Source organism: Tachyglossus aculeatus, chromosome 22 (genome assembly GCF_015852505.1).
Source record: "Tachyglossus aculeatus isolate mTacAcu1 chromosome 22, mTacAcu1.pri, whole genome shotgun sequence".
Taxonomy (NCBI): domain Eukaryota; kingdom Metazoa; phylum Chordata; class Mammalia; order Monotremata; family Tachyglossidae; genus Tachyglossus; species Tachyglossus aculeatus.
This window is the reverse complement of record NC_052087.1, coordinates 33,345,939-33,607,361: the sequence shown is the minus strand read 5'-3', so window position 1 is coordinate 33,607,361 and position 261,423 is coordinate 33,345,939. Positions and strand designations below refer to the sequence as shown.

Below are 261,423 nucleotides of genomic sequence, written 5' to 3'. Positions count from 1 at the left end.
ATCTACCCCAGCTCTTAGTCCAGGGCTTGGCACATAGTAAGCATTTAACAAGGATCATAATTAGTCTTACTCAGTAATGCCTCCTGCCTTGGTAGGGTTTGGCAGACAGTTCCTCTCTCCTCCAGGCCCATTTCATACTGCCCAGCCCCTCCAATTTAGACCTGCGTCCAGCCACAGGTCCAGCCCTGGTTTCTTTTGTAATCATCATCCAAGGAAGAAAAATGAAACACATTTGAAAGATGAATACAGGTCGTTAGAGTCCAGACAAGCCAACCCCAGCGAGGTGATGTGTGTGGCCTGTGAAAGCATGACTTGGGACCGGGACGGCTTAGCTCTGGGATACATGTGAGGAAGACTTTCGTGAGCCCACTGGAGGTGATGGAGGGGATTTGTTCATTGTCATAGCTGGAGGAACGCTTTCAATTGATGGACTTGACTTCTTATGGTCCTTGCACAATCTTGGTCCTGTAGAGAATTTTCCTCAGGGCCTCCTTCACCTCTTTATTCCTCAGGCTGTAGATCACTGGGTTGAGCATGGGGATGACCACAGTGTAGAACACAGATACCACCTTGTCCACCTCCAGGTCCTGGCCCATATTGCTTTTCAGGTACATGAAGGTGAGAGTCCCAAACAACAGAGCCACCGTGGTCACGTGAGAGCCACAGGTAGAGAAGGTCTTGGCCCTCCCGCCTGCCGAACGGATGCACAGGATGGCCTTGATGATGAACAGGTAGGAGACAAGGATCACCGTCACACTGGTTGAGATGATGGAGAAAGCTACGAGGTAGATGATCAGCTCTCGGACCTTGGTCTCGCTGCACGACAGCTTCAGCAAGGGCGGGAGGTCACAGAAGTAGAAGTCCACATGGTGAGACTTACAGAAAGAGATAGAGAAGGTGCAGCCCGTGCGGATCACGCTGATGACTATTCCCCATGCATAAGCCCCGGACACCAGCCCCCAGCGGGCCCGGGGGGTCACGATGGTGATGTAGAGGAGGGGGTGGCATACAGCCACATAGCGGTCATAGGCCATGACTGCGAGGAGGAAACATTCAGTGCTAGCACACAGTGAGAAGAGGAAGAACTGTGCCGCACATCGCCCAGACGTGACGGACGTGCCGCCAAACCTCAGGGCCACCAGCATCTGAGGGACGATGACCGAAGAGTAGCAGGCGTCCAGGAGGGAGAGGTGGCCGAGGAAGAAGTACATGGGTGTCTGGAGATGGGCGTCTGCCTGGATGAGCCCGAATATACCCAGGTTGCCCCCCAGGGTGAGGAGGTAAAAGACCAGGAATACCCAGAAGAGGACCCTCTGCAGTTCCGGCCGCTCGGAGAAACCCGTTAGGAGAAACTCGGTCCCTTCAGTGCTGTTTTCGGCCATCGAGCTGGGGTTATCGACTGAGATGAAAAAGAAAAGCTCTGACGGAGTGGAAGAGAAGGATGGTTTCTCTGCAGAGGAACAAGTCACATCTACCTCACCTTTCAGAGAAAGAGGACCTGAATACTCATCCTGATTTCACCACCTAGAGAAGCAGTGTGGCTCAGTGGAAAAGAGCAAGGGCTTTGGAGTCAGAGATCATGGGTTCAAATCCCAGCTCCGCCAATTGTCACCTGTGTGACTCTGGGCAAATCACTTAACTTCTCTGGGCCTCAGTTACCTCATCTGTAAAATGGGGATTAAGACTGTGAGTCCCCCGTGGGACAACCTGATCACCTTGTGACCTCCCCAGCACTTAGAACAGTGATTTGCACATAGTAAGCACTTAATAAATGCCATTATTATTTCTATTATTATTGTCTGTTGTATGATCGTGGGCAAGTCACTTCACTTTTCTATTTCTCAGTTCCCTCATCTGTATAATGGGGATTTAATCCTCCTCCCTTTGACTTAAACCATGAGCCCTATGCAGGACGAGGAATGGGTTTAACCTGATTAACTTGCCTCTACCCCAGCCCCCAGCACTTAGAACAGTGCTGGACACACAGTAAGAGTTTAAGAAAAATAATTTTTAAAAATCTTGTATCTATCCCAATGCTTAGAACAGTGCTTGGCATAGAATAAGCATGTTACAAATAGAATAATCATAGTGAGTATTATCATTATTATTATTACTATTATTAAAAATAGCTATCATATATATTCTTTTTAGGAAATGGTGCCACTCAGTGCAGAGTTCCAACAGAAATCTAAAACAAGTTGGTGACTTCTGGCCAACATATTTTTCACACCAGAGAACATTGTGAAAATATCCCAGAACTTCAGAGATACAACTAAAACCATCATCTGCCAGAAGAAAGTTAAAAGCTGACTGAGGATACTCCTGTTACATCTCATACCTCTCCATTGCCAGTAAAATCCCAACCAGGAGTCAAATTAGTAGTGAAGCAGTATGGGAAGCAATGTAGCCTAGCAGATAGAGCACTGCCCTACTGTTGTCTTGTGTTTGGCCTTGATTAAGTCACTTCACTTCTCTGAGCCTCAGTTACCTCATCTGTAATATGAGAATTGAGACTGTGAGCCCCACATGGGACAGGAACTGTGCCTAACTGGATTTGCTTATATCTATCCAAGTGCTTAGTATAGTGCCTGGCACAGAGTAAGTGCTTAACAAATACCATTATTGTATTATTATTAGTGTGGAGTGTTTATTAAGCACCTGAATGCAATGCTTTGTACTAAGCACAAGTGAATTTTGACGGTATTTGTTAAGCACTTACTATGGGCCAGGCACTCTGCTACTACTACTACTAGTAATAATGATGGTATTTGTTAAGCCCTTACTATGTGTTATGCACTGTTCTAAGTGCTGGGAGAGATACAAGGTTATTAGATTGTCCCACGTGGGGCTCACAGTATTAATTTCCATTTTGCAGATGAGGTAACTGAGGCACAGAGAATAATAATAACAACAATAATGATGGTATTTGTTAAGCGCTTACTATGTGCCAAGCACTGTTCTAAGTACCGGGGGGATACAGGCTCATCAGGTTATCCCATGTGGGACTCACAGTCTTAATCCCAATTTTAAAGATGAGGTAACTGAGGCACAGAGAAGCTAAGTGTCTTGCCCAAAGTCACACAGCTGACAAGTAGCAGAACCGGGATTAGAACCCTTGACCTCTGAGTCCCAGGCCTGTGCTCTACCCACTCTGCTTCTCAAGTACAAAAGAGTTAGAAGACACGATCCCCAGGCTCAAGACATTTACAATTTAGATCCTTTCCATAGAAAAATGATTCCTTCTAAATGTGGTCTTCTTCAAGGAATCTATCATTGGTATTTACAGAGTGTTTACTGTGTGCAGAGCATTGAACTCCGCTCATGGGAAAATACAATATAACAGACTGGGTAGACACGATTCAGGTCCACAACAAGCTTAAATTATAGAGGGCAAGATGAGCATCAGCAAAGCCCATTACTCCAGCCCCAGAGTGACAGAGGTGAAGTTAAGAACTAATTAAAAATAAATCCATCAAACCCTAGTATCATCTCCCTATCATCTTAATATATGACCATGGACTAATACATTTATCCCCCCATGACTCGGTATTCCCATTTATAAGATGGGCATTCCCCTCTGGATTCCTTTTTTACCAGGAGAATTAAGACATAGCTAGTAAAAGGAATCCCTCCCAGGGTCACACCCGGAGAGTTTCCAGTCATGAATACGGGAGGGAGAGTCGAGAAGAGCCGTGCCCATTCCATTCCTAGCTTGGGCAGTGGCTAGCGAGTGGAAGGCAATGTGCTACAAGTCAAAACTCACCTGTGCTGGGCAGCAGCGGCATGGGAGAGAATCAAGGGCAGAGACTCATTTACTGCATGGAAGGAGGTGATGGTGAACCCCTTCCTTATTTTTGCCAAGAAAACTCTATGGATCCACTACCAGAATGATAGCAGATGCAAGTGGGATTTGCTGGGAGAGGTGTGTCTGTAGCATCATTATGGGTTGGACACGGCTCAACAGCAGAAGACAATAACCAGTAAAAGGAAACAAAGAGATTATCGGTAATAGTCCCTCTTGATGCTACAGTGATTCATTTATTCAATCGTATTTCTTGAGCCCTTATTGTGTGCACAGCACTTTACTAAGGTCTTGGAAAGTACAATTAGGTAACAAATGGAGACAATCCCTACCCAACAATGGGCTCACAGTGATGCAGTCATGTACTTTAAAAACAGTCCAGCAGTGAAACCCAGGTGGATAATAATAATTGTGGAATTTGTGAAGTGCTTACCTTGTACCACGCACTGGTACTGAGATTTAGATGGATATAAGATAACCAGGTGAAATTCTGCAAATGATTTTTTCTCCATATTGGAAGATGCTTCCTCAGAGCGCAAGCTGTTAGTCTAGTGGATAGAATGCAGACCTAGAAGTCAGAAGGACCTGGGTTCTAATCCTGCCTTGTCCATTTGTCTACCGAGTGACCTTGGGCAACTCACTTCACTTAAAGTTACCTCTTCTGTAAAATCGGGATTAAGACTGTGAGCCCCATGTGGGACAGGGACTGTGTCCAACCTGATTAGCTTGTTTCCACTCCAGGGCTTAGTACAGTGCATGGCATGTAGTAAGACCTTAACATATAGCACGAAAAATAAGAGAGAGAGTAGAGAAGGGAGACCCCGACCCATCAATCACCTGCCCCTTCTGCACCACGAATATTGGACACAGCAATAGAAAAGAACAGGAGCTAATCTCACCGTGACTCTCCAGGAGAAGATGAGATCATTTGGGCACTCCAAATTTGGCTGATTATCTTCTTTGAGCATAAAAGGATGGGGCTAGTCCTGATTTCCCCCAAAATCAAATCTCCTTGATCAGCCCACACCTCCATGGATACAGGGGCCTCTGGCATCCTTCTTCTAGAGAGTTCTACAGGGCAGTGACTTACATCTGCCCCTCCCAGCTGGCTGGCCAAAACAGAGGCCTGAGCCACCTTGCAGGGTGGGGGAAGTGAAGGACAGTCCAGAGGCGCAAATGAGGAGCTGTCTCTATGGGAATCCTCCTTGGAGTGGCCGAGTTCCAAGACTGGAATCGTCAAAGCTGAGGAGCTAGTAGGGCCATCTAGGACAAGCGTTGATATTAGAAATAGGAGAGGAGCTCGAGGGGCAGCCAGTAAAAGGAGAAAAACACCAGCAGACCTCACCAGCAGGGTTGCAAAGAAAAAAATCAATCCATCAATGCTATATATTGAGTGCTTACTGTGACAGAGCACTATTCTAAGCCCTTTCGAGAGCACAGTATGTCAAAAAATACCACTCACCCCTGTGAATGAAATCAAATTTAGGACCTTGAGTTTTCTTGAATGCTCTATCTAATTTTTGGCTCTGTCTATTCCTCCTCTTGCATTCAATCAATCAAACGATGGTGTTTATTGAGCTCTTACTATGTACACCACAGAGTTGGTGAATACATTCTCTGTTCACAATGAGGAAAAGACCCTTGGGGATGTTTACCGTTTTGATCATTGGCTGTTTTTTATGGTATTTGGTAAGCACTTACTATGCATCAAGCACTGATCTAAGCGCTGGGGTATATACCCCTCAAACCTTCAAATGAACAGACTTACCTGCGTTGGGACCGAGTTTTTTTTATCTCCACGAAGGCTGACTGGGTCACTGTGGAAAGCGCATTTATGTTGATTTCATAATCATCAGGAGGAGCGATTCTAATTTGGGATCTCTCACAAGACACCTAATTAATAGGCCTCTAGATTCCACACTCCTAACCAGATCTTGGAAAACTTCAAGAGAGAGCACTGGGATTCTGTCCAGGGATCTCCAGTTAGCATAATTGTTTGGATTTGGGTTCTCTAATTGGGTCCAAAGCTACCAATTAACAAGCTCTCAGACTTCCTATCTGGAGGGAGAAACAACTTGATCAATCGGTCAATCAATGGCATCTGTTGAGTGCTTACGTACACAGAGTAAATAAAATGATAAAAATGTTATTTGGTAAGCGCTTGCAATGTGCCAAGCACTGTTCCAAGCACTGGGGTTGATACAAGCTAATCAGGTTGTCCCACATGGGGCTCACAGTCATAATCCTCATTTTCCAGATGAGGTCACGGGGTCACAGAGGACTTAAGTGACTCACCCAAGGTCACACAGCAAACAAGTGGCCGAGCTGGGATTGGAACCCAGGCCCTCTAACTCCTAAGCCCGTGCTCTTTCCATGAAGCCATGCTGCTTCTCATGTACTGAGCATTTGGGAGAGTACAATATGACAGTTGGTAGACGCATTCCCTGCCCATAATGAGGTTTCAGTCTAAAGGGGGTGACAAACTTTAATATGAATGGAGGCTGATAGAAACAGGGAAATGGAAGGATGGGAAATAGATATCTATCTTATGGGACTTCCTCTTGAGCAAGGCGTCAGGTCAAAATTCACCCTCTCCTTCACTGCAAGTTCAGGGAGGCAGGGCTCTATTTCTTTCGACTGAAAGCTCATTAATGGGAAGGGAACGTGTCTGCTAATTCCATTGTTTTGGACTCTCCTAAATGCTTAATACTGTGCTCTACACATAGGAAGGCTCACTAACTCCAACTGATTGACCAATCGATTGAGCTGAGGCAGTGCTGCCTGCGTCGATTGCCTGGAGGACTAGTGACCCAGTGATCAGCAGGCCCAGTTCTGATGTCCTCAGCGAGGATGAGAGTTGGGACCAGCTTTGGCAACTGGCAGTTTGCCCTTCTCCCTCCTCACTCGGTCCATCCTCCGGGCCTTCATCTGGCAGCAGCAGGCTCCCATAGCCAAAGCCCACCACTCTGGGCTCAGCTTCCTTCTTCTCTCCTCCCTGGCACTCTGTCTTCTCTGCCCACTGCTGTTCACTGGCTGCCCCACACCCCAACCTGTGTCCTACCTCAGGCACCCTTTGGGGTGGACTGCACCATCCATGTTTCCAATCAATCAATCAGTGGTTTTTATCGAACGCTTACCATACGCAGAGCACTGTACCAATCTTTTGGGAGAGCACGATAGAACAGAATTAGCAGAGATGTGCTCTGCCCATAATGAGCTTACAGTCTAGAGGGAGGTTAATTGTCCAGTTAGCATTTGGCCTCTCCGTGAACAGGTAGAGGTACTGATGCTGCTGCTTCTCTGGGCGGGATTTCCATTTTCAGCCTTGGCCTTCCCTCGTCACGGCTCCTGCCACCAAGTTCCTTGGCTCAGACCCGGACCTGGGAATAAAATGCACCGGCTCCGGGGGAAGTGGGGTGAACAGGGAGGCGATTGGACGTCACTCCTCTGCCCCAAGCCATTACAGCCATGGCAGCCTTCAGGGATGTCCGGCCAGATGTCAGACTTGGAAAGTGGACTGGACACCACTTCCCAAACACCAGAGAAGCAGGGTGGCCCAGTGGATAGAGCACGGGCATGGGAGGCAGAAGGATCTGGGTTCTAATCCTGACTCCACCACTTGCCTCCTGGGTGACCTCTATAAGGTGTGCAGAGCACTGTGTGAAGCACCTGGGAGAGTACAATACAACAGAATTAGCAGACAGGCTTCCTGCCCATAATGTACAGTGTTCAGGACACGGTATGCACTCGGTAAATTTCACTGAATCCAACCTTTGAGTCACTTGGTGAAAGGTCAGGAGGACAATGCTTTGGCTGAGTCCAGAGGCTCACCAGTTCCCAAAGATGGAATATCAGCATGGAAAGAGTGGAAAGGTAATTTTGCCAGAAGTGACCTACCTTTCTCTTGAATCTTTTCACTCTTAAAAGTTGTGACTCAAACACTCTACCTCACCCAGGGCAGATTCCCATGGTCACTTCCCACTCGCAAATCTCAACTTGCCTCTGCCACAGGCCTTGTCTGATACCTTAAAGACAACAAAGCCACTGGCGATCAGTGCCAGATTCACGCCAATAAGGCCCAAGAGAGTTTATTCCATGATGTCTCCTGCTAGACTGTAGGATCCTTGTGGGCAGGGAACATGTCTACCAACTCTGTTTGGTTTTGCTCTCCCAAGCTTTTAGTGCAGTGCTCTGCACACAGTAAGCACTCAATAAATTCGATCAATTGACTGATTGTTGATGGATTGTAACCCAACATTCAGGCACTAGCTAATGCTTAGAAGGATGTGTACTGCACTCAATGCTCTGGGGTATTTAATGAAATCACTTTCAATCAATGATGTTTCTTGAGTACTTACTGTGTGCAGAGCACTGTACTAAGCACTTGGGAGAGTACAAAATATTTCCTGCCCACAACAAGCACAATAAAACAGAGGTAGCAGACAAGTTTTCTGTCCATAACGAATTTACCATCTAGAGCACACTTATCAAAACCTAACCTGCACCTAATCTAAACTGCCCCAACACCCTAGACTCTAGACCGCAAGCTCCTAGTGTCTGCCAACTCAGTTGTATTGTACTTTCCCAAGCACTTAGTACAGTGCTCTGCACATGGTAAATGCTCAAAAACTACGATTGATTCATAGATTGACCATCAGGGACCACTAGGGATCTGTGAGGATGGAGAAAGGAAATGAGCAAGGAATCAGGACAGTAATAAAATGTTGGTTGGAGAGCCCAAGGGCTTACGATAAGTGCTCGGTCCAGCATGGCAGCAGTTTGGATGGAGAGGAAGGGGCGGATTCTGGAAGTGTGGTGTAAGTATTGGGGAGCAGCCTGGAATAGTGAAAAGACCACAGGCTTGGGAGTCAGAGCACCTGAGTTCTAATCGTGACTCTGACACTTGCCTGCTGGGTGAGCCAGAGGATCTGAGTTCCAATCCTGCTCTGATACTTGCCTGCTGGGTGACCCTGGGCAAGTCACTTCACTTGTTGATGCCTCTGAGTCCTCATCTGTAAAATGGGGATTCAATGCCTGTTCTCCTTCCTACTTAGACTATGAGCCCCAGGTGGGATGGGGTCTCTCCAACTTGATTATCTTGTATCTACTACAGCACTTAGAACAATGCTTCACACAGGCTTTTAACAAATAACATCATTATTATTGTTATTATTATTACTGTGGTAGAACTGACAGGAGTTGGTGACTGACTGAATATGAGGATTGAAGGAGCGAGATGAGTCAAGGCTGTGAGACAGGGAGGATGGTGGTGTGATCAGAGAAGCAGGATGGTGTAATGGCTAGCTCAAGGGCATGAGAGTCAGAAGGTCATGGGTTCTAATCCCTGCTCTGCCATTTGTTTGCTGTGTGGCCCTGGGCAGGTCACTTCACTTCTCTGTGCCTCAGTTCCCTCATCTGTAAAATGGGGATTGAGACTATGAGCCTTACATGGGACAGGGACTGTGTCCAACCTGATATGCTTGTATCCACCCCAGCACTTAGTACAGTGCCCAGCATGTAGTAAGTGCTTAACAAATAGACACAATTATTACTATTATTATCATTATTATTATTATCAGCAGTGTCTGGTCTGTGAAATTATCCCTAATCTTTTTAGGTCCCAAAGGTGACCTCTAGACTGTAAGCTCAGTGTGAGCAGGGAATGTGTCTGTTATGTTTTTTATTGACCCTCCCAAGTGCTTAGTACAGTGCTCTGCACACAGTAAGTGCTCAATAAATATGATTGAATGACTGACAGGATATTCGGGTTGGGAGAAGGGCTGACAGCTGGTTCCTGGAATTTTGCTCTGTCATTCAGATCCGAGAGCTCTGTGGTGCTCACTCTTTCTTGTTTTTTGCCTTAGAGAGTTAACCAGTGCTTAGAAGCAGAATGGCCTAGTGGAAAGAGCCCGGGGCCTGAGAATCAGAGGACCTGGGTTCTAATCCTGGCTCCTCTAGTGGCACACTGTGTGACCTTGGGCAAATCATTTCTCTTAGTTTCCTCTTCTGCAAAATGGGGATTCAATCCTACTCCCTACTATTTAGACCATCAGCCCAGTGTGGGACAGGGACTCTGTCCAATCTTATTGTCTGATATCTACCCCAGCTCTTAGCCCATTGCTTGGCACATAGTAAGCATTTCACAAGGATCACTGTGGGCACATTCAACTCCCAGATCTACCGCAGTACTGAATAGGCTGTATAGCTGCCCCAAAGGGAAGGCTGTGAGTTTGTGTGAATAATAGGGGAGGAAAGAAGAGAGTTGAGGTGGCTGCTACTCATGAGAGAACAGGGCTGCAGGATGCTAGTTCTGTCTGATTTGACTGGGACTGAGAAGACTCAGGGCTCTTAATTCTATAGATGGATCAATCTTCCCTGTGAATATAGCAGAAACTCTTCACCATTGGCTTTAATGCATTTAACCACTTTCCCCCCTCCTACCTCACCTGGCTGCCCTCTTACTATAACCCATCCCGCACATTTCTCTTGTGCTAACCTTCTCACTGCACCTCGATCTCATGAATCTCACCACCGACCTCTCACCCGCATCCTACCTCCAGCCTGGAATGCCCTACCTCCTCATATCAGGCAGATAATTGCTCTCCCGCACTTCAAAGCCTTATTAAAGCCTCATCTCCTCCAGGAGCCCTTCCCCGACTGAGCCCTCCTCTCATCTTCTCCCACTCTCTTCTGCACCGTTCATACTTGCTAATTCATTCATCCTCTCTCCCTTCCCCACGGCACATATATCCGTATATATCTGCAATTTATTTACTTATTTATATTAATGTCTATCTCCCCCTCTAGACTGTGAGCTTGCCAGGGGTAGGGAATGTGTTTGAGGTTATGTTGTACTTTCCCAAGGGCTTAGTACAGTGCTTTGCTAACAGTAAGTGCACAATAAATATGATTATTATTATAATGATAATGATAATAATAATATAGTTCTGTCGGCAGGGTGATTCACAGACTCAGTCCCCAGAGAAGGGACCCTTTTGGGCTCACTGCTGAAGCTTACAGGATCTAATGTCCGGAGGAAGACAGATTGTCTGTCAGAGTCTCTACCCTATTTTTCTCTGAAAAGCAGAGTGGGCTGACACTTGCATGAGGTCAAATCACCGGGAGTGTGGGCTGGGAGGACAGAAGGCAGGTATTGTATTAGAAACTGCATTCTATCTTGTGTGCACTTCTGTACCTTCAATCAATCAGTTGAGTTAACGAAGCACTTATTGTATAAAAAGCGCTGTACTAGACACTTGGGAGAGTACAGTATGACAGACATATTCCCTGCCTGAAAAAAGCTTACAGTATAGGGGTGACTGGAGTTCTTGGAGTAATAGAATTGGGAGTCTGGAGGCAGGAGGTGGGGGGCAAGTTTTAGTAGGACATTGTAGCAGCGAGCTTAGTTACATCTGTCTATGCACAACCCCTTTCTTGGCATTAGGGCCAGTGTCTTAGGGAATGGGGAGACTAGGGTTAACCCCAAACTAGGCTGTCTCCAACCCCCTACCCATCTCTTTCCAGCTCTGATACTGCTGCTTTCTTTTCCCCAGCCCCGAGACTGAAATGTCAGGTAAGAAACATGGTCCTCAGGTGTTTCCAGAGAACAGGATGGGAGAACCCGGACCTTGGAATTAGTAGTCCAGTCATCTCTCATGATCAGGTTCCACAGGTCTAGATGAGGATTACCGCCAAACTTGGTGGTAAATCATGAGTCCTTCTCTTTCTCCTCTCCTCACCCCCAACAGCATACAAGATGACCGAGGGTCAACTGCCCCACTATTGCTCTCTCTACAGACGTTGGTCAGTATATCTCCCCGGCCCGAAGGACTGTCCCAATGAAGTGTGGGCTCACAGAGGTCAATTCCCAGCCTTGCCACACCCCTGGGAAAGCCGTGTTGCCCCTGCTAAGGGAAGGTCATGTCTGTGTGAGAGAATGTTGGGTGAGGGCAAGAATAGTGAAGAGGGGACTGCCACTATCACAGAGCCCCCAGGGAAGGATCTCTTTAGTGACTGACAACGGTGGCTTCTGGATATCTATTGTCCGGAGGAGGACCATGTGTCAATCAGTATGTCCATCCCATTCCTCCTTGAGATATAGAGTTTGTGGTGAGCATGAGTGACTCCATCTTTTAATGCAGAAGCCATCTCCTAAGAGACTATTTTAAAGTCCCAAGAGCAACAAGGGCAAAAAAGGAATTGGAAGGAAAACTGAATTATCTTGCTGACAGGTTTGAGGAGTACTTGAATTGCTGATGAGAAACTGAACTATCTTGTTCCAAAGTTTGAGGAGGACTTGAATGGCTAAGGAGAAACTGAATTATTTTGTGGAAAAGTTTTAAGAGGAATTGAATGGCTGAGGAGAATCGGTTTAAGCCCGAGGGGTAAGTAAGCATAGGAAGGATAGGGTCACAGTCCTCCCTGGCTTCTTCCAGTAAGAGCTGCCTGAGCTGAAGGCAGCAGAGAATCCGAGTAGCAACTCAGAACTCCCCCATCAAACAACCGATAAAAGGGCGAAAGAACTGGGCCCCTGGGGTTGCGAAACAAAGAAAAAACACCATCTAAGGCATGTGCTGAGAAACTTTAGCGGGACTGAGGCTGAGGCCAGACTTGAACCAAGGTGGAATGCTGCCAGTGGCCAGACTCCTTGAAACTCCTTGAAAGTGTAGTAAGCATTTCTACGGACCAAAGGATTTTTAGTTTGCAAATTCGATGCAAATAAGTGGGGAAATTACCAGACTCCTATTTAGCAGTAACAACTTGATTTTATTTTGTAGTAGCAATATCCTTGGCACAAGTCAGAGCCTGTCATCATTAGACAGAATAAATTTCCTTTAGGAAGTTCAAAATAAGGCACTTAAAAGAGACCTATCTTATTATGTTTGCTCATCTTGAATAATTTACCAGTGCCATTTTTTGATCAGCTCTATGCACGTATATCCTAGTAAAAACAGAATCTAAGAGAATATCTGGGCAATTCAGAGCCTTAACATTTACTTAAACATGACTGAATAGTACTTAAAATATATTCAAGATTAGTTTACAGCCGTGGGGATCTATATCTTTCAATTCCAGAAGATTGGTAAATGAGCTTGTCCACCTAATACTACCTTTTTCAGTTTCAACAAGTTTATGCAGAGGGAGTTAAGCCAGCTGAAATCCGTGAAACATTCATGGGGTTTTTGTGATTCCTTCTCTCCGGCCTTGCCTCTTCTATCCTTCTACTCTGACTCCATTTTTGAACTTCCGTATTCTCTGCCTTAACTCTGTTCCACCCCAATCTCTTCAACCTTTAGAAACTCTATACCTCCATGTATTCTCCCCTTCCTCCCCCTCTCCATCCCCCCCTTACCTCCTTCCCCTCCCCACAGCACCTGTATATATGTATATACGTTTGTACATATTTATTACTCTATTTATTTATTTTATTTGTACATATTTATTCTATTTATTTTATTTTGTTAATATGTTTTGTTTTGTTCTCTGTCTCCCCCTTCTAGACTGTGAGCCCACTGTTGGGTAGGGACCAGAGTCTCTATATGTTGCTAACTTGTACTTCCCAAGCGCTTAGTACAGTGCTCTGCACACAGTAAGTGCTCAATAAATACGATTGATTGAATGAATGAATGAATGAATGAAACTCCTCTGAGGTGGAACCATCTTCACAAAACTTGGGAAAGCCTGTTGGATTGGCTGCTATTTTTTTGGTGTAATGTGTGTGTGTGAGTGTGTGTATGCATCTACCCCCCTTTTAATTAGGCTAAATTAGGCTAAGAGTGGGATAAAGTGTTCTGCTGTACACAGTACACAGTGGTGGCTTGGTTTCATTTTTGAACTTCTTACTGAGGGCCTGAAACTGAAGGGGACAGTTCAAGACCCTGAGACATGCTCCAGTGTTGAGCACCTGAATTGAAAGGGGAGATAATCCCCAGGGAAGGACTCATACATTAAGTGCCTGTTACTAAATGGGGAGACAATCCCACCGTGGTGGGTTCTTAGCTGAGATCCTTCTAGACTGTGAGCCCACTGGGTAAGGATTGTCTCTATCTGTTGCTGAATTGTACTTTCCAAGCACTTAGTACAGTGCTCTGTATACAGTAAGTGCTCAATAAATATGATTGAATGAATAATGCCTCCTGCCCTGATAGGGTTTGGCAGAAAGTCCCTCTCTCCTGCAGGCCCATTTGATACTGCCAAGCCCCACCAATTTAGACCTGCTTCCAGCCACACGTCGAGCCTTGGATTCTTTTGTAATCATCACCCAGGGAAGAAAAATGAAATACATTTGAAAGATGAATACAGGTCGTTAGAGTCCAGGCAAGCCAACCCCAGCGAGGTGATGTGTGAAGGCTGTGAAAACAGGACTTGGACCCGAGGTATTTTGGCTCTGGGATCCATGTGAAGAAGACCATCAGTGAGCCCAGTGGAGGTGACAGACGGGACTCAATCACTGCCAGAGCCCACTCTGAATGAAAACGTTTTCAATCAATGGACTTGAACTTTTACGGCCCTTGCACGATCTTGGTCCTCTGGAGAACTCTCCTCAAGGCTTCCTTCACCTCTTTGTTCCTCAGGCTGTAGATCATGGGGTTCAGCATTGGGATGACCACAGTGTAGAACACAGAAACCACCTTGCCCATCTCCAGGGCCTGGCCCATATTGCCTTTCAGGTACATGGAAGCGAGAGTCCCAAAGAACAGAGCCACCGCGGTCACGTGAGAGCCACAGGTAGAGAAGGTCTTGGCCCTCCCACCGGCCGAATGGATGCACAGGATGGCCTTGATGATGAACAGGTAGGAGACCAGGATCACCATCACACTGGTCGTGATGACGGAGAGAGATACGATGAACATGACCAGCTCCTGGGCCTTGGTATCGGAGCACGACAGCTTCAGCAAGGGTGGGAGGTCACAGAAGAAGAAATCCACGTGGCGAGACTTACAGAAGGAGAGAGAGAAGGCACAGCCTGTGCGGATCATGGCCTTGACCAGTGCCCCTGCGTAAGCCCCGGACACCAGCCCCCAGCGGGCCCGGGGGGTCACGATGGTGACATAGAGGAGGGGGTGGCACACGGCCACGTAGCGGTCATAGGCCATGACCGCGAGGAGGAAGCACTCAGTGCTGACACACAGCGTGAAGAGGAAGAACTGGGCCGCACATTGCCCGGAAGTGATGGATGCGCCACCGGACCTCAGGGCCACCAGCATCTGAGGGACAACTACCGAAGAGTAGCAGGCATCCAGGAGGGAGAGGTGGCCAAGGAAGAAGTACATGGGTGTCTGGAGATGGGCATCTGCCTGGATGAGCCCAACTATGCCCAGGTTGCCCCCCAGGGTGAGGAGGTAAAAGACCAGGAATACCCAGAAGAGGATCCTCTGCAGTTCTGGCCACTCGGGCAAACCCGTTAGGAAAAACTCGGTCCCTTCACTGCCGTTCTCAGCCATCGAGCTGGGGTTGTCTACCGAGATGAAAAAGGAAAAAGAAAAGGGTTGACCTAGTGGCAGAGGAGGATGGTTTCTCTGCAGAGGAACAAGTCACACCTACCTCACCTTTGAGAGTCAGAGAACCCGAGTTCTCATCCTGACTTGGCCACTTGTCTGTTGTACTGTTGTATGATCTTGGGCAAGTCACTTCATTTTTCCAATTCTCAGTTTCCTCGTCTATATAATGGGAATTTAATCCTCCTCCCTTTGACTTAAACGGTGAGCCCTATGTGGGACGGGGAATGGGTCCAACCTGATTAACTTGCCTCTACCCCAGCACTTAGAACAGTGCTGGACACACAGTAAGTATCTAACAAATACAATTAAAAAAATTATTGTGTCTATCCCAATGCTTAGAACAGTGCTTGGCATAGAACAAGCATTTTACAAATATAATACTAATAGTGATTATTATTATTACTATTTTAAAAAAGGGCTACCATCTACTTTTTAGGAAATGGTGCCACTCAGAGCAGAGTTCCAGCAGAAATCTGAAACAAGTTGGTGACTTCATGCCAACACATTCTTCTCACTAGGAAACATTGTGAAAATATCCCAAAATTTCAGAGATACAACTAAAATCAGCATCTGCCAGAAGAAAGTTTAAAGCTGACTGAGGAAACGCCTGTTATATCTCACTCCTCTCCATTGCCAAGTAGGATCCCAACCAGGAGTCAAAGTAGTAGTGAAGTGGCATGGAAAGCAATGTGGCCTAATGGATAGAGCCCAGGCCTGGGAGTCAGAAGGTCATGGGTTCTAATTCTGGCTCTACCACTTATCTGCTGTGTGGCTTTGAGTAAGGGACTTCACTTCTCTGTGCCTCAGTTACCTCATCTGTAAAATGGGAATTGAGACTGTGAGCCCCACATGGGACAGGGACCGTGTCTAAGTGTCTAGACTGTGAGCCCACTGTTGGGTAGGGACCATCTCTATATGTTGCCAAATTGTACTTCCTAAGTGCTTAGTACAGTGCTCTGCACACAGTAAGCGCTCAATAAATGCGATTGATTGATTGATTAAGTGGATTTGCTTGTATCTATCCAAGAGCTTAGGACAGTGCCTAGCACAAAGTAAATTCTTAACAAATACCATTATTGTTATTATTATTAGTGGTGAGTATTTATTAAGCATCTGAATGGAAAGCTCTGTACTAAGCACAAGTGATTTTTAATGGTATTTGTTAAGCACTTACTACGTGGCAGGCATTCTCCTGAGCACTGGGGTCGATACAAGCTAATCAAGTTGGACCCAATCCCTGCCCGAAAGAGGACTCACAGTCTTACTCCCCATTGTACAGATGAGGTAACTGAGGAACTGAGAACTGAAGTGACTTGCCCAAAGTCAAACAGCAGACAGTGACAGAGCTGGGATTAGAACCCAAGTCATTTCATTTCTCTGTGCCTCAGTTTCCTCATCTGAGAAATGGAGATTCAACCCTGTTCCCCATCCTACTTAGTCCATGAGGGGCAGGAACTGCATCCGACACGATTACCTTGTTTCTACCCCTGGATTTAGATCAGTGCCTGACACATAGTAAGCACTTAACAATTACCACAATTATTATTATTATTTTAGTTGGTCCTTTACCATTAGAGACTGCTGTGCTTAAGGAGGGACTAAGGGCCCAGGAAGCTTGTGACAGAATATCAATCAATTGTATTTACTGAGCGTTTACTGTGTGCAGATCACTGCCCTAAGCTGTTGGGAGAGTACAGTGCAACAACAAACAGAAACATTCTCTGCCCACAACAAGCTTACAGTCTAGAGAAGGGGAGACAGACATTAATATAAATACAGAAATTACAGATGGGTACAGTAAATGCTGTGGGGATGGGAGGGGGGATGAACAAAGGGAGCGAGTCAGGGTAATGCAGAAAGGAGTGGGAGAAGAGGAAAGTGGGGCTTAGATCAGATTTCTTAGTGTTCCCTGTGGAGGCACACACACAAGACCACTTCCAAGAGTCAGCGTGGCATTATGGACTAAGAATATTCCCTAGAATCTGAATCGTGTATCAGGCTACACCTGTGAAATCCTGCCCACAACACGAAAGTTGTACATATTATTGGAGTTGACAGAGTTGAACTTTGCCAGAGGGAATAGGGGCATATAGGGGGAGAGGGGCTAGGGGCTTTCAAGGTAGAAGAATTCCCACCATGAAGATGTCAGTGGCAGCTTTCTGCCATCAGTCAACTGGGAAGAGAAGAAAATGGAAATTCACAGCATTAAGACTGTGAGCCCCATATGGGACAGGGACTGGGTCCAACCTGATTTGTTTCTATCCACCCCAGGGCTTAGTGCAGTGCCTGGAGCATACTAAACGCTTAATAAATATTACAGTCGTTATTCTGATTTGGGCTGATTCAGAAGAATTGGGGCAGTGGAAGTTGCAACTGGTAAGTTGATTTCATTTTGAGTTTGCACTGCACTCAGTACTAGATACTCTGCAATATTTTACAAAGCAAGTGTCTTTCTCTGAGCAAATTTCACCTCCTCCCACATTTCTGTTCTTCTCTTTCAAACGCATCATCATCAATAGCATTTATCAAGCGCTTGCTGTTTTCAGAGCAGTGCACTTCAGAGAGCAATAATAATAATTACAATGGTATTTGTTAAGCATCTACTATGTGCCAGGCACTGTACCAGGCACTGGGGTAGATGTGAGATCTTGTCAGATGTGAGGCTTACGGTCTTAAGCCCCATTTTCTAGGTGAGGGAACTGAAACAAAGAGAAGTGAAGTGACTTACCCAAGGTCACACAGCAGCAAACCATTAGAGGAGCTGCTATTAGAACCCAGGTCCTTCTGACTCCCAAGCCCGTGCTCTAACTGCTCAGCTACTCAAGTACAAAAGAGTTAGCAGGCACAATGCCCGGCCTCCAGGAATTTACAATTAGATCCTCCCCATAGAACCGTGACTCCTTCTAAACTTGGTCTCCTTGAGGGTATCAATCATTTTTATTTACTGAGTGCTTTTTTAGATCCTCCCCATAGAACCATGACTCCTTCTAAACTTGGTCTCCTTGAGGGTATCAATCATTTGTATTTACTGAGTGCTTACTGTGTGCAGAGCACTGACCTAAACTCTTGGGCAAGTACTATATAACAGATTTGGTAGACACATTCCATGCCCACAGTAAGCTTAAATTCTGGTGGGGGAAGACGGATATCAGCAAAGCCCAATGCTCCAGTCCCAGAGTGACAAAAAGAGGTGAAGTTAAGAACTACATTAAAAAAAATGCATCAAACCCTAGTTTCTCTTTCCTGTCGACAAAATATATGACTATGGACAAATAGCTTTATCCCCCCTTGCCTCAGTGTTCCCATTTATAAAATGGGCATTCCCCTCTGGATTCTTATTTTACCTAGATGAATTAAGACATAGCTAGTAAAAGGATCTCCTGCCAGGGTCACACCCGGAGAGTTTCCAGTATTCTACCAGTCAAGACTACGGGAGGGAGAGTCAAGCAGAGCCATGCCCATTCCATTCCTAGCTTGGGCAGTGGCTAGCGAGTGGAAGGTAATCTGCTACAAGTCAAAACACACCTGAGCTGGGCAGCATCAGCAAGGGAAAGGGAGTCGAGGGCAGAGACTCCTTTACTGTGCGGAATGAGGCAATGGTAAACCTCTTTCATCTTTTTACCAAGAAAACTCTGTGGATACACTACCAAAACGATTGCAGATGGAAGTGGGGCGTTCTGGGAGAGATGTGTCTATAGCATCGCTATGAGTTGGACACGACTCAACAGCATAAGACAACAACAAGTAAAAGGAAACAAAGAGATTATCAACAATAGTCCATCTGGAGGTTACAGTGATTCATACATTCATTCACATTTATTGAGCACTTACTGTTTGAGCACTTACTGTGTGCAGAGCACTGCACTAAGTGCTTGGAAAGTACAATTCGGCAGCAGAGACAATCCCTACCCAACAACTGGCTCACATTGATGCAATCACGTAATTTAAAAACAGAGCAGCATTGAAACCCAGGTGTAAAATAATAATTGTGAAATTTGTCAAGTGCTTACCTTGTGCCACACACTGATACTAAGCCCTGAGATAGATATAAGAGAATCAGGTGAAATTCTGCACATTTTATCTCAGTATCGGAAGTTGCTTCCTTAGAGCACAAGCTGTTAGTCTAGAGGATAGAACGAGGACATGGAAGTCAAATGGACCTGGGTTCTAATCCCATCTTGTCTACTTGTCTGCTAAGTCACCTTAGGCAACTCACTTCACTTACAGTTATCTCTTCTGTAAAATGGAGAATAAGACTGTGAACCCCATGTGGGACAGGGACTACATCCAATCTAATTAGCTTATATCCACTCCAGTGCTTAGTACATTGCCTGGCACATAGTAAGAGCTTAATACATATCATAAAAAATAAGAGAGTAGAGAAGGGAGACACCGTCCCATAAATCAGCTGCCCCTGCTGCACCAGGAAGATTGCATACAGCAATAGAGAACAACAGGAACTAATCTCACCATGACTTTCCAGGAGGAGAAGTTGAGATCATCTGGGTACTCCAGATTTGACTGATTATCTTCTCTGAACATAACAGCATGGGGCTAGGCCTGATTAATCCCAAAATCAAACCTCCTTGATCAGCCCACACCTCCATGGATACAGGGGCCTCTGGCATCCTTTTCCTAGAAAGTTCTACAGGACATCGACTCACAACCAGCAGCAGCATGGCTCAATGGAAAGAGCACGGGCTTGGGAGTCAGAGGTCATGGGTTCAAATCCCGGCTCTGCCAACTGTCAGCTGTGTGATTTTGGGCAAGTCACTTAACTTCTCTGTGGCTCAGTTACTTCATCTGTAAAATGGGGGTGAAGACTGTGAGCTCCACTTGGGACAATCTGATCACCTTATATCCTCCCCAGCACCTAGAACAGTGCTTTGCACATAGTAAACGCTTAACAAGTGACATCATTATTTTTATTATTAACCACCCCTCCCAGCTGGCTGGCTGAAGCAGAGGCCTGAGCTGCCTTGCAGGGTGGGGGGAATGAAGGACAGTCCAGAGGTGCAAATGAAGAGCTGTTGCTTGCAGGACTCCCTGGAGTGGCCAAGTTCCAAGACTGGAATCTTCAAAGCTGAGGAGCTACCAGGCCCATCTAGGACAAGGATTGATGTTGGAAATAGGAGGGGAACTCGAGAGGCAGCCAGTAAATGGAGAAAAACACCTCCAGACCCCACCAGCAGGGTTTCAAGGAAAAAAATCAGCCCATCAACGGTACATATTGAGTGCTTACTATGAGCAGAGCACTGTTCTAAGCACTTGGGAGAGCACAATATGTTAAAAAATACCACTCACCTGTGTGAATGAAATCAAATATAGGACTTTGAATGCTCTATCTAATTTTTGGCTCTGTGTCTTCCTCCTCTTGCAGTCAATCAATCAAACGATAGTATTTATTGAGCGCTTACTATGTATAAAACCACAGACTTAGTGGATAGGTTCTCTGTCCACAATGAGGACAAGGCACTTGGGGATGATTCCCATTTTGATTGCTGGCTTTTTTTATGGTATTTAGTACGCACGTACTACTAATCAAGCACTGTCCTAAGCACTGGGGTCTATGCCCTCTCCAACCTTCAGATGAACAGACTTACCTGGGTTGGGACTGAGTTTTTTATCTCCACCTAGGCTGACTGGGTCACCGTGGAAAGCACATTTACGTTGACTTCATAATCCTCAGGAAAGGCTATTCTAATTTGGGATCTCCCACAGGATGCCTAATTAATAGGTCTCTAGATTCCACACTCCTGAACAGATCTTAGAAAACTTCAATAGAGAGGACTGGGAGAAAAGAGATTTCCAGTTAATGTAATTGTTCAGATTTGGGTTCTCTAATTGGGCCCAAAGCTGCCAATTACCAAGCTCTCAGACTTCCTAACTGGGGGGAAAAAAAACTTGACCAATCAATCAATGGCATTTATTGAGTGCTTCCTGTATAGAGAGTAAATAAAATAATAAAAATGGTATTTGTTAAGCACTTACTATATGCCAAATGCTGGGGTAGGTACAAGGTAATCAGGTTGTCCCACATGGGGCTCACAGTCTTAATCCTCATTTTCCAGATGAGGTCACTGAGGCACAGAGAACTTAAGTGACTCGCCCATGGTCGCACAGCAGACAAGTAGCAGAGATAGGATTAGAACCCATGTCCCCTGAATCCCAAGCCCGTGCTCTTTCCGCTATGCCACAGTGCTTCTCATGTCCCCTGAATCCCAAGCCTGTGCTCTTTCCGCTATGCCACAGTGCTTCTCATGTACTAAGCACTTGGGAGAGTATGATATGACAGTTGGTAGACACATTCCCTGCCCATAACAAGCTTTCAGTCTAAAGGGGGTGACAGACTTTAATATGAATGGGGAATGATAGAAACAGGGAAATGAAAGGATGGGAAATAGATTTCTATCCTACGGGACTTCCTCTTGAGCAAGCTGCCAAGTCCAAATTCACCCTCTCCCTCACTGCAAGTTCAGAGAGGCAGGGCTCTGTTTCTTTATACTGAAAGCTCGCTACGGTCAAGGAACGTGTCTGCTAATTCTGTTGTTTTGGACTCTCCCAGGTGCTTCATACAGTGCTCTGCACACATACCGTTGTTGAGTAGGGACCGTCTCTATATGTTGCCAACTTGTACTTCCCAAGCGCTTAGTACAGTGCTCAATAAATACGATTGAATGAATGAATGAAATAAGGCTCACTAACTCCAACTGATTGACCAATCGATTGAGCTGAGGCAGTGCTGCCTGCATTAATTGCCGGGAAGGCTAGTGACCAATGATCAGCGGGCCCAGTGTAGATGTCCTCGGCGAGGATGAGCCTTTGGGACCAGCTTTGGCAACCAGCAGCTTGTTCTTCTCCCTCCTCACTCGGTCCATACTTGGGGCCTTCATCCGGCAGCGGCAGGCTCCCGGAATCAAAGCCCACCACTCCAGGCTCAGCTTCCTCCTTCTCTCCTCCCTCACACTCTGTCTTCTCTGCCCACTGCTGTTCATTAGCTGTCCCACACCCCAACCTGTGTCCTACCCCAGGCACCCTTTGGGGTGGCCTGCACCATCTGTGTTTCCAATCAATCAATCAGTGGTATTTATCGAATGCTTATCGTGTGAGAGCACTGTACCAATCGCTTGGGAGAGCACGATAGAACAGAATTAACAGACATGTTCTCTGCCCGTAACAAGCTTACAGTCTAGAGGGAGGTTAAGCTTCTGGTGAGCATCTGGCCTCTCCATGATCGGGGCGAGGTACAGAAGCTGATGTTTCTCTGGGCAGGATTTCCATTTTCAGCATTTGGATTATCTTGTCACGGCTCCTGCCACCAAGTTCCACAGCTTGGACCCAGCGCCCGTGTTCTCGAGGATCTGGGAATAAGATGCCCTGGCTCTGGGGGAAATGGGGTGTGAACAGGGGGGCGATCAGACATCATGCCCCTGCCCCAAACCGTTAGAGCCGTGGCAGCCTTCGGGGCCGCCCGGCCGGATGCCAGACTCAAGAAGTGAATCAGACCCCACTTCCTAAACACCAGAGAAGCAGTGTGGTCTAGTGGATAGAGCACGGGCATGGGAGGCAGAAGTATCTGGGTTTCAATTCTGGCTCTTCCATTTGCCTCCTGGTTGACCTCTGCACAGTGTGTAGACCATTGTGTGAAGCTCTTGGGAGAGTACACTACAACAGAATTAGCAGACAGGCTTCCTGCCCATAATGTACAGTGTTCAGGACACAGTATGCACTCGGTAAATTTCACTGAATCAAACCTTCGAGTCACTTGGTGAAAGGTCAGGAGGACAACGCCTTGGCTGACTCCAGAGGCTCACCAGTTCCTGAAGATGGAATAGCAGCACGGAAAGAGTGGAAAGGTAATTTTGCCTAAAGTGACATGAAGTATGGTGCTCTCCACACACTAGGCACTCGGTAAATACCACTGATTGATCGATCAAGGCTCATTGGTTCCAAACTGGTGCCAGGCCTTCAAGAAGCTGAAATAAGAAAACAGAGGGAATTCTTTCACATTCATTCATTCATTCAATCATATTTATTGAGCACTTACTGTGTGCAGAGCACTGTACTAAGCACTTGGAAAGTACAAGTTGGCAACATAGAGAGACGGTCCCTACCCAACAGTGGGCTCACAGTCTAGAAGGGGGAGACAGACAACAAGACAAAACATATTAACAAAATAAAATAAAATAAATAAAATAAAATAAATAGAATAGATATGTACAAATAAAATAAATAAATAAATAGAGTATTTACAAACCGTGTATGGATGTACCAGGGGACATCAAAGGGGAGACTCGTTCTTCAAAACAGTTCTTAGATTCACAGTTCTTCAAAACAGTTCTTAGATTGTAAGTGCTTAACAAGTACTAACATTATTATTATCATTATTATTATCATTATTATTACTTCTGTGTCCCCTAGTGCTAAGCGCTAATGCTAAGCGCTTAGTACAGTGCTCTGCACACAGTAAGCACTCTGCAGAGAACATGAGACCTGAAAGGTAAGTCACTTTGTGTTCTGTGGATAGGAATGTTGGCCACATGACAGAGTCTTATAGCCATATGAATAGAGGCAGCGTGGTCTGGTGGAAAGAGCTTGGGCCTGGTGAGGGTCAGAGGACCTGGGTTCTAATCTCAGCTTTTCCATCTCTTTTCTTATAAATATGGTATGTGTTAAGCGCTTACCACGTGCCAGGCATACTGTACCAAGCAGTGGGTAGATAAAACCAACTCAGGCTGGACACAGTCCATGTCCCACGTGGGGCTCACAGCATTTTTTTGTTTCATGGTATTTGTTAAGTGCTTACCATGTGCCAGGAACTGTACTAAGTGCTGAGGTAGTTACAAGCCACTCAGGTTGGACACAGTCCATGTCCCACTTGGGGCTCCCCCCACCATCTTCAAAGTTTTATTGAAGGCACACCTCTTTCAAGAGGTCTTCCCTGATTAAGATTTCATTTCCTCTTGTCCCTGCATCGCCCTGACTTGCTCCCTTTATTCATCCCCCCTCCCAGCCCCATAGCACTTATTCCCAGATCTGTCATTTATTTGTATTCATTTCTGTCTCCCCCTCTAGGCTGTGAACTCCTTGTGTGCAGGGACTGTGTCTGTTCATTGTTACTTTGTACTCTCCCAAGCGCTTAGTACAATGCTCTGCATGCAATACATGCTCAATAAATGCAATTGACTGATTAATACAGATGAGGTAACTGAGGCCCAGAAAAGCAAAGTGACTTGGCCAAGGTCACCCAGCAAACAATAATAATAATAATAATAATGGCATTTGTTAAGCACTTACTATATGCAAAACACTGTTCTAAGTGCTGGGATAGATACAAGGTCATCAAATTGTCCCACGTGGGGCTCACAGTCTTCATCTCCATTTTACAGATGTGGTAACTGAGGCCATCAATCGTCACCATCAATCGTATTTATTGAGCGCTTACTGTGTGCAGAGCACTGTACTAAGCACTTGGGAAGTACAAATTGGCAACATCTAGAGATGGTCCTTACCCAACAGCGGGCTCACAGTCTAGAAGGGGGAGACAGAGAACAGAACCAAACATACTAACAAAATAAAATAAATAGAATAGATATGAACAATAGATATCATCATCAATCGTATTTATTGAGCGCTTACTATGTGCAGAGCACTGTACTAAGCGCTTGGGAAGTACAAATTGGCAACATCTAGAGACGGTCCCTACCCAACAACGGGCTCACAGTCTAAAAGGGGGAGACAGAGAACAGAACCAAACATACTAACAAAATAAAATAAATAGAATAGATATGAACAATAAATATCATCATCATCAATCGTATTTATTGAGCGCTTACTATGTGCAGAGCACTGTACTAAGCGCTTGGGAAGTACAAGTTGGCAACATCTAGAGACGGTCCCTACCCAACAGTGGGCTCACAGTCTAAAAGGGGGAGACAGAGAACAGAACCAAACATACTAACAAAATAAAATAAATAGAATAGATATGAACAATAGATATCATCATCATCAATCGTATTTACTGAGTGCTTACTGTGTGCAGAGCACTGTACTAAGCGCTTGGGAAGGACAAATTGGCAACATGTAGAGACAGTCCCTACCCAACAGTGGGCTCACAGTCTAAAAGGGGGAGACAGAGAACAGAACCAAACATACTAACAAAATAAAATAAATAGAATAGATATGAACAATAGATATCATCATCAATCGTATTTATTGAGCGCTTACTACATGCAGAGCACTGTACTAAGCGCTTGGGAAGTACAAATTGGCAACATCTAGAGACAGTCCCTACCTAACAGCGGGCTCACGGTCTAAAAGGGGGAGACAGAGAACAGAACCAAACATACTAACAAAACAAAATAAATAGAATAGATATGAACAATAGATATCATCATCATCATCATCAATCGTATTTATTGAGCGCTTACTGTGTGCAGAGCACTGTACTAAGCGCTTGGGAAGTACAAGTTGGCAACATCTAGAGACGGTCCCTCCCCAACAGCGGGCTCACAGTCTAAAAGGGGGAGACAGAGAACAGAACCAAACATACTAACAAACAAAATAAAATAAATAGAATAGATATGAACAATAGATATCATCATCAACATCAATCATATTTATGTCTACCAGAGGCCCAGAGAAGTGAAGTGACTTGCCCAAAGTCACACAGCTGACAAGTAGTGGAGTCAGGATTAGAACCCAGGTCTTTCTGATTCCCAGGCCCGGGTTCCATCCACTAGGCCATGCTGCTTTTCCAAGGCTGGATCCCTTAGACCAGTGGCAGGTGTGCGGAAGGACTGGAAAATGGGAATGAAGACTATGATCCCCATGTGGGAAATGGATTGCGTCCAACCCGATCAGTTTGGATCTACCCCAGAGTTCAGCACAGTTTCTGGCACATAATAAGCGCTCAACAAGTACCATTAAAAAAAAGTGGCAGTATTTAAAGAGCATGTACTCTGAGGAGTGTAGCACGCTGGACACTTGGGAGAGGATAAAAGAGGTGGTAGACAATATTTCTGTCATTAAAGCGTTTACAGTCTATCCTGAGCACAGCACTGTACTAAGCGCTTACAATTCAATCGAGTGGGTAGACATGATCCCTGACCTCAAGGAGCTGCCAGTCTACTGTGTGCTAAGTTCTGGACTGAGCGCCTTGGAGAGTCTGATAGGGCTGGTAGAATGAATCCAAGATTGAAGGAATGAATGAATGAAAGAATGAACATTGTGCTGAGTACTTGGGAGAGTACAATAGAGCTAGTAGACTCGATCCTTGCCCTCAGAGACTTTACAGTCTAGCAGGGGAGACAGAAGCTAAAATAAATTACAGGGAGGAGGAGGAAACTGAGTTGAAAGACATGAGGTATGGGAAGGAGAGAGTGGGAGGAGTACCAAAGTGCTTATAGGATGAGGACCCAAGTGCCTAGGTGATACAGTAGGGAGGGAAATAGAGTAGGGAGGTGAGGGATTAGTTAGGGAAGGCTTCCTGGAGGAAATGCAACTTTAGTACAGTTTGGAAACTGGGGTGAGGGATGGTTTGTCAGATGTGAAACATATTTACTACTCTCTTGTACATATTTACCACTCTATTTATTTTGTTAATGATGTACATATAGCTGTAATTCTTAGTTCTGGGCTTGGCTCATAGTAAGCATTTAACAAGGATCATAATTAGTCTGACTCAGTAATGCCTCCTGCCCTGGTAGGGTTTGGCAGAAAGTCCCTCTCTCCTCCAGGCCCATTTGATACTGCCGAGCTGCGCCAATTTAGACCTGCTTCCAGCCACAGGTCGAGCCCTGGATTCTTTTGTAATCATCCCCCAGGGAAGAAAAATGAAATACATTTGAAAGATGAATACAGGTCATTAGAGTCCAGGAAAGCCAACCCCAGCAAGGTGATGCGTGAGGCCTGTGAAAGTAGGACTTGGACCCAGAACGGTTCGGCTCTGGGATCCATGTGAGGAAAACTTTCTGTAAGCCCAGTGGATGTGATGTGTGGTATTCGTTCGGTGCCAGAGCCAGAAGAACGTTTTCAATCGATGGACTTCATTCATTCATTCATTCATTTATTCAAATGTATTTATTGAGCACTTACTGTGTGCAGAGCAATGTACTAAGCACTTGGTAAGTACAAATCAGCAACATTATAGAGACGGTCCCTGCCAAATAATGAGCTCGCAGTCTAGAAGGGGGAGATAGACAACAAAACAAAACAAGTAGAGAGTTGTCAACACCAACAGAATAGAACTATATATACACATTGTCAATAAAATAGAGTAGTAAATATGTACAAATATACACCAGTGTTGTGTGAGGGGAAGAGAGTATGGCAGAGCAAGGGAGTGGTGGCAATGAGGAGGGGAAGAGGAGCAGAGGACAAGGGGGTTGCTCAGTCTGGGAAGACCTCTTGGAGGAGCTGATCTCTCAGCAGGGCTTTGAAAGGAGGGAAAGAGCTAGTTTGGCGGATATGTGGAGGAATGGTATTCAAGGCCAGGGGTAGGACGTGGGCCAGCAGCTGATGGTGGGACAGGCCAGAACGTGTCACAGGGAGGAGGTTAGAGCAGAGGAGCAGACTGTGTGGGCTGGGCTGTGGAAGGAGAGAAGGGAGGTGAGGTAGGAGGGGGCGAGATGATAGAGAGTTTTGAAGCTGATAGTGAAGAGTTTATGCTTCAGGCAAAGGTTGATAGGCAACCACTGGAGATTTTTGAGGAGGGGAGTGACATGCCCAGAGTGTTTCTATACAAAGATAATCCAGGCAGCAGAGTAAAGTATAGACTGAAGCAGGGAGAGACAGGAGAATGGGAGATCAGAAAGGAGGCTGATGCAGTTATCCATTCGGGATAGGATGAGAGATTGAACCAACAAGGTAGCAGTTTGGATGGAGAGGAAAGGGTGGATCTAGGCGATGATGTGAAGGTGAGACCGGCAGGTTTTGATGACAGCTTGGATGTGTGAGGTGAATGAGAGAGCAGAGTCAAGTATGACACCATGGTTGAGGGCTTGTGAGATGAGAAGAATGGTAGTGCTGTCCACAGTGATGGGAAATTCTGGGAGAGGAGAGGGTTTGGGATGGAAGATAAGAAGCTCAGTCTTGGACATGTTGAGCTTTAGGAGGTGGGCAGACATCCAGGTGGAGATGTGCTGAAGGCAAGAGGAGATATGAGCCTGAAAGGAGGGAGAGAGAACAGGGGAAGAGATGTAGATTCAGGAGTCATCTGTGCAGACACGATAGTTGAAGCCGTGGAAGCAGATGAGTTCACCAAGGGAGTGAGTGGAGACAGAGAACAAGAGGGGACCAAGTACTGAACCTTGAGGAACCCCTACAGAAAGGGGATGGGAGGAGGAGGAGTCTGCGAGGAGAATGAGAATGTATGGCCAGAGAGATAAGAGGAGAACCAGGAGAAGACAGAGTCTGTGAAACCAAGGTTGGAGAATGTATTGAGGAAAAGGGGATGGTCAACAGTGTCAAAGGCAGCTCATAGGTTGAGGAGGATTAGGATAGAGTAGGCACCATTGGATTTGGCAAGAAGGAGGTCATTGGTGACCATTGAGAAGGCAGTTTCAGGGGCGTATAGGGTACGGAAGCTTGATTGGAGAGGATCTAGGAGAGAGTTGGAGTTGACCTTTTACAGCCCTTGCGTGATCTTGGTCCTGTGGAGAATTTTCCTGAGGGCCTCCTTCACCTCTTTGTTCCTCAGACTGTAGATCACTGGGTTGAGCATGGGGATGACCACAGTGTAGAACACGGATACCACCTTGTCCACCTCCAGGGCCTGGCCCATATTGCCTTTCAAGTACATGAAGGCGAGAGTCCCAAAGAACAGAGTGACCGCGATCATGTGAGAGCCACAGGTAGAGAAGGTCTTGGCCCTCCCTCTGGCCGAACGGATGCACAGGATGGCCTTGATGATGAACAGGTAGGAGACCAGGATCACCGTCACACTGGTTGTGATGAGGAAGAAAGCTAAGAAGTAGATGACCAGTTCCCGGGCCTTGGTCTCAGTGCACGAAAGCTTTAGCAGTGGTGGGAGGTCACAGAAGAAGAAGTCCACGCGGTGAGACTTACAGAAGGAGAGAGAGAAGGTGCAGCCCGTGCGGATCACGGTGATGATCAGTGCCCCCGTGTAAGCCCCGGACACCAGCCCCCAGCGGGCCCGGGGGGTCACTATGGAGACATAGAGGAGGGGGTGGCACACGGCCACGTAGCGGTCGTAGGCCATGACCGCGAGGAGGAAGCACTCGGTGATGGCGCACAGTGTGAAGAGGAAGAACTGGGCCGCACATCGCCCAGATGAAATGGACACGCCGCCGGACCGAAGGGCCACCAGCATCTGAGGGATGACGACTGAAGAGTAGCAGGCATCCAGGAGGGAGAGGTGGCCAAGGAAGAAGTACATGGGTGTCTGGAGATGGGCATCTGCCTGGATGAGTCCGAATATCCCCAGGTTTCCACCCAGGGTGAAGAGGTAAAAGACCAGGAATATCCAGAAGAGGATCCCCTGCAGTTCCGGCCGCTCGGGCAAACCTGTTAGGACAAACTCGGTACCTTCAGTGCTGTTTTTGGCCATCAATCTGGGGTTAACGACTGAGATGAAAAAGAAAAAGAAAAGGGCTGACCTAGTGGAAGAGGAGGGTGGTTTCCCTGCAGAGGAACAATTCACTACTACGTCACCTTTGAGAGTCAAACGACCTGAGTTCTCATCCTGAATTGGCCACTTGTCTTTTGTATGATTTTGGGCAAGTCACTTCACTTTTCTATTTCTCAGTTCCCTCATCTGCATAATGGGGATTGAATCCTCCTCCCTTGGACTTAAACGGTGAGCCCAATGTGGGACAGGGACTGTGTCCAACCTGATTAACTTCCCTCTACCCCAGCACTTTGAACACTGCTGGACATATAGTAAGAGTTTAACAAATACAATTTTAAAAAATCTTGTCTCTATTCCAATGCTTAGAAGAATATGTGGCATAGAATAATCATTTTACAAATATAATAACAATCATGATTATTATTATTATTATTATTATTGAAAAGAGCTATCATCTATTTTCTTTTTAAGAAATGTTGCCACTCAGCGCAGAGTTCCAGCAGAAATCTAAAACAACTTGGTGATTTCAGGCCAACATATTTTTCTCACTAGAAAACATTGTGAAAATATCCCAAAATTTCTGAGATACAACTAAAATCAACATCTGCCAGAAGAAAGATAAGAGCTGACTGAGAAATCTCCTGTTATATCTCACTCCTGTCAACCTACAAATAAAGCAAAAACTCCTCCTACTCGTCCCCTCCTACCTCACCTCCCTTCTTTCCTTCTACAGCCCAGCCCACACCTGCCACTCCTCTGCCACCGCTAACTTCGTCACTGGGCCTCGTTCTCGCCTGTCCTGACATCGACCCCCGGCCCACGTCCTCCCCCTGACCTGGAATGCCCTCCCTCCCTCCGCACATCCGCCAAGCTAGCTCTCTTCCTCCCTTCAAAGCCCTACTGAGAGCTCACCTCCTCCAGGAGGCCTTCCCACACTGAGCCCCCTTTTTCCTCTCCTCCTAACCCCCCCGCCCTACCTTCTTCCCCTCCCCACAGCACTTGTATATATTTGTACATTTATTACTCTATTCATTTTGCTTGTACATATTTACTACTCTGTTTATTTTGTTAATGATGTGCATATAGCTATAATTTTATTTATTGTGATGATTTTGACACCTGTCAACATGTTTTGTTTTGTAGTCTGTCTCCCCCTTCTAGACTGTGAGCCCATTATTGGGTAGGGACCGTCTCTATATGATGCTCACTTGTACTTCTCAAGTGCTTTGTACAGTGCTCTGCACACAGTAAGTGCTCAATAAATATGATTGAATGAATAAATGAATCCCAGCCAGGAGTCAAAGTAATAGTGAAGCAGCATGGGAAGCAGTGTGGTCTAATGGATAGAGCCCGGGCCTAGGAATCAGAAAGTCATGGACTCTAATCACAGTTCTACTGCTTGTCTGCTGCTGTTTGGCCTTGGGTAAGTCACTTCACTTCTCAGGGCCTCAGTTCCCTCATCTGTAAAATGGGGATTGAGACTGGGAGCCCACACGGAACAGGGACTGTGTCTAACTGGATTTGCTTGTATCCACCCAAGTGCTTAGTACAATGCCTGGCACAAAGTAAGCACTTAACAAATACCATTATTGTTATTATTCTAGTGGTGAGTATTTATTAAGCACCTGAATGCAAAGTTCTATACTAAGCACAAGTGATTTTTAATGATATTTGTTAAGCACTTACTATGTGGCAGGCACTCTACTACTATTACTACTACTACTAATAATAATGATGGTATTTGTTAAGTGCTTACTATGTGCCATGGAGTGTTCTAAGCACTGGGGTAGTTACAAGGTCATCAGGTTGTCCCACGTGGGTCTCACAGTCTTAATCTCCATTTTACAGATGAGGTAACTGAGGGACAGAGAAGTTAAATGACTTGCCCAAAGTCACACAGCTGACAAGTGGCCGAGCCAGTATTAGAACCCTTGACCTCTGATTCCCAAGCCCGTACTCTTTCCACTAAACCATGCACTGGGGTCGATACAAGCTAATCAGGTTGGACCCCATCCCTGTCTCACAGAGGACTCACATTCTTAATGCCCATTGTACAGATGAGGTAACTGAGGAAGAGAGAACTTAAGTGACTTCCCACAGGTCATACAGCAGACAAGTGACAGAGCTGGGATTAGAACCCAGCTCAGCGAATTTCTCTGTGCTTCAGTTTCTTCATCTGCAAAATGGGGATTCAACCCCTTCTACTTAGTGCATGTCAGGCCGGGACTGCTTCCGACACAATTACCTTGTTTCTACCCCTGAACATAGGTCAGTGTTTGACACGTAGTAAGTGCGTAACAAATACCACAGTTATGATTATTATTGTAGTTTGTCCTTTACCATTAGAGACTTCTGTGCTTAGGGATAGACTAAAGGCCTGGAAAGTTTGTGACAGAATATCCATCGATCAATCATATTTATTGAGCACTTACTGTGTGCAGATCACTGTACTAAGCTCTTGGGAGAATACAATGCAACAGTGAACTGACGCATTACCTGCCCACAACGAGTTTACAGTCTAGAGGAGGGGAGAGAGACATGAATATAAAGAAATAACAGATGGGTACGGTAAGTGCTATGGGGCTGGGAGGGGGGATGAACAAAGGGAGTGAGTCAGGGTGATACAGAAAGGACTGGAAGAAGAGGAAAGTGGGGCTTAGATCAAATTTCTTAGTGTGCCCTGTGGAGGCACACACACACAAGACCACTGCCTAGAGTCAGCATGACATTGTGGACTAAGAATATTCCCTAGAATCCAAATAGTATAGCAGGCTGCACCTGTGAAATCCTGCCCACAACATGAAAGACGTACACATTGTTGGAGGTGTCAGAGTTGAACTTTGCCAACGATAGAAGGGGTATTTAGGGGGAGGTGAGCCTTTTGAACTTAATCAGTCCAAATGCAGAGGGGCTTTCAGGGTAGCAGAATTCCCACCATGAAGAAGTCAGTGGCAGCTTTCTGCCATCAATCAACCAGGAAGAGAAGAAAATGGAAATTCACAGCATTAAGACTGTGAGCCCCAGGTGGGACAAGGACTGGGTCCAACACAATTTGTTTCTATCCACCCCAGGGCTTAGTGCAGTTCCTGGAACATAGTAAGCACTTAACAAATACCACAGTTTTTATTCTGCTTTGGGCTGATTCAGAAGATTAGTAAATTCCACCAAACCAGAAGTGGGGCAGTGGAAGTTGCAACTGATAAATTGATTTCACTGTGTGCTTACACTGTGCTCAGTACTAGACACTCAACATTATTTAACAATGTGAGTGTGTTTCTCTGAGCCAGTCTCATTTACTCCCATAGTTCTGTCTTTCTCTTTCAAATACATCATCATCAATAGCATTTATCGAGTGCCTGCTGTGTGCAGAGCAATGCACTGAGCATATGAGAGCAATAATAATAATTACAATGATATTTGTTAAGCATCTACTATGTGCCAGGCACTATACGAAGCCCTGGGGTAGATGCTAGATCTTGTCTCACAGTCTTAAGCCCCATTTTATAGATGAGAGAATTGAAGCCCAGAGAAGTGAAGTGACTTACCCAAGGTCACATAGCAGCAGACGATTGGAGAGCTGCTATTAGAACCCAGGTGCTTCTGACTCTCAGGACCGTGTCCTGTCCACTTTGCTTCTCAAATACAAAAGAGTTAGAAGCCAAGGCCCCCAGACTCAAGAAATTTATGATGGTGATCCTACCTAGAGAACTGTGATTCCTTCTAAACGTGGTCTTCTTCAAGAAATCAATCATTTGTATTTACTGAGTGCTGAATGTGTGCAGAGCACTGAACTAAACTCTTGGGCAAGTACACTATAAAAAACTTGGTAGACACGTTCCGTAAACACAACAAGCTTAAATTCTAGAGGGGAAGCTGGACATCACCAAAGCCCATTGCTCCAGTCCCAGAATGGCAGAGGTAAAGTTACAAACTACATTAAAAAAACTCCATCAAACCCTAGCTCCTCTTTCCTGTCGACTAAATATATGACCATGGACAAATAACTTTATCTCCCTTTGCCTCAGTGTTCTCATTTATAAAATGGGCATTCCCCTCTGGATTCCTATTTTACCTAGATGAATTAAGACATAACTAGTAAAAGGAACTCCTCTCAGGGTTGCACCCAGAGAGTTTCCAGTAGTCTACCAGTCAAGACTACGGGAGGGAGAGTCAAGCAGAGCCATGCCCATTCCATTCCTAGCTTGGGCAGTGGCTAGCGAGTGGAAGGTAATCTGCTACAAGTCAAAACGCACCTGAGCTGGGCAGCAGCAGCATGGGAGAGAGAGTCGAGGGCAGAAACTCATTTACTGTGCGGAATGAGGCAATGGTAAACCTCTTTCATCTTTTTACCAAGAAAACTCTATGGATACACTACCAAAACGATTGCAGATGGAAGTGGGGCATTCTGGGAGAGATGTGTCTATAGCATCGCTATGGGTCAGACATGACAACAGCATAAGCAACAACAAGTAAAAGGAAACAAAGAGATTATCAACAATAGCGCATCTGCATGCTACAGTGATTTATTCATTCAGTTGTATTCATTGAGCACTTGCTGCGTGCAGAGCAGGGTACTAAGCTCTTGGAAAATACAATTAGGCAACAAATAGAGACAATCCCAACCCAACAAGGGGCTCACAGTGACGCAATCATGTACTTTAAAAACAGACCAGCATTGAAATCCAGGTAGAAAACAATAATAACTGTGGAATTTTTCAAGAGCTTACCTTGTACCATGCACTGTTACTAAGCCCTTGGATATTCGATAACCAGGTGAAACTCTGCAAATAATTTTATTTCAGTATTGGAAGATGCTTCCTTTAGAGCACAAGCTGTCTAGTGGACAGAATGCGGACTTGGAAGTCGAAAGGACCTGGGTTCTAATCCCACCTTGTCCACTTGTCTGCTGAGTGACCTTGGGCAACTCACTTCATTTACCTCTTCTGTAAAATGGGGATTAAGACTGTGAACGCCGTGTGGGACAGAGACTGTAACCAACCTGATTAGCTTGTATCCACTCCAGCCCTTAGTACAGTGCCTGGCACGTAGTAAGAGATTAACACATATCATAGAAAATAAGAGCGAGAGTAGGGAAGGGAGACCCCATCCCATTAATCAGCTGCCCCTGCTGTACCACCAAGATTGAACAAAGCAATAGAGAAGAACAGGAACTGATCTCACCGTGACTCTCCAGGAGGAGAAGATGAGATCACTTGGGCACTCCAAATTTGGCCGATTATCATATCTGAACATAAAAGGATGGGGCTAGTCCTGATTTCCCCCCATATCAAACCTCCTTGATCTGCCCACACCCCCCTAGATACAGGGATCTCTGGCATCCTTCTTCTAGAACATTCTACAGGGCAGCAACTCACATATGCCCCTCCCAGCTGAGCCGCCTTGCAGGGCTGGGGAAGTGGAGGACAGTCCAGGGGTGCAAACGAGGAGCTGTCGCTGCAGGACTCCCCGGAGCGGCCGAGTTCCAAGAATCTTCAAAGCTGAGGAGCTAGCAGGGCCATCTAGGACATGGGTTTATTTTGGAAATAGGAGAGGAGCCCGAGGGGCAGCGAGTAAATGGAGAAAACCACCTGCAGACCCCACCAGCAGGGTTGCAAAGAAAGAAATCAATCCATCAGTGATATATATTGAGTGCTTACTGTGAGCAGAGTACTGTTCTAAGCGCTTGGGATTCTAAGCGCTTGGGAGAGCACAATACGTTAAAAAATACCACTCACCTGTGTGAATGAAATCAAATTTAGGACCTTGAGTTTTCTTGAATGGTCTATAATGTTTGGCTCTTTCTCGTAATTACTCCTCTTGCATTCAATCAATCACACAGTACCATTTATTGGGCACTTACTATGTATAACACCACAGAGTTAGGGGATAAATTCTCTTTTCACAGTGAGGAAAAGGTACTTGGGGATGTTTCCCGTTTTGATCACAGGCTTTTTTAAATAGGATTTGTTAAGAACTTGCTATGCATCAAGCACTGTTCTATGCATGTATACCCTCTCCAACCTTCAAATGAACAGACTTACCTGGGTTGGGACTGAGTTTTTTATCTCCACTTGGGCTGACTGGGGAAAGCACATTTATGTTGATTTCATAATCCTCTGGAAGGGCAATTCTAATTTGAGATCTCCCACAGGACACCTAATTACTAGGTCTCTAGATTCCACACTCCTAACCAGAACTTAGAAAACTTCAAGACATAGCACTGGGACAAAAGAGATCTCCGGTTAACGTAGTTGTTCAGACTTAGGTTCTCTAATCGAGCCTAAAGCTGCCAATTAACCAGCTCTCAGATTTCCGAACTAGGGGGAAAAACAATTTGATCAATCGATCAATCAATGGTACCTATTGAGTGCTTCCTTTATAGAGAGTAAATAAAATAATAAAAATGGTATTTGTTAAGCGCTTACTATGTGCCAAACACTGTTCCAATAGCTGGGGTAGATATAAGGTAATCAGGTTGTCCACGTGGGGCTCACAGTCTTAATCCTCATTTTCCAGATGAGGTCACTGAGTTACAGAGAACTTAAGTGACTCGCCCAAGGTCACACAGCAGATGAGTGGTGGAGATAGGATTAGAACCCATGTCCTCTGACTCCCAAACCTGTGCTCTTTCCACTAAGCCACAGTGTTTCTCATTATTATGTGTATCATCATAGTAATTCACATCATTACGTGTTTTATTTCACATACCATTAACAAATACCAGAATTTTTATTATTATAAATACCCATCCCTCTAGACTGTAACCTCATTGTGGGCAGGGAACGTACCTACTATGTTGCATTGTCCTCTCCCAGGTGATTAGTACAGTGCTTTGCACCTAGCAAACACTCAATAAATAGAATTTTTATGGTATTTGTTAAGCACTTACTATGTTCCATGCACTCTTTTAAGTACTGGGGTAGATTCATTCATTCATTCATTCATTCATTCGTATTTATTGAGCGCTTACTGTGTGCAGAGCACCATACTAAGGACTTGGAGAGTACAATTCGGCAAAAAATAGAGACAATCCCTACCCAACAACAGGCTCACAATCTAGAAGAGAGGAGACAGACAGCAAAACAAAGCAAAACAAGTAGACAGGCATTAATAACATCAATATAAACACAATCATAGATATATACACATCATTAATAAAATAAATAGAATAATAAATAGGTACATATATACACAAGTGCTGTGGGGTGGGGATGGAGGGTAGAGCAGAGGACACTGTTAATTTAAACCATCACCCCAAAATCTGAGCTTGTCTCCCCAGGTCTGTGAGGAGGAGGTCTAAACTTACCTGAAAATTTTCTAACGTTTGGAGTTCTACTTCTCCATTAGATGAAGATAATAATGTTGGTATTTGTTAAGCACTTACTATGTGCCACGCATTGTTCTAAGCGCTGGGGTAGATACAAGGTAATCAAGTTGTCAATCAATCAATCAATCAATCGTATTTATTGAGCGCTTACTATGTGCAGAGCACTGTACTAAGCGCTTGGGAAGTACAAATTGGCAACACATAGAGACAGTCCCTACCCAACAGTGGGCTCACAGTATAAAAGGGGGAGACAGAGAACAGAACCAAACATACCAACAAAATAAAATAAATAGGATAGAAATGTACAAGTAAAATAAATAAATAAATAAATAAATAAATAGAGTAATAAATATGTACAACCATATATACATATATACAGGTGCTGTGGGGAAGGGAAGGAGGTAAGACGGGGGGATGGAGAGGGGGACGAGGGGGAGAGGAAAGAAGGGGCTCAGTCTGGGAAGGCATCCTGGAGGAGGTGAGCTCTCAGCAGGGCCTTGAAGGGAGGAAGAGAGCTAGCTTGGCGGATGGGCAGAGGGAGGGCATTCCAGGCCCGGGGGATGACGTGGGCCGGGGGTCGATGGCGGGACAGGCGAGAACGAGGTACAGTGAGGAGATTAGCGGTGGAGGAGCGGAGGGTGCGGGCTGGGCAGTAGAAGGAGAGAAGGGAGGTGAGGTAGGAGGGGGCGAGGTGATGGAGAGCCTTGAAGCCCAGGGTGAGGAGTTTCTGCCTGATGCGCAGATTGATTGGTAGCCATTGGAGGTTTTTGAGGAGGGGAGTAATATGCCCAGAGCGTTTCTGGACAAAGATAATCCGGGCAGCAGCATGAAGTATGGATTGAAGTGGAGAGAGACACGAGGATGGGAGATCAGAGAGAAGGCTGGTGCAGTAGTCCAGACGGGATAGGATGAGAGCTTGAATGAGCAGGGTAGCAGTTTGGATGGAGAGGAAAGGGCGGATCTTGGCAATGTTGCGGAGCTGAGACCGGCAGGTTTTGGTGACGGCTTGGATGTGAGGGGTGAATGAGAGAGCTGAGTCGAGGATGACACCAAGGTTGCGGGCTTGTGAGACGGGAAGGATGGTAGTGCCGTCAACAGAGATGGGAAAGTCAGGGAGAGGACAAGGTTTGGGAGGGAAGACAAGGAGCTCAGTCTTCGACATGTTGAGCTTTAGGTGGCGGGCGGACATCCAGATGGAGATGTCCTGAAGGCAGGAGGAGATGCGAGCCTGGAGGGAGGGGGAGAGAGCAGGGGCAGAGATGTAGATCTGGGTGTCATCAGCGTAGAGATGATAGTTGAAGCTGTGGGAGCGAATGAGGTCACCAAGGGAGTGAGTGTAGATTGAGAACAGAAGGGGACCAAGCACTGAACCTTGGGGAACCCCCACAGTAAGAGGATGGGAGGGGGAGGAGGAGCCTGCAAAAGAGACTGGGAAAGAACGACCGGAAAGATAAGAGGAGAACCAGGAGAACCATTGTCCCACATGGGCTCACAGTCTTCATCCCCATTTTACAGATGAGGGAACTGAGGCCCAGAGAAGTTAAGTGACTTGCCCAAGGTCACACAGCTGCCAAGTGGTGGAGCCGAGATTAGAACCCCCGACCGCTGGCTCCCTAGCCCGGGCTCTTTCCACTGAGCCACACTGCTTCTCTAAGAAGCAAACAGAAGGAAAGGGAAGAGAAGACGGTGAAGCGGAGAAGGAAGGAAATCAATCAATGGTATTTACTGAGTGCTCATCTTGTGCCAAGGAATGTACTAAGCACTTGGGAGAGAACAACACAACAGAGTTGGAAGACATGTTATAAATTTATCAGATTGGACAGAGTCCCTGTCCCACTTGAGGCTCACAGTCTTAATCCCCTTAATACAGATGAGATCACTGAGGCACAGAGAAGCTGAGCAAACTGCCCAAGATTCAACAGCAGACACGTGGAGGAGCCGGAATTAGACCCCAGCTCGTTTGAGTCCCAGGCCCGGGCTCTATCCACGAGGCCACGCTGCTTCTCGACAGATCGTGATTTGTATCTCATCTCTAGACTCCCTAACGTTGTTCTGTGATCCAGGGAATGGGGAACAATAACGAAGTGATTAGCTGGCTGAGATTCTAGTTCTCCCACTGAGTCAACTGTGGGATGGAGTTCCAGATTCTCTCTCTCAATAGCATCATCATCATAATAATTATTATTATTATGGTACTTGTCAAGAGCACTGTTTGAAGAGCTGGGGTAATGATGATGATGATGATGACATTTGTTAAGCGCTTACTATGTGCGAAGCACTGTTCTAAGGGCTGGGGTGGATCAGGTTGTTTCACATGGGGCTCACAGTCTTAATCCCCGTTTTATAGGTGAGGTAACTGAGGCACAGAGAAGTTAAATGACTTGCCCAGAGTCATACTAATCAATCAGGTTGGACACAGTCCCTGTCCTACATGGGGCTCAAACACTTCATCCCCATTTTACAGGTGAGATAACTGAGGCCCAGAGAAGTTAGGTGACTTGCCCAAGGGCACATAGCAGACATATGGTGGAGCTGGGATTAGAATCAGGTGCTTCTGACTCTTACGTCTATGCTCTATCCACTAAGCCACACTGCTTCTCTATTCCTAGGATCAGGGATTGTGTCTGTTGTCTTCTTCCTCGCTTCAACCCAAAACTTATCAAATCCCAGAGGAAAGACTGCTGTATCGCAGAGATTCAAACTGGACCTGCTGGAGGAGCCCTGACAATCAGTGTGTATTTCTGAATGGGGCCTGCTCCTTTTCTTGCAGTTTTTCCTTGGCCCAAGGGACAATTGAACAAAAATCGCAGGGTGGATATGGGATGGTTCAGAAGAGTCACAGGCAGGGCCTGAATCATTGCCTTGGTCAATCAACCAGTAAAACAAAGGTATTTGATGAACACTGACTACGTGCAGAGACTGAGCCCATTTCTGGGCAGGGATTGTCTCTGTTGCCCAACTGTACTTTCCAAGTGCTTAGTACACTGCTCTGCATACATTAAGCGCTCAATAAATGCAACTGAATGAATGAATGACTAAATGAACTTTGTGCTGAGCGCTTGGGAGAGTACAATAGAGCTAGTAGACTTGATCCTTGCCCTCAGAGACTTTACAGTCTAGCAGGGGAGACAGAAGCTAAAATCAATTACAGGGAGGGGAAGAAACTGAGTTGAAAGACATGAGGCATGGGAAGGAGAGAGTGGGAGGAGTACCAAAGTGCTTAGAGGATCAATCAATCGTATTTATTGAGCGCTTACTGTGTGCTGAGCACTGTACTAAGCGCTTGGGAAGTACAAGTTGGCAACATATAGAGACAGTCCCTACCCAACAGTGGGCTCACAGTCTAAAAGGGGGAGACAGAGAACAAAACCAAACATACTAACAAAATAAAATAAATAGACTAGATATGTACAAGTAAAATAAATAGAGTAATAAATATGTACAAACATATATACATATATACAGGTGCTGTGGGGAAGGGAAGGAGGTAAGATGGGGGGGATGGAAAGGGGGACGAGGGGGACCCAAGTGCCTAGGTGATACAGTAGGGAGGGAAATAGAGTAGGGAGGTGAGGGATTAGTCAGGGAAGGCTTCCTGGAGGAGATGCAATTTTAGTAGAGCTTGGAAAATGGGGAGATGGATGGTTTGCCAGAGGTGAAGGGGGAAGAAGTTCCAGACAGAAGGGAGAGGAGAGCAAGAGGTTGAGATTCATTAACTACAGGTTCTAAATTATTTATTCATATTAATGTCTGTATCCCTCTCTAGACTGTAAGCTCATTGTGGGCAGGGATGTATTTGCCAACTCTGTTGAACTCTCCCAAGCACTTAGGACACTGGGCTGCACACAGTAAGCGCTCAATAAATACCTTTAATGATGAAGTTGATGGTGGTGAGTGGGGGGAGATCGAGGCATAGTGAGTAAATTGGTGTTTGAGAAGTGACATATGCAGGCTGGGTTTTAGTGGGAAAGTAGCAATGTTGAGTAATGTGAAGAGAGCTGTGAGCCCTTCTAGACTGTGAGCCCGTTGTTGGGTAGGGACTGTCTCTATATGTTGACAACTTGTACTTCCCAAGCGCTTAGTACAGTGCTCTGAAACAGTAAGAGCTCAATAAATATGACTGAATGAATGAATGAGAGAGAGGATTGAGGGCCTTAAAGCCAACGATCAGGAGTTTCTATTTTCTGTGGAGAGGGATTAGCAACCAGGGGAAGTTTTTGAGTAGTGGGGAACTGTGGACTCAGCAGTGTTTCAGAAACATGATTCTGACAGCAGAGTGAAGTATAGACTGGAGAGGAAAGAGACAGGAGGCAGGGAGGTCAGCAAGCTTGGTGAGGAGGCTGATGCAGTAGCCAAGATGGGATACGATAAGTGCTTGGCCTGTGTGGCAGCAGTTTGGATGGAGAGGAAGGGATGCTTTCTGGAAATGTGGTGAAGCATCGGGGAGCAGCCTGGACTAGTGAAAAAACCATAGGCTTGGGAGTCAGAGGACCTGAGTTCTAATGGTGACTCAGACACTTGCCTGCTGGTGAGCCAGAGGATCTGAGTTTTAATCCTCTCGTGACACTTGCCTGTTGAGTGAACCTGAGTAAGTCACTTAACTTCTCGATGCCTCCCAGTCTTCATCTGTAAAACGGGGATTCAATACCTGTCCTCCCTCCTACTTAGACTATGAGCCCCAGGTGGGATACGATCTCTCCAACCTGATTACCTTGTATCTACTCCAGCACTTAGAACAATGCTTGACACAGGTAACAAATACCATCATTATTATTATTATTATTGTGATTATTAATCAGCTAGAACTGACAGGAGTTGGTGACTGACTGAATATGAGGATTGAAGGAGTGAGATGAGTCAGGGCTGTGAGATGGAGGGTGGTGATGTCATAATAATAATAATAATAATGGCATTTATTAAGCGCTAACTATGTGCAAAGCACTGTTCTAAGCTCTGGGGAGGTTACAAGGTGATCAGGTTGTCCCATGTGGGGCTCACAGTCTTCATCCCCATTTTACAGATGAGGGAACTGAGGCCCAGAGAAGTGAAGTGACTTGCCCAAAGTCACACAGCTGACAATTGGTGGAGCCAGGATTTGAACCCATGACCTCTGACTCCAAAGCCCAGGCTCTTTCCACTGAATCACGCTGCTTCTCTATAATAATAATAATAATGATATTTGTTAAGTGCTTACCATGTGCAAAGCACTGTTCTAGGTGCTGGGGAGGTTACAAGATGATCAGGTTGTCCCACGGGGGGCTCACAGTCTTAATCCCCATTTTATAGATGAGGGAACTGAGGCACAGAGAAGTTAATGTCATCAGAGAAGCAGCATGGTGTACTGGATAGCACACGGGCCTGGGAGTCAGAAGGTCATGGGTTCTAATCCTGACTCCACCACTTGTCTGCTTTGTGACCTTGGGCAAGTCACTTCACTTCTCTGTGCCTCAGTTCCCTCATCTGTAAAATGGGGATTTAGACTGTGAGCCCCATGTGGGACAGGGACTGTGTCCAACCTGATTTGTGTGTATCCACCCCAGCACTTACTACAGTGCCTAGAATGTAATAAGAATTTAACAAATATCAATCAATCAATCATATTTATTGAGTGCTTACTGTGTGCAGTGCACTGTACTAAGCGCTTGGGAAGTACAAGTTGGCAACATATAGAGACGGTCCCTACCCAACAGTGGGCTCACAGTCTAGAAGGGGGAGACAGAGAACAAAACAAAACATATTAACAAAATAAAATAAATAGAATAAATATGTACAAGTAAAATAAATAAATAAATAAATAAATAGAGTAATAAATACGTACAAACATATATACATATATACAGGTGCTGTGGGAAAGGGAAGGAGGTAAGGTGGGGGGGATGGAGAGGGGGAGGAGGGGGAGAGGAAGGAGGAGGAAGGAAGAATATCACAATTATTATTATTATTATTATCATTATTATCAACAGTGTCTGGTCTGTGAAGTAATCCCTCATCATCTTCTAGACTGTGAGCCCACTGTTGGGTAGGGACCGTCTCTATATGTTGCCAACTTGTACTTCCCAAGCGCTTAGTACAGTGCTCTGCACACAGTAAGCGCTCAATAAATACGATTGAATGAATGAATTTTAGGTCCCAAAGGTGACCTGTAGGCTGTAAGTTCACTGTGGGCAGGGAATGTGTCTGTTATATTTTGAATTGTACTCTCCCAAGCACTGAGTACGGTGCTCTGCACACAATAAGTGCTCAATAAATATGATTTACTGACTGACAAGAAAGTCGGGCTGGGAGAAGGGCTGACAGCTGGTTCTTGGAATATTGCTCTGCCAATCAGATCCGAGAGCTCTGTGGTGCTCACTCTTTCTTGTTTTTTGCCCTAGTGAGGTAACCAGGGCTTAGAGGCAGGATGGCCCAGTTGAAAGAGCCAGGTGCCTGGTAGTTAGAGGACTTGGGTTCTATTCCTGGCTCCTCCAATTGCACACTGTGTGACCTTGTGCAAGTCACTTCCCTTCTCAGTTTCCTCAACTACAAAACAGGGAGTCAATCCTACTCCCTGCTATTTAGACCATCAGCCCAGTGTTGGCCAGGGACTCTGTCCAATCTGTCCAGCGCTTAGTCCAGGGCTTGGCACATACTAAGCATCTAACAAGAATCATAATCAGTCTGACTCAATAATGCCTCCTGACCCGTTGTTGGGTAGAGACTGTCTCTATATGTTGCCGATTTGTACTTTCCAAGCACTTAGTACAGTGTTCTGCACACAGTGTGCTCAATAAATAAAATTGAAAGAATGAACGGTAGGGTTTGGCAGAAAGTCCCTCTCTCCTCCAAGTCCATTTGATACTGCTGAGCTCCTCCAATTTAGACCTGCTTCTAGCCACAGGTGAGCCCTGGATTCTTTTATAATCATCACCCAGGGAAGAAAAATGAAATTCATGGGAAAGATGAATACAGGTTGTTAGAGTTCAGGCAAGCCAACCCCAGCGAGGTGATGTGTGAGTTCTGTGAAAGCCTGACTTGGATCCGGGTTGGTTTGACTCTGGTATTCAGGTGAGGAAGACCTTCTGTGAGCCCAGTGGAGGTGACGGATGGGACTCATTCACTGCCGGAGCCAGAAGAACATTTTCAATCAATGGACTTGATCTTTTATGGCCCTTGCACGATCTTGGTCCTGTGGAGAACTCTCTTCAGGGCCTCTTTCACCTCTTTGTTCCTCAGGCTGTAGATCATGGGGTTCAGCATGGGGATGACCATGGTGTAGAACACAGATACTACCTTGCCTAACTCCAGGGCATGGCCCATATCATCTTTCAGGTAAATGGAGGCGAGAGTCCCAAAGAACAGAGCCACGGCGGTCACATGAGAGCCACAGGTAGAGAAGGTCTTGGCCCTCCCGCCGGCCAAATGGATGCGCAGGATGGCCTTGATGATGAACAGGTAGGAGACCAGGATCACCATCACGCTGGTCGTGATGACGGAGAGAGATACGACGAACATGACCAGCTCCCTGGCCTTGGTTTCAGTGCACGACAGCTTCAGCAAGGGTGGGAGGTCACAGAAGAAGAAATCCAAGTGGTGAGACTTACAGAAGGAGAGAGAGAAGGCACAGCCTGTGCGGATCACGCTGATGACCAGTGCCCCCATGTAAGCCCCGGACACCAGCCCCCAGCGGACCCGGGAGGTCATGATGGCAACATAGAGGAGCGGGTGGCACACAGCCACGTAGCGGTCGTAGGCCATGACCGTGAGGAGGAAGCACTCGGTGCTGACGCACAGCGTGAAGAGGAAGAACTGGGCCGCACATCTCCCAGACGTGACAGATGCACCGTCGAACCTCAGGGCCACCAGCATCTGAGGGACAACTACCGAAGAGTAGCAGGAATCCAGGAGGGAGAGGTGGCTGAGGAAGAAGTACATTGGTGTCTGGAGATGGGCATCCGCCTGGATGAGCCCAACTATACCCAGGTTGCCCCCCAGGGTGAGGAGGTAAAAGACCAGGAATACCCAGAAGAGGATCCTCTGCAGTTCAGGCCGCTCAGGAAAACCCGTTAGGAGAAACTCGATCCCTTCAGTGCTGTTCTCGGCCATCGAGCTGGGTTTATCGACTGAGATGAAAAAGAAAAAGAAAAGTGTTGACCAAGTGGAAGAGGAGGATGGTTTCTCTGCAGAGAAATGAGTCACACCTACCTCACCTTTGAGAGTCAGAGGACCTTAGTTCTCATCCTGACCTGGGCACTTGTCTGTTGTATGATCGTGGGCAAGTCACTTCACTTTTCTATTTCTCAGTTCCCTCATCTTTATAATGGGGATTTAATCCTCCTCCCTTTAACTTAAACGGTGAGCCCTATGTGGGGCAGGGATTGGGTCCAACCTGATTAACTTCCCTCTACCCCAGCACTTAGAACAGTGCTGGACACATAGTAAGAGTTTAACAAATACAATTTTAAAAAGTTTTGCATCCATCCCAATACTTAGAACAGTGCTTGGTATAGAATAAGCATTTTACAAATATAATTATAATAGTGATTATTATGATGATATTGATGATTTTAAAGAAGAGCTATCACCTATATTCTTTTTAGGAAGTGGTGCCACTCGGTGCAGAGTTCTGGCAGAAATCTAAAACAAGTTGGTGACTTCATGCCAACATATTTTTCTCATGAGAAAACATTGTGAAAATATCCCAAAATTGTAGAGAAGCAACTAAAATCAGCATCTGCCAGAAGAAAGATAAAAGCTGACTGAGGAAACTCGTGTTACATCTCACTCCTCTCCAGTGCCAGTAAGGTCCCAACAAGGAGTCGAAGTAATAGTGAAGCAACATGGGAAGCAATGTGGCCTAATGAATAAAGCCTGGGCCTCGAAGTCAGAAGGCCATGGGTTCTAATCTCAGGTATACCGCTTTTCTACTGTGAGGCCTTGAGTAAATCACTTCACTTCTCTCGGCTTCAGTTACCTCATCTGTAAAATGGGGATTGAGACTGTGAGCCCCACATGGAATAGGAACTGTGTCTAATTTGCTTGTATCTTGCTTGGATTTGCTTGTATCTATCCAAGTGCTTATTCCAGTGTTTGGCACAAAGTAAGAGCTTAACAAGTACCATTACCATCATTATTTTTAGTGGTGAGCATTTATTAAGTATTTATTTATTAAGCATTTATTAAGCGCCTGCTTGCAATGCTCTGTAGTAAGCCCAAGTGATTTTTAATTGTATTTGTTAAGCACTTACTTTGTGGCAAGCACTCTACTACTACTACTACTACTACTACTACTACTACTACTACTACTAATAATAATAATAATAATAATAATAATGATTGTATTTGTTAAGCGCTTACAATGTACCATGCACTAAGATCATCAGTTAGTCACACGTTGGGCTCACAGTCTTAATGTCCATTTTACAGATGAGGTAACTGAGGCACAGAGAAGTTAAGTGACTTGCCCAAAGTTGTACAGCTGACAAGTGGCCAAGCTAGGTTTAGAACCCTTGACCTCTAACTCCCAAGCCCGTACTCTTTCCACTAAGCCACGCACAGGGGTAGGTACAAGCTAATCAGGTTGGACCCAATCCCTGTCCCACAGAGGACTCACAATCTTAGTCCCCATTTTACAGATGAGGTAACTGAGGACCAGAGAACTTAAGTGACTTGCCCAAGGTAACAGAGTAGAGAAGTGACAGGGCTGGGATTAGAACTCAGGTAATTTAATTTCTCTGTGTTTCAGTTTCCTCATCTGCAAAATAGGGATTCCACCCTGTTCTCCCTGTTACTTAGTCTATGTCAGTCAGGGACTACATCCAACACAATTACCTTGTTTCTACCCCTGGACATAGATCAGTGCTTGACACATAGTAAGTGCTTAACAAATACCACAATTATTATTATTATTATTGTAGTTGCTCCTTTACTATTAGAGACTGCTGTGCTTAAGGAAGCAGCGTGGCTTAGTGGAAGCAGCATGGCTTAGTGGAAAGAGCATGGGTTTGGGAGTCAGAGGACTTCAGTTGTCCGCCAGTTGCTACCTCATTTGTAAAATGGGGATTAAGACTGTGAGCCCCATGTGGGACAACCTGATTACCTTGTATCTACGTCAGCGCTTAGAACAGCGGTTGGCGCATAATAAGCACTTTAACAAACGCCATTATTGCTATTGTTGTTATTAAGTAGACACTAAGGGCCCGGGAAGTCTGTGACAGAATATCAATCAACCAATCGTATTTATTGAGCACTTACTGTGTGCAGATCACTGTAAATAAAAAATAAAATAAAATAATGAAAGTATTTGTTAAGCACTTACTATATGTAAAGCACTGTTCTAAGCGCTGGGGGGGATACAGGATGATCAGGTTGTCCCACGTGGGGCTCACAGTCTTAATCCCCATTTACAGATGAGGTAACTGAGGCACAGGGAAGTTTAGTGACTTGCTCAAAGTCACACAGTCGATAAGTGGCACCTTGTCCTTGCCTGTCCCGCTGTCGACCCCCAGCCCACATCCTCCCCCTGGCCTGGAATGCCCTCCCTCCGCATATCCGCCAAGCTAGCTCTCTTCCTCCCTTCAAAGCCCTACTGAGAGCTCACCTCCTCCAAGAGGCCTTCCCAGACTGAACTCCCTTTTTCCTCTCCTCCTCCCCATCCCCCAACCCTACCCCCTTCCCCTACCCCCAGCCCTACCTCCTTCCCCTCCCCACAGCACCTGCATATATGTTTGTACAGATATATTACTCTATTCATTTTACTTGTGCATAGTTACTATTCTATTTATTTTGTTAATGATGTGCATTTAGCTTTAATTCTATTTGTTCTGACGACTTGACACCTGTCCACTTGTTTTGTTTTGTTGTCTGTCTCCCCCTTCTAGACTGTGAGCCCGTTGTTGGGTAGGGACCGTCTCTATATGTTGTCATCTTGTACTTCCCAAGTGCTTAGTACAATGCTCTGCACACAGTAAGCTCTCAATAAATACGATTGAATGAATGAATGAATGAATGAATGGGATTAGAACCCATGACCTCAGACTCCCAAACCTGTGTTCTTTCCACTGAGCCACGCTGCTTCGGGAGAGTACAATACAACAATTAACAGACACATTCCCAGACCACAATGAGCTTACAGTCTAGAGGAGGGGACACAGATATTAATAGAAATAAAAAAATTACAGATGGGTACAATAAGTGCTGTGGGACTGGGAGGAGGATGAACAAAGGGAGTGAGTCAGGGTGATACAGAAAGGACTGGAAGAAGAGGAAAGCGGGGCTTAGATAAGATTTCTTAGTGTGCCCTGTGGAAGCACACACACACACACACACACACACACACACACACAAGACCACTGCCTAGAGTCAGCATGACATTGTGGACTAAGAATATTCCCTAGAATCTAAATCGTATAGCAGGCTGCACCTGTGAAATCCTGCCCACAACACGAAAGACGTACACATTGTTGGAGTTGTCAGAGTTGAACTTTGCCAAGGATAGAAGGGGTATTTAGGGGGAGGTGAGCCTTCTGAACTTAATCAGTCCAAAGGCAGAGGGGCTTTCAGGGTAGCAGAATTCCCACCATGAAGAAGTCAGTGGCAGTTTTCTGCCACCAATCAACTGGGAAGAGAAGAAAATGTATATTCACAGCACTAAGACTATGAGCCACATGCGGGGCTAGGGACTGGGTCCACCCCGATTTGCTTCTATCCACTCCAGCATTTAGGGCAGTGCTTGGAACATAGTAAGCGGTTAAAAAATACGACAGTTATTATTCTGATTTGGGCTGATTCAGAAGATTAGTAAATTCCAACAGACCAGAACTGGGGCAGTGCAAGTTGCAACTGATAAGTTGATTTCATTGTGTGTTTGCCCTGCTCTCAGTACTAGATACTCTACATTTTTTTACAAAGCGAGTGTCTTTCTCTGAGCCAATTTCACCTCCTCCCACAGTTCTGTCCTTCTCTTTCAAACGCATCATCATCAATAGCATTTATTGAGAGCCTGCTGTGTGCATAGCAATGCACTGAGCACTTGAGTGAGCAATAATACTAATTAAAATTGTATTTTTTAAGTATTCATTCATTCATTCAATCGTATTTATTGAGCGCTTACTGTGTGCAGAGCACTGTACTAAGCACTTGGGAAGTACAAGTTGGCAACATATAGAGACGGTCCCTACCCAACAGCGGGCTCAAGTCTAGAAGGGGGAGACAGAGAACAAAACAAAACGTATTAACAAAATAAAATGTGCCTGGCACTGTACTAAGCACTGGGGTAGATGTGAGATCTTGTCCCAGCTGAGGCTTACAGTCTTAAGCCCCATTTTATAGATGAGGGAATTGAAACCCAAAGAAGTGAAGTGACTTGCCTAAGGGCAGATGATTGGAGGAGCTGCTATTAGAACCCAGGTCCTTCTGATTCCCAGGCCCGTGCTCTATCCACTCTGCTTCACAAGTAGAAGAGTTAGAAGACAGGATCCCTAGGCTCAAGGAATTTAAATTTAGATCCTCCCCATAGAACTATGATTCCTTCTAAACTTGGTCTTCTTCAAGGAATCAATCATTGGTTTTTACTGAGTGCTGACTGTGTCTAGAGCACTGAACTAAGAGCACTGAACTAAGCTCTTGGGCAGGTACAATATAATAGACATGGTAATTCTGAAGGCAAAGACAGACATCAGCAAAGCCCATTGCTCCAGTCCCAGAGTGACGAACAGAGGTGAAGTTAAGAACCACATTAAAAGAAGATCCTTCAAACCCTAGTTTCTCCTTCCTGTCGAATCAATATCTGACCATGGACTAATAACTTTATCCCTACGAGCCTCAGTGTTCCCATTTATAAAATGGGCATTCCCCCCTGGATTCCTATTTTACCTAGAAGAATTAAGACATAGCTAGTAAAAGGAACCCCTCTCAGGGTCACACCCAGAGAGTTTCCAGCACTCTACCACTCATGACTACAGGAGGGAGAGTCAAGCAGAGCTATGCCCATCCCATTCCTAGCTTGGGCAGTGGCTAGCGAGTGGAAGACAAACTGCTCCAAGTCAAAACTCACCTGAGCTGGGCAGCAGTGGCATGAAAAAGTCAAGGGCAGAGATTTATTTACTGTGTGGAAGGAGGCAATGGTGAACTTCCTCCATATTTTTACCAAGAAAACTCGATGGATACACTACCAGAACAACTGCAGATGGAAAGGGGGCGTTCTGGGAGAGATGTGTCTATTGCGTCGCTATGGATTGAACACGACTCAACAGTACAAGACAATAACAAGTAAGAGTAAACAAAGAGATTATCCACAATAGTCCATCTGGATGCTACAGTTATTCATTCATTCAATCTTATTTACTGAGCGCTTACTGAGTGCAAAGCACTTGAAAAGTACAATTCAGCAACAAATAGAGACAATCCCTACTCAACAACAGACTCACAGTGATGTTTTGATTGACCTGTGGACAATTCAACCTTCTACTCTGGGCATCACCAGTTCATTTCATTTTTGCTATTGCATGTTAATTGTGAACTGCTCTCTGTGCTGTCATTTACCTCGCTGACCTCACTATGACTTAACAATTCCCCTGCTCCCATCTACCCTTCCCAGTCCTCACCTTCCCTTTCCCCTATCCCACCCAGCTCTTTCCCTCCCTTTGCTCTGCCCTCAACCCTCCTCCCTACCCCCTCCCTCAAATCCCTCTGTACCAGCACCAACCCTCATCCTCCTCGCCTTGGGCAGTTCCCTGCCAAACCCCTCCCTTCCAACCCCTTACCTCCCCTCTTCCCCATCCCATCCCATCCCAGTTCTCCTGTCTCATTGCCACCCCTCATCCCTCTCTCCCAGCCCAGGCCCCCACCAACTCATTCCAATTCAAACCCTCCCCATCCCTCACACTCTTCCCCCTCTCTCCCCTACCTCCACAGCTGCTGACAAGTGTGGCCTATGGAACACCCACTTCATTACAGGCAAGCTCCCTTTCATCCTTGACCTGTTCCTTTCCCACTCTCTCCTCCTCCTCGCCCTCACTGAGACATGGCTCACCACGGATGACATGGTCTCTTCTGCTGCTCTCACCAGCGGAGGCCTCTTCTCCCACTCCCACAGACTCACCGGGAAAGGAGGAGGTGTCGGTTTCCTTCTGGCACCACAGTGTCGCTTTCACACTATCCCTCCTCCCCCTTCCCTTTCCTTCTCCTCCTTTGAAGCTCATATTATTCGCCTCTATCACCCCCTCCAGATTCTTGTCGCTGTCATCTACCACCCCCCTTGTCCCACCTCCAACTTCTTTAACCATTTTGCACCCTTTCTCACCTTCCTTCTCTCTTTTTCCATGCCCACTCTGATCCTTGGAGACTTCAAAACCCGGTGACTCCTCTGCCACCTGCCTTCTATCATTCCTTGACTCCGCCAACCTCCTGCTCCACCCTACCTCGCTCACTCACCAACTTAGTCACACCCTTGACCTCATCATCTCTTACTGCTGCACTATCTCCACACTCACCAACTCTGAATTCCCTCTCTCTGACTATAACCTTCTCACCGCTCTCCTCTCTCACTCTCCTCCTCCCTGTAAATCTATATTACTCCCCCACAGAGACCTCCGCTCTCTCGTCCCAACCATCTCTCTCAACACATCACACCCCACCTTGCCTCCCTATGGTCTCTGCCTACTCTTGATGATACTCTTGATGACCAGATTACTGCTCTCAACTCCACCCTCACTACTCAACTCTCTCACTCCCCTTTCCCTTCATCACTCTCGCACCACTAATCCACAGACTTGGATCACTGCCACTGTCCACCTCCTTCACTCTTATGCTCGAGCTGCTGAACACTGCTGGTGAAAGTCTTTACCCCAAGCCAAACTTCTTCACTTTAAATTTATCTTTTCCTGCATTAACTCTGCTGTCTCTTCTGCCAGGCAAAACTGTTTTTCTTCCCTTATTGACACCCATGCCCATCACCCCCATCAGCTGTTCTGGACTTCTAACTCCCTCCTCAGGCCCTCTGTTCCTCCCCCCTCCTCCATCCTCACTCCCAATGATCTGTCCACCTAATTCATTAGGAAAATTAGCACCATCAGGTCTGAGTCACCCCAAAGCCACCCCTCTCCTTTCTTCATCCCCCCCGCAACCTTCTCCTCTATTTTCCCATCCTTCCCAGCAGTATCTTCAGAGGAGATCTCCTCCCTCCTCTCAAGTGCCACCCCCTCTACCTGTACTTCGGACCCCAATCCCTCTCATCTTATGAAAAAGCCCTCTTCCCATCCCTCCTCCCCTCCTAAACTTCCATCTTCAACCACTCATTCTACAACAGCTGCTTCCCCTCTGCTTTCCAACATGCCAACATGCCTCCTCCCCTCCCCATCGCCCCCACTCCCTCCCTCTGCCCTACCCTCTTCCCCTCCCCACAACGCTTGTGCATATTTGTCTGTATTTATTACACTATTTATTTAATTAATGATGTGTATACATCTACATTTCTATTTATCTATTTAGATGTTATTGATGTCTGTCTACTTACTTTGTTTTGCTGTTTATCTCCTCCTCCTAAACTGTGAGTCTGTTGTTGGGTAGGGACTGTCTCAATCTGTTGCCGAATTGAACTGTACAAGTGCTTAGTACTGTGCTCTCTGCACACAGCGAGCACTCTAACAATACAATTGAATGAATGAATGAATATGCTTTAAAAACAGACCAGCTTTGAAACACAGGTGGAAAATGATAATTGTGGAATTTGCCTAGTGCTTACCTTGTACCATGCACTGGTATTAAGCCCTTGAATAGATATAGGAGAACCAGGTAAAATTCTGCAAGTGATTTTATCTCAGTATTGGAAGGTGCTTCCTTAGAGCATGAGCTGTTAGCCCAGTGCTTAGAACGGATCTCAGTGCTTAGAACAGTGCTTTGCACATAGTAAGCGCTTAATAAATGCCATCATTATTATTATTATTAGTGGACAGAATGCGGATCTAGAAGCCAGAAGGACCTGGGTTCTAATCCTGCCTTGTCCACTTGTCTGCAGAGTGACCTTGGGCAAGTCACTTCACTTACACTTACCTCCTCTAAAATGGGGATTAAGACTGTGAGCCCCATGTGGGACGGGAATGTGTCCAACCTGATCAGCTTGTATCCACTCCAGCGCTTAGTACAGTGCCTGGCACGTAGTAAGGGCTTAACACATATCATAAAAAATAAGAGGGAGAGTAAAGAAGGGAGACCCCGTCCCATCAATCACCTGCCCCTTCTGCACCGGGAATATTGGACACAGCAATAGAGAAGAACAGGAACTAATCACACCATGACTCTCCAGGAGGAGAAGATGAGATAATTTGGGCACTCCAAACTTGGCCGATTATCTTCCCTGAACATGAGGATGGGGCTAGTCCTGATTTCTCCCCAAATCAAACCTCCTTGATCAGCCCACACCTCCATGGATACAGGGGCCTTTGGCATCCTTCTTCTAGAATGTTCTATAGGACAGTGACACACATTTGCCCCTCCAAGCTGAGCCGCCTTAGCAGCCAAGCTCCAAGACTGGAATCTTCAAAACTGAGGAGCTAGCAGGGCCATCTAGGACAAGGGTTGATGTGGAAATAGGAGAGGAGCCTGAGGGGCAGCATGTATAAGGAGAAAAATACCTCCGACCACACCAGCAGTGTTGCAAAGAAAAAAATCAATCCATCAGTGATACATATTGAGTGCTTACTGTGAGCAGAGCACTGTTCTAAGCACTTGATAGAGCACAACATGATAAAGAAAATACCACTCACCTGTGTGAATGAAATCAAATTTAGGACCTTAAGTTTCCTTGAATGCTCTACATAATTACTGGCTCTGTCTCTTCCTCCTCTTGCATTCAATAAATCAAGTGATGGTATTTATTGAGCTTTTACTATGCAACACCACAGAGTTAGTGTTATCTGTTCACAATGAGGAAAAGGCACTTGGGGTTGTTTCCCGTTTTGATCACTGGCTATTTTTTATGGTATTTGGTAAGCACTTCATCAAGCACTATTCTAAGCGCTGGGGTATATACCCTCTCCAACCTTCAAATAAACAGACTTACCTGGATTGGGACCAAGTTTTTTTTTTTATCTCTACGTAGGATGACTGGTTCACAGTGGAAAGCACATTTATGTTGATTTCATAATTCTCAGAAAGAGTGATTCTAATTTGGGATCTCCCACAGGACACCTAATTAATAGTTCTCTAGATTCCAAACTCCTAACTAGATTTTAGAAAACTTCAAGTCAGAGCATTGGGAGAAAAGGGATCTCTAGTAAATGTAATTGTTTGGATTTGGGTTCTCTAATTGGGCCCAAAGCCGCCAATTAAAAAGCTCTTAGACTTCCTAATTGGGGGGAAAAACAACTTGATCAATCGATCCATCAATGGAATTTACTGTTTACTGTACACGGAGTAAATAAAATAATAAAAATGGTATTTGTTAAGCACTTACAATGTGCCAAACACAGTTCCAAACACTACAGTAGGTACAACGGGCTCTAGGCTGTGAGTCCGTTGTTGGGTAGGGACCGTCTCTATATGTTGCCAATTTGTACTTCCCAAGCTCTTAGAACAGTGCTCTGCACACAGTAAGCACTCAATAAATTTGACTGAATGAATAGAAAGTAATCAGGTTGTCCCACGTGGGACTCACAGTCTTAATCCTCATTTTCCAGATGAGGTAACTGAGGCACAGAGAATTTAAGTGACTCACCCAAGGTCGCACAGCTGACAAGTGACAGAGCTGGGATTGGAACCCACGTCCTCTAACTCCCAAGCCCATGCTCTACATTAAGCCATGCTGCTCCTCATATTCTAAGCACTTGGAGGACTGCAACAGGACAGTTGGTAGACACATTCTCTGCCCATAACGAGCTTTCAGTCTAAAGGGAGTGACAGACATTAATATAAATAGGGAATGATGGAAACAGGGAAATGAAAGGATGGGAAATAGATTTCTATCCTACGGGATAGAAATTCACCCTCTCCCTCACTGCAAGTTCAGGGAGGCAGAGCTCTATTTCTTTAGATTGAAAGCTCATTATGGGCAGGGATCATATCTGTTAATTTTGTGGATTTGGACTCTCCCAAGCGCTTAGTACAGTGCTCTACACATAGGAAGGCTCGCTAATTCCAACTGATTGACCTATCAATTGAGCTGAGGCAGTGCTGCCTGCATCAATTGCAGGAAGGACTAGTGACCCAATGATCAGCAGGCCCAGTGCTGACATCCTCAGCGAGCATGAGCCTTCGGGACCAGCTTTGGCAACCAGCAGCTTGCCCTTCTCCCTCCTCACTCGGTCCATCCTTGGGGCCTTCATCTTGCAGCGGCAGGCTCCCGTAATCAAAGCCCACACTCCGGGCTCAGTCTCCTCCTTCTCTCCTCCCTGACACTCTGTCTTCTCTGCCCACTGCTGTTCATTGGCTGTCCCACACCCCAATCTGTACCCTACTTCAGGCACCTCAGACATCAGTGTTTCCAATTAATCAATCAATGGCATTTATTGAACCCTTACCATGTGCAGAGCACAGTACCAATCGCTTGGGAGAGTATGTTAGAACAGAATTAGCAGATATGTCCTCTGCCCATAACGAGCTTACAGTCTAGAGGGAGGTTAATTGTCCAGTGAGCACCTGGCCTCTCCATGATCAGGTCAAGGTACAAAAGCTGTTGCTTCTTTGGGCGGGATTTCCATTTTCAGCATTGGGCTTCCCTCATCATGGCTCCTGCCACCAAGTTCCACGACTCGGAACCAGCACCCATGTTCTCAAGGATCCGGGAATAAAATACACTGGCTCCATGTGAAGTGGGGTGAACAGGGAGGTGATAAGACATTACTCCTCTGCCCCAAACCCAAACACCCCGTGTTCTGGGGGATTTAATTAAATTACTTTCAATCAGTGGTATTTATTGAGCTCTTCCTGTGTGCAGAGCACTGTACTAAGTACTTGGGAGAGTACCATATAACAGACATATTCCACACAAAACAGGCATAATAAAACAGAGGTAGCAGACAAGTTCCCTATCTATAACTAATTTACAATCTGGAGGAACCTTATCGAAGGCTAATCTGAACCTAATCTAAACTGCCCCAACATCTGATGGGAATTTCATGACTAATTTGGGAAGTGCCTTGAGTCAGGAAGAGCAACAAGATGAAGCACTATATGGTTGCTCTTTGATTCTAAATTGCTCTGATTATGTCAAAAAAAAAAGAATGTATCTTGCTCAGTAGAAGAGTGACTCCATGTGGTTACTTTGAAGAATTTTAAAATTATTCTTACTAGTAGTAGTAGTAGTAATAATAATAATAATATTTTTAATAGCCTAGTATGTGCCAAACATTGTACATACCAGGGTGGTTATAACATAAACTGTATACAATCCATGTCCCAGACTTTGTTAATACCCTAAAATGGAGGAAGATCAGGTATTTAATCCCCATTGTGCAGAAGAGGAAACTGAGGCACAAAGAAATTCATTCATTCATTCATTCAATTGTATTTATTGAGCACTTACTGTGTGCAGAGCACTGTACTAAGCGCTTGGGAAGTACAAGTTGATTAAACGACTTACCCAAGGTCATACCATAGGAAAAGGAGGAGCTGGGATTAAAACCCGGGTCCACCTGTTTAAAATGTTAAAAAACAGAATGGAGTCTAAGCCAGTCTGTACCTCTCAGGGTGATTAAGCTGAAAGAAAGGGTTCTCTATTAGTCAACAGAGAAACCTCCATTTGCACAATAACTTGGAAAGCAGGGAAAAGACTTCAAAAACTAAAGGCAATTCAACTTCCTCCAAGTGGCTCCTCTTCTCCCCTCCCCACAACCCTCCACAACCACCAGCACTGTGACTGTGACTTATTTCTCGATTTTATGAGCCTTCAAAGCAGCAATTCAATGGGACAATTTACCATCCAATTCCCTTCATTGTAGCCTTACTGAGGAAAAACATCCCAGTCATCTAAGAGAGGTTCATTTGGCTCTGTCTGGGAGGTGGGAATGGAATCAGTCAGGAGGCATCAGCTCCCCATTGCCCCAAGGCAGGATTCCCCAAAGGATCAAGGGAGCAGTGAGGAAATCTAGGAGAGGGTCTGGCTTTGGCTGAGACTGGAATTAGTCAGGAGTCATCAGCTCCCCATTGCCCCAATCAATCGTATTTATTGAGTGCTTACTGTGTGCAGAGCACTGTACTAAGCGCTTGGGAAGTACAAGTTGGCAACATATAGAGACAGTCCCTACCCAACAGTGGGCTCACAGGATGATGGGAGCAGTGGGGGGTGATGGTCCAGGAATGGCCAGACCCTGACATCTGTCTGGCTCTCTCAGGGAAGAGACCTTCTGAACTGATCAGTGGCAAAGGATCACTGGAAAGGGAATAAATAATAGCTTTGCCCAGGGCACTTTGCCGCCTAAAATTCCATCTCCTCCAAGACACCTTCCCAGACTGAGCCCTCTATTTCCCCTATCTGTTCTCCCCTCTGCGACAACTCTGCACTTGGCCGTGTACTCCTCAAGCACACTGATACTCACCCCAGCTCCACAGGACTTCTACCCATCTCATTTTACTTTTCTATTCCCCTTATCCCTAATTTTTCATTCATTCATTCATTCATTCAATTGTATTTATTGAGCGCTTACTGTGTGCAGAGCACTGTACTAAGCGCTTGGGAAGTACAAGTTGGCAACATCTAGAGACGGTCCCTACCCAACAGCGGGCTCACAGTCTAGAAGGGGGAGACAGAGAACAAAACAAAACATATTAACAAAATAAAATAAATAGAATAGTAAATATGTACAAGTAAAATAAATAGGGTAATAAATCTGTACAAACATATATACAGGTGGTATGGGGAGGGGAAGGAGGTAAGGTGGGGGGATTGAGGGGGGGGAGAGGAAGGAGGAGGCTCAGGAAATTATTTCCTGTAGTATCTGTTAACCGCTATGTGTCAGGCACCATACTAAGCACTGAGGTAGATACAAACTAAACCAGGTTGGACACCGTCCATAACCCACATGGGGCTCACAGTCTTAATCCCCATTTTTGCAGATGAGGTAACTGAGGCCCAGAGAAATGAAATGACTTGCCCAAGGTCACACAGCAGACAAATGCAGCGGGGCTCAGTTCATTCATTCATTCATTCAATCGTATTTATTGAGCGCTTACTGTGTGCAGAGCACTGGACTAAGCACTTGGGAAGTACAAGTTGGCAACATAGAGAGATGGTCCCTACCCAACAGAGGGCTCACAGTGGAAAGAGCCCGGGCTTTGGAGTCAGAGGTCATGGGTTCAAATCCCGGCTCCGCCAATTGTCAGCTGAGTGACTGGGCAAGTCCATTCATTCATTCATTCAATTTATTTTTATCTCCATCTCCTATTGTTGGAGATAAAAGGATGTTACCATCCTTGTTGTAATGCACTTTCTTAAGCACTTAGTAATAATAATAATAATAATGGCATTTGTTTAGCGCTTACTATATGCCAAGCACTGTTCTAACTGCTGGGGGTGCAGAGGATACAAGGTGATCAGGTTGTCCCACATGGGGCTCACAGTCTTAATCCCCATTTTACAGATGAGGTAACTGAGGCACAGAGAAGTGAAATGACTTGCCCAAGGTCACACAGCTGACAAGTGGCAGAGCCGGGATTAGAACCCATGACCTCTGGCTCCCAAGCCCATGCTCTTTCCACTGAGCCAAGCTGCTTGTCTGGTACATTGTTCTGCACACATTAAGTGCTCAATAAATGCCATGGATCAATTCACCGTTGGACTGATCTACCTGTTAGAGTTGGTGGGCGAGTTCGGCCTCATGGACTTGATCCTCTAGACTGTTAGCTCGTCTCTAGACTGTAAGCTCATTACAGGCAGGAAACATGAGGAAGCAGGAAGTGAAGGCTGCCTTTGGGAAGCAATTCCCCTGGATACAGATGGGCAGCATGGCCCTGTGGAAAGAGCATGAGACTGGGAGTCATACTTTCATTCTTTCATTCATTCATTAAATCGTATTTATTGATCACTTACTCTATGCAGAGTGCTGTACTAAGCGCTTGGGAAGTACAAATCGGCAACATATAGAGATAGTCCCTTCCCAACAATGGGCTCACATTCTAGAAGGGGGAGGCAGACAACAAAACAAAACAAGTAGACTGGTGTCAATACCGTCAGAATGAATAGAATTATCGCTATATACACATCACTGATAAAAATAAATAGTTATAATATGTACAAATATATACAAGTGCTGTGGGGAGGGGACGGGGTAGGGCAGAGGGAGGGGGGCAATGAGGAGGGGAGGAGGAGGAGAGGAAAGGGGGGCTCAGTCTGGGAAGGCCTCCTGGAGGAGGTGAGCTCTAAGTAGGGCTTTGAAGGGAGGAAGAGAGCTAGTTTGGTGATGTGTGGAGGGAGGGCATTCCAGGCCAGGGGGAGGACGTGTGCCGGGGGTCGACGGTGGGACAGATGAGAACGAGGCACAGTGAGGAGGTTAGTGGCAGAGGAGCAGAAGGTGCGGGCTGGGCTGGAGAAGGAGAGAAGGGAGGTGAGGTAGGAGGGGGCAAGAGGATGGACAGCCTTGAAGCCGAGAATGAGGAGTTTTTGCTTGATTCGAAGGTTGATTGGCAGCCCCTGGAGATTTTTGAGGAGGGGAGTGACATGCCCAGATCGTTTCTGTACAAAGTGTTATCGACAAGTAAGGGGCAAAATAAGTTAAACGGTGTAAATCGGCCGCAGGGTTCGAGAACCCAAGGTAGTGACGCAGATAGGAAAAATGACTCGGAGACCTGAGTTCTGATAGAGCTGACTGCTGGCCCGTTCACCCCCCGAGAGGTACGAGTGAAAAACAGCCCCGATCCCAGCCACTTCTTCCCTTTTATTTGGTTCCCATCGGAGCTACACAGTGTGGCTCAGTGGAAAAGAGCACGGGCTTTGGAATCACAGGTCATGGGTTCAAATCCCAGCTCTGCCAATTGTCAGCTGTGTGACCTTGGGCAAGTCACTTAACTTCTCTGTGCCTCAGTTCCCTCATCTGTAAAATGGGGATTAAGACTGTGAGCCCTCCGTGGGATAACCTGATCACCTTGTAACCTCCCCAGTGCTTAGAACAGTGCTTTGCACATAGTAAGCGATTAATAAATGCCATTATTATTATTATTACAGGATTCCCACTCAAGCGAAACCTTGTCACCCTGTTGTCAGGAGGCATCCCCACACAGGATGGGGTCGTCTCGGATAGGGCGTAGCCGCTTTGATCAGTGCCGGCCCTCCTCAATTACAGGATCTTCTGCGAGGCCAGCGCCTATTCCTCACATATCCTGTTGTTAAACCCTGCATACAATGGAGTCGGTTATGCTAAACCTTTAGGGAAAATGCAGTCAATGCCGCTTCTGCTGGACTCTGTGGCTACGGTGGACAACCCAAAGATAATCCGGGCAGGAGAGTGGAGTATAGACTGAAGCGGGGAGAGGTAGGAGAATGGGAGATCAGAAAGGAGACTGATGCAGTAATCCAGTAGAGATAGGCTGAGAGATTAAACCAGGAAGGTAGCGGTTTGGATGGACCCAGATGATCTGGGTTCTAATTCTGCTCTTCTATGTGCCTGCTGTGTCATCTTGGGCAAGTCGCTTGCCCCCTTCTTCCTCTCCCCCTCCTCCCCCTTCCCATCACCCCCGCCCTACCTCCTCCCCTCCCCACAGCACCTGTATATATGTTTGTACAGATTTATTACTCTATTTAGTTTACTTGTACATATTTACTATTCTATTTATTTTATTTTGTTAATATGTTTTGTTTTGTTGTCTGTCTCCCCCTTCTAGACTGTGAGCCCGCTGTTGGGTAGGGACCGTCTCTATATGTTGCCAACTTGTACTTCCCAAGCGCTTAGTACAGTGCTCTGCACACAGTAAGTGCTCAATAAATACGATTGAATGAATGAAGGAATTTCTCTGTGCCTCAGTTACCTCAACTGTGAAATGGGTATTCAATATCTGTTCTCCTTCCTATTTAGAATGTGAGCCCTATGTAGGACAGGGACAGTGCCTGACCTGGTAATATTTTATCTTCCCCAGTGCTTAGAAGACTGCTTGACACATAGTAAGTGCTTAACAAATACTATTGGTATTATAATAGGAATGTGTCTACCAATTCTGTTATATTGTACTCTCCCAAGTGCTTAGTACAGTGCTCTGCGCACAGAAAGCTCTCAATAAATACAACTGAATGAATGAATGAGTGAATGAACATTGTGCTGAGCACCTGGGAGACTACAATAGAGTTAGTAGACTCGATCCTTGCCCTCAAAGACTTTACAGTCTAGCAGGGGAGAGGGAGCTAAAATCAATTACAGGGAGGGGGAAGAAACTGAATTTAAAGATATGAGGGAGGGGAAGGAGAGAGTGGGAGGAGTGCCCAAGTGCTTACAGGATGAGGACCCCAAGTGTGTAGATGATACAGTAGGGAGGGAACTAGAATAGGAAGGTGAGGGATTAGTCAGGGAAGGCTTCCTGGAGGAGATGCAATTTTAGTAGAGCTTGAAAAATGGGGAGAGGGATGGTTTGCCAGATGTGAAGGGTAAAAAGTTCCAGACAGGGGGGAGGGGGGGAACAAAAGTTTGTGATCTATTAATTATATATTCTAAATTATTTATTCATATTAATGTCTGTCTCCCTCTCTAGACTGTAAGCTTGTTGTGGGCAGGGAAAGTGTTTGCCAACTCTGTTGAATTGAACTCTCCCAAGCACTTAGAACACTGAGCGGCACACAGTAAGTGCTCAATAAATACCTTTAATGATGATGATGATGATGGTGTTGAGGGGAGTGAGATCGAGGCATAGTGAGTAGAGGAGTGAAATATGCTGGCTGGGTATAAGTGGAAAAGTAGCGATGTTGAGCAGTGTGGAGAGAGCTGATTGAGGACCTTAAAGCAGTTTCTATTCTCTGTAGAGAAGGATTAGCAACCAAGGGACGTCTTTGAGGAGTGGGGTACTGTGCACTCAGTGGTGTTTCAGAAACATGAGCCTAACTTCAGAGTGAAGTATCAACTAGAGAAGTGAGAGACAGGAGGCAGGGAGGTCAGCAAGGTCGGTGAGAAGGCTGATGCAGTAGCTAAAATGGGATATGATAAGTGCTCTGACCAGGGTGGCGTTAGTTTGGATGGAGAGGAAGGAGTGGAGTCTGGAAATGTTGTGAAGCATCAGGGAGCTGCCCTGGACTAGTAAAAAGACCACATGCTTAGGAGTCAGAGGACCTGAGTTCTAATCCTAGCTCCTTTAATTACACACTGTGTGACCTTGGGCAAGTCACTTCTCTTCTCAGTTTCCTCTTCTGCAAAATGGGAATTCAATCCTACTCCTTACTATTTAGGCCATCAGCCTAGTGTGGGCCATGGAGTCTGTCCAATCTGATTGTCTGATATGTACCCCAGAGCTTAGTCCAGGGCTTGGCACATAGTAAGCATTTAACAAGGATTATAATTAGTCTTACTCAGTAAGACTTACTCAGTCTTACTCAGGCAGGGTTTAGCAGAATGTCCCTCTCTCCTCCAGGCCCATTTGATGCTGCCGAGCCCCTCCAATTTAGAACTGCTTCCAGCCATGGGTCAAGCCCTGGATTCATTTGTAATCATCCCCCAGGGAAGAAAAATGAAATACATTTGAAAGATGAATACAGGTCATTAGAGTCCAGGAAAGCCAACCCCAGCGAGGTGAAGCGTGAGGCCTGGAAAGCAGGACTTGGAGCCGGGATGGTTTGGCTCCTGGATGCACATGAGGAAGACCTTCCATGAGCCCAGTGGAGGTGACAGATGGGACTCTTTCGCTGCCAGAGCCAGAGGAATATTTTCAATTGATGGACTTGACCTCTTATGGCCCTTGTGTGATCTTGGTCCTATGGAGAATTTTCCTCAGGGCCTCCTTCACCTCTTTATTCAAATCCCAGCTCCGCCAATTGTCAGCTGTGTGACTTTGGGCAAGTCACTTAACTTCTCTCTGCCTCAGTTACCTCGTCTGTAAAATGGGGATTAAGACTGTGAGCCCCCTGTGGGACCACCTGGTCACCTTGTAACCCCCCCAGCGTTTAGAACAGTGCTTTGCACATAGTAAGCACTTAATAAATGCCATCATTATTATTATTATTATTATTTATTCCTCAGGCTGTAGATCACTGGGTTGAGCATGGGGATGACAACGGTATCGAACATGGATACCACCTTGTCCACCTCCAGGGCCTGGCCCATATTGCCTTTCAGGTACATGAAGGCGAGAGTCCCAAACAACAGAGCACCGTGGCCATGTAAGAGCCACAGGTAGAGAAGGTCTTGGCCCTCCCGCCGGCCGAATGGATGCACAGGATGGCCTTGATGATGAACAGGTAGGAGACCAGGATCACCATCACACTGGTCTCAAAGATGCAGAAAGCTAAGAAGTAGATGACCAGCTCTCGGGTCTTGGTCTCACTGCATGACAGCTTCAGCAAGGGTGGAAGGTCACAGAAGAAGAAGTCCATGTGGCGAGACTTACAGAAGGAGAGAGAGAAGATGCAGCCCATGCGGATCATGGTGGTGAGCTGTCCCCCCACGTAAGCCCCAAACACCAGCCCCCAGTGGGCCCGGGGGGTCACAATGGTGATGTAGAGGAGGGGGTGGCACACGGCCATGTAGCGGTCGTAGGCCATGACCGTGAGGAGGAAGCACTCGGTAGTGGCACACAACACGAAGAGAAAGAACTGGGCCGCACACCGCCTGGACATGACGGACGTGCCGCGGAACCTCAAGCCCACCAGCATCTGAGGGACGATGACGAAAGAGTAGCAGGCATCCAGGAAGGAGAGGTGGCCAAGGAAGAAGTACATGGGTGTCTGGAAATGGGTATCCGCCTGGATGAGCCTGACTATGCCCAGGTTGCCCCACAGGTTTAATAGGTAAATAACCAGGAATACCCAGAAGAGGACCCTCTGCAGTTCCGGCCACCCGGGGAAACCCGTTGGGAGAAATTCGGTCCCTTCAGTCCCATTCTTGGCCATCAAGCTGTGGTAATCTACTGAGATGAAAAAGAAAAAGGAAAGAGTTGACCTAGTGGAAGAGGAGGATGGTTTCTCTGCAGAGGTACAAGTCACACCTCCTTCATCTTTTCATTCATTCATTCGTTCAATCATATTTATTGAGCGCTTACTGTGTGCAGAGCACTGTACTAAGCGCTTGGGAAGTACAAGTTGGCAACATATAGAGAAGGTCCCTACCCAACTGTGGTCTAGGCTCATAGTCTAGAAGGGGGAGACAGACAACAAAATAAAACATGGACAGGTGTCAAGTCATCAGAATAAATAGAAATAAAGCTAGATGCACGTCATTAACAAAATAAATAGAATAGTAAATATGTACAAGTAAAATAGAGTTATGAATCTGTACAAACATATACAGGTGCTGTGGGGAGGGGAAGGAGGTAGGACGGGTGGGATTGGAAGGAGAGGAAAAAGGGGGCTCAGCCTGGGAAGGCCTCCCAGAGGAGGTGAGCTCACAGTCTTAATCCTCATTTTCCAGAAAGGTCACTGAGGCACAGAGAACTTAAGTGACTCGCCCAAGGTCACACAGCAGAAAAGCGGCAGAACTGGGGTTAGAATACATGTCCGCTGATTCCCAAGCCCATGTTCTTTCCACTAAGCTACAATGCTTGTCATTATTATGTGAATCATCATAATAATTCACATCATTATGTGTTTTATTACACATACCATTAACAAATACCAAAGTTTTTATTATTATAATTACCAATCCCTCTAAACTGTAACTTCACTGTGGGCAGGGAACATGTCTGCTATGTTGCATGCCTTCTTCCAGGTGCTTAGTACAGTGCTTTGCACCTAGCAAGCGCTCAATAAAAAGCATTTTTTATGGTATCTGTTAAGCATTTACTGTGTGCCAGGCACTCTATTAAGTGCTGGGGTAGATATAAGCTAATCAGATAGGACAGAGTTCCTGTCCCACTTGAAGCTCACAGTCTTAAACACCTTAATACAGATAATAATAATAATAATAATAATAATAGCATTTATTAAGTGCTTACTATGTGCAAAGCAATGTTCTAAGCACTGGGGAGGTAACAAGGTGATCAGGTTGTCCCATGGGGGGCTCACATTCTTAATCCCCGTTTTACAGATGAGGGAACTGAGGCACAGAGAAGTGAAGTGACTTGCCCAAATTCACACAGCTAACAGTTGGTGGAGCCGGGATTTGAGCCCATGACCTCTGACTCCAAAGCCAGGGCTCTTTCGACTGAGCCATGCTGCTTCTCAGATGAGATCACTGAGGCACAGAGAAGCTGAGTGACCTGCCCAAGAGCTCACAGCAGACACGTGGAGGAGCTGGGATCAGAACCCAGCTCCTCTATTCCCAGGCCTGGGCTCTATCCACTAGGCCACGTTGCTTCTTGACTGATGGTGATTTGCATCTCAACTCTGGGCTCCCTAAAGATGTTCCGTGATCCAGGGACAGGGGAGCAATAACAAAGTGATTAGCTGGCTGAGATTCTAGTTCTCCTACAGAGTCAACTGTGCCATAGAGTTCCAGATTCCCTCTCTCAATATCATCATCATCATCATAATAATAAAATTGGAACTTGTTAAGCGCACTGTTCAAATCAGTAAGGTTGGACACAGTCCCTGTCCCACATGGGGCTCACACACTTAATCCCCATTTTGAAGATAAAGTAACTGAGGCCCAGAGAAGTTAAGTGACTTGCCCAAGGTCATACAGCAGACATGTGGCAGCACTGGGATTAGAATCAGGGGCTTCTGACTCCCACGCCCCTGCTCTATCCACTAAGCCACACTGCTTCTCTATTTCTAGGATCAGGGATTGTGTCTGTTGTCTTCTTTCTCGCTTCAACCCAAAAGCTATCAAATCCCAGAAGAAAGATTGCTGTATCCCAGAGATTCAAATTATACCTGTTGCAGGAGCCTCAACAATCAGTGTGCATTTCTGAATAGGGCCTGCTTCTTTTCTTGCTCTTTGGCCCAAGGGACATTTGAGCAAAAATAGCAGGGTGGATTTTGGATGGTTCAGAAGAGTCACAGGCAGGGCCTGAATAATTTTCTTGGTCAATCAACCATCAACCAAAGGTATTTAATGAGCACTGACTATGTGCAGAGACTGTGAGCCCGTTGCTGGGTAGGGATTGTCTCTGTTGCCGAATTGTGTTTGAAGTACAGTGCTCTGCACACAGTAAGCACTTAATAAATACAATTGAATTAATGAAAGACTGAATGAACATTGTGCTGAGCACTTGGGAGAGTACAATAGAGCTAGTAGATTCGATCCTTGCCCTCAAAGACTTTACAGTTTAGCCAGGGAGATGGATGCTAAAATAAAATAAATAAATAAAATAAATTACAGGGCGGGGGAAGAAACTGAGGTTAAAGATATAAGGGATGGGAAGGAGAGAGTGGGAGGAATACCTAAATATTTAGAGGATGAGGACCCCAAGTACCTGGGTGATACAGTAGGGAGGGAAATAGAGTAGGGAGATGAGGGATTAGTCCGGGATGGTTTCCTGGAGGAGATGTAGATTAGTCAGGAAAGGCTTCCTGGAGAAGATGAAATTTTAGTAGAGCTTGGAAAATGGGGAGAGGGATGGTTTGCAAGATATGAAGGAGAAAGACATTCCAGACAGGAGGGAGAGTGGGAGCAAGAGGTTGAGATCTATTATATGTTCTAAATTATTAATTCATATTATTGTCTGTCTCCCACACTAGACTTTAAGCTCACTTTGGGCAGGAGATGTGTTTGCGAAGTCTGTTGAACTGAACTCTCCCAAGCACTTAGAACACTGAGCTGCACACAGTAGGTGCTCAATAAATACCTTTAATGATGATGATGATGGTGAGGGGGCTGACATAAAGGCATAGTAAGTTGGTGTTAGAGGAGTGAAATGTGGAGGCTGGGTTTTAGTGCAAAAGTAGTGATATTGAGTAGTGTGGAGAGAGCTGCTTGGGGGCCTTAAAGCCAATGATCAGGAGTTTCTATTTTCTGTGGGGTGGGATTAGCAACCAAGGGAAGTTTTTGAGGAGTGGGGAACTGTGGACTCAACGGTGTTTCAGAAACATGATCCTGACACCTGAGTGAAGTATAGACTGGAGAGGGGAGAGACAGAAGGCAGGGAGGTCAGCGAGGTTGGCGAGGAGGCTGATGCAGTAGCTAAGATGGGATATGATAAGTGCTCAGACCAGCGTGGCAGCAGTTTGGATGGAGAGGCAGGGGAAGATTCTGGAAATGTTGTGAAGCATCGGGGAGCAGTCTGGGCTACTGAAAAGACCGCAGGCCTGGGAGTCAGAGGACCTGAGTTCTAATCCTGCTCTGACACTTGCCTGCGGTGTGACCCTGGGCAAGTCACTTAACTTCCTGATGCCTCCAAGTCCTCATCTGTAAAATGGGGACTCAATACCTGTTCTCCCTCCTACTTGACTATGAGCCCCAGGGGGGACAGGGTCTGTCCAACCTGATTATATTGTATCTACTCCAGCCCTTAGAACAATACTTCACACAGGGGATTAACAAATACCAACATTATTATTATTATTGTTATTATTACTGAGGTAGAACTGAAAGGAGTTGGTGACACTGAATATGAGGATGGAAGGAGCAAGATGAATCAGGGTTGCAAGACAGGGAGGATGGTGATGTCAACAGAGAAGCAGTGTGGGATAGTGGATAGAGAACCGGCCTTGGAGTCAGAAGGTCATGGGTTGTAATCCTGACTGTGCCAATTGTCTGCTCTGTGACCCTGGGCAAGTCACTTCACTTCTCTGTGCCTCCGTTCCCTCATCTGTAAAATGGGGATTAAGACTGTGAGCCCCACTTGGGACAGGGACTTTGTCCAACCTGATTCCACTCTTGATGACCAGATTACTGCTCTCAATTCCACCCCCTCTACTCAATTCAAGTCGCTCGCTCCCCTTTCCCTTTGTCGCTCCCGCGACACTAACCCAGAGCCTTGGACCACCGCCACTGTCCTCCTCCTTTGGTTTTATGCTCAAGCTGCTGAATGCTGCTGCCAAAAGTCTAAACACCAAGCCAACCTTGTTCACTTTAATGTTATCCTTTCCTGCCTTATCTCGGCCCTCTCCTCTGCCAGGAAAAACTATTTATCTTCCTTTATTGATACCCATGCCCATCAATCTCATCAGCTGTTCTGGACATTTAACTCCCTCCTCAGGCCCCCTGTCCCTTCCCCTCCTCCATCCCTCCCCCTCAACGATCTGGCCACCTACTTTAGGAAAATTAGCAATCAATCAAGGTAGGAGGTAGGAGCTCCCCAAAGTCACCCCTCCCCCTTCTCCATCCCACCTCGCTCTCAACCCTCTCCTGTACCTTCCCATATCTTCCGAGGAGATCTCTTCCCTCCTCTCAAGTGGCACTCCATCCACCTGTGCTTCGGACCCCATTCCCTCTCACCTTATAAAAACTCTCACCCCTTCCCTGCTCCCCTCCTTAACTTCCATCTTCAACCGCTCACTCTCCAATGGTTTCTTTCCCTCTGCATACAAACATGCCCACATCTCCCCCATCCTAAAAACCTCTCTCTTGACCCCACTGCCCCTTCCAGTTATCACCCTATCTCCCTCCTACCCTTCCTTTCCAAACTCCTAGAACGAATCGTCTACACTCTCTGCCTCAAATTCCTCAATGCCAACTCTGTCCCAGACCCCCTCCAATCTGGCCTCCATCCCCTACACTCCACTGAAACTGCCCTCTCAAAGGTCACCAGTGACCTCCTTCTTGCCAAATCCAATGGCTCCTACTCTATCATAATCCTCCTCGACCTGTCAACTGCCTTCGACACTGTGAATCACCCCCTACTCCTCAACACACTATCCAACCTTGGTTTCACAGACTCCATCCTCCTCACTGGGCCTCGTTCTCACCTGTCCTGCCATCGACCCCTGGCCCACCTTCTTCCCCTAGCATGGAATGCCCTCCCTCCACACATCTGCCAAACTAGCTCTCTTCCTCCCATCGAAGCACCACTGACACTCACCTCCTCCAGGAGGCCTTCCCGGACTGAGCCTCCTTTTTCCTCTCCTCCTCCCCTTCCCCCTGCCGTACCTCCCTCCCCTCCCCAAAGCACTTGTATATATTTGTATATATTTATTACTCTATTTATTTTACTTGTACATATTTACTACTCTATTTTATTAATGATGTGCATGTAGCTATAATTATATTTATTCAAATGGTTTTGACACCTGTCTACATGTTTTGTTGTCTGTCTCCCCCTTCTAGACTGTAAGCCCGTTGTTGGGTAGGAACCGTCTCTATATGTTATGGACTTGTACTTCCCAAGCAATTAGTACAGTGCTCTGCACACAGTAAGCGCTCAATAAATACGACTGAATGAATGAAAGAATGGCACCCAAATCAGCGTCTCCACCCCTGTTCTCGCTCCCTCCCTCAGGGCTCTCATCTCCTCCTGCCTTCAGGACATCACCATCTGGATGTCTGCCTGCCTTCTAAAACTCAATATGTCCAAGACTGAGCTCCTTATCTTCCCTCCCAAACCGTTTTCTCTCCCTGACTTTCCCGTCAGTGGACAGCACTATCAATCAATCAATCAATCATATTTATTGAGCACTTACTGTGTGCAGAGCACTGGACTAAGCGCTTGGGAAGTACAAGTTGGCAACATATAGAGACAGTCCCCACCCAACAGTGGGCTCACAGTCTAGAAGGGGGAGACAGAGAACAAAGCCAAACATATTAACAAAATAAAATAAATAGAATAGATATGTACAAGTAAAATAAATAAATAAATAGAGTAATAAATATGTACAAACATATATACAGGTGCTGTGGGGAAGGGAAGAAGGTAAGACGGGGGAATGGAGAGGGGGACGAGGGGGAGAGGAAGGAGGGGGCTCAGTCTGGGAAGGCCTCTTGGAGGAGGTGAGCTCTCACTACCATCCTTCCCATCTCACAAGACCACAACCTTGATGTCATCCTCGACTCTGCTCTTTCATTCATCCCACACATCCAATCCGTCACCAAAACCTGCTGGTCTCACCTCCACAACATCTCCTAGATCTGCCCTTTCCTCTCCATCCAAACTGTTACCTTGCTGGTTCAATCTCTCATCCTATCCCGACTGGATTACTGCATCAGCCTCCTCTCTGATCTCCCATCCTCCTCTCTCTCCCTGTTTCAGTCTATGCTTCACTCTGCCACCTGGAATATCTGCCTTCAGAAACGCTTTGAGCATGCCACTCACCTCCTCAAAAATCTCCAGTGGTTGCCTCTCAACCTTCGAATCAAGCAAAAACTCCTCACTCTCGGCTTCAAGGCTGTCCATCCCCTCGCCCCCTCCTACCTCACCTCCCTTCTCTCCTTCTACAGTTCAGCCCACACGCTCCTCTCCTCTGCGGCTAACCTCCCCCCATGACTCGTTCTCGCCTGTCCCACCATCAACCCCTGGCCCACATCCTTCCTCTGGCCTGGAATGCCCTCCCTCCACACATTCATTCATTCAATTGTATTTATTGAGCGCTTACTGTGTGCAGAGCACTGTACCAGCCAAACTAGCTCCCTTCCTCCCTTCAAAGCCCTACTGAGAGCTCACCTCCTCCAGGAGGCCTTCCCAGACTGAGCCTCCCATTTTCCTCTCCTCCGCCTCCTTCCCTCCCAATCGCCCCCTTCCCCTCCCCACATTACTTGTATATATTTCTACATATTTATTACTCTATTTATTGTATTTGTACATATATACTATATTTATTTTATTAATGATGTGCATATAGCTATAATTCAATTTATTCTGATGGTATTGATACCTATCTACTTGTTTTCTTTTGTTGTCTGTCTCCCCCTTCTAGACTCTGAGCACGTTGTTGGGTAGGGACCGTCTCTATATGTTGCCAATTTTTACTTCCCGAGTACTTAGTACAGTGCTCTGCACACAGTAAGTGCTCAATAAATATGATTGAATGAATGACTGAATCAGAGAAGCAGCATGGGATAGTGGATAGCTCAAGAGTCTGGGAGACAGAGGTCATGGGTTCTAATCCCAGCTTCCCCAATTGTCTGCTGCTTGACCCTGGGCAAGTCACTTCACTTCTCTGTGCCTCAGTTCCCTCATCTGTAAAATGGGGATTGAGACCGTGAGCCCACGGGGGACAGGAACTGTGTCCAACCTGATTTGATGTATCCACCCCAGCGCTTAGTACACTGCCTAGCACATAGGAAGCACTTAATGAATACCACAATTATTATTATTATTATTATCATTATTATTATTATCATCATTATCATTATTATTATTATTATTATTATTATCAACAGGCCCTGGTCTGTGAAGTTATCCCTCACCTATTAATGTCCCAAAGGTGACCTCTAGACTGTGGTCTAGGTTGTGGGCAAGTAATGTGTCCGTTATATTTTTTATTGTACTCTCGCAAGCTATTAGTAAAGTGATCTGTACTAGACATAGAGAAGCAGATTAGAGAAGCATCGCAACTTAGTGGAAAGACTCTGGGTTTGGGAGTCAGAAGTCGTGGATTCTAATCCCGACTCCGCCACTTGTCAGCTGTGTGACTTTGGGCATGTCAATTAACTTCTCTGGGCCTCAGTTCCCTCTTATGGAAAATGGGGATTAAGACTGTGAGCCCAATGTGGGACAACCTGATTACCTTGTATTCCCCCCCCCCCAGCTCTTTGAACAGTGCTTTGCACACAGTAAGCACTTAACAAAAGCCATTGTTATCTGCACACAATTAGCTCTCAATAAATATGATTGACTGACTGACAGTGTAGTCAGGTTGGGAGAAGCGCTGACATCTGGTTCCTGGAATATTGCTCTGCCAATCAGATCCAAGAACTCTGTGGTGCTCACTCTTTCCTGTTATTTCCCCTAGTGAGATAACCAGTGCTTAGAAGCAGGATGGCCCAGGGCAAAGAATCCGGGGCCTAGGAGTCAGACGACATGGGTTCTAATCCTCGCCCCTCCAATTGCACACTCTGTGTGACCTTGGATAAGTCACTTCTCTTCTCAGTTACCTCGTCTGCAAAATGGGGAGTCAATCCTGCTCCCTCCTATTTAGACCATCAGCCCAGTGTGGGACAGGGACTCTGTTCAATCTGCTTGTCTGATATCTATCCCAGCTCAAAGTCCTGGGCGTGGCGCATAGTAAGCATTTAACAAGGATCATAATTAGTCTCACTCAGTAATGCCTCCTGCCCTGGTAGGGTTTGGCAGAAAGTCCCTCTCTCCTCCAGGTCCATTTGATCATGCCGAGCCCCGCCAATTTAGACCTGTTTCCAGTCACAGGTCCAGCCCTGGATTCTTTTGTAATCATCACCCAGGGAAGAAAAATGAAATACACTTGAAAGAAGAATACAGGTCACTAAAGTCCAGGCAAGCCAACCTCAGTGCAGTGATGCGTGTGACCTGTGAAAGCAGGACTTGGAACCGGGACAGTTCGGCTCTGGGATCCATGTGAGGAAGACCTTCTGTGAGCCCAGTGGAGTGACATATGGGAACTGTTCGCTGCCGGAGCCAGAGGAAAGTTTTCAAGTGATGGACTTGATATTTTAAGACCTTTGCACGATCTTGGTCCTGTGGAGAACTCTCCTCAGGGCCTCCTTCACCTCTTTGTTCCTCAGACTGTAGATCACAGGGTTGAACATGGGGATGACCACGGTGTAGAACACAGATACCACCTTGTCCACCTCCAGAGCCTGGCCCATATTGCCTTTCAGGTACATGAAGGCGAGAGTCCCAAAGAACAGAGCCACTGTGGTCATGTGAGAGCCACAGGTAGAGAATGTCTTGGCCCTCCCACCTGCCGAACGGATGCACAGGATGGCCTTGATGATGAACAGGTAGGAGATCAGGATCACCGTCACGCTGATTGTGATAACGGAGAAAGCTAAGAAGTAGAAGACCAGCTCCCGGGCCTTAGTGTCAGTGCACGACAGCTTCAGCATGGGCGGGAAGTCACAGAAGAAGAAGTCCACATGGTGAGACTTACAGAAGGAGAGAGAGAAAGTGCAGCCCGTGCGGATCACGGAGTGGACCAGTGCTCCTGCATAAGCCATGGACACCAGCCTCCAGCGGGCCCAGGGTGTCACAATGGCGACGTAGAGGAGGGGGTGGCACACGGCCACGTAGCGGTCATAGGCCATGACCGCGAGGAGGAAGCACTCGATGCTGGCGCACAGTGTGAAGAGGAAGAACTGGGCCGCACATTGCCAGGACGTGACGGATGCTCCCCCCAACCTCAGGGCCACCAGCATCTGAGGGACGATGACTGAAGAATAGCAGGCATCCAGGAGGGCAAGATGGCCAAGGAAGAAGTACATGGGTGTCTGGAGATGGGCATCCACCTGGATGAGCCCAAATATACCCAGATTGCCCCACAGGGTGAGGAGGTAAATGACCAGGAATACCCAGAAGAGGCCCCTCTGCAGTTCCGGCTGCCCGGAAAAACCCATTAGGAGAAACTCTGTCCCTTCGGTGCCGTTCTCAGCCATTGAGCTGGAGTTAGCTTCTGAGATGAAAAAGAAAAAGAAAAGAGTTGACCTAGTGGAAGAGGAGGATGGTTTCTCTGCAGAGGAACAAGTCACACCTACCTCACCTTTGAGAGTCAGAGGACCTGAGTTCTCATCCTGACTTTGTCACTGGTCTGTTGTATGATCATGGGCAAGTCACTTCACTTTTCTATTTCTTAGTTCCCTTATTGGTATAATGGGGATTTAATCCTCCTCCCTTTGACTTAAATGGTGACCCCTCTGCAGGACAGGGGCTGGGTCCAACCTTGCCTCTACCCTCGCACTTTGAACAGTGCTGGACACACAGTAAGTATTGAACAAATACAATTTTAAAAAATCTTGTGTCTATCCCAATGCTTAGAACTGTGCTTGGCATAGTACAAGCATTTTACTAATAGAATAATAATCATGATTATTATTAGCATTATTATTATTAAAAAGAGCTATCATCTACATTCTTTTTAGGAAATGGTGCAACTTAGTGCAGAGTTCCAGCAGAAATCTAAAACAAGTCGGGGACTTTATGCCAACATATTTTTCTCACTAGAAAACGTTGTGAAAATATCCCCAAATTTCAGAGATACAACCAAAATCCTCATCTGCCACAAGAAAGATAAGAGCTGACTGAGGAAACTCCTCTTACATCACACTCCTCTCCATTGCCACTAAAATCCTAGCCAGGAGTCAAAGTAGTAGTGAAGCAGCATGGGAAGCAGTGTTGCCCAATGGATAGAGCACAGGTGTGCTTGTCTGCTGTGTGGCCTTGGGGAAGTCACTTCAATTCTCTGTGCCTCAGTTACCTCATCTGTAAAATGGGGATTAAGACTGTGAGCCCCACATGGGACAGGGACTTTGTTTAACTGGATTTGCTTGTATCCATCCAAGTGCTTAGTACAGTGCCTGGCAAAGTGCTTAAATACCATTATTGCTATTTTTATTAGTGGTACTTATTAAGCACCTGGAAGCAATGCTCTGTACTAAGCACAAGTGATTTTTTAATGGTATTTATTAAGCACTTACTATGTGGCAACCACTCGTCTAAGCACTGGGGTAAATACAAGCAAATCAGGTTTGACCCAATCCCTGTCCCACAGAGGACTAACAGTGTTCATCTCCATTTTACAGATGAGGTAACTGAGGAACAGAGAACTTAAGGGACTTGCTCCAGGTCACACAGCAGACAAATCAATCAATCGCATTTATTGAGCGCTTACTGTGTGCAGAGCACTGTACTAAACGCTTGGGAAGTACAAGTCGGCAACACACAGAGACAGTTCCTACCCAACAGCGGGGATTAGAACCAGGTCGTTTAACTTCTCTGTGTCTCAGTTTCCTCATCTGCAAAATGGGGATTCAACCTCTTCAACTTAGTCCATGTCAGGCAGGGACTGCATCCGACATGATTACCTTGATTCTACCACTGGACGTAGATCAGTTTTTGATATGTAGTAAACGCTTAACAAATACCACAATTATTATTATTATTGTAGTCAGTCTTTTACCTTTAGAGACTGCTGTGCTTTAGGGTAGACTAAGGGCCCGGGAAGTTTGTGACAGAATATCAATCAACTGATCATATTTACTGAGTGCTCACTCTGTGCAGATCAATGTGCTAGGCTCTTGGGAGAGTACATTACAACAATAAACAGATGCATTCCCTGCCCAAAACGAGCTTACAGTCTAGAGGAGGGGAAACAGACATTAATGGAAATAAAGAAATGACAGATGGGTACAATAAATGCTGTGGGGCTGGAAGGGGGAATGAACAAAGGGAGTGAGTCAGGGTGATGCAGAAAGAAGAAGAGGAAAGCAGGGCTTAGATCAGATTTCTTAGTGTGCTCTGTGGAGGCACACACACAAGACCACTTCCAAGAGTCAGCGTGACATTATGGACTAAGAATATGCCCTAGAATCTAAATCGTGTATCAGGCTGTACTTGTGAAACACCACCCACAGCATGAAAGACGTACACATTGTTGGAGGTGACAGAGTTGAACTTTGCCAGGGCAAGTAGGGGCATATACGGGGAGGCGAGCTTTCTGAACCTAATCAGTCCAAATGCAGAGGGGCTTTCAGGGTAGCAGAATTCCCACCGTGAAGAAGTCAGTAGAAGCTTTCTGCCATCAGTCAATTGGAAAGAGAAGAAAATGGAAATTCACAGCATTAAGACTGTGAGCCCCATGTGCAACAGTGACTGGGTCCAACCTGATTTGCTTGTATCCACGCCAGTGCTTAGTGCAGTGTTGGGAAAATAGTAAGCACTTAACAAATTCCACAGTCATTATTCTGATTTGGGCTGATTCAGAACATTACTAAATTCCAACAGACAGGATTGGGGCAGTGGAAGTTGCAATTGATAAGTTGATTTCATTATGTGTTTGCACTGTGCTCAGTAATAGATACTCTACATTATGTGACAAAGTGAGTATGTTTCTCTGAGCCAGTTTCACCTCCTCCCACAGTTCTATCCTTCTCTTTCAAAGGCATCATCATCAATAACATTTATCAAGCACCTGCTGTGTGCAGAGCAATGCACTGAGCTCCTGAGAGAGCAATAACAATAATTATAATGATATTTGCTAAGCATCTACTATGTACCAGGCACTGTACTGGGCACTAAGCACTGGGGTAGATTCGAGACCTGGTCACATGTGGAGCTCACAGTCTTAAGCCCCATTTTATACATGAGAGAATCGAAAACCGGAGAAATGAAGTAACTTGCTCAAGGTCACACAGCAGCAGACGATTGAAAGAGCTACTATTAGAACCCAGGTCCTTCTGACTCTCAGGGCTGGGGTCTATCCACTCTGCTTCTCAAATACAAAAGAGTTAGAAGACATGATCCCTGGCCTCGAGAAATTTACAATGTAGATCCTTACCACAGAACGGTGATTCCTTCTAAACTTGATCTTCTTCAATAATAATAATAATAATGGCATTTGTTAAGTGCTTACTATGTGCAAAGCACTGTTCTAAGCACTGGGGTGGATACAAGGTGATCAGGTTTTTCCATGTGGGGCTCACAGTCTTAATCCCCATTTTACAGATGAGGTAACTGAGGCACAGAGCAGTTAAGTGACTTGCCCAAAGTCACACAGCTGACAAGCGGCGGAGCTGGGATTAGAACCCATGAACTCTGAATCCCTAATCCCTGCTCTTTCCACTGAGCCACGCTGCTTCTCAAGAAATCAATCATTTGCATTTACTGAGTGCTGACTGTTTGCAGATCACTGAACTAAGCTCTTGGTCATGTACAACATAACAGTCTTCGTAGACACGCTCCGTGCCCACAACAAGCTTAAATTCTAGAGGGGAAGGCGAACATCCGCAACGCCCATCACTCCAGTCCCAGAGTGGCAGACAGAGGTTAAATTAAGAATTCCATTAAAAAAAAGATCCATCAAATCCTAGTTTCTCTTTCCTGTTGACTCAAAATCTGACCATGGACTAATAAATTTATCCCCCCCCCCCCATGACTCAGTGTTCCCATTTATAAAATGGGCATTCCCTGCTGGATTCCTATTTTACCTAGAAAATTTAAAACATAGTTAGGAAAATGAACCCCTCTCAGGGTCACACCCGGAGAGTTTCAAGTACTCTACCAGTCACGACTATGGGAGGGAGAGTGAAGCAGAGCCATGCCCATTCCATTCCTAGTTTGGGCAGTGGATAGCAAGTGGGAGGCAATCTGCTACAAGTCAAAACTCACCTGTGCTGGGGAGCAGTGACACGGGAGAGAGTCGAGGGCAGAGACTCGTTTACTACACAGATGGAGGCAATGGTAAACCTCTTTCATATTTTGACCAAGGAAACTCTATGGATCCACTACCAGAACGGTTGCAGATGGAAGTGGGAGAGATGTGTCCATGGCGTCGCTTTGGGTCGGACATGACTCGACAGCATAAGACAGCAACAAGTAAAAGAAAACACAGAGATTATCGACAATAGTTCATCTGGATGCTAAAGTGACTCAATCATTCAATCACAGTGTGGCTCAGTGGAAAGACTACGGGCTTGGGAGTCAGAGGTCAGGGTCTCTAATCCTGACTCCACCACTTGTCAGCTGTGTGACTTTGGGCAAGTCACTTAACTTCTCTGTGCCTCAGGTACCTCATTTGTAAAATGGGGATTAGGACTGTGAGCCCCATGTGGGACAACCTGATTACCTTGCATCCTCCCAGCACTTAGAACAGTGCTTAGCAAATAGTAAGCGCTTAACAATACCATCATCATCATCATCATCATTATTATTATTATCATTATTATTATTATTAATCGTATTTATTGAGCATTTACTGTGTGCAGAGCACTGTACTACACACTTGGAAAGTACAATTTGGCAACAGAGACAATCCCTACCCAACAATGGGCTCACAGTGATGCAATCCTATACTTTAAAAACAGACCGGCATTGAAACCTAGGTGAAAAATAATAATAACTGTGAAATTTGTCAAGTGCTTACCTTGTACCATGCACTGTTACTAAACCCTAGGATAGATATAAGAGAACCAGGTGAAATTCTGCAAATGATTTCATCTCAGTAGTGGAAGATGCTTCCTTATAGCACAAACTGTTAATCTAGTGGATAGAAGGTGGACCTGGGTTGATTGATTGATTGATTGATTGATTGGACCTGGAAGTCAAAAGGACCTGGGTTCTAATACTTCCATGTCCACTTGTCTGCCGAGTGACCTTGGGCAACTCACTTCACTTACAGTTACATCTTCTGTAAAATGGGGATTAAGACTGTGAGCCCCATGTGGGAAAGGGACTGTGTCCAACCTGATCAGCTTGTATCCACTCCAGCGATTAGTACGGTGCCTGGCATGTAGTAAGAGCTTAACATATATCACAAAAAATAAGAGAGAGAGTAGAGAAGGGAGACCCCGTCCCATCAATTAGCTGCCCCTGCTGAACCAGGAAGATTGGACACAGCAATAGAGAAGAACATCAACTAATCTCACCGTGACTCTCCAGGAGGAGAAGATGAGATCACTTGGGCACTCCAAATTTGGCTGATTGTCTTCTCCTGAACATAACAGGATGGGGCTAGTACTGATTTCCCCCAAAATCAAACCTCCATGATCAACCCACATCTCCACGGATACAGGGGCCTCTGGCATCCTTCTTCTAGAACGTTCTACAGGGCAGCGACTCACATTAATCAATCAATCAATCAATCGTATTTATTGAGCGCTTACTGTGTGCAGAGCACTGTACTAAGCACTTGGGAAGTACAAGTTGGCAACATATAGAGACAGTCCCTACCCAACAGTGGGCTCACAGTCTAGAAGGGGGAGACAGAGAACAAAACCAAAAATATTAACAAAATAGAATAGATATGTACAAGTAAAATAAAGAAATAAATAAATGGAGTAATAAATATGTACAAACATATATACATATATACAGGTGACCCCTCCAAGCTGGCCGGCCGAAGCAGAGCCCTGAGCCTCCTTGCAGGGTGGGGGAAGTGAAGGACAGTCCAGAGGTAGAAATGAGGAGCTGTCACTGAGGGACTCCCTGGGGCAGCCAAGTTCCAAGACGGGAATCTTCAAAGCTGAGATGCTAGCAGAGCCATCTATGACAAGGGTTGATGTTGGAAATAGGAGAGGAGTCCGAGGGGCAGTGAGTAAATGCAGAAAAATAACAATAATAATAATAATGGTATTTCTAAGCGCTTACTATGTGTGAAGCACTGTTCTCCAGACCCCACCAGCAGGGTTGCGAACAAAAGAATCAATCCATCAATAGTACAAATTGAGTGCTTACTGTGAGCAGAGCACTCTTCTAAGTGCTTGGGAGAGCACAGTATGTTAAAAAATACCACTCACCTGTGTGAATGAAATGAAATTTAGGACCTTGAATCTTCTTGAATGCCCTGTCTAATGTTTGGCTCTGTATCTTCTTCCTCTTGCATTCAATCAAGCAAACAATAGCATTTATTGAGCACTTACTATGTATAACACCACAGATTAAGTGGATAAAGTTCTGTCCACAATGAGGAAAAGGCACTTGGGATATTTGCTGTTTTGATCACTGGCTTTTTTTAATGGTATTTGGTAAACACTTACTATGCATCAAGAACTGCTCTAAGCACTGGGCTATATACCCTCTCCAACCTTCAAATGAACACTTACCTGGGTTGGGACCGAGTCTTTTATCTCCACGTAGGTTGATTGGGTCACTGTGGAAAGCACATTTATGTTGATTTCATAATCCTCAGGAAGGGCGATTCTAATTTGGGATCTCCCACAGGACACCTAATTAATAGGTCTCTAGATTACACACTCCTAACCGGATCTGAGAAAACTTCAAGACAGAGCACTGGGAGAAAAGGAATCTCCAGTTAATGTAATTGTTCGGACTTAGGTTCTTTAATCGGGCCTAAAGCTGCCAGTTAACAAGCTCTCAGACTTCCTAACTGGGGGTAAAACAATTTGATCAATCGATCAATCAATGGTATCTATTGAGTGCTTACTGTACACCGCGTAAATACAATAATAAAAATGGTATTGGTTAAGTGCTTACTATGTGCCAAGCACAGTTCCAAGCTCTGGGGTAGATAAGAAGCAGCGTGGCTCATTGGAAAGAGCCCGGGCTTTGGAGTCAGAGGTCATGGGTTCGAATCCTGGTTCCGCCACATGTCTGCTGTGTGACCTCAGGCAAGTCACTTCACTTCTCTGAGCCTCAGTTACCTCATCTGGAAAATGGGGATTAAGACTGTGAGCCCCATGTGGGACAACTTGATCACCTTGTATTCCCCCCCAGCTCTTAGAACAGTGCTCTGCACATAGTAAGCACTTAACAAATGCCATCATTATTATTATTATTATTATTATTAAGGTAATCAGGTTGTCCCATGTGGGGCTCACAGTCATAATCCTCATTTTCTAGATGAGGTCACTGAGGAACAGAGAACTTAAGAGACTCGCCCAAGGTCACACAGCAGACCAGAGGCAGAGCTGGGATTAGAACCCATGTCCTTTGACTCCCAAGCCCCTGCTCTTTCCACTAAGCCATGCTGCTTCTCATTATTATGTGTATCATCATAATAATTCACATTGTTATGTGTTTTATTACACATTCCATTAACAAATACCAGAATTTTTATTATCATCATCATCATCATCATCATCATCATCATCATCAATCGTATTTATTGAGCGCTTACTGTGTGCAGAGCACTGTACTAAGTGCTTGGGAAGTACAAGTTGGTAACATATAGAGACAGTCCCTACCCAGCAGTGGGCTCACAGTCTAAAAGGGGGAGACAGAGAACAAAACCAAACATACTAACAAAATAAAATAAATAGAATAGATATGTACAAGTGAAATAAATAAATCAATAAATAGAGTAATAAATATGTACAAACATATATACATATATACAGGTGTTGTGGGGAAGGGAAGGAGGTAAGATGGGGGGGATGGAGAGGGGGACGAGGGGGAGAGGAAGGAAGGGGCTCAGTCTGGGAAGGCCTCCTGGAGGAGGTGAGCTCTCAGTAGGGCCTTGAAGGGAGGAAGAGAGCTAGCTTGGCGGATGGGCAGAGGGAGGGCATTCCAGGCCTGGGGGAGGACGTGGGCTGGGGGTCGATGGCGGGACAGGCGAGAACGAGGCACGGTGAGGAGATTAGCGACAGAGGAGCGGAGGGTGCGGGCTGGGCTGGAGAAGGAGAGAAGGGAGGTGAGGTGGGGGGGCGAGATAATGGACAACCTTGAAGCCCAGGGTGAGGAGTTTCTGCCTGATGTGCAGACTGATTGGTAGCCACTGGAGATTTTTGAGGAGGGGAGTAATATGCCCAGAGCGTTTCTGGACAAAGATAATCCGGGCAGCAGCATGAAGTATGGATTGAAGTGGGGAGAGACACGAGGATGGGAGATCAGAGAGAAGGCTGATGCAGTAGTCCAGACGGGATAGGATGAGAGCTTGAATGAGCAGGGTAGTGGTATGGATGGAGAGGAAAGGGCAGATCTTGGCAATGTTGCGGAGCTGAGATCAGCAGGTTTTGGTGATGGCTTGGATGTGAGGGGTGAATGAGAGAGCGGAGTCGAGGATGACACCAAGGTTGTGGGCTTGTGAGATGGGAAGGATGGTAGTGCCGTCAACAGACATGGGAAAGTCAGGCAGAGGGCCAGGTTTGGGAGGGAAGACAAGGAGCTCAGTCTTGAACATGTTGAGTTTTAGATGGCAGGCAGACATCAAGATGGAGATGTCCTGAAGGCAGGAGGAGATACGATTGTGGAGGGTGGGAGAGAGAACAGGAACAGAGATGTAGATTTGGGTGTCATCAGTGTAGAGATGATAGTTGAAGCCCTGGGAGTGAATGAGTTCATCAAGGGAGTGAGTGTAGATATTATTATTATTATTACTGAGGTAGAACTGATAGGAGTTGATGACTGAATATGAGGATTGAAGGAGTGAGCTGAGTCAAGGCTGTGAGACAGGGAGGATGGTGGAGTCATCAGAGAAGCAGTATGGCATAGTGGACAGATCACAGGCCTGGGAGTAAGAAGGTCATGGATTCTAATCCTGACTCTACCACTTGTCTGCTGTGTGACCTTGGGCAAGTCACTTCACTTCTCTGTGCCTCAGTTCCCTCATCTGTAAAATGGGGATTGAGACCGTGACCCCTACGAGGGACAGGGACTGTGTCCAACCTGATTTGTTTGTAGCCACCCTGGCAGTTAGTTCAGTGCCTAGCACGTAGTAAGCACTTCACAAATATCACAATCATTATTCTTATTACTATCAATAGTGTCTCATCTGTGAAGTTATCCCTCACCTTTTTAGGTCCCAAAGGTGACCTCCAGACTGATAGCTCACTGTGGGCAGGGAATGTGTCTGTTATATTTTTATTGTACTCGCCCAAGCACTTAGTACAGTGCTGTGCATAAATTAGCACTCAATAAATATGACTGACTGACTGATGGGACAGTCGGGTTGGGAGAAGAACTGACATCTAGTTCACGGAATATTGCTCTGCAAATCAGATCCGAGAGCTCTGTGGTGCTCACTCTTTCCTGTTCTTTGCCCTAGTGAGTACTTAGAAGCAAGATGGCCCAGTGGAAAAAGCCTGTGGCCTGGGAGTCAGAGAACCTGGGTTCTAATCCTGGCTCCTCCAATGGCACACTGTGTGACCTTGGACAAGTCATTTCCCTTCTCAGTTACCTCGTCTGCAAAATGTGGATTCAATCCTATTCCCGACTATTTAGACCAGCAGCCTAGTGTGGGACAGGGACTCTGTACAATCTGCTTGTCTGATATCTACCCCAGCAATAAGTCCAGGGCATAGCACACAGTAAGCATTTAACAAGGATCATAAATAGTCTTACTCTGTAATGCCTCCTGCCTGGTAGGGTTTGGCAGAAAGTCCCTCTCTACTCCTGGGCCATTTCATACCACCAAGCCCCACCAATTTAGACCTGCTTCCAGCCACAGGCCAAGCCCTGGGTTCTTTTCTAATCATCCCCCAGGGAAGAAAAATGAAATACATTTAAAAGATAAAAGATTGTTAGAGTCCAAGCAAGCCAACCCCAGCTAGGTGATGCATGAAGCCTGTGAAAGCATGACTTGGAACCAGTATGGTTTGGCTCTGGGATCCATGTGAGGAAGACTTTCCGTCAGCCCAGTGGAGGTGACTGACGTGACTCGTTCATTGCTGGAGACAGGAGAACATTTTCAATCGATGGAATTGACCTTTTATAGCCCTTGCAAGAACTTGTTCCTGTGGAGAATTTTCCTTAGGGCCTTCTTCACCTCTTTGTTCCTCAGACTGTAGATCATCGGATTGAGCATGGGGATGACCACGGTGTAGAACACGGATACCACCTTGTCCACCTCCAGGGCCTGGCCCATATTGCCTTTCAGGTACATGAAGATGAGAGTCCCAAAGAACAGAGCCACTGCGGTAATGTGAGAGCCACAGGTAGAGAAGGTCTTGGCCCTCCCGCCGGCCGAACGGATGCACAGGATGGCCTTGATGATGAACAGGTAGGAGACCACGATCACCGTGACACTGATCATGATGACAGAGAGAGCTACGAGGTAAATGACCAGCTCCCGGGCTTTGGTCTCAGAGCATGACAGCTTCAACAAGGGCGGGAGGTCACAGAAGAAGAAGTCCAAATGGTGAGACTTACAGAAAGAGAGAGAGAAGGTGCAGCCCATGCGGATCACAGTCAGGACCAGTGCCCCTACATAAACCCCAGACACCAGCCCCCAGCGGGCCCGGGGGGTCATGATGGTGATGTAGAGGAGGGGGTGGCACACGGCCACGTAGCGGTCGTAGGCCATGACCGCAAGGAGAAAGCACTCAATGCAGGCGCACAGCGTAAAGAGGAAGAACTGGGCCGCACATCTCCCAGATGTGATGGATGCACCGCTGGCCCTCAGAACCACCAGCATCTGAGGGACGACAACCGAAGAGTAGCAGGCATCCAGGAGGGAGAGGTGGCCAAGGAAGAAGTACATGGGTGTCTGGAGATGGGCGTCCACCTGGATGAGCCCAAATATACCCAGGTTTCCCCCAAGGGTGAAGAAGTAAAAGACCAGGAATACCCAGAAGAGGACCCTCTGCAGTTCTGGCTGCCCGGGGAAACCCGTTAGGAGAAACTCGGTCCCTTCGGTGCTGTTCTCGGCCATTGAGCTGGGGTTATCTACTGAGATGAAAAAGAAAGGGAAAAGGGTTGACCTAGTGGAAGAGGAGATGCTTTCTCTGCAGAGGAACAAGTCACACCTACCTCACCTTTTAGAGTCAGAGGACCTGAGTTCTCATCCTGACTTCACTACTTGGCTGTGGTATGATCGTGGGCAAGTCACTTCACTTTTCTATTTCTCACTTCCCTCATTTGTATATTGAGGATTTAATCCTCCTCTCTTTGACTTAAAAGGTGAGCCCTATGTGGGTCAGGGACAGGGTCCAACCTGATTAACTTGTATCTACCCCAGCACTTAGAACAGTGTTGGATACACAGTAAGTGTTTCACAAATACAATATTTAAAAAATCTTGTGTCTAACCCAAGCTTAGAACAGTGCTTGGCATAAAATAAGCATTTTACAAATAGAATAATAATAGTGATTATCATTATTATCAAAAAAAGAACTATCATCTATATTCTTTTAGGAAATGGTGCCACTTAGTGCAGAGTTCCAGCAGAAATCTGAAACAAGTGGGTGACTTGTTTTTCTCCCTAGAAAACATTGTGAAAATATCCCAAAATTTCAGAGATACAACTAAAATCATCATCTGCCAGAAGAAAGATAAGAGCTGACTGAGGAAACACCTGTTACATCTCGCTCCTCTCCATTGCCAGTAAGATCCCTACCAGGAGTCAAAGTAGTAGTGAAGCAGCATGGGAAACAATGTGGCCTATTGGATAGAGCCTGGGCCTGGGACTCAGAAGGGCATGGGTTCTAATCCCGACTCTACTGCTTGTGTGCTATATGGCCTTGAGTAAATGACTTCACTTCTCTGTGCCTCAGTTACCTCATCTGTAAAATGGGAATTGAGACTGTGAGCCCCACATGGGACAGGGATCTTGTCTAACTGGATTTGCTTGTATCTATCCAAGTGCTTTATAGATAAGGGAATTGAAACCCAGAGAAGTGAAGTGACTTGACCAAGGTCACACAGCAGCAGACAATTGAAGGAGCTGCTATTAGAACCCAGGTCCTTCTGACTCCCAGGGCTGGGGTCTACCCACTCTGCTTCTCAAGTACAAAAGAGTTAGAAGACATGATCCCCGGGCTCAAGAAATTTACAATGTAGATCCTCCCCGTAGATCTATGATTCCTTCTAAACTTGGTCTTCTTCAAGGAATCAATCATTGGTACTTACTGAATGCTTACTGTTTGTGGAGAACGGAACTAAGCTCTTGGGCAAGTACAATACAACAGACTTCATAGACATGTTCCATGCAAACAGCAATCTTAAATTCTAGAGGGGAAGATGGACATCAGCAAACCCCATTGCTCCAGTCCCAGAGTGATGAACAGAAGTGAAGAACAGAAAAGAACTACATTAAAAAAAGATCCATCAAACCCTAGTATCTCCTTCCTGTCGACTCAATATATGACCATGGACAATAAATTTATCCCCCCATGACTCAGTGTTCCCATTTATAAAATGGACATTCCCCTCTGGATTCCTATTTTACCTAGAAGAATTAAGACATAGCTCATAAAAGGAACCCCTCTCAGGGTCACACCTGGAAAGTTTCCAGTACTACACCAGTGACGACTACTGAAGGGAGAGTCAAGAAGAGCCATGCCCATTCCATTTCTAGCTTGGGCAGTGGCTAGTGAGTGGAAGGCAATCTGCTACAAGTCAAAACACAGGTCCTGGGCAGCAGAGGCACAGGAGAAAGAGTCGAGGGCAGAGACTCATTTAATAATAATAATAATAATAATGACGGCATTTATTAAGCACTTACTATGTGCAAAGCACTGTTCTAAGCGCTGGGGAGGTTACAAGGTGATCAGGTTGTCCCATGGGGGGCTCACAATCTTAATCCCCATTTTACAGAAGAGGTAACTGAGGCCCAGAGAAGTGAAGTGACTTGCCCAACGTCACATAGCTGACAAGTGGCGGAGCTGGGATTTGAACCCATGACCTCTGACTCCAAAGCCTGTGCTCTTTCCACTGAGCCGCCGTGCAGAAGGAGGCAATGGTAAGCCTCGTCCATATTTTTACCAAGAAAACTCTATGGATACACTGCCAGAACGATTGCAGAGGGAAGTGGGGCATTCTGGAAGAGATGTGTCCATGGCGTCGCTATGGGTCAGACACAACTCAATAGCATAAGACAACAACAAGTAAAAAGAAACAAAGAGATTACCAACAATAGTCCATCTGGAAGCTACAGTGATTCATACATTCAATCGTATTTCTTGAGCACTTACTGTGTGCAGAGCACTGTACTAAGCTCTTGGAAAGTACAATTAGGTAACAAATAGAGACAATCCCTATCCAACAACAGGCGTACAGTGATGCAATCATATAACTTAAAAACAGACTAGCAATGAAACCCGGGTGGAAAATAATAATAACTGTGGAATGTGTCAAGTGCTTACCTTGTACCACACACTGGTACTAAGCCCTTGGATAGATATAAGGGAACCAGGTGAAATTCTGCAAATGATTTTATCTCAGTATTGGAAGATGCTTCCTTAGAGCATGAGCTGTTAGTCTAATGGATAGAATGCAGACCTAGAAGTCAGAAGGACCTGGGTTCTAATCCTTCCTTGTACACTTGTCTACCGAGTGACCTTGGGCAACTCACTTCACTTACAGTTACCTCTTCTTTAAAATGTAGATAAAGACTGTGAGCCCCATGTGGGACAGGGACTGTGTCCAACCTGATTAGCTTGTATCCACTCCAGCACTTAGTACAGTGCCTGGCATGTAGTAAAAGCTTAACACAAAGCATTAAAAATAAGAAAGAAAGTAGAGAAGGGAGACCCTGTTACAGCAATCACCTGCCCCTAATGCACCAGGAAGATTGGACACAGCAATAGAGAAGAACAGGAACTAATCTCACCATGACTCTCCAGGAGGAGAAGGTGAGATCATTTGGACACTCCAAATTTGGCAGATTATCTTCTATGAAGACAAGAGGATGGGGCTAGTCCTGATTTCCCCCAAAATCAAACCTCTTTGATCAGCCCACACCTCCATGGATTCAGGGGCCTCTGGCATCCTTCTTCTAGAACATTCTACAAGGCAGCGACTCACATCCACCCATCCCAGCCCGCTGGCCAAAGTAGAGGCCTGAGCTGCCTTGCAGGGAGGAAGAAGTGAATTACAGTCCAGAGGTACAAATCAGGTGCTGTTTATGCATAATTCCCCGGAGCCGGTGAGTTTCAAGACTGAAATCTTCAAAGCTGAGGAGGTAGCAGGGCCATCTAGGACAAGGGTTGATGTTGGAAACAGGAGAGGAGCCCGAGAGACTTCCAGTAAATGGAGAAAACAACCTCCAGACCACACCAGCGGTGTTATAAAGAAAAAAATCAATCCATCAATGGTACATATTGAGTGCTTACTGTGAGCAGAGCACTATTCTAAGTGCTTGGGAGAGCAAAATATGATAAAAAAATGCCACTCACCTGTGTGAATGAAAACAAACTTAGGACCTTGAGTATTCTTGAATGCCCTATCTAATTTTTGGCTCTGTCTTTTCCTCCTCTTGCATTCAATCAAAGAATAATATTTATTGAGCGCTTACTACGTATAACACCACAGAGTTAGTGGATATGTTCTCTGTCCACAGTGAGGAAAAGGCACTTGGAGATGTTTCCCGTTTTGATCACTGTCTTTTTTTTAAGGTATTTCTTAAGCCCTTACTATGCATCAAGCACTGTTCTAAGCACTGGGCAACATACCATCTCCAACCTTCAGATGAACAGACTTACCTGGGTTGGGACCGAGATTTGTATTTCCACGTAGGCTGACTGGGTCACTGTGAAAAGCACGTTTATATGGATTTCATAACCCTCAGGAAGGGCGATTCTAATTTGGGATCTCCCACAGGACACCTAATTAATATGTCCCTAGATTCCACACTCCTAACCAGATCTTAGAAAACTTCAAGACAGAGCAATGGGAGAAGCGGGATCCTCTGTTAGCATAATTGTTCGGATTTGGGTTTTCTAATCGGGCCCAAAGCTTCCAATTAACAAACTCTCAGACTTCCTAACTGGGGGCAAATACAACTTGATCAATCGATCAATCTATGGCATTTATTGAGTACTTACTCTTCACAGAGTAAATAAAATGGTGAACATGGTATTTGTTAAGTGCTTACTATGTGCCAAGCACTGTTCCAAGCACTGGGGTAGATACAAGGTAATCAGGTTGTCCACGTGGGGCTCACAGTCTTAATCCTCAGTTTCCAGATAGGTCACTGAGGCACAGAAAACTTAAGTGACTCGCCCATGGTCTCACAGCAGACAAGTGGAAGAGCTGGGATTAGAACCCATGTCCTCTACTCCCAAACCCGTGGTCTTTCCAGTAAGCCACGATGCTTCTCATTATTATGTGAATCATCATAATAATTCACATTGTTACATGTTTTATTACTCATACCATGAACAAATACTAGAATTTTTGTTATTATAATTACCCATCCCTCCAGACTGTAACCTCGTTGTGGGAAGGGAACGTGTCTACTAACTATGTTGCATGCCCTCTTCCAGGGGCTTAGTTCAGTGCTTTGCACCTAGCAAGCGCTCAATAAATAGCATTTTTATGGTATGGTTTAGCACTTACTGTGTGCCAGGCACTCTATTAAGTGCTGGGGTAGATATAAGCTAATCAGATTGGACAGAGTCCTTGTCCCACTTGAGGCTCACAGTCTTAATCCCCTTAATACAGATGAGATCACTAAGGCACAGAGAAGCTGAGTGACCTGCCCAAGATCCCACAGCAGACACATGGAGGAGCCGGGATCAGAACCCAGCTCCTCTACTCCCAGGCCTGGGCTCTATCCACTAGGCCATGTTGTTTCTTGACTGATCGTGATTTGCATCTCAACTCTGGGCTCCCTAAAGATGTTCTGTGATCCAGGGACTGGGGAGCAATAACAAAGAGATTAGCTGGCTGAGATTCTAGTTCTCCCACAGAGTCATCTGTGCCATGGAGTTCCAGATTCTCTCTCTCAATAGCATCATCATCATCATCATCATAGTAATAATGGTACCTGTTAAGCGCACTGTTCAAAGAGCTGGGGTAGGTACAAATCAATTAGGTTGGACATAGTCCCTGTCCCACATGGGGCTCACACACTTGATCCCCATTTTGCAGATAAGGTAATTGAGGCCCAGAGAAGTTAAGTGATTTGCCCAAGGTCACACAGCAGATATGTGGCAGGTCTGGGATTAGAATCAGGAGCTTCTGTCTCCTACACCCATGCTCTATCCACTAAGCAACACTGCTTCTCTATTCCTAGGATCAGAGATTGTGTCTGTTGTCTTCTTTCTCGCTTCAACACAAAAGTTATCAAATCCCAGAAGAAAGACTGCTGTATCCCAGAGATTCAAACTGGACCTGTTGCAGGAGCCTTGACAATCAGTGTGTATTTCTGAATGGGGCCTGCTCTTATTCTTGTTCTGTTTCCTTGGCCCAAGGGACATTTGAGCAAAAATAGTAGGGTGGATTTTGGACGGTTCAGAAGAGTCACAGGCAGGGCTCGAATCATTGTCTTGGTCAATCAACCAGTCAACCAAAGGTATTTAGTTAGCACTGACTATGTGTGGAGACTGTGAGCCCGTTGCTGGGTAGGGACTGTTTCTATCTGTTACTGAATTGTGCTTTCCAAGCTCTAAGTACAGTGCTCTGCACACAGTAAGCACTTAATAAATACGACTGAATGAATGAAAGACTGAATGAACATTGTGCTGAGAACCTGGGAGAGTACAATAGAGTTAGTAGATTCGATCCTTGCCCTCAAAGACTTTACAGTCTAGCCAGGGAGACGGATGCTAAAATAAATTACAGGGTGGGGAAAGAAACTGAGTTTAAAGATATAAGAGATGGGAAGGAGAGAGTGAGAGGAGTACCTAAATTCTTAGAGGATGAGGATCCCAAGTACCTTGGTGATACAGTAAGGAGGGAAATAGAGTAGGGAGGTGAGGGATTAGTCCAGGATGGTTTCCTGGAGGCGATGTGGATTAGTCAGAGAAGGCTTCCTGGAGAAGATGAAATTTTAGAAGAGCTTGGAAAATGGGGAGAGGGATGGTTTGCAAAATATGAAGGAAAAAGACATTCCAGACAGGAGGGAGAGTGGGAGCAAGAGGTTGAGATCTATTAATTATATGTTCTAAATCATTTATTCATATTAATGTCTGTCTCCCTCTCTAGACTGTAAGCTCATAGTGGGCAGGGAATGTGCTTGCCGACTCTGTTGAATTGAACTCTCCCAAGCACTTAGACCACTGAGCTGCACACATTAGGAACTCAATAAATACCTTTAATGATGATGATGGTGGTGGTGGTGAGGGGGGTGAGATCAAGGCATAATAAGTTGGTGTTAGAGGAGTGAAATATGGAGGCTGGGTTTTAGTGCAAAAGTAGTGATGTTGAGTAGTGTGGAGAGAGCTGACTGAGGGCCTTAAAGCCAATGATCAGGAGTTTCTATTTTCTGTGGGGAGGGATTAGCAACCAAGAGAAGCTTTTGAGGAGTAGGGAACTGTGGACTCAACGGAATTTCAGAAACATGATCCCGACACCAGAATGAAGTACAGACTGGAGAGGAGAGAGACAGGAGGCAGGGAGTTCAGCAAGGTGGGCGAGGAGGCTGATGCAGTTGCTAAAATGGGATACGATATGTGTCCAGACCAGTGTGGCAACAATTTGGGTGGAGAGGCAGGGGCAGATTCTGGAAATGTTGTGAAGCATCAGGGAGCAGCCTGGGCTAGCGAAAATACCACATGCTTGGGAGTCAGAGGACCTGAGTTATAATCCTGCTCTGGCACTTGCCTGCAGGGTGACCCTGGACAAGTAACTTAACTTCCTGATGCCTCCAAGTCCTCATCTGTAAAATGGGGACTCAGTACCTGTTCTCCCTCCTACTACGACTATGAGCCCCAGGGGGGACAGGGTCTGTCCAACCTGATTATCTTGGATCTATTCCAGCACTTAGAACAATGCTTCACACAGGGGGTTAACAAATACCATCATCATCATTATTATTGTTGTTATTATTACTGAGCTAGAACTGACAGGAGATGGTGACTGACTGAATATGAGGATTGAAGGAGGGAGATGAGTCAAGGCTGTGAGACAGGGAGGATGGGGTGTCAACTGAGAAGCAGTGTGGCGTAGTGGATAGAGCACCAGCCTTGGCATCAGAAGGTTAGGGGTACTAATCCTGGCTCTGCCAATTGTCTGCTCTGTGACCCTGGGCAAGTCACTTCACTTCTCTGTGCCTCAGTTCCCTCATCTGTAAAATGGGGATTGAGACTACTGTCCAACCTGATTCCACCCTTGATGACCAGATTACTGCTCTCAAATCCACCCCCACTACTCAACTCAACTCGCTCGCTCCCCTTTCCCTTCGTCGCTCCCACGCCACTAACCAACAGCCTTGGATCATTGCCACTGTCCTTCTCCTTCGCTCTTATGCTTGAGCTGCTGAACGCTGCTGGCGAAAGTCTAAACTCCAACCCATCCTTGTTCACTTTAAATGTATCCTTTCCTGCCTTATCTCGGCCCTCTTGTCTGCCAGGAAAAACTATTTTTCTTCCCTTATTGATACCCATGTCCATCAATCCCATCAGCCGTTCAGGACATTTAACTCCCTCCTCAGGCCCCCCATTCCTCCCCCTCCTCCATCCCTCACCCTTAATGATCTGGCCACCTACTTCATTGGGAAAATTAACACTATCAGGTTTGAGTTCCCCAAAGTCACCCTTCCCCGTTCGCCGTCCCACCCCACCCACCCTGGCTCTCAACCCTCTCCTGTACCTTCCCACCCTTCCCAGCAGTATCTGCAGAGGAGATCTCCTCCCCGCCTCAAGTGACACTCCATCCAGCTGTGCTTCGGACACCATTTCCTCTCAACTTATAAAAACTCTCACCCCTTCCCTCTTCCCCTCCTTAACTTCCATCATCAACTGCTCACTCTCCAATGGTTTCTTTCCCTCCACATCCAAACATACCCACATCTCCCCCATCCTAAAAAAAAACCCTCTCTTAACCCCACTGACCCTTCCAGTTATCGCTCTATCTCCCTCCTACCCTTCCTTCCCAAAATCCTAGAGTGAGTCTTGTACACTCGCTGCCTCCAATTCCTCAACTCCAACTCTCTCTTAGACCCCCTCCAATCTGGCCTCCATCCCCTCCATCCCCTACACTCCATTGAAACTGCCCTCTCAAAGGTCACCAATGACCTCCTTCTTGCCAAATCCAATGGCTCCTATTCTATCTTAATCCTCCTCGACCTCTCAGCTGCCTTTGACACTGTGGACCATCCCCCTCTCCTCAACACATTATTCAACCTTGGCTTCAGGGACTCAGTCCTCTCCTGGTTCTCCTCTTATCTCTCTTGACATACATACTCAGTCTCCTTTGTGGGCTCCTCCTCCCCTTCCCATCCCCTAATTGTAGGGGTTCCTCAGGGGTCATTTCTTGGTCCCCTTCTGTTCCCTATCTACACTCACTCCCTTGGTGAACTCATTCGTTCCCACAGCTTCAACTATCATCTCTGTACTGATGATACTCAAATCTATATCTCCTCCCCAGTTCTCTCTCCCTTCCTCCGGGCTCATATCTCCTCCTGCCTTCAGGACATCTCTACCTGGATGTCTGCCCGCCACCTAAAACTCAACATGTCCAAGACTGAACTCCTTATCTTCCCTCCCAAACTCTGTCCTCTTCCTGACTTCCCCATCACTGTGGATGACACTAAAATCCTTCCCGTCTCACAAGCCAGCAGCCTTAATGACATCCTGGACTCGGCTCTCTCATTCACCCCACACATCCAATGTCACCAAAACCTGCCAGTTTCACCTTCACAACATCGCCAAGTTCCGCCCTTTCCTCTCCATCCAAACCGCTACCTTCTTGGAACAATCTCTTATCCTATCCTGATTGGATTACTGCATCAGCCTCTTTTCTGGTCTCCCATCCTCCTGTCTCTTCCCACTTCAGTCTACACTTCACTCTGCTGCCCGGATTTTCTTTCTTCAGAAACACTCTGCGCATGTCACTCATTCATTCATTCATTCATTCAATCAATCATATTTATTGAGCACTTACTGTGTGCAGAGCACTGTACTAAGCGCTTAGGAAGTACAAGTTGGCAACATATAGAGATGGTCCCTACCCAACAACGGGCTCACATTCTAGAAGGGGGAGACAGACAACAGAACAAAACATGTGTACAGGTGTCAAGTCGACAGAAAAATAGAATTAAAACTAGATGCACATCATTAACAAAATAAATAGAATATTAAATATATACATGTAAAATAAATAGAGTAATAAATCTGTACAAACATATATACAGGTGCTGTGGGGAGGGGAAGGCGGTAGGGTGGAGGGGATGGAGAGGAGGAGAGGAAAAAGGGGGCTCAGTCTGTAGGCCCCACTCCCACTCTATCTTCCTGCCAGTGGGATTCCTCCTGGGGCATGACGTGAGACCCCCTTTTTTAAAAAATTAGTATTTGTTTAGCCCTTCCTCAAAAATCTCCAGTGGTTGCCTATCAACCTTCTCATGAAGCAAAAACTCCTCACTCTTGGCTTCAAAGCTCTCCATCACCTCGCCTCTCCTACCTCACCTCCTCACTGTGCCTTGTTCTCGCCTGTCCCACCATCGGCCCCTTGCCTACATCCTCCCTCTGGCCTGGAATGCCCTCCTTCCACGTATCCGCCAAACTAGCTCTCTTCCTTCCTTCAAAGCCCTACTGAGAACTCACCTCCTCCAGGAGACCTTCCCAGACTGAGCACCCCCCTTTTCCTCTGCTCCTCCTCCCCTCCCCACTGCCCCCACTCCCTCCCTCTGCCCTACCTCCTTCCCCTCCCCACGGCACTATGTATATTGGTACATATTTATTATTCTATTTTATTAATGATGTGTTTATAGCTATAATTAAATTTATCTATTTCGATGGTATTGACACAATCAACTTATTTTGTTTTGTTGTCTATCTCCCCCATCTAGACTGTGAGCCCTTTGTTGTGTAGGAATTGTCTCTATCTGTTGCAGAGTTGTACTTCCCAATCGCTTAGTACAGTGCTCTGCGCACAGTAAATGCTCAATAAATATGACTGAATGAATTTACTTGTATTTCATTAATTCATTCAATCATATTTATTAAGCATTTACTATGTGCAGGGCACTGTACTAAACCCTTGGGAAATGCAAGTTGGCAAAATATAGAGACAGTCCCTACCCAACAACGAGCTCACAGTCTAGAAGGGGGAGACAGACAACAAAACAAAACATGTAGACAGGTGTCAAGTCGTCAGAGCAAATAGAATTAAAGCTAAATGAACATCATTAACAAAATAAATAGAATAATAAATATGTACAAGTAAAATAGAGTGATAAATCTGTACAAACATATATACAGGTGCTGTGGGGAAGGGAAGGAAGTAGGGATGGGGGGATGGGGAGGAGGAGAGGAAAAAGGGGGCTCAGTCTGGGAAGGCCTCTTGGAGGAGGTGAGTTCTCAGTAGGGCTTTGAAGGGAGGAAGAGAGCTAACTTGGTGGATGTATGGAGGAAGGGCATTCCAGGCCAGGGGGAGGATGTGGGCCGGGGGTTGACAGCGGGACAGGTGAGAATGAGGTACAGTGAGGCGGTTAGTGACAGAGGAGTGGAGGGTGTGGGCTGGGCTGCAGAAGGAAAGAAGGGAGGTGAGGTAGGAGGGGGTGAGGTGATGGAGAGCCTAGAAGCCGAAAGTGATGAGTTTTTGCTTGATGCATAGGTCGACAGGCAGCCACTGAAGATTTTTGAGGAGAGGAGTAACATGCCCAGAGCGTTTTTGCACAAGGATGATCCAGGCAGCGGCATGAAGTATAGACTGAAGTGGGGAGTGACAGGAGGATGGGAGATCAGAAAGGAGGCTGATGCAGTAATCCAGTCGGGATAAGATGTATCCACCCCAGCACATAGTACAGTGCCTAGCATGTAGTAGGCTCAGCCCTCCCAGGACCCCCGCCCCTCTGAGGCACCAAACATGGAGCTGTGGTTGGAGTCCGGGTCCGGGAACTTGGGACCACCCCTGTCACTGCCACTAATCCTGCTCCTGCTGCTCACGCTGCTGTTCCAGTGCAGCACCAGCTTCAAGTACTTCTGCAAGATGGCCTTTCACAATGGCTGGATCCTCTCCCTGTCCGTCTTCGCCATGCCCATCTGTGCCCTGCGCGGCCACAACGTGGAGAACACGAAGATCCTGCGTGTGATGTTGCTGCATGTGAAGTAACTGTACAGGATCTGCCTGGAGTCTTTTAGACTGTGAGCCCACTGCTGGGTAGGGACTGTCTCTATATGTTGCCAACTTGTACTTCCCAAGCGCTTAGTACAGTGCTCTGCACACAGTAAGCGCTCAATAAATACGATTGATGATGGAGGTGCGCGGCTCAGACATCTTCCCCCCAAGCCAGCCCTAAATCGTCGTCTCCAACCTCCAGAGATCCCTCGACCTGCTGGGGATGATGGAGGTGCTGCCAGGCCGCAGCATGCCCATCACCAAGCGGGAGCTGCTGTGAGCGGGGCCGGCGGGGCTGGTCTGCTGGCTGGCCGGTGTCTTCTTCATCGATCACAAGCACACTCATCAAACTAGCTCTCTTCCTCCTTTCAAAGCCCTACTGAGAGCTAACCTCCTCCAGAAGGCCTTCCCAGACTGAGCCCCCTTTTTCCTCTCCTCCTCCCCATCGCCCCCGTCTCTCTGCCCTACCTCCTTCTCCTCCCCACAGCACTTGTATATATTTGTACATATTTATAACTCTATTTTACTTGTACATATTTACTACTCTATTTTATTAATGATGTGCATCTAGCTATAATTCTATTAATTCTGACAGTTTTAACACCTGTCTACATGTTATGTTTTGTTATCTGTCTCCCCCTTCTAGACTGTGAGCCCGTTGTTGGGTAGGGACCATCTCTATATGTTGCCAACTTGTATTTCCCAAGAGATTAGTCCAGTGCTCTGCACACAGTAAGCGCTCAATAAATATGATTGAATGAATAAATAAATCTACCCCGGCACTTAGTCCAGGGCTTGGCACATGGTAAGCATTTAACAAGGATCCTAATTAGTCTTACTCAGTAATGCCTCCTGCCCTGGTAGGGTTTGGCAGACAGTCCCTCTCTCCTCCAGGCCCATCTGATACTGCTGAGCCCCGCCAATTTAGACCGCTTCCAGCCACAGGTCGAGCTTTGGATTCGGTTGTAATCATCACCCAGGGAAGAAAAATGAATACATTTGAAAGACGAATACAGGTCACTAGAGTCCAGGCAAGCCAACCCCAGTGAGGTGACGCGTGAGGTCTGTGAACCATGACTTGGAGCCGTGACGGTTTAGCTCTGGGATCCACATGAGGAGGACTTTCTGTGAGCCCAGTGGAGGTGACAGATGGGATTCATTCATGGCCGGAGTCAGAGAAACATTTCAATCGATGGACTTGACCTTGAACAGCCCTTGCGCGATTTTGGTCTTGTGGAGAATTTTCCTCAAGGCCTCCTTCACCTCTTTGTTCCTCAGACTGTAGATCATGGGGTTGAGCATGGGGATGACCACAGTGTAGAACACGGATACCTCCTTGTCCACCTCCAGGGCCTGGCCCATATTGCCTTTCAGGTACATGAAGGCAAGAGTCCCAAAGAACAGAGCCACCGAGGTCACGTGGGAGCCACAGGTAGAGAAGGTCTTGGCCCTCCCACCGGCTGAACGGATGCACAGGATGGCCTTGATGATGAACAGGTAGGAGACCAGGATCACTGTCACACTGATCGAGATGATGGAGAAAGCTAGGAAGTAGATGACCAGCTGCCGGACCTTGGTATCAGTGCATGACAGCTTCATCAAGGGTGGGAGGTCACAGAAAAAGAAGTCCACGCGGTGAGACTTACAGAAGGAGAGAGAGAAGGTGCAGCCCGTGCGGATCACGGTGAGGACCAGTGCCCACGCGTAAACCCCGGACACCAGCCCCCAGCGGGCCCGGGAAGTTATGATGGTGACATAAAGGAGCGGGTGGCACACGGCTACGTAGCGGTCGTAGGCCATGACCGCGAGGAGAAAGCACTCAGTGCTGGCACACAGTGAGAAAAGGAAGAACTGGGCCGCACATCGCCCAGATGTGACGGATGCGCCGCCGGCCCTCAGAACCACCAGCATCTGAGGGACAACAACCGAAGAGTAGCAGGCATCCAGGAGGGAGAGGTGACCGAGGAAGAAGTACATGGGTGTCTGGAGATGGGCATCCGCCTGGATGAGCCCAAATATACCCAGGTTTCCCCCCATGGTGAGGAGGTAAAAGACCAGGAATATCCAGAAGAGGACCCTCTGCAGTTCCGGCCGACCGGGGAAACCCGTTAGGAGAAACTCGGTCCCTTCAGTCCCGTTCTCGGCCATCGGGCTGGGGTTATCGACTGAGATGAAAAAGAAAAAGAAAAGAGTTGACCTAGTGGAAGAGGAGGATGGTTTCTGTGCAATGGAACAAGACACACCTACCTCACCCTTTAGATTCAGAGGACCTGAGCTTTCATCCTGACTTCGCCACTTGGCTGTTGTATGATTGTGGGCAAGTCACTTCACTTTTCTATTTCTCACTTCCCTTATTTGTATATTGGGGATTTAATCCTCCTCCCTTTGACTTAAAAGGTGAGCCCTATGTGGGTCAAGGACAGGGCCCAACCTGATTAACTTGCATCTACCCCAGCACTTAGAACAGTGTTGGACACACAGTAAGTGTTTCACAATTTTAAAAAATATTGTGTCTATCCCAAGGCTTAGAACAGTGCTTGGCATAAAATAAGCATTTTACAAATAGAATAGTAATAGTGATTATTATTATTATATTTATTACTATTATCAAAAAAGAGCTATCACCTATATTCTTTTTAGGAAATGGTTCCACTCAGCGCAGAGGTCCAGCAGAAATCTAAAACAAGTGGGTGACTTTGTGCCAACATATTTTTCTCATAGGAAACATTGTGAAAATATCCCAAAATTTCAGATACAACTAAAATCATCATCTGCCAGAAGAAAGATAAAAGCTGAGTGAGCAAACTGCTGTCACATCTCACTCCTCTCCATTGCCAGTAAGATCCCTACCAGGATTCAAAGGAGTAGTGAAGCAGCATGGGAAACAATGTGGCCTATTGGATAGAGCCCGGGCCTGGGACTCAGAAGGGCATGGGTTCTAATCCCGGCTCTACCGCTTGTCTGCTGTATGACCTTGGGTAAGCCACTTCATTTCTCTGTGCTTCAGTTACCTCATCTGTAAAATGGGGATTGAGACTGCCAGCCCCACGTGGGACAGGGACTGTGTCTAACTGGATTTGCTTGTATCTATCCATGTGCTTAGTGCAGTGCCTGACACAAATTAAGTGCTTAACAAATACCATTATTGTTATTATTCTTAGTGGTGAGTATTTACTAAGAACCTGAATGCAATGCTCTGTGCTAAGCACAAGTGATTTTTAGTGGTATTTGTTAAGCACTTACTATGTCACAGGCTCTTTACTACTACTATTAACAATAATAATGATATTTGTTAAGCACTTACTATGTGCCATGCACTGTTCTAAGTGCTGGGGTAGATACTTTGTCATCAGTTTGCCCCATATGGGGCTCACAGTCTTAATCCCCATTTTACAGATGAAGTAACTGAGGCACAGAGAAGTTGAGTGACTTGTCCAAAGTCACACAGCTGACAAGCTGCAGAGCCGGAATTAGAACCCTTGACCCAATCTGACTCTCAAGCCCATGCTCTTTCCACAAAGCCATGCACTGGGGTAGATACAAGCTAATCTGGTTGGACCCAATCCCTGTCCCACAGAGGACTCACAGTCTTAATCCCCATTTTACAGATGAGGTAAATGAAAAACAGAGAACTAAAGTGACTCGCCCAAGGTCACACTGAAGACAAGTGATGGAGCTGGGATTAGAACCCAGAATCCAGGTCATTTAATTTCTCAGTGCATCAGTTTCCTTATTTGCACAATGGGGATTCAACCCTGTTCCCCCTCCTACTTAGTCCATGTCGGGTAGGCTTGCATCCGAAAAGATTACCTTGTTTCTACCCCTCGACTTACATCAGTGCTTAACACATAGTAAGCGCTTAACAAATACCACAGTTATTATTATTATTGTAGTCGGTCCTTCACCATTAGATCCTGCTGTGTTTAAGGAGAGACTAAGGGCCCGGGAAGTTTGTGACAGAATACCAATCAATCGATCATATTTATTTAGTGCTTACTGTGTGCAGAGCACTGTACTAAGCTCTTGGGAGAGTACAGTACAACAATAAATGGACACATTCCCTGCCCACAACGAACTGACAGTCTAGAGGTGGTGAGGCAGACATTAATAGAAATCAAGAAATGACAGATGGGTACAATAAGTGCTGTGGGGCTAGGAGGGGGGATGAACAAAGGGAGCCAGTCAGGGTGATGCAGAAAGGAATAGAGGAAAGCGGGGCTTAGATCAGATTTCTTAGTGTGCCCTGTGGAGACACACACACAAGACCACTGCCAAGAGTCAGCGTGACATTATGGACTAAGAATGTTCCGTAGAATCTAGATCGTTTATCAGGCTGCACCCGGGAAACCCTGCCCACAGCACGAAAGACGTACACATTGTTGGAGTAGATGGAGTTGAACTTTGCCATAAGGAGTAGGGGCAAATAGTGGGTTGTGAGCCTTCTGGACCTCTTCAGTCCAAATGCAGAGGGACTTTCAGGGTAGCAGAATTCCTACCATGAAGAAGTCGGGGGCAGCTTTCTGCCAACAGTCAACTGGGAAGAGAAGAAAATGGAAATTCACAGCATTTAGACTGTGAGCCCAATGCGGACCAGGGTCTGGGTCCAACCCGTTTTGCTTGTATCCACTCCAGCACTTAGTGCAGTGCCTGGAACATAGTAAGCGCTTAACAAATACCACAGTTATTATTCTGATTTGGGCTGATTCAGAAGATTAGTAAACTCCAACGGACCAGAACTGGGGTAGTGGAAGTTGAAACTGGTAAGTTGATTTCATGTGTACTGAACTCATTTTCTACTCATCGTGCTCAGTACTAGGTACTCTACAATATTTTGCAAAGCGAGTGTGTTTCTCTGAGCCAGTTTCACCTCCTCCCACCTTCTCCCTTCTGTCCTTCTCTTTCAAATGCATCATCATCAATAGCATTTATCAAGCTTCTAGACTGTGAGCCCACTGTTGGGTAGGGACCGTCTCTATATGTTACCAACTTGTACTTCCCAAGCGCTTAGTACAGTGCTCTGCACACAGTAAGCGCTCAATAAATACGATTGAATGAATGAATGAATGAAGCACCTATTGTGTGCAGAGCAATGCACGGAGCACTTGAGAGAGCAATAACAATAATTACTTTATCTGTTAAGCATCTACTATGTGCCAGGCACTGTACTAAGCACTGGGGTAGGTGTGAGATCTTATACCACGTCTTAAGCCCCATTTTATAGATGAGAGAATTGAAACCCAGATAAGTGAAGTGACTTTCCCAAGGTCACACAGCAGCAGACGATTGGAGGAGCTGCTATTAAAACAATGTAGATCCTCCCCATAGAACCGTGAATCCTTCTAAACTTGGTCTTCTTCAAGGGATCAATCATTTGTATTTAGTGAGTGCTGACTATGCGCAGAGCACTGAACTAAGCTCTTGGACAAGTACAATATAAGAGACCTGGAAGACACATTCTGAGCCCACAACAAGCTTAAATTCTAGAGGGGTACATGGACATCAGCAAAGGACATTGCTTCAGGCCCAGAGTGGCAAACAAAGGTAAAGTTAAGAACTACATTAAAAAAAGATCCATCAAACTTTTGTTTCCCTTTCCTGTCTACTCAGTATATGACCATGGACTAATATGTTTATCCCCTCCATTACTCGGTGTTCCCATTTATAAAATGGGCATTCCCCTCGGGATTCCTATTTTACCTACAAGAATTAAGGCATAGCTAGTAAAAGGAACTGCTCCCAGGTCACACCCGGAGAGTTTCCAGGACTCTACCAGTCGCGACTACGGGAGGGAGAATCAAGCAGAGCATGCCCATTCCATTTATAACTTGGGCAGTGGCTAGCGAGTGGAAGGCAATATGTTATAAGTCGAAACTCACCTGTGCTGGGCAGCAGTGGCAAGGGAGAGAGTTGAGGGCAGAGACTCGTTTACTGCGTGGAGGGTGGCTCTTTCATATTTTCACCAAGAAAACTCTATGGATCCACTACAAGAATGATTGCAGATGATAGAGTGGCATTCTGGGATAGATGTATCTATGGCATCGCTATGGGTCAGACACAACTCGACAACATAAGACAACAAGTAAGAGGAAACAAAGAAATTATCAACAATAGTCCATCTGGATGCTACAGTTATTCATTCATTCAATCCTATTTATTAAGCACTTACTGTGTGCAGAGTGAAGTACTAAGCTCTTGGAAAGTACAATTTGGCAACAAATAGAGACAATCCCTACCCAGCAACGGGCTCACAGTGATGCAATCCTATACTTTAAAAACAGACCAGCACTGAAACCCAGGTGGAAAATAATAATAACTGTGGAATTTGTCAAGTGCTTACCTTGTACCACACACTGTCACTAAGCTCATGGACAGATATAAGATAACCAGGTAAAATTCTGCAAATAATTTTACCTCAGTATTGGAAGGTGCCTCCTTAGAGCACGAGCTATTAGTCTAGTGGATGGAATGCGGGCCTCGAAATCAGAAGAACCTGGGTTCTAATCCCTCCATATCCACTTGTCTGCTGAGAGACCTTGGGCAAGTCACTTCACTTACAGTTGCTTCTTCTTTAAAATGGGGATTAAGACTGTGAGCCCCATGTGGAACAGGGACTGTGTCCAACCTGATCAGTTTTTATCCACTCCAGAACTTGGTAGAGTACCTAGAAAATAAGAGAGGGAGTAGCAAAGGGAGACCCCATCCCATCAATCACCTGCCCCTTCTGCACCAGGAATATTGGACAAAGCAATAGAGAGGAACAGGAACTAATCTCACCATGAATCCCCAGAAGAAGAAGGTGAGATCATTTGGGCACTCACAATTTGACAGATTATCTTCTCTGAACATAAAAGGATGGGGCTGGTCCTGATTTCCCCCAAACCTCCTGCATCAGCCCACACCTCGATGGATACAGGGGCCTCTGGCATCCTTCTTCTAGAATATTCAACAGGGCAGCGACTCACATCCACCTCTCCCAGCTGGCTAGCTGAAGCAGAGGCCTGAGCCACCTTGCAGGGTGGGGGAAGTGAAGGACAGTCCAGAGGTACAAATGAGGAGCTGTCACTGCAGGACTCCCTGGGAGTGGCCGAGTTCCAAGACTGGAATCTTCAAAGCTGAGGAGCTAGCAGGGCCATCTAAGACAAGGGTTGATGTTGGAAATCCATATGGATGTCCCTGGTGACTCCTCTGCCGCCCGCCTTCTATCTCTCCTTGACACTGCCAACCTCCTGCTCCACCCCACCTTGCCCACTCACCAACTTGGTCACACCCTCGACCTCATCATCTCCTACCCTCCACCCTCCCCAACTCTGAAATCCCTCTCTCTGATCATAACTTTCTCACCTGCCTCCTCACTCACACTCCTCCCCCTATAAATCTATATCACTACCCCACAGAGACCTCTGCTCTCTCTACCCCATCCATCTTTCTCAGCGCATCACAACCCACCTCGCCTCCCTATCCTCTCTACCCACTCTTAATGACCAGATTACTGATCTCAACTCAGGCATCGGACCTGATTACCTTGTTTCTGCCCCTGGACTTAGATCTGTGCTTGACCCATAGTAAACACTTTACAAATACCACAATTATTTTTATTGCAGTCGGTCTATTACCATTAGAGACTGCTGTGCTTAAGGCTAGACTAAGGGCCCTGGAAGTTTGTGACAGAATATCAATCTATCGGATCATATTTACTGAGTGCTTACTGTGCACAGTTCACTGTACTAAGCTCTTGGGAGAATACAATGCAACAATAAACAGACATATTCCCTGCCCTCAACGAGCTTACAGTCTAGAGGAGGGGAGACAGACATTAATAGAAATAAAGAAATGACAGTTGGGTACAATAAGTGCTGTGGGGCTGGTAAGGGGAATGAAAAAAGAGAGTGAGTCAGGGTGAAGCAGGAAGGAGTGGGAGAAGAGGGAAGAGGAGCTTAGATCAGATTTCTTAGTGTGCCATGAGGAGGCACACACACAAAATCACTTCCAAGTGTCAGCATGGCATTATGGACTAAGAACATTCCCTAGAATCTAAATCATGTATCAGGCTGCTCCTGTGAAACCCTGCCCACAACACAAAAGACGCACACATTGTTGGAGTTGACAGAGTTGAACTTTGCCAGAGGGAGTAGGGGCATATAGGGGGAGGCGAGCCTTCTGAACCTAATCAGTCCAAATGCAGAGGGGCTTTCAGGGTAGCAGAATTCCCACCATGAAAAAGTCAATGGCAGCTTTCTGCCATCAATCAACTGGGAATAGAAGAAAATGGAAATTGACAGCATTATGATTGTAAACCCCATGCGAGACAGGGATTGGGTCCAACCCGATTTCCTTGCAACCATCCCAGTGCTTAGTGCAGTGCCTGGAACATAGTAAGCACTTAACAAATACCACAGTTATTATTCTGAATTGGGCTGATTCAGAAGATTAGTAATTTACAACAGAACAGAATTGGGACAGTGGAAGCTGCAACTGATAAGTTGATTTCATTTTGTAGTTGCAACGTGATCAGTACTAGACACTCTACATTATTTTGCAAAGCGAGTGTCTTTCTCTGAACCTGATCAGCTTGTGTCCACTCCAGTGCTTAATACAGTGCCTGGCATGTAGTAAAATCTTAACATATATCATAAAAAATAAGAGAGTACAGAAGGGAGACCCCGTCCCATCAATCACCTGCCCCTGCTGCTCCAGGAAGACTGAACACAGCAATAAAGAAGAACAGGAACTAATCTCACCATGACTCTCCAGGAGGAGAAGATGAGATCATTTGAGCACTCTAAATTTGGCCGATTATCTTCTCTGAACAAAAGACGATGGGGCTAGTCCTGATTTCCCCCAAAATCAAACCTCCTCGAACAGCCAACACCTCCATGGATACAGGGTCCTCTGGCATCCTTCTTCTACAGGATAGCGACTCACATCTGCCCCTCCCAGCAGGCCGTCCAAAGCAGAGGCCTGAGCCACCTTGCAGAGTGGGGGAAGTGAAGGACAGTCCAGAGGTGCAAATGAGGAGCTGTCGCTGCAGGACTCCCCAGAGCGGCTGAGTTAAAAGATTGGAATCTTCAAAGCTGAGAAGCTAACAGGGAATCTAGGACAAGGGTTGATGTTGGAAATTGGAGAGAAGCCCTAGGGGCAGCCAGTAAAAGGAGAAAAATACCTACAGACCCCACAAGCAGGGTTGCAAATATAAAAATCAATCCATCAATGGTACATATTGAGTGCTCACTGTGAGCAGAGCACTCTTCTAAGCACTTGGAAGAGCACAATATGATAAAAAAAACCACTCACCTGTGTGAATGAAATCATATTTAGGACCTTGAGTTTTCTTGAATGCTCTATCTAAAGTTTGGCTCTGTCTCTTCCTCCTCTTGCATTTCATCAACCAAACAACAGTATTTATTGAGTGCTTACTATATGTAACACCACAGAGTTAGTAGATAAATGCTCTGTCCACAATGAGGAAAAGGCACTTGGGGATGTTTTCCGTTTTGATCACTGGATTTTTTTTTTAGAAGATTTGTTAAGCACTTACTATGCATCAGGCACTGTTCTAAGTGCTGGAGTATATACCCTCTCCAACCTTCCAATGAACAGACTTACCTGTGTTGGGACCGAATCTTTAATCTCCACACAGGCTTCTTGGGTCACCATGGAAAGCACATTTATGTTGATTTCATCTTCCTCAGGAAGGGCGATTCTAATTTGGGATCTCCCACAGGACACCAAGTTAATAGGTCTCTAGATTCTAAACTCGTAAAAAGATCTTAGAAAACTTCAAGACAGAAAATGGTTCTCCAGTTAGCATAATTGTTCAGATTTGGGTTCTCTAATCGCGCTAAACTTGCCAATTAACAAGATCTCAGACTTCCTAACTGGCAGGGGGAGGGGGAACAACTAGATCAATCGATCAATCAATGGTCTATTGAGTGCTTACTAGTATTTGGTAAGCACATCCTATGTGCCAAGCACTGTTCTAAGTGCTGTGGTAGATACAAGGTAATCAGGTTGTCCCACGTGGAGCTCACACTCTTAATCCCATTTTACAGGTAAGGTAAGTGAGGCTCAGAGAAGTTAAGTGGATTGCCCAAGGTCACACAGCAGACAAGTGGTGGAGCTTGGATTAGAACCCACGTCCTTTGACTCCCAAACTCATGCTCTTTCCACTAAGCCACGATACTTCTCATCATTATTTGTATTGTCATAATAATTCACATCACTATGTGTTTTATCACACATACCATTAACAAATACCAGAATTTATATTATTAAAATTACCCATCCTTCTAGACTGTAACCTTGTTGTGGGCAGGGAATGTGCCTACTATGTTGCATTACCCTCTCCCAGGTGCTTAGTACAGTGTTTTGCTCCTAGCAAGTGCTAAATATATAGCATTTTTTATGGTATTTGATAAGCACTTACTATGTGCCAGTCATTATATTAAGTGCTGGGGTAGCTACAAGCTAATCAGATTGGACAAAGTCCCTGTGCCACTTGAGGCTCAACGTCTTAATCCCTTTAATACAGATGAGGTCATTGGAGCACAGAGAGGCTGAGTGACCTGCCCAAGATCCCACAGCAGACACGTGGAGGAGCTGGGATTAGAACCCAGCTCCTCTGATTCCCAGGCCCGGGCTCGATCCACTAAGCCACTGAGCTTCTCGACTGATCGTGATTTGCATCTCATCTCTGATCTCCCTAAAGCTTTTCTGTGATCCAGGGACTGGGAAACAATAACCAGGTGATTAGCTGGCTGAGATTCTAGTTCTCCCACCCAGTCATCTGTGCCTTGGAATTCCATATTCTCTCTCTCAATAACATCATAATAATAATTATTATTGTTATGGTACTTGTTAAAGGTAATATTCTAAGTGCTGGGGTAGATACAAATCAATCAGATTGGAAACAGTCCCTGTTCCACATAGGGTTCACACGCTTAATCCCCATTTTTCAGATGAGGTAAATGAGGCCCAGAAAAGTTAACTGACTTGCCCAAGGTCATACAGCAGACATGTGGTGGAGCTGGGATTAGAATCAGGGGCTTCCGACTCCGACGCCCTTGTTCTATCCACTAAGCCATGCTGCTTCTTTGTTCCTAGGATCAGAGATTGTGTCTGTTGTCTTCTTCCTCGCTTCAACCCAAAAGTTATCAAATCCCAGAAGAAAGACTGCTGTATCCCAGAGATTCAAATTTGACCTGCTGGAGGAGCTCTGACAATCAGTGTGTATTTAATAATAACAATGATAATAATGGCATTTATTAAGTGCTTACTATGTGCACTGTACTAAGAGCTGGGGAGGTTACAAGGTGATCAGGTTGTCCCATGGGGGGCTCTCAGTCTTAATCCCCATTTTACAGATGAGGTAACTGAGGCACAGATAAGTGAAGTGACTTGCCCAAAGTCACACAACTGAAAATTGGCGGAGTCGGGGTTTGAACCCATGACCTCTGACTCCAAAGCCTGTGCTTTTTCCACTGAGCCATGCTGTCTGCTCTTTTTCTTGCTCTTTTTCTTTGACCCAAGGGACATTTGAGCAAAAATTGCAGGGTGGATTTTGGATTGTTCAAAAGAGTCACAGGCAGGGCCTGAATCATTGCCTTGGTCAATCAACCAGTCAACCAATCAATCAATCAATCAATCAATCAATCATATTTATTGAGCACTTACTGTGTGCAGAGCACTGTACTAAGAGCTTGGGAAGTACAAGCTGGCAACATATAGAGACAGTCCCTACCCAACAGTGGGCTCACAGTCTAGAAGGTCTAGAACCAAAGGTATTTAATGAGCACTGACTATGTGCGGAGACTGTGAGCAGGTTGTTGGGTAGGGATTGTCTCTATCTGTTGCTGAACTGTACTTTCCAAGCGCTTAATACAGTGCTCTGCACACAGTAAGCGCTCAATAAATATGCTTGAATGAATGAATGACTGAATGAACTTTGTGCTGAGCACTTGGGAGAGTACAATAGAGTTAGTAGACTTGAACCTTGCCGTCAAAGACATTACAGTCTAGCAGGGGAGATGGATGCTAAAATCAATTACAGGAAAGGGGAAGAAACCGAGGTTAAAGACATGAGGGATGGGAAGGAGAGTGTGGGAGGAGTACCTAAGTGCTTAGAGGATGAGAACCCCAAGTACCTGGGTGATACAGAGGAAGGGAAATAGAGTAGGGACATAAGGGATTAGTCAGGGAAGGCTTCCCTGGAGGAGATGCAATTTTGGTAGAGCATGGAAAGTGGTGAGTGGGACTGTTTGCCAGATGTGAAGGGGGAAGAAGTTCCAGACAGGAGGGAGGGAGGTTGTGAGCAAGAGGTTGAGATCTATTAATCACATATTCTACATTATTTATTCCTATTATTGTTTGTCTCCCTCTCTAGACTGTAAGCTAGCTGTGGGCAGGGGATGTGTTGGCCAACTCTGTTGAACTGAACTCTCCCAAGCACTTAGAACACTGAGCTGCAGACAGTAAGCGCTCAATAAATACGTTTAATGATGATGATGATGGTGGTGAGGGGGGTGAGATGGAGGCATAGTGAATAAGTTGGTGTTAGTGGAGTGAAATATTCAGGCTGGGCTTTAGTGGAAAAGCACTGATGTTGAGTAGTGTCGAGAGAGCTGATTGAGGGCCTTAAAGCCAATGATCAGGAGTTTCTATTTTCTGTGGAGAGGGATTAGCAACCAAGGGAAGGTTTTGAAGACTGGGGAATTGTGGACTCAACGGCGTCCTGTTGATCCCAACAGCATTCATTCATTCATTCATTCATTCAATCATATTTATTGAACATTTACTGTGTGCAGAGATCTATACTAAGTGCTCAGAAAGTACAACTCGGCAACATACAAAGACAGTCCCTACCCAACAATGGGCTCACAGTCTAGTGAAGTATCAACTGGAGATGGGAGAGACAGGAGGCAGGGAGGTCAGCAAGGTCAGCGAGGAGGCTGATGCAGTAGCCAAGATGGGATACGATAAGTGCTCGGACCAGCGTGGCAGCAGTTTGGATGGAGAGGAAGGGGTGGATTCTGGAAATGTTGTGAAGTATCAGGGAGCAGCCTGGACTAGTGAAAAGACCACAGGCTTGGGAGTTGGAGGACCTGAGTTCTAATATTGACTCAGCTACTTACCTGCTGTGTGTCCCTGGGCATGTCATTTAACTTCCTAATGCCTCCGAGCCCTCGTCTGTAAAATGGGGATTCAATACCTGTTCCCCCTCATACTTACACTATGAGCCCCAGGTGGGACGGGGTCTGTCCAACCTGATTATCTTGTATCTACTCCAGCACTTAGAATAATGCTTGACACAGGTGGTTAACAAATACCAACATTATTATTATTATTGTTATTATTCCTGAGGTAAAACTGACAGAAGTTGGTGCCTGACTGAATATGAGGATTGAAGGAGGGAAATGAGTCAAGGCTGTGAGACAAGGAGGATGGTGGTGACACCATCACGGATGGTGAGAAGCAACATGGCTCATTGGAGAGCGCACGGGCTCTGGAGTCAGAGGTCATGGGTTCAAATCGCGATTCTACCAATTGTCAGCTGTGTGACTTTGGGCAAGTCACTTAACTTCTCTGGGCCTCAGTTGCCTCATCTGTAAAATGGGGATTAAGACTGTGAGCCTCCCATGGGACAACCTGTTCACCTTGTAACCTCCCCAGCACTTAGAACAGTGCTTGGCACATAGTAAGTGCTTAAGAAAGCACTTACTATATCTGTATAATGGGGATTTAATCCTCCTCCCTTTGACTTAAAAGTGTGAACCCTATGCAGGACAGGGACTGTGTCCAACCTGATTAACTTGCCTCTACCCCAGTTCTTAGAACAATGCTGGACACACAGTAAGAGTTTAACAAATACAATTTTTAAAAATCTTGTATTTATCCCAATTTTTAGAACAGTGCTTGGCATAGAATAAGCATTTTACAAATAGAATAAGAATAGCGGTCATTATTATTGTTAAAAAGAGCTATCATCTATATTCTTTTTAGGAAATGGTGCCACTCGAAGCGGAGTTTCAGCAGAAATCTGAAACAAGTTGGTGACTTCATACCAGTGTATTTTTCCCGTGAGAAAACATTGTAAAAATATCCCAGAATTTCAGAGATACAACTAAAATCATCATCTGCCCAGAAGAAAGTTAAAAGCTGACTGAGGAAATGCCTGTTACATCTCATTCCTCTCCATTGCCAGTAAGATCCCAACCAGGAGTCAAAGTAGTAGTGAAGCAACATGGGAAGTCCAGGCCTGGGAATCAGAAGGTCATGGGTTCTAATCCCGGCTCTACCGCTTGTCTGCTGGGTGGCCTTGAGTAAGTCACTTCACTTCTCTGTGCCTCAGTTACCTCATCTGTAAAATGGGGTTTGAGACTGTGAGCCCCACATGGGACAGGGACCGTGTCTAACTGGATTTGCTTGTATCTACCCAAGTGCTTAGTACAGTGCCTGGCACAAAGTAAGCACTTAACAAATACCACTATTGTTATTATTCTTAGTGGTATTTATTAAGCATCTGAATGCCATGCTCTGTGCTAAGCACAAGTGATGTTTAATGGTATTTGTTAAGCGTTTACTTGGGGACAAGCACTCTACTACTACTACTACTACTACTTATAATGATTATGATGGCATTTTTTAAGCACTTACTATGTGCCATGAACTGTTCTAAACACTGGGGGAGATACAAGGTAATCAGGTTGTCCCACGTGGGGCTCACAGTCTTAATCTCCATTTTCCAGATGAGGTAACTGAGGCACAAAGAAGTTAAGTGACTTGCCCAAAGTCACACAGCTGACAAGTGGCAGAGTCAGGATTAGAACCTTTGACCTCTGACTCCCAAGCCCATGCTCTTTCCACAAAGCCATGAACTGGGGTAAATAATTAATTAATTAATGATGGCATTTGTTAAGCTCTTACTAGGTGCAAAGCACTGTTCTAAGTGCTGGGGGAGGATACAAGGTGATCAAGTTGTCCTGCATGGGACTCACAGTCACTATCCCCATTTTACAGATGAGGTAACTGAGGCTCCGAGAAGTTAAGTGTCTTGACCAAGGTCACACAGCAGACATGTGGCAGAGCCGGAATTCGAATCCATGACCTCTGACTCCAAAGCCCGTGCTCTTTCCACTGAGCCACGCTGCTTCTCTAGAAGCTAATCGGGTTGGATCCAATCCCTGACTCACAGAGGTCTCACAGTCTTAATCCCCAAGTTTACAGATGAGGTAATTGAGGAACAGAGAACTGAAGTGACTTGCCCCAGGTCACACAGAGACAAGTGACGGAGCTGGGATTAAAAACCAGGTCATTTAATTCCTCATCTGCAAAATGGAGATTCAACCCTCCTCCCCCTCCTACTTAGTCCATGCCGGCAGGGACTGCATCCGACATGATCACCTTGTTTCTATCCCTGGACTAAGATTAGTGCTTGACACATAGCAAGCACTTAACAAATCCCTCAATTATTATTATTATTATTGTAGTCGGTCATTTACCATTAGAGACTGCTGTGCGTAAGGAGAGATTAAGGGCCTGGGAAGTTTGTGACAGAATATCAATCAATCAAGCCTTTTAATTGAGTGCTTACTGTGTGCAGATCACTGTCCTAAGCTCTTGGGAGAGTACAATACAACAATAAACAGACACATTCCCTGCCTATAACGAGCTTACACTGTAAAGGGGACACAGACATTAATATAAATAAAGAAATGACAGATGGGTACAATATGAGCTATGGGCCTAGGAAGTGGGATGAACAAAGGGAGTGAGTCAGGCTGAAGTAGAAAGGAGTGGGAGAAGAGGAAAGTGGGGTTTAGATCAGATTTCTTGGTGTGCCATGAGGAGGCAAACACACAAAATCACTTCCAAGTGTCAGTATGACGTTGTGGACAAAGAATATTCCCTAGAATCTAAATCGTGTATCAGGCTGCACCCGTGAAACCCTGCCCACAATATGAAAGACAGACACAATGATGGAGATGACAGAGTTGAACTTTGCCAGGGAGAGTAGGAGCATATAGGGGAGGCGAGCCTTCTGACCCTATTCAGTCCAAATGCAGAGGGATTTTCAAGGTAGCAGAATTCCCATCATGAAGACATCAGTGGCAGCTTTCTGCCATCAGTCAACTGGGAAGAGAAAAAAATGGAAATTCACACCATTAAGACTGTGAGCCCCATGCGGGACAGGGACTGGGTCCAACCCGATTTGCTTGTTTCCACTCCACCGTTTAGTACAGTGCCTGAACATAGTGCTTAAAAAATTCCACAGTTATTATTCTGATTTGGGCTGATTCAGAAGATTAGTAAATTCCAACAGGCCAGAATTGGGGCAGTGGAAGTTGCGACTGGTAAATTGATTTCATTGTGTGTTTGCACTGTGCTCAGTACTAGATACTTCGTATTATTTTACAAAGTGAGTGTCTTTCTCTGAGCCAATTTCACCTCCTCCCACAGTTCTGTCCTTCTCTTTCAAACACAGCATCATCAATAGCATTTATCGAGTGCCTGCTGTGTGCAGAGCAGAGCACTTGAGAGAGCAATAACAATAATTACAATGGTATTAAGCATCTACTATGTGTCAGGCACTGTACTTAGCACTGGGGTAGATGTGAGATCTTGTCTTACATGGGGCTTACAGTCTTAAGCCCCATTTTCTAGATGAGGGAACTGAAACCCAGAGAAGTGAAGTGACTTGCCCAAGTTCACACAGCAGCAGACAATTGAAGGAGCTGCTATTAGAACCCAGGTCCTTCTGACTCCCAAGCCCATGTTCTATCCACTCTGCTTCTCAAGTACAAAAGAGTTAGAAGACAAGAACCCCAGGCTCAAATAAATTACAATTTAGATCCTCCCCATAGAACCGTGACTCCTCTAAACTTGGTGTTCTTCAAGGAATCAATCATAGGTATTTCCTGAGTGCTTACTTTGTGCAGAGCACTGAAAAAAGCTTTTGGGCAAGTACAATATAAAAGACTTGGTAGACATGTTCCATGCCCAAACAAGCTTAAATTCTATAGGGGAAGACAGACATCAGCAAAGCCCATTGCTCCAGTCTCAGCATGACAAACAGAGGTGAAGATAAGAACTACATTAAAAAAAGATCCATCAAACCCTAGTTTCTCCTTACTGTCAGCTCAATATATTACCATGGACTAGTAAATTCATCCCCCAGAGCTTCAGCGTTCCCATTTATAAAATGGACATTCCCCTCTGATTTCCTATTTTACCTAGAAGAATGAAGATATAGCTAGTAAAAGGAACCCCTCTCAGTGTCACAATTTGTGACCTTGGGCAAGTCACTTAACTTCTCAGTTTCCTCGTCTGCAAAATGGGGATTCAACCCTCACACCCTACAACTTAGACCATTAGCCCAGTGTGGGACAGGGACTCTGTCCAATCTGATTGTCTGGTATCTATACCTAGTGCTTAGTCCAGGGCTTGGCGGTAGTAAGCATTTATCAAGGATCACAATTAGTCTTACTCAGTAATGCCTTCTGCCCTGGTAGGATTTGGCAGACAGTCCCTCTCTCCTCCAGGCCCATTTGATACCACCAAGCCCCGCCAATTTAGACTTGCTTCCAGCCACAGGTTGAGCCCTGGATTCTTTTGTAATCATCACCCACAGAAGAAAAAATGAAACACATTTGAACAGATACAGGCCGTTAGAGGCTAGGCAAGCCAACCCCAGGGGGGTGATGTGAGGGGCCTGTGAAAGCAGGACTTGGACCTGGGATGGTTCGGCTCTGGGATCCACATGAGGAAGACCTTCCGTGCCCCAGTGGAGGTGACGGACGGGACTTGTTCACTGCCAGAGCGAGAGGAATTTTTTCAATTGATAGAATTGAACTTTCATGGCCCTTGCGTGATCTTGGTCCTGTTGAGAACTCTACTCAAGGCCTCCTTCACCTCTTTGTTCCTCAGGCTGTAGATCATGGGGTTCAGCATGGGGATGACCACGGTGTAGAACACAGATACCACCTTGCCTACCTCGAGGGCCTGGCCCATATCGCCTTTCAGGTACATGGAGGCGAGAGTCCCAAAGAACAGAGCCACGGCGGTCACGTGAGAGCCACAGGTAGAGAAGGTCTTGGCCCTTCTGCCAGCCGAACGGATGCACAAGATGGCCTTGATGATGAACAAGTAGGAGACCAGGATCACCGTCACGCTGGTCGTGATGACAGAGAGCGATACGACGAACATGACCAGCTCCCGGGCCTTGGTTTCAGTGCACGACAGCTTCAGCAAGGGCGGGAGGTCACAGAAGAAGAAGTCCAAGCAGTGAGACTTACAGAAGGAAAGAGAAAAGGCACAGCCTGTGCAGATTATGCTGATGACCAGTGCCCCCGCGTAAACCCCAGACACAAGCCCCCAGCAGGCCCGGGGGGTCACGATGGTGACATAGAGGAGGGGGTGGCACACGGCCACGTAGCGGTCGTAGGCCATGACTGCGAGGAGGCAGCACTCAGTGCTGGCGCACAGCGTGAAGAGGAAGAACTGGGCTGCACATTGCCCAGATGTGACTGACGTGCTGCCGGACCTCAGGGCCACCAGCATCTGAGGGACGACGACCGAAGAGTAACAGGCGTCCAGGAGGGAGAGGTGGCCGAGGAAGAAGTACATGGGTGTCTGAAGAAGGGTGTCCACCTGAATGAGCCCGACTATGCCCAGGTTGCCTCCCAGGGTGAGGAGGTAAAAGACCAGGAATACCCAGAAGAGAACCCTCTGCAGTTCCGGCCACTCGGGGAAACCCGTTAGGAGAAACTCGGTCCCTTCAGTGCCATTCTCAGCCATAGAGCTGGGGTTATCTACTGAGATAAAAAAGAAAAAGAAAAGGGTTGAACTAGTGGCAGAGGAGAATGGTTTCTCCGCAGAGGAACAAGTCACACCTACCTCACCTTTGAGAGTCAGAAGACCTGAGTTCTCATCCTAACCTTGCCACTTGTCTGTTCTACGATCATGGGCAAGTCACTTCACTTTTCTATTTCTCAGTTCCCTCATGTGTATAATGGGGATTTAATCCTCCTCCCTTTCACTTAAAAGTGTGACCCCTACACGGGACAGGGACTGTGTCCAACCTGAATAACATGCCTCTACCCCAGCACTTAGAACAGTGCTGGACACACAGTAAGAGTTTAACAAACACACAGTTTTAAAAAATCTTGTATCTCTTGGAATGCTTAGAACAGTGCATGGCATAGAATAAGCATTTTACGAATAGAATGACAATAGCAATGATGATGATGATGATGATGATGATGATGATGATGATGATGATGATGATGATGATGATGATTAAAAAGAGCTAGCAACTATATTCTTTTTAGGAAATGGTATCAATCAGTGCAGAGTTCCAGCAGAAATCTAGAACAAGTTGGTGACTTCATGCCAACATATTTTTCTCACAATCCCAGTATTTCAGAGATACAACTAAAGTCATCATCTACCAGCAGAAAGTTAAAAGCTGACTGAGGAAACTCCTGTTACATCTCACTCCTCTTCATTGCCAGAAAGATCCCAACCAGGAGTCAAAGTAGTAGTGAAGCAGCATGGGAAGCAATGTGGCCTAATGGATAGATACCGGGCCAGGGACTCAGAAGGGCATGGGTTCTAATCCCGGCTCTACCGCTTGTCTGCTGTGTAGCCTTGAGTAAGTCACTTCACTTCTCTGTGCCTCAGTTACCTCATCTGTAAAATGGGGATTGGGACTGTGAGCCCCACATGGGACAGGGACTGTGTCTAACTGGATTTGCTTGTATCTATTCTAGTGCTTAGTATAGTGCCCGGCACAAAGTAAGCTCTTAACAAATACCATTTTTGTTATCATTTTTAGTAGTGACCTAAATGCAATGATCTGTACTCACCACAATTGATTTTTAATGGTATTTACTAAGCACTTACTATGAGGCATGCACTCTACTACTACAACTAATAATAATACTGATGGTATTTGTTAAGCGCATACTATGTGCCATTCACTGTTCTAAGCGCTGGGGTGGATAATCAGTCGTCCCAAGTGTGGCTCACAGTCTTAATCTCCATTTTACAGATGAGGTAACCGAGGCACAGAGAACTTAAGTGACTTGCCCAAAGTCACACAGCTGATGAGTGGCGGAGCAGGGATTAGATCCCTTGCCCTCTGACTCCCAAGCCCGTGCTCTTTCCACTGAGCCACGCACCGGGGTAGTTACAAGCTAATCAGGTTGGACCCAATCCCTGTCCCACAGAGGACTCACAGCCTTAACCCCTATTTTACAGATGAGGTAACTGAGGAACAATGAACTGAAGTGACTTGCTCAAGGTCACACAGCAGACAAGTGATGTAGCTAGGATTAGAACCCAGGTCATTTCATTTCTCTGTGCTTCAGATTCCCCATCTGCAAAAATGGAATTCAACCCTGTTCCCCCTCCTACGTAGTCCACGTTGGGCAAGGACTGCAACCGACATGATTACCTTGTTTCCACCCCTTAACTCAGATAAGTGCTTGACACATAGTAAGCGCTTAACAAATACCACTGTTGTCATTATCATTATTATTAATGTAGTTGGTCCTTCACCATTAGAGACTTCTGTGCTTAACGAGAGACTAAGGGCCTGGGAAGTTTGTGACAGAATATCAATCAATCAAGTGTATTTATTGAGCACTTACTATGTGCAGATCACTGTACTAGGCTCTTGGGAGAGTACAATACAACAATAAATGACACAATCCCTGCCCACAAGAAGGTTACAGTCTAGGGGAGGAGAGACAGACATTAATATAAATAAAGAAATGACAGATTCATTCATTCATTCAATCGTATTTATTGAGCGCTTACTGTGTGCAGAGCACTGTACTAAGCACTTGTGAAGTACAAGTTGGCAACATAGAGAGACGGTCCCTACCCAACAGGGTAAATAAGGGCTGTGGGGCTGGGAGGGGAGATGACCAAAGGGAGCGAGTCAGGGTGATGCAGAAAGGAGTGGGAGAAGAGGAAAGCGGGGCTTAGATCAGATTTCTTAGTGTGCCATGAGGAGGCACACACACAAGACCACTTCCAAAAGTCAGTGTGACATTATGGACTAAGAATATTCCCTAGAATACAAATTTTGTAACAGGCTGCGCCTGTGAAACCCTACCCACAACACAAAATACGTACACATTGTTGGAGTTGATGGAGTTGAACTTTGCCAGGGTAAGTAGGGGCATTTTGTAGGAGGCAAGCCTTCTGAACTTAATAGGTCCAAATGCAGAGGGGCTTTCAGGATAGCAGAATCCCCACCATGAAGAAGTCAGTAGCAGCTTTCTGCCATCAATCAACTGGGAAAGGAAGAAAATGAAAATTCACAGCATGAAGACTGTGAGCCCCATGTGGTACAGGGACTGGGTCCAACCTAATTTGCTTGTATCCACTCCAGCGCTTAGTGCAGTGCCTGGAACACAGTAATCACTTAAAAATACCGCAGTTATTATTCTGATTTGGGCAGATTCAGAAGATTACTAAATTCCAACAGACCAGAATTGGGGCAGTGGAAGTTGTGACAGGTAAGTTGATTTCATTGTGTGTTTGCACTGAGCACAGACTAGATACTCTGCATTATTTTACCAAGTGAGTGCCTTTTTCTGCACCAATTTCACCTCATCCCATAGTTCTATCCTTCTCGTTCAAACACATCAGCATCAATAGCATTTATCGAGCACCTGCTGTGTGCAGAGCAATGCACTGAGTCCTTGTGACAGCAATAGTAAGAATTACAATGGCATTTGTTAAGCATCTACTATGTGCCAGGCATGGCACTAAACAGTGGGGTAGATGTAAGATTTTGTCCCATGAGGGGCTTACAGTCTTAAGCCCCATTTTATAGATGAGGGAATTGAAACCCAGGGAAGTGAAGTGACTTGACCAAGGTCACAAAGCAGCAGACGACTGAAGGAGCTGCTATTAGAACCCAGGTCCTTCTGACTCCCAGGCCCGGGGTCTAATAATAATAATAATGATGGCATTTGTTAAGTTCTTACTATGTGCAAAACACTGTTCTAAGCACCGGGGGGGATACAAGGCAATCAGATTGTCCTATGTGGGGCTCACAATCTTAATCCCCATTTTACAGATGAGGTAATTGAGGCCCAGAGTAGTGAAGTGACTTGCCCAAAGTCACACAGCTGACAATTGGCAGAGCCAGGATTTGAACCCATGACCTCTGACTCCAAAGCCCGTGCTCTTTCCATTGAGCCATGCTGCTTCTCTATCCACTCTGCCTCTCAAGCACAAAAGTGTTAGAAGACACGATCCCCGAGCTCAAGAAATTTACAATGTAGATCCTCCCCGTAGATCTACGATTCCTTCCAAACTTGGTTGGCATCAAGGAATCAATCATTGGTACTTACTGAGTGCTTACTGTGTGCAGAGCACTGAACTAAGCTCTTGGGCAAGTACAATACAATAGACTTTATAGACACGTTCCATGCCCACAACAATCTTAAATTCTAGAGGGGAAGATGGACATCAGCAAGCCCCATTGCTCCAGTCCCAGAATGATGGAGCTAAGAACTACACTAAAATAAGATCCATCAAACCCTAGTATCTCCTTCCTGTCGACTCAATTTATGACCATGGACTAATAACTTTATCCCCCCAAGACTTAGTGTTCCCATTTATAAAATGGGCATTCCCCTTTGGATTCCTATTTTACCTAGGAGAATTAAGACGTAGCTAGTAAAAGGAACCGCTCTCAGGATCGCACCTGGAAAGTTTCCAGCACTATACCAGTCATGACTACGGGAGGGAGAGCCAGGAAGAGCCATGCCCATTCCATTCCTAGCTTGGGCAGTGGCTAGCGAGTGGAAGGCAATCTGCCATAAGTCAAAACTCAGGTGTGGGGCATCAGTGGCATGGGAGAGAGAGTTGAGGGTAGAGACTCATTTACTGTGCGGAAGGAGGCAGTGGTAAACTTCTTCCATATTTTTACCAAGAAAACTCTCTGGATACACTGCCGGAACAATTGCAGATGGAAGTGGGGCATTCTGGGAGAGATGTGTCTGTGGAATCGCTATGGGTCGGACACGACTCGATAGCATAAGACAGCAACAAGTAAAAAGAAACAAAGAGATTATCAACAATAGTCCATCTGGATGCTACAGTGATTGATTCATTCAATCATATTTCTTGAGCACTTACTGTGTGCAGAGCACTGTATTAAGCTCCTGGAAAGTACAATTAGGCAACAAATAGAAACAATCCCTACCCAACAACAGGCATACAGTGATGCAATCATGTAACTTAAAAACAGACTAGCATTGAAACCCAGGTGGAAAATAATAATAACAGTGGAATGTATCAAGTGTTTACCTTGTACCAGCAGTACTACTAAGCCCTTGGATAGATATAAGGGAACCAGGTGAAATTCTGCAAATGATTTTATCTCAGTATTGGAAGATGCTTCCTTGGAGAATGAGCTGCTACTCTAATGGATAGAATGCGGACCTAGAAGTCAGAAGGGGTTCTAATCCTTCCTTGTCCACTTGTCTGCTGAGTGACCTTGGGCAAGTCACTTCACTTACAGTTACCTTTTCTGTAAAATGGGGATTAAGACTGTGAGCCCCATGTGGGACAGGGACTGTGTCCAACCTGATTAGCTTGTATCCACTCCAGCACTTAGTACAGTGCCGGGCAGGTAGTATGACCTTAACACATATACAAAATAAGCGAGAGAAGGGACACTCCATCCCTTCAGTCACCTGCCCCTAATGCACCAGGAAGATTGGATGTAGCAATAGGGGAGAACAGGAACTAATCTCACTGTGATTCTCCAGGAGGAGAAGGTGAGATCATTTGGGCAAGTCAAATTTGTCTGATTATCTTCTCTGAACATAAGACGATGGGACTAGTCCTGATTTCCCCCAAAATCAAACCTCCTTGATCAGCCCACACCTCCATGGATACAGGGGCCTCTGTCATCCTTCTTCTAGGACGTTCAACAGGGCAGCGACTCACATCCACCCCTCCCAGCTGGCCTGCTGAAGCAGAGGCCTGAGCTGCCTTGCAGGGTGGGAGAAGTGAAGGACAGTCCAGAGGTGCAAATCGGGAGCTGATTATGCAAAATTCCCCGGAGCGGGTGAGTTTCAGGACTGGAATCTTCAAAGCTGAAGGGGTAGCAGGGCCATCTAGGACAAGGGTTGATGTTGGAAATAGGAGAGGAGCCCGAGAGGCTGCCAGTAAATGGAGAAAAAAACCTCCAGACCCCACCAGCAGTGTTGTAAAGAAAAAAATCAATCCATCAGTGGTACATATTGAGTGCCTACTGTGAGCAGAGCACTCTTCTAAGTGCTTGGGAGAGCAAAATATGATAAAAAAAATGCCACTCACCTGTGTGAATGACAACAAACTTGGGACCTTGAGTTTTCTTGAATGCACTATCTAATTTTTGACTCTGTCTTTTCCTCCTCTTGCATTCAATCAATCAAACAGTAATATTTATTGAGCACTTACTATGTATAACACTACAGAGTTAGTAGATAAGTTCTATGTCCACAGAGAGGAAAAGGCACCTGGAGATATTTCCCGTTTTGATCACTGCCTTTTTTTTATGATATTTGTAAAGCACTTACTACGCATCAAGCACTGTTCCAAGTGCTGGGCAATATACCATCTCCAATCTTCAGATGAACAGACTTAAATGGGTTGGGACCGAGATTTTTATCTCCACGTAGGCTGATTGGGTCACTGTGGAAATCACATTTATGTTGATTTCATAATCCTCAGGAAGGGTGATTCTAATTTGGGATCTCCCACAGGACACCTAATTAATAGGTCTCTAGATTCCACACTCCTAACCAGATCCTAGAAAACTTCAAGACGGAGCAATGAGAGAAGAGGGATCTTCTGTGAGCATAATTGTTTGGATTTGGGTTTTCTAATCGGGCCCAAAGCTTCCAATTAACAAACTCTCAGCCTTCCTAACTGGGAGGAAAAACAACTTAATCAATCGATCAATCTAAGGCATTTATTGAGTGCTTACTGTTCACAGAGTAAATAAAATAATGAAAATGGTATTTGTTAAGTGCTTATTATGTGCCAAGCACTGTTCCAAGCACTGGGGTAGATACAAGGTAATCAGATTGTTTCACGTGGGGCTCACAGCCTTAATCCTCTTTTTCCAGATAGGTCACTGAGGCACAGAGAACTTAAGAGACTCGCCCAAGGTCGCAGAGCAGACAAGTGGCGGAGCTGGGATTAGAACCCATGTCTTCTAACTCCCAAACCCATGTTCTTTCCAGTAAGCCACGATGCTTCTCATTATTATGTGAATCATCATAATAATTCACATCATTATGTGTTTTATTACACATACCATTAACAATACCAGAGTTTTTATTATTATGATCACCCATCCCTCTAGACTGTTACCTCGTTGTGGGCAGGGAATGTGTCTACTAACTATGTTGCATGCCCTCTTCCAGGTGCTTAGTTCAGTGCTTTCCACCTAGCAAGTGCCCAATAAATAGCATTTTTTTTATGGTAACTGTTAAGCACTTACTATGTGTCAGGCACTCTATTAAGTGCTGGGGTAGATATAAACTAATCAGTTTGGACAGAGCCCCTGTCCCATTTGAGGCTCACAGTCTTAATCCCCTTAATACAGATGAGATCACTGAGGCACAGAGAAGCTGAGTGACCTGTCCAAGATCCCACAGCAGACATGTGGAGGAGCCGGGATCAGAACCCAGCTCCTCTACTCCCAGGCCTGCGCTCTATCCACTAGGCACGTTGCTTCTTGACTGATTGTGATTTGCATCTCAGCTCTGGGCTCCCTAAAGATGTTCTGTGATCCAGGGACTGGGGAGCAATAACAAAGAGATTAGCTGGCTGAGATTCTAATTCTCCCACCGAGTCATCTGTGCCATGGAGTTCCAGATTCTCTCTGTCAATAGCATCATAATAATAATGATAATAATTATGGTACTTGTTAAGCACACAGTTCAAAGAGCTGGGGTAGATACAAATCAATCAGGTTGGACATAGTCCCTGTCCCACATGGGGCTCACACACTTGATCCCCATTTTGCAGATGAGGTAATTGAGGCCCAGAGAAGTTACATGACTTGCCCAAGGTCACACAGCAGATATGTGGCAGGTCTGGGATTAGAATCAGGAGCTTCTGTCTCCTGTACCCATGCTCTATCCACTAGGCAACACTGCTTCTCTATTCCTAGGATTGGGGATTGTGTCTGTTGTCTTCTTTCTCGCTTTAACTCAAAAGTTATCAAATCCCAGAAGAAAGACTGCTGTATCCCGGAGATTTAAATTGTTTCCTCATGCTAAATAAATACAACTGAATGAATGAAAGACTGAATGAACATTGTGCTGAGCACTTGGCAGAGTACAACAGAGTTATTAGACTTGATCCTTGGCCTCAAAGACTTTACAGTCTAGCCAGTGAGGTGAGCCCATTGTTGGGTAGGGACCATCTCTATATGTTGCCGACTAGTACTTCCCAAGCGCTTAGTACAGTGCTCTGCACACAGTAAGTGCTCAATAAATATGACTGACTGACTGAATGAATGGATGTTAAAATAAATTACAGAGTGGGGGAAGAAACTGAGTTTAAAGATACAAGGGATGGGAAAGAGAGAGTGGGAGGAGTACCTAAGAGCTTAGAGGATGAGGACCTCAAGTGCCTAGGTGATGCAGTAAGGAGGGAAATAGAGTAGGGAGGTGAGGGATTAGTCAGGGAAGGCTTCCTGGAGGAGATGAAATTTTAGTAGAGCTTGGAAAAAGGGGAGCGGGATGGTTTGCAAGTTATGAAGGGGAAAGACGTTCCAGACAGGAAGGAGAGCGGGAGCAAGAGGTTGAGATCTATTACATGTTCCAAATTATTTATTCATATTACTGTCTGTCTCCCTCTCTAGACTGTAAGCTCACTGTGGGCAGGGAATGTATTGCAGACTCTGTTGAATTGAACTCTCCCAAGCAGTTAAACCACGGAGCTGCACACAGTAGGCGCTCAATAAATACCTTTAATGATGATGTTGGTGGTGAAGGGCGTGAGATCGAGGCATAGTGAGTAAGTTGGTGTTAGAGGAATGAAATATGGAGGCTGGGTTTTAGTGCAAATGTAGCGATGTTGAGTAGTGTGGAGAGAGCTGACTGAGGGCCTTAAAGCCAATAATCAGGAGTTTCTATTTTCTGTAGAGAGGGATTAGCAACCAAGGAAAGTTTTTGAGGAGTGGGGAACTGTGGACTGAGTGGTGTTTCAGAAACCTGATCCCAACACCAGAGTGAAGTATCGACTGGAGAGGGGAGAGACAGGAGGCAGGGAGGTCAGCAAGGTTGGCGAGGAGGCTGATGCAGTAGCTAAAATGGGATACGATAAGTGCTCAGATCAGCATGGCAGCAGTTTGGATGGAGAGGAAGGGGCAGATTCTGGAAATGTTGGAAGCATCGGGGAGCAGCCTGGGCTAGTGAAAAGACCACAGGCTTGGGAGTCAGAAGACCTGAGTTCTAATCCTGCTCTGACACTTGCCTGCTGGGTGAACCTGGGCAAGTCATTTCACTTCCTGATGCCTCCAATTCCTCTTCTGTAAAATGGGGACTCGATACCTGATCCGCCCGGAGGTGCGCGGCTTGGACAACTTCCCCCCGAGCCAGCCCTAAGTCGTCGTCTCCAACCACCAGAGCTCCCTCGACCTGCTGGGGATGATGGAAGTGCTGCCAGGATGACACGTGCCCATCACCAAGTGGGAGCTGCTGTGAGCAGGGCCGGCAGGGCCGGCCTGCTGGCTGGCCGGAGTCATCTTCGTCGACCGCAAGCGCTCCCGCCAAGCTAACTCTCTTCCTCCCTTCAAAGCCCTACTGAGAGAATCACCTCCTCCAGGAGGCCTTCCCAGGCTGAGCCCCCTTTTTCCTCTCCTCCTCATCGACCCCCTGCCCTACCTCCTTCCTCTCCCCACAGCACTTGTATATATTTGTACAGATTTATTACTCTATTCATTTTACTTGTACATATTTACTACTCTATTTTATTAAAGATGTGCATATAGCTATAATTTTACTTATTCTGACAGTTTTGACACCTGTCCACATGTTTTGTTTTGTTGTCTGTCTCCCCCTTCTAGACTGTGAGCCCATTGTTGGGTAGGGACCATCTCTATATGTTGCCGACTTGTACTTCCCAAGTGCTTAGTACAGTGCTCTGCACAAAGTAACACTCAATGAATATGATTGAATGAATCTACCCTGGCGCTTAGTCCAGGGCTTGGCACATAGTAAGCATTTAACAAGTATCATAATAAGTCTTACTCAGTAATGCCTCCTGCCTTGGTAGGTTTTGGCAGACAGTCCCTCTCTCCTCCAGGCCCATTTGATACTGCCGAGCCCCACCAATTTAGACCAACTTCCAGCCACAGGTCAAGCCCTGGATTCATTTGTAATCATCACCCAGGGAAGAAAATTGAAATATATTTGAAAGAAGAATACAGGTCATTAGAGTCCAGGCAAGCCAACCCCAACAAGGTGATGCGTGTGGCCTGTGAAAACATGACTTGGAGCTGTGACGGTTTAGCTCTGGGATCCACATGAGGAAGACCTTCCATGAGCCCAGTGGAGGTGACGGACAGGATTCATTCGCTGCTGGAGTCAGAGTAACATTTTCAATCTATGGACGTGACCTTCCACCACCCTTGCGCGATATTCATCCTGTGGAGAATTTTCCTCAGGGCCTCCTTCACCTCTTTGTTCCTCAGACTGTAGATCACCGGGTTGAGCATGGGGATGACCACGGTGTAGAACACAGATACCACCTTGTCCACCTCCAGGGCCTGGCCCATATTGCCTTTCAGGTACATGAAGGCGAGAGTCCCAAAGAACAGAGCCACCGCGGTCACGTGAGAGCCACAAGTAGAGAATGTCTTGGCCCTCCCGCCGGCCGAATGGATGCACAGAATGGCCTTGATGATGAACAGGTAGGAGATCAGGATCACCGTCACACTGGTCGTGATGACGGAGAAAGCTAGCAGGTAGATGACCAGCTCCCGGGCCTTGGTGTCGGTGCACGACAGCTTCAGCAAGGGCGGGAGGTCACAGAAGAAGAAGTCCACGTGGTGAGACTTACAGAAGGAGAGAGAGAAGGTGCAGCCCGTGCGGATCACGGTGTTGACCAGTGCCCCTGCGTAAGCACCGGACACCAGTCCCCAGCGGGCCCAGGGGGTCACGATGGCAACATAGAGGAGGGGATGGCACACGGCCACGTAGCGGTCATAGGCCATGACCGCGAGGAGGAAACACTCAGTGCTGGCACACAGCGTGAAGAGAAAAAACTGGGCTGCACATCGCCCGGACGTGACAGACACACCGCCGGACCTCAGAGCCACCAGCATCTGAGGGATGATGACCGAAGAGTAGCAGGCATCCAGGAGGGAGAGGTGGCCAAGGAAGAAGTACATGGGTGTCTGGAGATGGGCGTCCACCTGGATGAGCCCAAATATACCAAGGTTGCCCCCCAGGGTTAATAGGTAAATAACCAGGAATACCCAGAAGAGGCCCCTCTGCAGTTTCTGCTGCCCAGGAAAGCCCATTAGGAGAAATTCGGTCCCTTCGGTCCCGTTCTCGGCCATCGAGGTGGGGTTATCGACTGAGATGAAAAAGAAAAAGAAAAGTGTTGACCTAGTGGAAGAGGAGTTGGTTTCTCTGCAGAGGAAAAAGTCACACCTAACTCACCTTTGAAAGTCAGAGGACCTGAGTTCTTCTCCTAACTTCTCTAGTTGTCGGTTGTATGCTCATGGGCATATCACTTCGCTTTTCTATTTCTCAGTTCCCTCATCTGTATAATGGGGATTTAATCCTCCTCTCTTTGACTTAAATGGTTAGGCCTTTGTGAGACAGGGACTGGGTCCAACCTTGCCTCTACCCTGGCACTTAGGACAGTGCTGGACACACAGTAAGTATTTAACAAATACAATTTTAAAATATCTTGTGTCTGTCCCAGTGCTGAGAACTGTGCTTGACATTTTATATATTATATATTATAATATATTTTATAAATATAACAGTAACAGTGATTATTATTAGTAGTATTTTTAAAAAGAGCTATCATCTACATTCTCTTTAGGAAATAGTGCCACTCAGCACAGAGTTCCAGCAGAAATCTAAAACAAGTTGGGGATTTCATGCCAACATATTTTGCTCACTAGAAAACTTGGTGAAAATATCCCAAAATTTCAGAGATACAACAAAAATCATCATATGCCAGAAGAAAGATAAAAGCTGACTGAGGAAACTCCTGTTACATCTCCGTCCTCTCCATTGTCAGTAAGATCCCAGCTCAGGAGCCAAAGTAGTAGTGAAGCAGCATGTGAAGCAATGTGGCCTAATGGATGGAGCCCAGGCATGGAAGTCAGATGGGAATGGGATCTAATCCCGGCTCTACAGCTTGTCTGCTGCATGGCCCTGAGTAAGGCACTTCACTTCTCTGTGTCTCAGTTACCTCATCTGTAAAATGGGGATTGAGACTGTGAGCTCCACATGGGACAGGGGCTGCGTCTACCTGGATTTGCTTGTATCTCTCCAAGTGTCTGGCACAAGGTAAGTGCTTAACAAATGCCATTGTTGTTATTATCATTAGTGGTTACTATTTATTAAGCACCTGACTGCAATGCTCTGTACTTAAACGTAAGTGATTTATGATGGTATTTCTTAAACATGTACTGTGGGGCGGTTATTCTACTCATAATAATGATGATAATTATGATGATCTTTGTTAAGCACTTACTATGTGCCAAGCACTGTTCTAAGTGCTGGGGTAGATACAAGGTAATCAGGTTGTGCCATGTGGGGCTCACAGTCTTAATCTCCATTTAACAGATGAGGTAACTGAGGCACAGAGAAGTTAAGTGACTTGCCCAAAGTCACACAGCTGACCATTGGCGGAGTCGGGATTTGAACACTTGACCTCTGACTCCCAGTGCCTGTGCTCTTTCCATTAAGCCATGCACTGGGCTAGGTACAAGCTAATCTGGTTGGACCCAATCCCTGTCCCACAAAGGACTCATAGCCTTGATCCCCATTTTACAGACGAGGTGACAGAGGAACAGAGAACTTAAGTGACTTGTCCAAGGTCACAGAGCACACAAGTGACGGGGCTGGGATTAGAACCCAGTTAACTTAATTTCTCTGTGCCTCAGTTTCCTCACCTGCAAAATAGGGATTCAACCCTGTTCCCCCTCCTACCTAATCCTTGTTGGGTAGGGACTGCATCCAACATGATTACCTTGTTTCTACCCCTGGACTCAGATCAGTGCTTGAGACATAGTAAGTGCTTAACAAATACCACAATTATCGTTATTATTATCATTATTGTAGTGGTTAATTTATCATTAGTGACAGCTGTGCTGAAAGAGAGACTAAGGACCCGGGAAGTTTGTGACTGAATATCAATCAATTGTATTTATTGAGCACTTACTGTGTGCAGATCACTGTACTAAGCTCTTGGGAGAGTACAACACAACAATAAATGAACACATTCCCTGCCCACAATGAACTTACAGTCTATAGGACGGGAGGCAGACATTAATATAAATAAAGAAATGACAGATGGGTACAACAGGTGCTAAGGGAGCAAGTCAGGGTGATGCAGAAGGGAGTGCGGGAAGAAAAAAGCGGGGCTTAGATCAGATTTCTTAGTGTTCCCTGTGGAGGCACACATACAAGACCACTTCCAAGAGTCAGCGTGGCATTATGGAGTAAGAATATTCCCTAGAATCTAAATCATGTATCAGGCTGCACCCGTGAAACCCTGCCCATAATATGAAAGACATACACATTGTTGGAGGTGGCAGAGTTGAACTTTGCCAGGGAGATTAGGAGCATATAGGGGGAGGCGAGCCTTCTGAACCTAATCAGTCCAAATGCAGAGGGGCTTTTACAGTAGCAGAATTCCTACCATGAAGAGGTCAGTGGCATATTTCTGCCATCTGTCAACTGGGAAGAGAAGAAAATGGAAATTCACAGCATTTAGACTGTGAGCCCAATGAGGTCCAACCCAATTTGCTTCTTTCCACTGCAGCGCTTAGTGCAATGCCTGGAAAATAGTAAGCACTTAACAAATTCCAAAGTCATTATTCTGATTTGGGCTGATTCAGAAGATTACTAAATTCCAACAGACCAGAACTGGGGCAGTGGAAGTTGCAACTGGTAAGTTGATTTCATTGTGTTTGCACTGTGCTCGGTACTAGATACTCTGCATTATTTTACAAAGCGAGTGTCTTTCTTTTAGCCAATGTCACCTCCTCCCACAGTTCTGTCCTTCTCTTTCAAACACATCATCATCAATAGCATTTATTGAGTGCCTGCTGTGTGCAGAGCAATGCACTGAGCACTTGAGAGAACAATAATAATGATTACAGTGGTATTTGTTAAGCATCTACTATGTGTCAGGCACTGTACTAAGCACTGGGGTAGATGCAAGATTTTGTTCCACGTGGGGTTTACAGTCTTAAGACCCATTTTATAGATGAGGGAATTGAAACCCAGAGAAGTGAAGTGACTTGACCAAAGTCACAGAGCAGCAGATGATTGAAGGAGCTGCTATTAGAACCCCGGTCCTTCTGATTCCCAGGCCCATGCTTTATCCACTCTGCTTCTCAAATACAAAAGAATCAGAAGACACGATCCCAGGGCTCAAGAAATTTACAATTTAGATCCTCCCCATAGAACCATGATTCCTTCTAAACTTGGTCTTCTTCAAGGAATCAATCATTGGTTTTAACTGAGTGCTGAGTGACCTTGGGCAACTCACTTCAATTACAGTTACCTCTTCTGTAAAATGGCGATTAGGACTGTGAGCCCCATGTGGGACAAGGACTGTATTCAACCTGATTAGCTGATATCCACTCCAGTGCCTGGCATGTAGTAAGAGCTTAACACGTCACAGAAAAATGCAAGAGAGAGAGTATAGAAGGGAGACCCCATCCCATCAATCAGCTGCCCCTGCTGCACCAGGAATATTGGACACAGCAATAGAGAAGAACAGGAACTAATCTCACCGTGACGACTCTCCAGGAGAAGATGAGATCATTTGGACACTCCAAATTTGGCTGATTTTCTTCTCTGAACATAAAAGGATGGGGCTAGTCCTGATTTCTCCCAAAATCAAGCTCCTCGATCAGCCCACACCTCCATGGAAACAGGGGCCTCTGGTATCCTTCTTCTAGAACATTCTACAGGGCAGAGACTCACATCTGCTCCTCCAAGCTGGCTGGCCGAAACAGAGGCCTGAGCCACCTTGCAGGGTGGTGGAAGTGGACAGTCCAGACGTGCAAATGAGGAGCTGTAGCTGCAGGACTCCCCAGAGCGGCCGAATTCCAAGACTGGAATCTTCAAAGCTGAGGAGCTAGCAGGGCCACCTAGGACAAGGGTTGATGTTGGAAATAGGAGAGGAGCCTGAGGGGCAGCGAGTAAATGGAGAAAAACCCCACCAAACCCCACTAGCAGGGTTCCAAAGAAAAACATCAATCCATCAATGATACATATTGAGTGCCTACTGTGAGCAAAGCACTGTTCTAAGCGCTTGAGAGGGCACAGCATGATTAAAAAAATGTCACTCACCTGTGTGAGTGAAATCAAATTTAGGACCTTGAGTTTTCTTGCATGCCCTATCTAGTTTTTGACTCTCTTCCTCCTCTTGCATTCAATCAAATCATTGATTTGATTGATTGGTGGTTTTTATTGAATGCTTACTATGTACAGCACCACAGAGTTAGTGGATACATTCTCTGTCCTCTATGAGGAAAAGGCACTTGGAGATGTTTCCCACTTTGATCACTGGCTTATTTTTTTTATAGGATTTGTTAAGCACTTACTATGCATCAAGTATTGTTCTAAGTGCCGGGGTATATACCCTTTCTAACTTTCAAATGAGCAGACTTACCTGGGTTGGGACGGAGTTTTTTATCTCCATATAGGCTGACTGGGTAACCGTGGAAAGAACATTTATTAAGATTTCCTAATCCTCAGGATGGGCAGTTCTAATTTGGGATCTCCCACAGGACACCTAATTAATAGGTCTCTAGATTCCACACTCCTAACCAGATATTAGAAAACTTCAAGACAGTGCACAGGGAGAAAAGGGATCTCCAGTTAGCATTATTGTTTGGATTTGGATTCTCTAATTGGGCCCAAAGCTTCCAATTAGCAAGCTCTCAGACTTCCTAACTGGGTTGTTGGGGAGGGAGGAAACTTGATCAATTGACCAATCAATGGCATTTATTGAGTGCTTACTGTACACAGAGTAAATAAAATAATAAAAATGGTATTTGTTCATTCATTCATTCAATTGTATTTACTGAGCGCTTACTGTGTGCAGAGCACTGTACTAAGCATTTGAAAAGTACAATTTGGCAACAGATAGAGACAATCCCTACGCAACAACAGGCTCACAGTTTAGTTCGGGAAGACAGATAACAGAGCAAAACAAGTGGACAGGTTTAAATAGCCCGTTGTTGGGTAGGGACCATCTCTATATGTTGCCAACTTGTACTTCCCAAGCGCTTAGTACAGTGCTGTACACACAGTAAGCACTCAATAAATATGATTGAATGAATGAATGAATGAAATACCATCAAAATAGATAAACAGAATGATAGATATATACACATAATTAATTAACTAGAGTAATAAATACGTACAAATATACACAAGTGTTGTGGGAAGGGGAAGGGGGTAGGGAAGAGGGAGGGAGTGGGTGCCATGGGGAGGTGAGGAGAAGCAGAAGATAAAGGGGGGCTCAGTCTGGGAAGGCCTCCTGGAGGAGGTGGGCTCTCAGTAGGGCATGGAAGGGAGGAAGAGAGCTAGCTTGGTGGATGTGTGGAGGGAGGGCATTCCCAGGCCAGAAGTAAGACATGGGCCAGGGGTCAAAGGTGGGACAGGCGAGAACGAGGCCCAGTGAGGAGGTGAGCGGCAGCAGAGGAGCAGAGTGTGTGGGCTGGGCTGTAGAAAGAGAGAAGGGAGGTGAAGAAGGAGAGGGCAAGGTGATGGAGAGCTTCGAAGCCAATAGTGAGGATTTTTTGTTTCCTGATGAAGGTTGATAGGCAATCACTGGAGATTTTTGAGCAGGAGAGTGATATGCCCTGTACAAAGATAATACGGGCAGCAGAGAGAAGTATAGACTGAAGTGGGGAGAGACAGGAGGATGGGAGATCAGAAAGGAGGCCTATGCAGTAATCCAGTGGGGATAGAATGAGAGATTGAACCAACAAGGTAGCAGTTTGGATGGTGAGGAATGGTCAGATCTTGGAGATGCTGTGAAGGTGAGACTGGTAGGTTTTAGTGATGGATTGGTTGTGTGGGGTGAATGAGAGAGCAGAGTCCAGGATGACACCAGGGTTGCGGGCTTGTGAGACAGGAAGTATGGTAGTGTCGTCCACATTGACGGGAACGTCAGGGACAGGACAGGGTTTGGGAGGTAAGATAAGAAGCTCAGTCCTGGACATGTTGAGTTTCAGGTGGCGGGTGGACATCCAGGTGAAGATGCCCTGAAGGCAGGAGAAGATACGAGCCTGGAGGGAGGGAGAGAGATCAGAGGAGGAGATGTAGATTTGGGTGTCATCAGCGTAGAGATGATAGTTGAAGCCATGGAAGTGAATGGAAGAAAACGGAAGGGGATCAAGAACTGACCCTTGAAGAACCCTTACAGTTAGGGGATGGGAGGGGGAGGAGGAGCCCACGAAGGAGACTGAGAATGTACGTGGAGAGAGATAAGAGGAAACCAGGACTGGACAGAGACCATGAAGCCATGGTTGGATAACATGTTGAGGAGAAGGGGATGCTCGACATTGTCAATGGCAGCTGAGAGGTGGAAGAGGATTAGGATAGAGTAGGTGCCAATGGATTTGGCAAGAAGGAGGTCATTGGTGATCTTTGAGAGGGCAGTTTCAGTGGAGTGAAGGGGACAGAAGTCAGATTGGAGGGGGTCTAAGAGATAGTTGGGTTGAGGAATTCGAGGCAGCGAGTTTAGACTACTCACTCGAGGAGTTTGGAAATGAAGCGGGGTAGGAGGGAAATAGGGCAACAACTGGAACGGGAAGTGGGGTCAAGAGAGGGGCTTTTTAGGATGGGGGAGACGTGGGCATGTTTGAACACAGCAGGGCAGAAACCATTGGAGAGTGAGCGGTTGAAGATGGAAGTTAAGAAGGGGAGGAGGGAAGGGGTGAGAGTTTTTTAAAGACGAGAGGGAATATCATCTGAAGCACAGGTGGATGAGGTGGCAAATGAGAGGAAGGAGGAGATCTCCTCCGAAGATACTGCTGGGAAGGATGGGAAAATAAAGGAGAGGGTTGAGGGGGATTGGGATGGGGAAGGGGGAGTGGTGACTTTGAGGAGCTCAGGCCTGATGGCGTTAATTTTCCAAATGAAGTAGGTGGCCAGATCGTTGAGGGCGAATGATGGAGGAGGAGGAAGAACAGGGGGCCTGAGGAGGGAGTTAAATGTCCAGAAGAGCTGATGGCAGTAATGGGCATGGATGTCAATAAGGGAAGAAAAACAGTTTTGCATGGCAGAGGAATGGGCAGATTTAAGGCAGGAAAGACTAACATTAAAGTGAACAAGTTTGGCTTGGTGTTTAGACTTTCACCAGCAGTGTTCAACAACTCAAGCATAAGAGCGAAGGAGGCAGACCATGGCAGTGATCCAAGGCTGTGGGTTAGTGCTGTGAGAGCGATGAAGGGTAAGGGGAGTGAGTGAGTTGAGTTGAGAGGGTGGAGTTGAGAGTAGTAATCTGGTCAACAAGAGTGGGTAGAGAGGATAGGGAGGCGAGTTAGGGTGTGATGCGCTGAGAGAGATGGATGGGGTCAAGAGAGCAGAGGTCTCTGTGGGGGAGTAATATAGATTTGTAGTGGGGAGGAGTGTGAGAGAGAAGGCAGTTGAGAAGGTTATGTTGAGAGAGAAGGATTTCAGAGTTGGTGAGCTTTGAGATAGTGCAGCAGTAGGAGATTATGAGGTCGAGAGTGTGACCAATTTGGTGAGTGGGTGAGGTGGGGTGGAACAGGAGGTTGGTGGGGTCAAGGAATGGTGGAAGGCAGAAGAGTCACCAGGTACATTCATGTGGATATTGAAGTCTCCGAGGATCAGAGTGGGCATGGAAAAGGAGAGAAGGAAGGTGAGAAAGGGGTCAAAATGGTTAACGAAGTTAGAGGTGGGACCAGTGGGTGGTAGATGATGGCTCCAAGAATCTGGATGGAGTGATAGAGGTGAATAATATGGGCTTCAAAGGAGGAGAAGGAAAGGGAAGGGGGAGGAGGGATAGTGCGAAAGTGACACTGTGGTGTGAGAAGGAAGCCAACTCCTGCTCCTTTCCCGGTGAGTATGGGGGAGTGGGAGAAGAAGAGGCCTCCACTGGAGAGAGAAGCAGAAGAGACCGTGTCATCCGGGGTGAGCCAGGTCTCAGTGAGGGCTAGGAGAGAACAGGAAAGGAACAGGTCAAGGATGAAAGGGAGCTTACCTGTAATGGAGCAGGAGTTCCATAGGCCACACTTGGCAGCAGCTGTGGAGGGAGGAGAGGGAGGGGAAGGGTGCGTGGGGTGAGGAGGATTTGGATGGGAATGAGTTGGAGGGGCCTGGGAGGGGAGAGAGGGATGAGGGGTGGTGATGAGAAAGGAGAACTGGGATGGGACGGGGAGGGGAGGAGGGGAAGGAAGGGGTTGAAAGGGAGGGGTTTTGGTGGGGAACTGTGCAAGAGAAGGGGGGTGAGGGTTGGCCCTGGTACAGAGGAATTCGAGGGAGGGGGCAGGAAGGATGGGTGGGGAGGAGAAAAGGGAGGGAAAGAGCTGGGTGGGAGAGGGGAAGGAGACGGTGAGGACTGGGAAAGGCAGATGGGAGCAGGAGAATTGATAAATCATAGTGAAGTCAGCGAGGTGAATGACAGCACAGAGAGTAGTTAACAATTAACATGGACTAGCACAATAAAATAAGCAAGTGATGCCAAGTGCAGAATGTTGAATTGTCCATGGGTCAATCAAATCAAATAGGCTAATGGCAAGGAGAGCTTACTATGTGCCAAGCACTGTTCCAAGCACTGGGGTAGATACAAGGGCCACGTGGGGCTCACAGTCTAGATCTTCATTTTCCATATGAGGTCACTGGGGCACAGAGAACTTAAGTGACTCACCCAAGGTCGCACAGTAGACAAGTGGCCAAGCTGGGATTAGAACCCACGTCCCCTGACTCCCAAGCCCATGCTCTTTCCGCTAAGCCACATTGCTTCTCATGTACTTGGGAGACTACAATATGACAGTTGATAGACACATTCCCTGCCCATCACGAGTTTTTAGTCTAAAGGGGATGACGGACATTAATATGAATGGGGAATGATGGACACAGGGAAATGAAAGGATGGGAAATGGATTTCTATCCTACGGGACTTCCTCTTGAGCAAGCCTCCAGGTCAAAATTCACCCTGCACGTTCAGGGAGGCGGGGCTCTATTTCTTTAGATTGAAAGTTCATAATGGGCAGGGAATATGTCTGCTAATTCTGTTGTTTTGGACTCTCCCAAGTGCTTAGTACAGTGCTCCGCACATAGTAAGGCTCACTAACTCCGTTTATTCTATTTATTTTATCTTGTTAATGTTTTGTTTTGTTGTCTGTCTCCCCCTTCCAGACTGTGAGCCCGCTGTTGGGTAGGGACCGTCTCTATATGTTGCCAACTTGTACTTCCCAAGTGCTTAGTACAGGGCTCTGCACACAGTAAGCACTCAATAAATATGATTGAATGAATGAATGAACTCCAACTGATTGACCAAGCTGAGGCAGTACTGCCTGCATCAATGCCGGGAGGGCTAGTGACCCAATGATCAGCGGGTCCAGTGCTGATGTCCTCAGCGAGGATGAGCCTTTGGGACCAGCTTTGGTAACTTGCAGCTTGCCGTTCTCCTTCCTCACTCGGTCGATCCTCGGGGCCTTCATCCGGCAGCGGCAGGCTCCCGTAGTCAAAGCCCACACTCCGGACTCAGCTTCCTCCTTCTCTCCTCCCTGGCACTCTGGCTTCTCTGCCCGCTGCTGTTCATTGGCTGCCCCGCACCCCAACCTGTGTCCTACCCCAGGCACCCTTTGGGGTGGACTGCACCATCCGTGTTTCCAATCAATCAATGAGTGGTATTTATCAAACACTTACCATGTGCAGAGCACTGTACCAATCACTTGGGAGAATATGTTAGAACAGCATTAGCAAAAATTTCCTCTACCCATAACGAACTTACAGTCTAGAGGGAAGTTAATCATCCAGTGAGCATTTGGCCTCTCCGTGATTGTGTCAAGGTACAAAAGCTGTTGCTTCTATGGGCCGAATTTCCTTTATCAGGGTTTGGCTTCCCTCATCACGGCTCCTGCTGCCAAGTTCCGTGGCTCAGACCCGGTGCCCGTGTTCTCACATATCTTGGAATAAAATGCACTGGAAGTGGGGTGAACAGGGAGGCGATCAGATGTTACTCCTTTGCCCAAAACCCAAACATTAGAAGAGAAACAAGAAGAAACAAGAATCACAGAAGCAATGAACAGCCCACACACTCTTCTCCTCTGGTGCAAACCTTCTCACTGTGCCTCATTCTCCTCTGTCCCACCATCGACACCTGGCCCACGTCCTACCTCTGGCCTGGAATACCCTCCCTCCTCAAATCTGCCTAACAATCATACTTCCCCCCTTCCAAGCCCTACTGAGCGGCTCGACCCCTCCAAGAGGTCTTCCCAGACTAAGCCCCCCTTTCCTCAGCACCTCCCATCGCCCCGACTAGCCCCCTTTGTTCTACCCCCACCTCCCCACCCCACAGCACTTGTGTGTATATGTACATATCTATAATTCTATTTATTTATAATTAATGCCTGTTCACTTGTTTTGATGTCTGTGTTCCCCCTTCTATACTGTAAGCCCGGCATGGATTGTCTCTTTTTATTCCTGAATTGTACTTTCCAAGCAATTAGTACAGTGCTTTGCATACAGTAGGTGCTCAATAAGACCACTGAATGAATGAATGAATGCATTAATGAATGAAGATGGACTGTCAGCACGGAAAGATTGGTAAGGTAATTTTGCCAGAAGCAACCTATCTTTCTGCTGAATCTTTGCCCTCTTAAAAGTTGTGATCAAAACACTGTACGTCACCCAGAGTAGATTCCCATAGTCTCTTCCCACTCGCAAATTTCAACTTGCCTCTGTCACAGGCCTTGTTTGATACCCTAAAGGCAACAAAGCCATTGGCAATCAGTGCCAGATTCATGCCAATAAGACCCAAGATACTTTATTCCATGATCTCTCCCATTAGACTGTAGGCTCCTTGTGGGCAGGGAACATGTCTCCCAACTCTGTTCTATTTTGTTCTACTGAGCTCTTAGTACAGTGCTCTGCACACAGTAAGCACTCAATAATATGATTGATTGATGGATTGTCAATGGACCGTAACCCAAAATTCAAGTGCTAGCTAATGCTTAGAAGGATGTGTGCTGCACCCAGTGCTCTGGGGGATTTAATTAAACTACTTTCAATCAGTGGTATTTATTGAGTGCTAAGTGTGTGCAGAGCACTGTACTAAGCACTTAGAAGAGTGCCATATAATAATATAATAGCATTTATTAAGCACCTACTATGTGCAAAGCACTGTTCTAAGCACTGGAGAGGTTACAAGGTGATCAGGTTGTCCCACGGCAGGCTCACAGTCTTCATCCCCATATTACAGATGAGGTAACTGAGGCCCAGAGAAGTGAAGTGACTTGCCCAAAGCCACACAGCTGACAATTGATGGAGCCGGGATTTGAACCCATGACCTCTGACTCCAAAGCCCGTGCTCTTTCCACTGAGCCACTCTGCTATAACAGACATATTCCCTGCCCACAACAAGCGCAATAAAACAGAGGTAGCAGAAAAGTTCCCTATCCATAATGAATTTCCAGCCTAGATGAACCTTATCGAAAACTTACCTGAACCTAATCTAAACTGCTCCAACATCTGACAGGCATTTCATGACTAATTTGGGACATGCCTGGAGTTAGGAAGAGCAACAAGAGGATGCATTATATGGTTGCTGTCTGATTCTAAAATGCTCTGATAATGGCCTAAGAAAAAAAAAGTATCAATCAGTAGAAGAGTGACCCCAGATGGTTACTTAGAAGAGTTCTGAGTGAACTTCAGAAATTATTCTTACTAGTAGTAGTAATAATACTACTAGTGGGCCTACTGTGTTCCAAACATTGTGCTAAGTACCAGGGTGAATATAACATAAACAAACTGGACACAATTCCTGTCCTAGGTACTGTTAACAATCTAAGATGGAGGAAGATCACATATTTAATCCCCATTTTGTAGAATGAGGGTCCCCATTTTCTTGAAGAGGAAACTGAGGCACAGAGAAATTAAATTCATTCATTCATTCATTCAATCGTATTTATTGAGTGCTTACTGTGTGCAGAGCACTGTACTAAGCACTTGGGAAGCACAAGTGGCAACATATAGAGACGGTCCCTACACAACAATGGGCTCACAGTCTAGAAGGGGGAGACAGACAACAAAACAAAACATATTAACAAAATAAAATAAATAGAATAGCAAATATGTACAAGTAAAATAAATAGAGTAATAAATATGTACAAGCGTATATTCAGGTGCTGTGGGGAGGGGAAGGAGGTAGGGCGGCGGAGAGGCAGAGGGGGAGAGGAAGAAGGAGGCTCAGTCTGGGAAGGCCTCTTGGAGGAGGTGAGCTCTCAGCAGGGCTTTGAAGAGAGGAAGAGAGCTAGCTCAGAGGATGTACAGAGGGAGGGCATTCCAGGCCAGGGGGAGGACATGGGCCGGGGTCAATGGCGGGACAGACAAGAACGAGGCACAGTGAGGAGGTGAGCGGCAAAGGAGTGGAAGGTGCGGGCTGGGCTGTAGAAAGAAAGACAGGAGGTGAGGAGGAGGGGGCAAGGTAATGGAAAGCCTTGAAGCCGAGAGTGAGGAGTTTTTGCCTGATGCGTAGGTTGATTGGTAGCCACTGGAGATTTTTGAGGAGGGGAGTAACATGCCCAGAGCGTTTCTGCACAAAGATGATCCAGGCAGCAGCGTGAAGTATAGACTGAAGTAGGGAGAGACAGGAGGATGGGAGATCAGAGAGGAGGCTGATGCAGTAATCCAGTCGGGATAGGATGAGAGCTTGAAAGAGCAGGGTAGCGGTTTGGATGGAGAGGAGAGGGCGGATCTTGGCGATGTTGCGGAGGTGAGACAGGCAGGTTTTGGTGACGGCTTGGATGTGAGGGGGGAACGAGAAAGCGGAGTGGAGGATGACACCAAGTTTGCGGGATTGTGAGACGGGAAGGATGGTAGTGTCGTCAACAGTGATGGGAAAGTCAGGGAGAGGGCAGGGTTTGGGAGGGAAGATAAGGAGTTCAATCTTGGACATGTTGAGTTTTAGATGGCGGGCAGACATCCAGGTGGAGATGTCCTGAAGGCAGGAGGAGATACGAGCCTGGAGGGAGGGAGAGGGAGCAGGGGCAGAGATGTAGATTTGGGTGTCATCAGCGTAGAGATGATAGTTGAAGCCATGGGAGCAAATGAGTTCACCAAGGGAGTGAGTGCAGATAGAAAACAGATGGGGACCAAGAACTGACCCTTGAGGAACCCCTACAGTAAGGGGATGGGAGGGGGAGGAGGAGTCCACAAAGGAGACTGAGAATGAACAGCCAGAGAGATAAGAGGAGAACCAGGAGAGGACGGAGTCTGTGAAGCCAAAGTTGGATAGCGTGTTGAGGAGAAGGGGGTGGTCCACAGTGACAAAGGCAGCTGAGAGGTCGGGGAGGATTAGGATAGAGTAGGAGCTGTTGGATTTGGCAAGCAAGAGGTCATTGGTGACCTTCGAGATGGCAGTTTCCGTGGAATGTAGGGGATGGAAGCCAGATTGGAGAGGGTCGAGGAGAGAGTTGGAGTTGAGGAATTTGAGACAGTGGGTGTAGACGACTCATTCAAGGAATTTGGAAAGGAATGGTAGGAGGGAGATAGGGCGATAACTAGAAGGGGAGGTGGGGTGAAGAGAGGGTTTTTTGGGGATGGGTGAGACATGGGCATGTTTGAAGGCAGAGGGGAAGGAACCAGTGGAGAGTGAGCGGTTGAAGATGGAAGTTAAAGAGGGGAGGAGGGATGGGGCAAAAGATTTCATAAGATGAGAGGGAATGGGGTCAGAAGCACAGGTGGCCAGAGTAGCACTTGAGAGGAGGGAGGAGATCTCATCTGAAGATACTGCTGGGAAGGATGGGAGAGTAAATGACTTGCCCAAGGTCATACCACAGGAAGACTGGATTTAGAACCCAGGTTCACGTGTTTAAAATATTTAGAAACAAAATGGAGTCAGAGCCAGTCTGTACCTCTCAGGGTGATTAAACTGAAAGAAAGGGTAGCTATTAGTAAATAGAGAAATCTCCATTCCCCTAATAACCGGGAAAACAGGGGAAAGACTTCAAAAATAACAGGTAATTCAACTTCCTCTGAGTGGCCCCGGTTCTCCCCTCCCCACATCCCTCCACCACCACCAGCACTGTGACCATGCCCTATTTCTTGATTGTGTGAGTCTTCAAAGCAGCAATTAAATGGGGCAATTTGCCATCCAATGTCCTTCACGGTTACTGTGGAAATACATCCCAGCCATCTAGAAGAGGTTTGTATGGCTCTGTCTGGGAGCTGGGAACGGAATTAGTCAAGAGGCATCAGCTCCCCATTGTCCCAAGGTGGGATCCCCCAAAGGATCATAGGAGCAGTGAGGAAATATAAGAGAGGGTTGTTCTGCTTTGGCTGAGACCAGAATTAATCAGGGGTCATCAGCGCCCCAATGCCCCAAGGCCAGATCCCCCAAAGGTTCATAGCAGCAGAGAGAAAATGTGTCCCAGCCCTCTAGGACACATTCCCGCTCTCTCCTCTTCCTCGCCCTTACCGAACCTTGCTCACCCTGGATGACACGGTCTCTTCTGCTTCTCTCTCCAGCGGAGGCCTCTGCTTCTCCCACTTCTCCAAACTCACCGGAAAAGGAGGAGGTGTCGGCTTCCTTCTCACACCGCAATGTCACTTTCACACTATCCCTCCTCCCCCATCCCTTTCCTTCCTTCCTTTGAAGCCCTTATTATTCGCCTATACCACCCCCTCCAGATTCTTGTAGCCATCATCTACCACTCCTCTGGCCCCACCTCCAACTCTTTCAACGATTTTGACCCCTTCCTCACCTTCTTTCTCTCCTTTTCCATGCCCATTCTGATCCTCGGAGACTTCAACATCCACATGGATATCCCTGGTGACTCCTCTGCCGCCGCCTTCCATCTCTCCTTGATGCTGCCAACCTCCTACTCCACCCGACCTCACCACTCACCAACTTGATCACACCCTCAACCTCATCATCTCCTACCGCTGCACTATCTTCACCCTCACCAACTCTGAAATCCCTCTCTCTGATCATAACCTTCTCACCTGACTCCTCACTCACACTCACCCCCCTCACAAGTAAATCAATATTACTACCCAATATAGACCTCTGCTCTCTCGACCCCATCCATCTCTCTCAACGCGTCACACCCCACCTCACCTCCCTATCCTCTCTAGCCACTCTTGATGACCAGGTTACTGCTCTGAACTCCATCCTCTCTACTCAACTTGATTCCCTCACTCCCCTTTCCCTTAACCATTCTCTCATCAGTAACCCACAACCTTGGATCACTGCCTCTGTACACTTCCTTCGCTGTTATGCTCAATCTGCTGAATGCTGCTGGAGGAAGTCTAAACACGAAGCCAACCTTGTTCACTTTAATGTTATCTTCTCCTGCCTTAACTCTGCCCTCTCCTCTGTCAGGCAAAACTATTTTTCCTCCCTTATTGACACCCATGCCCATCATCCCCATCAGCTGTTCCATACATTTAACTCCCTCCTCAGGCTCCCTGTTCCCACCCCTCCTCCATCCCTCACCCCCAAACGATCTGGCCTCCTATTTCATTAGTAAAATTAACACCATCAGATCTGAGCTCCCCAAAGTCAATCCTCCCCTTTCTCCATCTCCCCCGCTCTCAACTTTCTCCTCTACTCTCCTATCCTTCCCAGCAGTATCTTCAGATGAGCTTAGTACAGTGCTCTGCACACAGTAAGCACTCAATAAATACAATTGAATGAATGAATGAATCTCCTCCCTCCTCTCAAGTGCTACTCCATCCACCTGTGCTTCAGACCCCATTCCCTCTCATCTTATGAAAATTCTCGCCCCTTCCCTCCTCTCCTCCATAAGTTCCATTTTCAACTGCTCACTCTCTGCTGGTTACTTCCCCTCTGCCTTCAAGCATGCCCACATCTCCCCCATCCTAAGAAAAACCCTCTCTTGACCCCACTGCCCCTTCTAATTATCACCCTATCTCCCTCCTACCCTTCCTTTCCAAACTCCTTGAATGAGCGTCTTCTCTGCCTCAAATTCCTCAATGCCAACTCTGTCCCAGACCCCCTCCAATCTGGCTTCCATCCCCTACACTCCACTGAAACTGCCCTCTCAAAGGTCACCAATCACCTCCTGCTTGCCAAATCCAATGGCTCCTACTCTATCATAATCCTCTTCGACCACTCAGCTGCCTTCGACAATGTGGACCACCCCCTTCTCCTCAACACGCTATCCAGCCTTGGCTTCACAAACTCCATCCTCTTCACTGTGTCTCGTTCTTGCCTGTCCCGCCGTCGACCCCTGGCCCACGTCCTTCCCCTAGCCTGGAATGCCCTCCCTCCACACATCAGCCAGACTAGCTCCCTTCCTCCCTTCAAAGCCCTACTGAGAGCTCACCTCCTCCAGGAGGCCTTCCCAGACTGAGACCCCCTTTTTCCTCTTCTCCTCCTCCTTCCCTCCCAATTGCCCCACCCTGCCCTAACCCCCTTCCTCTCTCCATATTACTTGTATATATTTCTACATATTTATTGCTCTATTTATTTTATTTGTACATATTTACTATATTTATTGTATTAATGGCGTGAATATAGCAGCTATAATTCAATTTATTCCGATGGTATTGACACCTATCTACTTGTTTTGCTTTGTTGTCTATCTCCTCCATCCAGACGCTGAGCCAGTTGTTGGGTAGGGACCGTCTCTATATGTTGCCGATTTTTACTTCCCAAGTACTTAGTACAGTGCCCTGCAAACAACATGAAGTGCTCAATAAATACGATTGAATAAATGAATGAATCAGAGAAGCAGCATGGGGTAGTAGATAGCTCACAAGCTTGGGAGACAGAAGCTCATTGGTTCTAATCCCAGCTTCCCCAGTTGTCTGCTGTGTGACCCTGGGCAAGTCACTTCACTTCTCTGTGCCTCAGTTCCCTCATCTGTAAAATGGGGATTGAGATGGTGAGCTCCACCTGGGACAGGGACTGTGCCCAAACCAATTTGCTTCTATCCACCCCAGCACTAAGTACAGTGCCTGGCACATAGTAAGTGCTTAATGAATATGACAATTATCATTATTATTATTGTTATTAATATTATTATTATCAACAGGGTCTGGTCTGTGAAGTTACCCCTTATCTTTTAATGTTCCAAAGGTGACCTCTAGACTGTAAGCTCACTCTGGGCAGGGAATGTGTCCGTTATATTTTTTATTGTACTCTCCCAAGCTATTAGTACAGTGATCTATACTAGAGATAGAGAAACAGCTTCGATTAGGGAGGCAGCGTGGCTCAGTGGAAAGAGTTCGGGTTTGGGAGTCAGAAGTCGTGGGTTCTAATCCCGACTCCGCCACTTGTCAGCTGTGTGACTTTGGGCATGTCACAACTTCTCTGGGCCTCAGTTCCCTCATCTGGAAAATGGGGATTAAAACTGTGAGCTCCATGTGGGACAACCTGATTACCTTGTATCCCCCCAGCGCTTAGAACAGTGCTTCACACGTAGTAAGTGCTTAACAAAAGCCATCATTATCTACACACAATAAGCACTCAATAAATATGATTGACTGACTGACAGGACAGTCAGGTTGAGAGAAGGGCTGACATCTGGTACCTGGAATATTGCTCTGCCAATCACATCCAAGAACTCTGTGGTGCTCCCTCTTTCCTGTTCTTTCCCCTAGTGAGGTAACCAGCGCTCAGAAGCAGGATGGCCCAGGGCAAAGAGTCTGGGGCCTAGGAGTCAGAGGACCTGGGTTCTAATACTGGCTCCTTCAATTGCACACTCTGTGACCTTGGGAAAGTCACTTCTCTTCTCAGTTACCCCATCTGCAAAATGGGGATTCAATCCTACTCCCTACTATTTAGACCACCAGCCCAGTGTGGGACAGGGACTCTGTCCAATCTGCTTGTCTGATCTCCACCCCAGCTCAAAGTCCTGGGCTTGGCACATATTTAACAAGGATCGTAATTAGTCTTACTCAGTAATGCCTCCTGCCCTGGTAGGGTTTGGCAGAAGGTCCCTCTCTCCTCCAGGCCAATTTCAAAACACCCAGCCCCGCCAATTTAGACCTCCTTCCAGTCACAGGTCCAGCCCTGGGTTCTTTTGTAATCATCACCCATGGAAGAAAAATGAAATACATTTGAAAAAAGAATACAGGTCATCAGAGGCCAGGCAAGCCAACCTCAGCGAGGGGATGCATGTGGCCTGTGAATGCAGGACTTGGATCCAGGACAGTTTGGCTTCGGGATCCACATGAGGAAGACTTCCATGAGCCCAGTGGAGGTGATGGATGGGAATCGTTTGCTGCCAGAGCCAGAGGAACGTTTTCAATAAATGGACTTGACCTTTTACAGCCCTTGAACGATCTTGGTCCTGTGGAGAACTCTCCTCAGGGCCATCTTCACCTCTTTGTTCCTCAGACTGTAGATCACAGGGTTGAACATGGGGATGACCACGGTGTAGAACACGGATATCACCTTGTCCACCTCCAGGGCCTGGCCCATATTGCCTTTCAGGTACATGAAGGCGAGAGTCCCAAAGAACAGAGCCACCGCGGTCATATGAGAGCCACAGGTAGAGAAGGTCTTGGCCCTCCCGCCGGCCGAACGGATGCACAGGATGGCCTTGATGATGAACAGGTAGGAGATCAGGATCACCATCACGCTGGTCGTGATGACGGAGAAAGCTAGCAGGTAGATGACCAGCTCCTGGGCCTTGGTGTCAGTGCAGGACAGCTTCAGCAAGGGCGGGAAGTCACAGAAGAAGAAGTCCACGTGGTGAGACTTACAGAAGGACAGAGAGAAAGTGCAGGCCGTGCGGATCACGGAGTGGACCAGTGCCCCCGCATAAGCTGTGGACACCAGCCCCCAGCGGGCCCAGGGTGTCACAATGGTGACATAGAGGAGGGGGTGGCAAATGGCCACATAGCGGTCGTAGGCCATGACCGCGAGGAGGAAGCACTCGATGCTGGCGCACAGCGTGAAGAGGAAGAACTGAGCCACACATCGTCCAGATGTGATGGATGCTCCCCCAGACCTCAGGGCCACTAGCATCTGAGGGATGATGACCGAAGAGTAGCAGGCATCCAGGAGGGCGAGATGACCGAGGAAGAAGTACATGGGTGTCTGGAGATGGGCGTCCACCTGGATGAGCCCAAATATGCCCAGGTTGCCCCACAGGGTGAGGAGGTAAATGACCAGGAATACCCAGAAGAGGACCCTCTGCAGTTCCGGCCGCCCAGGGAAACCCATTAGGAGAAACTCTGTCTCTTCAGTGCCATTCTCAGCCATTGAGCTGGGGTTAGCTTCTGAGATGAAAAAGAAAAAGAAAAGAGTTGACCTAGTGGAAGAGGAAGATGGTTTCTCTGCAGTGGTACAAGTCACACCTACCTCATCTTTCAGAGTCAGAGGACCTGAGTTCTCATCCTGACTTCACCACTTGCTGTTGTATGATCGTGGGCAGGTCACTTTACTTTTCTATTTCTCAGTTTCCTCATCTGCATAATGGGGATTTAATCCTCCTCTTTGACTTAAATGGGGAGCCCTATGCAGTGCAGGGACTGAGTCCAACCTTGCCTCTGCCATGGCACTTAGAACAGTGCTGGACACAAAGTAAGTATTTAACAAATTCAATTTTTAAAAAATCTGGTGGCTATTCCAGTGCTTAGAACAGTGCTAGGCATAGTACAAGCATTTGTACTTCCCAAGAGCTTAGTGCAGTGCTCTGCACACAGTAAGCACTCAATGAATACGATTAAATGAATGAATTTCACTAATAGAATACTAATCGTGATTATTATTATCATTATTATTATTTAAAAGAGCTATCATCTACACTCTTTTTGGAAATGGTGCAACTCAGTGCAGAGTTCCAGCAGAAATCTAAAACAAGTTGGGGACTTCATGCCAACATATTTTTCTCACTAGAAAACTTTGTGAAAATATCCCCAAATTTCAGGGATACAACCAAAATCATCATCTGCTAGAAGATAAAAGCTGACTGAGGAAACTCCTGTTTCATCACACTCCTCTCCCTTGCCAGTAAGCTCCAATCCAGGAGTCAAGTAGTAGTGAAGCAGCATGGAAAGCACAGTACCCCAATGGGTAGAGCATTGGTCTGGGAGGCAAAAGGTCATGGGCTCTAATCCCTGCTCTATCGCTTGTCTGCTGTGTGGCCTTGGGTAAGTCAATTCACTTCTCTGTGCCTCAGTTACCTCATCTGTAAAATAGAGATAAAGATTGTGAGCCCATCATGAGACAGGAACTGTGTTTAACTGGATTTGCTTGTATCCATCCAAGCGCTTAGTACAGTGCCTGGCACAAAGTAAGCGCTTAAATACCGTTATTGTTATTTTTATTAGTGGTACTTATTAAGCACCTGAATTCAATGCTCTGTACTAAGCACAAGTGATTTTTAATGGTATTTGTTAAGCACCTATATGTGGCAGGCACTCTTCTAAGCACTGGGGTAGATACAAGCTAATCAGGTTGGACCCAATCCCCGTCCCACAGAGGACTCACAGTCTTCATCCCCATTTTACAGATGAGGTAACTGAGGAACGGAAAACTTAAGTGACTTGCCCAAGATCACACAGCACTCAAGTGATAGAACTGGGATTAGAACCCAGGTCATTTAACTTCTCTGTGCCTCAGTTTCCTAAACTGCAAAATTCAGATTCAACCCCTTCAACTTAGTTCATGTCAGGCAGGGACTGCATCCGACACGATTACCTTGATTCTACCCCTGGACTTAGATCAGTTCTTGATACGTAGTAAACACTTAACAAATACCACAATTATTATTATTATTTTAGTCAGTCTTTTACCATTAGAGACTGCTGTGCTTAAGGGTAGACTAAGGGCCCTGGAAGTTTGTAAAGGAATATTAATCAATCATTCATATTTATTGAGTGCTTACTCTGTGCAGATCAAAGTACTAGAAACTTGGGAGAGTACATTACAACAAGAAACAGACACATTCCCTGCCCACAACGAACTTGCAGTCTAGAGGAGGGGAGGCAGACATTAATAGAAATAAAGAAATGACAGATGGGTACAATAAATGCTGTGAGGCTGGGAGGGGGGATGAACAAAAGGAGAAAGTCAGGGTGATGCAGAAAGGAGAAGAGGAAAGCGTGGCTTAGATCAGATTTTTTACTGTGCCCTGTGGAGGCACACACACAAGACCACTTCCAAGAGTCGGCATGACATTATGGACTAAGAATATTCCCTAGAATCTAAATCGTGCATCAGTCTGTGCCTGTGAAACCCTGTCCATAACACGAAAGACACACACATTGTTGGAAGTGACGGAGTTGAACTTTGCCAGGGGGAGTTGGAGCATACAGGGGGAGGCAAGCCTTCTGAACCTATTCAGTCCAAATGCAGAGGGGCTTTTACACTGGCAGAATTCCCGCCATGAAGAAGTCAGTGCCATATTTCTGCCATCAGTCAATTGGAAAGAGAAGAAAATGGAAATTCACAGCATTAAGACTGTGAGCCCCATGTGTGACAGTGACTGGGTCCAACCTGATTTGTTTGTTTCCACCGCAGCGCTTAGTGCAGTGCTTGGAAAATAGTAAGAGCTTAACAAATTCCACAGTCATTATTCTGATTTGGGCTGATTCAGAACATTACTAAATTCCAACAGACAGAACTGGGGCAGTGGAAGTTGCAACTGATAAGCTGATTTCATTATGTGTTTGCACTGTGCTCAGTACTAGGTAGTCGACATTATTTGGCAAAGCAAGTGTGTTTCTCTGAGCCAGTTTCACCTCCTCCCACAGTTCTATCCTTCTCTTTCAAATGCTTCATCATCAATAGCATTTATCGAGCACCTGCTGTGTGCAGAGCAATGCATTGAGTGCGTGAGAGAGCAATAACAATAATTACAATGACATTTGTTAAGCATCTGCCATGTGCCAGGCACTCCACTAAGCACTGGGGTAGATTCCAGACCTTGTCCCACGTGGGGCTCAAAGTCTTAAGCCCCATTTTATACATGAGAGAACTGAAACCCAGAGAAGTGAAGTGACTTACCCAAGGTCACACAGCAGCAGACGATTGGAGGAGCTACTATTAGAATCCAGGTCCTTCTGATTCCCAGGCCTGTGCTCTATCCACTCTGTTTCTCAAGTACAATAGAGTTGGAAGACACGGTCCCCGGTCTCAAGAAATTTACAATGGAGATCCTCCCCATGGAACCGTGATCCCTTCTAAACTTGGTCTGCTTCAAGAAATCAATCATTTGTATTTACTGAGTGCTGACTGCATGCAGAGCACTGAACTAAGCTCTTGGGCATGTACAATATAACAGACTTGGTAGACATGCTCCCTGCCCACAACAAGCTTAAGTTCTAGAGGGGAAAGCGGACATCAGCAAAGCCCATCGCTCCAGTCCCAGGGGGCAAACAGAGGTAAAGTTAAGAACTATATTAAAAAAAAAGATCCAGCAAACCCTAGTTTCTCTTTCCTGTTGATTCAATATCTGACCATGGACTAACAACTTTATCTCTCCATGCCTCAGTGTACCCGTTTATAAAATGGGCATTCCCCTCTGGATTCTTATTTTACCTAGAAAATTTAAGACATGGTTAGTAAAAGGAACCCCTTTCAGGGTCGCACCCGGAGACTTTCAAGTACTCTATCCATCATGACTATGGGAGGGAGAGTCAAACAGAGCCATGCCCATTCCATTCCTAGCTTGACCAGTAGCTAGCAAGAGGAAGGCAATCTGCTACAAGTCAAAACTCACCTGTGCTGGGGAGCAGTGACATGGGAGAGAGTCGAGGGCAGAGACTCATTTACTGCACAGATGGTGGCAATGGTAAACCTCTTTCATATTTTGACCAAGAAAACCCTATGGATCCACTACCAGAACAATTGCAGTTGGAAGTGGGACGTGCTAGGAGAGATGTGTCCATGGCCTTACTATGGGTCGGACACGACTCAATAGCAAAAGACAACAACAAGTAAAAGGAAACAAACAGATTATCAACAGTAGTTCATCTGGATGCTACAGTGATTCATTCATTCAGTCGCAGCGTGGCTCAGTGGAAAGACTGCAGGCTTGGGAGTCAGAGGTCATGGTCTCTAATCCTGACTCCACCACTTGTCAGCTGTGTGATTTGGGGCAATCACTTAACTTCTCTGTGCCTCAGTTACCTCATCTGTAAAACTGGGATTAAGACCGTGGGCCCCATGTGGAACAACCTGACTACCTTGTGTCCTCCCAGTGCTTAGAACAGTGCTTGGCACATAGTAGGTGCTTAACAAATGCCATCATTATTGTTATTATTAATTGTATTTATTGAGCATTTACTGTGTTCAGAGCACTGTATTACGCATTTGAAAAGTACAATTAGGCAACAAATAGAAACAATCCCTACCCAACAATGGGCTCACAGGGATGCAATCCTATACTTTAGAAACAGACCAGCATTGAAACCCAGGTGAAAAATAATAATAACTGCGGAATTTGTCAAGTGCTTACCTTGTACCATGCACTGTTACTAAGCCCTAGGATAGATATAAGAGAACCAGGTGAAATTCTGCAAATGATTTTTTCTCCATATTGGAAGATGCTTCCTCAGCGCACGAGCTGTTAGTCTAGTGGATAGAATGGGGACCTGGAAGTCAGAAGGACCTGGGTTCTAATCCCTCCTTGCCCACTTTTCTGCTGAGTGACTGTGGTCAAGTCAGTTCACTTAGTTACGTCTTCTGTAAAATGGGGATCAACACTGTGAGTCCCATGTGGGACAGGGACTGTGTCCAACCTGATTAGCTTGTAACCACTCCAGCATTTAGTACAGTGACTGACATGTAGTAAAAACTTAACACAAAGTATAAAAATAAGAGAGAGAGTAGAGAAGGGAGACCGCGTTCCATCAATCACCTGCCCCTACTGAACCAGGAAGATTGGACACAGCAATAGAGAAAAACAGGAACTAATCTCACCACGACTTTCCAGGAGGAGAAGATGAGATCATTTGGGCACTCCAAATTTGGCCGATTATCTTCTCTGAACCTAAGAGGATGGGGCTAGTCCTGATTTCCCCCAAAATCAAACCTCCTTGATCAGCACACACCTCCACGGATACAGGGGCCTCTGGCATCCTTTTTCTAGAAAGTTCTACAGGGCAGCAACTCACATCTGCCCCTCCCAGCTGGCCGGCTGAAGCAGAGGCCTGAGCCGCCTTGCAGGGTGGGGGAACTGAAGGACAGTCCAGAGGTGCAAATCAGGAGCTGATTATGCAGAATTCCCCGGAGCGGCTGAGTTCCAAGACTGAAATCTTCAAAGATGAGGAGCTAGCAGGGCCATCTAGGACAAGGGGTGATAGAAAAAGGGGAAGAGCATGAAGGGCAGCAAGTAAATGGAGAAAAATTATAATTATAATAATAATAACAATAATAATAATGGTATTTGTTAAGCGCTTACTATGTGCAAAGCACTGTACTCCAGACCCCACCAGCAGGGTTGCAAAGAAAAAAATCAATCCATCAATGATACATATTGAGTGCTTACTGTGAGCAGAGCACTCTTCTAAGCACTTGGGAGAGCACAGTATGTTACAAAATACCACTCACCTGTGTGAATGAAATCAAATTTAGGATCTTGAGTTTTCTTGAATGCTCTGTCATTAGACATTAGTTTGGCTCTGTATCTTCCTCCTCTCGTATTCAATCAAGCAAACAATAGTATTTATTGAGCACTTACTATGTATAACACCACAGAGTTAGTGGATAAGGTTCTGTCCACAATGAGGAAAAGGCACTTGGGATGTTTCCCATTTTTGATCACTGCCTTTTTTTTATGGTATTTGTTAAACACTTACAATGCATCAAGCACTTTTCTAAGTGCTGGGGTATATACCCTCTCCAACCTTCAAATGAACAGACTTACCTGGGTTGGGACAGAGTCTTTTATTTCCACGTAGGTTGATTGGGTCACTGTGGAAAGCACACTTCATAATCCTCAGGAAGGGCGGTTCTAATTTGGGATATCCCACAGGACACCTAATTAATAGGTCTCTAGATTCCACACTCCTAACCAGATCTGAGAAAACTTCAAGACAGAGCACTGGGAGAAAAGGGATCTCCAGTTAACGTAACTGTTCGGACTTAGGTTCTCTAATCGGGCCTAAAGCAGTCGATTTACAAGCTCTCAGACTTCCTAACTGGGGGTAAAACAACTTGATTAAGCAGCGTGGCTTAGTGGAGAGAGCCCGGGCTTTGGAGTCAGAGGTCAGGAGTTCAAATACCGGCTCCACCACTTGTCAGCTGGGTGACTTTGGGCAAGTCACTTCACTTCTCTGGGCCTCAGTTACCTCATCTGTCAAATGGGGATTAAGACTGTGAACTCCGCCGTGGGACAACCTGATCACCTTGTAACCTCCCCAGCGCTTAGAACAGTGCTTTGCACATAATAAGTGCTTAATAAATGCCAATATTATTATTATTATTGATCAATCAATGGTATCTACTGAGTGCTTACTGTACACCGAGTAAATACAATAATAAAAATGGTATTTGTTAAGTGCTTACTATGTGCCAAGCACTGTTCCAAGCACTGGGGTAGATACAAGGTAATCAGGTTGTCCCATATGGGGCTCACAGTCATAATCCTCATTTTTCAGATGAGGTCACTGAGGCACAGAGAACTTAAGTGACTCTCCCAAGGTCACACAGCAGACCAGTGGTAGAGCTGGGATTAGAACCCATGTCCTTCGACTACCAAACACATGCTCTTTCCACTAAGCTACGCTGCCTCTCATTATTATGTGTATCATCACAATAGTTCACATCGTTATGTGTTTTATTACACATACCATTAACAAATACAAGATATTTTATTACTATAATTACCCATCCCTCTAGACTGTAACCTCATTATGGGCAGGGAATGTGTCTACTAACTCTGTTGCATTGTCCTCTCCCAGGTGCTTAGTACAGTGTTTTGCACCTAGCAAGCACCTAATAAATAGCATTTTTTATGGTATTTGTTAAACACTTACTTTGTGGCAGGCACTCTATTAAGGGCTGGGGTAAATACAAGCTAATCAGATTGGACAGAGTCCCTGTCCCTTGGAGGTTCACAGTCTTAATCCTCATAACACAGATGAGATGACTGAGGTACAGAAAAGCTGAGTGACCTGCCCAAGATCCCACAGCAGACACGTGGAGAAGCCGGGATCAGAATCCAGCTCCTCTGACACCCAGGCCCAGAATCTATCCACTAGGACGTGCTGCTTCTTGACTGATCGTGATTTGTATCTCATCTCTGGGCTCCCTAAAGATGTTCTGTGATCCAGGGACTAGGGAGCAATAACCAAGTGATTAGCTGGCTGAGATTCTAGTTCTCCCACCGAATCATCTATGCTGTGGAGTTCCAGATTTTCTCGCTCAATAACATCATAATAATAATTATTATTAATATGGTACTTATTAAGTTCACTGTTCTAAGCACTGGGGTAGATATAAATCAATCAGATTGGACACAGTCCCTGTCCCACATGGGCTTCACATGCTTAATCCCCATTTTACACATGAGGTAATTGAGGCCCAGAGAAGTTAAGTGACTTTCCCAAGGTCATACAGCAGACATGTGGTGGAGCTGGAATTAGAATCAGGGGCTTCTGACTCCCACGCCCATGCTCTATCCACTAAGCCACGCTACTTCTCTATTCCTAGGATCAGAGATTGTGTCTGTTGTCTTCTTCCTTGCTCCAACCCAAAAGTTATCAAATCCCAGAAGAAAGACTGCTGTATTCCAGAGATTCAAATTGGACCTGCTGGAGGAGCCCTGACAATCAGTGTGCATTTTTGAATGGGGCCTGCTCTTTTTCTTGCTCTTTTTCCTTGGCCCAAGGGACACTTGAGAAACAAATAGCAGGGTGGATTTTGGATGGTTCAGAAGAGTTACAGGCAGGGCCTGAATCATTGTCTTGGTCAATCAACCAATCAACCAAAGGGATTTAATGAGCACTGACTATGTGCGGAGACTGTGAGCCCGTTGTTGGGTAGGAATTGTCTCTATCTGCTGCCAAACTGTACTTTCCAAGAGCATAGTACAGTTTTCTGCATACAGTAAGCTCTCAATAAATACAATTGAATGACTGAATGAACATTGTGCTGAGCACTTGGGAGAGTACAATAGAGTTAGCAAACTCGATCCTTGCCATCAGCGACTTTACAGTCTAGCCAGGGAGACAGATGCTAAAATCAATTTCAAGGAAAGGTAAGAAACTGAGTTTAAAGATATGAGGGATGGGAAGGAGAGAGTGGGAGGAGTACCTAAGTGCTTAGAGAATGAGGACCCAAGTGCCTAGGTGGTACAGTAGGGTGGGAAAAAGAGTAAGGAGGTGAGGGATTTGTCAGGGAAAGCTTCCTGGATGAGATGCGGATTAGTCAGGGAAGGCTTCCTGGAAGAGATGTAATTCTAGTTGAGCTTGGAAAATGGGGAGAGGGATGGTATTCCAGATGTGAAGGAGGAAGAAGTTCCAGTCAAGAGGGAAGGCAGGAGAAAGAGGTTGAGATCTATTAATTATATGTTCTGAATTACTTATTCATATTAATGTCTGTCTCCCTCTCTAGACTTCAAGCTCACTTTGGGCAGGGGATGTGTTTGTGAAGTCTGTTGAACTGAACTCTCCCAAGAACTTAGAACACTGAGCTGCACACAGTAGGTGCTCAGTAAATACCTTTAATGATGATGATGATGGTGGTGAGTGGGGTGAGATCGAGGAATAGTGAGTAAGTTGGAGTTAGAGGAGTAAAATATGGAGACTGGGTTTTAGTGCAAAAGTAACAATGTTGAGTAGCGTGGAGAGAGCTGATTGAGGGCATTAAAGCCAATGATCAGGAGTTTCTATTTTCTGTGGAGAGGGATTAGCAACCAAGGGAAGTTTTTGAAGAGCGGGAAACTGTGGACTCAACAGTGTTTCAGAAACATGATCCCAACAGCAGAGTGAATGGAGAAGGGAGAGACAGGAGGCAGGGAGGTCAGCAAGGTCGGCAAGGAGGCTGATGCAGTAGCTAAGATGGGATATGATAAATGTTCGGGCCAGCATGGCAGCAGTTTGAATGGAGAGGAAGGGGCAGATTCTGGAGATGTTGTGAAGCAACCAGGAGCAGCCTGCATGAGTGAAAAGAAAGCAGGCTTGGACATCAGAGGACCTGAGTTCTAATTCTGCCCTGACACTTGCCTGCTGGGTAACCCTGGGCAAGTCACTACACTTCTTGATGCCTCCCAGTCCTCATCTTTAAAAAGGGATTCATTACCTGTTTTCTCTCCTACTTAGACTATGAGTCCCAGGTGAGATAGGGTCTGTCCAACTTGATTATCTTATATCTACTCCAGCACTTAGAACAATGCTTCACACAGGTGGTTAACAAATACCATCATTATTATTATTATTATTGTTATTATTACTGAGGTAGAACTGACAGGAGTTGAGGACTGAATATGAGGATTGAAGGAGTGAGCTGAGTCAAGGCTGTGAGACAGGGAGGATGGTGGAGTCATCAGAGAAGCAGTATGGCCTAGTGGGCAGATCACGGGCCTGGGAGTACGAAGGTCATGGGTTGTAATCCCGACTCTGCCACTTGTCTTCTGTGTGACCCTGGGCAAGTCACTTCACTTCTCTGTGCCTCTGTTCCCTCATTTGTAAAATGGGGATTGAGACCCATTTTGAGATTGAGATGGGGATTGAGACAGAGTCCCTGTCCCACTTGAGGCTCACAGTCATAATCCCTTTAATAAAGATGAGGTCACTGAGGCACAGAGAAGCTGAGTGACCTGCCCGAGATCACACAGCAGACACAAGGAGGAGGCAGGATTAGAACTCAGCTCATTTGACTCCCAGTCCCGGGCTCTTTCCACTAGGCCTCGCTGCTTCTTGACTGATCGTGATTTGTACCTCATCTCTGGGCTCCCTAAAGTTGTTCTGTGTTCAAGGGACTGGGGAGCAGTAACAAAGTGATTAGCTGGCTGAGATTCTAGTTCTCCCACTGAGACTTCTGTGCTGTCGAGTTGCAGATTCTCTCTCTCAATACCATCATCATAATAATTATTATTATTATGGTTCTTGTTAAGCACACCGATGAGCTGGGGTAGATACAAATCAATCAGGTTGGAAAGAATCCCTGCCTCACATGGGGCTCACTTGCTTAATCCCCATGTTACAGATGTGGTAATTGAGGCCCAGAGAAGTTAAGTGACTGGCCCAAGGTCACACAGCAGACGTAGGGGAGCTGGGATTAGATTAAGGGGCTTCTGACTCCCACGTCTATGCTCTATCCACTAAGTGACGCTGCTTCTCTATTCCTAGGATCGGGGATTGTGTCTGTTATCTTCTTCCTCGCTTCAACCTAAAACTTATCAAATCCCAGAAGACATACAGCTGTATCCCAAGATTCAAATTTGACCTCCTGGAGGAGCTCCGACAATCAGTGTGCAATTCTAAATAGGGTCTGCTCTTTTTCTAGCTCTTTTTCATTGGCACAAGGGACATTTGAGCAAAAATGGTAGGGTGGATTTTGGATGGTTCAGAAGAGTCACAAGCTGGGTCTGTATTCATTCATTAATTCATTCATTCAATTGTATTTATTGAGCACTTACTGTGTGCAGAGCACTGTACCAAGCGCTTGCAAAGTACAAATCGGCAACGTATAGTCACCACCCAACAACGGGCTTACAATCTAGAAGGGGGAGACAGACAACAAAACAAAACAAAACAAGTAGAAAGGGGTCAAAACCATCAGAACAGATAAACAGAATTTTAGCTATATACACATCATTCATAAAGTAAACAGAGTAATAAATATGTACAAACATACACAAGTGTTGTGGGGAGGGGAAGGGGGAAGGGCACAGGGAGGGTGTGGGGGCTTTGGGGAGGGGAGGAGGAGCAAAGGAAAAGGAGGGGTTCAGACTGGGAAGGCCTCCTGAAGGAGGTGAGCTCTCAGTAGGGCTTGGAAGAGAGGATGAGAGCTAGTTTGGCAGATGTGCGGAGGGAGGGCATCCCCGGCCAGAGGTAGGATGTGGGCCAGGGATCGACGGCGGGACAGGCGAGAACAAGGCCAAGTGAGGAGGTTAGGGCAGAGGAGCAGAGTGTGTGGGATGGGCTGTAGAAGGGGAGATGGGAGGTGAGGTAGGAGGGGGAAAGAGAGCTTTGAAGCCGATAGTGGGGAGTTTTTGCTTCATGCAAAGGTTGATAGGCAACCACTGGAGATTTTTGAGGGGGGGAGTGACATGCCCTAACCCTTTCTGAAGAAAGAAAATCCGAGCAGCAGAGTGAAGAAGAGACTGAAGCGGTGTGAGAGAAGAGGATGGGAGATCAGAAAGGAGGCCGATGTAGTAATCCAGTCGGGATAGGATGAGAGATTGAACCAACGAGGTAGCGGTTTGGATGGAGTGGAAAGGGTGGATCTTGGCAATGTTGTGAAGGTGAGACTGGCAGGTTTTGGTGAGGGATTGGATGTGTGGGGTGAATGAGAGAGCAGAGACAAGGATAACACCAAGATTGTGGGACTGTGGGACGGGAAGGATGGTAGTGCCGTCCACACTGATGGGAAAGTCAGGGAGAGGACAGGGTTTGGGAGGGAAGATAAGGAGCTCAGTCTTGGACATGCTGAGCTTTAGGTAGTGGACAGACATCCAGGTGGAGATTTCCTGAAGGCAAGAGGAGATATGAATCAAAAATCTCCAGTGGCTACCAATCAATCTGTGTATCAGGCAGAAACTCCTCACCCTGGGCTTCCAGGCTGTCCATCGCCTCACCACCTCCTACCTCACCTCCCTTCTCTGCTTCTACAGCCCACCCCACACCCTCCGCTCCTCTGCCATTAATCTCCTCACTGTACCTCGTTCTCGCCTGTCCCGCCATCGACCCCCGGCCCACGTCATCCCCCGGGCCTGGAATGCCCTCCCTCTGCCCATTCGCCAAGCTAGCTCTCTTCCGCCCTTCAAGGCCCTACTGAGAGCTCACCTCCTCCAGGAGGCCTTCCCAGACTGAGCCCCTTCCTTCCTCTCCCCTTTGTCCCCCTCTCCATCCTCCCATCTTACCTCCTTCCCTTCCCCACAGCACCTGTATATATATATATATATATATGTTTGTACATATTTATTACTCTATTTATTTATTTATTTTACTTGTACATAACTATTCTATTTATTTTATTTTGTTAGTATGTTTGGTTTTGTTCTCTGTCTCCCCCTTTTAGACTGTGAGCCCACTGTTGGGTAGGGACTGTCTCTATATGTTGCCAACTTGTACTTCCCAAGCGCTTAGTACAGTGCTCTGCACCCAGTAAGCACTCAATAAATACGATTGATTGATTGATTGATTGATATGAGACTGGAGGGAGGGAGAACAGGGGAGGAGATGTAGATTTGGGTGTCATCTGTGTAGACATGATAGTTAAACCGTGGGGGCGAATGAGTTCACCAAGGGAGTGAGTATAGATATAGAACAGAAGGGGACCAAGAACTGACCCTTGAGGAACCCCAAAAGTAAGGGGATGGGAGGGGGAGGAGGAGCCCACGAAGGAGACTGAGAATGTATGGCCAGAGAGATAAGAGGAGAACTAGGAGAGGACAGAGTCCATGAAGGCAAGGTTGGATAACGTTTTGAGGAGAAGGGGATGGTAGACAGCATCCAAGGGAGCTGAGAGGTCGAGGAGGATCAGGATAGAGTAGGAGCCATTGGATTTGGCAAGAAAGAGGTCATTGGTGACCTTTGAGAGGGCAGTTTCGGGTGAAGTGTGCGGTATGGAAGCCAGATTGGAGAGGGTCTAGGAGAGAGTAGGAGTTGACCTTTTATGGCCTTTCATGAACTTGGTCCTGTGGAGAATTTTCCTCAGGGCCTCCTTCACCTCTTTGTTCCTCAAACTGTAGATCATGGGGTTAAGCATGGGGATGACCACGGTGTAGAACACAGATACCACCTTGTCCACCTCCAGGGCCTGACCCATACTGCCTTTCAGGTACATGAAGATGACAGTCCCAAAGAACAGAGCCACTGCAGTCATGTGAGAGCCACAGGTAGAGAAGGTCTTGGCCCTCCCGCCGGCCGAACGGATGCACAGGATGGCCTTGATGATGAACAGATAGGAGACCAGGATCACCACCATGGTGGTTATGATGACGAAGAAAGCTACAAGGTAGATGGCCAGCTCTTGGGCCTTGGTGTCAGTGCACGACAGCTTCAGCAAGGGCGGGAGGTCACAGAAGAAGAAGTCCACGTGGCGAGACTTACAGAAGGAGAGAGAGAAGGTGCAGCCCGTGCGGATCATGCTGGTGAGCTGTCCCCCTGCATAAGCCCCAGACACCAGCCCCCAGCAGGCCCGGGGGGTCATGATGGCAACGTAGAGGAGGGGGTGGCACACGGCCACATAGCGGTCATAGGCCATGACCGCGAGGAGGAAGCACTCGGTGGTGCCAAACAGCGTGAAGAGGAAGAACTGGGCCGCACATCGCCCAGATGTGACAGACGCGCTGCCGGAACTCAGGGCCACCAGCATCTGAGGGACGGTGACCGAAGAGTAGCAGGCATCGAGGAGGGAGAGGTGGCAGAGAAAGAAGTACATGGGTGTCTGGAGATGGGTGTCCACCCGGATGAGCCCGAATATACCCAGGTTGCCCCCCAGGGTGAGGAGGTAAAATACCAGGAATACCCAGAAAAGGACCCTCTGCAGTTCCAGCCGCCTGGGGAAACCCGTTAGGAGAAATTCGGTCCCTTCAGTCCTGTTCTCAGCCATCGGGCTGGGGTTATCGACTGAGATGAAAAAGAAAAAGAAAAGTTTTGACCAAGTGGAAGAGGAGAATGGTTTCTCTGCAGAGGAACAAGTCACAGCTACCTCACCTTTGAGAGTCAGAGGACCTTAGTTCTCATCCTGACTTCGCCACTTGTCTGTTGTAGGATCGTGGGCAAGTCACTTCACTTTACTATTTCTCACTTCCCTCATCTGTATAATGGGGATTTAATCCTCCTCCCTTTGACTTAAAAGTGTGAACCCTACCCGGGACAGGGACTGTGTCCAACCTGATTAACTTGCTTCTACCCCAGCACTTAGAACAGTGCTGGACACATAGTAAGAGTTTAACAAATACAATTTTTTTAAAATCTTGTATCTATTCCAATGCTTAGAACAGTGTTTGGCATAGAATAAGCATTTTACAAATATAATAATAATAATATGGAGTAGTAGTAGTAGTATTAAAAAGAGCTATCGTCTATATTCTTTTTAGGAAATGGTGCCACTCAGTGCAGAGTTCCAGCAGAAATCTAAAACAAGTTGGTGACTTCACGCCAACATATTTTTCTCACTAGAAAACGTTGTGAAAAATATCCCCAAATTTCAGTGATACAACTCAAATCATCATCCGCCAGAAGAAAGATAAGAGCTGACTGCGGAAATTCCTGTTACATCTCCCTTCTCTCCATTGTCAGTAAGATCCCAGTGAGGAGTGAAAGTAGTAGTGAAGCAGCATGGGAAGCAATGTGGCCTAATGGATAGAGCCCAGGCCTGGGACTCAGAAGGTCATGGGCTCTAATCCCAGTTCTTCCGCTTGCCTGCTGTGTGGCCTTGGGTAAATCACTTCACTTCCCTGTGCCTCAGTTACCTCATCTATAAAATGGGGATAGAGACTGTGAGCCCCACATGGGACCGCGACTGTGTCTAACTGGATTTGTCTGTATCCATCCAAGTGCTTAGTACAGTGCCTGGCACAAAGTAAGCGCTTAACAAATACCATTATTGTTATTATTATTAGTGGTGCGTATTTATTAAGTACCTGAATACAGTGCTCTGTACTAAGCACCAGTGATTTTTAATGGTATTTGTTAAGCACTTACTATGGGGCAGGCACTCTACTACTACTGCTACTAATAATAATAATGGTATTTGTTAAGTGCTTCCTATTTGCCGTGCTCAAGCGCTGGGGTAGATACAAGGTCATCAGTTTGCCCCAGGTGGGGTTCACAGTCTTTAGCTGTATTTTATAGATGAGGGAATTGAAACCCAGAGAAGTGAAGTGACTTGACCAAGGTCACACAGCAGCAGACCATTGGAGGACCCAGGTCCTTCTGATTCCCAGGCCTGTGCTCTATCCACTCTGCTTCTCAAGTACAAAAGAGTTAGAAGACACGGTCCCTGGCCTCAAGAAATTTACAACCTAGATCCTCGCCATAGAACCGTGATTCCTTCTAAATTTGGCTTTCTTCAAGGAATCAATCATTAGTATTTACTGAGTGCTGACTGTGTGCAGGACACTGAACTAAGCTCTTGGGCAAGTACAATATAACAAACTTGGTAGACACATTCGATGTCTACCCCCTTCTAGACTGTGAGCCCGTTGTTGGGTAGGGACCGTCTCTATATGCTGTCAACTTGTACTTCCCAAGCACTTAGCACAGTGCTCTGCACACAGGAAGCACCCAATAAATACGATTGAATGGATGAATGAAGGATGCCCACAACAAGTTTAAATTCTAGAGGGAAAGACAGACATCAGCAAAGCCCATTGCTCCAGTCCCAGAATGACGGAGAGAGGTAAAGTTAAGAACTACATTAAAAAAAGATCCATCAAACCCTAATATCTCCTTCCTAGAGACTCAATTTATGACTATGGACTGATAACTTTATCCCCCCGAGCCTCAGTGTTCCCATTTATAATATGGACATTCCCCTCTGGATTCCTATTTTACCTAGAAGAATTAAGACATAGCTAGTGAAAGGAACCCCTCTCAGGGTTGCACCCGGAGAGTTTCCACTACTCTACCAGTCACGACTATGGGAGGGAGAGTCAAGCAGAGCCATACCCATTTAATTCCTAGTTTGGGCAGTGGCTAGTGAGTGGAAGGCAATCTGCTACAAGTCAAAACTCACCTGTGCTAGATAGCAGTGGCATGGGAGAGAGTTCATTCATTCAATCATATTTATTGAGCGCTTACTGTGTGTAGAGCACTGTACTAGGCGCTTGGGAAGTACAAGTTGGCAACATATGGAGACGGTCCCTACCCAACTACGGGATTACAGTCTCGAAGCGGGAGACAGACAGCAAAACAAAACATGTGGACAGGTGTCAAGTCATCAGAATAAATAGAAGTAAAGCTAGATGCACATCATTAACAAAATTAATAGAATAGTAAATATGTAGAAGTACAATAAATAGAGTAATAAATCTGTACAAACATATATACAGGTGTTGTGGGGAGGGGAAGGAGGTAGGGCGGGGGGGATGGGGAAGAGGAGAGGAAAAAGGGGGCTCAGTCTGGGAAGATCTCCTGGAGGAGGTAAGCTCTCAGTAGGGCTTTGAAAGGAGGAAGAGAGCTAGCTTGGCAAATGTGGGAGGCATTCCAGGCCAGGGGGAGGATGTGGGCCCCGGGGCAACAGCGGGACAGGTGAGAAAGAGGCACAGTGAGGAGGTTAGCGGTGGCAGAGGAGAGGAGGGTGTAGGCTGGGCTGGGGAAGGAGAGAAAGGAGGTGAGGTAGGAAGGGGCGAGGTGATGGAGAACGTTGAAGCCAAGAGTGAGGAGTTTTTGTTTGATGCGTAGGTTGACTGGTAGCCACTGGAGATTTTTGGGGAAGGGAGTAACATGCCCAGAGTGTTTCTGCACAAAGATAATCCGGGCAGCAGCGTGAAGTATAGACTCAAGTGGGGAGAGACAGGAGGATGGGAGAGTTGAGGGCAGAGACTCGTTTACTGCACAGAAGGAGGTGATGGTAAACCTCTTTCATCTTTTTACCAAGAAAACTCTATGGATACACTGCCAGAATGAATGCAGATGGAAGTGGGGCAGTCTGGGAGAGATGTGTCCATGGCATCGCTATGGGTCGGACACGACTCGACAGCATAAGACAGCAACAAGTAAAAAGGGACAGGAAAAGAAAAAGGAAACAGATTATCAATAATAGTGCATCTGGATGCTACAGTGATTCATTCATTCAATCCTATTTATTGAGCACTTACTGTATGCAGAGCACTTTACCAAGGTCATGGAAAGTACAATTAGGCAACAAATAGAGACAATCCCTCCCCAACAACAGGTTCACAGGGATGCAACCATATACTTTAAAAACAGACCAGCATTGAAACCCAAGTGGAAAATAATAATAACTGTGGAATGTGTCAAGTGCTTACCTTGTACCACGCACTGATACTAAGCCTTTGGATAGATATAAGAGAACCAGGTGAAATTCTGCAAATGATTTTATCTCTGTTGGGTAGGGACTGTCTCTATGTGATGCCAATTTGTACTTCCCAAGCGCTTAGTACAGTGCTCTGCACATAGTAAGCGCTCAATAAATACGATTGATTGATCTCAGTATTGGAAGGTGCTTCCTTAGAGCACGAGCTGTTAGTCTAGTGGATAGAATGCGGACTTGGAAGTCAGAAGGACCTGGGTTCTAATCCCTCCTTGTCCACTTTGTTGAGTGACTGTGGTCAAGTCACTTCACTTACAGTTTCCTCTTCTGTAAAATGTGGATTAAGACTGTGAGCCCCATTTGAGACAGGGACTGGGTCCAACCTGATTAGCTTGTATCCACTCCAGCACTTAGTACAGTGCCTGGCACGTAGTAAAAGCTTACCACAAAGAGTAAAAAATGAGAGAGTAGAGAAGGGAGACCCTGTCCCATCAATCACCTGCCCCTGCTGAACCAAGAAGATTGGACACAGCAATAGAGAAGAACAGGAACTAGTCTCACCGTGACTCTCCAGGAGGAGAAGATGAGATAATATGGGCACTCCAAATTGGGCTGTTAATCTTTTCTGAACATAAAAGGATGGGGCTAGTCATGATTTCTCCCAAAATCAAACTCCTTGATCAGCCCACACTTCCATGGATACAGGGGTCTCTGGCATCCTCTTCTAGAACGTCCTAAAGGACAGCGACTCACACCTGCCCCTCCCAGCTGGCCGGCCGAAGCAGAGGCGTGAGCCACATTGCAAGGCAGGGGAAGTGAGGGACAGTCCAGAGGTGCAAATGAGGAGCTGTCACTGCGGGACTCCCCGGAGCGGCCGAGTTCCGAGACTGGAATCTTCGAAGCTGGGGAGCTGGCAGGGCCATCTAGGACAAGGATTGATGCTGGAAATAGGAGAGGAGCCCCAGAGCACAATATGATAAAAAATACCACTCACCTGTGTGGATGAAATCAAATTTAGGACCTTGAGTTTTCTTGAATAGTCTATCTAATTTTTGGCTCTGTCTCTTCCACCTCTTGTATTCAGTCAATCAAACAATGGTGTTTATTGAGCGTTTATTATGTACACCACCACAAAGTTAGCGGATACGTTCTCTGTCCTCAACGAGGAAAAGGTACTAGGGGATGTTTCCTATTTTGATCACTGGCTTCTTTTTTTACAGGATTTGTTAAGCACTAACAACGCATCAAGCACTGTTCGAACCTCTGGGGTATATACCCTCTCCAACCTTCAAATGAACAGATTTACCTGGGTTGGGACCAAGTCTTTATCTCCACGTAAGCTCATTGGGTCACCGTGCAAAGCACATTTATGTTGATTTCATAATCCTCAGGAAGAGTGATTCTAATTTGGGATCTCCCACAGGACACCTAATTAATAAGTCTCTAGATTCCACACTCCTAACCAATCTTAGAAAACTTCAAGAGAGAGCACGGGGAGAAGAGGGATCTCCTGTTAATGTAATTGTTCGGATTTGGGTTCTTTAATCGGGCCCAGAGCTTCCAATTAACAAGGCCCCAGACTTCTTAACTGGGGGTAAAACAACTTGATTAATCGATCAATCCATGGTATCTATTGAGTGCTTACTGTACATCGAGTAAATAAAATAATAAAAATGGTATTGGTTACGGTTAGGGTTCCTTGTCCACAAGAAGTGCAATAAAACAGAGGTAGGAGACAAGTTCCCAGTCCATAATGAATTTCCAGTCTAGAGGAACCTTATCAAAACCTAACCTGAACCTAATCTAAACTGCTCCAACATCTGACGGGCATTTCATGACTAATTGGGACATGCCTGAAGTTAGAAAGAGCAACAAGATGAAGCATTATATGGTTGCTGTTTGATTCTAAATTGATCTGATAATGTCCTAAGGAAAAAAATGTATCTTAGTAGAAGAGTGACCTCATGTCATTACTTAGAAGAGTTCTGAGTGGACTTTTAAAATTATTCTTACTACTAGTAGTAGTAATAATTATAATATTTTAAGGGTTTACTATGTGTCAGGTATTGTACTAAGTACCAGGGTGGATATAACATAGACTGGACACAATCCCTGTCCTAGGCACTGTTAACAGTCTAAGATGGAGTAAGATCAGGTATTTAATCCCCATTGTGCTGAAGAGGAAACTGAGGCACAGAGCAATTAAACGACTTGCCAAAGTCATACCACAGGAAGAGGCGGAGCTGGGATTGGAACCCAGGTCCACCTATTTAAAATATTAAGAAACAAAATGGAGTCTAAGCCAGTCGGTACCTCTCATGGTGATTAAACTGAAAGAAAGGGTAGCTATTAGTCAATAGAGAAATCCCCATTCCCGCAATAACTGGGAAAGCAGGGGAAAGACTTCAAAAACAACAGGCAATTCGACTTCCTCCAAGTGTCCCCTGTCCTGTCCTCCCCGCAGCCCATCACCACCACCAGCACTGTGACCATGCTCTATTTCTCGATTTTATGAGCCTTCAAAACAGCAATTAAATGGGACAATTTACCATCAAATGTCCTTCACTGTAGCCTTACTGAGGAAATACATTCCAGCCCTCTAGGAGAGGTTCGTTTGGCTCTGTCTGGGAGCTGGGAGCAGAATCAGTCAGGAGTCATCAGCTCCCCAAAGCCCCAAGGCCAGATCCCTCAAAGGATCATGGCAGCAGTGAGAAAATGTGTCCCAGCCCTCTAGGAGAGGGTCATTCAGCTCTGGCTAAGAGTGGAATCAATCAGGAGTCATCAGTTCCCCATCGCCCCCAAGCAGGATCTCCCACAGGATGACTCATCTGCAAAATGGGGACTGTGAGCCCCCCGTGGGGCAACCTGATCACCTTGTAACCTCCCCAGCACTTAGAACAGCGCTCTGCACATAGTAAGCACTTAAGAAATGTCACCATTATTATTATTATTATGACGGGAAAGTCATGGGTTGTAATCCTGATTCTGCCACTTGTCTGCTGTGTGACCCTGGACAAGTCACTTCACTTCTCTGTGCCTCAGTTCCCTCATTTGTAAAATGAGGATTGAGACCGTGAGCCCCATGAGGGACAGGGACTGTGTCCAACCTGATTTGTTTGTAGTCATCTCAGCACTTAGTTCAGTGCCTAGCACATAGTCAGTACTTCACAAACACCACAATCATTATTACTATTATTATTATTATTATTATTATTATTATTATTATTACGATCAACAGTGTCTCATCTGTGAAGTTATCCCTCACCTTTTTAGATCCCAAAGGTGACCAAAGGTCCCCCTCTCCATCCCCCCCATCTTACCTCCTTTCCTTCCCCACAGCACCTGTATATATGAATATATGTTTGTACATATTTATTACTCTATTTATTTATTTATTTTACTTGTACATATCTATTCTATTTATTTTATTTTGTTAGTATGTTTGGTTTTGTTCTCTGTCTCCCCCTTTTAGACTGTGAGCCCACTGTTGGGTAGGGACTGTCCCTATATGCTGCCAACTTGTACTTCCCAAGTGCTTAGTACAGTGCTCTGCACAAAGTAAGCTCAATAAATACGATTGATTGATTGATTGACCTCCAAAATGATAGCTCACTGTGGGCAGGGAATGTGTCTGTTATATTTTTATTGTACTCACCCAAGCACTTAGTACAGTGTTGTGCACAAATTAGCACTCAATAAATATGAGTGACTGACTGATGGGACAGTCAGGTTGGGAGAAGGACTGACATCTGGTTCATGGAATATTGCTCTGCAAATCAGATCCAAGAGCCGCATGGTGCTCACTCTTTCCTGTTCTTTGCCCTAGTGAGTGCTTAGAAGCAAGATGGCCCAGTGGAAAGAGCCTGCGGCCTGGGAGGCAGAGAACCTGGGTTCTAATCCTGGCTCCTCCAATGGCACACTGTGTGACCTTGGACAAGTCACTTCCCTTCTCAGTTACCTCGTCTGCAAAATGGGGATTCAATCCTATTCCCGACTATTTAGACCAGCAGCCCAGTGTGAGACAGGGACTCTGTGCAATCTGCTTGTCTGATACCTACCCCAGTGCTTAGTCCAGGGCGTGGCACACAGTAAGCCTTTAACAAGGATCATAACTAGTCTTACTCAGTAGTGCCTCCTACCCTGGTAGGGTTTGGCAGAAAGTCCCTCTCTCCTCCTAGGCCACTTCATACCACCCAGCCCCGCCAATTTAGACCTGCTTCCAGCCACAGGCCGAGCCCTGGATTCTTTAGTAATCATCATTCAGGGAAGAAAAATGAAATACATTTGAAAGATGAATACAGGTCGTTAGAGTCCAGGCAAGCCAACCCCAGAGAGGTGACGTGTGAGGGCTGTGATAGCAGGACTTGGTACCTGGATGCTTTGGCTCAGGGATCCATGTGAGGAAGACTTTCCGTCAGTCCAGTGGAGGTGACTAATGGGACACATTTGCTGCCGGAGACAGAAGAACATTTTCAATCTATGGACTTGACCTTTTATGGCCCTTGCATGAACTTGCTCCTGTGGAGAATTTTCCTCAGGGCCTTCTTCACCTCTTTGTTCCTCAGACTGTAGATCATGGGGTTGAGCATGGGGATGACCACAGTGTAGAACACAGATACCACCTTGTCCACCTCCAGGGCCTGGCCCATATTGCCTTTCAGGTACACGAAGGTGAGAGTCCCAAAGAACAGAGCCACTGCGGTCATGTGAGAGCCACAGGTAGAGAAGGTCTTGGCCCTCCCGCCGGCCGAACAGATGCACAGGATGGCCTTGATGAGGTACAGGTAGGATACCAGGATCACCATTATGCTGGTCATGATGATGGAGAGAGATATGAAGTAGATGACCAGCTCCCGGGCCTTGGTCTCGGTGCATGACAGCTTCAGTAAGGGCGGGAGGTCACAGAAGAAGAAGTCCAAGCGGTGAGACTTACAGAAGGAGAGAGAGAAGGTGCAGCCCATGCAGATCACAGTGAGGACAAGTGCTCCCGCGTAAACCCAGGACACCAGCCCCCAGCGCGCCCGGAGGGTCACGATGGCGACATAGAGGAGGGCCGTAAAGCCAAGTAGCAGTCATAGGTCATGACCGTGAGGAGGAAGCACTCGATGCAGGAGCACAGCGTGAAGAGGAAGAACTGGACCACACATCGCCTGGATGTGATGGACACACCGCCGGACCATAGAGACACCAGCATCTGAGGGATGATAACCGAAGAGTAGCAGGCGTCCAGGAGGGATAGGTGACTGAGGAAGAAGTACATGGGTGTCTGGAGATGGGCGTCCACCTGGATGAGCCTGACTATGCACAGGTTTCCCCAGAGGGTGAGGAGGTAAAAGACCAGGAATACCCAGAAGAGGACACTCTGCAGTTCCAGCCGACCGGGAAAACCCGTTAGGAGAAACTCGGTCCCTCCATTGCTGTTCTTGACCATCAAGCTGGGGTAATCGACTGAGATGAAAAAGAAAAAGAAGAGGGCTGACCTAGTGCATGTGGAGATGTTTTCTCTGCAGTGGAACATGTCACTACCTGACCTTTTAGGGTCAGACAACCTGAGTTCTCATCCTGACTTCACCGCTTGGCTGTTGTATGATTGTGGGCAAGTCACTTCACTTTTCTATTTCTCAGTTCCCTCACCTGTATAATGGGAATTTAATCCTCCTCCCTTTGACTAAAAAGGTGAGCCCTATGTGGTTCAGAGATTGGGTCCAACCTGATTAACTTGTATATACCCCAGCACTTAAAACAGTGTTGGACATGCAGTAAGTGTTTAACAAATACAATTTTTAAAAATCTTGTGTCTACCCCAATGCTTAGAACAGTGCTTTGCATAAAATAAGCATTTTACAAATAGAATAGTAAAAGTGATTATCATTATTATTATTATTGTTATCAAAAAAGAACTATCATCTATATTCTTTTTAGGAAATGGTGCCACTCAGCGCAGAGGTCCAACAGAACTCTAAAACAATTGGGTGACTTCATGCCAACATATTTTTCTCACTAGAAAACATTGTGAAAATATCCCAGAATTTCCGTGACACAACTAAAATCATCATCTGCCAGAAGAAAGATAAAAGCTGACTGAGGAAACGCCTGTTACATCTCACTCCTCTCCATTGCCAGTAAGATCCCTACTACCAGGAGTCAAAGAAGTAATGAAGCAGCATGGGAAACAATGTGGCCTATTGGATAGAGCCCGGGCCTGGGACTCAGAAGGTCATAGGTTCTAATCCCAGCTCTACCACTTGTCTGCTATGTGGCCTTGGATAAGTCCCTTCACTTCTCTGTGCCTCAGTTACCTCATCTGTAAAATGGGGGTTGAGACTGCGAGCCCCACATGGGACCGGGACTGTGTCCAACTGGATTTGCCTGTATCTATCCAAGTGCTTAGTACAGTGCCTGGCACAAAGTAAGTGCTTAACAAATACCATTATTGCTATTATTCTTAGTGGTGAGTATTTACTAAGAATTTGAATGCAATGGTCTGTGCTAAGCACAAGTGATTTTTAATGGTATTTCTTAAGCACTTACTATGTGACAGGCTCTTTACTACTACTATTAATAATAATAAAAATAATAATAATATTTGTTAAGCGCTTACTATGTGTCATGCATTGTTCTAAACGCTGAGGTAGATATAATGTCAACAGGCTGTCCCATGTGGGGCTCACAGTCTTAATCCCCATTTTACAGATGAGGGAACTGAGGCACGGAGAAGTTGAGTGACTTGTCCAAAGTCACACAGCTGACGAGTTGCAGAGCTGGAATTAGAACATTTGACCCAATCTGACTCCCAAGCCCATGCTCTTTCCACTAAGCCACACTGCTTCTCATTATTATGTGAATCGTCATAATAATTCACATCGTTTTGTGTTTGATTACACATACCGTTAAAAAATACCAGAATTTTTGTTATTATAATTACCAATCCCTCTAGACTGTAACCTCACTGTGGGCAGGGAACATGTGTACTAACTGTTGCATGCCCTATTCCAGGTGCTTGGTTCAGTGCTTTGCACCTAGCAAGCGCTCAATAAATAGCATTTTTTATGGTATCTGTTCAGCACTTACTATGTGCCAGGCACTCTATTAAGTGCTGGGGTAGATATAAACTAATCAGATTGGACAGAGTCCCTGTCCCACTTGAGGCTCACAGTCATAATCCCTTTAATAAAGATGAGGTCACTGAGGTACAGAGAAGCTGAGTGACCTGCCCAAGATCACACAGCAGACACGTGGAGGAGCCGGGATTAGAACTCAGCTCGTTTGACTCCCAGTCCCGGGCTCTATCCACTAGGCCTAGCTGCTTCTTGACTGATCGTGATTTGTATCTCATCTCTGGGCTCCCTAAAGTTGTTCTGTGATCCAGGGACTGGGGAGCAGTAACAAAGTGATTAGCTGGCTGAGATTCTAGTTCTCCCACTGAGTCTTCTGTGCTGTCGAGTTTCAGATTCTCTCTCTCAATACCATCATCATAATAATAATTATTAGTATGGTTCTTGTTAAGCACACCGAAGAGCTGGGGTAGATACAAATCAATCAGGTTGGAAAGAATCTCCGCCCCACATGGGGCTCACATGCTTAATCCCCATGTTACAGATGTGGTAATTGAGGCCCAGAGAAGTTAAGTGACTTGCCCAAGGTCACACAGCAGATGTGGGGGAGCTGGGATTAGATTAAGGGGCTTCTGACTCCCACATCTATGCTCTATCCACTAAGCGATGCTGCTTCTCTATTCCTAGGATCGGGGATTGTGTCTGTTATCTTCTTCCTCGCTTCAACCTAAAAGTTATCAAATCCCAGAAGACATACTGCTGTATCCCACAGATTCAAATTTGACCTCCTGGAGGAGCTCCGACAATCAGTGTGCATTTCTGAATAGGGTCTGCTCTTTTTCTTGCTCTTTTTCATTGGCACAAGGGACATTTGAGCAAAAATAGTAGGGTGGATTTTGGATGGTTCAGAAGAGTCACAAGCTGGGCCTGTATTCATTCATTAATTCATTCATTCAATTGTATTTATTGAGCACTTACTGTGTGCAGGGCACTGTACCAAGCGCTTGCAAAGTACAAATCGGCAACATATAGTCACTACCCAACAACGGGCTTACAATCTAGAAAGGGGAGACAGACAACAAAACAAAACAAAACAAGTAGAAAGGGGTCAAAACCATCAGAACAGATAAACAGAACTGTAGCTATATACACATCATTCATAAAGTAAACAGAGTAATAAATATGTACAAACATACACAAGTGTTGTGGGGAGGGAAGGGGGAAGGGCACAGGGAGGGTGTGGGGGCTTTGGGGAGGGGAGGAGGAGCAAAGGTAAAGGAGGGGCTCAGACTGGGAAGGCCTCCTGGAGGAGGTGAGCTCTCAGTAGGGCTTGGAAGAGAGGATGAGAGCTAGTTTGGCTGATGTGCGAAGGGAGTGCATCCCCGGCCAGAGGTAGGATGTGGGCCAGGGATCGACGGCGGGACAGGCGAGAACAAGGCCAAGTGAGGAGGTTAGGGCAGAGGAGCAGAGTGTGTGGGCTGGGCTGTAGAAGGAGAGATGGGAGGTGAGGTAGGAGGGGGAAAGAGAGCTTTGAAGCCAAGAGTGAGGAGTTTTTGCTCATGCAAAGGTTGATAGGCAACCACTGGAGATTTTTGAGGAGGGGAGTGACATGCCCTAAGCCTTCCTGAAGAAAGAAATTCCGAGCAGCAGAGTGAAGAATAGACTGAAGCGGTGTGAGAGGAGAGGATGGAGATCAGAAAGGAGGCCGATGTAGTAGTCCAGTCGGGATAGGATGAGAGATTGAACCAACGAGGTAGCGGTTTGGATGGAGTGGAAAGGGTGGATCTTGGCAATGTTGTGAAGGTGAGACTGGCAGGTTTTGGTGAAGGATTGGATGTGTGGGGTGAATGAGAGAGCCAAGTCAAGGGTAACACCAAGATAGTGGGACTGTGGGACGGGAAGGATGGTAGTGCCGTCCACACTGATGGGAAAGTCAGGGAGAGGACAGGGTTTGGGAGGGAAGATAAGGAGCTCAGTCTTGGACGTGTTGAGCTTTAGGTAGTGGACAGACATCCAGGTGGAGATTTCCTGAAGGCAAGAGGAGATATGAGACTGGAGGGAGGGAGAACAGGGGAAGAGATATAGATTTGGGTGTCATCTGTGTAGACATTGTAGACATGATAGTTAAGCTGTGGGGGCGAATGAGTTCACCAAGGGAGTGACTATAGATAGAGAACAGAAGGGGACCAAGAACTGACCCTTGAGGAACCCCTACAGTAAGAGGATGGGAGGGGGAGGAGGAGCCCGCGAAGGAGACTGAGCATGTACGGCCAGAGAGATAAGAGGAGAACTAGGAGAGGATGGAGTCCATGAAGGCTAGGTTGGATAACGTTTTGAGGAGAAGGGGATGGTCGACAGCATCCAAGGGAGCTGAGAGGTCGAGGAGGATCAGGATAGAGTAGGAGCCATTGAATTTGGCAAGAAAGAGGTCATTGGTGACCTTTGAGAGGGCAGTTTCAGTGAAGTGTGCGGTACGGAAGCCAGATTGGAGAGGGTCTAGGAGAGAGTAGGAGTTGACCTTTTATGGCCTTTCATGATCTTGGTCCTGTGGAGAATTTTCCTGAGGGCCTCCTTCACCTCTTTGTTCCTCAGACTGTAGATCATGGGGTTAAGCATGGGGATGACCACGGTGTAGAACACAGATACCACCTTGTCCACCTCCAGGGCCTGGCCCATATTGCCTTTCAGGTACATGAAGGCGAGAGTCCCAAAGAACAGAGCCACTGCAGTCATGTGAGAGCCACAGGTAGAGAATGTCTTGGCCCTCCCGCCGGCCGAACGGATGCACAGGATGGCCTTGATGATGAATAGGTAGGAGACCAGGATCACCGTCATGGTGGTCGTGATGACAGTGAAAGCTACGAGGTAGATGACCAGCTCTTGGGCCTTGGTGTCGCTGCACGACAGCTTCAGCAAGGGCGGGAGGTCACAGAAGAAGAAGTCCACGTGGTGAGACTTACAGAAGGAGAGAGAGAAGGTGCAGCCCGTGCGGATCATGCTGCTGAGCTGTCCCCCTGCATAAGCCCCAGACACCAGCCCCCAGCGGGCCCAGGGGGTCATGATGGCAACGTAGAGGAGGGGGTGGCATACAGCCACATAGCGGTCATAGGCCATGACCGCGAGGAGGAAGCACTCGGTGGTGCCAAACAGCGTGAAGAGGAAGAACTGGGCCGCACATCGCCCAGATGTGACGGACGCGCCGCCGGAACTCAGGGCCACCAGCAACTGAGGGACGATGACCGAAGAGTAGCAGGCGTCGAGGATGGAGAGGTGGCAGAGAAAGAAGTACATGGGTGTCTGGAGATGGGTGTCCACCCGGATGAGCCCGAATATACCCAGGTTGCCCCCCAGGGTGAGGAGGTAAAATACCAGGAATACCCAGAAAAGGACCCTCTGCAGTTCCAGCCGCCCGGGGAAACCCGTTAGGAGAAATTCGGTTCCTTCAGTCCCATTCTCGGCCATCGGGCTGGGGTTATCGACTGAGATGAAAAAGAAAAAGAAAGGTTTTGACTAAGTGGAAGAGGAGGATGGTTTCTCTGCAGAGGAACAAGTCACAGCTACCTCACCTTTAAGAGTCAGAGGACCTTAGTTCTTACCCTGACTTTGCCACTTGTCTGTTGTAGGATCGTGGGCAAGTCACTTCACTTTTCTATTTCTCAGTTCCTTCATCTGTATAATGGGGATTTAATCCTCCTCCCTTTGACTTAAAATGTGAACCCTACCCGGGACAGGGACTGTGTCCAACCTGATTAACTTGCCTCTACCCCAGCACTTAGAACAGTGCTGGACACATAGTAAGAGCTTAACAAATACATTTTTTTTAAAATCTTGTATCTATTCCAATGCTTAGAACAGTGTTTGGCATGGAATAAGCATTCTACAAATGTAATAATAATATGGAGAAGGAGGAGGAGGAGGAGGAGGAGGAGGAGGAGGAGGAGGAGTAAAAAGAGCTATCATCTGTATTCTTTTTAGGAAATGGTGCCACTCAGTGCAGAGTTCCAGCAGAAATCTAAAACAAGTTGGTGACTTCATGCCGACATATTTTTCTCACTAGAAAACGTTGTGAAAAATATCCCCAAATTTCAGTGATACAACTCAAATCATCATCCGCCAGAAGAAAGATAACAGCTGACTGCGGAAACTCCTGTTACATCTCCCTTTTCTCCATTGCCAGTAAGATCCCAGTGAGGAGTCAAAGTAGTAGTGAAGCAGCATGAGAAGCAATGTGGCCTAATGGATAGAGCTCAAGCCTGGGACTCAGAAGGTCATGGGCTCTAATCCCAGTTCTACCGCTTGCCTGCTGTGTGGCCTTGGGTAAATCACTTCACTTTTCTGTGCCTCAGTTACCTCATCTGTAAAATCGGGATCGAGACTGTGAGCCCCACATGGGACCGCGACTGTGTCTAACTGGATTTGCCTGTATCCATACAAGTGCTTAGTACAGTGCCTGGCACAAAGTAAGCGCTTAACAAATACCATTATTGTTATTATTAGTGGTGCGTATTTATTAAGCACCTGAATACAGTGCTCTGTACTAAGCACCAGTGATTTTTAATGGTATTTGTTAAGCACTTACTATGGGGCAGGCACTCTACTACTACTGCTACTAATAATAATAATGGTATTTGTTAAGTGCTTCCTATTTGCTGTGCTCAAGCGCTGGGGTAGATACAAGGTCATCAGTTTGTCCCAGGTGGGGTTCACAGTCTTTAGCCTTATTTTATAGATGAGGGAATTGAAACTCAGAGAAGTGACTTGACCAAGTTCACACAGCAGCAGACCACTGGAGGATCCAGGTCCTTCTGATTCCCAGGCCTGTGCTCTATCCACTCTGCTTCTCAAGTACAAAAGAGTTAGAAGACACGGTCCCTGGCCTCAAGAAATTTACGATCTAGATCCTCGCCATAGAACCGTGATTCCTTCTAAATTTGGTTTCTTCAAGGAATCAATCATTAGTATTTACTGAGTGCTGACTGTGTGCAGGACACTGAACTAAGCTCTTGGGCAAGTACAATATAACAAACTTGGTAGACACATGATGTCTACCACCTTCTAGACTGTGAGCCCGTTGTTGGGTAGGGACCGTCTCTATATGTTGCCAACTTGTACTTCCCAAGCGCTTAGCACAGTGCTCTGCACACAGGGAGCACTCAATAAATACGATTGAATGGATGAATGAATGATGCCCACAACAAGCTTAAATTCTAGGGGGGAAGACAGACATCAGCAAAGCCCATTGCTCCAGTCCCAGAATGACAAAGAGAGGTAAAGTTAAGAACTACATTAAAAAAAGATCCATCAAACCCTAATATCTCCTTCCTATAGACTCAATTTATGACCATGGACTGATAACTTTATCCCCCCAAGCCTCAGTGTTTCCATTTATAAAATGGACATTCCCCTCTGGATTCCTATTTTACCTAGAAGAATTAAGACATAGCTAGTGAAAGGAACCCCTCTCAGGGTTGCAACCGGAGAGTTTCCACTACTCTACCAGTCACGACTATGGGAGGGAGAGTCAAGCAGAGCCACGCCCATTTAATTCCTAGTTTGGGCAGTGGCTAATGAGTGGAAGGCAATCTGCTACAGGTCAAAACTCACCTGAGCTAGGTAGCAGTGGCATGGGAGATAGTTCATTCATTCAATCATATTTATTGAGCGCTTACTGTGTGTAGAGCACTGTACTAGGCGCTTGGGAAGTACAAGTTGGCAACATATAGAGACGGTCCCTACCCAACTTCGGGCTTACAGTCTCAAAGGGGGAGACAGACAGCGAAACAAAGCATGTGGACAGGTGCCAAGTCATCAGAATAAATAGAAGTAAAGCTAGATGCACATCATTAACAAAATTAATAGAATAGTAAATATGTAGAAGTAAAATAGAGTAATAAATCTGTACAAACATATATACAGGTGCTGTGGGGAGGGGAAGGAGGTAGGGTCGGGGGGATGGGGAAGAAGAGAGGAAAAAGGGGGCTCAGTCTGGGAAGATCTCCTGGAGGAGGTGAGCTCTCAGTAGGGCTTTGAAGGGAGGAAGAGAGCTAGCTTGGCAAATGTGGGAGGCATTCCAGGCCAGGGGGAGGATGTGGGCCCCGGGGCAACAGCAGGACAGGTGAGAAAGAGGCACAGTGAGGAGGTTAGCAGTGGCAGAGGAGAGGAGGGTGCAGGCTGGGCTGGGGAAGGAGAGAAAGGAGGTGAGGTAGGAAGGGGCGAGGTGATGGAGAACCTTGAAGCCAAGAGTGAGGGGTTTTTGCTTGATGCGTAGGTTGACTGGTAGCCACTGGAGATTTTTGGGGAAGGGAGTAACATGCCCAGAGTGTTTCTGCACAAAGATGATCCGGGCAGCAGCGTGAAGTATAGACTCAAGTGGGGAGAGACAGGAGGATGGGAGAGTTGAGGGCAGAGACTCGTTTACTGTGTGGAAGGAGGCGATGGTAAACCTCTTTCATCTTTTTACCAAGAAAACTCTATGGATACACTGCCAGAATGAATGCAGATGGAAGTGGGGCGTTCTGGGAGAGATGTGTCCATAGCATCACTATGGGTCGGACACGACTCGACAGCATAAGACAGCAACAAGTAAAAGGAGACAGAAAAGAAAAAGGAAACAGATAGATTATCAATAATAGTGCATCTGGATGCTACAGTGATTCATTCATTCAATCCTATTTATTGAGTGCTTACTGTATGCAGAGTACTTTACTAAGGTCATGGAAAGTACAATTAGGCAACAAATAGAGACAATCCCTACGCAACAACAGGCTCACAGGGATGCAACCATATACTTTAAAAACAGACCAGCATTGAAACCCAGGTGGAAAATAATAATAACTGTGGAATGTGTCAAGTGCTTACCTTGTACCACGCATTGATACTAAGGCTTTGGATAGATATAAGAGAACCAGGTGAAATTCTGCAAATGATTTTAATCTCAGTATTGGAAGGTGCTTCCTTAGAGCACTAGCTGTTAATCTAGTGGATAGAATGTGGACTTGGAAGTCAGAAGGACCTGGGTTCTAATCCCTCCTTGTCCACTTGTCTGTTGAGTGACTGTGGTCAAGTCACTTCACTTACAGTTTCCTCTTCTGTAAAATGTGGATTAAGACTGTAAGCCCCATTTGAGACAGGGACTGGGTCCAAACTGATTAGCTTGTATCCACTCCAGCACTTTGTACAGTGTAGTAAAAGCTTACCACAAAGCATAAAAAATGAGAGAGTAGAGAAGGGAGACCCTGTCCCATCAATCACCTGCCCTTGCTGAACCAAGAAGATTGGACACAGCAATAGAGAAGAACAGGAACTAATCTCACCGTGACTCTCCAGGAGGAGAAGATGAGATCATTTGGGCACTTCAAATTTGGTTATCTTCTCTGAACATAAAAGGATGGTGCTAGTCCTGATTTCTCCCAAAATCAAACTCCTTGATCAGCCCACACTTCCATGGATGCAGGGTCTCTGGCATCCTTCTTCTAGAACGTCCTGCAGGGCAGCGACTCACACCCGCCCTTCCCAGCTGGCCGGCCAAAACAGAGGCCTGAGCCGCCTTGCAGGGCAGGGGAAGTGAAGGACAGTCCAGAGGTGCAAATGACGAGCTGTCACTGTGGGACTCCCCGGAGTGGCTGAGTTCCAAGACTGGAATCTTCAAAGCTGAGGAGCTGGCAGGCCCATCTAGGACAAGGGTTGATGTTGGAAATAGGAGAGAAGCCCCAGAGCACAATATGATAAAAAATACCACTCACCTGTGTGGATGAAATCAAATTTAGGACCTTGAGTTTTCTTGAATAGTCTATCTAATTTTTGACACTGTCTCTTCCGCCTCTTGCATTCAATCAAACAATGGTGTTTATTGAGCATTTACTATGTACAACACCACAAAGTTAGTGGATATGTTCTCTGTCCTCAACGAGGAAAAGGTACTAGGGGATGTTTCTTGTTTTGATCATTGGTTTCTTGTTTTACAGGATTTGTTAAGCACTTACAATGCATCAAGCACTGTTCTAACCTCGGGGGTATATACCCTCTCCAACCTTCAGATGAACAGATTTACCTGGGTTGGGACCAAGTCTTTATCTCCACGTAGGCTGATTGGGTCACCGTGCAAAACACATTTATGTTGATTTCATAATCCTCAGGAAGAGTGATTCAAATTTGGGATCTCCCACAGGACACCTAATTAATGTCTGTAGATTCCGCACTCCTAACCAATCTTAGAAAACTTCAAGAGAGAGCACTGGGAGAAGGGGGATCTCCTGCTAACGTAATTGTTCGGATTTGGGTTCTCTAATCGGGCCCAGAGCTTCCAATTAACAAGGGCCCAGACTTCTTAACTGGGGGTAAAACAACTTGATTAATTGATCAATCTACGGTATCTATTGAGTGCTTACTGTACATCGAGCAAATAAAATAATAAAAATGGTATTGGTTAGGGTTAGGGTTCCTTGTCCACAACAAGCGCAATGAAACAGAGGTAGGAGACAAGTTCCCAGTCCATAATGAATTTCCAGTCTAGAGGAGCCTTATCAAATCCTAACCTGAACCTACTCTAAACTGCCCCAACATCTGACTGACATTTCATGACTAATTTGGGACATGCCTGAAGTTAGAAAGAGCAACAAGATGAAGCATTATATGGTTGCTGTTTGATTCTAAATTGATCTGATAATGTCCTAAGGAAAAAAATGTATCTAGTAGAAGAGTGACCTCATGTCGTTACTTAGAAGAGTTCTGAGTGGACTTTTAAAATTATTCTTACTAGTAGTAGCAGTAATAATAATAATATTTTTAGGGGTTTACTATGTGTCAAGCATTGTACTAAGTACCAGGGTGGATATAACATAGACTGGACATAATCTGTGTCCTAGGAACTGTTGACAGTGTAAAATGGAGTAAGATCAGGTATTTAATCCCCATTGTGCTGAAGAGGAAACTGAGGCACAGAGCAATTAAACGACTTGCCAAAGTCATACCACAGGAAGAGGCGGAGCTGGGATTGGAACCCAGGTCCACCTGTTTAAAATATTAAGAAACAAAATGGAGTCTAAGCCAGTCGGTACCTCTCATGGTGATTAAACTGAAAGAAAGGGTAGCTATTAGTCAATAGAGGAATCCCCATTCCCGCAATAACTGGGAAAGCAGGGGAAAGACTTCAAAAACAACAGGCAATTCGACTTCCTCCAAGTGTCCCCTGTCCTGTCCTCCCCGCAGCCCATCACCACCACCAGCACTGTGACCATGCTCTATTTCTCGATTTTATGAGCCTTCAAAACAGCAATCAAATGGGACAATTTACCATCCAATGTCCTTCACTGTAACCTTACTGAGGAAATACATTCCAGCCCTCTAGGAGAGGTTCGTTTGGCTCTGTCTGGGAGCTAGGAGCAGAATCAGTCAGGAGTCATCAGATCCCCAAAGCCCCAAGGCCAGATCCCTCAAAGGATTATGGCAAGGGTGAGAAAAGGTGTCCCAGCCCTCTAGGAGAGGGTCATTCAGCTCTGGCTAAGAGTGGAATCAATCAGGAGTCATCAGTTCCCCATCGCCCTAGGCAGGATTCCCACAGGATGACTCATCTGTAAAATGGGGACTGTGAGCCCCCGTGGGACAACCTGATCACCTTGTAACCTCCCCAGAGCTTAGAACAGTGCTCTGCACATAGTAAATGCTTAATAAATGTCATCATTATTATTATTATTATGACGGGAGCAGTGAGGGGTGATGGTCCTGGAATGGCCAGCCCCTGACGTCTGTCTGGCTCTCTCAGAGATGAGATCTTCTGAATCAATCAGCGGCAAGGGGTCACCCGTAAGGGAATAAATAAGAGCTTTGCCCAGGGCACTTTGCAGCCTAGTGGAAAGAGCAGAGGCTTGGGAGTCAGAGGTCATGAGCTCTAATCCCAGCTCCACCACTTATCAGCTGTGTGATTTTGGGCAAGTCACTTCATTTCTTTATGCCTCAGTTACCTCATCTGTAAAATGGGGATTATGAATGTGAGCCTTACGTGGATTACCCTGATTACCTTTTTTCATCATCATCAATCGTATTTATTGAGCGCTTACTATGTGCAGAGCATTGTACGAAGCACTTGGGAAGTACAAATTGGCAACATATATAGACAGTCCCGACCCAACAGTGGGCTCACAGTCTAAAAGGGGGAGACAGAGAACAAAACCAAACATACTAACAAAATAAAATAAATAGAATAGATATGTACAAGTAAAATAAATAAATAGAGTAATAAATATGTACAAACATATAGACATATATGCAGGTGCTGTGGGGAAGGGAAGGAGGTAAGATGGGGGGGATGGAGAGGGGGACGAGGGGGAGAGGAAGGAAGGGGCTCAGTCTGGGAAGGCCTCCTGGAGGAGGTGAGCTCTCAGTAGGGCCTTGAAGGGAGGAAGAGAGCTAGCTTGGCGGCTGGGCAGAGGGAGGTTGGTGCCTCCCACCACAGCGCTTAGTAGAGCACCTGGCACACGGCAAGGTCCTTAACGAATATCGCAATTATTATTATTAACTGCCCCTACTTCTCTGTGCCTCAGTTCCCTCACCTGGAAAATGGGCGTGAAGAAGGTGAGCACCCCCCTCCCATGGGGCAACCCAATCACCCTGTAACCTCCCCAGCGCTTAGAACAGTGCTTTGCACATAGCAGGCGCTTCATAAATGCCATCACTGTAAGCGCTTAAGAAAGGCAATGGTGATGATGATGAGGAGATGATGATGGAGCTGCAGGCCCACCTCCCTTGGCCGGGGCCGGCTCCCCGGGTTCCCAGCGCCTAGAACAGTGCTTGAACAGAACAGTGAGCCCCTTCCTTCCTCTCCCCCTCGTCCCCCTCTCCATCCCCCCATCTTACCTCCTTCCCTTCCCCATAAGACCTGTAAATATGTATATATGTTTGTACATACTTATTACTCTATTTATTTATTTTATTTGTACATATCTATTCTATTTATTTTATTTTGTTAGTATGTTTGGTTTTGTTCTCTGTCTCCCCCTTTTAGACTGTGAGCCCACTATTGGGTAGGGACTGTCTCTATATGTTGCCAACTTGTACTTCTCAAGCGCTTAGTACAGTGCTCTGCAAACAGTAAGCGCTCAATAAATACGATTGGTTGATTGCTTGGCACATAGTAAGTGCATAACAAATACCACCATTATTATTATTATCTCCTCCAAGACACCTTCCTAGACTGAGCCATCTACTTCCCCTTAACTGTTCTCCCCTCAGTGACAACTCTTCACTTGGCCGTGTACCCCTCAAGCACTCTGATACTTACCCCAGCTCCACAGCACTTCTACCCATCTCCTTTTACTTTTCTATTCCCCTTATCCCTAATTTATTTTCTTGTCCATCTCCCCTTGTAGACTGTAACCTCCTCATGGGCATGGATCATGTCTACCAACCTTGTCTACCAACCTTGCTGTACTGCACTTTCCTAAGCACTTAATACAGTGTTCTGCACACAGTAAGGGCTCAAAAAATGCCATGGATCAATTGACCATTGAACTGATCTACCCTGGTGGGCCAGCCTGGCCTCGTAGACTTGATCCTCTATACTGTAAGCTCATCTCCAGACTGTAAGTTCTTTATGGGCAGGAAACTTGAGGAACCAGGAGGTGAAGGCCACCTTCGGGATGTAGGAATCCCAGAATTCTTTACCAGATCCCAAATAGCTGTTGGAGTTTGGAGAACTCTCCAATGGAAAATTACCAGATTCCCCAGGTTTCTCTTGAATTTATCCTCAAGCCCTCCTCGCCTTTCCTGCTCACTGCTGTGACCCATTCAGCACCCACGCTTACAGAACAGAGTTGTGTTTAGAAAAGATGAAAGCAACAAGTAATATAAAACGTGGCAGAGGGGCCAAGACCAAGCTGGACAGAGAAGGGACGGGATTTATCATTTATAGCTCCTCTACGCTCTTCAAACTTGTTTGTCCTTTTATGTCAGCTTGTCTTCCTCATCAGACTGTAAGATCCTCAAGGGCAGAGTTAGAGTTACATATTTCTTCCCCTGAGAAATATGTTTGAAAGGTGCCTAGGACTGTGCTTTGCCAACAGTGAGTGTGAGGATATTGGATGATGGAGGAAGATGGAGGAGAAAGGAAGAAAAAGAGGAGGAGAAGGAGGAGAAGGAGAGAAGAGGAGAAAGAGGAAGGAGGAGGAAGAGGGAGGAGAAGGAGAATGGAGGAAGAAGGGGATGGCAGATGATGCTATAATAATAATGATGCTGTTATTTGTTAAGTGCTTATTAACACTTTTCTAAGAACTGGAGGGATACAAAGTGATCAGGTTGTCCCATGTGGGGCTCACACTCTTAATCCCCATTTTACAGATGAGAAAACGGAGGCACAGAGAAGTTAAGTGACTTGCCCAAAGTCATACAGCTGACAATTGGCGGAGCAGGGATTTGAACCCATGACCTTTGACTCCAAAGCCTGGGCTCATTCCACTGAGCCATGCTGCTATTAATCCCAGGACCTATCTAGTGAGGCAGAGAGGCTATATTGCCAACGAGTCATGTTTGACTCCATCCCACTGCTTAGCACAGTCCTTGGCACATAGTAAGTGCTTAATAAATGTCATAACTAACCAATGGGCTTGGAGAAAGCTACTCTGTGAACTACAGTATTGCAGCTCATCAGAAAGGCTGAAAGAGAGATAAGGGAAGTTTAGACAACTCCTAAAATCTCCTTGAAGACATCATTCAGCTTCTAAGCCCAAATGCAAGCCCTCAAACACTACATGTTGTGCCTTAACTTAGAAGGGAGGAACGTGAACGTACAACGGGATATGGCATCAATCGATACTCATTGAGTGCTTACTGTGGGAAGGTGACAATACAATAGAATCGATAGGCGCAATCCCTACCCACAAGGAGCTGACAGTCTACGGATGGAGGGGTCTTACACCTACATTGTCAATGAAACAGTGTGAGAGGTGATAATAATAATGATAATGATGGCATTTGTTAAGCGCTTACTATGTGCAAAGCACTGTTCTAAGAGCTGGGGGGATACACAGTGATCACATTGTCCCAGGTGGGGCTCACAGTCTTAATCCCCATTTTCCAGATGAGGCAACTGAGGTTCAGAGAAGTTAAGTGACTTGCCCAAGGTCACACAGCGGACATGTGCAGAACACTGTACTAAACTCTTGGGAGAGAACAATACAATAATAAACAGACTCATTCCCTGGTGTTCCTACTGCATCCTCTCTGGGTTTTTGCCTCCAAACTGTTCCATTCCCCACCCCCACACTGGGACTCTTGGAAGTTTGGTAGCTTCCCACGTTCATATGTCCAAGGTAGCTCTCTCCCACCCTTCAAGGCCCTACTGAGAGCTCACCTCCTCCAAGAGGCCTTCCCAGACTGAGCACCTTCCTTCCTCTCCCCCTCCTCCCCCTTCCCATCCCCCCCGCCTTACCTCCTTCCCTTCCCCACAGCACCTGTACATATGTATATATGTCTGTACATATTTCTTACTCCATTTATTTTAATTGTACATATTTATTCTATTTATTTTATTTGGTTTATATGTTTTGTTGTCTGTCTCCCCCTTCTAGACTGTGAGCCCGCTGTTGGGTAGGGACCGTCTCTATATGTTGCCAACTTGTACTTCCCAAGCGCTTAGTACAGTGCTCTGCACACAGGAAGTGCTCAATAAATACGATTGAATGAATGAATGAATGCCCTTGGAATAAATGTCTCCAGGTCCTAGGGAAGGCTGGGACCACCTCACGAGCCCTGAGGCTGCTGTGAACCAGCCCCGGATTGTCTCATCATACTCACGAGGGCAACGAGGACCCAAGAGTCAAGGGGTTGGGGGACCAGGGCAGGTGAAGTCATCATTATTTGGGCTGCTGTGCTCCCTGGAGGGTCCTGAGGGCTGGGCTAGGGCATCGGAGAGCCGGGGAAAGCCATCATCACTTGGGCTGCTGGATCCCCTGGAGGGTGGAAGGTGCTGAAGAAAACTCAGGGCGTCGACAGAGGAATTGAGCATCAGAGCTTTCCCAGCTGGTCCTCAGGATCTCTGCAGGCACCGCTTCTTCCATCGATCCCTCTCGGTCCCCCAAGGGTCTCTCCAGACTGAGTTTTCTCCAGTTATCTCGAACTCTGACCCTGTTTAGATCGATCTGGAGAGTCTGTGCCAAAGCATCCCTGCAGCCTCACAAGGTCGGTATGACGGTGGAAAGGGGGCTTTACTTACCTTTCCAGGGGAAGTATAGTGGATAGACGATGGGCCTAGGAGTGGGTTCTAATTCCAGTTCCACCACTTGTCTGCTGAGTGGCCTTGGGCAAGTCATTTCACTCCTCTGGGCCTCAGTTGCCTCATCTGTAAAGTGTGGATTGAGACCGTGAGCCTCACATGGGACAGGGACTGTGTCCAACCTAATTTGCTTGTATCCACCCCCAGCGCTTAGTATAGTGCCCGGCACATAGTAGGTACTTAACAAATACCACAGTTATTATCACTCAATGTGTTTTTGATTTAGCAGTTAGCGTTGCCTATGTCTTCTCGTCAGCCTTTGCTCCTGAGTGAGCCAAGTCAAGGTTTAAACAAGGAAGGATCATAAAAGCTCTCAGAAACAGCATCCGTAGGTTAGCAAAGTGCAAGGAGAAGGAAGTGGAAAAGGAAGAAAAGAGAGCCAAGATCCTTAAACTTGTCTCTGTCTGTGCTCGTCTTTGTGAGAAGCAGCATTGCTTAGTGGAGAGTCCTGAGAGTAAGAAGAACCTGGGTTCTAATCCTGGCTCTGCCATTTGTCTGTTGTGTGGCCTTGGGAAAGGCACCTCACTTCTCTGGGCCTCAGTTACCTCGACTGTAAAATGAGGATTCAGACTGTGATTAAGACCTTGGGACGGTGACTGGGACCAAACTGATTAACTGGTAACTACCCCAGAGTGTAGAATGGTGCCTGGCACATAATAAGCACTTAACAAGTACCATTATTTGTATTATTATTTATATCAGGGAGATTTGGGCTGTTTGGCCTGAAAGGGTGGAGGGTCCTCAAATTCTCTCGCCTTCATCTGACCCTTTGGCTAATGTAGGAAAGCTCCAGGGCAACCATTTCCACAGAAGGGAGCTCTGTGATCTGGGGAGCCAGGTTGACAGTCAGAGGTGTGAATAATAATGATCTCCCCCTTCTAGACTGTGAGCCCACTGTTGAGTAGGGACCGTCTCTGTATGTTGCCAACTTGTACTTCCCAAGTGCTTAGTACAGTGCTCTGCACACAGTAAGCGCTCAATAAATATGATTGAATGAATGAATGAATGAATGAATGAATGATAGTGGTATAAACCCTGGGTTACATACAAGGCAATATGGTTGGACAAAGTCCCTATGCCACATAGGGCTCACAGCCTAAGTGGGAGGAAGAACAGGTATTGAATCCCCATTTTGCAGATGAGGGAACTGAGGCTCAGAGAAGTTAAGTGACTTGGCCAAGGTCGCACAGCAGGCATGTGGTAGAGTCAGGGTTAGAATTCAGGTTATCTGACTCTCAGGCCCATCCTCTTTCCACTGGACCATGCTGCTTCTCTGTGTAATACCAATAATCAATCACTCAATCAATCGTATTTATGGAGTGCTTACTGTGTGCAGAGCACTGTACTAAGCGCTTGGGAAGTACAAGTTGGCAACATATAGAGACAGTCCCTACCCAACAGTGGGCTCACAGTCTAAAAGGGGGAGACAGAGAACAAAACCAAACATACTAACAAAATAAAATAAATAGAATAGATATGTACAAGTAAAATAAAATAATACTAATAATGGCATTTAGTAAGTGCTTACTATGTGCAAAGCACTGTTCTAAGTGCTGGGGAGCTTACAGGGTGATCAGGATGTCCCTCGGGCGGCTCACAGTCTTAATCCCCATTTTACAGATGAGGTAACTGAGGCACAGAGAAGTGAAGTGACTCGTCCAAGAGTAAGAGTAAGAGTACTTAAAAAGAGTAAGGAGGTGAGGGATTTGTCAGTGAACGCTTCCTGGATGAGATGCGGATTAGTCAGGGAAGGCTTCCTGGAAGAGATGTAATTCTTGTTGAGTTTGGAAAATGGGGAGAGGGATGGTTTTCCAGATGTGAAGGAGGAAGACATTCCAGTCAAGAGGGAAGGCGGGAGAAAGAGGTTGAGATCTATTAATTATATGTTCTGAATTACTTATTCATATTAATGTCTGTCTCCCTCTCTAGACTTTAAGCTCACTTTGGGCAGGGGATGTGTTTGCGAAGTCTGTTGAACTGAACTCTCCCAAGCACTTAGAACACTGAGCTGCACACAGTAGGTGCTCAGTAAATACCTTTAATGATGATGATGATGGTGGTGAGTGGGGTGAGATCGAGGAATAGTGAGTAAGTTGGAGTTAGAGGAGTAAAATATGGAAGCTGGGTTTCAGTGCAAAAGTAACAATGTTGAGTAGCATGGAGAGAGCTGATTGAGGGCATTAAAGCCAATGATGAGGAGTTTCTATTTTCTGTGGAGAGGGATTAGCAACCAAGGGAAGTTTTTAAAGAGTGGGAAACCGTGGACTCAACAGTGTTTCAGAAACATGATCCCGACAGCAGAGTGAATGGAAAAGGGAGAGACAGGAGGCAGGGAGGTCAGCAAGGTCGGCAAGGAGGCTGATGCAGTAACTAAGATGGGATATGATAAATGTTCGGGCCAGCATGGCAGCAGTTTGAATGGAGAGGAAGGGGCAGATTCTGGAAATGTTGTGAAGCAACCGGAAGCAGCCTGGATGAGTGAAAAGAAAACAGGCTTGGACATCAGAGGACCTGAGTTCTAATTCTACCCTGACACTTGCCTGCTGGGTAACCCTGGGTAAGTCACTTCACTTCTTGATGCCTCCCAGTCCTCATCTGTAAAAAGGGATTCATTACCTGTTTTCTCTCCTACTTAGACTATGAGTCCCAGGTGAGATAGGGTCTGTCCAACCTGATTATCTTGTATCTACTCCAGCACTTAGAACAATGTTTCACACAGGTGGTTAATAAATACCATCATTATTATTATTGTTGTTATTATTACTGAGGTAGAACTGACAGGAGTTGAGGACTGAATATGAGGATTGAAGGAGTGAGCTGAGTCAAGGCTGTGAGACAGGGAGGATGGTGGAGTCATCAGAGAAGCAGTATGGCCTAGTGGACAGATCACGGGCCTGGGAGTACGAAGGTCATGGGTTGTAATCCCGACTCTGCCACTTGTCTGCTGTGTGACCTTGGGCAAGTCACTTCACTTCTCTGTGCCTCAGTTCCCTCATTTGTAAAATGGGGATTGAGACCGTGAGCCCCATGAGGGACAGGGACTGTGTCCAACCTGATTTGTTTGTAGCCACCCCAGCACTTAGTTCAGTGCCTAGCACATAGTAAGCACTTCACAAATACCACAATCATTATTACTATCATTATTATTATTAATACTATCAACAGTGTCTCATCTGTGAAGTTATCCCTCACCTTTTTAGGTCCCAAAGGTGACCTCCAAAATGATAGCTCACTGTGGGAAGGGAATGTGTCTGTTATATTTTTATTGTACTCACCCAAGTGCTTAGTACAGTGCTGTGCACAAATTAGCACTCAATAAATATGATTGACTGACTGATGGGACAGTCGGGTGGGGAGAAGGACTGACATCTGGTTCATGGAATATTGCTCTGCAAATCAGATCCGAGAGCCCCGTGGTGCTCACTCTTTCCTGTTCTTTGCCCTAGTGAGTGCTTAGAAGCAACATGGCCCAGTGGAAAGAGCCTGCGGCCTGGGAGTCAGAGAACCTGGGTTCTAATCCTGGCTCCTCCAATGGCACACTGTGTGACCTTGGACAAGTCACTTCCCTTCTCAGTTACCTCGTCTGCAAAACGGGGATTCAATCTTATTCCTGACTATTTAGACCAGCAGCCTAGTGGGGGACAGGGACTCTGTCCCACCTGCTTGTCTGATATCTACCCCAGCGCTTAGTCCCGGGTGTGGCACATAGTAAGCCTTTAACAAGGATCATAATTAGTCTTACTCAGTAGTGCCTCCTGCCCTGGTAGGGTTTGGCAGAAAGTCCCTCTCTCCTCCTAGGCCATTTCATACTACCCAGCCCCGCCAATTTAGACCTGCTTCCAGCCACAGGCCGAGACTTGGATTCTTTTGGAATCATCATTCAGGGAAGAAAAATGAAATACATTTGAAAGATGAATACAGGTCGTTAAAGTCCAGGCAAGCCAACCCCAGCGAGGTGACGTATGAGGCCTGTGAAAGCAGGACTTGGTACCGGGATGGTTTGGCTCAGGGATCCATGTGAGGAAGGCTTTCCGTCAGTCCAGTGGAGGTGACTAATGGGACTCATTTGCTGCCGGAGACAGAAGAACATTTTCAATCTATGGACTTGACCTTTTATGGCCCTTGCGTGAACTTGCTCCTGTGGAGAATTTTCCTCAGGGCCTTCTTCACCTCTTTGTTCCTCAGACTGTAGATCATGGGGTTGAGCATGGGGATGACCACGGTGTAGAAGAACACAGATACCACCTTGTCCACCTCCAGGGCCTGGCCCATATTGCCTTTCAGATACATGAAGGCAATAGTCCCAAAGAACAGAGCCACTGCGGTCATGTGAGAGCCACAGGTAGAGAAGGTCTTGGCCCTCCTGCCGGCCGAACAGATGCACAGGATGGCCTTGATGATGAACAGGTAGGATACCAGGATCACCATTATGTTGGTCATGATGATGGAGAGAGATACAAAGTAGATGACCAGCTCCCAGGCCTTGGTCTCGGTGCATGACAGCTTCAGCAAGGGCGGGAGGTCACAGAAGAAGAAGTCCAAGTGGTGAGACTTACAGAAGGAGAGAGACAAGGTGCAGCCCATGCAGATCATGGTGAGGACAAGTGCTCCCGCGTAAACCCAGGACACCAGCCCCCAGCAGGCCCGGAGGGTCATGATGGCGACGTAGAGGAGGGCCGTACAGCCACGTAGCAGTCATAGGTCATGACCGTCAGGAGGAAGCAATCGATGCAGGAGCACAGCATGAAGAGGAAGAACTGGACCACACATCGCCTGGATGTGATGGACACACTGCCGGACCATAGAGACACCAGCACCTGAGGGATGATAACCGAAGAGTAGCAGGCGTCCAGGAGGGATAGGTGACTGAGGAAGAAGTACATGGGTGTCTGGAGTTGGGCGTCCACCTGGATGAGCCTGACTATGCACAGGTTTCCCCAGAGGGTGAGGAGGTAAAAGACCAGGAATACCCAGAAGAGGACACTCTGTAGTTCCAGCCAACCGGGAAAACCCGTTAGGAGAAACTCGGTCCCTCCATTGCTGTTCTCGGCCATCAAGCTGGAGTAATCGACTGAGATGAAAAAGAAAAAGAAGAGGGCTGACCTAGTGCATGAGGAGATGTTTTCTCTGCAGTGGAACAAGTCACACTTACCTGACCTTTTAGAGTCAGACAACCTGAGTTCTCATCCTGACTTCACCGGTTGGCTGTTGTATGATCGTGGGCAAGTCACTTCACTTTTCTATTTCTCAGTTCCCTCACTTGTATAATGGGGATTTAATCCTCCTCCCTTTGACTAAAAAGGTGAGCCCTATGTGGTTCAGAGACTGGGTCCAACCTGATTAACTTGCATATACCCCGGCACTTAAAACAGTGTTGTACATGCAGTAAGTGTTTAACAAATACAATTTTAAAAAATCTTGTGTCTACCCCAATGCTTAGAACAGTGCTTTGCATAAAATAAGCATTTTACAAATAGAATAGTAAGAGTGATTATCAATATCATTATTATTATTATCAAAAAAGAACTATCATCTATATTCTTTTTAGGAAATGGTGCCACTCAGCGCAGAGGTCCAACAGAAATCTAAAACAAGTGGGTGACTTTATGCCAACATATTTTTCTCACTAGAAAACATTGTGAAAATATCCCAGAATTTCCGTGATACAACTAAAATCATCATCTGCCAGAAGAAAGATAAAAGCTGACTGAGGAAATGCCTGTTACATCTCACTCCTCTCCATTGCCAGTAAGATCCCTACCAGGAGTCAAAGTAGTAACGAAGCAGCATGGACTATTGGATAGGGCCCGGGCCTGGGACTCAGAAGGTCATGGGTTCTAATCCCAGCTCTACCGCTTGTCTGCTGTGTGGCCTTGGATAAGTCCCTTCACTTCTCTGTGCCTCAGTTACCTCATCTGTAAAATGGGGATTGAGACTGCGAGCCCCACATGGGACCGGGACTGTGTCTAACTGGATTTGCTTGCATCTATCCAAGAGCTTAGTACAGTGCCTGGCTCAAAGTAAGTGATTAACAAATATCATTATTGCTATTATTCTTAGTGGTGAGTATTTACTAAGAACCTGAATACAAACAATGCTCTGTGCTAAGCACAAGTGATTTTTAATGGTATTTATTAAGCACTTACTATGTGACAGGCTCTTTACTACTACTATTAATAATAATACAAATAATAATAATATTTCTTAAGTGCTTACTATGAGTCATGCATTGTTCTAAACGCTGAGGTAGATATAATGTCAACAGGCTGTCCCATGTGGGGCTCACAGTCTTAATCCCCATTTTACAGATGAGGGAACTGAGGCACGGAGAAGTTGAGTGACTTGTCCAAAGTCACACAGCTGACAAGTTGCAGAGCTGGAATTAGAACATTTGACACAATCTGACTTCCAAGCCCATGCTCTTTCCACTAAGCCACACTGCTTCTCATTATTATGTGAATCATCATAATAATTCACATCGCTTTGTGTTTGATTACACATACCGTTAAAAAATACCAGAATTTTTGTTATTATAATTGCCCATCCCTCTAGACTGTAACCTTATTGTGGGCAGGGAACATGTGTACTAACTGTTGCATGCCCTATTCCAGGTGCTTAGTTCAGTGCTTTGCACCTAGCAAGCGGTCAATAAATAGCATTTTTTATGGTATCTGTTCAGCACTTACTATGTGCCAGGCACTCTATTAAGTGCTGGGGTAGATATAAACTAATCAGATTGGACAGAGTCCCTGTCCCACTTGAGGCTCACAGTCATAATCCCTTTAATAAAGATGAGGTCACTGAGGCACAGGGAAGCTGAGTGACCTGCCCAAGATCACACAGCAGACACGTGGAGGAGCCGGGATTAGAACTCAGCTCGTTTGACTCCCAGTCCCGGGCTCTATCCACTAGGCCTCGCTGCTTCTTGACTGATCGTGATTTGTATCTCATCTCTGGGCTCCCTAAAGTTGTTCTGTGATCCAGGGACTGGGGAGCAGTAACAAAGTGATTAGCTGGCTGAGATTCTAGTTCTGCCACTGAGTCTTCTGTGCTGTCGAGTTTCAGATTCTCTCTCACAATACTGTCATCATCATAATAATTATTAGTATGGTTCTTGTTAAGCACACCGAAGAGCTGGGGTAGATACAAATCAATCAGGTTGGAAAGAATCCCTGCCCCACATGGGGCTCACATGCTTAATCCCCATGTTACAGATGTGGTAATTGAGGCCCAGAGAAGTTAAGTGACTTGCCCAAGGTCACACAGCAGACGTGGGGGAGCTGGGATTAGATTAAGGGGTTTCTGACTCCCACGTCTATGCTCTATCCACTAAGCGATGCTGCTTCTCTATTCCTAGGATCGGGGATTGTGTCTGTTGTCTTCTTCCTTGCTTCAACCTAAAAGTTATCAAATCCCAAAAGACATACTGCTGTATCCCACAGATTCAAATTTGACCTCCTGGAGGAGTTCCGACAATCAGTGTGCATTTCTGAATAGGGTCTGCTCTTTTTCTTGCTCTTTTTCATTGGCACAAGGGACATTTGAGCAAAAATAGTAGGGTGGATTTTGGGTGGTTCAGAAGAGTCACAAGCTGGGTCTGTATTCATTCATTAATTCATTCATTCAATTGTATTTATTGAGCACTTACTGTGTGCAGAGCACTATACCAAGCGCTTGCAAAGTACAAATCGGCAACATATAGTCACTACCCAACAACGGGCTTACAATCTAGAAGGAGGAGACAGACAACAAAACAAAACAAAACAAGTAGAAAGGGGTCAAAACCATCAGAACAGATAAACAGAACTGTAGCTGTATACACATCATTCATAAAGTAAACAGAGTAATAAATATGTACAAACATACACAAGTGTTGTCGGGAGGGGAAGGGGGAAGGGCACAGGGAGGGTGTGGGGGCTTTGGGGAGGGGAGGAGGAGCAAAGGAAAAGGAGGGGTTCAGACTGGGAAGGCCTCCTGGAGGAGGTGAGCTCTCAGTAGGGCTTGGAAGAGAGTACGAGAGCTAGTTTGGCCGATGTGTGGAGGGAGGGCATCCCCGGCCAGAGGTAGGACGTGGGCCAGGCATCGACGGCAGGACAGGCGAGAACGAGGCCAAGTGAGGAGGTTAGACAGAGGAGCAGAGTGTGTGGGCTGGGCTGTAGAAGGAGAGATGGGAGGTGAGGTAGAAGGGGGAAAGAGAGCTTTGAAGCCGATAGTGGGGAGTTTTTGCTTCATGCAAAGGTTGATAGGCAACCACTGGAGATTTTTGAGGGAGGGAGTGACATGCCCTAAGCCTTTCTGAAGAAAGAAAATCCGAGCAGCAGAGTGAAGAATAGACTGAAGCGGGGTGAGAGGAGAGGATGGGAGATCAGAAAGGAGGCCGATGTAGTAGTCCAGTCGGGATAGGATGAGAGATTGAACCAACGAGGTAGCGGTTTGGATGGAGTGGAAAGGGTGGATCTTGGCAATGTTGTGAAGGTGAGACTGGCAGGTTTTGGTGAAGGATTTGATGTGTGGGGTGAATGAGAGAGCGGAGTCAAGGATAACACCAAGATCGTGGGACTGTGGGAGGGGAAGGATGGTAGTGCTGTCCACACTGATGGGAAAGTCAGGGAGAGGACAGGGTTTGGGAGGGAAGATAAGGAGCTCAGTCTTGGACATGTTGAGCTTTAGGTAGTGGACAGACATCCAGGTGGAGATTTCCTGAAGGCAAGAGGAGATATGAATCAAAAATCTCCAGTGGCTACCAATCAATCTGTGCATCAGGCAGAAACTCCTCACCCTGGGCTCCAAGTCTCTCCATCACCTCACCCCCTCCTACCTCACCTCCCTTCTCTCCTTCTACAGCCCACCCCACACCCTCCGCTCCTCTGCCATTAATCTCCTCACCGTACCTGGTTCTCGCCTGTCCCGCCATCGACCCCCGGCCCACGTCATCCCCCGGGCCTGGAATGCCCTCCCTCTGCCCATTCGCCAAGCTAGCTCTCTTCCACCCTTCAAGGCCCTACTGAGAGCTCACCTCCTCCAGGAGGCCTTCCCAGACTGAGCCCCTTCCTTCCTCTCCCCTTTGTCCCCCTCTCCATCCCCCCATCTTACCTCCTTCCCTTCCCCACAGCACCTGTATATATGTATATATGTTTGTACATATTTATTACTCTATTTATTTATTTATTTTACTTGTACATAACTATTCTATTTATTTTATTTTGTTAGTATGTTTGGTTTTGTTCTCTGTCTCCCCCTTTTAGACTGTGAGCCCACTGTTGGGTAGGGACTGTCTCTATATGTTGCCAACTTGTACTTCCCAAGCGCTTAGTACAGTACTCTGCACCCAGTAAGCACTCAATAAATACGATTGACTGATTGATTGATTGATTGATATGAGACTGGAGGGAGGGAGAACAGGGGAGGAGATGTAGATTTGGGTGTCATCTGTGTAGACATGATAGTTAAACTGTGGGGGCGAATGAGTTCACCAAGGGAGTGAGTATAGATATAGAACAGAAGGGGACCAAGAACTGACCCTTGAGGAACCCCAAAAGTAAGGGGATGGGAGGGGGAGGAAGAGCCCACGAAGGAGACTGAGAATGTATGGCCAGAGAGATAAGAGGAGAACTAGGAGAGGACAGAGTCCATGAAGGCAAGGTTGGATAATGTTTTGAGGAGAAGGGGATGGTAGACAGCATCCAAGGGAGCTGAGAGGTCGAAGAGGATCAGGATAGAGTAGGAGCCATTGGATTTGGCAAGAAAGAGGTCATTGGTGACCTTTGAGAGGGCAGTTTCGGGTGAAGTGTGCGGTATGGAAGCCAGATTGGAGAGGGTCTAGGAGAGAGTAGGAGTTGACCTTTTATGGCCTTTCATGAACTTGGTCCTGTGAAGAATTTTCCTGAGGGCCTCCTTCACCTCTTTGTTCCTCAGACTGTAGATCATGGGGTTAAGCATGGGGATGACCACGGTGTAGAACACAGATACCACCTTGTCCACCTCCAGGGCCTGACCCATACTGCCTTTCAGGTACATGAAGGTGATAGTCCCAAAGAACAGAGCCACTGCAGTCATGTGAGAGCCACAGGTAGAGAAGGTCTTGGCCCTCCCGCCGGCCGAACGGATGCACAGGATGGCCTTGATGATGAACAGATAGGAGACCAGGATCACCACCATGGTGGTCATGATGACGAAGAAAGCTACAAGGTAGATGGCCAGCTCTTGGGCCTTGGTGTCAGTGCACGACAGCTTCAACAAGGGCGGGAGGTCACAGAAGAAGAAGTCCACGTGGCGAGACTTACAGAAGGAGAGAGAGAAGGTGCAGCCCGTGCGGATCGTGCTGGTGAGCTGTCCCCCTGCATAAGCCCCGGACACCAGACCCCAGCGGGCCCGGGGGGTCATGATGGCAACGTAGAGGAGGGGGTGGCACACGGCCACATAGCGGTCATAGGCCATGACCGCGAGGAGGAAGCACTCAGTGGTGCCAAACAGCGTGAAGAGGAAGAACTGGGCCGCACATTGCCCAGATGTGACGGACGCGCCGCCGGAACTCAGGGCCACCAGCATCTGAGGGACGGTGACCGAAGAGTAGCAGGCGTCGAGGAGGGAGAGGTGGCAGAGAAAGAAGTACATGGGTGTCTGGAGATGGGTGTCCACCTGGATGAGCCCGAATATACCCAGGTTGCCTCCCAGGGTGAGGAGGTAAAATACCAGGAATACCCAGAAAAGGACCCTCTGCAGTTCCAGCTGCCTGGGGAAACCCGTTAGGAGAAACTCGGTCCCTTCAGTCCCGTTCTCGGCCATCGGGCTGGGGTTATTGACTGAGATGAAAAAGAAAAAGAAAAGTTTTGACCAAGTGGAAGAGGAGGATGGTTTCTCTGCAGAGGAACAAGTCACAGCTACCTCACCTTTGAGAGTCAGAGAACCTTAGTTCTCATCCTGACTTTGCCACTTGTCTGTTGTAGGATCGTGGGCAAGTCACTTCACTTTTCCATTTCTCACTTCCCTCATCTGTATAATGGGGATTTAATCCTCCTCCCTTTGACTTAAAAGTGTGAACCCTACCCGGGACAGGGAATGTGTCCAATCTGATTAACTTGCCTCTACCCCAGCACTTAGAACAGTGCTGGACACATAGTAAGAGTTTAACAAATACAATTTTTTTTAAATCTTGTATCTATTCCAATGCTTAGAACAGTGTTTGGCATAGAATAAGCATTTTACAAATATAATAATAATATGGAGTAGGAGTAGGAGTATTAAAAAGAGCTATCGTCTATATTCTTTTTAGGAAATGGTGCCACTCAGTGCAGAGTTCCAGCAGAAATCTAAAACAAGTTGGTGACTTCACGCCAACATATTTTTCTCACTAGAAAACGTTGTGAAAAATATCCCCAAATTTCAGTGATACAACTCAAATCATCATCCGCCAGAAAAAAGATAAGAGCTGACTGCGGAAATTCCTGTTACATCTCCCTTCTCTCCATTGTCAGTAAGATCCCAGTGAGGAGTGAAAGTAGTAGTGAAGCAGCATGGGAAGCAATGTGGCCTAATGGATAGAGCCCAGGCCTGGGACTCAGACGGTCATGGGCTCTAATCCCAGTTCTACCGCTTGCCTGCTGTGTGGCCTTGGGTAAATCACTTCACTTCCCTGTGCCTCAGTTACCTCATCTATAAAATGGGGATAGAGACTGTGAGCCCCACATGGGACCGCGACTGTGTCTAACTGGATTTGTCTGTACAGTGCCTGGCACAAAGTAAGCGCTTAACAAATACCATTATTGTTATTATTATTAGTGGTGCGTATTTATTAAGTACCTGAATACAGTGCTCTGTACTAAGCACCAGTGATTTTTAATGGTATTTGTTAAGCACTTACTATGGGGCAGGCACTCTACTACTACTGCTACTAATAATAATAATGGTATTTGTTAAGTGCTTCCTATTTGCCGTGCTCAAGCGCTGGGGTAGATACAAGGTCATCAGTTTGCCCCAGGTGGGGTTCACAGTCTTTAGCCGTATTTTATAGATGAGGGAATTGAAACCCAGAGAAGTGAAGTGACTTGACCAAGGTCACACAGCAGCAGACCATTGGAGGACCCAGGTCCTTCTGATTCCCAGGCCTGTGCTCTATCCACTCTGCTTCTCAAGTACAAAAGAGTTAGAAGACACGGTCCCTGGCCTCAAGAAATTTACGATCTAGATCCTCGCCATAGAATCGTGATTCCTTCTAAATTTGGCTTTCTTCAAGGAATCAATCATTAGTATTTACTGAGTGCTGACTGTGTGCAGGACACTGAACTAAGCTCTTGGGCAAGTACAATATAACAAACTTGGTAGACACATTCAATGTCTACCCCCTTCTAGACTGTGAGCCCGTTGTTGGGTAGGGACCGTCTCTATATGCTGTCAACTTGTACTTCCCAAGCACTTAGCACAGTGCTCTGCACACAGGAAGCACCCAATAAATACGATTGAATGGATGAATGAAGGATGCCCACAACAAGTTTAAATTCTAGAGGGAAAGACAGACATCAGCAAAGCCCATTGCTCCAGTCCCAGAATGACGAAGAGAGGTAAAGTTAAGAACTACATTAAAAAAAGATCCATCAAACCCTAATATCTCCTTCCTAGAGACTCAATTTATGACTATGGACTGATAACTTTATCCCCCCGAGCCTCAGTGTTCCCATTTATAATATGGACATTCCCCTCTGGATTCCTATTTTACCTAGAAGAATTAAGACATAGCTAGTGAAAGGAACCCCTCTCAGGGTTGCACCCGGAGAGTTTCCACTACTCTACCAGTCACGACTATGGGAGGGAGAGTCAAGCAGAGCCATACCCATTTAATTCCTAGTTTGGGCAGTGGCTAGTGAGTGGAAGGCAATCTGCTACAAGTCAAAACTCACCTGTGCTAGATAGCAGTGGCATGGGAGAGAGTTCATTCATTCAATCATATTTATTGAGCGCTTACTGTGTGTAGAGCACTGTACTAGGCGCTTGGGAAGTACAAGTTGGCAACATATGGAGACGGTCCCTACCCAACTACGGGCTTACAGTCTCGAAGGGGGAGACAGACAGCAAAACAAAACATGTGGACAGGTGTCAAGTCATCAGAATAAATAGAAGTAAAGCTAGATGCACATCATTAACAAAATTAATAGAAGAGTAAATATGTAGAAGTACAATAAATAGAGTAATAAATCTGTACAAACATATATACAGGTGTTGTGGGGAGGGGAAGGAGGTAGGGCGGGGGGGATGGGGAAGAGGAGAGGAAAAAGGGGGCTCAGTCTGGGAAGATCTCCTGGAGGAGGTAAGCTCTCAGTAGGGCTTTGAAAGGAGGAAGAGAGCTAGCTTGGCAAATGTGGGAGGCATTCCAGGCCAGGGGGAGGATGTGGGTCCCGGGGCAACAGCGGGACAGGTGAGAAAGCGGCACAGTGAGGAAGTTAGCGGTGGCAGAGGAGAGGAGGGTGCAGGCTGGGCTGGGGAAGGAGAGAAAGGAGGTGAGGTAGGAAGGGGCGAGGTGATGGAGAACCTTGAAGCCAAGAGTGAGAAGTTTTTGCTTGATGCGTAGGTTGACTGGTAGCCACTGGAGATTTTTGGGGAAGGGAGTAACATGCCCAGAGTGTTTCTGCACAAAGATGATCCGGGCAGCAGCGTGAAGTATAGACTCAAGTGGGGAGAGACAGGAGGATGGGAGAGTTGAGGGCAGAGACTCGTTTACTGCACAGAAGGAGGTGATGGTAAACCTCTTTCATCTTTTTACCAAGAAAACTCTATGCATACACTGCCAGAATGAATGCAGATGGAAGTGGGGCAGTCTGGGAGAGATGTGTCCATGGCATCGCTATGGGTCGGACACGACTCGACAGCATAAGACAGCAACAAGTAAAAAGAGACAGGAAAAGAAAAAAGAAACAGATTATCAATAATAGTGCATCTGGATGCTACAGTGATTCATTCATTCAATCCTATTTATTGAGCACTTACTGTATGCAGAGCACTTTACTAAGGTCATGGAAAGTACAATTAGGCAACAGAGACAATCCCTCCCCAACAACAGGTTCACAGGGATGCAACCATATACTTTAAAAACAGACCAGCATTGAAACCCAAGTGGAAAATAATAATAACTGTGGAATGTGTCAAGTGCTTACCTTGTACCACGCACTGATACTAAGCCTTTGGATAGATATAAGAGAACCAGGTGAAATTCTGCAAATGATTTTATCTCAGTATTGGAAGGTGCTTCCTTAGAGCACGAGCTGTTAGTCTAGTGGATAGAATGCGGACTTGGAAGTCAGAAGGACCTGGGTTCTAATCCCTCCTTGTCTACTTTGTTGAGTGACTGTGGTCAAGTCACTTCACTTATAGTTTCCTCTTCTGTAAAATGTGGATTAAGACTGTGAGCCCCATTTGAGACAGGGACTGGGTCCAACCTGATTAGCTTGTATCCAATCCAGCACTTAGTACAGTGCCTGGCACGTAGTAAAAGCTTACCACAAAGCGTAAAAAATGAGAGAGTAGAGAAGGGAGACCCTGTCCCATCAATCACCTGCCCCTGCTGAACCAAGAAGATTGGACACAGCAATAGAGAAGAACAGGAACTAGTCTCACCGTGAGTCTCCAGGAGGAGAAGATGAGATAATATGGGCACTCCAAATTGGGCTGTTAATCTTTTCTGAACATAAAAGGATGGGGCTAGTCATGATTTCTCCCAAAATCAAACTCCTTGATCAGCCCACACTTCCATGGATACAGGGGTCTCTGGCATCCTCTTCTAGAACGTCCTAAAGGACAGCGACTCACACCCGCCCCTCCCAGCTGGCCGGCGGAAGCAGAGGCCTGAGCCACATTGCAAGGCAGGGGAAGTGAGGGACAGTCCAGAGGTGCAAATGAGGAGCAGTCACTGCGGGACTCCCCGGAGCGGCCGAGTTCCGAGACTGGAATCTTCGAAGCTGGGGAGCTGGCAGGGCCATCTAGGACAAGGATTGATGCTGGAAATAGGAGAGGAGCCCCAGAGCACAATATGATAAAAAATACCACTCACCTGTGTGGATGAAATCAAATTTAGGACCTTGAGTTTTCTTGAATAGTCTATCTAATTTTTGACTCTGTCTCTTCCACCTCTTGTATTCAGTCAATCAAACAATGGTGTTTATTGAGCATTTATTATGTACACCACCACAAAGTTAGCGGATACGTTCTCTGTCCTCAACGAGGAAAAGGTACTAGGGGATGTTTCCTATTTTGATCACTGGCTTCTTTTTTTACAGGATTTGTTAAGCACTAACAACGCATCAAGCACTGTTCGAACCTCTGGGGTATATACTCTCTCCAACCTTCAAATGAACACATTTACCTGGGTTGGGACCAAGTCTTTATCTCCACGTAAGCTGATTGGGTCACCGTGCAAAGCACATTTATGTTGATTTCATAATCCTCAGGAAGAGTGATTCTAATTTGGGATCTCCCACAGGACACCTAATTAATAAGTCTCTAGATTCCACACTCCTAACCAATCTTAGAAAACTTCAAGAGAGAGCACGGGGAGAAGAGGAATCTCCTGTTAATGTAATTGTTCGGATTTGGGTTCTTTAATCGGGCCCAGAGCTTCCAATTAACAAGGCCCCAGACTTCTTAACTGGGGGTAAAACAACTTGATTAATCGATCAATCCATGGTATCTATTGAGTGCTTACTGTAGATCGAGTAAATAAAATAATAAAAATGGTATTGGTTAGGGTTAGGGTTCCTTGTCCACAAGAAGTGCAATGAAACAGAGGTAGGAGACAAGTTCCCTATCAATAATGAATTTCCAGTCTAGAGGAACCTTATCAAAACCTAACCTGAACCTAATCTAAACTGCTCCAACATCTGACGGGCATTTCATGACTAATTGGGACATGCCTGAAGTTAGAAAGAGCAACAAGATGAAGCATTATATGGTTGCTGTTTGATTCTAAATTGATCTGATAATGTCCTAAGGAAAAAAAAGTATCTTAGTAGAAGAGTGACCTCATGTCGTTACTTAGAAGAGTTCTGAGTGGACTTTTAAAATTATTCTCACTAGTAGTAGTAGTAATAATAATAATATTTTTAAGGGTTTACTATGTGTCAGGTATTGTACTAAGTACCAGGGTGGATATAACATAGACTGGACACAATCCCTGTCCTAGGCACTGTTAACAGTCTAAGATGGAGTAAGATCAGGTATTTAATCCCCATTGTGCTGAAGAGGAAACTGAGGCACAGAGCAATTAAACGACTTGCCAAAGTCATACCACAGGAAGAGGTGGAGCTGGGATTGGAACCCAGGTCCACCTGTTTAAAATATTAAGAAACAAAATGGAGTCTAAGCCAGTCGGTACCTCTCATGGTGATTAAACTGAAAGAAAGTGTAGCTACTAGTCAATAGAGAAATCCCCATTCCCTTAATAACTGGGAAAGCAGGAGAAAGACTTCAAAAACAACAGGCAATTCGACTTCCTCCAAGTGTCCCCTGTCCTCCCCTCCCCGCAGCCCATCACCACCACCAGCACTGTGACCAGTGCTCTATTTCTCCATTTTATGAGCCTTCAAAACAGCAATTAAATGGGACAATTTACCATCCAATGTCCTTCACTGTAGCCTTATTGAGGAAATACATTCCAGCCCTCTAGAAGAGGTTCGTTTGGCTCTGTCTGGGAGCTGGGAGCAGAATCAGTCAGGAGTCATCAGCTCCCCAAAGCCCCAAGGCCAGATCCCTCAAAGGATCATGGCAGCAGTGAGAAAATGTGTCCCAGCCCTCTAGGAGAGGGTCATTCAGCTCTGGCTAAGAGTGGAATCAATCAGGAGTCATCAGTTCCCCATCGCCCCCAAGCAGGATCTCCCACAGGATGACTCATCTGCAAAATGGGGACTGTGAGCCTCCCGTGGGGCAACCTGATCACCTTGTAACCTCCCCAGCACTTAGAACAGCGCTCTGCACATAGTAAGCACTTAATAAATGTCACCATTATTATTATTATTATGACGGGAAAGTCATGGGTTGTAATCCTGATTCTGCCACTTGTCTGCTGTGTGACCCTGGACAAGTCACTTCACTTCTCTGTGCCTCAGTTCCCTCATTTGTAAAATGAGGATTGAGACCGTGAGCCCCATGAGGGACAGGGACTGTGTCCAACCTGATTTGTTTGTAGTCATCCCAGCACTTAGTTCAGTGCCTAGCACATAGTCAGTACTTCACAAACACCACAATCATTATTACTATTATTATTATTATTATTATTATTATTATTATTACTATCAACAGTGTCTCATCTGTGAAGTTATCCCTCACCTTTTTAGATCCCAAAGGTGACCAAAGGTCCCCCTCTCCATCCCCCCCATCTTACCTCCTTTCCTTCCCCACAGCACCTGTATATATGAATATATGTTTGTACATATTTATTACTCTATTTATTTATTTATTTTACTTGTACATATCTATCCTATTTATTTTATTTTGTTAGTATGTTTGGTTTTGTTCTCTGTCTCCCCCTTTTAGACTGTGAGCCCACTGTTGGGTAGGGACTGTCCCTATATGCTGCCAACTTGTACTTCCCAAGCGCTTAGTACAGTGCTCTGCACAAAGTAAGCTCAATAAATACGATTGATTGATTGATTGACCTCCAAAATGATAGCTCACTGTGGGCAGGGAATGTGTCTGTTATATTTTTATTGTACTCACCCAAGCACTTAGTACAGCGTTGTGCACAAATTAGCACTCAATAAATATGAGTGACTGACTGATGGGACAGTCAGGTTGGGAGAAGGACTGACATCTGGTTCATGGAATATTGCTCTGCAAATCAGATCCGAGAGCCCCGTGGTGCTCACTCTTTCCTGTTCTTTGCCCTAGTGAGTGCTTAGAAGCAAGATGGCCCAGTGGAAAGAGCCTGCGGCCTAGGAGGCAGAGAACCTGGGTTCTAATCCTGGCTCCTCCAATGGCACACTGTGTGACCTTGGACAAGTCACTTCCCTTCTCAGTTACCTCGTCTGCAAAATGGGGATTCAATCCTATTCCCGACTATTTAGACCAGCAGCCCAGTGTGAGACAGGGACTCTGTGCAATCTGCTTGTCTGATACCTACCCCAGTGCTTAGTCCAGGGCGTGGCACACAGTAAGCCTTTAACAAGGATCATAACTAGTCTTACTCAGTAATGCCTCCTACCCTGGTAGGGTTTGGCAGAAAGTCCCTCTCTCCTCCTAGGCCACTTCATACCACCCAGCCCCGCCAATTTAGACCTGCTTCCAGCCACAGGCCGAGCCCTGGATTCTTTAGAAATCATCATTCAGGGAAGAAAAATGAAATACATTTGAAAGATGAATACAGGTCGTTAGAGTTCAGGCAAGCCAACCCCAGCCAGGTGACATGTGAGGTCTGTGAAAGCAGGACTTGGTACCGGGATGGTTTGGCTCAGGGATCCATGTGAGGAAGACTTTCCATCAGTCCAGTGGAGGTGACTAATGGGACACATTTGCTGCCGGAGACAGAAGAACATTTTCAATCTATGGACTTGACCTTTTATGGCCCTTGCGTGAACTTGCTCCTGTGGAGAATTTTCCTCAGGGCCTTCTTCACCTCTTTGTTCCTCAGACTGTAGATCATGGGGTTGAGCATGGGGATGACCACGGTGTAGAACACAGATACCACCTTGTCCACCTCAGGGCCTGGCCCATATTGCCTTTCAGGTACACGAAAGTGAGAGTCCCAAAGAACAGAGCCACTGCGGTCATGTGAGAGCCACAGGTAGAGAAGGTCTTGGCCCTCCCGCCGGCCGAACAGATGCACAGGATGGCCTTGATGAGGTACAGGTAGGATACCAGGATCACCATTGTGCTGGTCATGATGATGGAGAGAGATACGAAGTAGATGACCAGCTCCCGGGCCTTGGTCTCAGTGCATGACAGCTTCAGTAAGGGCGGGAGGTCACAGAAGAAGAAGTCCAAGCGGTGAGACTTACAGAAGGAGAGAGAGAAGGTGCAGCCCATGCAGATCACGGTGAGGACCAGTGCCCCCGCGTAAACCCAGGACACCAGCCCTCAGCGGGCCCGGAGGGTCACGATGGCGACGTAGAGGAGGGCCGTACAGCCACGTAGCAGTCATAGGTCATGACCGTGAGGAGGAAGCACTCGATGCAGGAGCACAGTGTGAAGAGGAAGAACTGGACCACACATCGCCTGGATGTGATGGACACACCGCCGGACCATAGAGACACCAGCATCTGAGGGATGATAACCGAAGAGTAGCAGGCGTCCAGGAGGGATAGGTGACTGAGGAAGAAGTACATGGGTGTCTGGAGATGGGCATCCACCTGGATGAGCCTGACTATGCACAGGTTTCCCCAGAGGGTGAGGAGGTAAAAGACCAGGAATACCCAGCCAGAAGAGGACATTCTGCAGTTCCAGCCGACCGGGAAAACCCGTTAGGAGAAACTCGGTCCCTCCATTACTGTTATCGACCGTCAAGCTGGGGTAATCGACTGAGATGAAAAAGAAAAAGAAGAGGGCTGACCTAGTGCATGAGGAGATGTTTTCTCTGCAGTGGAACAAGTCACACTTACCTGACCTTTTAGAGTCAGACAACCTGAGTTCTCATCCTGACTTCACCGCTTGGCTGTTGTATGATTGTGGGCAAGTCACTTCACTTTTCTACTTCTCAGTTCCCTCACTTGTATAATGGGGATTTAATCCTCCTCCCTTTGACTAAAAAGGTGAGCCCAATGTGGTTCAGAGACTGGATCCAACCTGATTAACTTGCATATACCCCAGCACTTAAAACAGTGTTGGACATGCAGTAAGTGCTTAACAAATACAATTTTAAAAAATCTTGTGTCTACCCCAATGCTTAGAACAGTGCTTTGCATAAAATAAGCATTTTACAAATAGAATAGTAGTAGTGATTATCATTATTATTATTATTATCAAAAAAGAACTATCATCTATATTCTTTTTAGGAAATGGTGCCACTCAGCACAGAGGTCCAACAGAAATCTAAAACAAGTGGGTGACTTCATGCCAACATATTTTTCTCACTAGAAAACATTGTGAAAATATCCCAGAATTTCCATGATACAATTAAAATCATCATCTGCCAGAAGAAAGATAAAAGCTGACTGACGAAATGCCTGTTACGTCTCACTCCTCTCCATTGCCAGTAAGATCCCTACCAGGAGTCAAAGTAGTAGTGAAGCAGCATGGGAAACAATGTGGACTATTGGATAGAGCCCGGGCCTGGGACTCAGAAGGGCATGGGTTCTAATCCCAGCTCTACTGCTTGTCTGCTGTGTGGCCTTGGATAAGTCCCTTCACTTCTTTGTGCCTCAATTACCTCATCTGTAAAATGGGGATTGAGACTGCGAGCCCCACATGGGACCGGGACTGTGTCTAACTGGATTTGTTTGTATCTATCCAAGTGCTTAGTACAGTGCCTGGCACAAAGTAAGTGCTTAACAAATATCATTATTGCTATTATTCTTAGTGGTGAGTATTAACTAAGAACCTGAATACAAACAATGCTCTGTGCTAAGCACAAGTGACTTTTCATGGTATTTATTAAGCACTTACTATGTGACAGGCTCTTTACTACTACTATAAATAACAATAAAAATAATAATAATATTTCTTAAGTGCTTACTATGTGTCATGCATTGTTTTAAACGCTGAGGTAGATATAATGTCAACAGGCTGTCCCATGTGGGGCTCACAGTCTTAATCCCCATTTTACAGATGAGGGAACTGAGGCACGGAGAAGTTGAGTGACTTGTCCAAAGTCACACAGCTGACAAGTTGCAGAGCTGGAATTAGAACATTTGACCCAATCTGACTCCCAAGCCCATGCTCTTTCCACTAAGCCACACTGCTTCTCATTATTATGTGAATCATCATAATAATTCACATCGTTTTGTGTTTGATTACACATACCGTTAAAAAATACCAAAATCTTTGTTATTATAATTACCCATCCCTCTAGACTTTAACCTCACTGTGGGCAGGGAACATGTCTACTAACTGTTGCATGCCCTATTCCAGGTGCTTAGTTCAGTGCTTTGCACCTAGCAAGCGCTCAATAAATAGCATTTTTTATGGTATCTGTTCAGCACTTACTATGTGCCAGGCATTCTATTAAGTGTTGGGGTGAATATAAACTAATCAGATTGGACAGAGTCCCTGTCCCACTTGAGGCTCACAGTCATAATCCCTTTAATAAAGATGAGGTCACTGAGGCACAGAGAAGTTGAGTGACCTGCCCGAGATCACACAGCAGACACGTGGAGGAGCCGGGATTAGAACTCAGCTCGTTTGACTCCCAATCCCGGGCTCTATCCACTAGGCCTCGCTGCTTCTTGACTGATCGTGATTTGTATCTCATCTCTGGGCTCCCTAAAGTTGTTCTGTGATCCAGGGACTGGGGAGCAGTAACAAAGTGATTAGCTGGCTGAGATTCTAGTTCTCCCACTGAGTCTTCTGTGCTGTCGAGTTTCAGATTCTCTCTCTCAATACCATCATCATCATAATAATTATTAGTATGGTTCTTGTTAAGCACACTGAAGAGCTGGGGTAGATACAAATCAATCAGGTTGGAAAGAATCCCTGCCCCACATGGGGCTCACATGCTTAATCCCCATGTTACAGATGTGGTAATTGAGGCCCAGAGCAGTTAAGTGACTTGCCCAAGGTCACACAGCAGATGTGGGGGAGCTGGAATTAGATTAAGGGGTTTCTGACTCCCCCGTCTATGCTCTATCCACTAAGCGACACTGCTTCTCTATTCCTAGGATTGGGGATTGTGTCTGTTGTCTTCTACCTTGCTTCAACCTAAAAGTTATCAAATCCCAGAAGACATACTGCTGTATCCCACAGATTCAAATTTGACCTCCTGGAGGAGTTCTGACAATCAGTGTGCATTTCTGAATAGGGTCTGCTCTTTTTCTTGCTCTTTTTCATTGGCACAAGGGACATTTGAGCAAAAATAGTAGGGTGGATTTTGGATGGTTCAGAAGAGTCACAAGCTGGGTCTGTATTCATTCATTAATTCATTCATTCAGTTGTATTTATTGAGCACTTACTGTGTGCAGAGCACTATACCAAGCGCTTGCAAAGTACAAATCGGCAACATATAGTCACTACCCAACAATGGGCTTACAATCTAGAAGGGGGAGACAGACAACAAAACAAAACAAAACAAGTAGAAAGGGGTCAAAACCATCAGAACAGATAAACAGAACTGTAGCTGTATACACATCATTCATAAAGTAAACAGAGTAATAAATATGTACAAACATACACAAGTGTTGTGGTGAGGGGAAGAGGGAAGGGCACAGGGAGGGTGTGGGGGCTTTGGGGAGTGGAGGAGGAGCAAAGGAAAAGGAGGGGCTCAGACTGGGAAGGCCTCCTGGAGGAGGTGAGCTCTCAGTAGGGCTTGGAAGAGAGGACGAGAGCTAGTTTGGCCGATGTGTGGAGGGAGGGCATCCCAGGCCAGAGGTAGGACGTCGGCCAGGGATCGACGGCAGTACAGGCGAGAACGAGGCCAAGTGAGGAGGTTAGACAGAGGAGCAGAGTGTGTGGGCTGGGCTGTAGAAGGAGAGATGGGAGGTGAGGTAGGAGGGGGAAAGAGAGCTTTGAAGCTGATAGTGGGGAGTTTTTGCTTCATGCAAAGGTTGATAGGCAACCACTGGAGATTTTTGAGGGGGGAAGTGACATGCCCTAAGCCTTTCTGAAGAAAGAAAATCCGAGCAGCAGAGTGAAGAATAGACTGAAGCGGTGTGAGAGGAGAGGATGGGAGATCAGAAAGGAGGCCGATGTAGTAGTCCAGTCGGGATAGGATGAGAGATTGAACCAACGAGGTAGCGGTTTGGATGGAGTGGAAAGGGTGGATCTTGGCAATGTTGTGAAGGTGAGACTGGCAGGTTTTGGTGAAGGATTGGATGTGTGGGGTGAATGAGAGAGTGGAGTCAAGGTTAACACCAAGATCGTGGTTCTGTGGGAGGGGAAGGATGGTAGTGCCGTCCCCACTGATGGGAAAGTCAGGGAGAGGACAGGGTTTGGGAGGGAAGATAAGGAGCTCAGTCTTGGACATGTTGAGCTTTAGGTAGTGGGCAGACATCCAGGTGGAGATTTCCTGAAGGCAAGAGGAGATATGAGACTGGAGGGAGGGAGAACAGGGAAGGAGATGTAGATATGGGTGTCATCTGTGTAGACATGATAGTTAAGCCGTGGGGGCGAATGAGTTCACCAAGGGAGTGACTACAGATAGAGAACAGAAGGGGACCAAGAACTGACCCTTGAGGAACCCCTACAGTAAGGGGATGGGAGGGGGAGGAGGAGCCCGCAAAGGAGACTGAGCATGTACGGCCAGAGAGATAAGAGGAGAAGTAGGAGAGGATGGAGTCCATGAAGGCTAGGTTGGATAACGTTTTGAGGAGAAGGGGATGGTCGACAGCATCCAAGGGAGCTGAGAGGTTGAGGAGCATCAGGATAGAGTAGGAGCCATTGGATTTGGCAAGGATGAGGTCATTGCCGACCTTTGAGAGGGCAGTTTCGATGAAGTGTGCGGTACTGAAGCCAGATTGGAGAGGGTCTAGGAGAAAGTAGGAGTTGAGCTTTTATGCCCTTTCATGATCTGGTCCTGTGAAGAATTTTCCTGAGGGCCTCCTTCACCTCTTTGTTCCTCAGACTGTAGATCATGGGGTTAAGCATGGGGATGACCACCGTGTAGAACACAGATACCACCTTGTCCACCTCCAGGGCCTGGCCCATATTGCCTTTCAGGTACATGAAGGCGATAGTCCCAAAGAACAGAGCCACTGCGGTCATGTGAGAGCCACAGGTAGAGAATGTCTTGGCCCTCCCGCCGGCAGAACGGATGCACAGGATGGCCTTGATGATGAATAGGTAGGAGACCAGGATCACCGTCATGGTGGTCGTGATGACAGAGAAAGCTACGAAGTAGATGACTAGCTCTTGGGCCTTGGTGTCGGTGCACGACAGCTTCAGCAAGGGCGGGAGGTCACAGAAGAAGAAGTCCACGTGGCGAGACTTACAGAAGGAGAGAGAGAAGGTGCAGCCCGTGCGGATCACGCTGGTGAGCTGTCCCCCTGCATAAGCCCCGGACACCAGCCCCCAGCGGGCCCGGGGGGTCATGATGGCAACGTAGAGGAGGGGGTGGCACACGGCCACATAGCGGTCATAGGCCATGACCGCGAGGAGGAAGCACTCGGTGGTGCCAAACAGCGTGAAGAGGAAGAACTGGGCCGCACATCGCCCAGATGTGACGGACGCGCCACCAGAACTCTGGGCCACCAGCAACTGAGGGACGATGACCGAAGAGTAGCAGGCGTCGAGGATGGAGAGGTGGCAGAGAAAGAAGTACATGGGTGTCTGGAGATGGGTGTCCACCCGGATGAGCCCGAATATACCCAGGTTGCCCCCCAGGGTGAGGAGGTAAAATACCAGGAATACCCAGAAAAGGACCCTCTGCAGTTCCGGCCGCCCGGGGAAACCCGTTAGGAGAAACTCGGTCCCTTCAGTCCCATTCTCGGCCATCGGGCTGGGGTTATCGACTGAGATGAAAAAGAAAACGAAAAGTTTTGACCAAGTGGAAGAGGAGGATGGTTTCTCTGCAGAGGAACAAGTCACAGCTATTTCACCTTTGAGAGTCAGAGGACTTTAGTTCTTATCCTGACTTTGCCACTTGTCTGTTGTAGGATCGTGGGCAAGTCACTTCACTTTTCTATTTCTCACTTCCCTCATCTGTATAATGGGGATTTAATCCTCCTCCCTTTGACTTAAAAGTGTGAACCCTACCCGGGACAGGGACTGTGTCCAATCTGATTAACTTGCCTCTACCCCAGCACTTAGAACAGTGCTGGACACATAGTAAGAATTTAACAAATACAATTTTTTTTAAATCTTGTATCTATTCCAATGCTTGGAACAGTGTTTGGCATAGAATAAGCATTTTACAAATATAATAATAATATGGAGTAGTAGTAGTAGTAGTAGTAGTAGTAGTAGTAGTAGTAGTAGTAGTAGTAAAAAGAGCTATCATCTATATTCTTTTTAGGAAATGGTGCCACTCAGTGCAGAGTCCCAGCAGAAATCTAAAACAAGTTGGTGACTTCACGCCAACATATTTTTCTCACTAGAAAACGTTGTGAAAAATATCCCCAAATTTCAGTGATACAACTAAAATCATCATCTGCCAGAAGAAAGATAAGAGCTGACTGAGGAAACTCCTGTTACATCTCCCTTCTCTCCATTGCCAGTAAGATCCCAGCGAGGAGTGAAAGTAGTAGTGAAGCAGCATGGGAAGCAATGTGGCCTAATGGATAGAGCCCAGGCCTGGGACTCAGAAGGTCATGGGCTCTAATCCCAGTTCTACCGCTTGTCTGCTGAGTGGCCTTGGATAAGTCCCTTCACTTCCCTGTGCCTCAGTTACCTCATCTGTAAAATGGGGATAGAGACTGTGAGCCCCACATGGGACCGCGACTGTGTCTAACTGGATTTGTCTGTATCCATCCAAGTGCTTAGTACAGTGCCTGGCACAAAGTAAGTGCTTAACAAATACCATTATTGTTATTATTATTAGTGGTGCGTATTTATTAAGTACCTGAATACAGTGCTCTGTACTAAGCACCAGTGATTTTTAATGGTATTTGTTAAGCACTTACTATGGGGCAGGCACTCTACTACTACTGCTACTAATAATAATAATGGTATTTGTTGAGTGCTTCCTATTTGCCATGCTCAAGCGCTGGGGTAGATACAAGGTCATCAGTTTGCCCCAGGTGGGGTTCACAGTCTTTAGCTGTATTTTATAGATGAGGGAATTGAAACCCAGAGAAGTGAAGTGACTTGACCAAGGTCACATAGCAGCAGACCATTGGAGGACCCAGGTCCTTCTGATTCCCAGGCCTGTGCTCTATCTACTCTGCTTCTCAAGTACAAAAGAGTTAGAAGACACGGTCCCTGGCCTCAAGAAATTTACAACCTAGATCCTCGCCATAGAACCGTGATTCCTTCTAAATTTGGCTTTCTTCAAGGAATCAATCATTAGTATTTACTGAGTGCTGACTGTGTGCAGGACACTGAACTAAGCTCTTGGGCAAGTACAATATAACAAACTTGGTAGACACATTCGATGTCTACCCCCTTCTAGACTGTGAGCCCGTTGTTGGGTAGGGACCGTCTCTATATGTTGTCAACTTGTACTTCCCAAGCACTTAGCACAGTGCTCTGCACACAGTAAGCACTCAGTAAATACGATTGAATGGATGAATGAATGATGCCCACAACAAGCTTAAATTCTAGAGGGGAAGACAGACATCAGCAAAGCCCATTGCTCCAGTCCCAGAATGACGAAGAGAGGTAAAGTTAAGAACTACATTAAAAAAAGATCCATCAAACCCTAACATCTCCTTCCTATAGACTCAATTTATGACCATGGACTGATAGCTTTATCCCCCCGAGTCTCAGTGTTCCCATTTATAAAATGGACATTCCCCTCTGGATTCCTATTTTACCTAGAAGAATTAAGACATAGCTAGTGAAAGGAACCCCTCTCAGGGTTGCACCCGGAGAGTTTCCACTACTCTACCAGTCACGACAATGGGAGGGAGAGTCAAGCAGAGCCATACCCATTTAATTCCTAGTTTGGGCAGTGGCTAGTGAGTGGAAGGCAATCTGCTACAAGTCAAAACTCACCTGAGCTAGGCAGCAGTGGCATGGGAGATAGTTCATTCATTCAATCATATTTATTGAGCGCTTACTGTGTGTAGAGCACTGTACTAGGCGCTTGGGAAGTACAAGTTGGCAACATATAGAGACGGTCCCTACCCAACTATGGGCTTACAGTCTCGAAGGGGGAGACAGACAGCGAAACAAAACGTGGACAGGTGCCAAGTCATCAGAATAAATAAAAGTAAAGCTAGATGCACATCATTAACAAAATTAATAGAATAGTAAATATGTAGAAGTAAAACAAATAGAGTAATAAATCTGTACAAACATATATACAGGTGCTGTGGAGAGGGGAAGGAGGTAGGGTGGGGGGGATGGGGAAGAGGAGAGGAAAAAGGGGGCTCAGTCTGGGAAGATCTCCTGGAGGAGGTAAGCTCTCAGTAGGGCTTTGAAAGGAGGAAGAGAGCTAGCTTGGCAAATGTCGGAGGCATTCAAGGCCAGGGGGAGGACGTGGGCCCCGGGGCAACAGTGGGACAGGTGAGAAAGGGGCACAGTGAGGAGGTTAGCGGTGGCAGTGGAGAGGAGGGTGCAGGCTGGGCTGGGGAAGGAGAGAAAGGAGATGAGGTAGGAAGGGGCGAGGTGATGGAGAACCTTGAAGCCAAGAGTGAGGGGTTTTTGCTTGATGCATAGGTTGACTGGTAGCCACTGGAGATTTTTGGGGAAGGGAGTAACATGCCCAGAGTGTTTCTGCATAAAGATGATCCGGGCAGCAGGGTGAAGTATAGACTCAAGTGGGGAGAGACAGGAGGATGGGAGAGTTGAGGGCAGAGACTCGTTTACTGTGTGGAAGGAGGTGATGGTAAACCTCTTTCATCTTTTTACCAAGAAAACTCTATGGATACACTGCCAGAATGAATGCAGATGGAAGTGGGGCGTTCTGGGATAGATGTGTCCATGGCATCGTTATGGGTCGATCACGACTCGACAGCATAAGACACCAACAAGTAAAAGGAAACAGGGAAAGGAAAAGGAAACAGATAGATTATCAATAATAGTGCATCTGGATGTTACTGTGATTCATTCATTCAATCCTATTTATTGAGCGCTTACTGTATGCAGAGCAATTTACTAAGGTCATGGAAAGTACAATTAGGCAACAAGTAGAGACAATCCCTACCCAACAACAGGCTCACAGGGATGCAACCATATACTTTAAAAACAGACCAGCATCGAAACCCAGGTGGAAAATAATAATAACTGTGGAATGTGTCAAGTGCTTACCTTGTACCACGCACTGATACTAAGCCTTTGGATAGATATAAGAGAACAGGTGAAATACTGCAAATGATTTTATCTCAGTATTGGAAAGTGCTTCCTTAGAGCATGAGCTGTTAGTCTAGTGGATAGAATGTGGACTTGGAAGTCAGAAGGACCTGGGTTCTAATCCCTCCTTGTCCACTTGTCTGTTGAGTGACCGTGGTCAAGTCACTTCACTTACAGTTTCCTCTTCTGTAAAATGTGGATTAAGACTGTGAGCCCCATTTGAGACAGGGACTGGGTCCAACCTGATTAGCTTGTATCCACTCCAGCACTTAGTACAGTACCTGGCACGTAGTAAAAGCTTACCACAAAGCATAAAAAATGAGAGAGTAGAGAGGGGAGACCTTGTCCCATCAATCACCTGCCCCTGCTGAACCAAGAAGATTGGACACAGCAATAGAGAAGAACAGGAACTAGTCTCACCGTGACTCTCCAGGAGGAGAAGATGAGATAATATGGGCACTCCAAATTGGGCTGTTAATCTTCTCTGAACATAAAAGGATGGGGCTAGTCCTGATTTCTCCAAAAATCAAACTCCTTGATCAGCCCACACTTCCATGGATACAGGGACTCTGGCATCCTTCTTCTAGAACGTCCTACAGTGCAGTGACTCACACCCACCCCTCCCAGCTGGAGAGACAAAGCAGAGGCCTGAGCAGCCTTGCAGGGTGGGGAAAGTGGAGGACAGTCCAGAGGTGCAAATGAGGAGTTGTCACTGTGGGACTCCCCGGAGTGGCCGAGTTCCGAGACTGGAATCTTCAAAGCTGAGGAGCTTGCAGGGCCATCTAGGACAAGGGTTGATGTTGGAAATAGGAGAGGAGCCCCAGAGCACAATATGATAAAAAAAATAATACCACTCACCTTTGTGGATGAAATAAAATTTAGGACCTTGAGTTTTCTTGAATAGTCTATCTAATTTTTGACTCTGTCTCTTCCGCCTCTTGTATTCAGTCAATCAAACAATGGTGTTTATTGAGCGTTTACTATGTACACCACCACAAAGTTAGCGGATACGTTCTCTGTCCTCAACGAGGAAAAGGTACGAGGGGATGTTTCCTGTTTTGATCACTGGCTTCTTTTGTCATAGGATTTGTTAAGCACTTACAACGCATCAAGCACTGTTCGAACCTCTGGGGTATATACCCTCTCCAACCTTCAAATGAACAGATTTACCTGGGTTGGGACCAAGTTTTTATCTCCACATAGGCTGATTGGGTCACCGTGCAAAGCACATTTATGTTGATTTCATAATCCTCAGGAAGAGTGATTCTAATTTGGGATCTCCCACAGGACACCTAATTAATAAGTCTCTAGATTCCACACTCCTTACCAATCTTAGAAAACTTCAAGAGAGAGCACTGGGAGAAGAGGGATCCGAACGTAATTGTTCAGATTTGGGTTCTCTAATCGGGCCCAGAGCTTCCAATTAACAAGGCCCCAGACTTCTTAACTGGGGGTAAAACAACTTGATTAATCGATCAATCCATGGTATCTATTGAGTGCTTACTGTACATCGAGTAAATAAAATAATAAAAATGGTATTGGTTAGGGTTAGGGTTCCTTGTCCACAACAAGCGCAATAAAACAGAGGTAGGAGACAAGTTCCCCATCAATAATGAATTTCCAGTCTAGAGGAACCTTATCAAAACCTAACCTGAACCTAATCTAAACTGCCCCAACATCTGATGGGCATTTCATGACTAATTTGGGACATGCCTGAAGTTAGAGAGAGCAACAAGATGAAGCATTATATGGTTGCTGTTTGATTCTAAATTGATCTGATAATGTCCTAAGGAAAAAAATGTATCTTAATAGAAGAGTGACCTCATGTCATTACTTAGAAGAGTTCTGAATGGACTTTTAAAATTATTCTTACTAGTAGTAGCAGTAATAATAATAATATTTTTAAGGGTTTACTATGTGTCAAGCATTGTACTAAGTACCAGGGTGGATATAACGTAGACTGGACACAATCCCTGTCCTAGGCACTGTTAACAGTCTAAGATGGAGTAAGATCAGGTATTTAATCCCCATTGTGCTGAAGAGGAAACTGAGGCACAGAGAAATTAAATGACTTGCCAAAGTCATACCACAGGAAGAGGCGGAGCTGGGATTGGAACCCAGGTCCACCTGTTTAAAATATTAAGAAACAAAATGGAGTCTAAGCCAGTCGGTACCTCTCATGGTGATTAAACTGAAAGTAAGGGTAGCTATTAGTCAATAGAGAAATCCCCATTCCCTCAATAACTGGGAAAGCAGGAGAAAGACTTCAAAAACAACAGGCAATTCGACTTCCTCCAAGTGTCCCCTGTCCTGTCCTCCCCGCAGCCCATCACCACCACCAGTACTGTGACCATGCTCTATTTCTCGATTTTATGAGCCTTCAAAACAGCAATTAAATGGGACAATTTACCATCCAATGTCCTCCACTGTAGCCTTACTGAGGAAATACATTCCAGCCCTCTAGGAGAGGTCCGTTTGGCTCTGTCTGGGAGCTGGGAGCAGAATCAGTCAGGAGTCATCAGTTCCCCAAAGCCCCAAGGCCAGATCCCTCAAAGGATCATGGCAAGGGTGAGAAAATGTGTCCCAGCCCTCTAGGAGAGGGTCATTCAGCTCTGGCTAAGAGTGGAATCAATCAGGAGTCATCAGTTCCCCATCGCCCCAGGCAGGATCCCCCACAGGATGACTCATCTGTAAAATAGGGACTGTGAGCCCCCCGTGGGACAACCTGATCACCTTGTAACCTCCCCAGCACTTAGAACTGTGCTCTGCACATGGTAAGCACTTAATAAATGCCACCATAATTATTACTATTATTATTATGGGAGGAGTGAGGGGTGATGGTCCTGGAATGGCCAGCCCCTGACATCTGTCTGGCTCTCTCAGAGATGAGATCTTTGGAATCAATCAGCGGCAAGGGGTCACCCGTAAGGGAATAAATAAGAGCTTTGCCCAGGGCACTTTGAAGCCTAGTGGAAAGGGCACGGGCTTGGGAGTCAGAGGTCGTGAGTGCTAATCCCAGCTCCACCACTTATCAGCTGTGTGACTTTGGGCAAGTCATTTCACTTCTTTGTGCCTCAGTTACCTCATCTGTAAAATGGGGATTATGAATGTGAGCCCCACGTGGGATACCCTGATTACCTTGTATCCATCCCAGAGCTTAGAACAGTGTTTGGCACATAGTAAGTACATAACAAATACCACCATTATTATTATTATCTCCTCCAAGACACCTTCCTAGACTGAGCCTTCTATTTCCCCTTAACTGTTCTCCCCTCTGTGACAACTCTCCACTTGGCTGGGTACCCCTCAAGCACTCTGATACTCACCCCAGCTCCACAGCACTTCTACCCATCTCCTTTTACTTTTCTATTCCCCTTATCCCTAATTTATTTTCTTGTCCACCTCCCCTTGTAGACTGTAACTTCCTCTTGGGCATAGATCATGTCTACCAACCTTGTCTACCAACCTTGCTGTACTGCACTTTCCTAAGCACTTAGTACAGTGTTCTGCAAACAGTAAGGGCTCAATAAATGCCATGGATCAATTGATCATTGAACCGATCTACCTGTTAAAGTTGGTGGGCCAGCCTGGCCTCGTAGACTTGATCCTCTATACTGTAAGCTCATCTCCAGACTGTAAGTTCTTTATGGGCAGGAAACTTGAGGAAGCAGGAGGTGAAGGCCACCTTCGGGACAGTGGGAATCCCAGAATCCTTTGCCAGATCCCAAATAGCTGCTGGAGTTTGGAGAACACTCCAATGGAAAATTACCAGATTCCCCAGGTTTCTCTTGAATTTATCCTCAAGCCCTCCTCGCCTTTCCTGCTCACTGCTGTGACCCATTCAGCACCCATGATTATGGAACAGAGTTGTGTTTCAAAAAGACTGAAGTAACAAGTAATATAAAATGTGGCAGAGGGGTCAAGACTTAGCTGGACAGAGAAGGGAAGGGATTTATCATTTATAGCTCCTCTACCCTCTTCAAACTTAAGTTTGTCCTTTTATGTCAGCTTGTCTTCCTCATCAGACTGTAAGATCCTCAAGGGTAGAGTTAGAGTTACATATTTCTTCCCCTGAGAAATATGTTTGAAAGGTGCCTAGGACTGTGCTTTGCCAACAGTGAGTGTGAGGATATTGGATGATGGAGGAAGATGGAGGAGAAAGGAAGAAAAAGAGGAGGAGAAGGAGGAGAAGGAGGGAAGAGGAGAAAGAAGAGGGAGGAGGAAGAGGGAGGAGAAGGAGAATGGAGGAAGAAGGGGATGGCAGATGATGCTATAATAATAATAATGATGTTATTTGTTAAGCGCTTATTAACACTGTTCTAAGAACTGGGGGGATACAAAGAGATCAGGTTGTCCCACATGGGGCTCACAGTCTTAATCCCCATTTTACAGATGAGAGAACAGAGGCACAGAGAAGTTAAGTGACTTGCCCAAAGTCATACAGCTGACAATTGGCGGAGCCAGGATTTGAACCCATGACCTTTGACTCCAAAGCCCGGGTTCATTCCACTGAGCCATGCTGCTATGAATCCTAGGACCTATCTAGTGAGGCAGAGAGGCTATATTGCCAACGAGTCATGTTTGACTCCATCCCACTGCTTAGCACAGTCCTTGGCACATAGTAAGTGCTTAATAAATGTAATAACTAACCAATAGGCTTGGAGAAAGGTATTTCTGTGAACTACAGTATTGAAGCTCATCAGAAAGGCTGAAAGAGAGGTAAGGGAAGTTTAGACAACTCCTAAAATCTCCTTGAAGACATCATTCAGCTTCTAAGACCAAATGCAAGCCCTCAAACACTACATGTTGTGGCTTCACTTAGAAGTGGGGAACGTGAACATACAACGGGATATGGCATCATTCGATACTCACTGAGTGCTCACTGTGGGAAGGTGACAATACAATAGAATCGATAGGCGCAATCCCTACCCACAAGGAGCTGACAGTCTACGGATGGAGGGGTCTTACACCTACATTGTCAATGAAACAGTGTGAGAGGTGATAATAATCATGATAATGATGGCATTTGTTAAGCGCTTACTATGTGCAAAGCACTGTTCTAAGAGCTGGGGGGATACAAGGTGATCACATTGTCCCAGGTGGGGCTCACAGTCTTAATCCCCATTTTCCAGATGAGGTAACTGAGGCTCAGAGAAGTTAAGTGACTTGCCCAAGGTCACACAACAGACACGGGGAAGCCGGGATTAGAACCCGTGACCTCTGACTCCCAAGCCTGGGCTCTTTCCACTGAGCCACGCTGCTTCTAGTAGTCACCTCTTTGTGGTGTGTTCATTCAATTCTATTTGTTGAGCACTTAGTTTATGCAGAACACTGTACTACACTATTGGGAGAGAACAATACAATAATAAACAGACACATTCCCTGGTGTTCCTACTGCATCCTCTCTCGATTTTTGCCTCCAAACTGTTCCATTCCCCACCCCCATGGGCACTGGGACCCTTGGGAGTTTGGTAGCTTCCCACGTTCATATGCCCAAGCTAGCTCTCTTCCTCCCTTCAAAGCCCTACTGAGAGCTCACCTCCTCCAGGAGGCCTTCCCACACTGAGCCCCCTCCTTCCTCTCCTCCTCCTCCCCCTCCCCCCACCTTACCTCCTTCCCCTCCCCACAGCACCTGTATATATGTATATATGTCTGTACAAATTTATTACTCCATCTATTTATTTTACTTGTACATATTTACTCTATTTATTTTATTTGGTTTATAGGTTTTCTTTTGTTGTCTTTCTCCCCCTTCTAGACTGTGAGCCCACTGTTGGGTATGGACCATCTCTATATGTTGCCAACTTGTACTTCCCAAGTGCTTAGTACAGTGCTCTGCACACAGTAAGTGCTCAATAAATACGATTGAATGAATGAATGAATGAATGAATGAATGCCCTTGGAATAAATGTCTCCAGGTCCTAGGGAAGTCTGGGACCACCTCACGAGCCCTGAGGCTGCTGTGAACCAGCCCCAGATTGTCTCATTGTACTCACGAGGGCAACAAGGACCCAAGAGTCAGGGGGTTGGGGGACCAGGGCAGGTGAAGTCATCATTATTTGGGCTGCTGTGCTCCCTGGAGGGTCCTGAGAGCTGGGCTAGGGCATCGGAGAGCCGGGAAAAGTCATCATCACTTGGGCTGCTGGATCCCCTGGAGGGTGGAAGGCGCTGAAGAAAACTCAGGGCGTCGACAGAGGAATTGAGCATCAGAGCTTTCCCAGCTGGTCCTCAGGATCTCTGCAGGCACCGCTTCTTCTGTCGATCCCTCTCGGTTCCCCAAGGGTCTCTCCAGACTGAGTTTTCACCAGTTATCTCGAACTCTGACCCTGTTTAGATCGATCTGGAGAGTCTGTGCCAAAGCATCCCTGCAGCCTCACAAGGTCGGTATGACGGTGGAAAGGGGGCTTTACTTACATTTCTAGGGGAAGTATAGTGGTTAGAGGATGGGTCTAGGAGTGGGTTCTAATTCCAGTTCCACCACTTTTCTGCTGAGTGGCCTTGTCAACTCATTTCACTCCTCTGGGCCTCAGTCGCCTCATCTGTAAAGTGTGGATTGAGACCGTGAGCCCCACATGGGACAGGGACTGTGTCCAACCCAATTTGCTTGTATCCACCCCCAGCGCTTAGTATAGTGCCCGGCACATAGTAGGTACTTAACAAATACCACAGTTATTATCACTCAATGTGTTTTTGATTTAGCAGCTAGCGTTGCCTATGTCTTCTCATCAGCCTTTGCTCCTGAGTGAGCCAAGTCAAGGTTTAAACAAGGAAGGATCATAAAAGCTCTCAGACACAGCGTCTGTAGGTTAGCAAAGTGCAAGGAGAAGGAAGTGGGAAAGGAAGAAAGAGAGAGCCAAGATCCTTAAACTTGTCTCTGTCTGTGCTGGTCTTTGTGAGAAGCAGCATTGCTAAGTGGAAAGTCCCGGGAATAAGAAGAACCTGGGTTCTAATCCTGGCTCTGCCATTTGTCTGTTATGTGGCCTTGGGAAAGGCACCTCACTTCTCTGGGCCTCAGTTACCTCGACTGTAAAATGAGGATTCAGACTGTGATTAAGACCGTGGGACAGTGACTGGGACCAAACTGATTAACTGGTAACTACCCCAGAGTGTAGAATGGTTCCTGGCACATAGTAAGCACTTAACAAGTACCATTATTTGTATTATTATTTATATCAGGGAGATTTGGGCTGTTTGGCCTGAAAGGGTGGAGGGTCCTCAAATTCTCTCACCTTCATCTGACCCTTTGGCTAATGTAGGAAAGCTCTAGGGCAACCATTTCCAGAGAAGGGAGATCTGTGATCTGGGGAGCCAGGTTGGCAGTCAGAGGTGTGAATAATAATGATCTCCCCCTTCTAGACTGTTAGCCCACTGTTGGGTAAGGACCGTCTCTGTATGTTGCCAACTTGTACTTCCCAAGTGCTTAGTACAGTGTTCTGCACACAGTAAGTGCTCAATAAATACGATTGAATGAATGCATGAATGAATGAATGAATGAATTATAGTGGTATAAACCCTGGGTTACATACAAGGCAATATGGTTGGACAAAGTCCCTATGCCACATAGGGCTCACAGCCTAAGTGGGAGGGAGAACAGGTATTGAATCCCCATTTTGCAGATGAGGGAACTGAGGCTCAGAGAAGTTAAGTGACTCGGCCAAGGTCACACAGCAGGCATGTGGTAGAGCCAGGGTTAGAATTCAGGTTATCTGACTCTCAGGCCCATCCTCTTTCCACTGGACCATGCTGCTTCTCTTTGTAATACCAATAATCAATCACTCAATCAATCGTATTTATGGAGCACTTACTGTGTGCAGAGCACTGTACTAAGCACTTGGGAAGTACAAGTTGGCAACATATAGAGACAGTCCCTACCCAACAGTGGACTCACAGTCTAAAAGGGGGAGACAGAGAACAAAACCAAACATACTAACAAAATAAAATAAATAGAATAGATATGTACAAGTAAAATAAAATAATACTAATAATGGCATTTATTAAGCGCTTACTATGTGCAAAGCACTGTTCTAAGTGCTGGGGAGCTTACAGGGTGATCAGGATGTCCCTCGGGGGGCTCACAGTCTTAATCCCCATTTTACAGATGAGGTAACTGAGGCACAGAGAAGTGAAGTGACTTGCCCAACAGTAAGAGTAAGAGTACTTAAAAAGAGTAAGGAGGTGAGGGATTTGTCAGGGAACGCTTCCTGGATGAGATGCGGATTAGTCAGGGAAGGCTTCCTGGAAGAGATGTAATTCTAGTTGAGCTTGGAAAATGGGGAGAGGGATGGTTTTCCAGATGTGAAGGAGGAAGAAGTTCCAGTCAAGAGGGAAGGCGGGAGAAAGAGGTTGAGATCTATTAATTATATGTTCTGAATTACTTATTCATATTAATGTCTGTCTCCCTCTCTAGACTTGAAGCTCCCTTTGGGCAGGGGATGTGTTTGCGAAGTCTGTTGAACTGAACTCTCCCAAGCACTTAGAACACTGAGCTGCACACAGTAGGTGCTCAGTAAATACCTTTAATGATGATGATGATGGTGGTGAGTGGGGTGAGATCGAGGAATAGTGAGTAAGTTGGAGTTAGAGGAGTAAAATATGGAGGCTGGGTTTCAGTGAAAACGTAACAATGTTGAGTAGCATGGAGAGAGCTGATTGAGGGCATTAAAGCCAGTGATCAGGAGTTTCTATTTTCTGTGGAGAGGGATTAGCAACCAAGGGAAGTTTTTGAAGAGCGGGAAACTGTAGACTCAACAGTGTTTCAGAAACATGATCCCGACAGCAGAGTGAATGGAGAAGGGAGAGACAGGAGGCAGGGAGGTCAGCAAGGTCGGCAAGGAGGCTGATGCAGTAGCTAAGATGGGATATGATAAATGTTCGGGCCAGCATGGCAGCAGTTTGAATGGAGAGGAAGGGGCAGATTCTGGAGATGTTGTGAAGCAACCAGGAGCAGCCTGCATGAGTGAAAAGAAAGCAGGCTTGGACATCAGAGGACCTGAGTTCTAATTCTGCCCTGACACTTGCCTGCTGGGTAACCCTGGGCAAGTCACTTCACTTCTTGATGACTCCCAGTCCTCATCTGTAAAAAGGGATTCATTACCTGTGTTCTCCCCTACTTAGACTATGAGCCCCAGGTGAGATAGGGTCTGTCCAACCTGATTATCTTGTATCTACTCCAGCACTTAGAACAATGCTTCACACAGGTGGTTAACAAATACCATCATTATTATTATTATTGTTATTATTACTGAGGTAGAACTGACAGGAGTTGAGGACTGAATATGAGGATTGAAGGAGTGAGCTGAGTCAAGGCTGTGAGACAGGGAGGATGGTGGAGTCATCAGAGAAGCAGTATTGCCTAGTGGGCAGATCACGGGCCTGGGAGTACGAAGGTCATGGGTTGTAATCCTGATTCTGCCACTTGTCTGCTGTGTGACCCTGGGCAAGTCACTTCACTTCTCTGTGCCTCAGTTTCCTCATTTGTAAAATGGGGATTGAGACCGTGAGCCCCATGAGGGACAGGGACTGTGTTCAACCTGATTTGTTTGTAGCCACCCCAGCACTTAGTTCAGTGCCTAGCAAATAGTAAGCACTTCACAAATACCACAATCATTATTACTATCATTATTATTATTATTATTACTATCAACAGTGTCTCATCTGTGAAGTTATCCCTCACCTTTTTAGGTCCCAAAGGTGACCTCCAAAATGATAGCTCACTGTGGGCAGGGAATGTGTCTGTTATATTTTTATTGTACTCACCCAAGTGCTTAGTATAGTGCTGTGCACAAATATCACTCAATAAATATGAATGACTGACTGATGGGACAGTCGGGTTGGGAGAAGGACTGACATCTGGTTCATGGAATATTGCTCTGCAAATCAGATCCGAGAGCCCCGTTGTGCTCACTCTTTCCTGTTCTTTGCCCTAGTGAGTGCTTAGAAGCAAGATGGCCCAGTGGAAAGAGCCTGCGGCCTGGGAGGCAGAGAACCTGGGTTCTAATCCTGGCTCCTCCAATGGCACACTGTGTGACCTTGGACAAGTCACTTCCCTTCTCAGTTACCTCGTCTGCAAAATGGGGATTCAATCCTATTCCTGACTATTTAGACCAGCAGCCTAGTGTGGGACAGGGACTCTGTGCAATCTGCTTGTCTGATACCTACCCCAGTGCTTAGTCCAGGGCGTGGCACACAGTAAGCCTTCAACAAGGATCATAACTAGTCTTACTCATTAGTGCCTCCTACCCTGGTAGGGTTTGGCAGACAGTCCCTCTCTCCTCCTAGGCCACTTCATACCACCAGCCCCGCCAATTTAGACCTGCTTCCAGCCACAGGCCGAGCCCTGGATTCTTTTGTAATCATCATTCAGGGAAAAAAAATGAAATACATTTGAAAGATGAATACAGGTCGTTAGAGTCCAGGCAAGCCAACCCCAGCCAGGTGACGTGTGAAGCCTGTGAAAGCAGGACTTGGTACCGGGATGGTTTGGCTCAGGGATCCATGTGAGGAAGACTTTCCGTCAGTCCAGTGGAGGTGATTAATGGGACACATTTGCTGCCGGAGACAGAAGAACATTTTCAATCTATGGACTTGACCTTTTATGGCCCTTGCGTGAACTTGCTGCTGTGGAGAACTTTCCTCAGGGCCTTCTTCACCTCTTTGTTCCTCAGACTGTAGATCATGGGGTTGAGCATGGGGATGACCACGGTGTAGAACACAGATACCACCTTGTCCACCTCCAGGGCCTGGCCCATATTGCCTTTCAGGTAAATGAAGGCAATAGTCCCAAAGAACAGAGCCACTGCAGTCATGTGAGAGCCACAGGTAGAGAAGGTCTTGGCCCTCCTGCCGGCCGAACGGATGCACAGGATGGCCTTGATGAGGAACAGGTAGGATACCAGGATCACCATTATGTTGGTCATGATGATGGAAAGAGATACGAAGTAGATGACCAGCTTCCGGGCCTTGGTCTTGGTGCATGACAGCTTCAGCAAGGGCAGGAGGTCACAGAAGAAGAAGTCCAAGTGGTGAGACTTACAGAAGGAGAGAGACAAGGTGCAGCCCATGCAGATCACAGTGAGGACCAGTGCCCCCGCGTAAACCCAGGACACCAGCCCCCAGTGGGCCCGGAGGGTCACGATGGCGACGTAGAGGAGGGCCGTACAGCCACGTAGAAGTCATAGGTTATGACCATGAGGAGGAAGCACTCGATGTAGGAGCACAGCGTGAAGAGGAAGAACTAGACCACACATCGCCTGGAAGTGATGGACACACTGCCAGACCATAGAGACACCAGTATCTGAGGGACAATAACTGAAGAGTAGCAGGCGTCCAGGAGGGATAGGTGACCGAGGAAGAAGTACATGGGTGTCTGGAGATGGGCGTCCACCTGGATGAGCCTGACTATGCCCAGGTTTCCCCAGAGGGTGAGGAGGTAAAAGACCAGGAATACCCAGAAGAGGACACTCTGCAGTTCCGGCCATTAGGAGAAACTCGGTCCCTCCGTTGCTGTTCTCGGCCATCAAGCTGGGGTAATCGATTGAGATGAAAAAGAAAAACAAAAGGGCTGACCTAGTGCATGAGGAGATGTTTTCTCTGCACTGGAACAAGTCACACTTACTTGACCTTTTAGAGTCAGACGACCTGAGTTCTCATCCTGACTTCATCGCTTGGCTGTTGTATGATTGTGGGCAAGTCACTTCACTTTTCTATTTCTCAGTTCCCTCACTTGTATAATGGGGATTTAATCCTCCTCCCTTTGACTAAAAAGGTGAGCCCTATGTGGTTCAGGGACTGGGTCCAACCTGATTAACTTGCATATACTCCAGCACTTAAAACAGTGTTGGACACATAGTTAGTGTTTAACAAATACAATTTTAAAAAATCTTGTGTCTACCCCAATGCTTATAACAGTGCTTTGCATAATCAATCAATCAATCAATCAATCAATCGTATTTATTGAGCGCTTACTATGTGCAGAGCACTGTACTAAGCGCTTGGGAAGTACAAATTGGCATCACATAGAAACAGTCCCTACCCAACAGTGGGCTCACAGTCTAAAAGGGGGAGACAGAGAACAGAACCAAACATACCAACAAAATAAAATAAGTAGGATAGAAATGTACAAGTAAAATAAATAAATAAATAAATGAATAGAGTAATAAATATGTACAACCATATATACATATATACAGGTGCTGTGGGGAAGGGAAGGAGGTAAGACGGGGGGATGGAGAGGGGGACGAGGGGGAGAGGAAAGAAGGGGCTCAGTCTGGGAAGGCCTCCTGGAGGAGGTGAGCTCTCAGCAGGGCCTTGAAGGGAGGAAGAGAGCTAGCTTGGCGGATGGGCAGAGGGAGGGCATTCCAGGCCCGGGGGATGACGTGGGCCGGGGGTCGATGGCGGGACAGGTGAGAGCGAGGTACAGTGAGGAGATTAGCGGTGGAGGAGCGGAGGGTGCAGGCTGGGCAGTAGAAGGAGAGAAGGGAGGTGAGGTAGGAGGGGGCGAGGTGATGGACAGCCTTGAAGCCCAGGGTGAGGAGTTTCTGCTTGATGCGCAGATTGATCGGTAGCCATTGGAGGTTTTTGAGGAGGGGAGTAATATGTCCAGAGCGTTTCTGGACAAAGATAATCCGGGCAGCAGCATGAAGTATGGATTGAAGTGGAGAGAGACACGAGGATGGGAGATCAGAGAGAAGGCTAGTGCAGTAGTCCAGACAGGATAGGATGAGAGCTTGAATTAGCAGGGTAGTGGTTTGGATGGAGAGGAAAGGGCGGATCTTGGCAATGTTGCGGAGCTGAGACCGACAGGTTTTGGTGACGGCTTGGATGTGAGGGGTAAATGAGAGAGCGGAGTCGAGGATGACACCAAGGTTGCGGGCTTGTGAGACGGGAAGGATGGTAGTGCCGTCAACAGAGATGGGAAAGTCAGGGAGAGGACAAGGTTTGGGAGGGAAGACAAGGAGCTCAGTCTTTGACATGTTGAGCTTTAGGTGGCGGGCGGACATCCAGATGGAGATGTCCTGAAGGCAGGAGGAGATGCGAGCCTGGAGGGAGGGGGAGAGAGCAGGGGCAGAGATGTAGATCTGGGTGTCATCAGCGTAGAGATGATAGTTGAAGCCGTGGGAGCGAATGAGGTCACCAAGGGAGTGAGTGTAGATTGAGAACAGAAGGGGACCAAGCACTGAACCTTGGGGAACCCCCACAGTAAGAGGATGGGAGGGGGAGGAGGAGCCTGCAAAAGAGACTGAGAAAGAACGACCGGAGAGATAAGAGGAGAACCAGGAGAGGACGGAGTCTGTGAAGCCAAGGTCAGATAGCGTGTTGAGGAGAAGGGGGTGGTCCACAGTGTCGAAGGCAGCTGAGAGGTCGAGGAGGATTAGGACAGAGTATGAGCCGTTGGATTTGGCAAGCAGGAGGTCATTGGTGACCTTTGAGAGCGCAGTTTCCGTGGAATGAAGGGGACGGAAGCCAGACTGGAGGGGGTCGAGGAGAGAGTTGTTGTTGAGGAATTCTAGGCAGCGCGTGTAGACAACTCGTTCAAGGAGTTTGGAAAGGAATGGTAGGAGGGATATGGGACGATAACTAGAAGGTGAGGTGGGGTCAAGAGAGGGTTTTTTTAGGATGGGAGAGACATGGGCATGTTTGAAGGCAGAGGGGAAGGAACCAGTGGAGAGTGAGCGGTTGAAGATGGAAGTTAAGGAGGGGAGAAGGGATGGAGCGAGAGATTTCATAAGATGAGAGGGAATGGGGTCAGAAGCACAGGTGGCCGGAGTAGCACTTGAGAGGAGGGAGGAGAGTTCCTCTGAGGATACCGCTGGGAAGGATGGGAGAGTAGCAGAGAGTGTTGAGAGCCGGGGGGTTGGAGAAAGGGGGGAAGAGACTTTGGGGAGGTCGGACCTGATGGATTTAATTTTGTTAATGAAGTAGGAGGCCAGATCGTTGGGGGTGAGGGAAGGAGGAGGGCGAGGAACCGGGGGCCTGAGAAGGGAGTTGAATGTACGGAAGAGCTGGCGGGGGTGATGGGCATGGGTGTCAATAAGGGAGGAGAAATAGTTTTGTCTGGCAGAAGAGAGGGCTGAGTTAAGGCAGGAAAGGATAAACTTGAAGTGAACGAGGTTGGCATGGTGTTTAGACTTTCGCCAGCAGCGTTCGGCAGCTCGAGCATAAGAGCGAAGGAGGCGGACATTGGCATAAGATAAGCATTTTACAAATAGAATAGTAATAGTGATTATCATTATTATCATTATTATTATCAAAAAAGAGCTATCATCTATATTCTTTTTAGGAAATGGTGCCACTCAGCGCAGAGGTCCAACAGAAATCTAAAACAAGTGGGTGACTTCATGCCAACATATTTTTCTCACTAGAAAACATTGTGAAAATATCCCAGAATTTCCGTGGTACAACTAAAATCATCATCTGCCAGAAGAAAGATAAAAGCTGATTGAGGGAAAGCCTGTTACATCTCACTCCTCTCCATTGCCAGTAAGATCCCTACTACCAGGAGTCAAAGTAGTAGTGAAGCAGCATGGGAAACAATGTGGACTATTGGATAGAGCCCGGGCCTGGGACTCAGAAGGTCATGGGTTCTAATCCCAGCTCTACCGCTTGTCTGCTGTGTGGCCTTGGATAAGTCCCTTCACTTCTCTGTGCCTCAGTTACTTCATCTGTAAAATGGGGATTGAGACTGCGAGCCCCACATGGGACCGGGACTGTGTCTAACTGGATTTGCTTGTATCTATCCAAGTGCTTAGTACAGTGCCTGGCACAAAGTAAGTGCTTAACAAATACCATTATTGCTATTATTCTTAGTGGTGAGTATTTACTAAGAACCTGAATGCAATGGTCTGTGCTAAGCACAAGTGATTTTTAATGGTATTTATTAAGCACTTACTATGTGACAGGCTCTTTACTACTACTATTAATAATAATAAAAATAATAACAATATTTGTTAAGCGCTTACTGTGTGTCATGCATTGTTCTAAACGCTGAGGTAGATATAATGTCAACAGGCTGTCCCATGTGGGGCTCACAGTCTTAATCCCCATTTTACAGATGAGGGAACTGAGGCACCGAAAACTTGAGTGACTTGTCCAAAGTCACACAGCTGACAAGTTGCAGAGCCGGAATCAGAACATTTCACCCAATCTGACTCCCAAGCCCATGCTCTTTCCACTAAGCCACACTGCTTCTCATTATTATGTGAATCATCATAATAATTCACATCGTTTTGTGTTTGATTACACATACTGTTAAAAAATACCAGAATTTTTGTTATTATAATTACCCATCCCTCTAGAATGTAACCTCACTGTGGGCAGGGAACATGTGTACTAACTGTTGCATGCCCTATTCCAGGTGCTTAGTTCAGTGCTTTGCACCTAGAAAGCGCTCAATAAATAGCATTTTTTATGGTATCTGTTAAACACTTACTATGTGCCAGGCACTCTATTAAGTGCTGGGGTGAATATAAACTAATCAGATTGGACAGAGTCCCTGTCCCACTTGAGGCTCACAGTCATAATCCCTTTAATAAAGATGAGGTCACTGAGGCACAGAGAAGCTGAGTGACCTGCCCGAGATCACACAGCAGACACGTGGAGGAGGTGGGATTAGAACTCAGCTCGTTTGACTCCCAATCCCGGGCTCTATCCACTAGGCCTCGCTGCTTCTTGACTGATCATGATTTGTATCTCATCTCTGGGCTCCCTAAAGTTGTTCTGTGATCCAGGGACTGGGGAGCAGTAACAAAGTGATTAGCTGGCTGAGATTCTAGTTCTGCCACTGAGTCTTCTGTGCTGTCGAGTTTCAGATTCTCTCTCTCAATACCATCATCATCATAATAATTATTAGTATGGTTCTTGTAAAGCACACTGAAGAGCTGGGGTAGATACAAATCAATCAGGTTGGAAAGAATCCCTGCCCCACATGGGGCTCACATGTTTAATCCCCATGTTACAGATGTGGTAATTGAGGCCCAGAGAAGTTAAGTGACTGGCCCAAGGTCACACAGCAGACGTGGGGGAGCTGGGATTAGATTAAGGGGTTTCTGACTCCCACGTCTATGCTCTATCCACTAAGCGACACTGCTTCTCTATTCCTAGGATTGGGGATTGTGTCTGTTGTCTTCTTCCTTGCTTCAACCTAAAAGTTATCAAATCCCAGAAGACATACTGCTGTATCCCACAGATTCAAATTTAACCTCCTGGAGGAGCTCTGACAATCAGTGTGCATTTCTGATTAGGGTCTGCTCTTTTTCTTGCTCTTTTTCATTGGCACAAGGGACATTTGAGCAAAAATGGTAGGGTGGATTTTGGATGGTTCAGAAGAGTCACAAGCTGGGCCTGTATTCATTCATTAATTCATTCATTCAATTGTATTTATTGAGCACTTACTGTGTGCAGAGCACCGTACCAAGCACTTGCAAAGTACAAATAGGCAACATATAGTCACTACCCAACAACGGGCTTACAATCTAGAAGGGGGAGACAGACAACAAAACAAAACAAGTAGAAAGGGGTCAAAACCATCAGAACAGATAAACAGAACTGTAGCTATATACACATCATTCATAAAGTAAACAGAGTAATAAATATGTACAAACATACACAAGTGTTGTGGGGAGGAGAAGGGGGAAGGGCACAGGGAGGGTGTGGGGGCTTTGGGGAGGGGAGGAGGAACAAAGGAAAAGGAGGGGCTCAGACTGGGAAGGCCTCCTGGAGGAGGTGAGCTCTTAGTAGGGCTTGGAAGAGAGGATGACAGCTAGTTTGGCAAATGTGTGGAAGGAGGGCATCCCCAGCCAGAGGTAGGATGTGAGCCAGGGATCGATGGCGGGACAGACGAGAACAAGGCCAAGTGAGGAGGTTAGGGCAGAGGAGCAGAGTGTGTGGGATGGGCTGTAGAAGGGGAGATGGGAGGTGAGGTAGAGGGGGAAAGAGAGCTTTGAAGCCGATAGTGAGGAGATCTGCTTCATGCAAAGGTTGATAGGCAACCACTGGAGATTTTTGAGGGGGGGAGTGACATGCCCTAACCCTTTCTGAAGAAAGAAAATCCGAGCAGCAGAGTGAAGAATAGACTGAAGCGGTGTGAGAGAAGAGGATGGGAGATCAGAAAGGAGGCCGATGTAGTAATCCAGTCGGGATAGGATGAGAGATTGAACCAACGAGGTAGAGGTTTGGGTGGAGAGGAAAGGGTGGATCTTGGCAATGTTGTGAAGGTGAGACTGGCAGGTTTTGGTGAAGAATTGGATGTGTGGGGTGAATGAGAGAGCGGAGTCAAGGATAACACCAAGACTGCGGGACTGTTGGACGGGAAGGATGGTAGTGCCGTCCACACTGATGGGAAAGTCAGGGAGAGGACAGGGTTTGGGAGGGAAAATAAGGAGCTCAGTCTTGGACATGTTGAGCTTTAGGTAGTGGGCAGACATCCAGGTGGAGATTTCCTGAAGGCAAGAGGAGATATGAGACTGGAGGGAGGGAGAACAGGGAAGGAGATGTAGATTTGGGTGTCATCTGTGTAGAAATGATAGTTAAGCTGCGGGGGTGAATGAGTTCACCAAGGGAGTGACTACAGATAGAGAACAGAAGGGGACAAAGAACTGACCCTTGAGGAACCCCTACAGTAAGGGGATGGGAGGGGGAGGAGGAGCCCACGAAGGAGACTGAGCATGTATGGCCAGAGAGATAAGAGGAGAACTAGGAGAGGATGGAGTCCATGAAGGCTAGGTTGGATAACGTTTTGAGGAGAAGGGGATGGTCGACAGCATCCAAGGGAGCTGAGAGGTCGAGGAGCATCAGGATAGAGTAGGAGCCATTGGATTTGGCAAGGATGTGGTTATTTGTTGACCTTTGAGAGGGCAGTTTCGGTGAAGTGTGTGGTATGGAAGCCAGATTGGAGAGGGTCTAGGAGAGAGTAGGAGTTGACCTTTTATGACCTTTCATGATCTTGGTCCTGTAGAGAATTTTCCTGAGGGCCTCCTTCACCTCTTTGTTCCTCAGACTGTAGATCATGGGGTTAAGCATGGGGATGACCACGGTGTAGAACACAGATACCACCTTGTCCACCTCCAGGGCCTGGCCCATATTGCCTTTCAGGTACATGAAGGCGAGAGTCCCAAAGAACAGAGCCACTGCGGTCATGTGAGAGCCACAGGTAGAGAATGTCTTGGCCCTCCCGCCGGCCGAACGGATGCACAGGATGGCCTTGATGATGAATAGGTAGGAGACCAGGATCACCATCATGGTGGTCGTGATGACAGAGAAAGCTACGAGGTAGATGACCAGCTCTTGGGCCTTGGTGTCGGTGCACGACAGCTTCAGCAAGGGCGGGAGGTCACAGAAGAAGAAGTCCACGTGGTGAGACTTACAGAAGGAGAGAGAGAAGGTGCAGCCCGTGCGGATCATGCTGCTGAGCTGTCCCCCTGCATAAGCCCCAGACACCAGCCCCCAGCGGGCCCGGGGGGTCATGATGGCAACGTAGAGGAGGGGGTGGCACACGGCCACATAGCGGTCATAGGCCATGACCGCGAGGAGGAAGCACTCAGTGGTGCCGAACAGCGTGAAGAGGAAGAACTGGGCTGCACATCGCCCAGATGTGACGGACGCGCCACTCGAACTCAGGGCTACCAGCAACTGAGGGACGATGACCGAAGAGTAGCAGGCGTCGAGGAGGGAGAGGTGGCAGAGAAAGAAGTACATGGGTGTCTGGAGATGGGTGTCCACCTGGATGAGCCCGAATATACCCAGGTTGCCACCCAGGGTGAGGAGGTAAAATACCAGGAATACCCAGAAAAGGACCCTCTGCAGTTCCGGCCGCCCGGGGAAACCCGTTAGGAGAAACTCGGTCCCTTCAGTCCCATTCTCGGCCATCGGGCTGGGGTTATTGACTGAGATGAAAAAGAGAAAGAAAAGTTTTGACTAAGTGGAAGAGGAGGATGGTTTCTCTGCAGAGGACCAAGTCACAGCTACCTCACCTTTGAGAGTCAGAGGACCTTAGTTCTCATCCTGACTTCGCCACTTGTCTGTTGTAGGATCGTGGGCAAGTCACTTCACTTTTCTATTTCTCAGTTCCTTCATCTGTATAATGGGGATTTAATCCTCCTCCCTTTGACTTAAAAGTGTGAACCCTACCCGGGACAGGGACTGTGTCCAATCTGATTAACTTGCCTCTACCCCAGCACTTAGAACAGTGCTGGACACATAGTAAGAGTTTAACAAATATAATTTTTTTTAAATCTTGTATCTATTCCAATGCTTAGAACAGTGTTTGGCATAGAATAAGCATTTTACAAATATAATAATAATATGGAGGAGTAGTAGTAGTAGTAGTATTAAAAAGAGCTATCATCTATATTCTTTTTAGGAAATGGTGCCACTCAGTGCAGAGTTGTAGCAGAAATCTAAAACAAGTTGGTGACTTCACGCCAACATATTTTTCTCTCTAGAAAACGTTGTGAAAAATATCCCCAGATTTCAGTGATACAACTAAAATCATCATCTGCCAGAAGAAAGATAAGAGCTGACTGAGGAAACTCCTGTTACATCTCCCTTCTCTCCATTGCCAGCAAGATCCCAGCAAGGAGTCAAAGTAGTAGTGAAGCAGCATGAGAAGCAATGTGGCCTAATGGATAGAGCCCAGGCCTGGGACTCAGAAGGTCATGGGCTCTAATACCAGTTCTACAGCTTGTCTGCTGTGTGGCCTTGGATAAGTCACTTCACTTCTCTGTGCCTCAGTTACCTCATCTGTAAAATGGGAATAGAGACTGTGAGCCCCACATGGGACCGCGACTGTGTCTAACTGGATTTGTCTGTATCCATCCAAGTGCTTAGTACAGTGCCTAGCACAAAGTAAGCGCTTAACAAATACCATTATTGTTATCATTATTAGTGGTGCGTATTTATTAAGTACCTGAATACAGTGCTCTGTACTAAGCACCAGTGATTTTTAATGGTATTTGTTAAGCACTTACTATGGGGCAGGCACTCTACTACTACTGCTACTAATAATAATAATGGTATTTGTTAAGTGCTTACTATTTGCCATGCTCAAGCGCTGGGGTAGATACAAGGTCATCAGTTTGTCCCAGGTGGGGTTCACAGTCTTTAGCCTTATTTTATAGATGAGGGAATTGAAACCCAAGAAGTGAAGTGACTTGACCAAGGTCGCACAGCAGCAGACCATTGGAGGACCCAGGTCCTTCTGACTCTCAGGCCTGGGGTCTATCCACTCTGCTCCTCAAGTACAAAAGAGTTAGAAGACACGGTCTCTGGCCTCAAGAAATTTACGATCTAGATCCTCACCACAGAACTGTGATTCCTACTAAACTTGGCTTTCCTCAAGGAATCAATCATTGGTATTTACTGAGTGTTGACTGTGTGCAGGACACTGAACTAAGCTCTTGGGTAAGTACAATATAACAAACTTGGTAAACACATTCAATGTCTACCCCCTTCTAGACTGTGAGGCCGTTGCTGGGTAGGGACCGTCTCTATATCTTGCCAACTTGTACTTCCCAAGCGCTTAGCACAGTGCTCTGCACACAGTAAGCACTCAATAAATATGATTGAATGGATGAATGAATGATGCCCACAACAAGCTTAAATTCTAGAGGGGAAGACAGACATCAGCAAAGCCCATTGCTCCAGTCCCAGAATGACGAAGAGAGGTAAAGTTAAGAACTACATTAAAAAAAGATCCATCAAACCCTAATATCTTCTTCCTATAGACTCAATTTATGACCATGGACTGATACCTTTATCACCCCGAGCCTCAGTGTTCCCATTTATAAAATGGACATTCCCCTCTAGATTCCTATTTTATCTAGAAGAATTAAGACATAGCTAGTGAAAGGAACCCCTCTCAGGGTTGCACCCGGAGAGTTTCCACTACTCTACCAGTCACGACTATGGGAGGGAGAGTCAAGCAGAGCCATGCCCATTTAATTCCTAGTTTGGGCAGTGGCTAGTGAGTGGAAGGCAATCTGCTACAAGTCAAAACTCACCTGAGCTAGATAGCAGTGGCATGGGAGAGAGTTCATTCATTCAATCATATTTATTGAGCGCTTACTGTGTGTAGAGCACTGTACTAGGCGCTTGGGAAGTACAAGTTGGCAACATATGGAGACAGTACATACCCAACTATGGGCTTACAGTCTCGAAGAGGGAGACAGACAGCAAAACAAAACATGTGGACAGGTGCCAAGTCATCAGAATAAATAGAAGTAAAGCTAGATGCACATCATTAACAAAATTAATAGAAGAGTAAATATGTAGAAGTAAAATAAATAGAGTAATAAATCTGTACAAACATATATACAGGTGCTGTGGGGAGGGGAAGGAGGTAGGGTGGGGGGGATGGGGAAGAGGAGAGGAAAAAGGGGGCTCAGTCTGGGAAGATCTCCTGGAGGAGGTAAGCTCTCAGTAGGGCTTTGAAAGGAGGAAGAGAGCTAGCTTGGCAAATGTGGGAGGCATTCCAGGCCAGGGGGAGGACATGGGCCCCGGGGCAACAGCGGGACAGGTGAGAAAGAGGCACAGTGAGTAGGTTAGCGGTGGCAGAGGAGAGGAGGGTGCAGGCTGGGCTGGGGAAGGAGAGAAGGGAGGTGACGTAGGAAGGGGCGAGGTGATGGAGAACCTTGAAGCCAAGAGTGAGGGGTTTTTGCTTGATGCGCAGGTTGACTGGTAGCCACTGGAGATTTTGGGGGAAGGGAGTAACATGCCCAGAGTGTTTCTGCACAAATATGATCCTGGCAGCAGCGTGAAGTATAAACTCAAGTGGGGAGAGACAGGAGGATGGGAGAGTTGAGGGCAGAGACTAGTTTACTGTGTGGAAGGAGGCGATGGTAAACCTCTTTCATCTTTTTACCAAGAAAACTCTATGGATACGCTGCCAGAATGAATGCAGATGGAAGTGGGGCAGTCTGGGAGAGATGTGTCCATGGCATCGCTATGGGTCGGACACGACTCGACAGCATAAGACAGCAACAAGCAAAAGGAGACAGGAAAAGAAAAAGGAAACAGATTATCAATAATAGTGCATCTGGATGCTGCAGTGATTCATTCATTCAATCCTATTTATTGAGTGCTTACTGTATGCAGAGTACTTTACTAAGGTCATGGAAAGTACAATTAGGCAACAAATAGAGACAATCCCTACCCAACAACAGGCTCACAGGGATGCAACCATATACTTTAAAAACAGACCAGCATTGAAACCCAGGTGGAAAATAATAATAACTGTGGAATGTGTCAAGTGCTTACCTTGTACCATGCACTGATACTAAGGCTTTGGATAGATATAAGAGAACCAGGTGAAATTCTGCAAATGATGTTATCTCAGTATTGGAAGGTGCTTCCTTAGAGCACGAGCTGTTAGTCTAGTGGATAGAATGCGGACTTGGAAGTCAGAAGGACCTGGGTTCTAATCCCTCCTTGTCCACTTTGTTGAGTGACTGTGGTCAAGTCACTTCACTTACAGTTTCCTCTTCTGTAAAATGTAGATTAAGACTGTGAGCCCCATTTGAGACAGGGACTGGGTCCAACCTGATTAGCTTGTATCCACTCCAGCACTTAGTACAGTGCCTGGCACATAGTAAAAGCTTACCACAAAGCGTAAAATATGAGAGAGTAGAGAAGGGAGACCCTGTCCCATCAATCACCTGCCCCTGCTGAACCAAGAAGATTGGACACAGCAATAGAGAAGAACAGGAACTAATCTCACCGTGAGTCTCCAGGAGGAGAAGATGAGATAATATGGGCACTCCAAATTGGGCTGTTAATCTTTTCTGAACATAAAAGGATGGGGCTAGTCCTGACTTCTCCCAAAATCAAACTCCTTGATCAGCCCACACTTCCATGGATACAGGGGTCTCTGGCATCCTCTTCTAGAACGTCCTAAAGGACAGCGACTCACACCTGCCCCTCCCAGCTGGCCGGCCAAAGCAGAGGCCTGAGCCACATTGCAAGGCAGGGGAAGTGAAGGACAGTCCAGAGGTGGAAATGAGGAGCTGTCACTGTGGGACTCCCCGGAGCGGCCGAGTTCCGAGACTGGAATCTTCGAAGCTGAGGAGCTGGCAGGGCCATCTAGGACAAGGGTTGATGCTGGAAATAGGAGAGGAGCCCCAGAGCACAATATGATAAAAAATACCACTCACCTGTGTCGATGAAATCAAATTTAGGACCTTGAGTTTTCTTGAATGCTCTATCTAATTTTTGACTCTGTCTCTTCCACTTCTTGCATTCAGTCAATCAAACAATGGTGTTTATTGAGCGTTTATTATGTACACCACCACAAAGTTAGCGGATACGTTCTCTGTCCTCAACGAGGAAAAGGTACTAGGGGATGTTTCCTGTTTTGATCACTGGCTTCTTCTTTTACAGGATTTGTTAAGCACTAACAACGCATCAAGCACTGTTCGAACCTCTGGGGTATATACCCTCTCCAACCTTCAAATGAACAGATTTACCTGGGTTGGGACCAAGTCTTTATCTCCACGTAGGCTGATTGGGTCACCGTGTAAAGCACATTTATGTTGATTTCATAATCCTCAGGAGGAGTGATTCTAATTTGGGATCTCCCACAGGACACCTAATTAATAAGTCTCTAGATTCCACACTCCTAACCAATCTTAGAAAACTTCAAGAGAGAGCACTGGGAGAAGAGGGATCTCCTGTTAACGTAATTGTTCGGATTTGGGTTCTCTAATCGGGCCCAGAGCTTCCAATTAACAAGGGCCCAGACTTCTTAACTGGGGGTAAAACAACTTGATTAATCGATCAATCTACGGTATCTATTGAGTGCTTACTGTACATAGAGTAAATAAAATAATACAAATGGTATTGGTTAGGGTTAGGGTTCCTTGTCCACAACAAGCGCAATAAGACAGAGGTAGGAGACAAGTTCCCTGTCCAGAATGAATTTCCAGTCTAGAGGAACCTTATCAAAACCTAACCTGAACCTAATCTAAACTACTCCAACATCTGACGGGCATTTCATGACTAATTTGGGACATGCCTGAAGTTAGAAAGAGCAACAAGATAAAGCATTATATGGTTGCTGTTTGATTCTAAATTGATCTGATAATGTCCTAAGGAAAAAAATGTATCTTAGTAGAAGAGTGACCTCAGGTCGTTACTTAGAAGAGTTCTGAGTGGACTTTTAAAATTATTCTTACTAGTAGTAGTAGTAATAATAGTAATATTTTTAAGGGTTTACTATGTGTCAAGCATTGTACTAAGTACCAGGGTGGATATAACATAGACTGGACACAATCCCTGTCCTAGGCACTGTTAACAGTCTAAGATGGAGTAAGATCAGGCATTTAATCCCCATTGTGCTGAAGAGGAAACTGAGGCACAGAGCAATTAAACGACTTGCCAAAGTCATACCACGGGAAGAGGCGGAGCTGGGATTGGAACCCAGGTCCACCTGTTTAAAATATTAAGAAACAAAATGGAGTCTAAACCAGTCAGTACCTCTGATGGTGATTAAACTGAAAGAAAGTGTAGCTATTAGTCAATAGAGAAATCCCCATTCCCGCAATAACTGGGAAAGCAGGGGAAAGACTTCAAAAACAACAGGCAATTCGACTTCCTCCAAGTGTCCCCTGTCCTGTTCTCCCCGCAGCCCATCACCACCACCAGTACTGTGACCATGCTCTATTTCTCGATTTTCTGAGCCTTCAAAACAGCAATTAAATGGGACAATTTACCATCGAATGTCCTTCACTGTAGCCTTACTGAGGAAATACATTCCAGCCCTCTAGGAGAGGTTCGTTTGGCTCTGTCTGGGAGCTGGGAGCAGAATCAGTCAGGAGTCATCAGCTCCCCAAAGCCCCAAGGCCAGATCCCTCAAAGGATCATGGCAGCAGTGAGAAAATGTGTCCCAGCCCTCTAGGAGAGGGTCATTCAGCTCTGGCTAAGAGTGGAATCAATCAGGAGTCATCAGTTTCCCATCGCCCCAGGCAGGATCCCCCACAGGATGACTCATCCGCAAAATGGGGACTGTGAGCCCCCCGTGGGACAACCTGATCACCTTGTAACCTCCCCAGCACATAGAACAGTGCTCTGCACATAGTAAGTGCTTAATAAATGCCACCATTATTATTATTATTGTGACGGGAGCAGTGAGGGGTGATGGTCCTGGAATGACCAGCCCCTGACGTCTGTCTGGCTCTCTCAGAGATGAGATCTTCTGAATCGATCAGTGGCAAGGGATCATCCATAAGGGAATAAATAAGAGCTTTGCCCAGGGCACTTTGCAGCCTAGTGGAAAGAACACGGGCTTGGGAGTCAGAGGTCGTGAGTTCTAATCCCAGCTCCACCACTTATCAGCTGTGTGACTTTGGGCTAGTCACTTCACTTCTTTGTGCCTCAGTTACCTCATCTGTAAAATGGGGATTATGAATGTGAGCCTCACGTGGGATACCCTGATTACCTTTTATCCATCCCAGCACTTAAAACAGTGCTTGACCAGAACAGTGAGCCCCTTCCTTCCTCTCCCCATCGTCCCCCTCTCCATCCCCCCATCTTACCTCCTTCCCTTCCCCACAGCACCTGTATATATGAATATATGTTTGTACATATTTATTACTCTATTTATTTATTTATTTATTTTATTTGTACATATCTATTCTATTTATTTTATTTTGTTAGTATGTTTGGTTTTGTTCTCTGTCTCCCCCTTTTAGACTGTGAGCCCACTGTTGGGTAGGGACTGTCTCTATATGTTGCCAACTTGTACTTCTCAAGCGCTTAGTACAGTGCTCTGCACACAGTAAGCACTCAATAAATACGATTGATTGATTGATTGCTTGGCACATAGTAAGTGCATAACAAATACCACCATTATTATTATTATCTCCTCCAAGACACCTTCCTAGACAGAGCCATCTACTTCCCCTTAACTGTTCTCCCCTCTGTGACAACTCTTCACTTGGCCATGTACCCCTCAAACACTCTGATACTCACCCCAGCTCCACAGCACTTCTACCCATCTCCTTTAACTTTTCTATTCCCCTTATACCTAATTTATTTTCTTGTCCATCTCCCCTTGTAGAATGTAACCTCCTCATGGGCATGGATCATGTCTACCAACCTTGCTGTACTGCACTTTCCTAAGCACTTAGTACAGTGTTCTGCACACAGTAAGGGCTCAAAAAATGCTATGGATCAATTGACCATTGAACCGATCTACCCTGGTGGGCCAGCCTGGCCTCGTAGACTTGATCCTCTATACTGTAAGCTCATCTCCAGACTGTAAGTTCTTTATGGGCAGGAAACTTGAGGAGCCAGGAGGTGAAGGCCACCTTCGGGACGTGGGAATCCCAGAATTCTTTGCCAGATCCCAAATAGCTGTTGGAGTTTGGAGAACACTGCAATGGAAAATTATCAGATTCCCCAGGTTTCTCTTGAATTTATCTTCAAGGCCTCCTCGCCTTTCCTGCTCTCTGCTGTGACCCATTCAGCACCCATGCTTATGGAACAGAGTTGTGTTTAGAAAAGATCGAAGCAACAGGTAACATAAAACGTGGCAGAGGGGTCAAGACCGAGCTGGACAAAGAAGGGACGGGATTTATCATTTATAGCTGCTCTACCCTCTTCAAACTTAAGTTTGTCCTTTTATGTCAGCTTGTCTTCCTCATCAGACTGTAAGATACTCAAGGGCAGAGTTAGAGTTACATATTTCTTCCCCTGAGAAATATGTTTGAAAGGTGCCTAGGACTGTGCTTTGCCAACAGTGAGTGTGAGGATATTGGATGTTGGAGGAAGATGGAGGAGAAAGGAAGAAAAAGAGGAGGAGAAGGAGGAGAAGGAGGGAAGAGGAGAAAGAGGAAGGAGGAGGAAGAGGGAGGAGAAGGAGAATGGAGGAAGAAGGGGGTGGCAGATGATGCTATAATAATAATAATGATGTTATTTGTTAAGCACTTACTAATACTGTTCTAAGAACTGGGTGGATACAAAGTGATCAGGTTGTCCCACGTGGGGCTCACAGTCTTAATCCCCATTTTACAGATGAGAGAACAGAGGCACAGAGAAGTTAAGTGACTTGCCCAAAGTCATGCAGCTGACAATAGGCGGAGCCAGGATTTGAACCCATGACCTTTGACTTCAAAGCCCGTACTCATTCCACTGAGCCATTATGTTATGAATCCTAGGACCTATCTAGTGAGGCAGAGAGGCTATATTGCCAACGAGTCATGTTTGACTCCATCCCACTGCTTAGCACAGTCCTTGGCACATAGTAAGTGCTTAATAAATGTCATAACTAACCAATGGGCTTGGAGAAAGGTACTTCTGTGAACTACAGTATTGTAGCTCAACAGAAAGGCTGAAAGAGAGGTAAGGGAAGTTTAGACAACTCCTAAAATCTCCTTGAAGACATCATTCAGCTTCTAAGCCCAAATGCAAGCCCTCAAACACTACACGTTGTGGCTTCACTTAGAAGACCGGAACGTGAACATACAATGGGATATGGCATCAATCGATATTCATTGAGTGCTCACTGTGGGAAGGTGACAATACAATAGAATCGATAGGCGCAATCCCTACCCACAAGGAGCTGACAGTCTACGGATGGAGGGGTCTTACACCTACATTGTCAATGAAACACTGTGAGAGGTGATAATAATAATGATAATGATGGCATTTGTTAAGCGCTTACTATGTGCAAACCACTGTTCTAAGAGCAGGGGGGATACACAGTGATCACATTGTCCCAGGTGGGGCTCACAGTCTTAATCCCCATTTTCCAGATGAGGTAACTGAGGTTCAGAGAAGTTAAGTGACTTGCCCAAGGTCACACAGCGGACATGTGGGGAAGCTGGGATTAGAACCCGTGACCTCGGACTCCCAAGCCCGTGCTCTTTCCACTGAGCCACGCTGCTTCTAGTAGTTGCTTCTTTGTGGTTTGTTCATTCAATCCTATTTGCTGAGCACTTAGTTTATGCAGAACACTGTACTAAACTCTTGGGAGAGAACAATACAATAATAAACAGACTCATTCCCTGGTGTTTCTACTGCATCCTCTCTGGGTTTTTGCCTCCAAACTGTTCCATTCCCCACCCCCACACTGGGACTCTTGGAAGCTTGGTAGCTTCCCACGTTCATATGCCCAAGGTAGCTCTCTTCCTCCCTTCAAAGCCCAACTGAGAGCTCACCTCCTCCAGGAGGCCTTCCCAGAATGAGCCCCCTCCTTCCTCTCCCCCCCTCCCCCTTCCCATCCCCCCTGCCTTACCTCCTTCCCCTCCCCACAGCACCTGTACATATGTATATATGTCTGTACATATTTATTACTCCATTTATTTTAATTGTACATATTTATTCTATTTATTTTATTTGGTTTATATGTTTTGTTGTCTGTCTCCCCCTTCTAGACTGTGAGCCTGCTGTTGGGTAGGGACCATCTCCATATGTTGCCAACTTGTACTTCCCAAGCGCTTAGTACAGTGCTCTGCACACAGGAAGTGCTCAATAAATACGATTGAATGAATGAATGAAAGCCCTTGGAATAAATGTCTCCAGGTCCTAGGGAAGGCTGGGACCACCTCACGAGCCCTGAGGCTGCTGTGAACCAGATTGTCTCATCATACTCACGAGGGCAACGAGCACCCAAGGGTCAGGGGGTTGGGGGACCAGGGCAGGTGAAGTCATCATTATTTGGGCTGCTGTGCTCCCTGGAGGGTCCTCAGGACTGGGCTAGGGCATCGGAGAGCCGGGGAAAGCCATCATCACTTGGGCTGCTGGATCCCCTGGAGGGTGGAAGGCGCTGAAGAAAACTCAGGGCGTCGACAGAGGAATTGAGCATCAGAGCTTTCCCAGCTTGTCCTCAGGATCTCTGCAGGCACCGCTTCTTCCATCGATCCCTCTCGGTCCCCCAAGGGTCTCTCCAGACTGAGTTTTCTCCAGTTATCTCGAACTCTGACCCTGTTTAGATCGATCTGGAGAGTCTGTGCCAAAGCATCCCTGCAGCCTCACAAGGTCGGTATGACGGTGGAAAGGGGGCTTTACTTACATTTCCAGGGGAAGTATAGTGGTTAGAGGATGGGTCTAGGAGTGGGTTCTAATTCCAGTTCCACCACTTGTCTGCTGAGTGGCCTTGTCAACTCATTTCACTCCTCTGGGCCTCAGTCGCCTCATCTGTAAAGTGTGGATTGAGACTGTGAGCCCCACATGGGACAGGGACTGTGTCCAACCCAATTTGCTTGTATCCACCCCCAGCGCTTAGTATAGTGCCCGGCACATAGTAGGTACTTAACAAATACCACAGTTATTATCACTCAATGTGTTTTTGATTTAGCAGTTAGCGTTGCCTATGTCTTCTCGTCAGCCTCTGCTCCCGAGTGAGCCAAGTCAAGGTTTAAACAAGGAAGGATCATAAAAGCTCTCAGACACAGTGTCCGTAGGTTAGCAAAGTACAAGGAGAAGGAAGTGGGAAAGGAAGAAAGAGAGAGCCAAGATCCTTAAACTTGTCTCTGTCTGTGCTGGTCTTTGTGAGAAGCAGCATTGCTTAGTGGAGAGTCCCGGGAGTAAGAAGAACCTGGGTTCTAATCCCGGCTCTGCCATTTGTCTGTTGTGTAGCCTTGGGAAAGGCACCTCACTTCTCTGGGCCTCAGTTACTGTAAAATGAGGATTCAGACTGTGACTAAGACCGTGGGACAGTGACTGGGACCAAACTGATTAACTGGTAAATACCCCAGAGTGTAGAATGGTGCCTGGCACATAGAAAGCACTTAACAAGTACCATTATTTGTATTATTATTTACATCAGGGAGATTTGGGCTGTTTGGCCTGAAAGGGTGGAGGGTCCTCAAATTCCCTCGCCTTCATCTGACCCTTTGGCTAATGTAGGAAAGCTCCAGGGCAACCATTTCCACAGAAGGGAGCTCTGTGATCTGGGGAGCCAGGTTGACAGTCAGAGGTGTGAATAATAATGATCTCCCCCTTCTAGACTGTGAGCCCACTGTTGGGTAGGGACCGTCTCTGTATGTTGCCAACTTGTACTTCCCAAGTGCTTAGTACAGTGCTCTGCACACAGTAAGCGCTCAATAAATACGATTGAATGAATGAATGAATGAATTTTAGTGGTATAAACCCTGGGTTACATACAAGGCAATATGGTTGGACAAAGTCCCTATGCCACATAGGGCTCACAGCCTAAGTGGGAGGGAGAACATGTATTGAATCCCCATTTTGCAGATGAGGGAACTGAGGCTCAGAGAAGTTAAGTGACTTGGCCAAGGTCACACAGCAGGCATGTGGTAAAGCCAGGGTTAGAATTCAGGTTATCTGACTCTCAGGCCCATCCTCTTTCCACTGGACCATGCTGCTTCTCTGTGTAATACCAATAATCAATCACTCAATCAATCGTATTTATGGAGCACTTACTGTGTGCAGAGCACTGTACTAAGCACTTGGAAAGTACAAGTTGGCAACATATAGAGACAGTCCCTACCCAACAGTGGGCTCACAGTCTAAAAGGGGGAGACAGAGAACAAAACCAAACACACCAACAAAATAAAATAAATAGAATAGATATGTACAAGTAAAATAAAATAAACTAATAATGGCATTTATTAAGCGCTTACTGTGTGCAAAGCACTGTTCTAAGTGCTGGGGAGCTTACAGGGTGATCAGGATGTCCCTCGGGGGGCTCACAGTCTTAATCCCCATTTTACAGATGAGGTAACTGAGGCACAGAGAAGTGAAGTGACTTGCCCAACAGTAAGAGTAAGAGTACTTAAAAAGAGTAAGGAGGTGAGGGATTTGTCAGGGAACGCTTCCTGGATGAGATGCGGATTAGTCAGGGAAGGCTTCCTGGAAGAGATGTAATTCTAGTTGAGCTTGGAAAATGGGGAGAGGGATGGTTTTCCAGATGTGAAGGAGGAAGAAGTTCCAGTCAAGAAGGAAGGCGGGAGAAAGAGGTTGAGATCTATTAATTATATGTTCTGAATTACTTATTCATATTAATGTCTGTCTCCCTCTCTAGACTTTAAGCTCCCTTTGGGCAGGGGATGTGTTTGCAAAGTCTGTTGAACTGAACTCTCCCAAGCACTTAGAACACTGAGCTGCACACAGTAGGTGCTCAGTAAATACATTTAATGATGATGATGATGGTGGTGAGTGGGGTGAGATCGAGGAATAGTGAGTAAGTTGGAGTTAGAGGAGTAAAATATGGAAGCTGGGTTTCAGTGCAAAAGTAACAATGTTGAGTAGCATGGAGAGAGCTGATTGAGGGCATTAAAGCCAATGATCAGGAGTTTCTATTTTCTGTGGAGAGGGATTAGCAACCAAGGGAAGTTTCTAAAGAGCGGGAAACCGTGGACTCAACAGTGTTTCAGAAACATGATCCCGACAGCAGAGTGAATGGAGAAGGGAGAGACAGGAGGCAGGGAGGTCAGCAAGGTCGGCAAGGAGGCTGATGCAGTAACTAAGATGGGATATGATAAATGTTCGGGCCAGCATGGCAGCAGTTTGAATGGAGAGGAAGGGGCAGATTCTGGAAATGTTGTGAAGCAACCGGAAGCAGCCTGGATGAGTGAAAAGAAAACAGGCTTGGACATCAGAGGACCTGAGTTCTAATTCTACCCTGACACTTGCCTGCTGGGTAACCCTGGGTAAGTCACTTCACTTCTTGATGCCTCCCAGTCCTCATCTTTAAAAAGGGATTCATTACCTGTTTTCTCTCCTACTTAGACTATGAGTCCCAGGTGAGATAGGGTCTGTCCAACCTGATTATCTTGTATCTACTCCAGCACTTAGAACAATGTTTCACACAGGTGGTTAATAAATACCATCATTATTATTATTGTTGTTATTATTATTACTGAGGTAGAACTGACAGGAGTTGAGGACTGAATATGAGGATTGAAAGAGTGAGCTGAGTCAAGGCTGTGAGACAGGGAGGATGGTGGAGTCATCAGAGAAGCAGTATGGCCTAGTGGACAGATCACGGGCCTGGGAGTACGAAGGTCATGGGTTGTAATCCCGACTCTGCCACTTGTCTGCTGTGTGACCTTGGGCAAGTCACTTCACTTCTCTGTGCCTCAGTTCCCTCATTTGTAAAATGGGGATTGAGACCGTGAGCCCCATGAGGGACAGGGACTGCGTCCAACCGGATTTGTTTGTAGCCATCCCAGCACTTAGTTCAGTGCCTAGCACATAGTCAGTACTTCACAAATACCACAATCATTATTACTATTATTATTATTATTATTATTACTATCAACAGTGTCTCATCTGTGAAGTAATCCCTCACCTTTTTAGATCCCAAAGGTGACCAAAGGTCCCCCTCTCCATCCCCCCATCTTACCTCCTTCCCTTCCCCACAGCACCCGTATATATGTATATATGTTTGTACATATTTATTACTCTATTTATTTATTTATTTTACTTGTACATATCTATTCTATTTTATTTTGTTAGTATGTTTGGTTTTGTTCTCTCTCTCCCCCTTTTAGACTGTGAGCCCACTGTTGGGTAGGGACTGTCCCTATATGCTGCCAATTTGTACTTCCCAAGCGCTTAGTACAGTGCTCTGCACAAAGTAAGCGCTGAATAAATACGACTGATTGATTGATTGATTGATTGATTGACCTCCAAAATGATAGCTCACTGTGGGCAGGGAATGTGTCTGTCATATTTTTATTGTACTCACCCAAGTGCTAAGTACAGTGTTGTGCACAAATTAGCACTCAATAAATATGATTGACTGACTGATGGGACAGTCAGGTTGGAAGAAGGACTGACATCTGGTTCATGGTATATTGCTCTGCAAATCAGATCCAAAAGCCCCGTGGTGCTCACTCTTTCCTGTTCTTTGCCCTAGTGAGTGCTTAGAAGCAAGATGGCCCAGTGGAAAGAGCCTGCGGCCTGGGAGTCACAAAACCTGGGTTTTAATCCTGGCTCCTCCAATGGCACACTGTGTGACCTTGGACAAGTCACTTCCCTTCTCAGTTACCTCGTCTGCAAAATGGGGATTCAATCCTATTCCCAACTAGATAGACCAGCAGCCCAGTGTGAGGCAGGGACTCTGTGCAATCTGCCTGTCTGATAACTACCCCAGCGCTTAGTCCCGGGCGTGGCACATAGTAAGCCTTTAACAAGGATCATAACTAGTCTTAGTAGTGCCTTCTGCCCTGGTACGGTTTGGCAGAAAGTCCCTCTCTCCTCCCAGGCCATTTCATACCACCCAGCCCCGCCAATTTAGACATGCTTCCAGCCACAGGCTGAGCCCTGGATTCTTTTGTAATCATCATTCAGGGAAGAAAAATTAAATACATTTGAAAGATGAATACAGGTCGTTAGAGTCCAGGCAAGCCAACCTCAGCGAGGTGACGCGTGAGGCCTGTGAAAGCAGGACTTGGTACCAGGATGGTTTGGCTCAGGGATCCATGTGAGGAAGGCTTTCCGTCAGTCCAGTGGAGGTGACAAATGGGACTCATTCGCTGCCGGAGACAGAAGAATATTTTCAATCTATGGACTTGACCTTTTATGGCCCTTGCGTGAACTTGCTCCTGTGGAGAATTTTCCTCAGGGCCTTCTTCACCTCTTTGTTCCTCGGACTGTAGATCATGGGGTTGAGCATGGGGATAAGCACGGTGTAGAACACAGATACCACCTTGTCCACCTCCAGGGCCTGGCCCATATTGCCTTTCAGATACATGAAGGCAATAGTCCCAAAGAACAGAGCCACTGTGGTCATGTGAGAGCCACAGGTAGAGAAGGTCTTGGCCCTCCCGCCGGCCAAACAGATGCACAGGATGGCCTTGATGATGAACAGGTAGGATACCAGGATCACCATTATGCTGGTCATGATGATGGAAAGAGATACGAAGTAGATGACCAGCTCCCGGGCCTTGGTCGTGGTGCATGACAGCTTCAGCAAGGGCGGGAGGTCACAGAAGAAGAAGTCCAAGTGGTGAGACTTACAGAAGGAGAGAGAGAAGGTGCAGCCCATGCAGATCACGGTGAGGACAAGTGCTCCCGCGTAAACCCAGGACACCAGCCCCCAGCGGGCCCGGAGAGTCACGATGGCTACGTAGAGGAGGGCCGTACAGACATGTAGCAGTCATAGGTCATGACCGTAAGGAGGAAGCACTTGATGCAGGAGCATAGCGTGAAGAGGAAGAACTGGACCACACATCGCCTGGATGTGATGGACACACGGCCGGACCATAGAGACACCAGCATCTAAGGGACGATAACCAAAGAGTAGCAGACGTCCAGGAGGGATAGGTGACCGAGGAAGAAGTACATGGGTGTCTGGAGATGGGCATCCACCTGGATGAGCCTGACTATGCACAGGTTTCCCCAGTGGGTGAGGAGGTAAAAGACCAGGAATACCCCGAAGAGGACGCTCTGCAGTTCCGGCCAACCGGGAAAACCCGTTAGGAGAAACTCAGTCCCTCGGTTGCTGTTCTCGGCCATCAAGCTGGGGTTATCAACTGAGATGAAAAAGAAAAAGAAGAGGGCTGACCTAGTGCATGAGGAGATGTTTTCTCTGCAGTGGAACAAGTCACACTTACCTGACCTTTTAGAGTCAGACAACCTGAGTTCTCATCCTGACTTCACCGGTTGGCTGTTGTATGATCGTGGGCAAGTCACTTCACTTTTCTATTTCTCAGTTCCCTCACTTGTATAATGGGGATTTAATCCTCCTCCCTTTGACTAAAAAGGTGAGCCCTATGTGGTTCAGAGACTGGGTCCAACCTGATTAACTTGCATATACCCCAGCACTTAAAACAGTGTTGGACACGCAGTAAGTGTTTAACAAATACAATTTTAAAAAATCTTGTGTCTACCCCAATGCATAGAACAATGCTTTGCAAAAAATAAGCACTTTACAAATAGAATAGTAATGGTGATTATCATAATTATTATTATTATTATCAAAAAGAACTATCATCTATATTCTTTTTAGGAAATGGTGCCACTCAGAGCAGAGGTCCAGCAGAAATCTAAAACAATTGGGTGACTTCATGCCAACATATTTTTCTCACTAGAAAACACTGTGAAAATATTCCAGAATTTCCGTGATACAACTAAAATCATCATCTGCCAGAAGAAAGATAAAAAGCTGACTGAGGAAACTCCTGTAACATCTCACTCCTCTCCATTGGCAGTAAGATCCCTACCAGGAGTCAAAGTAGTAGCGAAGCAGCATGGGAAACAATGTGGACTATTGGATAGAGCCCGGGCCTGGGACTCAGAAGGTCATGGGTTCTAATCCCAGCTCTACCGCTTGTCTGCTGTGTGGCCTTGGATAAGTCCCTTCACTTCTCTGTGCCTCAGTTACCTCATCTGTAAAATGGGGGTTGAGACTGCGAGCCCCACATGGGACCGGGACTGTGTCTAAATGGATTTGTTTGTATCTATCCAAGTGCTTAGTACAGTGTCTGGCACAAAGTAAGTGCTTAACAAATATCATTATTGCTATTATTCTTAGCGGTGGGTATTTACTAAGAACCTGAATACAAACAATGCTCTGTGCTAAGCACAAGTGATTTTTAATGGTATTTATTAAGCACTTACTATGTGACAGGCTCTTTACTACTACTACTAATAATAATAAAAATAATAATAATATTTCTTAAGTGCTTACTATGAGTCATGCATTGTTCTACACGCTGAGGTAGATATAATGTCAACAGGCTGTCCCATGTGGGGCTCACAGTCTTAATCCCCATTTTACAGATGAGGGAACTGAGGCACCAAAAAGTTGAGTAACTTCTCCAAAGTCACACAGCTGACAAGTTGCAGAGCTGGAATTAGAACATTTGACCCAATCTGACTCCCAAGCCCATGCTCTTTCCACTAAGCCACACTGCTTCTCATTATTATGTGAATCATCATAATAATTCACATCGTTTTGTGTTTGATTACACATACCGTTAAAAAATACCAGAATTATTGTTATTATAATTACCCATCTCTCTAGACTGTAACCTCATTGTGGGCTGGGAACATGTCTACTAACTGTTGCATGCCCTATTCCAGGTGCTTAGTTCAGTGCTTTGCACCTAGCAAGCACTCAATAAATAGCATTTTTTATGGTATCTGTTCAGCACTTACTATGTGCCAGCCATTCTATTAAGTGCTGGGGTGAATATAAACTAATCAGATTGGACACAGTCCCTGTCTCACTTGAGGCTTACAGTCATAATCCCTTTAATAAAGATGAGGTCACTGAGGCACAGAGAAGCTGAGTGACCTGCCCGAGATCACACAGCAGACACGTGGAGGAGCTGGGATTAGAACTCAGCTCGTTTGACTCCCAGTCCCGGGCTCTATCCACTAGGCCTCGCTGCTTCTTGACTGATCGTGATTTGTATCTCATCTCTGGGCTCCCTAAAATTGTTCTGTGATCCAGGGACTGGGGAGCAATAACAAAGTGATTAGCTGGCTGAGATTCTAGTTCTCCCACTGAGTCTTCTGTGCTGTCGAGTTCCAGATTCTCTCTCTCAATACCATCATCACAATAATAATTACTATTATGGTTCTTGTTAAGCACACCGAAGAGCTGGGGTAGATACAAATCAATCAGGTTGGAAAGAATCCCTGCCCCACATGGGGCTCACATGCTTAATCCCCATGTTACAGATGTGGTAATTGAGGCCCAGAGCAGTTAAGTGACTTGCCCAAGGTCACACAGCAGACATGGGGGAGCTGGGATTAGATTCAGGGGCTTTTGACTCCCACGTCTATGCTCTATCCACTAAGCGATGCTGCTTCTTTATTCCTAGGATTGGGGATTGTGTCTGTTATCTTGTTCCTCTCTTCAACCTAAAAGTTATCAAATCCCAGAAGACATACTGCTGTATCCCACAGATTCAAATTTGACCTCCCGGAGGAGCTCCGACAATCAGTGTATATTTCTGAATAGGGTCTGCTCTTTTTCTTGCTCTTTTTCATTGGTACAAGGGACATTTGAGCAAAAATAGTAGGGTGGATTTTGGATGGTTCAGAAGAGTCACAAGCTGGGTCTGTATTCTTTCATTAATTCATTCATTCAGTTGTATTTATTGAGCACTTACTGTGTGCAGGGCACTGTACCAAGCGCTTCCAAAGTACAAATCGGCAACATATAGTCACTACCCAACAACGGGCTTACAATCTAGAAGGGGGAGACAGACAACAAAACAAAACAAAACAAGTAGAAAGGGGTCAAAACCATCAGAACAGATAAACAGAACTGTAGCTATATACACATCATTCATAAAGTAAACAGAGTAATAAATATGTACAAACATACACAAGTGTTGTGGGGAGGGGAAGGGGGAAGGGCACAGGGAGGGTGTGGGGGCTTTGGGGAGGGGAGGAGGAGCAAAGGAAAAGGAGGGGCTCAGACTGGGAAGGCCTCGTGGAGGAGGTGAGCTCTCAGTAGGGCTTGGAAGAGAGGATGAGAGCTAGTTTGGCTGATGTGCGGAGGGAGGGCATCCCCGGCCAGAGGTAGGATGTGGGCCAGGGATCGACGCGGGACAGGAGAGAACAAGGCTAAGTGAGGAGGTTAGGGCAGAGGAGCAGAGTGTGTGGGCTGGGCTGTAGAAGGGGAGATGGGAGGTGAGGTAGGAGGGGGAAAGAGAGCTTTGAAGCTGATAGCGAGGAGTTTTTGTTTCATGCAAAGGTTGATAGGCAACCACTGGAGATTTTTAAGGAGGGGAGTGGCATGCCCTAAGCCTTCCTGAAGAAAGAAAATCTGAGCAGCAGAGTGAAGAATAGACTGAAGCGGTGTGAGAGGAGAGGATGGGAGATCAGAAAGGAGGCCGATATAGTAGTCCAGTCGGGATAGGATGAGAGATTGAACCAACGAGGTAGCGGTTTGGATGGAGTGGAAAGGGTGGATCTTGGCAATGTTGTGAAGGTGAGACTGGCAGGTTTTGGTAAAGAATTGGATGTGTGGGGTGAATCAGAGAGCGGAGTCAAGGATAACACCAAGACTGTGGGACTGTGGGACGGGAAGGATGGTAGTGCCCTCCACACTGATGGGAAAGTCAGGGAGAGGACAGGGTTTGGGAGGGAAGATAAGGATCTCAGTCTTGGACATGTTGAGCTTTAGGTAGTGGGCAGACATCCAGGTGGAGATTTCCTGAAGGCAAGAGGAGATATGAGACTGGAGGGAGGGAGAACAGGGGAAGAGATGTAGATTTGGGTGTCATCTGTGTAGACATGATAGTTAAGCCGTGGGGGTGAATGAGTTCACCAAGGGAGTGACTATAGATAGAGAACAGAAGGGGACCAAGAACTGACCCTGGAGGAACTCCTACAGTTAAGGGGATGGGAGGGGGAGGAGGAGCCCGCAAAGGAGACTGAGCATGTACGGCCAGAGAGATAAGAGGAGAAGAAGGAGAGGATGGAGTCCATGAAGGCTAGGTTGGATAATGTTTTGAGGAGAAGGGGTTGGTCGAGGAGCATCAGGATAGAGTAGGAGCCATTGGATTTGGCAAGGAAGAGGTCATTGGTGACCTTTGAGAGGGCAGTTTCAGTGAAGTGTGCGGTACGGAAGCCAGATTGGAGAGGGTCTAGGAGAGAGTAAGGGTTGACCTTTTAAGGCCTTTCATGATCTGGTCCTGTGGAGCATTTTCCTGAGGGCCTCCTTCACCTCTTTGTTCCTCAGACTGTAGATCATGGGGTTAAGCATGGGGATGACCACGGTGTAGAACACAGATACCACCTTGTCCACCTCCAGGGCCTGGCCCATATTGCCTTTCAGGTACATGAAGGCAATAGTCCCAAAGAACAGAGCCACTGCGGTCATGTGAGAGCCACAGGTAGAGAATGTCTTGGCCCTCCCGCCGGCCGAACGGATGCACAGGATGGCCTTGATGATGAATAGGTAGGAGACCAAGATCACCGTCACGGTGGTCGTGATGACAGAGAAAGCTACGAGGTAGATGACCAGCTCTTGGGCCTTGGTGTCGGTGCACGACAGCTTCAGCAAGGGTGGGAGGTCACAGAAGAAGAAGTCCACGTGGCGAGACTTACAGAAGGAGAGAGAGAAGGTGCAGCCCGTGCGGATCATGCTGGTGAGCTGTCCCCCTGCATAAGCCCCGGACACCAGCCCCCAGCGGGCCCGGGGGGTCATGATGGCAACGTAGAGGAGGGGGTGGCACACGGCCACATAGCGGTCATAGGCCATGACCGCGAGGAGGAAGCACTCGGTGGTGCCGAACAGCGTGAAGAGGAAGAACTGGGCCGCACATCGCCCAGATGTGACGGACGCGCCACCGGAACTCTGGGCCACCAGCAACTGAGGGACGATGACCGAAGAGTAGCAGGCGTCGAGGATGGAGAGGTGGCAGAGAAAGAAGTACATGGGTGTCTGGAGATGGGGGTCCACCTGGATGAGCCCGAATATACCCAGGTTGCCACCCAGGGTGAGGAGGTAAAATACCAGGAATACCCAGAAAAGGACCCTCTGCAGTTCCGGCCGCCCGGGGAAACCCGTTAGGAGAAATTCGGTTCCTTCAGTCCCATTCTCAGCCATCGGGCTGGGGTTATCGACTGAGATGAAAAAGAAAAAGAAAAGTTTTGACCAAGTGGAAGAGGAGGATGGTTTCTCTGCAGAGGAACAAGTCACAGCTACCTCACCTTTGAGAGTCAGAGGACCTTAGTTCTCATCCTGACTTCGCCACTTGTCTGTTGTAGGATCGTGGGCAAGTCACTTCACTTTTCTATTTCTCAGTTCCTTCATCTGTATAATGGGGATTTAATCCTCCTCCCTTTGACTTAAAAGTGTGAACCCTACCCGGGACAGGGACTGTGTCCAATCTGATTAACTTGCCTCTACCCCAGCACTTAGAACAGTGCTGGACACATAGTAAGAGTTTAACAAATACAATTTTTTTTAATCTTGTATCTATTCCAATGCTTAGAACAGTGTTTGGCATAGAATAAGCATTTTACAAATATAATAATAATATGGAGTAGTAGTAGTAGTAGTAGTAGTAGTAGTAGTAGTAGTAGTAGTAGTAGTAGTAAAAATAGCTATCATCTATATTCTTTTTAGGAAATGGTACCACTCAGTGCAGAGTTCCAGCAGAAATCTAAAACAAGTTGGTGACTTCACGCCAACATAGTTTTCTCACTAGAAAACGTTGTGAGAAATATCCCCACATTTCAGTGATACAACTAAAATCATCATCCGCCAGAAGAAAGATAACAGCTGACTGCAGAAACTCCTGTTACATCTCCCTTCTCTCCATTGTCAGTAAGATCCCAGTGAGGAGTCAAAGTAGTAGTGAAGCAGCATGGGAAGCAATGTGGCCTAATGGACAGAGCCCAGGCCTGGGACTCAGAAGGTCATGGGCTCTAATCCCAGTTCTACCGCTTGTCTGCTGTGTGGCCTTGGATAAGTCACTTCACTTCCCTGTGCCTCAGTTACCTCATCTGTAAAATGGGGATAGAGACTGTGAGCCCCACATGGGACCGCGACTGTGTCTAACTGGATTTGTCTGTATCCATCCAAGTGCTTAGTACAGTGCCTGGCACAAAGTAAGCGCTTAACAAATACCATTATTGTTATCATTATTAGTGGTGCGTATTTAGTAAGTACCTGAATACAGTGCTCTGTACTAAGCACCAGTGATTTTTAATGGTATTTGTTAAGCACTTACTATGGGGCAGGCACTCCACTACTACTGCTACTACTAATAATAATGGCATTTGTTAAGTGCTTACTATTTGCCATGCTCAAGCGCTGGGGTAGATACAAGGTCATCAGTTTGCCCCAGGTGGGGTTCACAGTCTTTAGCCTTATTTCATAGATGAGGGAATTGAAACCCAGAGAAGTGAAGTGACTTGACCAAGGTCACACAGCAGCAGACCATTGGAGGACCCTGGTCCTTCTGATTCCCAGGCCTGTGCTCTATCCACTCTGCTTCTCAAGTACAAAAGAGTTAGAAGACACGGTCCCTGGCCTCAAGAAATTTACGATCTAGATCCTCACCATAGAACCGTGATTCCTTCTAAATTTGGCTTTCTTCAAGGAATCAATCATTAGTATTTACTGAGTGCTGACTGTGTGCAGGACACTGAACTAAGCTCTTGGGCAAGTACAATATAACAAACTTGGTAGACACATTTGACGTCCACCCCCTTCTAGACTGTGAGCCCGTTGTTGGGTAGAGACCGTCTCTATATGTTGTCAACTTGTACTTCCCAAGCGCTAAGCACAGTGCTCTGCACACAGTAAGCACTCAATAAATACGATTGAATGGATGAATGAATGATGCCCACAACAAGCTTAGATTCTAGAGGGGAAGACAGACATCAGCAAAGCCCATTGCTCCAGTCCCAGAATGACGAAGAGAGGTAAAGTTAAGAACTACATTAAAAAAGGATCCATCAAACCCTAATATCTCCTTCCTATAGACTCAATTTATGACCATGGACTGATAACTTTATCCCCCCGAGCCTCAGTGTTCCCATTTATAAAATGGACATTCCCCTCTGGATTCCTATTTTACCTAGAAGAATTAAGACATAGCTAGTGAAAGGAACCCCTCTCAGGGTTGTACCCGGAGAGTTTCCACTACTCTACCAGTCACAACTATGGGAGGGAGAGTCAAGCAGAGCCATGCCCATTTAATTCCTAGTTTGGGCAGTGGCTAGTGAGTGGAAGGCAATCTGCTACAAGTCAAAACTCACCTGAGCTAGGCAGCAGCTGCATGGCAGATAGTTCATTCATTCAATCATATTTATTGAGCACTTACTGTGTGTAGAGCACTGTACTAGGTGCTTGGGAAGTAAAAGTTGGCAACATATGGAGACGGTCCCTACCCAACTACGGGATTACAGTCTCGAAGGGGGAGACAGACAGCAAAACAAAACATGTGGACAGGTGCCAAGTCATCAGAATAAATAGAAGTAAAGCTAAATGCACATCATTAACAAAATTAATAGAATAGTAAATATGTAGAAGTAAAATAAATAGAGTAATATATCTGTATAAACACATATACAGGTGTTGTGGGGATGGGAAGGAGGTAGGGCGGGGGGGATGGGGAAGAGGAGAGGAAAAAGGGGGCTCAGTCTGGGAAGACCTCCTGGAGGAGGTAAGCTCTCAGTAGGGCTTTGAAAGGACGAAGAGAGCTAGCTTGGCAAATGTGGGAGGCATTCCAGGCCAGGGGGAGGACATTGGCCCCGGGGCAACAGAGGGACAGGTGAGAAAGAAGCACAGTGTGGAGGTTAGCGGTGACAGAGGAGAGGAGGGTGCAGGCTGGGCTGGGGAAGGAGAGAAAGGAAGTGAGGTAGGAAGGGGCGAGGTGATGGAGAACGTTGAAGCCAAGAGTGAGGGGTTTTTGCTTGATGCGTAGGTTGACTGGTAGCCACTGGAGATTTTGGAGGAAGGGAGTAACATGCCCAGAGTGTTTCTGCACAAAGATGATCCGGGCAGCAGCGTGAAGTATAGACTCAAGTGGGGAGAGACAGGAGGATGGGAGAGTTGAGGGCAGAGACTCGTTTACTGCGTGGAAGGAGGCCATGGTAAACCTCTTTCATCTTTTTACCAAGAAAACTCTATGAATACACTGCCAGAGTGAAGGCAGATGGAAGTGGGGCGTTCTGGAAGAGATGTGTCCATGGCATCGCTATGGGTCGGACACGACTCGACAGCATAAGATAGCAACAAGTAAAAGGAGACAGGAAAAGAAAAAGGAAACAGATAGATTATCAATAATAGTGCATCTGGATGCTACAGTGATTCATTCATTCAATCCTATTTATTGAGTGCTTACTGTATGCAGAGCACTTTACTACGGTCATGGAAAGTACAATTAGGCAACAAATAGAGACAATCCCTACCCAACAACAGGCTCACAGGGATGTAACCATATACTTTAAAAACAGACCAGCATTGAAACCCTGGTGGAAAATAATAAAACTGTGGAATGTGTCAAGTGCTTACCTTGTACCACGCACTGATACTAAGGCTTTGGATAGATATAAGAGAACCAGGTGAAATTCTGCAAATGATTTTATCTCAGTATTGGAAGGTGCTTCCTTAGAGCACGAGCTGTTAGTCTAGTGGATAGAATGCGGACTTGGAAGTCAGAAAGACCTGGGTTCTAATCCCTCCTTGTCCACTTTGTTGAGTGACTGTGGTCAAGTCACTTCACTTACAGTTTCCTCTTCTGTAAAATGTGGATTAAGACTGTGAGCCCCATTTGAGACAGGGACTGGGTCCAACCTGATTAGCTTGCATCCACACCAGCACTTAGTACAGTGCCTGGCACGTAGTAAAAGCTTACCACAAAGCATAAAAAATGAGAGAGTAGAGAAGGGAGACCCTGTCCCATCAATCACCTGCCCCTGCTGAACCAAGAAGACTGGACACAGCAATTGAGAAGAACAGGAACTAATCTCACCGTGACTCTCCAGGAGGAAAAGATGAGATCATTTGGGCACTCCAAATTGGGCTATCTTCTCTGAACATAAAAGGATGGGGCTAGTCCTGATTTCTCCCAAAATCAAACTCCTTGATCAGCCCACACTTCCATGGATACAGGGTCTCTGGCATCCTTCTTCTAGAACATCCTAAAGGACAGCGACTCACACCCGCCCCTCCCAGCTGGCCAGCCAAAGCAGAAGCCTGAGCCGCCTTGCAGGGCAGGGGAAGTGGAGGACAGTCCAGAGGTGCAAATGAGGAGCTGTCACTGTGGGACTCCCCGGGAGTGGCCGAGTTCCAAGACTGGAATCTTCAAAGCTGAGGAGCCAGCAGGGCCATCTAGGACAAGGGTTCATGTTGGAAATAGGAGAGGAGCCCCAGAGCACAATATGATAAAAAATACCACTCACCTGTGTGGATGAAATCAAATTTAGGACCTTGAGTTTTCTTGAATGCTCTATCTAATTTTTGACTCTGTCTCTTCCGCCTCTTGTATTCAGTCAATCAAACAATGGTGTTTATTGAGCATTTACTATGTACACCACCACAAAGTTAGCGGATACGTTCTCTGTCCTCAACGAGGAAAAGGTACTAGGGGATGTTTCCTGTTTTGATCACTGGCTTCTTCTTTTACAGGATTTGTTAAGCACTAACAACGCATCAAGCACTGTTCAAACCTCTGGGGTATATACCCTCTCCAACCTTCAAATGAACAGATTTACCTGGGTTGGGACCAAGTCTTTATCTCCACGTAGGCTGATTGGGTCACCGTGTAAAGCACATTTATGTTGATTTCATAATCCTCAGGAAGAGTGATTCTAATTTGGGATCTCCCACAGGACACCTAATTAATAAGTCTCTAGATTCCACACTCCTAACCAATCTTAGAAAACTTCAAGAGAGAGCACTGGGAGAAGAGGGATCTCCTGTTAACGTAATTGTTCGGATTTGGGTTCTCTAATCGGGCCCAGAGCTTCCAATTAACAAGGGCCCAGACTTCTTAACTGGGGGTAAAACAACTTGATTAATCGATCAATCCGTGGTATCTATTGAGTGCTTACTGTACATAGAGTAAATAAAATAATACAAATGGTATTGGTTAGGGTTAGGGTTCCTTGTCCACAACAAGCGCAATAAAACAGAGGTAGGAGACAAGTTCCCTGTCCAGAATGAATTTCCAGTCTAGAGGAACCTTATCAAAACCTAACCTGAACCTAATCTAAACTACTCCAACATCTGACGGGCATTTCATGACTAATTTGGGACATGCCTGAAGTTAGAAAGAGCAACAAGATAAAGCATTATATGGTTGCTGTTTGATTCTAAATTGATCTGATAATGTCCTAAGGAAAAAAATGTATCTTAGTAGAAGAGTGACCTCAGGTCGTTACTTAGAAGAGTTCTGAGTGGACTTTTAAAATTATTCTTACTAGTAGTAGTAGTAATAATAGTAATATTTTTAAGGGTTTACTATGTGTCAAGCACTGTACTAAGTACCAGGGTGGATATAACATAGACTGGACACAATCCCTGTCCTAGGCACTGTTAACAGTCTAAGATGGAGTAAGATCAGGTATTTATTCCCCATTGTGCTGAAGAGGAAACTGAGGCACAGAGCAATTAAACGACTTGCCAAAGTCATACCACGGGAAGAGGCGGAGCTGGGATTGGAACTCAGGTCCACCTGTTTAAAATATTAAGAAACAAAATGGAGTCTAAACCAGTCAGTACCTCTCATGGTGATTAAACTGAAAGAAAGTGTAGCTATTAGTCAATAGAGAAATCCCCATTCCCGCAATAACTGGGAAAGCAGGGGAAAGACTTCAAAAACAACAGGCAATTCGACTTCCTCCAAGTGTCCCCTGTACTGTTCTCCCCGCAGCCCATCACCACCACCAGTACTGTGACCATGCTCTATTTCTCGATTTTCTGAGCCTTCAAAACAGCAATTAAATGGGACAATTTACCATCGAATGTCCTTCACTGTAGCCTTACTGAGGAAATACATTCCAGCCCTCTAGGAGAGGTTCGTTTGGCTCTGTCTGGGAGCTGGGAGCAGAATCAGTCAGGAGTCATCAGCTCCCCAAAGCCCCAAGGCCAGATCCCTCAAAGGATCATGGCAGCAGTGAGAAAATGTGTCCCAGCCCTCTAGGAGAGGGTCATTCAGCTCTGGCTAAGAGTGGAATCAATCAGGAGTCATCAGTTTCCCATCGCCCCAGGCAGGATCCCCCACAGGATGACTCATCCGCAAAATGGGGACTGTGAGCCCCCCGTGGGACAACCTGATCACCTTGTAACCTCCCCAGCACATAGAACAGTGCTCTGCACATAGTAAGTGCTTAATAAATGCCACCATTATTATTATTATTATCACGGGAGCAGTGAGGGGTGATGGTCCTGGAATGACCAGCCCCTGACGTCTGTCTGGCTCTCTCAGAGATGAGATCTTCTGAATCGATCAGTGGCAAGGGATCACCCATAAGGGAATAAATAAGAGCTTTGCCCAGGGCACTTTGCAGCCTAGTGGAAAGAACACGGGCTTGGGAGTCAGAGGTCGTGAGTTCTAATCCCAGCTCCACCACTTATCAGCTGTGTGACTTTGGGCAAGTCACTTCACTTCTTTGTGCCTCAGTTACCTCATCTGTAAAATGGGGATTATGAATGTGAGCCTCACGTGGGATACCCTGATTACCTTTTATCCATCCCAGCACTTAAAACAGTGCTTGACCAGAACAGTGAGCCCCTTCCTTCCTCTCCCCATCGTCCCCCTCTCCATCCCCCCATCTTACCTCCTTCCCTTCCCCACAGCACCTGTATATATGAATATATGTTTGTACATATTTATTACTCTATTTATTTATTTATTTATTTTATTTGTACATATCTATTCTATTTATTTTATTTTGTTAGTATGTTTGGTTTTGTTCTCTGTCTCCCCCTTTTAGACTGTGAGCCCACTGTTGGGTAGGGACTGTCTCTATATGTTGCCAACTTGTACTTCTCAAGCGCTTAGTACAGTGCTCTGCACACAGTAAGCACTCAATAAATACGATTGATTGATTGATTGCTTGGCACATAGTAAGTGCATAACAAATACCACCATTATTATTATTATCTCCTCCAAGACACCTTCCTAGACAGAGCCATCTACTTCCCCTTAACTGTTCTCCCCTCTGTGACAACTCTTCACTTGGCCATGTACCCCTCAAACACTCTGATACTCACCCCAGCTCCACAGCACTTCTACCCATCTCCTTTTACTTTTCTATTCCCCTTATACCTAATTTATTTTCTTGTCCATCTCCCCTTGTAGAATGTAACCTCCTCATGGGCATGGATCATGTCTACCAACCTTGCTGTACTGCACTTTCCTAAGCACTTAGTACAGTGTTCTGCAAACAGTAAGGGCTCAAAAAATGCTATGGATCAATTGACCATTGAACCGATCTACCCTGGTGGGCCAGCCTGGCCTCGTAGACTTGATCCTCTATACTGTAAGCTCATCTCCAGACTGTAAGTTCTTTATGGGCAGGAAACTTGAGGAGCCAGGAGGTGAAGGCCACCTTCGGGACGTGGGAATCCCAGAATTCTTTGCCAGATCCCAAATAGCTGTTGGAGTTTGGAGAACACTGCAATGGAAAATTATCAGATTCCCCAGGTTTCTCTTGAATTTATCTTCAAGGCCTCCTCGCCTTTCCTGCTCTCTGCTGTGACCCATTCAGCACCCATGCTAATGGAACAGAGTTGTGTTTAGAAAAGATCGAAGCAACAGGTAACATAAAACGTGGCAGAGGGGTCAAGACCGAGCTGGACAAAGAAGGGACGGGATTTATCATTTATAGCTGCTCTACCCTCTTCAAACTTAAGTTTGTCCTTTTATGTCAGCTTGTCTTCCTCATCAGACTGTAAGATACTCAAGGGCAGAGTTAGAGTTACATATTTCTTCCCCTGAGAAATATGTTTGAAAGGTGCCTAGGACTGTGCTTTGCCAACAGTGAGTGTGAGGATATTGGATGTTGGAGGAAGATGGAGGAGAAAGGAAGAAAAAGAGGAGGAGAAGGAGGAGAAGGAGGGAAGAGGAGAAAGAGGAGGGAGGAGGAAGAGGGAGGAGAAGGAGAATGGAGGAAGAAGAGGGTGGCAGATGATGCTATAATAATAATAATGATGTTATTTGTTAAGCACTTACTAATACTGTTCTAAGAACTGGGTGGATACAAAGTGATCAGGTTGTCCCACGTGGGGCTCACAGTCTTAATCCCCATTTTACAGATGAGAGAACAGAGGCACAGAGAAGTTAAGTGACTTGCCCAAAGTCATGCAGCTGACAATAGGCGGAGCCAGGATTTGAACCCATGACCTTTGACTTCAAAGCCCGTACTCATTCCACTGAGCCATTATGTTATGAATCCTAGGACCTATCTAGTGAGGCAGAGAGGATATATTGCCAACGAGTCATGTTTGACTCCATCCCACTGCTTAGCACAGTCCTTGGCACATAGTAAGTGCTTAATAAATGTCATAACTAACCAATGGGCTTGGAGAAAGGTACTTCTGTGAACTACAGTATTGTAGCTCAACAGAAAGGCTGAAAGAGAGGTAAGGGAAGTTTAGACAACTCCTAAAATCTCCTTGAAGACATCATTCAGCTTCTAAGCCCAAATGCAAGCCCTCAAACACTACACGTTGTGGCTTCACTTAGAAGACCGGAACGTGAACATACAATGGGATATGGCATCAATCGATATTCATTGAGTGCTCACTGTGGGAAGGTGACAATACAATAGAATCGATAGGCGCAATCCCTACCCACAAGGAGCTGACAGTCTACGGATGGAGGGGTCTTACACCTACATTGTCAATGAAACAGTGTGAGAGGTGATAATAATAATGATAATGATGGCATTTGTTAAGCGCTTACTATGTGCAAACCACTGTTCTAAGAGCTGGGGGGATACACAGTGATCACATTGTCCCAGGTGGGGCTCACAGTCTTAATCCCCATTTTCCAGATGAGGTAACTGAGGTTCAGAGAAGTTAAGTGACTTGCCCAAGGTCACACAGCGGACATATGGGGAAGCTGGGATTAGAACCCGTGACCTCGGACTCCCAAGCCCGTGCTCTTTCCACTGAGCCACGCTGCTTCTAGTAGTTGCTTCTTTGTGGTTTGTTCATTCAATCCTATTTGCTGAGCACTTAGTTTATGCAGAACACTGTACTAAACTCTTGGGAGAGAACAATACAATAATAAACAGACTCATTCCCTGGTGTTTCTACTGCATCCTCTCTGGGTTTTTGCCTCCAAACTGTTCCATTCCCCACCCCCACACTGGGACTCTTGGAAGCTTGGTAGCTTCCCACGTTCATATGCCCAAGGTAGCTCTCTTCCTCCCTTCAAAGCCCAACTGAGAGCTCACCTCCTCCAGGAGGCCTTCCCAGACTGAGCCCCCTCCTTCCACTCCCCCTCCTCCCCCTCCCCATCCCCCTCCCTGCCTTACCTTCTTCCCCTCCCCACAGCACCTGTATATATGTATATATGTTTGTACATATTTATTACTCCATTTATTTTAATTGTACATATTTATTCTATTTATTTTATTTGGTTTATATGTTTTGTTGTCTGTCTCCCCCTTCTAGACTGTGAGCCTGCTGTTGGGTAGGGACCGTCTCCATATGTTGCCAACTTGTACTTCCCAAGCGCTTAGTACAGTGCTCTGCACACAGGAAGTGCTCAATAAATACAATTGAATGAATGAATGAATGAAAGCCCTTGGAATAAATGTCTCCAGGTCCTAGGGAAGGCTGGGACCACCTCACGAGCCCTGAGGCTGCTGTGAACCAGATTGTCTCATCATACTCACGAGGGCAACGAACACCCAAGGGTCAGGGGGTTGGGGGACCAGGGCAGGTGAAGTCATCATTATTTGGGCTGCTGTGCTCCCTGGAGGGTCCTCAGGACTGGGCTAGGGCATCGGAGAGCCGGGGAAAGCCATCATCACTTGGGCTGCTGGATCCCCTGGAGGGTGGAAGGCGCTGAAGAAAACTCAGGGCGTCGACAGAGGAATTGAGCATCAGAGCTTTCCCAGCTTGTCCTCAGGATCTCTGCAGGCACCGCTTCTTCCATCGATCCCTCTCGGTCCCCCAAGGGTCTCTCCAGACTGAGTTTTCTCCAGTTATCTCGAACTCTGACCCTGTTTAGATCGATCTGGAGAGTCTGTGCCAAAGCATCCCTGCAGCCTCACAAGGTCGGTATGACGGTGGAAAGGGGGCTTTACTTACATTTCCAGGGGAAGTATAGTGGTTAGAGGATGGGTCTAGGAGTGGGTTCTAATTCCAGTTCCACCACTTGTCTGCTGAGTGGCCTTTGGCAAGTCATTTCACTCCTCTGGGCCTCAGTCGCCTCATCTGTAAAGTGTGGATTGAGACCGTGAGCCCCACATGGGACAGGGACTGTGTCCAACCCAATTTGCTTGTATCCACCCCCAGCACTTAGTATAGTGCCCGGCACATAGTAGGTGCTTAACAAATACCACAGTTATTATCACTCAATGTGTTTTTGATTTAGCAGCTAGCGTTGCCTATGTCTTCTCGTCAGCCTCTGCTCCCGAGAGAGCCAAGTCAAGGTTTAAACAAGGAAGGATCATAAAAGCTCTCAGACACAGCATCCGTAGGTTAGCAAAGTGCAAGGAGAAGGAAGTGGGAAAGGAAGAAAGAGAGAGCCAAGATCCTTAAACTTGTCTCTGTCTGTGCTGGTCTTTGTGAGAAGCAGCATTGCTAAGTGGAAAGTCCCGGCAGTAAGAAGAACCTGGGTTCTAATCCCGGCTCTGCCATTTGTCTGTTGTGTGGCCTTGGGAAAGGCACTGCACTTCTCTGGGCCTCAGTTACCTCGACTGTAAAATGAGGATTCAGACTGTGATTAAGACCATGGGACAGTGACTGGGACCAAAATGATTAACTGGTAACTACCCCAGAGTGTAGAATGGTGCCTGGCACATAGTAAGCACTTAACAAGTACCATTATTTGTATTATCATTTACGTCAGGGAGATTTGGGCTGTTTGGCCTGAAAGGGTGGAGGGTCCTCAAATTCTCTCACCTTCATCTGACCCTTTGGCTAATGTAGGAAAGCTCCAGGGCAACCATTTCCAGAGAAGGGAACTCTGTGATCTGGGGAGCCAGGTTGACGGTCAGAGGTATGAATAATAATGATCTTCCCCTTCTAGACTGTGAGCCCACTGTTGGGTAGGGACCGTCTCTATATGTTGCCAACTTGTACTTCCCAAGTGCTTAGTACAGTGCTCTGCACACAGTAAGCACTCAATAAATACGATTGAATGAATGAATGATAGTGGTATAAACCCTGGGTTACATACAAGGCAATATGGTTGGACAAAGTCCCTGTGCCACATAGGCCTTACAGCCTAAGTGGGAGGGAGAACAGGTATTGAATCCCCATTTTGCAGATGAGGGAACTGAGGCTCAGAGTAGTTAAGTGACTTGGCCAAGGTCATACAGCAGGCATGTGGTAGAGCCAGGGTTAGAATTCAGGTAT

The 261,423-nt window shown here is 46.3% G+C and overlaps 17 protein-coding genes, 4 non-coding genes and 5 pseudogenes across 21 annotated transcripts; 5 read left to right on the top strand and 21 right to left on the bottom strand.

Annotated features, from left to right (window-relative positions):
* Positions 1 to 440: 440 nt before the first annotated feature.
* On the bottom strand, positions 441 to 1,382 carry LOC119943866 (olfactory receptor 9I1-like). The gene has a single exon (XM_038765052.1). It carries the CDS (start codon positions 1,380 to 1,382, stop codon positions 441 to 443), a length of 942 nt encoding a protein of 313 aa, XP_038620980.1.
* A 12,922-nt stretch (positions 1,383 to 14,304) lies between these two features.
* LOC119943860 (olfactory receptor 9Q2-like) lies at positions 14,305 to 15,246 on the bottom strand. The gene has a single exon (XM_038765045.1). It carries the CDS (start codon positions 15,244 to 15,246, stop codon positions 14,305 to 14,307), a length of 942 nt encoding a protein of 313 aa, XP_038620973.1.
* A 3,434-nt stretch (positions 15,247 to 18,680) lies between these two features.
* LOC119944331 lies at positions 18,681 to 18,818 on the top strand. The gene has a single exon (XR_005455820.1). It is a non-coding gene; the product is annotated as a small nucleolar RNA SNORA7 (small nucleolar RNA).
* A 10,112-nt stretch (positions 18,819 to 28,930) lies between these two features.
* On the bottom strand, positions 28,931 to 29,872 carry LOC119943867 (olfactory receptor 9I1-like). Its single transcript, XM_038765053.1, has one exon. The coding sequence runs from the start codon at positions 29,870 to 29,872 to the stop codon at positions 28,931 to 28,933; it is 942 nt and encodes a 313-aa protein (XP_038620981.1).
* A 14,488-nt stretch (positions 29,873 to 44,360) lies between these two features.
* On the bottom strand, positions 44,361 to 45,302 carry LOC119943899 (olfactory receptor 9Q2-like). Its single transcript, XM_038765087.1, has one exon. It carries the CDS (start codon positions 45,300 to 45,302, stop codon positions 44,361 to 44,363), a length of 942 nt encoding a protein of 313 aa, XP_038621015.1.
* A 17,745-nt stretch (positions 45,303 to 63,047) lies between these two features.
* LOC119943950 lies at positions 63,048 to 64,206 on the bottom strand (annotated as a pseudogene).
* An 8,551-nt stretch (positions 64,207 to 72,757) lies between these two features.
* Positions 72,758 to 73,699, bottom strand: LOC119944090 (olfactory receptor 9I1-like). Its single transcript, XM_038765310.1, has one exon. The coding sequence runs from the start codon at positions 73,697 to 73,699 to the stop codon at positions 72,758 to 72,760; it is 942 nt and encodes a 313-aa protein (XP_038621238.1).
* Positions 73,700 to 83,421: 9,722 nt separating this feature from the next.
* LOC119944089 (olfactory receptor 9I1-like) lies at positions 83,422 to 84,363 on the bottom strand. Its single transcript, XM_038765309.1, has one exon. It carries the CDS (start codon positions 84,361 to 84,363, stop codon positions 83,422 to 83,424), a length of 942 nt encoding a protein of 313 aa, XP_038621237.1.
* An 11,036-nt stretch (positions 84,364 to 95,399) lies between these two features.
* Positions 95,400 to 96,700, top strand: LOC119944088 (annotated as a pseudogene).
* Positions 96,701 to 96,836: 136 nt separating this feature from the next.
* On the bottom strand, positions 96,837 to 97,799 carry LOC119944087 (olfactory receptor 9I1-like). Its single transcript, XM_038765307.1, has one exon. The coding sequence runs from the start codon at positions 97,797 to 97,799 to the stop codon at positions 96,837 to 96,839; it is 963 nt and encodes a 320-aa protein (XP_038621235.1).
* Positions 97,800 to 113,498: 15,699 nt separating this feature from the next.
* On the bottom strand, positions 113,499 to 114,440 carry LOC119943885 (olfactory receptor 9I1-like). Its single transcript, XM_038765070.1, has one exon. The coding sequence runs from the start codon at positions 114,438 to 114,440 to the stop codon at positions 113,499 to 113,501; it is 942 nt and encodes a 313-aa protein (XP_038620998.1).
* Positions 114,441 to 124,275: 9,835 nt separating this feature from the next.
* Positions 124,276 to 125,238, bottom strand: LOC119944086 (olfactory receptor 9I1-like). Its single transcript, XM_038765306.1, has one exon. The coding sequence runs from the start codon at positions 125,236 to 125,238 to the stop codon at positions 124,276 to 124,278; it is 963 nt and encodes a 320-aa protein (XP_038621234.1).
* A 3,532-nt stretch (positions 125,239 to 128,770) lies between these two features.
* Positions 128,771 to 144,317, bottom strand: LOC119944085 (olfactory receptor 9I1-like). Its single transcript, XM_038765305.1, has 5 exons — positions 143,380 to 144,317; positions 138,994 to 139,056; positions 135,770 to 135,843; positions 134,428 to 134,705; positions 128,771 to 129,061 (listed from the first exon to the last, which is right to left on the bottom strand). Exons 1-5 carry the CDS (start codon positions 144,315 to 144,317, stop codon positions 128,771 to 128,773), a joined length of 1,644 nt encoding a protein of 547 aa, XP_038621233.1.
* Positions 144,318 to 156,818: 12,501 nt separating this feature from the next.
* On the bottom strand, positions 156,819 to 157,784 carry LOC119944083 (olfactory receptor 9I1-like). Its single transcript, XM_038765304.1, has one exon. The coding sequence runs from the start codon at positions 157,782 to 157,784 to the stop codon at positions 156,819 to 156,821; it is 966 nt and encodes a 321-aa protein (XP_038621232.1).
* A 1,982-nt stretch (positions 157,785 to 159,766) lies between these two features.
* Positions 159,767 to 159,904, top strand: LOC119944389. The gene has a single exon (XR_005455873.1). It is a non-coding gene; the product is annotated as a small nucleolar RNA SNORA7 (small nucleolar RNA).
* Positions 159,905 to 165,667: 5,763 nt separating this feature from the next.
* Positions 165,668 to 168,060, bottom strand: LOC119944082 (annotated as a pseudogene).
* Positions 168,061 to 170,725: 2,665 nt separating this feature from the next.
* Positions 170,726 to 171,691, bottom strand: LOC119944081 (olfactory receptor 9I1-like). The gene has a single exon (XM_038765303.1). The coding sequence runs from the start codon at positions 171,689 to 171,691 to the stop codon at positions 170,726 to 170,728; it is 966 nt and encodes a 321-aa protein (XP_038621231.1).
* A 14,914-nt stretch (positions 171,692 to 186,605) lies between these two features.
* On the bottom strand, positions 186,606 to 187,546 carry LOC119944080 (annotated as a pseudogene).
* Positions 187,547 to 192,311: 4,765 nt separating this feature from the next.
* Positions 192,312 to 193,277, bottom strand: LOC119944079 (olfactory receptor 9I1-like). The gene has a single exon (XM_038765302.1). The coding sequence runs from the start codon at positions 193,275 to 193,277 to the stop codon at positions 192,312 to 192,314; it is 966 nt and encodes a 321-aa protein (XP_038621230.1).
* Positions 193,278 to 195,237: 1,960 nt separating this feature from the next.
* On the top strand, positions 195,238 to 195,375 carry LOC119944388. The gene has a single exon (XR_005455872.1). It is a non-coding gene; the product is annotated as a small nucleolar RNA SNORA7 (small nucleolar RNA).
* Positions 195,376 to 201,027: 5,652 nt separating this feature from the next.
* LOC119944078 lies at positions 201,028 to 203,424 on the bottom strand (annotated as a pseudogene).
* Positions 203,425 to 206,117: 2,693 nt separating this feature from the next.
* LOC119944077 (olfactory receptor 9I1-like) lies at positions 206,118 to 207,047 on the bottom strand. The gene has a single exon (XM_038765301.1). The coding sequence runs from the start codon at positions 207,045 to 207,047 to the stop codon at positions 206,118 to 206,120; it is 930 nt and encodes a 309-aa protein (XP_038621229.1).
* Positions 207,048 to 209,059: 2,012 nt separating this feature from the next.
* Positions 209,060 to 209,197, top strand: LOC119944378. The gene has a single exon (XR_005455862.1). It is a non-coding gene; the product is annotated as a small nucleolar RNA SNORA7 (small nucleolar RNA).
* A 12,437-nt stretch (positions 209,198 to 221,634) lies between these two features.
* Positions 221,635 to 229,367, bottom strand: LOC119944076 (olfactory receptor 9I1-like). The gene is made up of 4 exons (XM_038765299.1): positions 228,434 to 229,367; positions 224,864 to 224,918; positions 221,864 to 222,026; positions 221,635 to 221,739 (listed from the first exon to the last, which is right to left on the bottom strand). The coding sequence occupies exons 1-4, from the start codon at positions 229,365 to 229,367 to the stop codon at positions 221,635 to 221,637; spliced, it is 1,257 nt and encodes a 418-aa protein (XP_038621227.1).
* A 14,614-nt stretch (positions 229,368 to 243,981) lies between these two features.
* Positions 243,982 to 244,919, bottom strand: LOC119944075 (olfactory receptor 9Q2-like). The gene is made up of 3 exons (XM_038765298.1): positions 244,836 to 244,919; positions 244,548 to 244,682; positions 243,982 to 244,416 (listed from the first exon to the last, which is right to left on the bottom strand). The coding sequence occupies exons 1-3, from the start codon at positions 244,917 to 244,919 to the stop codon at positions 243,982 to 243,984; spliced, it is 654 nt and encodes a 217-aa protein (XP_038621226.1).
* Positions 244,920 to 249,045: 4,126 nt separating this feature from the next.
* Positions 249,046 to 249,975, bottom strand: LOC119944074 (olfactory receptor 9I1-like). The gene has a single exon (XM_038765297.1). The coding sequence runs from the start codon at positions 249,973 to 249,975 to the stop codon at positions 249,046 to 249,048; it is 930 nt and encodes a 309-aa protein (XP_038621225.1).
* Between the last annotated feature and the right edge of the window lie 11,448 nt (positions 249,976 to 261,423).

Coding starts and splice junctions, on each gene's coding strand:
- LOC119943866 (XM_038765052.1), bottom strand. CDS start 1,382: ATGGCCGAAAACAGCACTGAAGGGACCGAGTTTCTCCTAACGGGTTTC.
- LOC119943860 (XM_038765045.1), bottom strand. CDS start 15,246: ATGGCTGAGAACGGCAGTGAAGGGACCGAGTTTTTCCTAACGGGTTTG.
- LOC119943867 (XM_038765053.1), bottom strand. CDS start 29,872: ATGGCCAAAAACAGCACTGAAGGTACCGAGTTTGTCCTAACAGGTTTG.
- LOC119943899 (XM_038765087.1), bottom strand. CDS start 45,302: ATGGCCGAGAACAGCACTGAAGGGATCGAGTTTCTCCTAACGGGTTTT.
- LOC119944090 (XM_038765310.1), bottom strand. CDS start 73,699: ATGGCTGAGAACGGCACCGAAGGGACAGAGTTTCTCCTAATGGGTTTT.
- LOC119944089 (XM_038765309.1), bottom strand. CDS start 84,363: ATGGCCGAGAACAGCACCGAAGGGACCGAGTTTCTCCTAACGGGTTTC.
- LOC119944087 (XM_038765307.1), bottom strand. CDS start 97,799: ATGGCCGAGAACGGGACTGAAGGGACCGAGTTTCTCCTAACGGGTTTC.
- LOC119943885 (XM_038765070.1), bottom strand. CDS start 114,440: ATGGCTGAGAATGGCACTGAAGGGACCGAGTTTCTCCTAACGGGTTTC.
- LOC119944086 (XM_038765306.1), bottom strand. CDS start 125,238: ATGGCCGAGAACGGGACCGAAGGGACCGAATTTCTCCTAATGGGCTTT.
- LOC119944085 (XM_038765305.1), bottom strand. CDS start 144,317: ATGGCTGAGAATGGCACTGAAGAGACAGAGTTTCTCCTAATGGGTTTC. Junction 135,844..138,993: donor CAGTTTAATCACCCTGAGAG/GTACAGACTGGC, acceptor TGTTGCCTTTAG/GGTATCAAACAAGGCCTGTG. Junction 129,062..134,427: donor TCCCGGCATTGATGCAGGCA/GTACTGCCTCAG, acceptor GCTGCCCCTCAG/GCTCCTCTCCTATTTCCAAC.
- LOC119944083 (XM_038765304.1), bottom strand. CDS start 157,784: ATGGCTGAGAACAGGACTGAAGGGACCGAATTTCTCCTAACGGGTTTC.
- LOC119944081 (XM_038765303.1), bottom strand. CDS start 171,691: ATGGCCGAGAATGGGACTGAAGGAACCGAATTTCTCCTAACGGGTTTC.
- LOC119944079 (XM_038765302.1), bottom strand. CDS start 193,277: ATGGCCGAGAACGGGACTGAAGGGACCGAGTTTCTCCTAACGGGTTTC.
- LOC119944077 (XM_038765301.1), bottom strand. CDS start 207,047: ATGGCCGAGAATGGGACTGAAGGGACCGAGTTTCTCCTAACGGGTTTC.
- LOC119944076 (XM_038765299.1), bottom strand. CDS start 229,367: ATGGCCGAGAATGGGACTGAAGGGACCGAGTTTCTCCTAACGGGTTTC. Junction 224,919..228,433: donor CAGGACCAAGATCATGAAAG/GTCATAAAAGGT, acceptor TTCTTCTGGCAG/ATGATGATTTTAGTTGTACC. Junction 222,027..224,863: donor TATTTTCACAATGTTTTCTA/GTGAGAAAAATA, acceptor CGATTACCCCAG/CTTGATGGCCGAGAACAGCA.
- LOC119944075 (XM_038765298.1), bottom strand. CDS start 244,919: ATGGCCGAGAACAGCAACCGAGGGACTGAGTTTCTCCTAACGGGTTTT. Junction 244,683..244,835: donor TGCAGAGCGTCCTCTTCGGG/GTATTCCTGGTC, acceptor ATCGTCCCTTAG/ATGCTGGTGTCTCTATGGTC. Junction 244,417..244,547: donor CCTATGACTGCTACATGTCT/GTACGGCCCTCC, acceptor TCCTTCTGTAAG/TCTCACCACTTGGACTTCTT.
- LOC119944074 (XM_038765297.1), bottom strand. CDS start 249,975: ATGGCTGAGAATGGGACTGAAGGAACCGAATTTCTCCTAACGGGTTTC.